The following is a 288,358-nucleotide window of genomic DNA, read 5'->3' as shown; positions in this document are numbered from 1 at the left end:
ATTTTGGATGATCTTTGGACTCTTCAGCAACTTGGGAGAGAAAAAGCCATGATTCTACTTTGTACAATCATTTTAAAAGGCTGAATAAAGGCTTTGATCCTGGCTTAGCAATGATTGCATTTGTCTCAGAGGGTGTCTCAAATTTAACTTCCGTATCTATGAACTCACCTTGTTGCAGGCAAATTGCTTACTCTCCTTATTACTCATCTTCGTCATCAAAAAATAGAACAATAATGTTGACCTACCTCACAGGGTGCTGTGAATCTTTATTAACCAATGTTTGGAAGATTATGATCCTTAGATGAAAGGAACTGACAAGTATTATTATCATCTATTTTTGCATGATATGTTACAGAACAAGACTTTAAGATGCTCTTCCTGTGACAAAGGCCAATAAAGATATGCAGATTTGTGCAGCTGATTGTCCACAGACAGCCTGTAAAGTGATTCTCTTTGGAAATGATATGAGGGATTCATCCGATTCTAGTTTGAGAATGTTTCCTTTTAAGGAACTGTTTCCTTTCCTTCTCCAGCTGTACGAGTTAGCCACTGATGAAGAAAGAGGATTAAATTTGCTTCCATCATTATAGCATTCTACCTTCTGTCTCTACCTGTCACTCAATCATAAAGACTCCTGTGACATTCTGAGTTCATTCTTTTTAAGGTCAGTTTAAGGGGAAGGCTCTCTAAGGGTAAGAAATTAGTAGTTAACAATAGGAACATGAGTAAGGCATTTTTCTGTGTTCACCTCTTTTTTTTCAATCTTTGATTTTTTTCCCTTTAGTACATCTTTTGCATCAAGAATTCTTCTTTCCTCTTCAGGGAAAATGCCTTAAACTTCACCATTGAATGTGAACTGTTAGTCCCTAGGCATGCTGATTAGAGAATGCATGCAGAGACTGCTTCCCTGAGCGTCTGGATGGCTAGGGCGGCCAGGAAAGACCATGGCCGGGTTTCATGAGGCTTGGAAAACAGTTCAGACTCCTGAAGGGAGCGGAGAGCGGACCAAAGGATTTCTAACCAAGTTATCTACCCTACAGACTTACTTGCTAAAACACACATCTAACCACATGCCTGGTCTGCACAAAACCAACTTCTCACGGCCCCCACAGTCTGCAGATACAGGCCATGATTGATTTTTCAGGGGCTCTTTACAAACTAGCACCCATCTTCGTTACAGCCTTCTTGCCTACTGCCCTCCTCAGCCCAAAATACTTTTTCCCAACTTCAAACTAATCCTCGAGAGTCAGCTCAAAAGTTCGCTCTTGGGGCCTGCCCAGTACTGTAGTGGTTAAATTTGCAGGCTCTGCTTCAGCGGCCTGGGGTTCATGAGTTCAGATCCTGGGCGTGGACATACACACCGCTCATCAAGCCATGCTGTGGCAGTGTCGCATGTACAAGATAGAGGAAAGCTGGAGCAGATGTCGGCTCAGGGCCAATCTTCCTCAAGCACAAAGAGGAAGATTGGCAACAGATGTTAGCTCAGAGCCAATCTGCTTCACCAAAAATAAACAAAGTATACAATTCAAAATAAAAAAAAATTCTCACCCTCATCATCCCAGAAAGTTAGTTACACCATCTTGTGTGTTCTCCTAGTGCTCAGAAACACTTGTGCATTAGCAATTGTCGCATGCATATATAGAGAGAGCATATATTATAATATATAATATATTCAAATTATCTCACTGTATTGTTTAAATTTTAATTATATAAATTATATTACATTTTCATTATATCCTTTATTTTTATTTAAACTTTATATACTTATATATTATTTCTCTAAATTACATTTTGTCCACATATTTAAATAGTTTTATGTAAATTTTTAATTAAATATATTAAATATTATTTAAATATATCCATACATTCATATAAACATACATATATTCATATATGTGTCTATGTATATGCTTTATTTATATATTTTTCATTATTATTTATTAACATTTTATTCATAAATTTATATTTATTAAATTTAGAATATGTTCATTTAATATTACATTTTAAATAAATGTAATTATTTAAGATCTTGTCTGCCTCAAGCACTAGCTTTGTGTGAACTCCCCTAGGAGAGGATTTCAGAATGAGATTCAACTCAACTAACCACAGTAATAATGTCTCCTTTTATTGAGCGCTCACTCCAAGTCAGACACTGAGGTAAATCATTTGTGAACATTATCTTATTTAATCTACACAAACATTCAATGAAATTGATGCTGTTATTATCTACATCTATCTGTGAAGAAATAGAAAGACAAACCAATGCGGTAACTTGCCCCTGGTAGTAAGTGTTTCATTAGGCTTCAGCCTTGGTTCTGTCTTGACTCCAGAGACCTGGCCCTTGGCCACTTGGCGGCTGGGCATGGGGGGAGGCTGCACATCATAGCAGCTAAGTGCAAGGGCTTGGGAGGCAGATGACCCGGGTATAAACTCCCATTCAATCATCTCTTAGTGGTGGTTCTAGAATATTCTTCCTGCCTCTCGTGGCCCTATTGTTTGAGAGAGCTTGAGATCTAGCATGACTGCCGAGAGGAAAAGGGGGGACGCTGCAGCAGTAATGAGTGACAGAAAACTTAGACTTTGTAAAGAATTGACATCTTTACTTCTCCAGTGATAAAATCAGAAGGAACACTGGCTACAAAGTAAACTTACATTTCTCCCGCATTTGGACGACTTCGATCCTTTAGACTCTTGCTACCTAGGAACAGGTACCATTAGCATCAACTGGCAGCTTGTGAGAAATGCAGGCTCTCAAGTCCCACTTGTGACTACAGAATCAAAATCTGGCTGATTCTCATGTACAAAAGAGCTTGAGAAGCACAGGCCTTGATCGTTCTCTTGTGCCCAATATCATTACATCGCGGTTTAAAGATTTGTCTGATTTTCCATTGTAGTTACAACTTATTTCTAAGAAAGATATGAGGATCCTGAGAGAAATGTGGGGGTGAGGTAGCAGGTCAACCAAGAATCAGCTTCTAATATCAGGTTTGTTACCAAGAGGCTGTGTGACCTAAGGTAAATTACTGTCTCTGAATTTAATTTCTACCTCTATAACAAGTGTCTTGGAAGGAAGGAGATAGGAAAGAGGAAAATTAGCACAGATTATTGTAAAGGTAACTTTTTAAATTCAAATATTCGTTAAATAAAAGACCAATTAAAGTAAAACACAGATCTGACTAAAAATTGTGAGGATTGTGTCTCTGTCTTAGCCTCTACTGTATTTTTTAGCACGTAATAGTTACTCAGTAAATATATGAGCCAAGAATGAATGATGGCCACTCTTACATTTTCAGAAGTCTTTCCCAAAGCTAGCAGCACCTTCTGTATTCCTACCATAATTTTTACACGTACTAATTGACACAAGACAATGTAACAAATTTTTTTCTAAAGCACTTATAAATTACCCATTATCTCACCAACTAATAACTTTTGTGTTATTTACTTTGCTAGGCATGCATCTTTCACACAGCTAACATCATAGGTACACAGATTTGAAATCTGCATATTTCTTCATTATATCAGGGCACTGGCACATGGTAGGCATTCAGTAAACATTTGCGAATGCATATAGCTTTTATAACTATTTTAGGACTGCATAATATTTGCTCAAGTTAATGTATCCCAAGTTTCAAATCAAGGTCCATCATGTTGGACATCTTGGTGGTTTCTCATTTTTTTACTTTTACAAAAAAACCCTACAGTGAAATCTTTGACAATGTATATTTAGGGGTCTGCTGAGTGACATTTCTTTGGAATTCATTGGAGTGGATCGACTAGAATGAAGGGTCTGAGCATCTTTACGGCTCTTGTTAAACACTGCTGAATTTTCTTTCTAGTGCCAAAATGCTAGGATTCTTAGTGAATCTCACATTCTCAAGTGGCTGCAGCAAAGCAGAGAAGCCAGCCACCAGCCACTCATGCCACCCTAGTCCTTGAAAATGGCAAAAGAGACATTGGCACATTTGTTTTTCATGAATGATTAAAACAAAATGGAAATCTTGTGCTGGAAATTGGCTTACAGCATCCAAAATATCATGTTACATAAATGACCAGAGACTAGGTGGATAAACAAGATCAATTCAGAATTGCATTATTTCCCAGAATCTGAGAGTAGCACTTTGGACCACGGATTGACAATACTGTTTCTAACCTATTTTCAAAACATCAAAGAGAAGGACCAGAAGTCACAATGAATTAATATCCTAGACTTTCAGATCTGGAGACATAGGTTCATTTCTCTCAGTTGAAAGTAAATATGAGTTTTCTGGCTTCTTGGAGATCCCTTGTGGATATTTCATTCACCCCCAAGTTTGACAGGATGGTCCCAGCTTCTCCTTTTTCAACATGACCTGAGGGCTGAAAGCTCAGATGTGGCGAGGCAGGTGCCATAACTGAGCTGAGGGAAAAGCGAACTCGTCTCCCACTCCCCTCATCACACATTCCTCTTGGGATTCCCATCTACTCTTCCACATTTCTCTTCAAGAGGCACTGAGTTACACAGCTGTTGTTAAAAGAGGCAGGAAATAAAGGAGGAGAAGCTCTGGCACCTCGACCGACTTAGTGATGGAAAGCTGAAGGCTATCAAAGTGCAGCTGCAGAATCCACCGGCATGGCCACGGAAACATTGCAGTCCATCCAAGAGGACCTAATGGAGATGCTGCCTTGACAAGTTTTCCTTCAGCGACACACACCTCTATTCTCTACTCAAGTCAGTTTCTGAGATCTCATCACAAAGACTACGGCAATGTTGTTAACATTCTCTGGCATGATCACCCTTTCTTCCAGGAGGTCTTCCTGCTAAGTCAAGGTTACCTACCCTTTCTTTGTGGTTTCCTGACATCCTTCTCCCCATTGGAGAACTCTCACTTGTAATCACCTGTACATATTTGTTTCTCTCACTGGACTCTAGACTCCCTGGGAATGGAATGTACCTACCTCATTCACCAGTGTACCACCCAGTGCCTAGCAGAGTACATGCTCATCTCTAGATCCATCCTTTGACTCATGTCTTTCTAGGCATCTCTGTAAGCTCTTCTGAATCACCCTGGAAATCATCTGAGACATCTTTGTGAGGAGACAAGTGGTGTAGAAGAGGCTCTCCTGATGGGCCTCATGAGGAGGGAGTTGTCACAGGCTCCCTGCCTGCTGGGCCTTTCAGCTCAAGTGAACTAGATTTCCACCAGAAACTCTATGCATGTTCTTACATGAGAAGTGTGACTGCTGTGATGATAGAAAATGACAACTGATCCTTCTCAAAAAGACAAAGGAACAGGAGAAAGCAAATTGATCATCCTTTATTCAACCAATGTCAATACTGGACCCAGGATAATTCCACTTCAGGAAAACTTGGACTGAGGAATTTTTGATCAGAAAAACCAACTACATGTACAACGTTACTTTATATCTGCCTTTCTTTTGAGTTAAGTTGGGTTTCAATTTAAGTATGCTTAAAAAGACTTTTAAAAAGGCAGAAGAACAGTCTTTCATCTGTCTCCCTCCTGACAGTTTTCCCATGGGATCCCTGAGTGAAGAAAGCCTGGCTGATCCTGGACGTTCTGAATCGGTGGGACATCCACTTATCTCTGACACAGGGCCCTGCTTTCATTTGAGGTCAGCTGTATCAAACCATGAGCATATGTTTCCCCAAAAAACCAGTTATATCTTTTAAGGCATAGTAAAGACCATTGAAACATTCCTTCTCCCCCTGCAGAAGCCTGGGAATGAATTCCTCACTATCGAGAAGTCCAGGAGAGAAAAGGGCAGCCAGCCAGGGAGCAGAAGGGAACCTGGGGAGCTGGTCGCCTCAGACTTGGAAAGACCAGCCTCCCAGCCTCAACCTGCAGTCATGGGAAAACCCCAAGAACTTGTCTCTTTCTCTTACATTTTTTCCTGAAAGAACATGCAGAGCTCCTCCTCTGAGCCTCACTACACCCCAATATTTGGGATAATTGTATCTCACCTCTCTTGAGCTGGGTTGCTAAGATCTCTTCCTAGAGTTGGGTTTTTAAAGGAAGCAGGTTTAAAACTGTCAGCAAGAGAAGAGAGAAGGCCAAATTGCTCTCATGCTTGAACCTGTGGGCCAATTTGTTTGTAAGCGGATAGGTATGCAGTGAAGATAGAACCGTCTGGGGGAAATGCTCCACAACCCCGCTTCAGAGGGGCTCTTCCTCCTGATGCTGCTCCTCAGCCCAGCGCCAGCCCCCAGTGGGGGAGAAGCAGACCCTGAACACAGAGGAGAAGGCCCAATTCTGTACACTCCCAAGTTAAAAGGATCGCAGGGACTGCCTGTGAAGGGAGACACTTTAGAGCTCACATTGCAAGGTCTGTGTCCAATCAGAGACTGCAGCCCAAGGAGGAGGCTCAGATGAGAGAAAGGAGGAGAGGATGAAGCTAGAGAGGCTCCAAGCAGCCCTACCAGGAACCTAGGGAGAAGTTTTTTTAATAAAATGAAATTACTGCCCCTTCCATTGCCTCCTCGTTGAGCCTATGTGGTCCAGCTGTCAGCGAGCACATAAATTCCGTCTCAAGGCCAGCATTAGCAGCAGAGGCAGAAAAATGTAGGCTTGGGGAGAAACATCTGGGTTCTAATCTTGGTTTTCCTACTTCCTGTTTATGAGATTTTAGTGAAGATATTTAACCCAATTGAACCTCAGTATTCTGATCTGTAAAAGGAAAATAACAATTCCTACCGGAAGGCTGACTTAAAAGGATCTTAAAAGTTTGAAGAGCCATATTGGGTACAATCCATTGTCAATCAGTATTATCCCCACCACCTTCTATAGGTTCCCCTTTATCTCAGGTGCTAGATGCCTAAGAACTACATATCCCAGACTTCCTTCCCTCTAACAGTCTGGGTATGACATGTTTAATAATAAAATTCATTTGCGGGATATCTGCAAAGCAGATGAGAGCACGAGGCTCCTCTTCCTCTGTCACTAGTGGAGCAGGTGACTGTGTGAGCTTCATCAGATGTGACCAACGTGGCAGCTAGCTGGCCTCCTTCACTGCCAGGCACCAGCTTCAGGGTTGTGGGTCAGTTGTAATTTCCTGCAGCTACCTGATCTCAGGTGGCAGTCTGTGTTGGCACAACCTGAAGGCTAGGAGTAGCCCACCTTACTTTCTTGACTCTAGTCTTTTCCGAAATCTAGTAAGCATATATATTAGTTTTCTATTGCTGTGCGTGCAATTACTTTGCAGCTTAAGATAACACGTGTTGATTATCACATGGTTCTCTAGGTCAGAATTCCCAGTGGGCACAACTATGTTCTATGCTCAGAGACTCACAAGGCTGAAATCAAGGTATCGATCAGGCGGGGATCTCATCTGAAGAGTCTGGGATGATTTACTTGCGAGCTCATTCAGGATACTGGCAGAATTCGTGTCTTAGTGGTTTTAGGATTGAGTCTCCGGTTCCTTCCTGGCTGCCACCAGAGGCCTCTCTCAGCTCCTGAAAACCACCCGCATTCTTCCCCATGTGGCTTCTTTCATCTCCAAACCAGCAATGCCACAATAAGTCCTTCTCACAACATCACAGCCAGCGGCAGGATCCCCCACATCACATCTCCTCACACTTGGACTCTGACTCCCTTTTCTGCCCTCAGCCAGAGAAAGCTGCTTGATTTCAAGGGCTCATGTGGTTAGACCAGGCCCACCCAGGTAATCTCTCTTTCTTAAGATAAACTGTGCCATGTAACATATCATAATCACAGGAATGATATATCAGCATATTCACAGCTTCTAGGATTAGGATGGAACATCTTTGGGAGACCATTTTAGAAATTCTGCCTACTATAGCACCTAATTCCCTCTATTAAATCACATCCTGCTTGAAAAACCTAGAGGGGTCTCTGTTTTCCTCTAGTGAACCATAAGTGATCTGAGATCACAGTCCGCAGACGAACTCTGAAGTGGAAAAAACAACCTTTGGATTATAGTAGTCTTACCTTTGGAACATTCTGGACCCTTAGCCAATAGATGTCAGTTCAACAAACAGTTATTCTGCAACCTTCATGTACCAGGTAGTGCTATGTTTAAGGGAATAAAAAAAGGACGAGAAACCCAAGCCTTATGGTCTAGTGGGCAAAAGAGACACATGAGTAGGGCATTTCAATGTAACATGTCATCAGAGATGATAAAAGAGATTGGGTTCAAAGTTGAGTATCACTTTTTTACTCAAGAAATATTGACCTGGCATCTGTTTGGGCTCGGGTATTGCTTTAAGTGCCAGTGATTTAAAGACCAACGAGGCAGATTACTGCCCTAGAAAATCTCAAAGCGGCAGAAGAGTCAGATACGCAATATGACATTATTTCCAGATATCACATTTGTTATCAGATATCACAATACAATGCTGTTATAATAATAGCTGCAATTTTTTGACTTTTTACTAGTTACCCTATACTACACAAGATACTTTACATACATTATCCTATTTAAAATTTGCCTTAAGCCTGAGAGTTATGCAAGTATTTTCTAAATTTCTCAAAGGATGAAACTGAGACTGAAAAGAATTAAGTCACTTCTCTAGGAAAAGATAGATCTGGCTTTGCAACCCAGAAAGACTCAATTCTAACACCCCTTGTAGTGGATAATGTCTAATGTCGGTGTTCTGCCCAGATCCCTTATGGTCCTTTTTCACCTCTTTTGTGCTGCCTGCCCCATCCCACCTCACTCCTTACTCCCACTCCCACACCTATGGGCTCCACGTCCCACAGACACAACCTGCCATCTTTCTTGGGGAAATAGTCTTTGAGTCTCCTTTGCCCACACAACTGGAGAGAGCAAAGTGCCTGGGAGTGCACATCCCCCGGGCTGTCCTTAATCAGTAACTGATGGATGCGCATGTAAAAACACTAGTCAGGACACTCTGAGGCTTGATTTATACAGTTAGTAAGTTTCCTGCAGATACGGCAAAAATAACCCTCTGTGCAACTTGGTGATTGCACACTGACTTGGCTTCCTCCTCTCCCTGCCCTCTGCCCTCCACCACTACTCTCCTAGTTTCCCTTGGGAATTTCCTTATAAATAATTGCACACAGATCTGAGAGTCTGCCCTAAGACACGCATGCTTTGACATTTACACTACCCCACTACGAGAACTGAGAGAAGAGGATGATTAAAGCTGTTTGGGGCAATTGGCAAATACTTTCCAAAGAAGTCATATTTCCAGGCATGAAAGATAAGAGAGGTCTGCCAAGGCAGACGAGTGGGAAGAAGCGCACTCCAGGCAGAGGGGACTGCACACACAAAACACAGAGACAAGAGGAGGAGGGCAAGTGGAAGGATGGAGCAAAGAAACGGATGCGCTTGAGCAGAAGGTAGATGGAGTTGAGTGCTCGCCAGGAGTTAGAGCTCTCAGGCCAGGAGGAGCACCTAAGAGTAAGGGAGGGTGGATAATGATGAGATTTATATTCTCATACAAGAAATATTTATTGAGAGCTTGCAATGAATAGAAAACCAACCTAGGTACTGGGGATATTGCAATGAAGACCAGCCTGGTCTATGGACCTCATCAAGTTACAGAATAATCCTTTTCTGTCCAAAACAGTAACCACTAAATACATATGCCTATTTAAAATCAAATTAACTAAAATTGAAACTTAGTTCCCTAGTCACGTTAGCCACATTTCAAGTGCTCAGTAGCCACACGTGGCTGTCATATAGGACGGTGCAGGAACAGAACGTTTGCATCACCAGAGAAAGTCCTACTGGACAACGCTAGTCTAATCACATGAGAGGACAGCTATGAGTCTTACATCTAATTTTTAATTTGTATGTGTCTGTCTCCCATTTACTCTTTTCGAAGTCATTTCTTGTGTTTTTCTTTTTGACACAGAAGAATCTGAGAATGGATTTGGTTGCACAACCGGGCCTCTGCATGACCACCTTCATTTGGCAACCAAATCGTAGTAGCAGTTGTCAAAAGGCCACGCTTGCACATTTCCCTTTGAAAATGCTTGTGGTCCTTTTATGTATCGGATGAGGGGAGCCGCGCACACCTGCCCTGGGAACCCGAGTTGCGGGATCTGCCTGCCTCGGTCTGTTTACCTTGTTCATTATGAACCTGTGTAGCTCAAGGCACTTCCTCCAAAAGCAAAAGAATATTCATGAAAGAAGCACAAACTGAACTCCTCACCTGGCACTCTATCATCTCCAGAGCTACAAAAATGAAAGTAAACAGCCACTAGCAACAGTAATCTCTGAAATCTGTCACGCAGTTTAAAACTGATGATTCTTTTTAAATTTTATATGATACTAAAGGAACTGGGATTTCCTCCGGGGAGTCATTTCTCTCTACTTTTTCTTCCACTTTCTCGCGAGAACCAATAAACAACAAAGTTTTTACTGATATTTTAGAATAAATCTATCATAAACATAAAAACTGAGCTATGTAATTAAATATTTTAATCAAAGCATTACTGTAGACTAATTTAAACCTCACAATTCCGAAGGATGTAGGACAAACCCTAATGGCTGTGGCATTCAAAAGCTGAGTTAACCCTAAAAGAGAAAGAAAACGCTATCTTTTTTTTAAGATTTTATTTTTTCCTTTTTCTCCCCAAAGCCCCCCGAAAACGCTATCTTTTTAAATAATAAAATATCAACTTTTGTCAACTGCAATCCCTGCTTCATAAGGTTAACTCAGTCAGCTTTACAAGATTTTAGTAGTCCTGATTTATAAGAAACTGGTGAACACTAGGAGACCAGTTCCCAAAGGCCCGAGCAGCTGCAGGAAGGACAGGCAAAGAGCAGAGAGATTGTATCATTTCCAGGGGAAAGAAGGTGTCACTGCGATCAACAGGCTTGCTTTTACAGAGCATATTCTTTGTTTTGTTTGTTTTTGTTTTTATTTTCACTTAGTGCCTGGTTAATTTGGCACCTTCAGGCAAAAGCGTATGGGATGTGCCCACTTTCCTCTCTGTCTAATTGCACAAGCCTAAGGAGGCGATGATGACCAAGCTCTTGGAGTTTTCCAGTTGATTGTAGAGAAGTGCATTGTACACCACAGCATATTCTCACAGCCCTGCCACCAGATGAAAGGAAGAGCACAAAAGCACCAGCAAAGCCAGGACTCCACTTTTCTTGTTCTAACATGCCATCAGATACGGCCGGGCACTCGGCTGAAGTAGGCATTCTGCTGCTCACGTTCGGCCAAGTTCAGCTGAGAATGTCTGAAATCAACAGGTGGCCTCGCTAATGGAACAGATTCACTCATTGTTTGTGTGTTTAATGAATCATTGAGTTACTGATCAGCAGTGAGCAATGGAAGCTGTTCAAACAGAACGGAAGCCCAGCCGTGAGGCGGTGCAGTGGCCACACTCCTTTGAATCAGCTCCGGTCCCACGGGGGTGTGGGGGGTGTGGGAGGTGTGGAGTTTACTCCCCACGGTTCTCAGAAAAGCTGATAGAGAGAAGAGGTTGTTATTTCTAGTTGGGTGATGAAAGTCGGCTCAGGGGACAGAGACCAAAGGGCCAAACGTAAAAAGGGGAGGAAGTGAAAACATCTGAATCAAAGGTTGGGGTAAGACGGGGAGACAGGCGTTGGCAGTGAACTGTGCAGTAACCTTCATCTTGCCCCCTGGTCCTGAGGAAGTAACCAAGTAGGGAAGGACCAAAATAAGTAAGAAAAAGCAAAGCTTAGGATTTGGATGCTGGTTTCCTCACAAAGAGTTCATGGGACAATGGGAATTCTCTGTCGTCTCAGGAGGCAAGGCTGACCCTTCTTGGCAGGATTCCCACACGTTGTACCAGGCCTTCCCTGGGAGTAGACTTTGACTGAAGGTAGACCAGAATTGTATTTCCTGGGCTGTGCTTTTCTTTTTTTCCCACAAATAAGACTTTTTATTTGTCACCATTAAACGTCTGAATTTTAAGCAGTCTTGGACTGGTGTCTCATATCCACTAGCTCATTCAACTTTATCACCTGTCTCATGTCCAGGAGCTTTTCCAGAACTGTTGCCTGTACCTTGAAGCTTCATGTGTTTTCCCAGTTCAAACTCGGGCTTCTTCAGCATTTTTGCTTTTCTAGTGAACACATCATAGTGAGGATAAACAGATTGGCAAGCCTTTTCTATGTCTTTCCCAATGCTGTCTGGAATCAATTCTGTCAAGTTGTTTGTCTGCTCCTCCTTGGCCATGATTTCCATCATCTTCTATCAGATTTGATGCACCTGTAGGTGCTGAGTGTAAGAGATCTTCCAAATCTGATTGTTGCTTTTTTTAGTAAAACCAACAGAGAAGAGATGAAGCAAAAAACAATTGGTAGTCTTAACATCAACCTTAGCTTCAGTAGTGGTCTGCCATTGTTTTTTGACCATGGAGCACATATTTTCATGGGTAAGATCCATGTCATGAAAGTTGGTCAGGCAGTTTTTCCCTCAATATCCTCAGTAATTAGCTTGGATTTTCTAAATGAAGCTTCATCGTTCTGCAGAGCGACAAGCCTCTCTTTAAAAACATGACCCTTGAGGCCATTAAATGCAATTTTGGTTCCTTGAGACTAGCATTTTTTTTTGTATTTCATATATTCAACATAGCTAGTGCTTTCACATCATACAAATCTTTCTTAGAAAATGGACCAACTACTTTCTTCTTGGCTCCCTTTTTGCCACCTTTTATGGGCTGTGTTTTTTTTAAAAGGTAGGGGACATATGAGAGATATGGCAGAGCGTGGCCTGGTGAGGAGAGCACTGTGCTATTGGTTAAGTAATGTGTATCTTAGTTTCAACTCTGCCACTGTCTCTGGAGCACCATTGGTCATGTACTCTCTACGGCAGAGACTAGCTAGCTATTCACCAAACCTGTTTCCTTTCCTCTTGGATACGCAGCTGAACCCAGTTGCCAGCCTTCTTTGTCAGATGTGTCCATATGACAAGCTCTGGCCAATGGAATGGGGACCAAAGTCAGGCACTTTCCAATCAAACCTGGATCATAATCCTTCTAGAGGATCCTCTTTTTCCCCTTGTCTCAGCTGAATATTGATACCTAGGGTAGCCCTGAAGATCACAGAGCCTCTGTCGGTCTTGGATCCCCTCACCCCCCAGGGTGGCCAAGCAGAATCTAGGACAGCTGGAGTGTAGGCTGAGCACCTCAGCTATAAGCAATCTCTCCATTTACCTTAGTGCACTGGACAAACATGAATTCCTTCCACATGTGCCACGAAAACTGGAAAGTAAGGAGGTGTCTCAATGGACTCTCAGGTTTCTTCCAGCCCCACCAGCTTTGATTCGAAGTTGTCGCCTTATTTATATTTTCATCCACCCTGGACAAAGACAAGGAGGATGCTCATCCTGTCTGTTCAAGGTCTCCTGGAGGAAGGAATGGGACGTTTCTCTATCACATTCTCCTTTAAGGACAGAGAGAAAAGGGGAAAATATAGAAAAGAGGGAAAATGGGAAGTCTGTCAGAGTCCACCAGTTAGTTAACGGGAGGGAATTGTGAGGAAGCATAAAGGGCAGTGATATGAAACCTGGGAAACTCAGACCAGAGAGTGAGGTGTCATTTGCCATTGCCTCGTGGCAGATCTTTGGGCTATAAATCTTGAATGAGGGTGAAAACAGTAACAACAAGCTTCAACTCTACCAGCATGTCTCTTGTTGGGGACTTGTGCTTAATCAAGCCAGCCCCAAATCCTTTTAGAACTGGAGATCTCAGCTATTCCAAAATGAATCTCCATTCATATCTCCTCTTCAATAAGGTCTTCTTTTCAACACAGAGGAGGATGTGAAAGCTGTTGCTCCCTTAGGCAATGTCATTGCTGTTTGAAAAACCAAGATATATGTACGCACACATGTTCTGTGTGTACATAACATACAATACAATTTTCTGATTCTGAATGTTTGTATGTGCAGTGGAATTGTGAACTCCTCCTAGACATAGAAGCTGTACCATATGTCCCTGTGGAGAGAATGTGTCCCAATCCTAAAATGAAGGGTTTGCATTTGGTCTGTGACATTGATCAAACTGAGTACTCACCATCGAGACAATGCGTAACTGATCTACAAAGATGTTTATAAGCCACCTTTTCATACAAGGTGGGCGAAGGATATTCCACATTTGTATGTCTTTTATCTTTGAAACATTTATATAGTGTTTATTATATAACAAACATTGCTCTAAATATTTGTACACACATTAATTTAATTCCTTATGAGGAAGATACTACTACCACCTCATTTTACAGGTAAAGAAAATGAGGAACAAAGATTAGATCATTTGCCCAAATTCACACAGCCAGATAGTGGCAGAGCTGGCATTCCCAGCCCTTCAGTCCAGTGCCACAGGCTGCGAGATCAGCAACTACACCATGCAGCCTGGGAGCTCTCATAAGGGACCAACACTCGCCCACGACTGCTCATACCCACACACTCGCCTGCGCTCCCTCAAAGCTCATCCTCTCATTTCTCCAGGTCCTACCCAAGCCTTACGGGGCAGTACCAAGAAGCCTGAAGTGCGATCCTGGCTTTGAAAATCCTTCATGGCAAGGATGGTAGCTGTACATAGGCTCTTGGTAAAAAAGAAATTTTTTTCCTGATAAAATTTAATTCTTTTTTTTTTTTTTCCTTTTTCTCCCCAAAGCCCCCCAGTACATAGTTGTATATCCTTCGTTGTGGGTCCTTCTAGTTGTGGCATGTGGGACGCTGCCCCAGCGTGGTTTGATGAGCAGTGCCATGTCCGCGCCCAGGATTCGAACCAACGAAACACTGGGCCACCTGCAGGGAAGCGCGCGAACTTAACCACTCGGCCACGGGGCCAGCCCCTAAAATTTAATTCTTAATGAGAAGAATTCAGATGTTCAAACTGTCCTTCTCTATGGAAAATAGAAACCGACTCTACAAGATTGACTTTGTTTCTGTGATTTTCTAGTTGTTGTAGAATATGAATTAAAAAGACAGTACAATTGTGGCATATTTTAAACTCAGAGTCCCACTTTTGCGTTCAGGAAGAGTTTAGTGGAAAGTGGCCAGGACTGTCGGTCAGAGGATCTTGTTTCCAGTCACAGCATTACCAAGGTTGGCTCGCAGAAATGGAGTGACAAAATTTCACCTCTCCAGGCTCTGTTTCCTCATTTTTGAAGTAAGAAGGGGAAAGTAGATGATCTCTAGGGTGTAATCCAATTCTAGGACCATTTTGAATTAGCTGTCCCCTAGCCCACAAGGCCCCTCCTCGTCTCCACCCTGGCAGACTTTCCACCCTCATTCCCCATCCTAGCCTCACGCAGCTCCAGCCACACGGGCCTTCCTGCTTTGTTCTAGAACACTCGGCTCCTTCCCAGTTAGGCCCTTTCCACTAGTAGGTCCCTCTACTGGGATGCTTTCCCTGCATCATCACCTGATTGGCTCTTTTCTGACATTCAAGTCACTAATTAACCTCTTCTGTCACCTCTTCAGTGAGCCTGTCCCCAACAACTCAGCCTGAGCTATTCCCTGACCACAGCACTAACTATTCCTCCATCACCCTGATTCACTATCACTGATCACCATCTGATATTTTCTTTTTTATTTATTTGCTTCTTTGTTTATAGTCTATCTCCTCTCATGGGGTTTAGACTGTCTGTCGTATCCGTCATTCTATCTCCAGTCCCCACATAAGAGCATAGTGGCCAAGTGAGCTCAGCAAATCTAGGGTTTGCAGTAGAGGCAGGAACAAACCCTAGCACCTAGAGGCGGTAAGCTTCCTGAGAGCCATGTCAGGTCACTTAGTGCTGCACGGCCGCTTTCTTATCCGAGTGAGTGGTTTCAGAGCGAATGTCAGGGTGGCTGTGCACAGACCAACGCCACGAGGGCAGGTTTGCGCATCCCTTCTCTCCTGCTGACCTTCCACCATCAGCGACAAGCCGTGAACCCTCAGTGATATCCGTTCAGTTACGTGACCTGCCCCACAAGCCAAAAATGGCATGGCTACCTGAGGAGACTAGCAGCTCACGGCTGAGGCCAGTATGCAGCTCCGCTTCTGCAGATTCTGGGCTTCAGGATCTGAGGGAGGGAGGCAAGACTAGAGGCCAGTGGTGCTTGGAGAGCCCCGATGCCGAACTCCAGGTAGTTCCCTGTGGCAGCAAGAAAGGTTTCAGGGGTACTGCAACATCCGCTTAGAGAATTAACTGAAGCTGACTCGACGCTGGCTGTTGCCCTGATGCAAGGGTTTTCCTTTCCCCCAACAGAAGAACCGGGTACCACACCAGACTATAAGGAACATTCTGTCCCCGGTCTCCGACCAGACAGAGAAAAGCCTCTGAGGCTTAAGGAAGCCATGTGGAGTTTCTGGGAGGGACAGCTGCGGAAGCTGCTCGTCCCAGCTTAAACGTGAGAAGTGGTGCTGACCTCTCAGAGGCCTCCTCAGAGTCAGAGGCAGGGTCCCCACCCAGGTGGATCACCTGGGACTGAAGTGGAATGAAGAGGAACAACACTGGTGAAGGCCCAGGGCAGCGTCAGAGTGTCACGGTCGGGATTTCAGAAGCAGGTAGACCCCGGGTGTGAGGAATCATCTTAGCTCACCCGCGACCCAGGGACAGAGTTTGCTTTATCATTTTCATGATTAATTGACTTTGACTTTTCCTCCTCCCCTCCAACCAGTTTCAGACTTTCCAGATCTGTCAAGAGACACCCCCGCACTCTGGGATCGCTCCGCTCGCTCCTCAGGCCCTCCTGCATCAAACATTTTGTCTAATGACAGCTCAGGACTAGTGCTTTTCTATCCTATCAAAAAGGTTACAGGTCAGAGACTCCAGCGCGTCCTTGTCCAGGATTTAGTCGAGTTCTTCCTTCAGCATTGCCAACACATCTTCGCTGAGGCGTCAGCACGTTGCTTCTCTTCAATCCACTGTGGAGAATCACAATGCGAATACCCGTGTTCTTTATGATCCTTGAAAACAGTGAAATCAGCCCTTAGCTTTCTCTTTTTCTCCACTAAATCTCATGAGAGCCCATGCTCCTACCATGGTAATCTATCTGGTAATTCTTTTCTGCACTTTAATTCTTTGCATCATTTTAAAAATGCACAAGTCAGAACTGCACACGCTGCTCTCATAAGGTCCTTGGCAAGTCTTGGAGCTCAAAAGGTTTCCTTCAAATTTGTGATGTAGAATTTCCATCCTTTTTGATCTGGAAGTGCACTGCTGACTCACACTCCACCTGCAGTTGGATCTCAGATCTCTTCCTGTTCCACGCGCTCACCCAGTTCTCTCCTAACAGGTGTGCCTGCATTCATTTCTGTTCCTGGTGCACTGATCTCCCAGCCTCACCCTCCTTCAGAGAGTTGGCTTCCTAAAGTGCCCAAGTTTACTTATCTTTGTTGTTCCATTATTGGAGGTCTCAGAAAACTCAGCCAGCTGAGAACAGATGCCCAGATCACAGATGCACATCTTGACAAAAGTAGGGCAACTACCAAGTACCGTGTTGTCTAGATACCTTTCTGCTTCTTTCTATCATACGAACTTGCCCCATTCTTTTCCCAACATTGTGAACTGCGTTCAATTTCTGTCCCCAGGTGTAATGCCCTCGTCCGACTCTAGCCTCTTGCAGATAACTGAATTCCCACATTTACCAACTTCACTTACAGTTCTTTTTCTTTTTCCTGGGAGGTTTTGATGGACTCAGACAGTAAAGACTGCCGGGGATAGGCACAGTTTACATGTGTAGTTTCAGCATAATTATTATAGTTTACTTTCACTCTCAAAAGTATCTTGGTTTATGGGGCTGGCCCCGTGGCCGAGTGGTTAAGTTCGTGTGCTCCACTGCAGGCAGCTCAGTGTTCCATTGGTTCGAATCCTGGGCGCGGACATGGCACTGCTCATCAAACCACGCTGAGGCGGCATCCCACATGCCACAACTAGAAGGACCCACAATGAAGAATATACAACTATATACCGCGGAGCTTTGGGGAGAAAAAGGAAAAAATAAAATCTTTAAAAAAAAAGGTATCTTGGTTTGGATGGTGAGTCACATGGTCACCCTACTGATAGGGCGGCTGACTCTCTGCTGTCCTTTCAGACTGACTCTGAACTGCCTCACACACCTTAGGGCACCTTCACTCTTCTGGAACTTCAGTTAGAGGCTGTACATTGTCCTCCCTCCAGGATTAGTTTTGGTGGTGCAGGAAATGAGTATCTGGCCTCCGGCAGGGGTGCTGTGGCACTGCCTAGGATTTTAGGGTGATCTCTCTAGCTATTAGGTCATGTGAGGATTAGATGTTGATTGCTCTGTACACATCACCAAGATGCAGTGTAGTGTAGCAATTAAAAACTGGAACGTTGGGGCCAGACTGCATAAGTTCAAATCCTGGCTCTGTCACTTTCATCTATATCATTCAATCGGGGAATATACATGTTCTTTATCAAGAGAGCTCTGAAACAGAGTATTTACACATGCACAGTCCCAGCAGTTACTAAGTTGTATTTGTGATCCAACAGTTGTGGATTTCCCATGTCACAAGATCTACTAATATGGACATGTCATGGGTGACTCTCCTCCAGGCTGGCTTGCTCATTTCCCTCTAATTCATTGGGCAGTAAGCTCGGCAAAATCTCTCCAGCACTGGAAGCTCCCCTCTACACGACAGATCCAAAAACCGTTCCCTTCTGGATGCTCAGTACAGGGTGAATGATGTCATTCGTTTATTCATTCGCAAAGCACACATTCTCTCAGGCACACAGAGCTAAGGGCTGTTGGAGATCTAAAGAAAATAATGTCCATGCCTAACCTCAAGTACTCAGTTATTGAGCTGGAGAAAATAGAAGTCTGCACACAAAAATTAAATGATCGAGCAACACATTGGACCCAGAAATATTACAAAGAAGTATAACGATTAAGTGTCAAATAAGTGAGATCTAACATAAGATCTACGGGGGTTCAAAAAAGAGACAGATTACCTAAGAATGAAGACACCATGGAAATCAAGACCTAGAATAAGAGAGAAGTGATGCATTTGGGGAGAAAAAGATATATGTTAGATATGCACTAAACTGAAGATTCAGAATAAATCTGGTATTTGGCATCAGCTTCAACCTTGGCTTGTAGAAGGCCAAATGGCTAAACGTCTAGTTCAGTATCATTTTTTAGTATCCTAGAATTTGTAAATGATCAGTGATCCAGTGACTGAGTGGTTTACAACCGTATCTACGAGCACAACGCCACTGGGAGATGACCAAAACACGACATTTGGATTGATTTATTTGAGAGAGTCGCCAACTTTTTATTTTGCTAAGTAAGTACATTAGGAAGGACAACACTTGCTATCATTTCGTAAAAGGATATTTAGACACCAAAACAGAAGAAATGATATAATCAGGCAATTTTAGTGTTTCAATATTAACTTTCAAGTATGGGTCAGTATTCTAAATATCATTAGAGTAAAGAAAAATTACCTTGTTTGTTTTATGTGCTAAAATACATAATATACAACTATGTACTAGGGGCTTTGAGGAGAAGAAAAAAAGATTGGCAACAGATGTTAGCTCAGGTGCCAATCTTTAGAACAAAAACAAGCGAACAAAATTAATCACTTTCTAATAGGTAACTATAAAATAATAGAGTTTGACAGCTAATACAAATGTTAAGAGAAAGTGCACATCCTAGATGAACCAGGAAGAATGTTACATGTTTTTCAAATTTTCAAAAATTTACATAATAAAACAAAACAAAATAATAGTGATTAGGTTTATTGTAATCCTAACATATATCTACATAGCTTATATATAAACAACTATATATAGTTGTTTGCTGCACTACTGAAAGAACTTTTTCTTAAATTATATTCTACTCTTCACAAAAAGTTAGTGATGTTATTAAATGTGCTTCCTGTGTATCTCCTACAGCAGATACTTAGATGAGCAAAAACTGCCAAAAATCTTATTTTTAGGTTTGACAGCATTTAGGATTAATGATGAATTCAACTAGGTTTCTGCTTTACCTGGTTCCTGAAGGATTTCTGGATCTCAGACAATGGTCACCACAGTGAATCTTATTGAGGAAATATTTACAGAACGGAAAAATCAGGAAAGAAAGGTGTCATGTAATTGTCATTGTCAATGCAACAAACATGAAGATGCCATGAATGATTTAGGAAAAACAAACATAGGATGTCTTGTGCAGAGAAAGTAGTTCTAGGAGAGAGAAATGTGACAGAGTAAGCAGCGGTCAGCAGAAACATAGCGAGCCACTTGATCAGTCTTCTTTAGCCACAGCTGAACTCCTTGATGCATAAGAGGTCTGAGAACTGCCAGGTCCTTATGCATGGTATACAAACAAGATGCAATAAATAGCAGCCAATACACGTGAAAAATAAAAAAGGCCCCTTGACAAAAGAATGTCTTAGCCTTTTACAGATAGCAGTGCCAACACAGCAAGACTCAACTGCCACCAAGGTCACCTGCAGGGAAGGAGTTTGTGTGCTCAAACCTGCTGGAGAAGTAGCAAATACAGAGGTGAGTGGAGAAGGCAACAATTCCTGCGTGGTACCTGCTCTAAAGATCCCCCACCGCTCCGCACCAGGGTGTGCCTCACGTGAGAACAGAAATGCAGAAGGAAATTCTGAAATAGTTTTGTTATCTGGAGATCCAGTTGCCTTGTCACATGAACACATTTCTATACCCAAATTTTAAGGACAATTTTTTTCTCAGAAGATTACATGAAGCAGCAAGAATGTGCAAAATACTAGAAACAAACAATGTAAATGAAAGTAAAAATCTTAAATTAGCTTTTGAAAATAGTCATAAAATAATTTCTTCAAATATTGTTTTCATTCAGTAATCGTTTATTGGGTACCTCTCTCTGCAGCACTGAATCTGGAACCACACTGCCTGGGTGCAAATCCCGGCTGCACCCAGTGACCAACTGTGTGAACTTAGGTTACTTGCTTAAAAGTCCCTCAGTTTCCTTATCTATAAAGTGGGATAAATCATAATTCCCACTTCATAAATGGGAAATCCATTAGCATTTTCTTTTTGAATTTATTATTTAAAGAACAAAATAAAAGCGAATATGCACATCCACTGAAGTGAAGTTTTCCATTAAATAGAAGAGAAATCAAATCCTTTGTCGTAAAGGCCATCCAGCTAAAACGGAATATTAGATTAATCAAACGATAATGGCAACTTGATTTTGTGTCTCATTTCGTTGCCTGTCGGACAGTGTGTTGAGCATTTAATGAGTTAATATTTGTAAAGCACTGGAAATAGTACCTGGCAGAAAATACACATGATGTAGAGTTTGTTAAACTAGAGTGTGCCTAGTACGTAACCATGCCTGGTACACAGCGCACAAGGTACTTTTTGTAAGGTTATTTCAAAAAAATTACATCATTAGCATCAGTCTAATCTCCAAGTCCAGGAGTTGAAGAGGACATAATTTATTATTCCAGTCAATTAGTTTTAGAGAAAGAAAAGCTTAATAATTTGGTGGCAACATAGATTAGCCAAAGAACATCTTGCTTCTTCATCGACCTGAAATAAGCGAACAGCGAATGCTGAATTAAATTAGACTGACTAGAAGAGAAACCAGTTAAGAAGACAGACCCACGTGGTGCCGTGAGTGCTAATGGAAGAACAAGTATAAAAAAAGGGGCACATGATAAGGTCCTGGAGTTCAGGAAAGTTGAGAACGATACAAGCTAAGAAAGGGGCAGTGGTTCAATGGATTAGGAGACCTGAAATTGGCCTTCAGAAGAAGAATTTCACATGGAAGGATTTTGCCCCGCCTTTGCCCAGCTGGCCCAGACCGAAACAGTGAAGACGCAGGTGGGAAACAGGAACAGATTTAGGAATCGGAGGGTACCATGAGGACACAGAGTGGCTTGCTGGGCCTGAGGTGGGAACACAGGGCATTCTTATCAGAAGGGCATTTGGGGAGAGTAAGATCCTGGAGGTGGCAGAGAGAAGAGGGCCAAGAATTAAGTCTTGAAAAATGTGCAAAGGGGCAGGAAGAAGAAAAACTAGTAAAGAAGATCCAGAGAGAGAATCATCAATCAATCGTTTTGCGTATGCAGTATCACGCACATGTGTTATCTTTACTACATTTCAGGGCCAATAACGGAGAATTCAAGGAAAACTGAGGCCAAGAAGTTATCATTGGATTTGTGCATTAGGAATTTGTTAGGAGCTGATGGCAGAGCAGACAGGTGGGATGCACAGAGCACATTGCTGGGTAAAGGGATGGCAGGGAAAGAGGCACAAAGAGCGGGGTTAGGATCATGGAGACTGGAGTTTGACACAAATGGGTTCAAATCCAGGCTGGGTCACTTATTTGTGTGATCTTGGACAAGTTATTCCATGTTAGCCAAGCTTCCTGTTTTTAAATGTAAAATGATAATGGTAATAGCACCTACTTCATAGGGTTATTCTGAGACTTAAACAACACAATTCCTATAAATATTTTTGCTCAGTGCCTGGCTCACAATTTCCATTCAAAAATGTTCTTATAATGCATATTGCATATACAATATGCTTAAGTGCACTGTAATCTGTCAACTTTCTTTTTAAAATTCTGTTCAGCTTAGGCATTCATATTACAGCCATGTTTTGACAAGCCTCTTACTACCTCTCTGCTCTCTGGTTTCTTGAATTAATGTAGTCCATTTCAGAGCACTTTTGTATGCCTTGGTTTTTTCTCAAACAACGCTTGTGAGACAGCTACAGCAAACTCTGTTACCTACTCTAGGTGGGGAATGGTGTGTCCTAATTAAACAAATGTTCTGTTTATAGAGAGCTATCATACGTACCATACACAGATAGTCATTTTTCAAAAATTAACATATAAAGGGACACATTTACTAAAACTGTGCTCCTCATAATGTAAGCACTCTTTAGTGATTCAAAATTCAATTTAGGATTTTTATTGTCTTTATTATCTGTGCAGCATCATCATGAGCATTTATTTTCCTCTTTCTGTAGATGTGCACAACGCCAGTCACACTCCATGTAACAGAGAGCGTCTGACCCTATGGATCCGAATATGTGTAATCAACATTTACATGTACATTGTGTTGAAAAAGACCAAGTACCTAGAACACTGAAAATATACTAGAGAAATCAACAATACACATAATCAGGGCCAACATTTGGGATTAAGGAAACACCCAGAATCACCCATAACCTTTGGAGATCAGCACCAACCTTCTAGGTTGTTCCTCCAGGTCAGAGAAGTATGAGTTCAGATAGGCCTGGGAAAGCAAAGGGGGGCCTAGAAATTAAGCACCTCAGTTACACTCATCGAGACATCAGAACTCAGCTTTTGGAAGTAGAGGCTATGCTTTGGATGAACGCTATTTTTACAAAAATCCTTATTTAGGACCTCTAAATACAGGACCAAATTCTGCCCTTGGATTCTTAAGCAGAACTGGGTCTGAAATCAATACAGGTGCTGTTAGAAAGGGTTTGAGGAAGGAACAGAGAACAGGCTTTGGCTCCTAGGACACAAACCACACTGCTAATCCCGGAGAAAGGATTTGCCCGTTTAAAGGATTATAAATTTTTGGAAAGCATATTCTGTTGATAATACTTTTCACTTCCTGTAAATCAAATTACTGAGGGATATTTTCATTGTGACTGGAACTGGACAATGTTTTCATTGTTGTTGTTTTAATTTCCTTTGTATAAAAGGGTACCAAATTTCTTTTTTTTTTTTTAAGATTAACATCTGAGCTATCATCTGTTGCCAATCTTATTTTTTTCTTCTTCTTCTCCCCACAGCCCCCGAGTACATAGTTGTATGCTGTGGTTGTGAGTGCCTCTGGTTTTGCTGTGTGGGACACCTCCTGGGCATGGCCTTATGAGCAGTGCCACGTCAGCACCCAGGATCCGAACCTCGAAACCCTGGGCAGCTGAAGCGGAGCATGTGAACTTAACCACTCTGCCACGGGCCGGCCACCCAAATTTCAAAATAATCAGACACAAAGTTTCTCCACATCTGAAGACTAAAGCAAATAAATTACAAATAAAGCCTACCAGCAAACCAAAAGACAATTACCTCTAAGAGAAAATCTTTGATTTCACATACCTGCATTTATGAAAGTATAAAGATATCTGCAGTTTTACATGACAACAATAGCATAAAGAGATCCGGACTCTGAAGGATGAGCCCAGCAGACTTCCTTGGTAGGCTCTGTCACACCCTGGCTACTTCCCACTCTGGGTTCATCTTACTCTAGTGAAACAAATGGCTGTAAATAACATTGAAAGATAGTGTTTCAGTAATAGGAAAATTCATTGGTTCTTGAACTTCCTTAATGGAACTGGCCCTCCAGAAGCTATTTGTCAGGCTCAAAAGAAAAAGAGAGAGAAAGCAAGCTAGAGAAACATTTGAGGTCATACAACACTTTGGTCTCCACTGTTCTCAATACCTCCCTCTGTGCACAGACCTCACTTTGAAATCACCACTAGCCATAGACCTAGAAAATCCACTCACTGAAACCATGTCTAATTCTTTGTTCTAAAAGGCAACCAATGGGAGCCGCCCTGGGGCCAAGTGGTTAAAGTTCTGCACACTCTTCTTTGGCGGCCCAGGTCCACCAGTTGGGATCCCAGGTGTGGCCGTACTCCACTCACCAGCCACGCTGTGGAAGCATCTCACATACAAAATAGAGGAAGATTGGCATAGATGTTAGCACAGGGAGAAGCTTCCTCACAAAATTAACTAGGTAATTAATTAATAAAAGGCACCTGATGGTTTTCTCTAGAGAAGTAGTCATCATCAGCATCATTATCATATTTTACTCACACCAGCTCAGCATAGGACCATCCCCTCAAGACAGCAATAAAGATTTGACCCTGTGGGCTTTTTCTTGTTCTGAATTTGCTGCTGTTGCTCGGACAATGGGCCCCCAATTTGTGAGAAAGGAAAGGCAGGGTGGGCGTGGGGAAGGAGACTGCCAGGAGTCACAGCATAATGCTATTAGTCTGAATTCTCCCATGACAGAGCCCTCACTGGGCAAGACAATTACATGCAAAAGGATGATAGCCTCCCAGGGCAATAATCTTCTGAGAGCTACTGTGCCGCTATGTACAGGTTATTAATTTGATTACCTTTCAGAGAAGTAGCCAAACTTCAGGGGCTCTCTCAGAACCTGGACAGTCCTTTCAAGGCTTGTCCATCTCTAATGAGCTGGGTCTTCTCAGCAATCAACTAACCACAGGATTTCCTTAATTCTCAGCTGGTTGCATAAGGACAAAGATAAATGTGACTCTTTCCAGCTGCTTCTAAAATAAGTTCAAGACTGAATTAATATGAGTAGAAATACTTTTTGCTCATGTAAAGGGTAGGGGGAAGAAACCACATGTGGGGATTTGCCGACACCTGCTAAAACGAACACTGCGTCCCACATTGAGGACATAAGAGTGGAAGAGACAGAATAACGAACTCCTAGAACCCAAAATTCCTAAGATGGTAAAACTCCACCAAATTCCTTCAGTTTCAGCAGGAGTTGGAAAACTCCAAAATTCCAAAAATAAACTTAGTTATAAAAGGAATCTTTTTGGGATTCTTAAATCCTATCACTTCATTAATGAAATATGACAACTATGTTATTTCTAAAAACAAGGGTTGAAATATGTTGGGATATCTCCAATCTATCAATTGACATTCTCTTCGAACTCTCATTTGTCCCAACAATACAGTGGGTGATGGGACACTTGAGAGTCTGAGGACAGTGAAGATTTTCTGACTGCAGAGGAAAAACATCTTACTCAAAATTGCACAGAAAAGTGAGAGCTTCATATTGAGTGAGAATCTTCACCTTAACAGAAAAGGAGCGTTCTCTACTTGTTAAATTAACATCTCATCATGTACCATTAACCCTTATTTGGGACACATTTATAGTTACTAGATACCCTCCAATTAAATGACATCTGTGTATAGAACACTATGAATTAAAAATAAAAAGACATAAAAAGGACTTGTTGTTCTGCCATAGAACCTCATTATCTAATGGGGAGAAATAGCTCCCACAAACCAAAGAACATACACGATCTCAAAAATGGCTATTCCAAAGGAAAACACACAGATGAGGAGCAGGGTCCCTGAAGGCTGAGCAGAAATGGATAAGAACTACCGAGCTCAGTCAGGGATCCCTTTCTCAGGGACACTTGCATCTTGAGGCAGATTTGAGACAGTGACACGGCTGGATGGGTAGGAGAAGAGAAGATATTCCAGTGGAAACGAGGGAAGTTAAGACTCTGATTCACAATCCATTTCATCTCTGTTCTATTCCTTCAACCTTAACTGGAACCAAATCTCCTCCTCCCAGCAAGCAGAGGAAGAGTAGATATTGCTTCTATGGTTAAGTTATAGAGATTGTGTTTCTTGTTAGGCATTGCAAAGTATTTTTTTGTTAGTGACAAGCAAATCAAATCAGATCAAATGGTTCAAACGCCGTTCACATTTTTTTATAAGATAAGAAGGCAGACATGGCTTTTAGGGGGAAAGTTATCACTTACTTTCTTAGTATTTCATCTTTCTTGGAGCTCCAGCAAGTGTCTTTACTACTTATCATGATGATTCTTTTCAATAAATTCTTTAATACATCAAAATACACCACAAGGGAAAAAAACCTTCAGGTTGCTGATCCACCTTCAAGACAAATATCTCTGGATTTCTTCTTAACCAATTTCTTAAAACTTCCTTACTGTCCTCTCATCAATGGTATATAAATTCAGATTAAAATTCAACCAGTTAAATCCATAAACGTTCATAGTCAATTTGATGTTCCCGTCATTTATGTGTCTAGGACTAGAGACTAATAACAATTACCCTGTCTTGGGCACTTTCCACACTGAAGGCCCCGGCCTAAGTCCTTTACATTCATTAGTTCACTTAATGCTGAACAGTTTCCAAATTCCCAACAGATATTAATCTTAAGGAAACAAAAAAATCAGAATTCTTATGATTCCTGAAATCCTAACTTATTCTGTATTTTAGTAGAATTTACCGAGAGAAAGCACTTTAGTAGCAGCATTTATATCATTTGGTTTTGTTTTGTTAGTATTTTAGTAACATTTACAAAGAACCGTATCTTACAGTGAATATTCAGAAATTGGAAAATGCCAGCAAAAATTATTGGATAAAGCTAGAAAAACCTACTGTTCAGATATGCTAGCAAGATTAACAGCACTCCATAGAATCATATGTCAAAATTGCTATTTTTAAGGACTTACTTTGCTTCCAAACATGTTATTTCTTAAAATACAACTCATAGGACTTGTATAAAGTATACCATGCATACAAACTTGTTCGTATTTTTTTATTGTCAAGAATGACTCCGTATTAGTCACAGAGAAGGTCACAAACAATCTCTTATAACATGGTTCATTAGATTTCTATTGCTATGTAACAAATTACCACAAATGTAACGGCTTAAAACAACACAGATTTATTATCTCATAGTTTCTGTAGGTCAGGTCCACTGGGCCAAAATTTAAGAGTCAGCTGAGGCCACAATTCTCATGGGGAAGCGAAGGTTCTCACCAAGCTCACTGGTTGTTGGAAGAATTTATTTCCTTGTGGTTTTAAGACTGAGGTCCCCATTTTCCTGCTAGCTGTTGGCTAGGGACCACTCTCAGCTCCTAGAGACTGCCCGCAGTTCCTTGCCCTGTGGCCCCCACAGGAAGTTCACAACCTGATGTTTTTCTTTCCTCCAGGCCAGCTGGAGCACTCTCTCTGCCTCCGCCTTCTGTGACCAGAGAAAACTCTTTTTAAAGCACTCGTGCTTAGGTAAGGCCCACTTGCATAATCTCCTGTCTTAAAGTCAACCCATCTAAGGCCTTAATTATATCTCCAAAATCTCTTCATGGCACACCTAGATTAGTGTTTGATCGAATAACTTGGAGAAAGTGTGTGCCCACCAGAGGCCTGGAAACCTGAAGACCATGGTAGAATTTTGCCTACCACACACGGCAGTAGCCACAAGCTGCATATACCGACCACCCACGTAATTTAAATTTTCTAGAAGCCACATTAAAAACGGAACAAGCACCAGGCAAAATTAATTTTAATAATACATTTTATTTAACTCAATATTTCCAAAACATCATTTCAATATGTAATCAATGTAAGAATTATTAGTGGGATATTTCACCTTCTTTTTTCTATACTAAGTCTGTAAAATCTGACACGTTTTATACTTACCGCACATCTCAGTTAAGATGAGCCTCATTTCAGGTGCTCAGAAGCGGTGCCTGCTGGACCGGACTGAGCAGGATGGGACTGTGGCTGCTTTTCTCCTACATGATCCCGTTCCAGTTCTGGAAACGTCTGCCTTAGCTTTCACTCTGAATGTCAGCAGTTCCTGCTCTTGCTTTCAATGTGATACCATGACTATCTTAAAGCTTTTAATGTTTCTATGTTGATTATTAAGCTTTAGCTATCACAGGAGAATTACAATAGTTTGCAGTGTGTTCCTGATCTCTCAACTGATTTTTCAAGATACAAGGTTCAGGAAAACACACATTTCCTTAGAAATTCTGAGAAGAAATTCCCACATGGAAATACTATGAGATATATACTACAGAAAGTAAAACTGGAGCTCAAAAGTGAAGTTGTTGCGCAAATGACACAGCTAGTGTGGCTGTCTGCTCATCCTTTTGGCTACTATACAAAATTGTTAATTCTTGTGAAACCAGGATAAGCCATCGTTCCTCTTTTCTCTCCATCCCCACTGTGCTGGAAGTTTATTCTCACCTCAGACTTTAATCCGAGGAACACTTGTGAGCAGTACTTTCACACTTCAGCTAAATCCTTGGATGTGCTGGAATATTCAGAGCTAAATTTGGAGGCGAGAGCTAGAGACGGCAAAATTGCTCTGCTTTAGAACATAGAGGTAAACGCACAGATTTAATGGTCAGTTTGTTTTTCAACAAAATTTAAAACTTTTGGGCTTCAAAGGACACTCTCAAGAAGGTAAAGAAGGTGAAATTACAACCCCCAAAAGTGGAAGAAAACATTGCAAATCGTATTTCTGATAAAGATCTAAGACTCAGAACATATAAAAACTATTACAACTTGACAATAAAAAGGACAAATAACTCAATTTAAAAAATGGGCAAAGGATTTGAATAGACATTTCTTCAAAGAAGATATTTATATGCCAATAAATACATGAAAAGATACTCTACGTCATTAGCCATTAGGGAAATGGAAATCAAAACCACAATGAGATACCACTTCACATGTAGTAGGATGACTATAATAATAAAAATAACGTGTGGCAATGATGGGGAAAACTTGGAACTCTTATATACAGCTGGTGGGAATGTAAAATGGTACAGTCACTTTGGGAAACAGTTTGACAATTTCTGAAAAAGTTAAACACAGACTTACCATTTGACCCAGGAACCTCACTCTTAGGTATATACCAAAGAGAATTGAAAATTTTTTCATTCAAAACTTTTATACAAATGTTCATAGCAGCATTATTCACAATAGCCAAACACTGGAAACAAAGCACGTGCTCAGAAACTGGTGAATGGATAAACAAATTTGGTCTTTCCATGCAACATGATATTATTCAGTCATCAAAATGAAAGAAGTACTGATGCACAGTACAACATGGATGAGCCCGGAAGACATTATTCTGAGTGAAGAAAGCCAGACCCAGAATACTGTATATTGTATGATTCCATTTGTATGAAATGTCCAGAAGAGGTAATCCATAAAGACAGAAAGTGAATTAATGATTGCCAGGGGCTGAAGGGAATGAAGAAATGAAGATTGCTAATGGGTATGGGGTTCCCTTTTGGGGTTATGAAAATATTCTGGAATTAGGTAGTGGTGATTGTTGCCCGACTTTGTGAATGTATTCAAAAGCCACTGAGTTGTTCACTTTAAAATGGTGGATCTTAGGGCATGTGAATTGTATCTAAATTTAAAAATAATAGAAACTACAGAAGAAATTGGCTTTTGTTCCTGAGAGAAAAGAAACAGAAAAGGAAGCAGGAGCAGGAAAAGAAAGAAAAAGGTGTTGGGGTGACATGGCTAGAGACAGAGCCACACTTGCTGAAAGGGACAAAGAAAATTTTAAGACTAAGGATGTCTAATACTCAGTCTTAAGATATCACAATATTAAATCCTCTAAATATTAATTCAATATTGCAATGTTAAATTACCAAAAACCTCACTGAAGTATGATAAATACATAAAGACTTCCCATACATGGTTTGGTTTTTTGTTTGCTCGGGTCTCTTTCTGTGTGTGAGAGGGTGGAATTTAGTAAGACCTCTGAGTTCCAATTGTAGGTCAATGAGTCATGGGACAGGAATATAACGTGAGAGATGATGTGACCATTGAACAGAACTAACATGGGAGCATCTGGAACTGGAGCCCGAGGAGGGCATGAGAATGGGAGCCTTTGGAAATTTGCAGAAAACTTGGGAAAGGTGCTCTACTTCCCACAAATGTGGAATGGAGTTGCTAGATAATATTATCTAACTCTAAGGGCAAGAGTGACCCCAGAGGACATGTGAGCAATCAGTAAGCCCTAGTCTAAGAAAGTTTGGTACTGCTTCTTTCGTATGAGATTTAGACCAGCCTGTCCCCATTTCACAACTTTAACCTCGGTTTCCCAGTTTCGATAAAGTGAGAAAGTTGGTCTGGATCCTTTTCTATCCCCAAATTTGTATACCCCGGAAAATCGAAAACAAGCAGCTCAAGTTTTCAATCCAAAGCTTTCCGGGTTAAAAAATATATATATTTCACCAACAATTTATCCTCAAATCAATAAAATTTTGAATCAAATTTTGAATCAGTCAGTTAGCAAACTCACAAGGATGTCAGCAGTACTTGCTAACAGATATATAAAGAGCAAAGCTCTTTTTCAACTGGACATGTAAGGCAGGAGAGAACATCCTCTAGAGCTGCAATTCTTTTTTTTTTTTTTTTTTTTGAGGAAGATTAGCCCTAAGCTAACATCTGCTGCCAATCCTCCTCTTTTTGCTGAAGAAGACTGGCCCTGAGCTAACATCCACGCCCATCTTCCTCTACTTTACATGTGGGATGCCTACCACAGCATGGCTTTTGCCAAGCAGTGCCATGTCCACCCCTAGGATCCCAACTGGCGAACCCCTGGCCAGTGAGAAGCGGAACGTGCGAACTTAACCGCTGCGCCACGGGGCCAGCCCCGCAGAGCTGCAATTCTTAAGATCAGTCCTTAAGAACTTAAGGTCCAAGTGCATATCAGTGTACTTAGAAATCTTTTTAAATTGAGAGTCATCTAATCCGCAGGAGAGGGAGGGGTGACTTCCTACATAAGGAGCTGTCTTTTATGCCTCCGCAACTTTCTTTATCTGAAGAAAGGTGTCCCACAAACAGCCCTGTTCCTGTAACCCGGCACTCTCATATGAACCAAATCCAAGAGAAATCACTAGAAAGTATTTCTGTCACTCTACACCTAAAAACCACGAAGAATGTGTGCAGTGGTCCAGAACAAGGCTTCAGTAAGAAAAGTGTTCTTCCAGCTAGAAAGTAAAGTCTGGGAGGGCAGGGCCTTTGTCTTATTCTTAATTGTATCCTCAACACTAGAATTCTGCCTGACACAAATGAATTCTTTAATAAGTGTTTACCAAAGAAATGAATGGTTAAAATATCCACTCTACCACCGTGACTTAATTTCCTCAGCCTCCATTTCCTCAACTGCAGAACGGAGGTAATCACGCGTATTGGCCAACCCAAATAATTCAGAAAGAAGAGTTTTAATGAGGGAGCCACTGTTTGCACATGAGATCTAAGACTGCGGGGGCAAAAATGACATTTCCAATTCTGCCCTCACATAGGCCCTCGGAAAGCTCTTCAGGGAGAAAAAGACTATTGTCATCTTTTTTCACCTCCTACTACTGCCATGGCTCCTAAAATGCCCACCAGACCCTATTCCTCTTTACGACTCTAGAAACTTCAATGGAAATCAGGAGTATTGAGAGGAAATCTGAATGGAGGACTCGCACCGTCTTAATTCATACCACAGCATGTCTGATTGTTCAGTTTTGCAAATTAGCAAGTGAACAAACCAATTTAAAGAAATAAGGACAATGCCACATAAAACACACTCCTCTTATTTATCTTGACAAGGCTTGGTTACATTTTAATGATTTATGTTAATGTTTTATTGTACAGTGGTTATGCCCTGAAGCACATTTTATAAAACTAATGAAGTCTTAGTGGTCCCAGACGTCCTCTTTAGTGTTCTCTCATGTTCTCTCAGTATGTCCTTGCTGAGAACTCGTGTGGGGGAGACCACCAACCATCGCGTCAGTATGAAAGCTTGTGAATTAGTAAAATGAAAATTAGTCAAGTCCCACAGTGGCAAGGGATCCACAGGCAGTTCCAGTGAGATTCTGCTTTTCATACAAAAATGGTCCACTGATCTTCATTACAATGAGAGACGAGCAAACTCTGCTGTATTTAGGATTCATCAAACATCAAACCATTTTTTCCCCAAATGTTTTGGGTTTGCCAAAATCCAAAACACGTTTTGCCCTCAGCATTTTTCCCTTCATTTTCAAACCCCTGTGTATTTTAAGGGAAATTTAATCCTTATGTTTCTGACTCATTTACACTTAACACGTGAACATGTTGTTTCGTAAGACTTATTTGAAGTCTGTGAAGCCTTGTTAGTCTTCTAAAGCCCTTTTTCCATAGTGGCAGGAAGCTGTGTGTTGCAAAGACATGTGAACTTGAATCCCCAATGAGTGGAATTGGTTTGAAACTCAAGATTTTTTAAGACACAATGTTAAATTGCATTAAACTTGGTAAAACCCATCTTCTCTCCCATAATTACCGTCCTATACTTTGGTGCATGGCTTTTAACAATGAAATTGCTGAGGCCACAAAACAGTCATTCTTGACATTCCTGTAACACAAACCATAAGCTGGGTTTCCATAAAGGAGGAAGAAGCTGAGGTCATTTGCTATCTGTGGCCAGTGGAGTACAGTTTAAGTTCTAGACTTTCTAGTTTCTACTCACAACCCTCCACGGAAGCCATTGTCTCCTGAATGTTCAAGCTAAAAGACCCCTCTGTGGTCTTCATCCTCATCCTCTTCGACCTCCCCAAGCCTTACAACAGCTGTGTATTGTATGTAGAAGCCTCTCCACACTGGAATTCTGTAGCACCTGAGTTCAGATCCCAGGGCTACCAGCTCTTGGAAGATATGTGGGGTGGTGGGGGAGGGCTGTCTGGACAAAGAATCTTTCTTACCCTAGAGATTCAGAAAATGAAACCCAAACAGTGGTCAATGTACAGAGTTTTAATCCAGATATCGTGGCAGTATTGGGAGTGAGAGAACAATGAGGCTTCAGTTCCTTCCCGATTCCTGTGTCTAGCCCTCTTGTGTATCCTTTACCTCTAAGCAGCTACTGCCCCTGCAACGGGACCCCAGGGTCTAGAAGGTTGGTATAGACGGGGTGCTCAGAGCCATCTCCAGAGTCTCCCTGGCGTATATATAAACCATGGGCCTCCTGAGGTTTCTCCAGGCCAGAAATGATTTGCAGTGATTAGTGGTAAAGCACAAGGATTTTAGAGTTGATCAAATGTAGGCTTGTATCTGGCCTCTGCCACTTCTAAGTTGCTTGATGCTTGGGAAGTTAACTATATCTCTGAGCTCTATTTTCTAACTGCAAATAGAGATTAAAAAACATACTTATCTCATAAAATGATTGCACAATGATATCAAACATGGTAAGTGCTTACTGAACACATATTAAAAGTACAAGGAGTGAGGGGCCAGCCTAGTGGTGCAGTGGTTAGGTTTGCTCACTCCGCTTCGGTGGTGCAGGGTTCATGGGTCCTGATCCTGGGTGCGAACCTACACACCACTTATCAAGTCATGCTGTGGAGGCATCCCACATACAAAATGGAGGAAGACTGGCACAGATGTTAGCTCAGCAACAATCTTTCTCAAGGAAAAGGAGGAAGATTGGCATCAGATGTTAGCTCAGGGCCAATCTTCCTCACCAAAAAAAAAAGTACAATGAATGGTAGTTGTATCCATTGCTACTATTGTCGCTGTTGTTTTTGTTTTCAAACCAGCTCCTACAGGATTTCTGATGTCTGAAGTCCTTCTCCAGGCTCTTTACAACCCCTGTCCCCATCCCAATATTTGGATAGGCTTGAATATCCAAGAGTAGTATTTTGCTCTATTTAATTTTTGTTTCTATTGGATCTCTTCAGCGTGTCAAATTAGCTACAGGTGCCTCCCTTCTGTCTGCCCACATGGTCCGTTCTAACAGATATTAGGATAATCTTTAACCTAACCTTTATGCAGTGGTCTTCAGTACCATTTCGTCTTAGGCACAATAGGTTGAATTCACATATATTTGCCTTTCCTTTGAGATTTTCTTCCATTTTTCTCCATTTCAATAGATTCCTCCTCTCTACTCACTCCTCTGCAAGCTGACTCATTTATTGATGACCTTCTTTCTGCCTTCATTCCTTTCAATACCATTTTCTCCTATCATTTCTGGAGTGCTTTCTCACTTCTCATCTCCTTCAAGGAGTAGCCTTGGTTTAATTTATATCTTCTTCTCAAAACCAACCCCCTCTGTCTTCCTTCGCAGATTAATAAATGGCTCTACCCTCTTACCAGATACTCAAGACAAGACTCTAGAGGTACTTCGGTTTCTCCCTTCACATAATCTCCTGCATTCAATCACTTTACTGATTCCACTTCAACAACAAACATATTTACCTATCCTCTTTTTCTCCATGTTCACCACTAACACTCGAGGCTAATCCACTATTACCTGATGCCTGAAGAACTGTGACACTTTTCAAACCGCATCTTGTTTCCATTCCTCCTCTCCTACAATCCATTCTCCACGCAGTAGATAGAACCATCTTCTTAAAATGAACGTTCGATCATGTGATCCTTTTGCTTGAAGACTTGTCGTGGCCTTCCATTGTTTTTAGGATCCTACAAGGCCTAGATAATCTAACATATCTCATTTCACACTCTCTAGCTCACCATGCGCTACACATACTAACCTTTCAATTCTTTAAAGTTGTTGGTCACTTTCCACGTGGGGTCTTACCCCTGCCGATAACAAAGCTCTCCCATTCCCCCTTAATCAAGTCAATTTCTATTCTTCTTGTCAAATTTGAAACATGGCTTCTTCTAAGAAGCCTTTCCTAACCTTCCTCATATACTCTCACAGCACCCCAATCTCTTCTTTGTGACACTTATCACAAGTATCACTGAATAATCTGAGGAATGACTATTTGTTTACTAGTTCCCAAACTCCAAGTAGTGTCGTAAGCCTAAACCACAGGAGGGACTGTATCTTTTGTTCACTGCTGAACCCTCCTTGCTGGCAAGAATGCCTCAGCTTGGTTTGTTCTTAATCAAATTGTCTTGAATGAATTAACCACACCTAACTCTGTGCACTCTTTCCCCATATCCATTCCCAAGTGAGTTTCAGTTTGCATAGCTGAAATCTGTACCAGTCTAAAAGATCCTTTATTGGTTGTAGTCAAGGTACTTGATCTGGTTCAGGATTAGACTGTAAGCTCTATGGGGGAAAATGCCACATTGTCTATTTCTTGTGTTTTCACCACCTATTAGCTACTCTTAATACAATCATGTGCCATATAATGACATTCAAGTCAATGATGGGCCCATAAGATTAGTACCATACAGCCTACATGTATAGTAGGCTATGCCATCTAGGTTTGCATAAGTACACTCTTTGACATTCACACAATGACGAAATTGCCTAACGATGCATTTCTCAGAACTTATCCCCATTATTAAGTAATGCAAGACTGTACTATGAAATCATATTTACTAGTGTTTACTGGCTGGCTGATAATTCACACTCTTCCTGGACAATTGTTTACTTATCTTCAGGATTCATTCTTTTTATAATATCCACCTCTTGATATAACTATGGTTATATATAGTTGAGAGTGTCTTCTATATATGTATGGTTATCTATGGATATATATATGGTTGATAGATTCTTCTATCAACTGATTGACAACATGAAATCAATGTTGTTAAAGTTCAGTAATTGTTTTAAGTTTTTAACAAATTATTACCATAACGTCAAGTAACCTCATGACTTTGATAAATTATATTAATTCTAAAGTATGAGCTAATTACATGAGAAAAAAAAGCTACACAAAACAAAAGCATTTAAAACATATTCTTTAAATTCATCCACTGATTGGATGAGGGCCACCCACATCAGGGTGGGTGATCTGCTTTACTCAGTCTCAGAGTAATCTCACCAGAATGTTAAGCTCATCACAGACATACCTAGAATAATATTTGACCAAATATCTGGGAACCCCATTGCCCAGTCAAATTGACACATAAGATTAATCAGCACATCCTAGTTTTCTTAAATCTTTCTGCTTTTGTTTCTAAGAATTTTTTAAAGATTCAAGTCTTCTTTCAAATCTTCGATTGGATGAAGTCCCCTTGTGCTTCATTCTTATAGTCCCTGTCCTTTCTTGGTCATCACATTCATCACTCTTGGAATTAATCACATGTTTAATATCAGTAATTTCCCTAACCTGTAGTTCTGTGACTGCAGAGGCTGCATTTCACTTGTCTCCAACCACAAGGCTAGGTCCCAGCCCTGTCCTGACCCAGAGGAAGGACTTGATAAACATTTGTTGAGTCGAATTGATTATGTTCTCATTCCTTGGTTTTATGACCTTTAAACAATTTTCCAGGTCTGTATCAATGTTGCACTGTATCCTGAGTATAAATGATGGCAGTCCTCAACCCATCTGTTTTCTACTGAGAAAGAGTACCATGACGAAAATTTTTCTCAAACTTTGGGTTTAGCAGAAATCCATCCTAAGTCAAACAACCAAAATCCTGAATCTGTTGCCCATTCTTCCAACACGCAACAGTGGTTTCAAGAGCATACAACACAGCCTGTCATTGTCTACCCACACTACCCTCAGACAGGAAACTCTCCCTCCTAAGGAGCAGCACAATTAGGTGATTGTTGCTGCAGTAATTTGCCAGTTCAACTTTGCATCCCCCAATAAACTGTAGTATCAAATGAAAGAGAAGGAAAACAAAAACAAAGGAAATCTTGGGGCAATGCTCAGATAAAACATGACCTGGTATTTTTCACTCCTGACAAAAAATTGCAAAAATAAATGTTTCATGTTTGAACTTGAAATATTCTGAAATTTCTCTGCAGTCTTACTGTATTTAAACCACAGCTGCTCTTCCATTTTTACTAAGAGAGAAAATCCTGGCAATACTCTAATTAACATTCATTTTTAAAAAAGAAAAACTGTGACGGTGATTACCACTAAAATGCTGCCCTCTCCTTTAAAGTGCCACATGTGCAAATGTAGCCATTTATTATTTTCCTCTTCTTCAGCGTGATAGTAGAGAAGGAGGCCTAAGACTCAAGAGAGCTTCCTTCGATTCTTTGCTCCATCTCTTAGTCGCCATGTAACTTCAGCCATCAACTCATTGATGTGTCAAATGACGGTAATGTCTTCCCTATCTACGACAACAAATTTGTAGAAATTACATGAGCTATAACATGTAAACATACTTTATAATTATGAAGTGCTATACATGTTAATCTAATATCAAATATTTTTAAATAATTTTTAAGTAAAGGTTTTCTCAAAATGAAAGAATTTTCCATTAAGATATAATTTATAAATTGTACTTTTAAATATTTTCTTCAATTTTCATACTTAACTTTTTTACAGCAACTTCTTTTCCTAACTCCATTAGGGTATCTTGTACTTTATGGGTAATGAACAAATAATTTGTTGAATGAACAAATGATTGCTTCATTTTCTCAGATGAGTAGTTAGTTTGATAAAGCAACACCTTCAGTTACTTTCGTAGCCGATGCACATGTAGGCAACTGCAATTTTCAGAAAGAGCTTTAAACTTCAGGGAATTCAATGAATCCTGTTTAAGTTAAAGATGCTCCAATATGAAACACCAGTCAAGATGTTGAAGAAAAGGCAGTGCTGGTGCCGTGTTCGAACTTCTTAGTGAGGCGTCCATCTTAGCAAAAGATCCCTTGATGGTTTATTTCCACAAGGGTATCAGAGACAGCAGTCTGCTCCCACCATCTGGGTATAATAAATGAAGAATTTGAGTCATAAAAATTTCTACCCAATTTAAGATGCACTGTATTGCTTTTCTCAAACTAACTGCCCCTGGCAGTTCTAGTTAATATTTCCATTCAAAATAATAATTAAAAAAAAAAAAACCCTAAAAGGCTTTTAAGCTGACAATTAAAATAATTTGGGAAACAATGCTAAGATTTAATCTCCTTTACGTCAAACCTTCTGTGAGATATGATTGTGTAAGCTCACCTCAGTTCTTCCCCACTTACGGCAGACCTGCTGAGAAGCAATGAAGAGGGTAGAAATCAGCCTCCCCAGGACAACAAATGATGAGGCGATGTGATTTCCATTGCTCCCCTGAGCAGGGTTTAATCGACAGCAACAACAGCAAACTCAGCAAAGAGGATTGGATTCTGCCAAGTCACAGCAAACTGAGTCAAGAGTAAAATGTGATTTTTTTTTTAAATTGCTATTCCAGAGTTTGAATATTTGTCAAGCAACGCCTCATGCTTTATTTCCAGCTCATGGGAAAATACTCTCTACTTAACATGGCTACTGCATATGCAACAGACTCCATAAGAAACTGGTGTGAACCAAGAGTAGAAACTTTGGAATTGACAAAAATGGATTCTCCCAAAATTGACCCTGGATAGTGTTTGATTAATAGATTTATTGATGAAGGAGGAGGAGAAAGAGCAGGAAAAAAGAAATCATGATGGAAGAAAGGTCTCTTCTACTGCTCCTTGGTAAAAATTTCATTTCTTTTACAGATTTTATTAAGACAAACAAAATTTCAGACTTTCTACATTTAAAAACAATGAGAGAAAACACAGTGGAAACAACTTTTTACACTGACCTTATAAGAATGGAAACTTTATGTGCATCAAAAACAAATGGAAATAATTTGGCTCAAACGTGACCAAGAGTTCCTATCACTACTATGTAAAGAGCTCATGTGAGCAGATAGGAACAACAAAAACATTGCCCTCAATCTGAGCAAGAGGTACAGACTATCACAGATGAAGAAATCCAAAGCAAAGAAACATGGGGGAAACGTTCAACCTCACTTGTAAGCAAATAATTACAAATTAAAGGAAAATGCTGTGCCTCATCTTTTAAATTAACAAAGATTAAAAAATGATAATACTAATTTTAGCGAATATATAGTGAGATGGAAACTCAAACATTGTTAGCAAGAGTATGAATTAGTTTAGCTTTTCTGAAATCATTTTAACCATAAACATTAACAGTTGTAAAAACACCCTTAGTCCTTAACCCAATACATTCATTTCAAGGGTTCTATCCTGAGAAAATAATCAAAGAATCTCACAGAGACTTATGTTGAAAAATACACATTGTAGTTTTTATTTAATAGTGGAAAATTGTAAATAATCTAAATTATAACAATAAATGACCATGGGATTTCATGTAATGGAATATGATGTCATTATTAAAAGCGACATTTTTAAAGAATAATTGGTGACAATGGAAAATGCCATCCCATTGAGTTAACTGAAAAAGTAGGATACAAAACTACATATACACTATGACCACATTGGTTAAAATACGTGCATAGAAAACAGAAAAAAGAAGAAAATGCAAGGATATATCAATAAGGGATAAAAGAGAACTATATTTTTTTCTTTGTACTTATACATTTTCTGAATGTTCTAAGCATATTATTTTATAATTTTTAGAAATTCTGATTATGGAATAAAAGACCCATTATTGATATGTTCTTGTCAGATAGGTCAATGGGATGTCCTTGGCTTCAGAAGGGAGTCAGTAAGTACAAAAACAATATTTCTACTAGTTTTAAAATTCAGAGCTCAAATTCAACGTGATCAATTAATTGTTCTAGGGAAACTCGCCTAAGTATTCTAACTCAAAGAAATCTCTAGATTCAAAATTCACACTTTGTTGACATGTATCTTCTTATTTAAGAGCGAAGAATCTATAAACTGCGGTCCTAAGAATTTTAGATGTGTTAATTAACTATTATTATTCCTATTATACAGATGGGGAAAATGAGGCTTAGGGCAGTTAAGCAACTTGCCCAGAATCACACAACTAATAAGTGGTGGAGTGAGGATTTGAATCCAGTTAGTGTGACTTCTCCATTTCTCCCTATTGTATTGCAGCGTGTTCTAACTGTTTGTGTCACCATTTTATGTGCGTTTAGTCTCCCCAGTGAGAGTACAGTTGCTTTAGGGGCAAGCATAGGACCTTGAACTTCTTCAACCTGTCTTCAACAAAGCCCAAGATGGTGCTGGGGACTAAAGATGCTGACCATAAATACGAACTTAGTTGTACTAAAAAAGTTGAATCTGCTTACACATTCACTGAAAACTCCAGGAGGAGTACTTTAGAAATTAATATTATTGATTTTCAAGACTTGTTTCCTAGACAGCTATCTCTAAAAAGCAAACTATAGCTGGTCTACAAAGCCGTAAGTTCCGGTCTGAATTTCCCTGATTCCGCAACACTTTTTTTAAATGAAAAAATCAAGATGTTGGTATAAACTGCCTTTCATATAAATCCATTATTACCATATATTACCTATATTATTATCCATTATTACATATAAATTCCCTATGGAATTCTTTAGGACAAATGCAATTCAAAGGTAGGAAATGAGGAAGGAATAAAAGACCCTCCTTTTGCGTTCTTGCCAAATAGGCAAATGGTTTATAAACCCGGCTTCTGAAGAGAGTCAGTAAGTGCAAAGCACGTTTATCCTGCTACCTGCTGCCTCAGCCAGCTTGGTGGTGAAAGATGTTTAATAGCATGTAACGTGACACAAGTTTGGGGACAAAGAGAATAAAAAATGCAACATGTTACCCAAGTGAAATTACTGGGGAATTCTGCGTTGTTAGATTATCCAAATTGGATTTTGCCCAAGTGATTGAATTCAAGATCTCTAAATGGATAGAAAAGGCTACTGGACCTTTACTGAGCAGGGCCGATTAAGACTCCGTGCTATAGCTCAGTGGAACGCCAGCCCTTCCAACAGTGGCCCCTCACACCAAGGCTGGCACAGGCCTGCTTCAGAAGAAAGAGCGCCAACATGTTGAATCACCAAATCATTTCCTAGAGCAGATTTTTCTTGGATATCTCCCATGCAGTTCCATCAAGGCATGGATCCTGCCTCATTTCTGAGCTCATAGCTCAAAGTGATGTCTATACGAATATTCAGAGAAAGATTTCAAGGAAGAGCCAAGAATATTTTTAAAATATCCAGGCGCCAAAGGCAATAGAGAAAAATATTAGGCTTCTAGGTCTGGAGCACTGAAAACAACACCAGCACCATCCTCATTTATTGCTCTAGCCACATATGCCATTTCTAGTGACTGTCACCATGCTTCTTACATCCTATACCCCTTTCTTATTTTAGAAAGCTATTTAAAACTATTCACTAATGGAAACTCTGGCAGCACCCTCCATGAAACAACTTTAGTAAGTTTATATCTATTGGACCCTATCTGTCCCTCTGTTACCAGCACATTGGGTTCTTGTTAGCCCCCAGGATAGAAATCAAGAGAGACAACAAACGGGAGTAGAAAAGTAAAAGTTTATTAGCTTGTGCACAAAAGAGGCACAAGGAAGCCGGTGCAGAAAGGAAAGGGGCAGGTAACCAGCTTGTTAGGGAGTGGGACTGTGGGGCTTTTACTAGGCAAAGGCTGGGGAGGAGGGCCTTGGCATGGGATGTAGGGGTGGGATTTTCCTTGCGCTTGCACTATTGTTCAACATGCCACCACATGCATTGCATGTATCACTAGCATGCTAGTTCTCCACCCCAGGTGTGAGTTTTACTGTGCTAATGGGGCTAGGGTCACCTTCAGACAAATCCTGGGTGCTAGGGTGCTTGCCTAAGCCCAGGAACGTCCCACATCTGTGGAATATGGATCTTGGTAATCTCTATTTGATTCTCCTAGCTTGCCGATTGGTTACGGGCCTTATCTTCTTAGGCCAGGGGCTTTGCAGACAACCCTGTCTCATTAGGCTGGTTCCTGTCTCATTTCCAGTTCCCAAGTGTGTAAATAGCACAGTGCCCAGCACGTGGTAGGTACGCCATGTATGTGGTTAAACTCCTGGTTCCTTTCATTACACCTCCTCTCCCTAAGCGCCCTCCCCGCTTTCATGCAGTCCTTCTTCTCTGTCATCACTGTGGCATCTTCTACAAAACATGATTCCCCTCTTGAAGGATATTTTGGTAGAACATCTGCTTCAGTTACAGCAGCCAAAAATCCAATTCGAACATCTACGTTCAGGAAAATCTTAAGGTTGTCCAGAAGTTCGTCTCTTCGTGTTTAACCACATCCATCTGCTCACAGCCGAGCCTCTCAAAACCCTTTGTGTGGTTCTCCTCCCTTTCTCAGACTACAGTATCTCCCCAAGCTTTATATCTTCAGGAGACAACTCTTTTCTCATCTGCCACACGCATCCCCATCATATCTTAATTTTCTTCAAGGAGTTTAGAGCAAAGAATTCTGGACTAGGATTTGGGAATCCTGGTTTCTAGTGTTGAATGAAGGAAACCACTTGAAACTGGCAAAGAATTAGTCATTGACAATTAAGTAGCTAGGAACAAAAAGTAGCTAGGAAAAAATTCCTTTTTGCAATTACTGATTATAGCTTTTAGCTGTTTAACCCACCCATTGTTATCCGTGCTGCTTAGGCAATATGCTGTCTGACTCCCAGTAGGCTCCTATAGATAACATCTCCCTGGAGCCTGGGTCACCATGGCAATGGGTGTGTGAGCTGTTTTTCAGGAATTAGAACTCCTTGCCCGCTTCAGGCTGGTTGAGACCACCAACTCATCAACTGGGCCCACGCAGATGTCTGATAGGCAACCTTTTGACGTCAAGAGGCTAAAAATTCCACCCTCAAATCATGCTAACGCCGCCATTTTGTGAACATGGGTCCTATGAAGAGGCGTGGGGTCTGACCACGCTTGCACAGATCATCAATTACCTCCCCTCCCCTCACCTCCAGTCACCTCTCTCCACATTTCAGACCACCTTGCCCCCATCCCATAAATATCCCTGAATCCCTATTTTTGGGGAAGCGGACTTGAGACTTACGCTCTGGCTTCCTCACACAGCTGCCTTGTGATTAAACTCTCTCTCTGCCGCAATCTCGTTGTCTCGATGTCTGGCCTTCCAGGCGGTGGGCAAAAATGAACCTGGCCATGTAACGCACTTAACATTTGCTTTATTTCCAGGTAGGGAATAAAGTTTCCTATCCAAAATATGTCATAGTAGCAAGGATCAAGGTCTTTAATATAATTTGAAAGTGCATAAAAGCACATGGAATTATGCACATGAAAATATAAATACATACAGGCAAATTTAAACAATTTCAAAAATATTATTTTACTCCTAGTATGAACTTAATCTTATGGTCCACCAAAATTTACCTGCAAATGGCCATATCAGTCATATTCATATTAAAAGAGCCTCTTTGTGCCATTCAAAACATTTAAGAGTATTGCCCTAAACAGAGAAACACTATAATAGTTCTTTAAAGTAGGAACTGGTTCTGCTGCCTTACTCCCCGACTCTAGCCCCTTCAAAGTCATCAAAGCAATGCTCTTAAAGTGTAACGTTCTTACAAGTACCTTCTAATAGATCGACCCTTCACTCTGTTCCTCACTAATCAGAGGTAACCTGAATTTTACATTCTTAATTATGTCTCTTTCAAGAGCATTAAGGCTAATGTTGGTTTTAAATGGTCCTAAATACATCTCTGCTTTTGACCTGGGCTGTTCTGACCAACATACATCCTGATATTAGAGCAATCCCGAGGACAGTGTGTCCCAAGGGCACTAACAAGTAGGGTGTTTTTCAAGGTCACTTCTCTGTCTTTTCCCCCAACCACCTGCAGGATGTTCCTTAAGTGGTGAATTTCCTTAGACCCCTCTCAAAAGAAAAATCAAAGTTTTTCAAAGGCTCACCTTTGTTGGAAAGAGTGATTTTCAAATTTAATGCACATAAAAAATGAAAGAATCCTTGGGGGATATTGTTAAAAATTAAAACTCCTAGGTCCCAGGCGCCAGATATTTTAATCCATTTGGGATGAGGCAGGGATGTGTGTTTTAAATAAGCAGCCTAACTGGTTCGGGTGTAGGTGATGTGCATTTAGAGAAACACTGTCCTGCAGAATAATGTCCATTACAGACCCAACTAACTTCCCAGGCTTATTTCCCACATTAATTCCAACTCCCATCCTTAATGTGCGTGTGCACTGACATGCACACACACATGCTCTTGCCTACACACATGCACGTGCACACACACATTAGGCCACAGAGAATGATGCACAGTCCAACCTTTGTGCTCTTCCTGTTCTCTCAGCCTTGAATGCCCTTCTCCATTCCCGCACCACATGAAATCTGCATGTTTTCAAGGTCTTGCGCAGCCGCCAGCCCTGAAGCTGGTCCTAACAGCCTATTAGAATTCCCTCCTTGAAGTTTCTGGAGCACTCAGTTTGTATATCATTTGACCTTTACCAAAATATTATTTATATTGCATTTGTGTTTTAGCCTATCAGTGTTCATTATTAAACTGTGAAATATTTGAGGGTGTCATATCTCATTTACCTTTTTAGTCCTGGCAGAGGACTGCGAACGCAGTAGTTCCCGAATAAATGTTTATAAAATTAACCTTCTTTAATTACGTCTACTATGATATTTAAAGACAGACGTCTCTCCAGCCTTCCCTTGGAATTTTGAGGCAGAAACCCTCTCTGATGCAGATATCCTACATGGCCCAACTAGCTGGAAACAGACGTTGCTCTGTCCGCGTTTTGAAAGGGCTGCTTACCTTGTTTTGCCGACTTTGGTCACCAGAATCCAGCCGATAATAAACAAGCTGTAAGTGCGAGTATCTAGATATAAAAATATTTAGAGTTGTTCTTTAATGAGGAATTTATAAAGATGCCAAAATATTTGCTTGAAATTAAATGATCCAATAATTAGAAAATGCTTTATACTCATCAAACTACCAAAAGATTAAAAGGATTGATAATACTGTATATTACTAAGGAGCTGGGGAACTGAGCCCTCTCCTATATAGTGCGAGTGAGTGTAAACTAGAACAATAGGTTTGGAGAACAATCCGACAGCTTCTGTTAAAATGCAAAACGTTAAGATTCACTGACCCAGTAACTCTACTCTTTTGCAATCTTCCCTAGAGAAATTCACTTACAAATATATAGGAAAATGCATAAAAATATTCATTGCAGTGTTGAATGTAAGAGCAAAAGATCTAGCAATAAGAGAGTGCATAAATAAACTGGGATGGTCACACCATAGGGTACTACACAGCAGTTAATTGGAAGATACATCTACAGGTACTGATATGAAAAGGTCTTTAAAATATAGTATTGAGTGTAAAACGAAAGTTGCAGCAGCTGTATCGTAGAATACTGCATAGTTCTTTTTTAAAAGCTGGTCCCGAAAGTCAATAAGATAATATCTACATTTAACTGCATTTGCAAATGTGAACGTATGTATAAAAATGTGTGGAAGAACATAACACAAACTGTGACATGGTCATCCCTCCTAAGAAGGTGACTGAGCTCAGCACAGTTGATGTGGGGGAAGGAGGGAAGCCAAGAGTTGACTTTTCCTTTGTGTTATCTGAGTGTATTTTAAATGAGCTTGTATTCATATATTACTACCGTTATGGAAATGTTTTACATAAATGACTTGTGCTATGAAATTATAAATACATTCTACTACATATTTTGTGTAGTAGAATACTATATGGTTAGCTAATGTCAACACAAGTAATCCATAATCAATCTATAAATCAAAAATATGAACCAGACCTGAGGACTAGCCTGGGGCTTTCTTCTCCAAGGAGGGAAGGGCACTGAAGAAGTGGGGTGTACAGAGTAGTTATACATTGTCTTGGAACAAAGAGCATATATCATATATGACAGGAATGTCCCTTTTACAATTGTCACAAGATGCTTCGCTGGCACAGCACATCACTGGTCATCAGGTCAGTGGTCACAGATAAGCACAGCAGATTAGTAATTAATCCTTAGTTCCCAGGAAGAGATGCTTATCCTTAAAGAAACGTCGATACAGGCAGAAGTTACATCCCTATCTTTAGGGGCATCATTCTTGTCTTTGGGACATAGTAAATGTTTAAAGCAGATGTACAATGCCTGTTCAACAGGTCACGTCGGGCCCTTTTGGAAACTCAAGGTGAAGCCAAATTAGTTTTAAACCAAATGGCTTCCTCATATATTCCAATATATCCTATTGCTTTTCATTTATTTATCATTTTCTCCCTTTTGATCTATAATCTTTCAATAGAAAGAATTGATGATCAAAATTTTGCCCCTCAGTGCCAAGGTGGTTCCTGCCAGCCCTGGGTCCATCATGTGCATCAGTGCCAGGCTTTTATCTCATTTATCTGCCCAGTTACCCATGTTGGGGGGAAGTAGTCAGACAAGCATAGAGATATGTATTAACAGAGGCAGCATTTCCTAGGTTATGTAATTTTCAATTAATTTTAGATTGTGGCGCAAACACTGTACATGTGCTTATCTATGACTCCCTGTGTTTACTTTGTTTACAATTATAAAAGATTAATTTAAGACATTCACCTGACTTTTCATGTGCTTTAGCAGAGATGACACATCAGAAGAGCCATCACACATAAAAGCACAGCATTGAGTTTGAATGATGTATACAGACCACCTTGGAATACAGTTAAAATATCTAAAGCCATTCTATTTTGAAGGACGGCCTTCATTAAAGACATTTTAGTAGTTAATAAGGCTATTCCTGCTTGACTGTTGTTAACGGCTTGTTGTGTAAATTTAGTCAGGGCCTCTATATGTGATAATGATACCTTCTAGCCCGAAGGAAGCAACATATATGGCTCCTAGGTGGCCATACCAGTGGAACACTGAATGAGCCCATCTGACCTTAAAGAGAAGAAGACTGACAACAGGTGTTAGTTCAGTATGACTCTCTCTCTGCATCCAAGGAAAGGTCAGGGTGCAGCAATTTTGCCATCCAAGCAGTAGCCAAGGCCAGAGACTTGTTGCACATAACCACTGAGTTCCAATAGGAGCCACCCAATAAATAAATGCCTGGCCTTTGAGACCAGTCTGTTCCAAATCAATCACTATCTTTAAGTATGATAGTATTCTGAAAACCTTAAATGGAACAATTATAAAATAGGTATACAGCTTAAGCATTACAAAGGTTTAAATGAAGAGATATAAGGTTGGGAATACAGGCCCGGTCTGGAGTCTTGGGACACCTGTCTACAACAGATGTCGTCTTCTTCTCATCCTGGTATGATCCTTTTCAACAGGTCTGCAGAGTCTTTTATTTGATGCTTCTTCTGATAAATAAATTCTCCAGGTTACAGTCCATGATCCTTAAGGTCTTCATCTCCCAGGAGCTCTCTGTGAAAAGAATCATCTACCAACCTTTTGTTTCTTTTAAGTGTCTCCATGAGACCTTGACAATAATTAAGATATCTCCTTTAAGCAAAGTTGGTTCATACATTCCTTCATCAAATTGCATAGGTCGTCCACTTGTTATCTCAAGAGGAGGCAGCCGATGTTTACCAAAGGGTGTAGATCTAAGATGGAGAAGCCCTAGTGGAAGAGCTTTTGGCCATGAGAGATTAAATGCTTCTGAAAGCTTTGCCAATTGAGTTTGGATTGTGCCATTAGTTAAAATGTTGTATTATTGGTCAAATGTCACAAATAAATTTATTTATTTGTCTGTCAAAATGAGTTCCCCAGTCACTGTGTAACTCAGTAGGAATTCCTCAAATAAGAATTATCCCTTCCAATAATTTACCTAAAGCCATCACCCTTCTGTAAGGAAAGGCCTCAATGTGAGAACATCTAGATCATTACCAAGATATATTTATCCTTGAGATGGTGGCATTTGAACAAGTCCAACTGCCATACCTCAAAGGGTACCTTAGAAAGGAGAAAGTGGCCTTGTGATTCATGAAATAGTTTCCCTAGATTACATTTTGGTCTTATAGCACAACGAGCATAGGCTTTATGAGCCACTGTGGGAGAAAGTATCTAAAAGTATTGTTTTTCCCGTTTTGTTGTCACCTTTGTTTCTCTTCTTCCGTGTGATTTGTTGACCCTATAGAAGAAAATAAATTTACAGGGTTAGCAGACTTAACAGAAAGTAGCAGGTATTCTCGAGGCTGGACAGCACACCCAGCTTGACAGCATCCTTGCTTAGCATTTCAGTAAGACCCATCTGTAAACCAAATTAGATAATAGAATGTGGTCACGGCCTTTCCTCTTGTGATGTTGGAAGCAAGGTAGCAGGGTTAAGATAGTGATAATATTTACCTATGCAATATAACCTAAGAAGGTTTATCATCATTTGCTTGACAATGCTTCCCATGCAATTTAGCATACCACAGAAGCCTAACTAGCATCTCCCTCTTTATAGGAAGAGAGAACCAGATTTTCTTTGAGAAGTCTTTGGGACTTTGAGAAGTCCCAGGGGCCCTCTGAAAATTCACAGAGAAATTTTTTTTTAAGTCCAAAGAAAGACTTCATGTAGGATATGAATTTTGGGGAGCTTGTCAAAAATATCAAAAAGTTTTAAAACACTTGGTCAAACAAGATTAAAGGGTTGCTGATCTTGTCACCATGAAACAAGGGTTGCTGTGAAACAACGCTTAGTTACCCACGTAACCAAGGTAAGACTCACTCAAAAGTAAAGAAAACCATTTATAATATCTTTATCAAAAGCAGACTAAAAGTCAAGAAAATTATCCTTTTTAAGAAAAAGAGAAAACCAAATTCTAATTTTTGTACCAGTGTACTTCTGATATTAAAACTCATTTACTTAATTAGATTTACTTCAAGCTTAGCCAACGTGACCATGCATAATACTTTTTTTCAGGGTTTCTTTTCAACAAACCTTCTATAACTTTCGTTTTACATTCAGAACTTGTCCCATGCCTTTCTTTTTTTTTCCCTCCTAGTACTTTGGGGCAAATTTAACTTCCTTAACAAAACAAACAAAAATATCTCCATTCTTTATACCTTCTTTACTGAAAACATACATCTTTCCTTGAATACAAAGAAGTTTCCCTTATTAATTTTAGTAGCTTTAATCATATATATTAATTAGAATTTTTAACCCTTATAGACCTTAATTTGTAGTGAAAACTAAGAAGTAAGTAATTATAAACTGTCTTTTATATTAGCATTCTGTGGCTTGGCAAATTTATAAATACCTTTTACAAGCGGGGGAAGTTACATCCCTATCTTTAGGGGCATCCTTTTTGTCTTTGGGACATAGAAAACGTTTAGAGCAGATGTACAATGCATGCTTAACAGGCCACATCAGGCCCTTTTGGAAAAACAAGGTCAGCCTGAATTAGTTTTAAACCAAATGGCTTCCTCATATACTCAATATATCCTATTGCTTTTCATTTATTTATCACTTACCATACAGGCATTATATAATTAGCTTAAAACTACAGTTTCTAAAGGATGTGCAGAGGTGCTGATGCTAATTGTCAATTCCCTTTCACAAAAGACTGACACAGACTCTTAACTAACCTGTTGAAAACAGAAATCTCTGTTTGATCTGGTTACACTCATTTTCTTCCTGTTTCCCTGTGTCCTTTCCCCAATGTCTTCGCACTTGCAGGCTACACGTGCCCTGTGTTACCAGTCTCCTGTTTCTGGACCAATGACAAACTACAAAGTCCTTACTATCTACATCTACATATGCATTAGTCAGATTTCTCCAGAGAAACAAAACCAAAAGCCTCTATATAGAAACATAAAAAGAGATTTATTATGAGGAATTGACGCACATGATTATGAAGGCTGAGAAGTTCCACACCCTGCTCTTTGCAGGCTGGAGGCCCAGGAAAGCTGGTGGTACAGTTTCAGTTGTAAAGTAAAGGCCTGAGAGAGGAGCCAATGGTGTTAAGTTCCTGTCTGCATCTGAAGGCTCAAGAACCAGGAGTGCGGATGCCTGAGGACAGGAGAAGATGGACGTCCCAGCTCAAGCAGGGAGCAAATTCTCCCTTCCTCCACCTTTTTGTTCTATTCAGTCTCTCGATGGATTGAGTGGTGCCCACCTGCATTGTGAAGAGTGATCTTCTTTATTCAGTCTGTATATTAAACGCTAATCTCATCCAGGGACACCCTCATAGACACACTGAAAAATCATGTTTTACTAGCTGTGTGACATCCCCTACCCCAGTCTAATTGATGTGAAGTTAACCAACTCACCAGGGCATCATCCACTGCTCTGCATATTAGCCAGGAGTGGCTGCGCAGCGCTGCAGCTCTCTGTCCCTCTCTAACACGAGCTGAAAGTGCTGCTTCTGAATGTTGTGTTCTCTGCACCCCAGAAGAGAGGAATATTTTAAACTCTCTGTTCCTAGAAAGGTTACTATAATTTGGGGTTTAGACAAAAACGGAGTTTGCTCTGCCTTTGTTCCTACTTCTTGAAAGAAGCAAAAAGGTCAAGATATTTTCTATTTTGTGAGACCTGAGTCTTATACAATTATGGGAATCCCTCTTTAGAAAAATAAATAAAAATTACAAGTAAAAATGACTAGGGTCCCTCCCCAGTTCTTGGAAGAGACATGCAAGCATAAGGTCCTAAATCTTAAGCTTCATTAGCTTCTGGGTAAGTCCCCTCTGATCAACGTGTTATATCAGTAACACTGGGGTGGTTTGATCATTTCACATCCACTGCCAGGTGAGTCACATAGCACTATGGGTAATTTAGTAAAGATTAACTACCTATGATGATGTGATAAGAATGGTGGTAAATTAGAGCGTATGAGAACACATTATGCCCTAAATTATTCTAAGATTAAAATGTATATCCTTTAGGTCATGGATAATGTAAACTAAATCTTTTTACGATACCAAAAAAAAAAGCAAAAAACCCAGTGCCTTTCGAGGACACACAAATTTTATGTATACAAAATACTTCCCATTTTCTGACAAAACTGATTCAAACAAAAGAAGAGCTATGTTATCTCTAAGAGTTTATCAATGCAAATTTTATACATGTTTAGTTGACAAACTGAGATTGGTAGATTACCTGTAGAAGATGGAAATTATTTCCCTTACACTGATATGTGATTGCTGGAGTCTGCAGCATTCCCAGTGCCCCATACTTTCAGAAATCACACAATGAAGTCACATGAAAAATACATGGACAATAGAAATAGTAGTTTGGATTTGGTTTAAGGAAAGCTGCTTATATTTTAGGGTATTATCTTAGAACAATGTGGATCTTGAGCCAGCCTGAAGGTTATCATAAATTAACCGGGGGCGGGGGGACTGACCATTCACTAAAGACTCATGAAAGAAGCAATAAGTTTGACAAAAACTTAATAGCAGACTTTGTTTTAATATTAAATGGAGAAATTTAGGCAGATTTCAAAGTTTGTCATTACATAAACATTCTGATGAGGTAAAATTTTTCAAATTAACAGTAATCTTATTCTACTTTATCATGTCAGCCAAAGATACATTCCTCTGCGTCTTCTCTCTGTATTTGCCAAGTAATTTCTCTAACCCCAACTCCAGCAATCCTAATCTCTGTCATCATCATCGTCATGATAGATACAATTTACAGGAGTTCCCACTCAGTCACTCTGCTGAGCACTACATATATAAAGGCAATCCTTGTCATGAGATAGATGAGATCTCACAAAGGCACCCGCTCCTAAAAGACTGTCCTGACAACTATGTCCACACTGCACGTTCACTGTCTTTCCTTTTCCCTGGTGTATCATCCCTGTAGGACTCTTGCAGTTAAACGTGCCAGAAAACCTTTAAAAATCTCATATGACTAAAAATTCAGTAGGGTCCACCTTTAGCAGAAGCTTCATCCAGCAGCTCAATCCACGTAAAGAGAAATTTGTTTTTCTCTGTTCCTCCATTCTGCCCTCCTCAATGTTAGCTGCCCTAGAAGCTAGAGGGACTCCTACCGAGATAAAAAAAAGTTGCTCAGTTCCAGGCCTCACATTCTCTTTGCAGAACACTGAATGGCGACATCCTCAGAAGCGCTTGGATTCAGTCTCTTTGGTCCATATTATCATGTGCCCATTCATATGCAATCACTGTTACAGAGGAGCAGGTGAGATAAGGTGACTGGCTTAAGGGTTCAGTTCACCCTTTGTGCTCAGGGCAAGATGATACGATGCCCATCTCATGGATGAGAATGAGGATGGAGGAACTTCCCCAAAAGGAAAATCTTGGTGCCGTTGGTAGGAAAATGGAAGAATAGAGATTGTGGGAGAGGGATATCAACACCAAAAAGACGTCTAGTACACCTGCTAAGTGTTCTTCCCACACAGGTAAAAGAATAGAAAACTTTGATATAGCGTCTGTTTGTGTATCTTCAGCTAAAAATAATAAACAAAACTGTTGGTCCCTCATTCTTTCTTTACTCTCTGAATAAGAGGGAAACATTTCATCTTGATCTGAAATTTAGAAAATCCTACTAAGAAATGTTATATTTAATTACTATGTATATGGATTTTCTTCTCTATGGGAAAACTATGGTGACCTAATGAGCATAGAATCCAAAATCCTTTCATAAAGCAAAGACTGAATATATATGAGAGGAAAATGGCACCAAAATAATGATCTAGACAATCGCGCTTTAGGGCTCTTTCTATTCTTTCTAGAGATTTTTAAGTCAATCAGGCTCCTTGCAGCCAGGCATTCCTTCATACTATATATACTTTTAAATTTTCTTATACAAATATTTTTTATCTTTTTATCAAGACTTTACTGAATTGCCAAAAACATAACTGTATTTGGAATTATTCAAACATTGCAAAGAACTGAAATGTGCTAAATCTTAACACATCAGAGTTCAAGATTGTTACCTTTATTGCCAATAATGTAGCCCAAGTATGAGAGCAAGATAGACTACTCTGCTGTGTATAATGGTGACTAGGTGTGGGTCTGAATTTTCACCACACTCAACAACAACAAAATGTTTAGACTTGAAGAAAAAGACAAAACAGTAAAAGGAATTTTCTTTTTCATATGTTAACAGAAGATTTATTTGAAATATTCTTTGTGGTGGTGGTCAGTTTACCACAAAAAGTGCTGTTCAACTTGCATTTAAAGGGAATGGTGGAAAATATGTGGGAGTGGGGGAAAGAAATTTGAGTTCTAGTCTAAGATCTGTCACTAACCTGGCTGTGTGACTCGAGCAAGTCACCTTACACCTCTGGGTTTCGCTTTCCTCATTTGCACAATGAAAAGGTTGGCAAAGATTATCTTTACAAGTTCCCAACCCTGAACTTCTTAGAATTTTGTGAAATGAGCACACTAAGTGGGGAGCTTAGTTTACCTAAATATCTAAAATCAAACCTTACCATCCATTTCCCTCCTAGGAAATTGATATCAGGTGATGGAGATAGAAAGTTTGTAGGATGATATTGGGTTTTACAAACAAATTTCCATGTACCTCTTTAATTTGTGATGACCTTAAGTAAGCAATTCCCTTTACACTTTTATTCAAAAATAACAAGCTGTGTTTGAAATGCCAGTATACACCATTTATTACGCTCTCCAAACCAAACACGAAAACATTTGTACTTATGTTATAACTTCACCTGGTGGCTTTCATTTTCTCCAACATAAAGACAGGGTGAAGCAAAGTAATAGAAAAATAGAAAACATCTTTGTCGGAAAATGAGATTGCAGCTGTGTAACTGGAGCACACAACCATAAATCAGAATGTCAAATCCAAAACACATGACTTTTTGCAAGTTCTCCATGTGCGCTCTAATGTGATTACAGCCTGGTTGCTATTATGATTTAAAACAAAGTCTTTCATGCTAGAAACAAAATGCGGAATGTGAGCCGCCTGGGGGAGAGAGCTGCAAGCTAGCTAGCGACATACCCCTTGCAGTCAGGAGAGGTGGGCTACAGTATTTCAAGGACTGGTTTGTCAGGTGTGAGAGAGCAAGGGCTACAAGAGGAGCCTTGGCAGAAGTCTTAACATGAGGGACAAATTAGCCAGCAGTGTTCAGCTGAGCTTGACAATCTGAAATTAGCTTCTTTCTCCCCCTCCCCCTTCCCCATCTTTTTTTTTCCTAAGCAGAATCCTGAAGCCAAATACGAAGATTACAGAAGTCATTCTTTCCTGCCTATCACGTAAACAAATGGCCCAGCTGTTATTGCTAAGATTCCAGTTTAAACTTGGACTTTCTTGTATAAACTTCAATGTAATGGTATTTAAAGTGTCATAGGCAATAAGCATCTAATCCTACTCAATAAATTGTAGGCTCAGTTGCATGAACTCCTAGAGCTGTTAAAGACAGCTGTGCTTTTTTTGTAATTTAAGTCTTTTCCAAATTGGGCAACTCTCCAGGTATATTTTCAGACAAACAATGTGTGCTAGAAAAAGTGATGTTCTGAGTCTTTCAGCAATGAAATAAACACAAAGGAGTAAAAGCTGAGATATAAGACAGTGCAAATATCATTTCTGATCATCCCAGGAGGGCAGGCATCAAGGGCAAGGGGCTAGGAAACTGTTCTTGTTTCCTAGGACTATTAGAATATGAGCCAGGACATTTTCCCCCAAGGACCTTTTCTAGCCCAATTACTTTCATAACTGGTTGTTGGGCCAATGCCATAGATGGGTACTAGGATGGAAGATAAGAATTTAATATTTCTCGAAATAGAACCATCAACTCCCAGAGCATGACACAACCCTGAAATGGAAAAAGCTCCTCCCAAAGCTGATATTTAAAGGGTCAGGAGAAAATGGTTTCCACTCAGTGACGTCATTGAAATAAATCATCATGAGACCATAGGATAAGAAGGAATTACAAGAGGTCGTTTTATCCAGTGCACTGTCTCTAAGATGACCCACAAGAAAAGCATTTAAAGAAGGTTAATTGGTAATGATTTTATACCTAAATCATCATTAAGCATCAAATGAATCCTTTTCTAGTACAGAAGAGCTCCGAGTGGGCAGGGCAGGTAGTGTGTTTTTCAACATCCACCCAAAGTTGAGTATTCAGCAATCAGCTGAGTGCAGTAGGAAGAAGCCCCAGATCTTCCTCACCATGGGTTGAGGACGGTGAGTGGTCTTCAGCGAGGCCGTCACAAACGTTTGCCTCCTGGATCGGATTCCAGAACACAGGAATATTGTTGTTGCTGTTGTTGTTTCACTTTGCCAGTTGTTTTCTCACCAAAAGTTGACTTGTGGGGCCGGCCCGGTGGCGCAGCGGTTAAGTGCGCACATTCCGCTTCGGCGGCCCGGGGTTCGCCGGTTCGGATCCCAGGTGCAGACATGGCACCGCTTGGCAAGCCATGCTGTGGCAGGCATCCCACATATAAAGTAGAGGAAGATGGGCACGGATGTTAGCTCAGGGCCAGCCTCTCTCAGCAAAAAGAGGAGGATTGGCAGCAGTTAGCTCAGGGCTAGTCTTCCTCAAAAAAAAAAAAAGTTGAATTGTGCCTACAAGATCTTCTTATCTACCTTTGTTCTACACTGTTGTAAGGTACTGTGCATTATCTTTTGGGCTAACACATGTGATGTCTACCTCACTGTCTACAATGCCTAGAAAAGCACAGGAAAAACATAAATCTCAGACCTAGAGCCCACGGTGTAACTCCCGTGAGTCCCTCTGTGGTGGGTTGAACTTCCCCATAGACAAACTAGGCCTGAGATGAATCAACACCTCTTTCAGTTGCTGGAATGTAACACAAGCTCACAGGTGGAGGGAATTTCAGGCAATGACTCAGGGATTACTTTTGGCCCAGGTGGACAGCTGGACAGCTACACCTAGTCCCCAAATGCTTAGCGATTACTTTCTGGATCCCTGCCTCCATACAACCCCCAAAATGACAGTTTTACATGCCAAGTAGAAAATTCCTTTTAAGTTAAGGCTTAATAATTAGAAATTCCCTTCGTCTAGGGATTCTGATAGCATTCCTACTGTCCCCCTTTGAGAAAGCTCAGAGCTGTCACCTCAGTGTAAATCTTCACCTCAGGCAAAAGCAATGGTCCACTTGTTTCTAGCCCCCTAGAGCAAAACCCCTCAGGCTTTGTCCAGTTTTGAGGGGAAACTCAACAGCTCTGTACAGATTAAAGACCTCACCGAAAAATGTCTAAAAACAACTAATCTCTCAGTGTCACTTCAAACAAGTATAGCACATCAGACTGACACATGGTATTTATCAAACAATTTAGTCTCTCAGCTAGCCAACCTATTGGGTCCCATTTCTCTCATTTAAAAAGTCTCTAAAATCCTACAAAAATATTGTCAAAACTATGAATAATAGTATTCAGAATTTTGTTCTCAAGGCAATTTACTCAATACCACAGGTAGCATTTTTCAATATGTACATAATTAAAACACTCTTTAATTTTCATGAGAGTGTCTTGAAAGGAAGGACGTATCCTATAGGGTGGAATGGTGGGTAGATTTTGTTTTTAAGCTAAAAACTAGAGAATGAAATTATTGAAAACATCTTCTGTTCTACTTTAATTTTCAGCAGCTTTTGCTAGTTTACTTTAACGAGTAATGTTTGATTGAATTCAGGCCTGCTTTGGTTTACAAAATGAACCAGAGCCAGCAAGTCATGGCCTGCCTCATTCGCACACCCACTGCCTTGGGCTCCTCCCCTTTAAACAAAAATCTGGAGTTTGTGATTTATTGTTGATTTGGTTAGTTCAAATGATTTTTATGGCTAAAATCTACCTTCCACCTCATCCTTGAGATTTTCACTAGAAGTTTCTAATCTATGTCTATGATACAAGGCAAAAAATGAACCACCCCCCAAAAATGCAGAACGTCTCTTTAACTCCCAAGCTTTCAGATGCCGATAAAAGAAACTGAGAATAAAAATCCACAGATGGAAGAAGAGGAAAGCACCATCTGTAAATCAATAGCTTTAGAAACCAAACTGGCCCATTCAGAAGAATAATGTCGGGAGAACAAAGCAAAATGGTTATTGCTGCTAATCGGTCTCTTTGAGTCTATATGCACCATCCTTGTTTGCCAGTCAGGTAAACTAGTGGTTCTCAAATCCAGCAGAGCATCAGAATCATCTTGGAAGCCCTATTCCTAAATCGCCTCCTCTAGAAATTCTGATTTTAAAAGTCTAGAGTGCAATCTGTATGTTCACAATTGTTCCAGAGGTCTACCAATCTTTGAAACATTGGTATAGTCTTTATGCATGTTTAATGTCACCCTACCCAGACAGTCTCATCTCTTCCTCTGCTTGAATTCTCTACTCCAAATCTGAAGGTCTCTTCTTACTCTAGGCCATAAAACTGTGTAGCGTTCCTTGTATAGTCAGGTGAGAGTAGGTAGTAGAGAGGATATTTCCCTGTCTCCCTTGTCACTCATGTGCAAAATCCACATACACGTTACTGTTGGGGGTTGTTCCACAAGATTACTACCAAATGCTAAGAATCAATTGCCTCTCACATGCCTACAGTCTGTTGTTAGCATTCCATCTCCGTTTAATCTTCCATTCTCCTAAAAGCAAGGCAAAGCCCATTCCCAGTCTCATGAACCCCCATGGAATATGCTCCCTTTTTGTGATCTACCCACTTCCCTTCACATTGCTTGTTTAATCATAATCTCATTTGAAATAAAAAGAAAATATACCTAATTCAACAGGTATTGAGAAAACAACTATTAGCTCTGAGAGGGAAGGAACCATGCCCATCTTGCTTATTTCGGTATCTCCAAAACATGGCTCAGTGTATGGCACATGGCAGATGACCAGTAAATATTTGTTGACAATTTTTGCTTTTTGGAAGGTTTTTGATTACTGTTTCAATCTCTTTACTTGTGATTGGTCTATTCAGATTCTCTATTTCTTCTTGATTCAGTTTTGGGAGGTTGTATAATTATGAGAATTGATCCATTTCTTCTAGGTTATCCAATTTGTTGACATATAGCTTTTCATAGTATTCTCTTATAACCTTTTGTATTTCTGTGGTGTCCATTGTAATTTCTTCTCTTTTATTTCTGATTTTATTTATTTGAGTCCTCTCTTTTTTTCTTGGTAAGTCTGGCCAAGGGTTTGTCAATCTTGTTTATCTTCTCAAAGAACCAGCTCTTAGTTTCATTGATCCTTTCTATCGTTTTTTTAGTCTCTATTTTCTTTGTTTCTGCTCTAATTTTTATTATGTCCTTCCTTCTACTGATGTTGCGTTTTGTTTGTTCTTCTTTTACTAGTTCTCTTAGGTGTAGGATAAGCTTGTTTATTTGAGATTTTTCTTCTTTCTTGAGGTAGGCCTCAAGTGCTATAAATTTCCCTCTTAGTACTGCTTTTGCTGCATCCCATAAGTTTGGTATGTTGCGTTATTATTTTCATTTGTCTCCAGGTATTGTTTTATTTTTCATTTGATTTCTTCATTGATCCAATAGTTGTTTAGTAGCATGTTGTTTAGTCTTCACATATTTGTGATTCCCCAGCTTTTTTCTTATGGTTACTTGATTTCTAGTTTCATAGCATTGTGGTCAGAAAACACACTTGATATGATTTCAATCTTCTTAAATTTATTGAGGCTTGCTTTGTTTACCAACATATGGTCTATCTTTGAGAATATTCCATGTGCACTTGGGAAGAATGTGTATTCTGCTGCTTTTGTATGGAATGTTCTAGATATATCTATTAAGTCCATCTGGTCTAGTGTTTCATTTAAGGCCACTGTTTCCTTGTCGACTTTCTGTCTAGATGATCTATCCATTGACACAAGTAGGATGTTAAAGTCCTCTACCATTATGTTATGGCTGCCAATTTCTCCTTTTAGGTCTGTTAATAGTTGCTTTATATACTTTGGTGCTCCTGTGTTAGGTGCATAAATATTAATGAGTGTTATGTCTTCTTGGTGGAATGTCCCTTTTATCATTATGTAATGACCGTCTCTGTCTCTTGTTAGCTTTTTTTATCTTAAAGTCTGCTTTGTCTGACATAAGTCTGGCAACACTTGCTTTCTTTGGCTTGCCATTTGCTTGGAGTATCATCTTACATCCCTTCGCTCTGAGCCTATTTTTGACTTTAGAGCTGAGATGTGTTACCTGGAGGCAGCATATTGTTGGGTGTTGTTTTTTAATCCATCCAGCCACTCTTTGTCTTTTGATTGGTGAATTCAATCTATTTTCATTTAGAATGATTATTGATAAATGAGGGCTTAATACTGCCATTTTATCTTCTCTTTTCCAGTTGTTCTATATTTCCATTGTTTCTTTTCCCTTATATTTCTGTATGCTATTTCACTTTGGTGGTTTTCTGTCATGATTTTCTCTTTATTCATGATTTGTGACTCTCCCAATTTTTGTTTTGTGGTGACCATAAGGTTTGTATAAAAGATCTCATAGATGAGATAATCCATTTTCCGATAGCCTCTTATCTCCATTAGCCTATGTGGTTCCATTATTTTCCTCTTCTACCTCTGAGTTATTGTTGTCATAAATTATTCTTTTTTGTGCTATGAGTTTGTGACCAAATCAAAGTGTTTCTAGTTATTTTTGATTCTTTCTTTTCCTTTATCTGTTATGTTATAATTAAGTGTTTGCTAACCTATTCTGATATAGGGCTGCAATTTTCTGTTTTGTCTGTCTATTTATCTCCTTGCTCAAAGTTTTGCAAACCTTTTCCTTTTTGTTTCAGGTAGGTAGGAGGGCTTCCTTCAACATTTCTTGTAAGGCAGACCTAGTGGCAATGACCTCTCTCAGCTTTTGTCTCTCTGGGAAACCTTTTTATTTCTCTGTCATATCTGAAGGACAATTTTACTGGATAGAGTATTCTTGGATGATAGTTTCTGTCTTCAAGTATTTTCAATGTATCATTCCACTCTCTTCTAGCCTGTACGGTTTCTGCTGAGAAATCCAATGAAAGCTTGATAGGATTTCCTTTGTAGGTTTTCTTCTCTCTTGCTGCCTTTAATATTTTTGCTTTGTCATTGGCTTTTGCTAGTTTTAATATTATGTGCCTTGGAGAAGGTCTTTTTGCATTGATGCAATTAGAAGTTCTATTAGCTTCATTTACTTGCATGTCCAGTTCTTTACCCAGGTTTAGGAAGTTCTTGGCTATTATTTATTTGAACAAGCTCTCTGCTCCTTTCTCCCTCCCTTCTCTCTCTGGGATACCTATAATCCTTATGTTACTTTTCCTGATTGAGTTGGATATTTCTCTAAGACTTTCTTCATTTTATTAAAATCCTAGTTCTTTCTCATCCTTCACTGGAATCATATCTAGGTTTCTATCTTTGAGCACACTAATTCTCTCCTTCATAAGGTCTGCTCTATTTTTAACACTTTCTACAATATTTTTTTTTTTATCTCATTAATTGTGTTCTTCATATCCAGAATTTCTGTTTGGTTTTATTTAGAGCTTCAATCTCTTTGGTAAAGTATTCTGTCATTAATTTTATTCCTGAGCTCATTGAACTATCTCTCAGAGTTTTCTTGTAACTCTTTGAGTTCCTTTATGACAGCTATTTTGAATTCTCTGTCAGTTAGATTGTAATCCTCTGTGACTTCAGGTTTGATTTCTGGAAAGTTGTCATTTTCCTTCTGTTCTGCCATGTTACTGTAGTTCTTCATGGTGTTTGATGAGTTGATCCTCTGCTGACATATTCGTGGTGGTAATCACCCTTTCTTATTTGGGTATGGTTTTGGTTACTTTGGTTCTAAGCTGCTTCTGATTGTATTTGAGAGCCTACACTTTCCACCCTCCAGTGCCTTTACCGGAGGTGTCCTCAGTGCCTTCCTTGTGTCACTTATGCCTTTAAGGTTGCTGATGACCTGTTATTTAGATGTTGCTGCAGTCTCTGGTGACAACACCAGGGTCACCAAGTTATGAGCACTTCTGCTGCTTCCAGGGCCACCTGGGTCTCATGTTCCTCTGCTGGCTCTCTGCAGGCTTTGATGCTGCTGTCTTATGTACCATCTGTGCTGCTGTTTGCACAGCAAACAGGCAGGGATGCTGATTGCACCACTGCCAGGGGTACTGGCTTCATGGGTGTTGTGGTTGCAGGCATCAGCCCAAGGACCCAGGGACTTGTATGCAGCCCCTGCTGCTGGTGGAGCTGATGTCAGGGGTGCTGCCACTGGGAGCTGGGTCACCAGTTCTGCTTTAGTTCCTGATGCTTCTGATTGCAGATTCCACTTGCCACCACTGGAGGGGGGCAGGGGCTGTTTTTTCTGCCCCCTCCACCTGCTCTTAGTTGTGCAGGTCCAGCCACTGTAGCTGCTACCACTCTGCTGACCGTCATATGGGTGGGGCTGCCACCATTCAGTGGGCATTCATGTGGGCCACCACTGTTCCACGAGAGTTCACACATGGGCTGGGCTTCCCTTGCGTGCACTTACAGTTGTGCTGGTCACTGTGTGAGGATATGAGCCCTTGATCACTGCCATCAGGGGAGAGAGAAAGGGCTGCTCCCCTAGTTGCACTGCTTCCTGGGAGTCCAGTCCACCCACCTTCAGATGCATAGCTGCATGGGTCTCTTAGGCATCATGTTGTAGTGTGTACAGAATCCTCATTTGTCAATGGATGTTCTTAAAGGGGAGAGACAAAGGGAACAACTCTCTCCACCATGATGCTGACATCACTCTCAGTGTTACCTTTTTGTAAAATTTCAGTTTCCAGTTGTTCTTAGTTAGAGTATAGAAAGGCATTTCGTTTTTGGATGTTGACCGTGTATCCTGTGATCTCAACTCACTTGTTAGTTCTAGGAGCTGTTTTGTATCTGCCTCAAGGTTTTCTTTGTACAATAAATGTCATTTATGAATAAGTATAATTTTCTTCTTTTCTTATCTGAATGCCTTGTATTTATTTTTCTTGCCTTATTGCACTTGCTAGGACTTCTAATACAGTATTGAATAGGAGTGGTGACAATAGGCATCTTGCCTAGTCTTAGGCAGAAAGCATTCAGTCTCTTTCCATTAGGCATCATGTTAGCTGTAGGACTTTGTTGATGCTCTTCTATTTCTGGCTTGCTGAGGGTTTTTAATTATAAATGGTTGTTGAATTTTTCCAAATGCTTTTTCTTCATCTTGATAAAACCTTGTGGTTTTTCTTGTTTTTCTGTTAATCTGGTGAATTGCATTGATTGACTTTTGACTGTTGACCCAGTCTTGTATTTCTTTCTTTTTTTTTTTAAAGATTTTATTTTTCTTTTTTCTCCCCAAATCCCCCTGGTACACACTTGTGTATTTTTAGTTGTGGGCCCTTCCAGTTGTGGCATGTGGGACACCGCCTCAGCATGGCTTAATGAGTGGTGCCATGTCTGTGCCCAGGATTCGAACTGGTGAAACCCTGGGCCCCCAAAGCGTAGCACATGAACTTAACCACTCAGCCAAGGGGCCAGCCCCCAGTCTTGTATTTCTGAGATAAATCCCTCTTGGTGATGGTACAGCCATGAGTCACTTAACAATGAGAATACATTCTGAAAAATGCATTGTTAGGCAATTTTGTCATTTTGTGAATATCACAGAGTGTACTCACACCAATCTAGATAGTATAGCCTACTACGTATCTACGCTATATGGTACTAATCTTATGGGAACACCATCATTGCAGGTCTGTTGTTGACTGAAACATCCTTATATGGTACATGACTGTATGTAATTCTTATATATTGTTAGATTCACTTGCTAATGTTTTGTTGAGAACTTTTATATCTTCATTTGTATAAGATATTGGTCTGTATTTTTCTTTTCTTGTATTAATTTTATCAAGATTTGGCATCAAGGTAATGCTGGTCTCATACAGTAAGTTGAGAAGTGATCCCATCCTATTCTGTTTTCCAAAAGTTAATTTTTCCTCTGGCTATATTCAACCTATGTATATTGGAAGATAAATGAAAACAGAAACAGGAAACTCACTGCTGGGTTGTTTCTTGAATCCTGCTTGCTTCTATCCTCCTTTCAGGTTCTCTTGATAATTGTTCTACGTATTTCATCTGTGAGTTTTCATTGTACACTGGGAGTACCATAACAGAGACCTGGCTGTTGTTTTAAAGAACTAAATTTAGGAATTGTTTGTTGTGGAGCAATAGATAACAAATAGCAATTCTTTTCATTCTTGACTCATTTTGATCCTATTCACTCTTTAGATTCCAGCTTTGTAGGGGCACTAGCCCTCGTGCCTTATAACCACGTGTCCTCCTGACCCCCTTATGAGTAGGATGTTAACCCTCTGGGATTTGTAATGATCCAGGTCCTGGCCATCCCAGATCATAGTTGATCTTACTCAAAGAACATCACATCTTGAAGGGACACAGAGCCCTTCCACGTGAGCTACTGTCCCTTGGAATCCTGGTTGCACCAAGGACAGTCCCTCTTGGCAAACATGTAGTCTTTATTCCCCTGCCTGCTTAAGCAACCCCCACTCTGCCCACAGTAGTGAGTGCACAACTCCGTCTAGTCAGCTGCCACTGGACACACCTGGTAAGTAAATCCCAGTAAACCCTTATGTCTAATATGCAGTCTCCAGATCTTTTCTTCAGTCTCTCTGCAACGTAACCTGCACTGCTCACACAACTGGGCACACAGGCAGACAAGCTTATGTGACAGTTCCTCAGAGACGCTTTCTCTAATCATTGAATTGGAACTAGAGCCCACCTGATTACTCTGGAATTACTCTGATTATTCCACTTGGTTTTCTTTATAAATTTTTGTCAATTTATAATTATTTTATTTGCTTGTGTCCTTGGACTATTAGCCAATGTGACATAAGTGTTTAGCACAGTGCTTGGCACATAATATGAATGTGGCACATAGCTGAATGAATAGAGGAAGGAATAAAAAAAAGAATAAGTGAATGAATGTACAAACCTACAACTTACAAATCTAGAGGGGTATCTTCACACACAAAGGGCAGAATAGATATTGTCAAGCAGTTTAAGAGCTAACAAAGTCTCTCTCATTAAAAATTAGGCTCCTTTTTCTCCTTTCTGTTTGATCACAAGTGGATGTAAACACTAGACACTGACCAGTCTTCATCTGCTATTTGTATATATACACATACATACACATGTATATACATGTATATATGTATTTATAATATATGTACATATTTATGATATATTATACATGATATATATACGCATTAGATATAGATATTGATATAGTTATCATCCTGCTTCTTGCCTCCCAGATGTTTCTCTATATTCTTCATGAGCTCCTTAGATTCTTTCACTTTTTTATATTCATGATACTTTCATTTCTTTGCTTAAATAATTGAACCCCTCATTGTTCCTTCCTTACCCCTATGCGTGTCCCTGGTTATCCTAGAAAAGTCTTGTATCTTCTACCTTCCCTTGTTTCTGGGAATCTTTCTGGTCCCCATTCTCAGATCCTGTTACTCCAACTTGCCTGCAGTTCTCTGATGTGATCCATTCTTTTAAATCAGATTTTTGTTTTTTCATTCACTACCCTTAGACTAGATGTTTTGGACCAACCCTTACTTCCTGGGCCCACCCCAGCCCTCCTCTTAGACTTTGACGGTGATTCCTCTTTTTTTTTGAGGAAGATTCGCCCTGAGCTAACATCTGCCACCCATCCTCCTCTTTTTGCTGAGGAGGACTGGCCCTGAGCTAACATCCGTGCCCATCTTCCTCTACTTTATATGTGGGATGCCTGCCACAGCATGGCATGCCAAGTGGTGCCATGTCTGCTCCCAGGAGCAGAACCGGCGAACCCTGGGCGCCCAAGCAGAATGTGCACACTTAGCCGCTGCACCACCAGTCCAGCCCTGATTCCTCTTTAATTAGAGCCCTCAAAGTGCACAAAGCCACACCCACACCAACACCAGTCCCCGATGTGAGAAGTGCAGGCTGCGCCAGTCCCCACTGGGAGGAGCTCAGCCTGGGCCAGTCCCTGTTTTCCTGGGAAGGAAGGTCTGCACCTCGCTTGTTACAAACATAATACGGAACTCAATAGCAAGGAACCATCTTGGGATAATTAATGTGGTCTTGCTGCCTTTATTGATTCACTACAGTTTAATCTATTATGCAAAAGATCTTTGATTTTATGCATTATAGGAACTGAATACTTCTGTCTTCCTAAAAGATCCCTGAAATGTCATTGAACTTTTTTCTTGATATCCTTTAACATCAATTAGCTACTGGACTATTAGAGAGTAAGACCCTAGGTCTTAATAAAGCGGGAAAGACCATTTCTGTCGTAAAGAGGCCAAGACTGCTGTAGGTTTTCTGTTTTTTTGTTGGTGGTGGTGTGTTCGTTTGTTTGTTTTAGTTCTTTTTTCTACTTAATGTAGTTTTGATGTTTTTTCCTTTACTGTGCAACTATTAATTTCCTCTTGAAGTGTCATTTTTTAAATTGCTTCTAATTTGCTATAAACATTATTTAGAGGGAAAAAAACCCTGTTTTCCACTTAACTTACCACCTCTGATTCTTTCTTTTGACTTTTCACACTTATCTCTGGTTTAAACTTTTACAATGATCATATTATTACCTTTACACTAATTGATTAAAAATAAATGTTTTTAATGAATTGAAAATAGTACTTACCTCTTAGGAGAATTGTGAATATTACACACATGAAAAATGTGTAGGAGAGTGGCTCACACCTTGTAAGTGCCCCATGAGCACGAGCTGGTATGGTTTTGTTTTCCGCCTGGACCCAGAGACCATCTGCCTCTGCGCTTGCAGCTCCCGTGAGACACCTCCTGGGGGCTCTCCTCGTACCTCAGAGTGCAGACCTGAACTCCCCAGCTTCTTCCATCCTCACCCAAACATCTTCCTCTTATGCTTCTTAATTCTGCCAGTAGAATGATTTTACTACCACAGACTTGAATTTTTTAAGACATCTTTGATTTCTCTCTCTTCTTTGTCTCCCAACCCAAACAATTTCCAAGTCCTTTATATTCTGCTTTGCAAAATTTCTTAAGACTTTGCTCTCCTCTCCATACCCTTGTTCAGAATCTAATTCCTGCTCATCTGGACTAATGCCATAGTCTCTAGACTAAAGCAATCGTGTGAAAACTGCCTTTGATTTCCAGCCCCTGTAATATATTCTACACACTTAGATTAATTTTCCTACAAACCATATCTGATAAAGTCTCTTTCTTACCCAGTAGGTTTTATTGACCCCCAGATGTACACTGAGTTCAGGCCCTCCACTCTCCATGCCCCATCCACCCCTGCAGTCTGCCATGGCAACCCCTTCATGCTTGTACCCTCCAGGGAAGTTATTTAATGTATACTAAAATAAAAATGATAATTTTCTTTTCTTTTTTTTTTAAAGATTAGCACCTGAGCTAACATCTGTTGCCAATCTTCTTTTTTTTCTTCTTCTTCTTCCTTCCAAAGCCCCCTAGTACATAGTTGCATATTCTAGTTGTGAGTGGCTCTGGTTGTGCTATGTGGGATGCCGTCTCAGCATGGCCTGATGAGCGGTGCCATGTCCACGTCCAGGATCTGAAACAGCAAGACCCTGGTTCCAAAGCGGAGCACGCGAACTTAACCACTTGGCCACAGGGCTGTCCCCAAAAATGGTAATTTTCTAATTGAAGGTCTATGATATTTTTCGTTTCTGTATTAAATGCGTGAGATGTAGAGCGGACTTTGATGACCTCTGTCTGGGCTTCTAAGAAGTCTCTTTTGTTGGCTTTTAACAGATTCTTGGCTTATTCTGGATTGATGAGATTGTCAAATAGCTGAGTTCCCTATAAGTGACATTAAAAAAACCTATGAGACACACACACATACATACATGCTAAGGAATCCTTTGGAATTTCAACAATATTAATTCTTTACCTAAAATGCGGTAGATACCAGAGAAATGCTTTTCCATTTCCCTTTACATGGGACATATTTGCAACTTGAGAACAAGAGCCAGTGTTGGTTTTCAGACAGAGTCCATTTAATTAATCACACTATTTGAACAGCTGGGGAGGCCATATATTTATATAAGAGCTTAACATTCTTTCAAAAATTGTCAAGTATGAATCAAAATAATATTATTTCACTTTTTAAAGATACACTATTTATCCTTAGATTTTATTCACACTTAACTTTATAAATCAATAGTTCTAGCCTTTGAGACAAATTATTACTATGTTCAAATGGTTTCTGAAAGCACTATCTATGTGGGATGGGGAAAGGGGCTACGGCTCTATTCACCACAGCGACTCATTTGGAAAGTGTGAGATTTTCCAATTTTTGTTTCTAAATTTGACAAGCAATGGAAAGAGTAGAGAATAAATAGCTTGATAAAATTATATGCTTTCCTCTTGGTAGTCAGCAGCATAAAGATGAGCTTTTCTTATTGGAAAAAGGTGAAGCACGTCTCATTCAATGCAGCAGCATAAACTCTACACAGACAAATATGGGTAAAAGCCATAGTAAAGCTGGATCCTTGTTTTAAATCACTCAAGGACACAGTTTTAAAGAAAATTATTAATTAACACATGTGAAATAACAGTAAAAATAAGCAGGAAAATTTTATAAAACTAGTTTTAATCTGAATTCTAGCTTCTATTCCTAGAGTAAAATCTAATTTGAGAGAGAAACTTTGGATTCTGCTAGAGATAATCAGATGAGAAACTCCAGGGGTATGGGCATTTATTTCAATGGAAGTCGCTTATCAACAGCTGTCCTTTGTGCCCAGCCTGTGTGGTCAGGGCCCCCAAGGACCACACTGAGGGCCTTGGAACAGTGGCGTAACTCAAAAAAGTTATAAAGGAGGCTGGCCTGGTGGCATAGTGCCAAACCCTCCGCTTTGGCAGCCCAGGGTTCAAGTCCCCAGTGCAGACCTACACACTACTCATCAAGCCACGCTGTGGCAGTGTCCCACACGCAAAATAGAAGTAGATTGGCACAAAGTTAGCTCAAGGCCCATCTTCCTCACAAAAAAAAATGTTATAAATGGGCAGAAGCTCCATAAGGCTAAATTTGAGGAGAGAAGGAAGGATAGGCAACTGGAACATGGCAAGGTCAACTTTAATTTTCTATTTGAGTTATATCATTGCAGAACAGAACTGTTTCTGGTCAGCAATTTGCATAGCTAAGGCCATATTACTTTGACAGTTATGTTATGACTCCAGTGGAGGCAGGGCATATGTTCTCCCCTAGGGGTTAAGGCAGGAAGGTGGCCACTGCAGGCTGGTGCTCAGAGAAACCCAAGACTTCTTATGCACTAACTCAGTCTTGAGATTCCGATGCATCATTAACCAAGGTCCACATGTCCATTTACCTCCCCACATCCTCTCAGACAGCCTTCGCCTTTACATGCTGTCTCTGCTTCTTCTCTACTTTTTAAATTTAAATACATTTCTCTGTATAGGAAGACGAGGGGCATGTGTTATTATGTTCTCTGTTCTGCAACCCCATGGGGGGGGGGGGGTCCTGGCCCCACCACTGTCTGAGGCTGCACTGAGAAACTTGTTTCAGAAGACTGAGAACCAGTCTTCACCTTCTAGAAATTTAACAATATAAGAGAAGAGATGCAGATACACCCAAAAGTATGGGCTTCAGAATAAAAGCACTGACCTTGTGCATGAAATTGTCAGGTGCAGGTTAAGTGAACTTTAATGTAATTCATTCATTCATTCACTCATTTGTTCATTCACTCATGCTTTCATTCATTCTACAGATATTTATTGAATACTTAGTGCCAGATAAGTTTCTAAGCACTGGAGACGTATGAGTGAGGAACACTCAACCCAATCTCTGCCCTGATGGAGCTCTCAAAATGGAGCAGAAATACAGTCACATAAAACTTGAATCTAACGTTGAAACTGTGATGTGAAGAACATAGTAAGATGAGAGCTTATCATAACCGAGGTGACACAGTCAGGAAGGGAAGACTTTCATAGAGAGACGCAGACGGAGCAGGAGTAAGCATATGACCCTGAGGGAGGAAGGAGCATGGTAAGAGGCACTGAGGAGCACAGCCAGCCCCGGTGGCCTAGTGGTTAAGTTCTTCATGCTCCACTTTGGAAGCCTGGGTTCAGTTCCCAGGTGCAGATGTACACTGCTCTGTAGGCAGCCATGCTGTGCTGGTGACCCACATACTAAAAAATAGAGGAAGACTGGCACAGATGTTAGCTCAGCATGAATCTTCCTCAGCAAAAAAAAAAAAAAAGAAAGAAAGAAAAAACGCCAAGAAAGGCCAGTGTGCCAGGAGTGATAAGAAATGAGACATGATGGGGAGAGGGGCTCAAACTCTGCACTATTTGTAGACCTCATTGATAAGTTTTATTTTCAGTAGAAAGCAAGAGTAGCACATACTTTGAGGTCATTACCCAGAAGCATCGTGTCCAGCCTGGACAGAGGCAAGATAGACCCACATAGTCTAGAATCCAAGACAGTAAAGGCACACTCACCCTCTCTGTGTACATTAATCGCTGGGGACAGCAATATTAAGCAACAGCTTTTTGAATAGGGGCCAAACCACCACTTGGTTAAAACAGGGAAATTTTGACTAGCTCCACTAATAAATAATGAACCCAATATCCTTTGCCTGGCCTTCACTCTTTCACATAAATTCAATATGTTAATGCATCTGTAACAAATTAAGTGTCTCTTAAAAGTCCCTTAAAAGTCTCCAAATCTTTTAAAATTTAGAGTGCCTATGGAAAACAAATAAGCAAAATCCTTGACCTTTTCTCTATTCATAAGTAAGATCAATGGAATATGCCAAGAACCCAGAAAACTTTCTATTCCCAGAATTTTAAAGGAGTTTGCTTTTATGTACCCAAAGTGAAATTGGAAGTCTCCTTAAAAAAACTAGCTTGCTTGGTTAGCTTTGATAATGAAATCAAGAGAATACTGATATATGCCGGTCGCAATGCCCAATAACCTAATCTCCAAACTCGCAGTGGTATTTGGCATATGAAGCCTGCACAACCCTTGGAAACTGAGTAGCAATTTAAGTTGTTTATTCTTACATAATGGGGAGCGGGGGGAGAGCATTTCTATTTCCCATCGGTCAGCGTCACGTGCCCCTTCTGCGTTCTGGTGAGTATTTTCTATAATTACCCATTAAGCTGATCTGTAACAACCAATAAAATACCTGAGACTATTCCTGAAATCCAAGCAGAATCTTGGAATAGAGAGATAACAAGAAGACAGTCTTTTGTAAGCACACTTTAAATAACAAATTTTATTTGAAAAAAAAATGAAGAAAAGAATGGGGAAGGAAATGCTATTAAAGAACTACAGAAAAGAATCAGCAATTTCTGAGTTTTTCAATTAAGTTGCCAATTTTAAGGCTATTACACTGCGCCCTGATTCAAAAGGATTAGCAATTTTCCTCTTAGCAATTAGGAAGGTAGAATTTTACCATGGAAGCACATGGGGGAAGACTGTACGAGAAGTTAGAATTAACTAAATCTCCGCTGCGGACCACCCAAGAGGAGCTAAATGAGGGGTTACTTTCAAGTGGGGCCGAGATCAAAGATTGAGGGAGATTAGAACCAATAGGAGGTTAAAGGAAAACATCTGGTCCTTTGCAGTAATCACCAATAGACAAGAGGATCTTCCTCCGGGGAAGAGCAGCCCCTCTGACCACCGACCCTACGACGTGCCACAGAGTGCTGATTCCATGACAGAGGACACCTCTGTCATTCTACAGGAAATGCTCTCAAACTTTCAGAAAAATTCATGGGGATCTTCCTTCATCAGGCAGAATGCAAATGTGCAATTCAGCATTGTGGTTCGGAAGACATTTTTTTCCCTGTTAGGGCAACATAATCATGCTCCATGGGAGTACCACCCCTTGATGGCCTGCCTCTACTGAAACTCATCACCATGAGTGGGGGAGGTGGACACTGACCTCTTTGGGGAGCAGCTTGAAGCTGAGGCCACCAAAAAAGGAGGTGATGCATGTTAACATTGATTTTAATTAGCCTTACAGCTTTGGTTTATATATAAATGCTCGTCTGTTTAGGCAAGAGATGTTAGAGTCCTGGGGAGAAAATGGAAGTATTCAGAAGAAAAGAGGAAAGTTCCAATATTTTCCTAACAAAAAAGTCTGATAAAAAGAGCACTTTATTTTAGAATGTTCTTGCTTTTTGCAGTCCGAGCCTTTTAAAAGAGGAGCTGACTTTCACGTGGTTTTCTTCTATCTTATTTCCTATTCTTCAGATGATCCTGGACAATTAATCACCCAAAGGAATGACAAAACAGCCCCCAAAGTGGCACCTTTAAACGTGCCAACTTTATCTGTTATCTCTGCCTATCACGTTTCCTTAGAAGAATTCCAAGGAAGAATTTTTTAAAGGCTCAGAGCAAACGTGTTTGCCCAACTCCACTATCTAACAGGAAGGCTCCTGGGAGGAGAGCCCGTGCGCGTTTGGCCACTGGGTCATGGAGGGCAGCAGACTGTTTCCTTAGTCAGGCCACGAGTGGAGAGAGGGCTTGCACTTTCTGAGCACCGTCTCTCCACACGTCGTCACCAGCAATAAGCTTGTGAGAGGGAGAACGGGCAACTATTGGGACCCGAATGGAGAGCTGAAATTAGACCATTTCACTTTCCCACTGAAGAGACCCAGGTCTGAAAGAGTCGCAGGTGGCAGAAGTAGACCCACGTGCTTCTGGTTTTCATCTCGAGCCTTGGCTGCAGCTCAGGGCTTACCTGCATTTCTCCCATATCTCGTAATCACTATTCCAGTGGGCGCTCCGAGTCATCAATGGCCTCCACTTCTCTTCCCCCTCTGTCTGGTGGCTAGAAGGTGGGGTAACAAGGACCAGATTACCCCAGCCCTAGAGTCAGTGCTGGGGCTGCAGAAGGGGGAACCTGGAGCCGGAGAGCGTTGGCTTCTAGCTTTCCTCCAATTTATAAGTGGGTTTCCTTACTAACCTAGCTAAGTGTTTCCCCTTTCTACTTCTGTTATTTTCTTCTTTGGACCTCAAGTATAGAATATTGAGAATTGTTGTATTCCTCAATTTGTGGCCCACTATCTTAATGAGGCCATGCAAAGCCTTCTCTTTTTTTTCATTTGATTATTTTCCCCCTTCATTTTCATCCCACCTCTCATTACCCTCCCTCCCATATGCAGCCCCTCTAATGTGTTTACTGTCTGTCCTTGGATATCCTTGTGTCCTTGAAGGACTTAGTGTTGCTCCATGCTGTACTTTTTTTTTTTTTTATTGAGGAAGATTAGCCCTGAGCTAACATCTGTCACCAATCCTCCTCTTTTTTGCTGAGGAATATTGGCCCTGAGCTAACATTTGTGCCCATCTTCCTCTACTTTATATGTGGAATGCCTGCCACAGCATGGCTTGATAAGTGGTACCTTGGTCCATACCCGGGATCTGAACCAGTGAACCGCAGGGCCACCGAAGCAGAGCACACGAACTTAACTGCTACACCACCACGCCGGCCCCACTACTTGTTTTTAATTTACATAGGTAATATTGCACTAAGCTCTCCTTCTGTTTCTTACTTTTTCACTTGATATTCTTTTATTAGGATCTATCAATGCTTCTGCATGTAAATCTAGTTTATTACTTCAAACTGCTGCATATTATTATGTAGAATGCATCAGAACACTTTTCTCATCCATTGCTTCCGGTGGTGGACATCTAGGTCAGGTCGCCACCAGTCTCAGCTCCCAGGAGTAAGTTGCACGGAACATGCTCATGTGTACCCTCTTTAGACAATGGAAGAATTTCTTTTGGGGAATTTATCTGAGTTCAGCTACTGAGTCATGGGGCAGATGCTTACTTATCTTTATCGCATATTCACATATTGCTCTCCAGAATGTCCACACTAGCTGATACACTCACCCGCAATACAGGAGAATTCTCACATCCTCATTAGCACTTGGTATTATGTGACTTTTTAATTGCTGCCAATCAGGGTTTCCTCCTATTAATTACAGGACTTTTGGGTTGTAAATTTAAATCATTATTTTTATGTTATATTTTTCTATTTTGTGAAATTATATTTAAAGACCAAACGCAGGAAAATCTCTTTCGCAACTTGAATGGGTATTGGGAATAACCCAACGTCCTGATTAGTGGAGAGTTACCTGTTTGGCATACCCAGGTTACCATTTTCAAAGAAGCCAAAACTGAACCACTTGTAACTGTAAAACCCCTCCATGACCATGGCTAGTCTATAAGAATTCAGAAGTCACTTGGGGACTAAGTGTGACCCATAGCTCTTTATCATGAAAACCAACTCTCATTGCACTTTCCCTGTGGATATATCAGTTAAGATATTGCTCTGTTTTATAACAAGGAGCAATTTTGGATAATGTAGCAGACATACTGATGATTTCCATGCTCCTCTATCCCACCCCCACTCCTGCACACGTACCCTCCTCCCTGAAATTGCTCTCCACCCATGGACCCTACTGAAGGAATAGTCCATGTTGGTACACAGGATCCTGCCCTCTGGCCACAGTTTATAGGATGAGGGAAATTCATTGATCTAACATTAAACTCATCTATAACTTGGGATGAACCAGTAAGAGTCTTGTGACTTTGAAATGAGATAGAGTCACTTGAAAATGGTGAGTGCCAGAGGCAGCACCAGGGCAGTTAACATCATGAGAAGGCGGAAACTAAGAAGTGACAGAGAATCTCGATGTGCAGAGAGGAGTAGAGATTACAACCACCAGTCCAACAGCTGTGTATGCCTGGACCGGGCCAAGCAGGAGCCTCACTGGAAAGAATCTTGACCTAAATTCTTTACCTAACTCCACTCCTATTGTACAAAAAGAAGACTAATCAGACATTCTGCTTCAAAGAGAAGCTTCATCAGCCCCACGCAAGGGAACTGACTTCTAGGCCTTTCTTTTCTCCAGTCCTCCAGAGCTCCCTTCGACCAAGCACCATCCACCATTTTTAAGGGAAAATGAAACATTTGAACCCCCACTACTCTTTACCTGTTAGAAGTAAGCTTTGATAAGTTAGTCTCAAGGACATGGATAGGGAATGGAGGGACAAAAGAAAGCTCCGGCCTTCACCAGGGAGTCCACTCCAGCACCGGAAAGGTCAACTAGAATGTCGATGACTCAGGTATATCCTGAGCCTGCTGGGAGGTCAAAGCTAAAAGGGCCCTGAACATAATGTAACTCAGACATTTAGTTTAATACTATTTTTTAAACACCCAGAGAGAGTTATTGTTTGACTACATTGAAGATGTATCATTTTTGAATGAGATCAACTTGACTCGGTGGAAGTCATCAAGCTGGGGAGAAGGATGTGGGAGGAAATCAAAAAGAGAGACCTGTGGGCGTCAGGAATTACTTTCACAGCAGCCAGAGAAAATGTCTGGCACCGCGTTAGGGAAAACTGTCTCCCCGGCAACATGCTGACAAGTGAACCAGGAACTGTCCATTTGCCGTTGTAAATTAGATGCTACCAAACCATTGGCTTTCTAAATTAATTAGAAAAGTAGAGTAGACGTCCATTTTTCCTTTATCCTTAAACTCTTTTTCAGGTAGCAGAATATAGTGGTTAAGGAAATGGGCTCTAAACTGGACTGTTTATGTTTCCATCCTAACTCTATTTTCCCAGTTATGTGATTTTCGGCAAGTTACTTAACCTCTATACTTCAATTTACTCACGTGTAAAGTATAGATAATAATAGTACTTCCCTTATAGGGCTACTGAGGGGATTGCCTTCAGAATACTGCGTAGGAGACAAGTGCTCAATAAGTGTCAGCTATTATGATAATTATTATTTTGGTAACAGCACCATGATCCTCCTTCAGGGACCCGCTATCATTGTCATTCTCAGTCCAGCTGACCGAGGTGGAGCCGACCCCCTGCCTTAGCTCCTCGGATATTGTCAAAGTAGATGCCGTGAGAGTCAAGGTCAGGAGCTCTGACTTGAACTACTAGGAAAGAGGCACTTTTGTTTTCACTGGGACTTGCTAAGCTAATGACTATAAGCCTGGAGCCCTTAGGAATCATCAAATTGAGAGATCCTGCCTGAGGATAAGGCTAACACAGAGAAAAAATCAGAGCTGAACAAGGGCAAGATACTGAATCCTTATGACATTATTCAAGCCTCTGGATCTAGCTATGCCTGAAACCAGTACCTGGTGCCCTTGGAATTTCCAATTGTGTGAGCCAATAAATCATCTTCTTTACTAACCTAATATAAATTGGGATTCTGTTATTTATACTAGAAGGAGTCCTAAGTAATATAGTAAATTATAGCCCAAAAATATTTGCAGCTAAGGAATTCATTTCTTGATTAATTCATCTAAAACTTGTATTGAGTACCTGCTCTGTGCTAGACAATGTACTGGGTACTGTGATACAGTATTAAACAAAATAATATTTACATTCTAGTGGGAGAAGATGATAAATTAATAATTTGACTGAGCCACATGAAATTGACATTTTTGTCGGTCAAATACAGTCAAATATTGCCAATTTTACATGATTCACCTTAATACCTAAAGGTCATATTACAGGTACTGTTTACCTTAAGAGGTTATATGTCCTGAAGAGGTAATATGTTACCATGTTGCTGGTGTTTAAGCAAACAACCACAACAGGCTTCTAGTTTTACGTCTTCATCCCACAGATCCCCACTCCTCCTGCCTATCAATCCTTCTATCAGGAATTAACTCCGGTAATATCAAAAACTGTGTTCCAGCATGACAAAGAGATACAACCTCCTTCGAAATCATTTTCCTATCATTTAGGTCCCTCACACCTATAAAACCACATTGCTTGCCAATTCTGGGGCCATATTTTCCTTCACAGGTTGTCAATAACAGCCTACTTCTAACACATTTACACACTCAATCCCAACGAGGCCCCTTTGTAATTGGTATCACTTCGTACTTTCTCTGCCTACTCCTGGGCTGAATTCCTGGTTCCTGCCAGTTGCTCATTCCTTGCCTTCCTAACTTAGAACATTTGGCTGGCCCCCATCCTCTGTAGTTTGGAGGAAATTACATCTTGTCTGGATAGTAGAGCTGAATCTGATGGAAGGTCTATTTATATTGGGAGTGACAGTAAAATCAAAGGGCTAGACATGGAGTGGTGCAGGGAGGCGAGGTGAGTGGCCTGAGGATGTGGACTCTGAGATGGAAACAGGCATACAGGAGGTTATTAGGAAGTGCCATTGAGGGCAACACCTGTAAGAATGGAAGGGTGTAGGATTGGGTAGAGGGAGAAGTTGAGCTACAAAGCAATCCCAATGGAAGACTTAGAAATCTGCAGGGAGCTCTGAAGATACGATGACCGTTAAGACTCGGTCTGAATTGAGATGAGAGAGTGAGGCCTTATATCCAGAGCATGGTACCCAGAACATCTGCTTCACCTCTTTTCTAATATGTAATCAGCAATGTTCATATTGTTTAAAGTTTACCATCTTAATTTTAATTTCAGTCTTTTCCCACTTATTGTCAAGCCTCTTTGATGCCTAAGCAACCGCTGTCCTTAAAAGTCAGTCAAATGCTTATTGAAAGCATGAACAAAGAAATGAATAGTTAGTAATTAAGGGAAGTGAAACAAGACTACCATTTGTATTCCCTACAGGGCTTCTATGTTTATGTCTATAGAAGGAATCTGATCATTTCTTTGCCAACAATGAAGATGACTTCACATTTTAATCTCTCAACAAATGTTGGCTAAGCAATTTGTACTAAATATCGTAGGGATACAAACACAAATGAGAAATGATCCTTAGTGTCAAGAAACTTGCCTCATGGTTGTAAGTCACACAAATAATCCTGACGCAGGACAGGACACGTCACCACCAATGGAGTCACTCTAGTGCCCCGAGTGTTGGGAGGCTGAAGCTTCTATCAGCTCAGGAAAGGGCTAGAAGGCTTGGGGAGGCAGTGTGCTTTATCTGGGCTCTGAAGGATGACTTCGGCTTGGATAGAGTTAGTGAGATGTTTGAAGCTGAGGGAAAGTCCTGGAGAGAGGAAGAGAAGGTCACATGAATTAGCTGGACAATGGAGTAAATTTGTGGAATGGTGAGGGGTGACACCAGAATATAGGTTTATAGTCAGCTTCTCAACTACCCAGACACTTGGGTCTTGAGAGAAAAACACTCTAGCGTTCTTTAGTGTGATTCTTAGTTTTATTTTATTCTCTCTGGAAGTGGATCTTTTCTGGGCCAATAATTCACTTGTGGACCTGGCTGTTTTTTATTTGGTTCTTTCATTTGCAAAAGATAGAGAATTACTCATTAGTATGTATAAAAATCATCTCAGCAATTGTATTGGTTTATAACACTAAGGTGATTCTGAAATGTCCTAAACCCACCAATAGGCTTAAAGAGTACCCAAGAACTTCTGAGAGGTCCTTACCTGGTTTGTTTAGTTTTGTTTTGTTTTTGGTGTTAGGAGGGGAGAAGTCATGCTCTGAATACCCATCTGAGAAGGGGAAAACTTTGGGAAAGGTTTGTTGGGCAGCTTATAACTAAGCAGACCCCTCTCAAGCCATGTCAAACCCACGGTATGAGAAGTGGTCAAATAAAGCAAAAGATAAATGTATTTCACTTCTAAGGTTAATAAGTGCTAGATTAACCATATCTTACTTCTCTAAGATAGTTCTATCTTGTGATGCTTTAAAATGAAAATGAGTTTAATTATAAACACTGATGAGAATAATTTGAGATTTTGGATAAAGCTTAGGAAAACAAGAATGTATTTACTAACATACTTTAATTGCTATCAGTTTTGTCCTTCAGAAGTAAAGCCAACCATAACTGAACCTCGTCTCCCAGGGTCACAAAATCCTAATTTATTTGTATCATAATCTTAGTTTTCCTTAAATCTATGTCTAAATTATCTGCCAGCATTTTTGTGACAGTCTTGTGACTCACACTGAGCAGGAAGACAGACCTATTGAATTAGAGCAGGACAGCCCCAGGTTTCTTTTGAAGAAATCCATGATTAATGCGTTCTCACATCTCCCTCAGCAGGTTGCACATTGGAAAGGTCTTTCCAGAGGCTTTCTGAAAAAAAAAAAAAAAAAAGAAAAAAAGGCAGGGCTGGGCAGATTCATGAATGTCCTGTAGCTCCGGGAAAGCCATCCAGACTGGAGATTTGCCAAAGGGCATACTTTGGCTTCCTGCCAGTATTTTGTAGAGGGGAAACATTATGTGGAGGGACTTCCTTTGCTCCAGTGAAAGCTTACCAAAGGTCAGAAAATTATCCATTTTACCCACACACAGAGTCCGACAGTCACAGATTTATTGTGGCTCAGGAATTCATGACACAGCCTTAGAGTTTACCCTGGATGACAAAGAAAGTAGAACTGTGATAATGAAATGATTATACATAAACATTAGTCTTTTCTCCACATTTTCTTTGTACTGCCCCCCAAAAAAGTATAAGTAATGATTTGATTTGCTTCATCCTATAATTCTTTAAATAACTTCTAAAAATATTTTCCCAACAGAAACATAATACCACCTGGTTCACAATAACTAAACCTGATGTATCAAAACACAAATATAAAACTTTTTCCTTAAAATTTTTAATTAGGTCATTATCTTTATAGTTTCATTTTGTAAGCTACACTTTTTAAACAAAACATTTGATGTGAAGGAAGGGAACATCACAACGTCAGATGGGGTGCTTCTACCCCTTTAGTTAACACTGCATTTTCTCTTTTATGTTAAATGCTGAAATTAAAGAAAATTGATGTCTTTTAATAGAAAAATCGTGCAAATTGCAAAACTTTAACAAAGCAATGCATAGAGTTTTATTCTTTTCACAATTAAAATTTACCTCAAGTATTTTTTATTCAATACCAGGCCTAAGACCACCAACCTGGAAATAATTTCTAGTTTTTAACAGTTCCCATTAATATCTATGAAAACACAGTAAATGCATAATTTTCACATCAGGATATGAAACCACAAGAAGTGAATTATTTATATAGACTACATAAAAGTAATCTAGCAATACCAATGCTTGCCAAACAAAAGTATCCTTTATAATTTTCATTCATTCGACAAAGAGTCATTGAAATCCCACCAAATGCTTCAAATGAAGGCAAAAGCTTTCAGGGCCATGAGATATATGACATGCTACCTGTCCTAGAGAAACTAGACTCCAGTTGGGAAAACACACAAGTATGTGTGCATACATGCTTACACGTACACAAAATACAGAGTCATATGTCATTAAGGGTTCAGCAGCAGTCACAATACACAAAGGGCATAGTGGCTCAGAGGAAATAGTGATCACTATTATTTTTAACAGTCTAAGAGGTTGTCATGGAAATGGTGGGCATTTTTCCAAAGGATAAACCAATGGCCAAGGATTCTGTTCTTCCACAGATGTATACATCTAATTGAAAAAGAAAGTTCTGTTGATGCTCCGTTACCCTGGATAAATATTTTTATACCTTAACATCCCTCTTCCTTCTTTCTCTTCTCCCCACCCCACACCCATCAGCTGCTTGTGCTTACCATGCCTGTTGCTATGATTCCTACACATTCTGCCAGAAATCCCAGGCAAGAGTGTCTTAATCACAGAGCACCGGAGAAAATGATGTTACATTAATGATACATTCTTCTGCACAAATGAAATGGCCTTCTCAGATTTGGGAAAGGGGCATCTATATAAAAGCATGGGTTTCCTGAAGAACTTTTACTAAGAGTTATAAGCTACCCTTTGAATTACCTTCCATGGAACCAATCAGCTTACTTCAGAACGATTTACCCTCGTGAATGGATGACTAAGCAGACTTTGCAGTTAAGTTTCCTAAATATTTCTGAACTTGCACATTTAATCCACTTTTTTCTGAGCTTTATTATTTTAATCATTAATTAGAACCAGCACTAGAAGAATGTATTATATCATTAAGAACCTTATATATACAAAAAGGTGAGGAAATTAAAACCAGATAGAAACGGCAGGAGGCTCATAACAGAGCTGAAGGTATTCTTGCTTTCAACCCTCCTGGGTTGTTGGACCTCCAGGAATGAGGCACTGCAACTTCTTCAGGAGACGATGGTTCATGCTCTGAGTTGGGTGGCACAGGGTACATGCTAGAGAGTTACGGTGGCACAGAAGCTCTCCAGAACGTAGAGAGATTTCATTTTTCCTTCAAAGTCCTTTTCTGCTTTTTCTTCCCAACTCAACTAAAATTAGGACGTTTCACACGTGTTAAGCTTTATTTGGAGAAGTCAAGCGCATATCTTTTGTCAACAAATTGCCTGCTCTCTGCACCAGCAACATGGATGGCGTTTTCACATATCAAACCGAAAGAGAAATCAATTTACAGCCTGTTATTCAAATTAGGCCGGCTGTGAATTCCTCTCTGTGCAGGAAGATTTCATGGCCGTCCATTCTTAAAGTTGACAGTTAAAGATATATATGTTAATTTTACCAATTGAAATTTTATTTATTAAGAAATTCCACATACTCAGAAAGATATATGACTTGAATAGGCTAGCTCTGTGGAAAATGAGCAATCCAAATTTTCGGGAGACATAAGAACCAACTTTCTGGACCAAGATGCCCCTTCGACTAATGAAACAGCCGAATTTATTTTACCAATGAGGTTGGTGATGGCCAAAACTTTATTCAGGCCGTGAGACTATGATCCAGAAAAGAGCTGGAAGACTGTGGACATTTCCGAGACTAAGTAAGGGTGCCTACGGTTCAGAAAGATCTATAGCCCCAGAGCACAAAGGTAAGGCCTGAGAGATCAGGAAAGGGCTACAAGAATCCACTTCTCAACTTTGATCATTGTTATGACTATTTTGCCCAGTGAAGTTATTTTCAGTGACTAAGTCAACGTCATCAAGTCTCTGGGTCTACAGGTGGCGGCAAAGTCGTACAAAGAACCCTGAGCTCCTAAAGAAAAGGTCTATGTAAACATAAGGGATTTTTGTTAACTTTTTCTTGCTCTAAGAACCCGCTTTTATATTTCCCTTTCTTCCCTTCTCTTATTATTCCACTCCATCACTCATTCTTTTCTGTGGTCAATTGGGTTACCACCCAAACCCACAGTGACACCTGCTGGCCAATTAGAAATGGCAGGACTGAGTCCCCACAAAGGCCTTGCCTGGCCTGTGGTGAGCAAATGAGTCTATTGAAGCAAACACTAAACACTATAAAATTACTTTAGAAACTTGGTAAGAAAAAAACGGAGTGAGCACTGCCTCTAAGGGCAGCTTTGGAGGGGAGAACTTTGCAGGGAAATCTGCCTAAACTATTGCAAATATAAAATTTAAGGATTTTATGTGTTTTGAACTCATAAAAATGAACCAAAAATGCATCCTGCACTACAAACCAATTATTAGGCCTTAAGAAAATTGCTATGCTAATTACTCGTGGAAAGTCACTTTTTACATTGGTTGTGCTTGTCTATGCTTACAGTCCGAAAGATTTTATGCAATAATAACTCAATAAAGTCCCCAAGGAGACACGTGGGAATGTGTTGCACACACATTTGTTTCCTTTACAAATATTGATTAGATCTCCAACACAAAGGGTTAAAAATTTAGGTTTAACACATTCTTTCCTATCAATTCCCAAGAACTTCCAATTCTTGTGTAAGTTTCTTTACTGAAGAATATTCACATTTTGTTAATCCTAGATATTTATACTTTGGTTATTTTGGCTGGGTACATTTTTGAGGATGTTTGCTTTGTTTTAAGCAAATCCGTTTCTGACTTGAAAGTACAAGTTCTAGTAAAAACAAAGACAATAGGAATATATTTTAACATGCATTCATTTTCCTAAAGTACTTACACTTTTCACTGGAAGGTTCAGTCCTGGGAAAATTCTCCGTACGCGTGTTCATATTCGAACCAGGACATTGTCCCTGGTGACTTGTAGCAACAAATGTGTATTGGACAAAGCTGTTGGCCTCCTTCAGCCCTGCTCTGTGTTCTAAAAGCCAAAACTTCATTTTAGCATGACCTTAGAAGAATGGTGATACTTTTAGCGTTTCCTGGTATTTGGTGGAAGGAATGTTTTCAGCTGACTGCGGACATCGCTTGGTTTACAGGAAAGATTTGGTAGCGTGTCCATGCCAGGACTGCACTTACCCCACATTTCGTGCTCTGCAGGAAGAACACATGTCAGAGCTCACTGTTTGTTAAATGGAAAAGATTCAGTACACCAGAAGCTTCTATTATAAACATTGTGACTTCGTGCAATTTACAAAATGTTCTATCTCCATTAAACAATAAACCCTTGACCCCAGAGCTCAGTTTCGGGATTCTGCGATTTGAGAAGGTAGACGTGATGGATGGCAATAATAAATGAAAAGTTCAGGAGGTTAAAAAAAACTGTTTAATTATTTCTGTAGAGCGTGGGCTGCAGAAGCCTTGCATGTCTTGTTTCTTCATTGTGGAAACGCTGCGTGGAAGGGGTGTATCGGTGCAGCCCAGGCAGGGCATAACCTCAGGTTTCTGGCCCTCAGCTGTGTTTATGAACAAATGGTCTCTAGATACCCTTCCATCTCTGAACCTTGCAGGTCCTGCCAGCGGAGATCCAGTGCCAGTCCCAGGGCTCAGCATCTGTTTTCCAAGGAGCGTGGATTTGTTAGCATGAGAAATTCATTGCTCGTAGTTGCTTCCCAGCTGTGGCACTAGTGAGTGTAGCCTTTTTGCCTTTTTTATTTGTAGAAAGCCATGTTCTATGCTCTCTTGGAGCCTCTCTTATATAACTAGCCCTGGACACAGGCTGCTATGCTCTCAATCTGAGACCCATGAAGCTGCCTTGTTGGCTAAAGAGCTCCCCCTTAAAAGCCTCCTCATTTGAACTTCACAAGGTCCATGGGGGCGGGAGGGTGATGTCTCACATGAGGATGGGACCTGGCAGTTTCCAAGGCACCATGTTCTCTAAATCAGATGTTCAAGAAATAGGTCAAGTCTATAGATTGGGGTGTTGGTTGGGGAAATAACCTAGGGGGAAGCTCTCAATGGAGCTTTGGAGGCCAGTAGCTCTGGACCAGGGTTGTGAGCATAGTAGACAGGCATTCTTGCTGCCAAATGAATGTGAATTCTTTAGAGCTTCCTACCCCTCCACACTGACAATGAATTGCTATCTGCCTGAGTCTACCTAGACTTGCAGAGACCAGATCAGAGGCAGCTGCTTGAATGAACCTCGGCTTCCGAACTCCAGAGGAAAAGCATTTTGAAGCCTGCAACACGACAAAAGAGAAAGATGCGGCTTTGCAGCAATTTAGACAGAGGATTTTTCATCATAATCTGAAAAAACATTGAAATAGAAACTTCAATGAAATAATTATAGCATTTTATCCATTCAGTGTCTTAAGCATGTCGCGTAAAAGAGGGGAAACTAACTTTTACCAATGTGTGGACTACAGGAGAGGAGGTGTGTGGAATGATGGGTAAGAACCAGAGCTTTGAGTAGAAAGTTCTAGATCCCACTATTACCTATCTAGGTAATCTTAGGGGATTATTTAACTTCTCTAAACCCCATTTTTCTAATCTGTAAAATAGAGACAATAATAGCTCCAACCTCGGACTGTCATAACGTGTAAATGACACAATGCTCCTAGGAAGATACTTGACACAGGATCTGGCACCACTCACACATTGCTGGAAATAACTATTATAATTAAACATCAACTGTGAACAGAAGGACCTTGAACTGAAAGTTAACATTGACAACAATATTCTGTGTGAACGCAAACAAATTTCTTCCCTTTCCTTGGGCCCAGGATCTACCCTTAGGTATCACTGGGATGATAATAGAGTGGATGAAATGTTTCTTGTTTCCAATCTGTATGAGGTTAAAATGAAATAATCATTTTGAGGGAAAAAGACTATGTCCTAGACGCAAGCGTCTTTATTCCATTCTTGGTCTGCACTCTACAGATAACTTCCTGACAAGAGAGAAATTACAAACCGCATGGTCTCAGCACCGACTCAGACAGATGGGAGAAAGGCCACGTGACTGAACACACTGGATATAGGCCATCTGGTCCCAGGAAGAAAAAGCCCAGCTGGACCAAAAGTCAAGGGTGGGCTACAGCAGAATTTCTCAACCACCATGCCCCACCCACAGTGTACACTGGGGCACTTAAATGGACTAGAGCCCCAGAGGCCTGCTTGACGATTAGCTGAGCCCTCCCCACCACCCCAAGCTCTCCAGGTAGGAGCTGTTTGTCCGCATGTTTGTCCAGATGCCAGACACATGTTTCATGTGACCACAGAGTAAAGAAGACAGGGAAGCCCCAGGTGCAAGGCAAGGCTGAGACGAGGGGAGGCCCAGGAGGCCCGTGCCACAGGACACAGAAACACTCAGTCATCAAGAGAAACAGTATTTCAATGCAATGTCTTCAAAATAAAAATTAGTGCGTAAACCCCATGTAAACAAAATATAATTTTAAATAAAGGATTGCGAGGCTCAGAAGCACCAGGCATGGGCAGCACTGGGCCTATCTTGGGGCTGTGGCAGCACCAGGAGAGATCAAATGCTTATAGAGCCAAATGGGCACCAGAAGGCCCCAGTGGGACAGCCCGTGAATGTCTAAGATGTGTTTCTGATGGCCTTGTCCTCATTCTTGCTTTACCTCAGACACATATAAAGCTCCACACACTGGCTGGGAGATACTCTGAGAAGTCAGCTCCAAAGAGTTCTGGGTTCAGGGTTCACTCACAGCTGGCAAAATTGTACTTTCAAGTTAAAAGGAAAGAACCTCTTATCAAAGGGCTCAAGAGATTTCTTGAACCCAGATCTAGTATTAACTTTGCAATATTTTGATTAATGAGAGTTAAGTGATTCCAAATACACAGATTAAATTTCCCTAGAATATACACAGTTTTGGAAAATGAAAGGGAAATATTGCTTTGAGGAAAATACTTTTTGGGCTATACCATACCCCAAATATATAAAAAATATTACAAAGTTTACCAAACCTCAAGTGCTTCCGGGCTCACATAGCTTAGCTCTCTCCTTGAGACCATCATTTGCCACCATCATTTTCCCAGCAGCTCTCCTCACGATAGGAAGTCTATAAGTCAATCTTCTCTTATGTAAATGAAAGCATCTCCAGAAGTGTAGACCTCACATCCACGGCAGAAGGCGAGAAAGACAGACAAATACAATTCTTTCAAGTCTTGTCACCTACACAGGATCATCACACAATTAAGAATGGGATGTCAGGTGCTGATCTTGGAGGACTCATTCTGTTTGAACAAACAGCAGCAATTCTCCTGTAATGTTACACTGTATCACGAGGCCTTGGAAAAATAGCCACATCATCACCTGGCTCATGAATCCTTACTGCAATCTAAAATCTAAATACACAGATGAACCAATGAGTCAAGTCGGTCTGTTCAAATTTGGATATAAGCAAAGAGTTCTCTTCTGAGTCGGGGTGTGATCCATGTGGTCAGGTGCAACACTGTGCTTGGGGAATCAAAGCAAGTGAGCCACATTATGATGAAAGCCAAGAAGTTGTGTTTGGGAAAAAGTCTCATTACGTATATGTCACCATCTTCCTAATTCTCTAGAGCAGGATTAGAAATGGGTATCTAATTTTGTTTCTGAGTCAGAGAACTCAAGGCAGCCAGTGAGCACTGGAGACGCTTAGTTCACAGGTTTGCAAATGGGTTAGCAGGGCAGAGTTGAGGTGTCTCCATTCATGGGTTCGTCTGTTCACTCACTGGCATGAGAAGCCAGGCATATTTTTTCAAGCTCTGAAGCAACGGAGTCCTATTCTTAAGGGTTTGTGAATCAACAAAGAGGAGTGGCGTTTAATAGTTAAGTATGTCTCATGTAGCCATTTAAAATCTTTTATGAGTGTCAAGCCATTATTAAAGCAAGGTGGGTTCTAGGTCATGGACCCTTTCACGGCACTCCCACAGTGCTAATAAGACAAATAAGATCTCTTCACAGGACGATGGCTGCCTCCAGCCCTGAATTCAGTGTGTCTACTGTAGTTAAAAACTCTAAAGGAAAAAAAAATTACCATTATAATTATCCTACCCCAGAAACGTTTTCCTTTTCATTGTGTGAACAAAAACACAGTTTCTAAGTCAATCAGTGTTAAGTTGGTTTTTATTCACGTGTATGTGCATGCGCATGCGCGTGTGTGTGTTTATAGTTGGAGTGGCTGAGTAGGGAATACAGACCAAAGATGATCAAATACATGGATACGAAGAACACACATGGATGCCTGTTATCCACTGAACCACATGAGTTACGTCCCTAGAAGTTATTTACCGTCTTGTGTTTACAGATGGCATTATGTTCCACTCCAGACTGAGTCATCCACTCTTTCCATGGCAACTGAAAGGATGACAGAAGGAAAAAACAACAATGACAAAAGCAGGGAAAGCTAATAAAAGAAGATAAACACACAGCATAAGAGAACTATGTGCGTGAGCACAGATGTTGTAAATTCTATAAAGCAGGTTGTTTGGAAAGACCTACCTTCTCACAAGTGATGGCCTACACTTGCCACAAAGCTTTGTTATACTCCACTGCCACAGAGAGAAGCAACCACACAGATGAAGAGTAAGATATTTATATATGTAAATACTCCCAAATACATTTCTTTCACTTTACCCCAAAGAATATAGAGTGCTACATTCAGCTGCTCTCAGAACATGGCGTTCCCCACTAACACTAATTCAATGGCCACTATCACACCATGAGAATGAAACACAAATGTCTTATGGTTTCCAGATCATATGCTCAGCACAAAACTTCATGATAGCCTATTTTTATGTCCTATATAACAACTTACTAATTTCATAAAGCATTCATTAAAATGAAATTATAAGGACTGCATAATGTGGACCTCTGAGCTCTGATATTGATAGATTTGATTTTTTAATGAACATCAATAAAAAGGGAGAAAACAATTTCCAGTGGTTTTCCAACTACAGTCTAATGTCCAAATATTTAGAGGAAATTTTCACAATTGGCAACTGGTAGCAGGAGGGCAACAATTACGTTGGAAATCATGTAGTTAACTTACCTAGGTTGCTGTGATACTGTTAATTATAGTGCTACAATAGCCAACAAAAAGTTATCAGACTTCACTGATGTTTTCAAGACTCATCAGGTCAGAAGGAGCAAAGATGCCTTGTTCAAGGTGCCCCAAAGTAAGAAGCATGGGTGAACTGAAATCGGAAGCAGAAAGCAGTTAGGAATTGAAATGGCTTCTGCTGTGTGTCTGTTTTTCTCCCTTTCTCTCAGGGACTGCATGGACCCCCACTCACGCCTTCTCAGTGTATCTCTGCTTTGTTCTCCCTCATTCTCTTGGTCCTGCTCCTCATAATTACAGCCTGTAATTGCTGTCCTGGCTCCCAGTCGATCTCATGGCCCTTCAATTCAGATTCTAAAGCCAACCAGCTCAGGCTCTGAATGTCCTCAATTCTAAATTCCAACAAGAGAGCAAAGAGAAGATGCCTCCTCTTTTCCTCCCAGACACCCCTACTGGAGTTCATGAACAAGCCTATGGACAGACCATCCTTGGATCAAATATGCTCCATCAGTCCAATCTGGTCTTGTCATACCATGGATCACTGACTCAGCAGGGCAGAGGCTGTGAGGGGAGGCATCCTAGCCCAGCTCATAACACCGTGGGCAAGAAAATGGCAAACACTACACCAGTGAGCTGTTGCTGTCAGGGAGGATGCTCAAGAGAAGACACAGGACCTGTGATGGCAGCTGTATCTCCAACAAATGGGGGATCCTGTTTTTACTTCAATCCAGAACAACTTGAAGGTAAGTCTTCTCCACTGTGTTTTTTTACTAAAAGAGAAAAAAATCTCAGCCTATAAGAGTGCACAGAAAAAAAAACAAGGCATTCTCTGCTAATAAGTAATCAGAGGAAGGCATTTTTTTCATACTACAGTGGGTGGAGATAGGTATCCTTGGAAATAAAATTGGTAAAACTAAACAAGAATAACAACAACAAAATTATACTTCAAATAATCTTGGATAAAATGCTCTTTTGGCCCTGATACATGGAAATGGCCTTGCCAGAACAGTCTGCAGAAGAGTAAAGGTGACACTGAGAAGAGAAGCAACACCCCTTAGGGGACCCTGAAGGGGAAACACAGTGTCAAGAAGATGCTGCTGCTATTAGCATCAGTCATTATTTTCAGTATCTGTATTAATTTCTTTTATTAGCTATCCTTGGTCTGAGTTTTCAACAGTCCTTAGTGGGGAGGGACTTAGAAAAAAATGTCCAAATCCTGTTGTGTTATTGTTGATCATTTGTTACCCATAATCACATTTACGTCAGCTGAACTGTATATGATTTTAATCTGTGGTACAACTTAAACCCTCATCTCTCTTGTTCATTTAACCTGGTAGCAGATACTTCTGTTGCTGTTCATCCCAAGAGCAATTAAGAAATAGGAAAACTGCACACCAAAGCAGTCTAGAGCTCTTTCTTTCAATATGTTGTTTTTACGCAATCACTTAGAGTCTTATTATCTTCTCAGCCATCTCCCCAGCTGCTTCAAGGAAAGAAAGGAAAAGACCAGCAATCTTCTAGTTTACAACTCTATTCTCAATCCACCAGGAGAAGGAAGTGGATTAGCCAGACTTATTCTAACAGAATACATTTCAATCCATTGGTCATTTTGTTTAATGACTTAGAGGTGGTGTCCAGGATAAACTAACGCAAGAATACTCAAAATCTTCCTTTATGGTGCTGGAACCTAAGCTCTATAAAGGCAGTGAGAGAGCATGCCTGGATTGCCCCCCAGTGCCTAGTATAGTATTTGCCCCAAGATAATGGCTCAATTAGTATTTCTTCAATTATTCAATTAAGTAATTGATAGTAAGCAGGATAGGACAAAGGGGAGTAAGGGTCACTAATAACATTTTTACAGGATTTTCTTCCTATCTTGTTAGATATTATTATACTAGCAGAATCCAAATTTGGGCACTTTACTAAATACAGCTGTTAGATCAAGCTGAATGATAGAGACCTTCTAAGTTACTTGAATTTAGAAGAGCAAGACACAAAAATGTTTGGGGGCTCTAGAGTCACTGTCAAACACATCTGACTTTTTGAGTTGAGGTTTTGGAAATTGCTTGGTTAGCACTCAGATGCGACTTGCTACAGCGCTAGAGACTTTAGAGATGAACAATGATGACATTAACTATGATTGACGCCCCTGACCGTATTCTGATTATCATTTGTAGTTTCATTATTTGAGTTATAATTCACTGTCTATTAGCTCATATCAATGTCTTTTCATAAAAGTGTTCATAACGTTTACAAGGAGAGGCCCTGGTGATTACACCCATATAAATGTGTGAATAATTGAAAGGTTACGCTGCAGTACACGCCTCATCAAGCTTCCTTTTCAAGTCTCAAGAACGTATTTAAAGCTCAACACCAATCTTAATTATGTTTGAATTACCAGCAAGGAAAAAAACTACATTAACAAAGCTGTCAAAAAACACCCTCTGCTTTAAATTTACCTGGACAATGGGACAATGAAATAGTTCACTGATTTAAGGGTTGACTTCATGTGGTAAAGATTCCACTGCATTTAAAAGAAGACAAAGAAAAAAAAGAGCCTTAAAATTTATTGTCTCTTTCTTGGTCCTCAAGAAGATAGATGGAAAGTCAATCTTGATAAAAGGATTGTAAAATTGACTGGATTGTCCAATTTATATCGCAGATTCAGTACAATTGATACAGAGAGAAATGAAATGTGTATATATGTAGGATCCAACAAGATCATATTACAGTGGTCTCAATAAATTACCAAGACCCAGAAATAAAATAATCTGGTGCAGTGAGTACCACCCAAAGACTACAAGCAAGTCCCTACCAACTTTGCTTTGACGCCACAGGAGGAGCTTCCGCAGTTTGGAACTGAAACTAACCAGTCACATGCGAAGGGCTTCTATCCTTTTCTACTAATAAAGATGCATTTCATACAATGCTATTTTAAAGGATACTTCAAGTTTCAGAGATAACTCCAAATTGTTCTAATGCAAAAAAATGAAGGAAAAAAGTGTGGTAAGACTTAAAAAATAATAATAACCACGAAAGTTCAAAGACTTTATTAAAATTCTCATCCATGTTTACTTTTAATATAATGTATTTTGCAATCTGTACAATTGTCCAAGTGGAGATAATCTTGGCTTATTCCCCTAATGCTAGGTTTTTCCTTTGAAATCATTCACAGATACACTTGATAAATTCCTTATCCTAAATCTCATATGTGTGTAAAATAATCCTTATCACTGAAAGTAGAATAGATTTCTTTTGCCTTGGAATCATCCTATCTGGTGATTTCCATTTTAAAACATCTCTTGATTCACTTGACGTTCTTCTCAGCACCTTACCTTAGATAAATGTAGCATAATACAGGAAATGTTAGAATCTCAAAGTCGTAAGGTGGCTTAAAGGCCAGCTCATCCTATTCGTTCATTATAAAGAGGAGGAAACAGAAATTCAGAGAGTTCAGTGACTCATTCAAGGTACAACAAAGCAGTGACAAAGCATGGACTACAGTGCAGCTCCCTGACTCTCACTCTGATTTTCTTTCCCTATGCTGTCCGCCACCAATACCAGACACTCCTCAGCAGCCACCACCATTTTTCCCTCCCAAGCAATTTCTATCGAAGAAATGTACTAATACAATTTAGAAAGCATTCATAGTGCACCTCCATGCATGGCACTCTAGAAGGTAAAGTCGACAAGTAAAAGCTAACTAAGGCTGGGTCCCAATCCTTGGGAAGAGGACATGTTCCCAGATGACCATTAGCCATGGTCAGTAACCTAACAGAAGAACTGCCAGGAAAATGGCCAGTGCTGGCATGGCACAAGAGCTAAGACAGAGTCATGCCAGGTTAAAAGTGTGTTTTTAGTGCTTTGAGAAGCGGGTGGCATTTGAGGGAGATGAGGAAGATTTGTGCAGGTGGCTTGGGATTCATTCTGGAGAATTAGTTTATTCTGCTGACCATTCAATTTTAACTAGTAGAAAATGTAATCTAGGGGCCAGCCCAGTGGCATAGTGATTAAGTTCATACACTCCGCTTCAGTGGCTGGGGTTTTGCAGGTTCAGATCCCAGGCACAGATCTGCACACCGCTCACCAGGCCATGCTGTGGTGGCATCCCACATACAAAATAGATGAAGATGAAGATGGGCACAGATGTTAGCTCTGGGCTAATCTTCCTCACACACACACACACACACACATATACATATGTATACATAATCTAAAAATATAGTAGACTATGTCTGGTCAATGAATGGTGGGTCAGAATGTTACTTCAGACTGAAGAGATTAGCCTGAAAACCACTAAGTGGCAAGTTATTCATATAAGCAAATCTGTCCCCAACACAATGCTTTCATTTTATAGTAGGGCATTGAGGGAAAATGTTATTTTATTTGCTTTATGGATCTAAAAAAATGATGATCAGAGAGATTGAAGACTTGTCCATAGACGCATGGCTGACAAGTGACAGAATTGAAGCTAAAATCCACTTCTCCCCACTCCCTGCATTTTCCAAAGCACCTCACTATCTTTACAACTTTGTTGCTTTCAAACCCATTTTTATGAGCATTGACTAAGATGGGAAGAGGATAAATACAAGGTCACGAGCTTTCAGAATATCACTACAAAACCAATCTTGATAACTCGGATGTAGTGGTTACACACTGTGGACCTGCTCACAACCCCCTATCAAAACTGTGATCAGCAACCTAGTGTTACAGAGCAGAATCTTCTGGATACGGTTGATCAGGCATTGCATAGACGTTTGCCTTCTTTGCTAAGAAAACTAAAACACTTGGATCATGTTAGGTCACTTCTGGGTTTTTACAGCTGGATTTTATGTTTCTCCCCTATGAAAGAGTTGACAATTTAGAAAAATCCTGATATTCGGCCAAGAAAACAAGAGCCTTTCATTTTGAACATGGACATTTCTATATGTTCTGGCAAAGGAGTGGAGTGAGGAGAGTGAGTTGGAAATTATTCCTTATGGTGTGTAAATAAAAGTGTGGGCAATAAGAAACAGGGGTCATGGCCTGCTACCACAGATGTATTATGCAAGAAAAACCACCCCGTTTCCCCCTAAACAGTCCTCTTCAGCACAACAAGTGGCTGTATGACTCAATAGCCTCAAGTCTGTAGTGCCCAGTGGAAAATAACTTCAGGCCGCCTGTGTTTCGACTGGACCATCTGCTGTGTGGGTCCATGCAGCTGGGCCTCTGCTCTGTCATTCCTCCACCCTCTCTCAAAGAGACATTTGAAAATCTCCTTGATCCAAGCAAAGGGCTGGGGGCCAAGGGTGGAGTGATTCTGCTTACTCTGTAGCACACTATTTCTCTGGTTGAAAACTTTTGATGTCAAATTAGTCATCAATTTAGCTCTTTTTTTCCATGAGTCTAAACTCTGGCTTTCTGACTGTAATGTGGAGATGTGAAACAGCCAAGCCAGGGGGAGAGCTACAGTTTCCACGAAACGAACTTTGAGGCCAGCACAGTTCGGAGTAAATTTGACGTTAACCAAATATCGCTTCCCTACTCAGACTGTGAGCTGAAAACTCACTAAACGAAACAACAAGAAAAGGAGGTTCCCTACCCAAGGGAACATGAAATGCTCCGAAACGACGTGAAACAAAGGCTGTTGGCTTTTCGCCTATGGCAAGAACAGGCCAAAGTGTACTCATGGGAGGGGTGATAAATGCCACTTTGCATTTACCAATTATGAAATACATGCATGACCCAGCAGGGAGCAAGCCAAGGGGAGAAGGCAAATTCCACCTGCTGCTGTATCATTTCCTTGACCAAACTGGAATTATTTACGTATATATTTAGTCCCATCAATGCATAGCTCAGTGCTTGCATGCAGCTAAGATATGAGGGCAGGTGTGTCTCTTGTTAAAAAGTCCCTTAGGTATGGGCAGTCCCTGTCATATATCTATCTACCCCAATCAGATGCTATAATCCATGCCACCACTCTCACATGCTGACTTTTGTCCAGCCAATGGCCATTAAAGTCAGGTTGCCATGCTCTAGCTTCATTCTTGCAATTGTCCAAACCTTTCCTTTACTGGCCTGATCTTGCATCATTCTGGTCCCACCCGGATGCTGACTCTTGCCTTTGTCTCTCACTGGCCAACCTGAAGGCAGCTCCTTGTATTTAATGGCAGCTCTTGTGTGTGCTGGCATTAAACCTCCATGCTCCCTCGGACAGTGGATCAGAATCATCCATTGACTTGTTTTGCTCTTGGGCACCCAGATGATAACTTCTTCTTCCCCCGACCCAGCTCTGGTCCCTGGGACCCAAACTGCCACACAACCTGTTGAGCCGAGTCCCCGTGGAACTGGGGAAGGGGAGGTAGTGCACATGATCCATTACTTTATTGCAGGGCAGCTTATTCCCTTCTTAAGGATGCTCCTGCCATGGGATTAAGTAGAAAGAGTACCTTCCTTAGGTAAGAGGATCAGAGGAAGTAAAGGGACATAAATGAATATTAATAAAACAAAATAAGAAAACTAGCAATAAGGAGTATTCCTACCTCCTCATTGTCAACAGGCAAAGGCTATGATAAGTTTGCTCCTGTGGAGAGACCTCTGCTGCTACTCATAAGAAATACTCCCTTCCAAGAGATAATACTGGCAATATCAATACCCACAATATTTCAGAAGGGTATTCCAAATACAGTCATTGCCAAAGCCACAAACAAATAAAGCTTTAGGAGAACCTAAATAACATGTTCATATATTTTGCTTGGAAGGTGAGGAATATGCAAGAGTCACTCCCATTCAGTCAGAGAAAGCATCATACAAGAGGAAGGGTTGTTAGGATCCTTGAAAACCAGTAGTGAAGCAATTTAGAAAGGCTGACAAAGGAGGAGATTCCAAGGGTAAGAGACCCCAAAGCACTGAGACCCAGAGCTGAGCAGGACATGGCTGGGGAGAAAGCGTGTTGTGGAGGGGAACATATAATGGGGAAGTAGAGGAAATAATAGCAGCTACTGCTCATTACCCATAAAGAAACCAAGGTTTAGAAAGGATGGTAATGTGCTGGACCCATATTATGCTACCTCTCTGCCCTAGATTCATTCAGAAATAGCTTCCTATTGCTCATGACCCTTCAAGAAGCTTGCCCAGCACAAAGCACAGTCTTGTAGGCCACAAAGAAAGGTTTTGATCTATGCTGGAGGAAGGCTCATCTCTTCATTCATGGTGACAGTTTATGTGCTGGGCCAGCTGGACCTGCTGCAGCAGCTTCTCTTGGAATCTGATGTCATTATGGACATGACTGAAAGCGTCTTTCCTCCCACCTCATACCCAGAGCCTCCTTCCTCTCGCCAGAGGCTTTGTTTTAGTCAGTGTGATGTTAGGTGCCATGAGACCCTCTTGGTGTGCACGTCCATGGACTGGTTCACCGGGTTCTACAGTGTGCAGGAAGGCTGGCCAAAGGGCCCTGGCTTGCTGCTACTGGCAGTGCACCCTGTATGCTGTGGCTCACACTGACCCGACAGATGCTGTTTTGCGTTCAAGTTTCCACAGTGACTGTAGAAGGTCCAGCTGGTATAACCCAGAAGTACAGAGGAGTCAAGGGGCAAACTTTGACCAACGGATGATGGGAGCTAATGGATAAACCCTTCCTTCCAGCAGGTGGACTGCTCTGAGAACATGATAATTCCTGCAGCCTCTCTGAAGATGTCCTGAAGAACTGAGCAATCAACAGGACTGGCCACAAAGCTGGGACCAGCTTGGGAAGGTACCCCTTTGTATTTGCTCTTTCTCCTATGCTGCCTCACTCTCTTTTTCCTTCACTAGTATTTCCCTAGGATGACAATCCCCATTAAAGTGATCACACATACAATGTTGCCTCAGGCTTTGTTTTCCAGGCAAACAGTGGGCTAAGACAAGTGGCATCCCTAATGATGCACGATTTGTAGGTGACAGAGCTGTGATTTGAACCCAAGCCAACTTCAACTATGATACACAGATGCATGGAGACCACAAGTAGCCATATAGACAAAGGAAAGAGTCAGATTCTAATGAAAAAACAATGATAGGCCTGTCTGAATTCCTAAACAAGAAATGAGTGGAGCAAAGCCAGGAGAACAAGTGCCACATTCTGTAATTTTGGCTGTCTTCATCCAGAGGAAGTTAAAGCTACTGGGTCTTCTGCCTCCCTTCTTTCCATCAGAACAAACTGTCTCACAATAATTGGTGGCCTTGATTTATCCTAGGAGAAGAAATTGAAGAAATGAAGATAGAGTGTGTTTCTGTGTGTAATTTTCACTCTGTTCTAGGTTCCTTCTAGTGCACTACCTCTAAAATGGGTACAAAACATTATTGGCTACTTCTCAAGAGATTGTTTACACTAGCTCTTTGGTTTTTAAGATAAAGACTTCAATTTAAGGCTCTTGACCACAAAACACCAATTACCACGATTGTTGCATCTTTTATTACCCTTATTATCTTCTCACTCGATAGGGATTCTTCAAAAAAATTTAAGTAAAAAGTCTTCACATGAGCAATAACAACAGAACAGTCTCCTGGAAAGTCCATCATCTTTAGCAAAGAGACGCAATTTTTCAGATGTGCCTATCTTTGATTTCTTGTACTGTCGTTAGGGGCTTTAGATGTTTACATTGAGCATTGACATTCCATAATGAAGAAAAGATCTCCAACATACATTGGCCAGCTCTGCCTCATGGGTATAGATCTAATTTTCTCCAATAGTGGAAGATGGGCCACACATAACCAAATAAATCTGTTCCAGCTTCCCTTGTAGCAAACTGTGCATCTTCTCCCTGGATTACTATTAAACAGATGAAACAATAATTTCCTTGGACTCTACCAATCCTCCTAGCTCATCTCCTTGAATTCTCATTCCACTCTCTACAGCATGTCTGAGTTCAGGCTGCACCATCGTTGTCTCATTCATCCTCTTGCATATACCTCTCCCTCATTTCCTTCATTCCATAAATGACAATTCATTACAGAGGAATCTCTGTGCACATGAAAACACCATGACCATCAGAAAACTAAAGTATTTAAGCTCTCCCTTCTGAAACCCTTAACCACAAATGTCTAGCATTAATGATATGTCTGGTATTAAAATCTTTCTTTTCCTGCAAATATGCCCAAATGAATAACCTTGAAGGTAAAACATCTTGAACTGAATCCATTTGGAACTTCCAGCTTAGTGAAGTCTGAGTTCCACACCAGTTGACCATCAGCCCTTCAAGGAAGTATGAGGAGAGCTGGAGTCTATTAGTAAAACTAGTTAAATGAGGTGCTCAGAAACATCACTCAGGTAAACTTCAGAACTTCCGTCTGCCATCACTATTGCTGTAAAATTTTATATCGTTTAAATAGAGATTAAAGGCTGCTTTGGATGGGAAAAGAAGTCACTTGTCCAAGTCCAAGAGGCCAGCCAAGAGGTGTGTATGGAAGTAGAAAGTGTTGTCCAACTCTATGCCTAGAGTAAGATGCTGGCAATGAGTACTTCAATGACTGACAATATATCTGAGGGCATCATGTCCCTTTTAGCCTTGTGAAGCTACTTTCTCTCTTCCTGTTCATATGCCAACAGCAGAGGGGTCCCCACTTCATAAGACCAATTACCCCATCATTGGGACAACATTGCTTATGGAGGACTGCTTGTCCATTGAACTCTATTTTCCCCTGAAATAATGACTACCACTCAAGATAATAGAATCAAATTGATTCTACTTTTCAAAAAAAAAACTTGACTATACAGAAATAGATTTTAAGAAATCTAGTCATTTGGAACAGAAGGAAAAAAACATTTCTTGGCCTACTTTAAAAAGAAATTTTTGTGTGTTTTGTTTGTTTGTTTGTTTTTACTTTGACTTCAGTGGTTTATTGGCATCCATTCAAGCCATTTCAACACAACCATGTGATTCACGTGCCATCCAAAGTGTACAGACCAAAGTACTTTCAAAGAAACCCAAGGAGCAGGATTATCCATTTGATCACTTTCTGTTTAAGGGAGAGTCACCACTTTGTTCCTACTATGAATCCAGCTTTTGTGCTGTTGTCGTTATTGAAGCTGAGAGAGAACCAGGAAGGAATGAACCATGGCCTTTGAGGCAATGGTAAGAGTTGGAAAAATAATCTATATTTGTTGAGATTTTAGACAGAAGATGTAGCAGAACCATACAGTTAGGGAGTCAAGGATGCCCTTTCTCCCAGAGAGAATGCTACCCTACTGAGGATCCAAGGTGAAAGAGTCACACTTGCAAAGCCCATCTCAATGGTGATATAAAGGGAGAAATCCAGTGACCTTTCACGATTCCTTTCCCTCAAGTTTATAATTAGGGAAACACTAACATGGTTAAAAGAAAGGACAATGTGAAAAAACGAAGTCTTATTGGTAAAAATGACCATTCTTTCCTAGGGGACTCTCACAATGCGCTCAACCCCTTCATGAGTTTTCTGCTGTCTGATTTTTTTCCCCATACTCAGATAGCTTTGTATTGTGCTCTACGTTGGGTGGCAGAATTTAATAGGAATGTTGGCAACGAAGAATGCATTCAGGGGAAAGGAGAAGGAAGCAAACATTTTTTGAAAAATATTACAACTGTGAAGTGTCTGGTGAGAGTTTCATGTGAAGAATCATTGAGATTATAGAAGATATTTAGCCGAGAGAAGACTATATGGGATAGTACTTCTGTGTGGAAGAGAAAAAAGACATCTTGTGTAACCTCTGAAGACAGAACTAGGACTAAGATTCAGCATAATAGGAAGAAAATTTCTGTTTACTTTAAGGGGAAAAAATTAGAGTTGTGTAACATTTGAACATGCTGTATAAATAAAGAGTAAGCTTTTCAATGCTGGAAATATTTTAATAAAAGCTAGATGACTCCTTGTCAGGGATGTTGCTAAGGAAATGTCTGCTTGAGATAATTGAACAATATTTCCAACAAAAAGGGTCTATGATTCCCTAAGTCCTACTCAGCACGGGCAATTCTGATTAAAGTTCTTCAAAATAAACAAGCTGATCCCAAACCAACAAATTTACACAAAATCACCTTTAAAGTAGAATTATTCATTTATTCATCAGTTAATCATATAGTTCTTTGAGCCCCTACGCCTGTATGATTTTAGGCACTGCACAACAGTGACAGGAAAGTGGATACAGGCCCTGCCTTCATGGCACTTGAGTTCTTTGGGAGGTACCACACATTACACATTTTTACCAATAATACAGAAGCTAATTTTAGACTGTGATAAATTCGATAAAGAATATAAAAATGCAGTAACAGGATAGAGAGTCGAGCAGGAAGCTACGTTAGCCAAAGTGAGCAGAGAGGGCCGCCCTCTGAAAATGTCATTTGGGCTTAAGACCAGAATGAATAGGAAACCCCAGCCATGCCTAGTTCAGGCAGGGGAAAGAGCAAGTGGAAGGGCTCCGGGGGCAGAAAGGATCTTGATCCGGAAATAGAATGAGGGCCAAGTGTCCTTGTGAGGTAGGGTCAGAGAGAAAGGCGGGGTCCGTGTCATACAGGACCGTGTAACCCATGGTGAGGCACTTAGATTCTACTCTTATTTCAGTGGAAAGCTACCAGAAAGTGATAAGTGGGAGAGTGATATGGTCTAATTTGCTTTTTTAAATTACTCTGGCTGTTGTGTAGAAAATGGGTGTCAGGAGTCAAGGGTGTAAGCAGGAGGTCTAGTTAGAGTCTATCACCGTGGTCTAGGTGAGAACTAATGAGGGCTCGGGAAGTAGCATCATTCAAGTAGCCTGTTGGCTATTCTTCAGACATTTGGACATACCATCCATCTCAACGGTGTTCAAAATGGAAATTGAACAGTGTGTGTGTGTGTGTGTGTGTGTGTGTGTGTGTGTGTGTAGATATATATATGTACATTACACCTTGAGGAGTATACACGTATTATTTTTAAAACTGAGAACAGACATTGAATAGAAAGCAATCTTTGATACCCAAGTATGGATCAAACTGATGAAGAATTTAACAAAAAACAGAAAAACACATCAGTTTTCATTGTATTTGCTTCAAAAACACTTTCCCAGTTTTCCAAGGAAAGTGAAAAATCCATTGTGTCTAGTCACATAATTAGATCTAAATGACAATGAAATTGGTGTTTATGACACCTGCAGGGACGAACTTTCTTCTCCAGCTGTGAGAAGACAATGTGGGAACAAACTACAGACCGAATCTGGCCACCTCCTCATGGCCCCATAGAGCCGCACAGAGCAATTAACATAACAAGCAATGGGCACCTCCAGGTCAGTTGAACAGGGAGAAATAGAAAGCTAACTTGGAAGTGTGCATTCTCATTGTTTTGTATTTTACTTGAGGGGAAAATATGTTGTTTGGAAACTGCAGGTGATATGACCCACTCAAACCAAGATTTTAAACCTTAGTTTTATACGCAGATGGATAAGCCATCAAACACTTGGCTGGAGGTGGAAAATCTTTGCTTAACTCATCAACACTCCCAAGTGTAATCCTACCTGTGTTAAGCAGGGGGAATTCTGTTTTTCTACTGCTATTTGATATTGAGAAATAACATGAGCAGATAAGCTTTATAACAGCACTGGAAATCCCTGTTATTTCTAACAAATGAGAACTGCTGGACTCAATGAGCTGGACTCTAGCTCATGGTCAGTGTGTGTGATGACCAAGGTAATGTGGCAGAACCTGGATCACTCAGAAAGAGCTGAGCAAGAAAGCAGAGCAGTTGAAACAAACAACAGGGAAAGGGGTGGGTAGGGAATGAAACCAATGAGATAAAGAAACTAGCCAGCACCCACATTTTCAAAATTATTCCTTTACTGTATTTTTCAATTCATTTCAATATGACATTAACTCAGGAGAGGTGCCTTTCCTAAAGGCTCTGTGCTCACACAGATCATCCTCAATGTGGTCTTGACCCTTGTCTTGAAAGCTCCTTCCCTCCCATTCCACTGTTAAAACTTTACGAAGAACTGTTGTCTTTTCATGTCTGTTGAGTGGTTTCAGCTTGGGAGCTGTTCAAAACACCTCTCCCTTCCTTCTCTGTCTTGCAACCCTTGTGGCACCAAAGCTTCAATATGGCCCCACCCACTCTTTTCTTGTTCACATTTCTGACATTTTTCCAAAAAACCGTTGGGAATTCTAGTCAACAGTGAGGATGGTAGTGCAGCCACATGAGAGAGAAGCTCCTGCACCTAGAGATAGTCACCCTTTTTATGGCTAATTCCTATGTGATTATTATGTAGTGTTTGGGAAAGAAACTTGTCATAGAAGTAAACATCTGTGTGCATATACACATGCCTGTGTGTATGCATGTGTAGACACTTCTAATACACATACGTTCTAAAAAAAAGAGTTGGAATAATATAGCCATTGATAAACTGTCAATGGCTATCAACATACTCGTTGTTTAAACTGGGTTTATAATCCAATTCAACTGTAAACCATAATCACAGGATAGCAATATAGTATACTGATGAAGAGCACAATCTTAGGACCCAGACTGCCTGGATTTGCACCTCGCTTCACTTTTAATTTGTCGTGTGACCTTAAGTAAGCTAGTTAAAATCTCTGTGCCTCAGGTTTCCCATTTGGTGTGACAGTATTACTTACTTATAGTTTTTTTGTGAAGATGAAATGAGTTAATACCTGAAAAAAATGCTTAAAACATTTCCCGGTACGCAGTAATCGCTATGGAGGTGTTTGCTATCATCATAGTTGTCACCATCATTATGACCTTCCAAAATCAAGAAACAAGCTATAAAATATTATGCCAATATCAGCTATTATTATAAAAGAGAAATACTTGTCTTCAAAGATTTCTTGTCATTCAATTCAATTAAAAACCATTTATTCTTTCAATGTTTTTAAGTGCTTACTATGTGCTAAGCACTGTTTATGTACCAGGTACTAGAGACTGTAATAAGCAAGACAGACAAGGTCTCTGGTCCTTTGTAGCTTACATCCTAGTGGACTGGGCACTAGGTGTGGTTCATGTGCCAAGAACCGTTTAAATAAGATTCAGTGTTAAGAAACAAAGAAAACAGTTTTCTCTGTTTATAGGCAAGAGATTAATGTGCCAATGTCCTTTAGAGCTTTGTCCTGATTGCATCATTCCTTTGCAAATATATCACTTCTGTTTTATAAGCCACTAGAAGACTTTATATTCTTTATATTATTGATTTTCCTCAAATTGGTCAGTTTCTTTTACAAGATGCCTGATCAGAAGGAGAAAGCACTATTAGGCTCCCTCACTGTAGACGGTAACTCCTTTGACCCTCAAAGACAAGAGAATGTGAACAGTATGCTTGAGCTTTGAAAAATTCATCAGCAGCTGTCTCAGTCATTTTGGGCTGCTAGAAGTGAATACCATAGACTGGGTGACTCATAAACAACATAAATTTATTTCTCATTGTTTTGGAAGCTGGGAGAGCCAACATCGAGACACCAGTCGATCCGGTGTCTAGTGAGGACCTGACTCCCTGTTAATAGACAGTCATCTTCTTTTTGTGTTCTCACATGGCAGAAGGGGCAAGGGAGCTCTCTGTGGCATCTTTTATAAAGGCCCTAATCCCAATCATGAGGGCTCTTCCCTCTTGATCTAATCACCTCCCAAAGGCCCCACTTCCTAATACCATCACACTGAGGGTTAAGATTTCAAAATATGCATTTTAGGGGGACACAAACATTCAATCGGTAATAGCAGATTGTTTTCAAACACAAAGAGAAGGGAATGTCAAATCAATCTCCATTTTAATTTGACGTTCACTGAGAAATCTCAGCGCAAACTATACACAAAGAAGGTTGACCCTGGCAAAAAGATCTAACACCAAGTGCATGTGCATGGGTGTGATAAATCAGGATATTGAAACTTAGAATCAGTCTATGACACTTAACTGAAGTCCAATGGTCTGGGTTCTAATCTTGCGCAATCTGTGGGAAAGTCATCAAACCTCACAGGACCTAGCTTTCTCTTCTGTAAAATGGGACAAGAATTCCTACCTTGTTTATCTCGTAGGTAAGACCCAAATAAAATAGCATTATAGAATATAAAGTCTAAATAATGGTCTTGATCCTGGGGCATGGAACATATAGGAGGGATGACCTGCAGAAGACCATATTAATCAGGGTTCACCCGGAGAAGCAAAACCATTAGCAATTTGTTCCAGGGAATTGGCCTTGTGCAACTGTGGGAGCTGGATAAATGGTTTCTGTAAAGCTGTTGTCTCCACATCTGATGCTAGAGCTTGATGTCCACAGGGCAGGCAGTCAGGAAAAGATGGCTATAAAGTAAAGGATATCAAGGGCAGGCTGGAAGCCCATAGGCACAAGCTGAAATCCCTCAAGGGTAGATAAAACCTGTGTCTGACTTGGCGATGGACAGAAGCTGGACCCTTCATCACAGAGCTAAACACACATACACCTGGCCCACAGGTCAGAGAAACTGAAGCAGCGTCCAGGGGAAGCAGAGCAGTTGCAGGCCCAGCTGCCGTTTCACACCAATCATGAAATGACGCAGCAGATCAGCAACATGTGTGAGCTATAAGATGGCTGCTGCTTCCCTTCAGTTGTCCAAATCTCCCAAGAATACTCCTTGTGGTTTCTCCGTCACCAGAAACATATGAGAAAGTGAATTCTGGGAAATGTAGTTCACCCTCGCCAAAGAGACACACTAAGAAACCATCACAAATCCCCGGATTACAATTGGGAAATTGACATAGCAATTTTCACATTCTTATCTGCACGAATGTCACTAGGTTCTAAAGCACTAGCACCGCAGTGGTTAAGAGCAAGAACTTTAGAATCTCCCTCAGCCAAGTTCAAATCCAATGTTTACCACTTTCTTGTTTGGGGACGTTAAGCAAGCAAATTATTTAACTCTCCAAGCCTCAGTTTCCTCATCTATAAAATTGGGATTATAATACATGCCTCATCCTTCAGAGCAAAGATTAGGGAGATGATACAAGTAAAATGCTAGAATAGTGCTTATTACATAGTCAGTGCTCAGTAAGTGATGACTATTATTCTAATGACCACTCACCATCATCTCTTAAGGCCTAACTACATTAGAATCAAATGTGAAAAGATTCCTGGAGATCTCTTTCCTCTGCTCAGCCACAGTGCATGCTTAAGGGGAGTGCAAAAGAAGTGTTAAGGACATTCTTGAGGCAAACCAGAATGGAATCAATTTATACATCAAATCATAGAGGCTGGCTATTTCCATATTTTCCTAGCTGTTGGAGATATTTACTGAAAGAACATTGGTATTTTCAAGGATTATGCTTCCAAGTTGACTTGCACAGTGGGTTCATCAGAAAAAGCATTTAATAGGCAAGCCAAATTATGCTGGATGATATATGCCAAGAAATAGAGCTATGAGTAGGGACTCATACTCTGGGGACAGACTGCCTGGGTTCAAATCCTGGCTCCATCATTTATTGTGCTTAAGCAAGCTATATAAACTCTATTTCATGCTGTACATCTGTAAGATGGAAGTAATACTAGCATCTGTGTTATAGAGTCACTGTGAAAACTGAGTTAAAATATGTAAAATGTTTAGAATAGTAAGCATAGTAATCATCAGGTAAGTGCTTGCTATAATCATCATCATCATCATTGTTGTCGTCATCATCGTTGTCATCACCCACAGATCTCTCATTTTCTTTCAGCGAGGAAACCGGAACCTATAAACTTGGGTCTATCCACACCCAACATGAAGCATAAAAGCAAGCAAAGCAAACTTGACCTCCACCCAAGGACTAGCATTCAACTCGCTAACACCTGTATTCCTACTTATTATAATCTACCTGCTCCTTTTGCCTTGGCAGCCTTCTCTGGGTTTGACTCCTCACCTGCCCAGACCTGGGGAATCAATCAGTTCTTCATTTTTAGCTGGATTTTAAGACCTCCTTCCTGGCCAGCTGCAGCCAGCTCCCACTCAAACCCCAGAGTAATAGTCCGTTAGAAATGACTTCTATGACACCCTTGTGCCTAAAAAGAATTGGTGAAATAGTTTTTGATTACTTCTTTTAACAAGTCAAAATAATGGACTATTTCACAATCTCATTGTCCTAACAAGAATGCAATTCTTTAAGCTCTTCGTTCACCCAATGGAAAGCCTCGGATGATTGAAAACTGAGCCCTGTTGCTCTATAAAGACCAGAGCTTTTCTCAAATGTTTGCTTTTCCACACTTGCACCTGCACTTCACCATGATAATAAAGCCTAAAGAAGTTTAAGGAGAGATGTGCCTAATTCAGAACACAGACGCTTAAGGAAATATTTCTGTTTTTAAAAGAGATTTCTATAAATGATTTAGCAAATCTGTGCATATAACCTGTCCAAAGTGCTAACACACTTTGCTTCAAGCAGCCAATTTTGCAGGCAAAGCTCTGGTTTTCTCGTTCCTTCTGTGAGCTGTGGCTGTCATTTCCTCATGGCCCAGCCCTCAGTGATGCACGAACCAGGGATGTATTTCTCATTTGTGCATAAAAGTGGTTTCCTTGAATTATGAGTCCCAAAGTTCCAAGACACTTACAGTCTGGGTGGCCACACAGGTATAAGCGCATAAAAGTCTGTTCTTAGCATGGCTCAAGGAGTGAACGTTTTCACTCCAAACAACTCGTCTCTCTGGGAACATACTACGCAGCACTCCGTCAGGGAGAGGCATATTTGTGGTCATCATGTACTACAGTAATGGTACAAGGAGACACACACCAAGAGAAGTTAGAAAATCAAAGAGCAAAATAAATCCCGCTCTTTATACGATAGGATCCTTTAGCTCCCCTCCACCCCCCCCCCCCCACCCCGGAAAACATCTTAGCTCCTCGGAATTCAAAAGAAATGCCAAAGGGGAGGTTGTGTCTGTGAATTCAACCATAAGCCCAATAGTATCAGAAGTTAAAATCTACACTTTCAAAGAGAGTAAAAAATGAATAAAGATTTTTTGAAAAAGAGCCTCAACTTTTGATTAATTGCACAAAATAAAGACTCCTCTAGAGGCGAAAGTTTTCAACCTTTTCAGACTTGGCGAAGGGAGGCTCCCGTTGGCCATGCAGGGGTGCTGGAGTGGTATGTGTGCATGAGGATCTGATCCCGGAGGAGAGCGAGTCAGCATAGCCCCGCAGCAGGGCCCAGGCCTTGCCCAGAGACTGAGGACCACCAAGGGGTCACCTCTGCTCCACTGGAACAGAGGAAGAAAGCAGAAAGGAAGGTGGCCCTCTGGAACTAATGCAAGTTCTTCAGATTCAGGAGATCCATTTTCTCTTCTGAGTGATTCCTGGGGCCCCAGAAACTTGTTCTTCTAAAAGCCAAAAGAACCCTTAAAAGGCTATAACTATTCTCCTGGAAAATTTAACTCAAATTGGAAGCGTCCAGTTTCCTATAAGCAGTATGTCTTATGCTCCTTTTTCCTCCTATGTACCTAGGAAAAGAATTATTATTGATTATAAAATACACATTTGCCTATTAAAACAAGGCTGCTAAACTGAGCAATGTTATGACAAGTCATTATGAATGCATGAATTTGATTCCGTTATACGTGTGCTTGAACTAAAATTGTCTACAGATGTATTTCTGATTATAGAGTAGATACACCCCTAAAGAGTTGCCAGGAAATCTTTGAAAACAGAAATGTATCTTTAGAGTGCTGGGGGAGCTCATTATTTCCAAGAGTGCGGAGATGAATTATTTAAAGAAACAATGTGCATTTACGGGGAGGCCTAACGGGTGAAGGATATGAAAGAGATATATGACACGATCTTTGCCCTCAATCAGATTCCAATTCAGAGAATTGTTTCAAGAATTTAGATTTTCATTTATTGAATTTTCTTAAAGCGAGACCACCTGTACAATATATAGCATCGAGATGTCTCAGTCTCACCTTGTGCCAGTGCAGCAGACTGCAGTAACGCCCTGCAGTGAGGTATTGCTCCTTAGAGCTTGGACGGTCCTGAGCTTTAGACATCTTGGGTCATCCAACTTGCAAAGGTGATCTGCCTAGGATTGAGCAGCCGCTAAGGAAAGTCCAGAAGCCGTTCCTTCTTCTTCTTCCATTGTCTTCTCATGACATAACTGTCCTTTCTTCACTCATCATATGTACACAAACCTCTGGACACACATATCTCACATGGTTTCCCATGTCTTGGGGTACACTTCTCAGTTATCTCAGGACTTCCACAGTGAGGCCTCATTGGAATGAGCTCAGTGTCAGCAGCCCGATGTCCAGGTGCTCATGGACTTTATCCTTCCTCCTACCCAGAGGAGAATCAGAGGCAAGATGGGAGGGCTCTCTGACCCCTCAAATAACACCATGTAAGCAGCCTGAATCCATCTATGCCTAGATTCTACCCTATCTTGAACAAAATGAGAACAAACCCATCTCAGCACAGCTGTAGAGATTCTGCACTCTGTTGGTTCAGTTCATAAAGATGAAAAAGTGCCGATGGCTGAAAGGACCCTGGAGGTCGCCTGGCCCTGGTTTAGCAAAGGACTGTTGGTGGTTTAATGGCAGTAAGTGAATCAGGAATAAGCTGTTCTCAGAACCCAGGGAAAGTTAGAGCCCCATAGGTTCATCGCTCTACGAACAGTTAAATGTTCCTAAGGTAACATGTCTGCCTCTCGATTCTGTGTCATTAGGGCCACCTCCTCCTCCACGTGCCTTCTTCTCTTGGCTTCTGTGATACCACGGTCTCCCGGTTTTTATCTGTCTCTACTAACAACAGCAGCAGCAACAAAAATAGTTGTTGTAAGTTAGAATGATAACTTCCATGTATCGAGTGTTTTCCCTGTACAGACATAGTGCTAAGCATATTTCCACAAGTGCATTGTCTCAAGCCCTGAGTCCTGACTTCCCCCTTTACTCTCCCTCCTTATTTCCCCGTGGATTCAGAAACCATCTAGGAGCTAATCATTCCCAAACTGCTATTGCCAGCATAGACCTCTTGTTTGCATTCCAGACCCACAATCTAAATGCCTGGTGGGCCTCTTCTCAAATATTTCTTAGGCGTCTCAAAGTGAACTTTTAATTTTTCCTCATACAGCAGCCACTCCTCCAATGCCCCCAGCTCAGTAAATGGCACCATAAGGACCAGAATATAGGGGTCATTCTGACACCTCCACCCCTCAACTGTTATACTCAGTCCATCCCCAACCTTGTCAATACTGCCTCCACAATGGAGCCAAACCTGCCACCTCCCCCCCTCTCCATGGGCACCTCTCCCACACAGATCAACGCCATCGCCTCATAACCATCCTTGCAGCTTTCATTCTTGCCCAATGCCAAGCCATCCTCCACAAAGCAGTCAGCATAATCTTTTCAAAACCAAATGGTTCTTGCCTACTCAAACCCTTCCTGTGGCTTCACATGGCACTCAGGATAAAAGTTGAAAATCACGTGGCCTCTGCCCACCTCTACAATCCCACCTCTTACTGGCTCACTCTCCCTCACTCTGCTTCAGCCAGCGTTAGTCATTTCCCCTAACACCCCAAGACCATCCCTACCTCAGAACTCTCCCACAGGTTGCTCTCTTTGCTCTCTTGATGTTGGCCTCCCTCCTAGTCTAACCCCATGATGAATGTCCACTAGCTCAATCCCATATCCACAGCGCTAGCACAATGCCTGGCATATACGTACTGGGTAAACATTTGCTGAATACATGAATACGAATATTCAGCACATATCTTTCGAAGGTCTATCGTGTGCCAAGATGGTGATAGATATGTGGACCTCTCCATCGGGAAGATTCTGCACCCAATTCTGTCACCAACTATTTGCCCTCTGGATCTCAAGAGTGGGTTTGGAAGCGTTTAACCGTTTTTCCAAATTGTTTTTTTTCTTTTGTTACGTTAAGAAGAAGCCATCACCAACCACCCTGAACCAGACCCAGCCTCACTGGAGAGCCACACCTGTGACCTGTACCTTATTTTTAGTGCTAAGGTCTCTCCAGGAGGAGCTGAGGCCTTATTACCGTAACCTGCAGCGTATGTGGAAGCATGTTTTCCAACTGAGCCTGCGCAAGAGGATACTCACCTCTCCCTTTTGAATATTCATTCCCCATCTGAAATAAAAGGTCCCTGCTTCCCTTTGTTCAGGGACACCATGACTCTGGAAATGAGTCCTCATGGTCTCCTATTTGGGGCAAATATACTTTGTGAGACAACTACTTCTGGTGGAGAGTCTGATTTAACTGCCCTGGAAGTAAACCCACTTTAATTCAATAACAATTCCAGTATGTGGGGTTTTTCCCCACACCAAGCAATTCTCTGACACCAGCTGGGTGTCCTGCTATTCAACTCAATCCTGACACTATCTACCCAGAGACAGTATCAGATTCCACAGGTTAAGGACTCAATCCCACAGGACTGCCCTCACTTCAGATGCCGATCACCAGTCCAGATTGTCACCTGTGCTTCTGACCCACCAGCTATAGATCATGGGTTCCAACAATCCCCTCCTTGGGTTTGATTCATTTCCTAGAGCAGCTCACAGAACTCATGGAAGCATTTTACTTACTAGATTACCAGTGTATTATAAAAGGAAATAACTCAGGAATAGCCAAATGGAAGAGAGGCATAGGGCAAGGTCTGTGGGGAGAGGAGTGGAGCTTCTACGCCCCCTGTGGGCACACCATTCTCCCCAAATTTCCATGTATTCACCAACCTGAAAGCTCTATGAACCCTGTCCTTTTGGGTTTTTATGGAGGCTCCACTATATAGTCATGATTTAATTAAATCATTAGCCATTGGCAATCAATTCAACCTCCAGCCCCACTCCCCTCCCCAGAGGTTAAGGGGCAGGACTGAAGTCCCAACCTAATAATCACATGGTTGGGTGTCGTGTCCCCCCCCGCCGCCCCCCCCCCCCACAACCAGCCCCCATCCTTAAGTTACCTAGGGCTTTCCAAAAGTCACCTCATTAATATAACAAAAGACACCTTAATCTTTCCCATCACTTAGGAAATTCCAAGGGTTTTAGGAACTCCGTACCAAATAAATATTTCTTCTTATTATTATAAATCACAATATTACAATAGTTCAGCATGCAATATGGCAGCTGACTTCCCTAAGAGCACGCAAGTAAGAGAGCAAGAGAGCAAGATCTAATTTCAACAGTGTCGTCCCATTATTTCTGCCATATCTATTTATTAGAAGGAAGTCTCTAGGTCCAAGAGGAGGGGATTACACCAGGGCATGAATACCAGGAGGCAGGGGTCGCTGGGGGACATCTCAGAGGCTGCCTGCCAGAGTGCCTATCACTCCACGTCAATATGTATAAATCTCTCTCTTTGTTGTTAAAACTGTATGGTATTCTAAGGTAGAAATGAAATAACTGGCTATTTGAACAATTCTCTATTGTTGGCTATAGGATAGTAATATTTTCCCTCTAATTTTGCAATAAACATTCTTGAACACATACATTTTCACACTTATCATTTCTGAATGATCACTGTCTACAAGTGGAATTTCTTGGCCAAAGAATCTGCACAATTTAATTATTCATATATATTGCCAAATTGCCTTCCAAAAACGTTGTACCAGTTTACCTGTCAGTAATTTCTCACTAATAGTTTAAATGCTAAATATCAAAATGTTTTAATATTCTACTTTTCCACTACATAAGAAATTTCGGGATGATGCCCTCTTCTTCTCATGTCCTCTTCCCCAGTGTTCCTTCACTAACTCCCCCACAGGTGTTTGCTGATCAGAAGATGTGACCTCTGTTACTGCATATTTTACTTAATTCCTCCACTCCGTGCAGCTTTTCTTCTTCATCAGAGAGATGTTGCTGAAGGACGTATTAGCTAGGGTAGACTAGGTTATGCTGCAGTAACAAACAAAACTAGAAATCTCAATGGCTTACTCATGAAGATTTATTTCGTGCTCACACAAAGCCCACTTTAAGTTTTGAACACTCAACAGCAGCTTTTCTCTCTATGGTGATTCAGGGCCGCCTGCTTCTATCAGGTGGTTCTACCACCTCAACATGTGGTCTCCTTGGCTGAAGTAGGGGAAGACGAGAAAGCTGAAGGGGTAAGGAAGAGCTTTTAACTAACTCAGCCAGAAAGTGACGTATATCATTTTACTCAAAGTGCAGTGACCAGAACCAGTCACCCAGCCGCCCCCCTACAAAGAGTTTGGTGAACATTCAATTATTATTTAAATTTTTAACTTTACTAAATATTAAATAAATAATACCAATAAACATTTAATATTAATAAATTGTAATAATTGATACTAGTAGACATATATGTTGGTAAATATACAATAATGATAAATATTTAATATCTGTTAAATTATATCCCTGTCACAAAACACAGATAAATATACTTTTATGGATAACAGAGGCCTCTCTCAATGGGCCTGGATATTGTCAGCAAATCGACAACCTTGCCCTGACTTCGGTAAAGTCATATAAAAATATAAAAGTTAAGTTGTGAGTCTGTAACCCTGCATTGCTTCCTACAGTCAGACTCGTGCCACTTCGCTCCACGTGCTGAAATGGCTGTTGCCAGATGATGTATTTTTTAGGTGGACACAACTTGGCACTGGACATTTCCACCTCTCCTGTTTCTAATCATGCATTGCCTACGCATGTCGGGGTCAGGCTTAAAGACTTGCTAGAACTGGATTCAAGATTTACGAGAACGAGATGTAACCAGGCCTCTCCCAGAGGTTTGGGAAGAACAGCTGGAGTCTGGCCCTTTGCATCATGACAAGGACTATTAAAAACTAAAGCAGTTTTTTTTTTTTGAGATGAATATAAAAAAGCAAAAAGCAATCCAAAGGAATATCAAAGTTATCCTCACAAGGGGCGCCTTTCAAGCAAAAGATTGTACCAGCTCTGGCTCTCTATCCCACCACACTTCAAACTCTTCGTAAATAAGAGGCAGAAATTATTAGGTTTGAACTGTGGGTTTTCCCCCTTGACCTATTCCTGAATGGAGTTGAATCATTCCCACTTAAAGCAGTCACGGGCTGTTTTGTTCTCCAGGACCCACCCTGTGCTGATGTAATGCACCCAGGCTGTGTTTTCCTGATGAGTGTGCTAGGGAGGGCCTTCCCCAGGAGGAGGGAAGCTGTTGCCCAGCGATCCTGGGATGCAGGGAGAGAGGAAGCCTAAGAACACAGATGCTGGCAGTGGAAGGGACCGGCAGCTCACGCTGAGCATTGGCGAGCTCACCTCGTCCCTCCTGCTCCCACCCCACTACAACTGCTCCTGCTCCGGCCCATCCCCTCCAAGACTGTGCATCCCCGAGAGCTCATCGCTCATGGCCACAAAGCGCTGGTTTCCTGAAACTGGTTTTCCAGCCACACCTCTCCTCCTGAGCAGCATTAGTTGGTGACGTCGCACCCGGGGTGTGCCCGTAGGCTTCCGGCGCCCAGGCTCCCCTCTGAAGGAAGAGGAAGCAGTTCCAGGGCCTCAAACAGACAAACCAGGATCTTCTTCAGGCCTTCCCTATGGGCATTCCTGTCGCCCTCAAGAGAGACAGCTTTCTTTAACTGCTTGATTTACTTTTAATGCTGCATTTGTATTTGTGAACATGTCAGGGACACCAGGGCAGAGTGCAAGTTTTAAATGAAATAAGAAATACGAGGGGCCGGACAGGTGGCATAGTGGTTGCATTGGCGAGCCAAAGGGGCCCATGGTTGGCAGGTTTGGATCCCAGGCACTGACCTACACACCGCTCACCAAGCCACACTGTGGCAGCGTCCCACAAAAGATAGAGGAAGGGGCCAGCCAGTGGAGCAGTGGTTAAGTGCGCACATTCCGCTTTGGTGGCCAGGGTTCACTGGTTTGGATCCTGGGTGTGAACATGGCACTGCGTGGCAAGCTATGCTGTGGTAGGCGTCCCACATATAAAGTAGAGGAAGATGGGCACACGTGTTAGCTCAGGGCCAGTCTTCCTCAGCAAAAAAGGAGGATTGGCAGCAGTTAGCTCAGAGCTAATCTTCCTCAAAAAAAAAAAAAAGAAAAAAAAAGATGGAGGAAGACTGGCACAGATGTTAGCTCAGGGCCAATTTCCTCACCAAAAAAAAGTATATATATATATATGTATATGTATGTAAACATTCCATTAATATAATCCCTACCCACCCCCACACATGCATGAGCACACACACACACAAACACACGACCCACACACATGTGGACACACACAATTCTCCTCGCTCCTAATTCACCTCGCTCCTAATTCACCTCTTTAGTGCCTTTACTTTTCCTATTGGTTTTCACTGTTTCCTGCTATTTGAGAATTATTTTAATTTAAAGAATTAAATATACAGTTTCTTAAAAAATATGAGAATGATATCTAAACTTTTTGCATGCAATTTCTTAAACTTTCCAGGGTACTTCATAAAAATTGTAAACAAATTTAGTACCTTGAAGTAGTTTTATTGTCTTTCATATGAAAGCAACTTTAGCAAAAAACCTTACTAAAGATGACATATTCCTAATGGATTGGTGGAAGTGGCATACTTTTTGGGGAGCAAAAATGAGAGAAAGCAGCTTCTTTCTTTGAGAGAGAATAGAAGATATGTATATTGTCCAAAACAAAAAACCATTTTCTGGTTCTCTTTCAGCATCAGTGGACAGCATATTAGCTGGTCATCAAAAATTCGTGTGCAGATGACTAAAATTATAAAAGAATACAGTTCATCTAAAACCATCTTTTTCAGTAGTGAGAATTTGGTCATGAAAATTGAAATCTGATAATACATAAGAGCTTAACAAAATACATCCTGAAAAGTCCTCTAATATTTTGGATTGAAAATTTTCTAACCCCTCTTGTGCCCTCCCCCACCCCAACACACACAATGTCTCTTATTACTAAAGAAGTGGAGGGAAAAAAACATATTTGACTTTACCAGCCTGAGACTAAAGAAAATTCAGAAATGGACTCTCTCCTTTGCAAAACTTTGCCTCAGGACTCTGCCGCCTCCTACGCACTCCGGGACGCCTGAATGGGCATCTTTCCACCTGATGGGCTTCCCTGCCCGGCTTGCCTCTGGGGCTCCCGGGAGTACAAGGGGCACTGTGGAACCCCAGGGTTTGGCTAGCCTTGATATCGGGATGGTTCCGTGTGACTTGGCTAATGGCATTGGCAGAAACCCAGGTAGTGGGAAGCCAAGTTCTTCTTCTGGAAGAGGATTGTGAAAAAGACAGCGGAGCCACTGCAGGTGGGATAGTCCAGCTCTAGGGTGAGCAACGGCGCTGCCCAGAGCCAAGAGCACGGGACACTCAGCCACCCAAGCGCTTCTGCTTCTTATTTTGTTGCCCTCTCTTCACCTCCCTCATTGCCTTCCTCTGACTTTACTCTCCTGTGCCCTTTGTTTTCTCTCTCTGATTTTCTCTCCCTCCTTTTGTCCCTTATGCCTGCAGGTGGCAGCCATTGGCAGGACTTACTCTGCTGGTGATGCCCATGTATGGACCTTCTGCTCCCTAAAGTAATGGAGGTTTCCTCAAGCTGAGTAGCTTCATCCATCAAATATTCGCTGCGGGTCTACTATACACTGTGCCAGGTATTTGGCGTTGAAAGATGACCCAGACTTTACAGCACCTATGTCTGGTTGGGGAGATAGTCACACATAATTATAGATTATTACAACTCAATGGGATAGGAAGAAGGACGAAGATGGCATATTAGTCAAGGTTTGCTCAAGAAACAGAAGCCGCTCTCTCTCTATAAGAGATTTAATATAAAATTAGGCGACCACAAGCCTGTTGGAAGAGCTGGGCAAGCAGACACCGGGAAAGCTGCTCCTGAAGGTCTAGAGACGGACAGGGAAATGGCAGGCTGACCACCAGGAGTGGCGGAAGGAACCGGAGAGGCCTGGGTGCCTGCCTTGTCTTCCTCCGCACCCCGCCGAGAACTGCGATGCCGCTTCACTCTCACGCCCCAATCTCACCGCAGTTCCTTTCATTGGCAAAATTAAATGGGGAGCTAGACAGGGGAAGTGATTCCATAAATATAGTTCCCAGCCGTAGACAGCAGTGGGGAGGAGGGGAGCCCAGTTGACTACAGAAAATTTACTACAGGCAGGGACAGGGTGCCGTCGAGCGCGGAGAAAGGCCACGTCCCCCAGCTGAGCGCGGAGGAGGAAGGAGTCTGAAAGCCTTCCTGGAGGACATCGCCTTAAACGGGCCTAAAAATGAGTCAGCCAAGTCAAGAGAGGAAAGGAGGGCAGACCAGGCGGAGGGCACAGCGCGAGCAAGGCCATGGAGAGCGACAGCAAGGAGATACAGGAAGGAGTTGATGGTAATGGTAACAATTTTCTCCTCCAATTTTGCTTTTGTTTTTAATCAAAAAATAAAATGATTCCTTTTTTTTTCTTTTAAACAGAGCCCATTAAGAGCCTCCAAGTATCTCTCAAGTGAGCCTCCTTAGGACTTACTCAGCAGGTGTCAATAAAGCAAAATAGTGTGGGCTCTAGAATCAAACTGGGACCGCAGTTATAGCACTTGTTGGCTGTGTGATTTCAGACAAGTTATTTATCTTCTCTGAACCTCTGTTTTCCTGTTTGCAAAATGCTGATAATCATAGTACCTCCTTTTGAGGTTAGTGAGCAATAATTGAGCTATTCCATGAAAGCACTAAAAAACTTAGCTATTATTATTTGTATATTTCTGACACTATGGGAGGAGCTCAACTTCTTACAGTTTCTCATTTGTTTTAATCACATATTCATAAGTCATGAATATATTAATATGAATACATAATGAATAATTCACATACTCATAGTTGACCTTCAATTAAACTTCAAAAGCATAAGGAACACTGATGTTAAAATTATAACAATAATGAGGAGCATAAAAATAATAATTCTACAAATTCACCTCAATATTATCTTCATCAGATTCATAAAAGGCATTCATTTCATCATAATTTTTATATATGTGAAGAAATCTCTCATAATTCCAAAACTAAAGTTACAAAAAATGTTAGTGACAGTTTGACCTGAGTGAGCTCTCATTTACTGGCAATAAAGATCAGCCATATTTGAAATGCATTGGATTTTGTTTTTTTGTTAAAGATTGGCCCTGAGCCAACATCTGTTGCCAATCTTCTTTTTTTCTTCTCCTTCTTCTTCCCAAAGCCCCCATTGCATAGCTGTATATTCTAGTCATAGGTCCTTCTAGCTCCTCTACGTGGGGCGCCACCTTAGCGTGGCTTGATGAGCAGCGCTGGGTCGACACAGGATCCGAAGCAGCAAAGCCCAGGCCGAGAAAGCAGAGCACACGCACTTAACCCCTCGGCCACAGGGCTGGCCCTGGAAATGTATTGTTTATGCAGAAGCACTTGCGAACAGCAACCTCAAAACTTCTTCCAAATGTTAGATTTAGAAAGAAAACAGGAAAATCAGAAAACCAAAATGGTTAAGCCTTTAAAATACCAAATGCGAGAATTACAAATGTTGGATAGTAATAGCATTTTTGTCCATTTTTTATGCCATTAAACAATTAAATTTCAACTTACATTTTCCTATGTATTTGTCCTCATACCTAAGTACAATGATAATGTCAATGTATTTATCATGCTTTTTACTACATAATTTACTGACAGAAAATTAAATCATATGCATTACTTATGAAATGGGGAACAGGCAAAATGGCTCTCTGTATTATGAATGATATTGAGACTAGATTCAAAATAAAATTAATAGTAGAATAATTTACAATAATATTTGATTTACCTAAAATAGCTTTTTTTTACTATACAGCACACACATAATAAAACAAAAAATAAAACTCAAAGGAGGATCAAGAGATTATATAATCTTAAACGAGCAAACAAGTCAGAAAAGATAGGGAAACCCTGCTATAGGTGATGAGAGGTTTAATGCAAAGGAGTGAAAGATGGACTTAAGAAGAACAAGATGCAGACAAAGAGAACAGTTGGGGGCTGTTAGAAGAACCCATGTGAAACAGGGTGAAGGCCTGGATTTAGAAGTTAACAGGATTTGCCCAGGGAGGAGAGATTTGGAATAATTTTAGGAGGTAAGATTGGCAGGATTTGTGATGGAGACATGGAGTAGAGTTTCTTGGTGAGAGAGAAAGAGAGAGAAAGTCGTGGATGGGTCCCAGTTACCACTTGGCCAACAGGGGTGATGGTGCCCCCAGTGAGGTAGGAAGTGCAGGAGAGGAGGCGCTAGGAGAGAAGATAAATAGCTCAGTTCTAGCCAATCAAGGGGAAGAGGTTTTTCTCTTCCTAGTTGAGCATGTCTTCCCTTTTCTTCTCTCTTTTTTCCTTTCTTCTACTCTACTAACCTCTTTTCCTTTTTTCTGACGGTAGTGACTTACAGAAATTCAGAATACACCTTGAAGGGCTCGGAATTATGGGTAGAGGGAAGGCATATTCTGCAAAACCAAAGGCTGTTCTCAACCTGTAAACCTGGCCTTAGCTGTAATCAGTAGACCCAAGCTCTGGTTGTAGTTCTTCCGCGAACCCACTGTATGATCTTGGGCAAGTCACTTCAACACTCTGGGTCTCAATTTTTTCCTCTGCAAAATGAGAGGGATAAATTAAATGTCTTTAAGGCTTCTTCCAATAAGGAGATTTTGATTCCATAGAATCAGTGCTTTTTGCTAAAACTAGAGCTTAGCAGGCTTTGAATAATGCATGCAGTATTGTAATGCTCAATTTTACATTGACTACAATCATCTCTCATTTACTGCCAACTAGCAGGCTGCATCACAATGCTTTGGGGTTCAAGACTGATAGGTAGATAGATAGATAGATAGATAGATAGATAGATAGATAGATAGACAGATAGATAGACAGATAGATAGACAGATAGATATAGAAAGAGTGTTGTTGTGGACTGAATTGTGTTCCCCAAAATTCATATGTTGAATCCCTAACCCCCAAGGTGACTGTATCTGGAAATATGACCTTTAAAGAGATAATTAAGGTTCAGCAAGGTCATAAGAGTGGGCCCCTGATTGAATAGGACTAGTGTCCTTCTAAGAAGAGGAAGGGACACCAGGAGTGCGTGCAAATAGAGAAAAGACTATATGAAGACACAGAAAGAATTCCAAGGAAAGAGGAGGACTCAGGAGAAAGCAAACTTGCTGGCGTCTTGATCTTGGACTTCCAGCCTCCAGAACTATAAGAAATTCTGTTGTTTATGCTCCCCAGTCTGTGGTTGTTATGGCATTTTGTTATGGCGGCCCTAGCAAACCAACATACATACATACATACATACATGCATACATACATGTATCTTCTTTCCATAGATTCATAGGTGAAAAGAAGGAAGGAAGGAAGAATGGAGAGAAGGAAAGAAAGAAGGAAGGAAGGAAGGAGAGAAAGAAAGAGAGAGAAAGAGGGAAAGAAAGAAAGAAAACGTTATTTCATAAGGAAAACAATGACTCAATTCAGGCTCTTCACATTCTTTGCTCCGTTGCATACGGACAAGTCACTTTCTTCTCTGCTTCAATGTCCCAGTTTTAAAGTAGGAAAAATAATTCTCCATCTATACCCCAAGAGTACAAGGAAAAGATGATTGATAAAGTTAAAAGTTGAGAGAATAAAGAAAAAAGCATTGTACACGAGGTGGAATTTGTTCTTGAAGAAAAACACTCCACAATTAAGACTTAATTATCTTACTTTCTATTGAATATGCTAGGATCTCATAGTTAATTCTATGCCAATCTTTGATTCATCTTGCTCCTTCCAAGTGACAGAATAGTATGAAAGTGCTTTGATAAACTTAAAGAATTTCCTAGTGAAAATGATATTTAAAAAATATTTACATTCTTCTCTCAAGCTTGGAGAAGAGTATTAAAATGAATTCAAAATCCACTAGATCAAGGTTCTCATTTCTAATCTGACACTTAGTAGATAAGAGATGAAAACATGTAACAGAAACCTCTGAACCTCAGTTCCCTTATCTGTTAATACAGAGATCATGATATCCAATTGCAGAATTGTTGAGATGATTAAATGCAATCTATACTCAAAGGCCTTAGCAGTGGACCTGACACAAAATATGTATTCGACAAATGTTTGTTCTCCTGCCCGTTCTCCTCTCCATTCATCCATCACTCAGCTTGATTATATCACTTCCGAGTTTACTTCCAACTTCAAATTTATCAGTGCTTCTGTGTCACCTTAGAGGTAAAGTTTGAATTCTCTAGAATGGTGCTCGAGTCCTCTGCCCACCCTGCCACACCAGTCACTGCAGCCTGTTCTCCAGCTTATTCAACTACCGGTGGTTTCCTGAGGGGACCACATTTCTGGCTTCAGGACTTTGGAAGGTGCTGTACTTTTTGCAAGGAACTCCCTTCCCAACCTCATCTGCCTGGCCAATTCCTATGAGTCTCACTTCAAATGTCACCACCTCCTAGAAGCCTCCTCTGACCCTCCTGGTTAAACTAGGTACCCCTCCAATCTGTCTTGTGGATGCACTTATGCAGGTTTTTTGGTTTTTATCTTTGTTTGTTTTTGGTTTTTTTGTGTATGAGGAAGATTGGCCCTGGGTTAACATCTGTGCCAATCTTCCTCTATTTTGTATGTGGGATGCCTCCACAGCATGTCTTGATAAGCAGTGCATAGGTCCGTGCCTGGGATCCGAACCCACAGACCCTGGGCTACCCAAGCAGAGCACACAAACTGAACCACTATGCCACCGGGCTGGCCCTCCGCTCCTGCAGTTCTAATCACTGATGAAGAATGAGGGTCTAACCCGTCCGACTGGGCATCTCTCGACTGTAGCTTTGGTTGAATTTGTCTCTGAATTCCGAGTGCCCAGCACATGGTAGGGACTCAATATAAAGTTAAAATGGGAAGAAACGTGAGAAGAATGGGAAGAAGAGGTGGGAAGAAAGGAAACAGATTACTTTAAAAAATAATTTTATATTGACCAAAAGAAGTACGAGTATACAGGCGAAATCTGCAGCACATGGGAATTAGATTAGATATCAGGAAAAACGCCCTGATGGTGGAGATACGAATACGCTTGAAGACATCACTAAGGGAGGTTTTCAAGTCTTTTTATGTCGAGAATTTACAGAAAAGCTAAAAGAAACAAAAAGAAAGAGATACACAGATGCACATGGTATGACAGTGGAGGTAAGCAATTCTGAAGGTGATTTGACGGCAGGCATGCCCCTGGGAGTCATTTTTCAGGCAAGATTATTTCTTTGATGATCTTTTGTTCATGTGGCCAGATGATTAGGATCATGAACTATGACTATGATAACGAATTCATCCTTTCAAATTTAAAATTGAAAACCTTTATATCTCATTCACTAAATGCCCTAATTTTTTAAAGTCAGTACCAAATGAAGTTTTAAATCATGCTATTCCACATTTAGCAACTATAGAGCAGTTGAAAACAACATGTTCTTCAAAATAAATACTTGGGTGCTATTAGCAAATCACGACACAAACACTCCTGTTGCTATTTGAGTATTTTCTCCGTGCCTACATCTCCAGCCACGTTTCCTCGATGAACCAAATAAAGTGCTCAGGCTGCAAGAGTCAGGGCTGCAAAGGTTTAATAAAATGTTACTCAAGAACAATAAAAAGGGCATAAGGACAAACTAAGCAGGACTCCCTTATGCCAGCAACTCATAACATCTTTTATGGTGAAGATTTTTCAATGTTCTTGAAAAGGACATCCTTTCTGGTGCCAGGGTCAGCCTCTGACCTTGCCTCAGGCAAAACTCTTCTCTGGTCCAGTTCTTTTGCCCAGCTTAGGAGAGCTCTGCACAACCTGACGTAGAAAGACACCAAATGCGTAAAAGAGCCTGAGTTACCCCAGAGTCATCAAGGAACATAATTCCTAAGCAAACAGCTCTTGGTGGAGGAGGAAAACTCTCAGTACACCCTGCTGAAACAATTATTTGCAGTATATCCCAGATTTTTTTTCCGGGTCTCATTATGAAAGTTTCGCCCATTCACGTGTGAACTGTAAACAGACTGACAGATGGAATTCTTTTGTATAAACAATTTCAGATACACTCCTCCTCCATGGCTATGTCAGTTGTTTACAGTATCAAAAAGCCACAGATATGCCTAAAAGTAAGAAAAATCCACATTTCTGCCAAACATTTGCACAACATCCATCCATAGTTTGTACCCGGCTGCTCAATGTGTTGCTGATGAAACACAGTTCCTCAAGTGTATTTATGAGCATTGTGTCAACAGGACTCCCCAGGCATTTTCTCAGAACACCCCCTTCCAAAGTGGCCCTGTTTTTGTGAAGAGGCCACAGAGATGGCAACACCAATCGAGAGGCGAGTTGGGGGACAGAGTGACCCTAGAGGAAACGCAGCAGCTGCAAGCAGAAGATGCCACCCTCCTCTCTGCGCGCGTCGCTTCTCTCAGGCTTAGCACACTTTCTCCAAGGCAAAGGATGATTTCTCTTCCTTGCTACAACCCAGGGTTAAGTCTTTGGGAGCTTATTTTGCAAACATCCACATCCATTTTAGATTTCTCTCCTCATCCACTTCAGTCATTTAAGCATCTTAATCCTTAATTCATGTACTTCCTCTGAGGCAATCCTCTTTCCTGGCTATTTAAGCTATTTGGAATCTCCTTTTTTTTTTTCATGTTCCCTACTACCCCAGAGTCCAGCTTTTCTGAGGAAATGTTAGGTTTCATAAACCATGCCTAATGCTCTCCAAATCTGTAGAATTGAGACAGTCTACCCTGATCTATCCACCTTATGTACAAAAGTTGGTTTTTACAGCTCTATTGAGATATAATTTACATGCAACATAATTCATTCCTTTAAAGTGTACAATTCAATGATCTTTAGTATAGTCACAGAGTTGTGTAACCATCGCCATGATCTATTTTAGAACATTTTCATTATCCCCCAATAAGACCTTGTATCCATTAATAGTCGCTCCCCATTCCCCACCACACCTGCCCCAGCCCTCGGCAGCCGTTAATCTGCTTTCAGTCTCTGCAGATTCTCTATCCTGGACATTCATATAAGTGGGATTATACAATATGTGGTCTTTTGTGACTCACTTCTTTCATTTAGCATAACATTTTCAAGCTTCATCCATGTTACAGCATGTGTCAGAATTTTCTTCCCTTTTATTGCCAAAAATATTTCATTGTATGGATATATCATTTTACTTACCTATTCATCAGCTGATGGATATTTGGATCCATTTTTGTAGGTCCTCTTCAATTTCTCTCAACAATATTTTGTATTCCTTAGAATACAAATTTTGCACTTCTGTTAAATTTCTACATAAGTATTCTATTCTTTTGGATGCTATTGTAAATGGGATTTTTTCCCTAATATTATTTTCAGAAAGTTCATGGCTAATGTATTGAAATTCAATTGCTTTTTGAATACTAATCTTGTAACTTGAAACCTTGTTGAGCTTATTTATTAGTTCTGTTTGGTTTTTCTTTTTTTGAGGTATAATTAGCATATAGCATTATATTAGTTTCTTGTTTTCTCTTTTTGATTCCTTAGGATTTTCTATATACAAGGTCATGTCATCTGCAAATAGAGTTGTGCTTCTTCCTTTTTGATCTGGATGCCTTTCATTTCTTTCCTTTTCACATTGCCTTTGCTAGATCCTCTAGTCCAATTATGAATAGAAGTAGCAAAAACAGCAACTTTCACTGTTAAGTATGATGTGAACTGTGTGCTCTTTATAGCTCTTTATCACTTTAAGGAGGTGCCCTTCTAGTTTGTTCTGTGTGATTATCATGAACGTGTAGGAATTTTCTCAAATGATTTCCTGCATCTATTAATATAATCATGTGTATTTTGCCTTTTATTCTATTGATAAATTATATTGATATATTTTTTTGAAGGTTAAACCAGCCTTGCATTTCTGAGATAAATCCCATTTGGTCATCGTATGTCATGCTTTTACAAAAGCGTTTCACAATATTTTCTTTTTAAGTTAAAAAAGGGAGGAGATATTGAATTTGCCACCCCTGGAATTCGTCGTTTGTGTGTAATACAGGCTAGAGGAATGACTTTCTTAATGCGACCTGAGCTCTGAGCAGTGGACTCAGGAAACAAAGCAGCCTCATAAGAACAAATGGATCATCCCCACAGGTCTGTTGTACCTGAATCATTGCCAAGACTTTGAGTGATGGGTAAGAAATAACTGAATGTTGGTCTAATTTCAAGCTATAAATATAGATTAAAGATACATTTCAAATAAGAAGAATTAAGATGGGAGAGTGGTAGGTGAGGAGAAGAAATCACCTAACAGAATCAAAAAATATAAATACCAAAAGAATAAAGCCATTAATAAAAACAATAAAAACTGCAGCTTCCAAATGACACGTAGGACCATGGAGACTTAAAATTATTTCTATCACACATTATTGTGAAACAAATAAAGGTAGAAGAAATGGAAACAGAGGCTCAAAGAAGTTGGATCAATCTACCAAGTTCAGATCATTTGACTCCCAGTCCACTTTCCCTCATACAGGCCACTTCCCCTTACCTGCATTGCACAATGTGGCTGGTCAGCACTTTATGGTTTTCGAATCACTATCACATACTTGATCCCACTTCATCCAGTGGCCTTTACATACGGCCACCTGCCTCACATGTCTGTTAAGGATGGATGCTAAGTGAGCTCTTTTCTCTTCAGCGATGACAGTGGCAGGACTTAATCTCAAAAGTAATAGGAATTTTGTTCCATACTTTACATATAAGTTAGGGTAACAAATTTCATTCAAAATACGTGATTTGCTGCACTAAAATGGAAATCAATACAGAGGGATGACCTATTGAGCAATGATCTACATAAATCTGAGTTGTTTGTGGGTAGAACAGTAAACTGAAGAGAAGTCAGGGCTTTCAGTCTGCCGCTAAGTATGACGCAAATGTACCCAGACATTCATATTGAACTAAAACACAGAGAGAAAATTTACCAATTCCTGGCAGCAACTAGAGCAAGCCACATTTTTTTTTTTTAAGGAAGATTAGCCCTGAGCTAACTGCTGCCAATCCTCCTCTTTTTACTGAGGAAGACTGGCCCTGAGCTAACATGCGTGCCCATCTTCCTCTACTTTATATGTGGGACGCCTGCCACAGCATGGCGTGCCAAGCGGCGCCATGTCCACACCCGGGATCTGAACCAGCGAACCCTGGGCTGCCGAGAAGCCAAACGTGCGCACTTAACCGCCGCGCCACCGGGTGGGCCCCAAGCCACGTTTTTTGACATCTTGAAAAAGGTTTGGATAAACTAATTCAAAATCGAATGAAATTCACCCGTGTCTACCAGAAAGTGAACTCGTAGTAGGTCGCTGCAACTGATAGTCTACTGAAATGGAGATTTTTCTGGATTCATCCCTTAGGCTGGATTGTGGGGGTTATGCCTACGAGGATACCATATATGACGGGAATGAGGTCTCTTTACTAGCAATATGGTGTAGAATAAAGAGTGTGAGGTTGGGAAGCAGTCATCTCAGATCCTTTGGAGGAAGATTATGGGTAAACGGATGGATAAAAAAGTGAATGGGCTTGTTATCAAAGGACTTGGGAATTTGGCTAAACTGGGTGTCTAGGCACATAAAATAACTGCTAGGCTTCCATTTCTTACCTAACAAATGGAAATAACCACATCCGTCCTTCCGCACAGGTTGCTGTGAATTTGAAGTGAGATAATGTCTTTAAGGTAATTTCATACTGTAAAATAGCAAATAGATACAAAGTGGTATTGTTATTAGCTGAGACACTGATAATTTCAAGACCACAGCAGGAAGCGAAAGGGGAGAAACTGAGTTGGAGGAGTTGGGAGGGAGGAGAGAAGTGCGTAGTAAAACTGGTTCTTGTTGAAGAAATCCAAAGTCTCTAAACTAAAGGACTCATAGAAATATAGAGGTGTCCATGTAAAATAAATGTCTCCTTTTCAACCCCCGCTTTGAATGTTACAAAGCACTTTATGATAGTGCAAACCACTCCAAAATGCATGCATATAGACTTACAGACAAAATTAATCTATATAACCTTTGGCCACCTTCTCTCCTTATTTTCCTCTTATTTTAGTATGCTGAGTTTTAATCAAAACAATGTTGTGAAATATTTTGAAAACAAATTTAACACCTAAAACATGAAGCAGGTAGATAAAATAGAGACCATGGGAACCACAGAACTGCAAAGAAAACAAGTAAAATATCAGTTCAGGAAAAGTGTTTGCAATGTGTGCACTTATGTAATGGGAAGGAAGGAGGTTTGCTTGCAAGGGCAGAGAGAAAAAGAATCAAGGAGGATGGGAAATAGGACTTCAGAAAATAGATAAGCTAAAAATGCCTCTCGCTTTGAATCAAGTAAATGCCCTCTGAAAAAGCTGGGCCCAGGTTCAAGGGACGGAGTGGGGCACAGAACCCTTGTAAATAATAGCATTAATCAGCTATTGTATTGATAGCATTCATCAACCCAAATTTATTAAGCCCCTCCAGAGTGTGTGCCAAGCCCCGCTTTTTGAGACACACTCTTCTCTTTATAATACAAGTTTCAGGGTGCAACTTTGGGGTCACTAGGAATCCCTCCCAGTTTAAATTATTTCTCTTCTAAAACATTTGTTTGAAATAATATTGCTTGGAATGCTTGAGGCTTACCCGTCACGATGAGAAGTCCTACAACATAATATGAATTCTTAGGTTACTAAGTGTGCAATGCAAAGATTAGCAGAACAAGGAGATTTGGCGTCCTTTGCCCAAGCTACGCAGATACTGATAAAACCTGTGAGGTGAACTAATTTATTGCATAAGCTTCATTGGCATTTCTATGACAAAATAAAGAAAGAACAGCTGTATGTCAATATAAAGCCATGACCTATTTTCAAGCCTACATGTCTCATAGTTCTTTTCATTTCTGATTTCTAAGATCTTTTCATGATGGTGTATTCAATTTTGTAGTACTTAATGTAAAAGCTTTTAAAAACTCTAGCACTGCGTCTTAACATATAAGAATTTATGTTACAAACACCTTCCTCAAAGTGGATGCCCCATCCAAATTCAAAAGAGGAAACAAAGCTAATACCATCTCCCCCCAAAAAGGTTCATGTGATCAAGAATCCAAAGGGTAAGCTCTACCTTGGGGTGAAAGCGGAACTATAGGTGAGATGGAAGCACTTAGAATTATTACAGATTTAGAGCTGCACTGCCCAAAATGGTAGTCACCAGGCACATCTGAGCATCTGACCTGTGGCTAGTGCAACTGAGGTACTGAATTGGAACTTCGTTTCATTTTAATTAGCTTAAATCTAAAAACTGAGAATTTAGTTATTGGCGAACTTTCAAGTATGTTGAACACAACTTGGTATGTAAATCTACTTCACCAGTAAATTTTATGAAATCTAAATACACATCAAGTCTTGTATTTCTGATGAATATAGACTGTCTGAATTGAGATGTGCTGTAAAATGCACACAGGATTTCCAAAATTTAGTAGGAAAAAAGAATTTAAATATCCCATTAACAATTTTTAATATTGATTACATACTGAAATGATGATTTTTGATATATTAAGTTAAATATTATTAAAGTTAATTTCACACATGTATTTTTACTTTTAAAGTGTGACTGCTAGAAAATTAAGACCCCCTGTGGGGCTCACACTGCATTTCTAATGGACAGTGCTGACTGAGGGCAGTATGCTCCTAGGCACAGGCGAAAGTTTACAGATAATTAAATAAGAATTCTCTTCATAAGGACAATCTCATAGCCAAAGGAAACTCAAGGCACTCTTTGAAGGTTCAGGCAAAAGTAGCCTATATTAAGAAAGAAAGGTAATACTGGCTTCCCTACCCAGTTCAGGGTGAGGCCACACTCATGAGGGCCCATTCAAGCTTTAGGGACCTCACATTAATAAAGATGCACTGTGTGTGGAGCTCAGAGCAAGTCAAGAGGAATTACTGAATGACAAGACAGGTTGACTTATGTGAGGCGGGTGGGCATTAGGGGTGGGGGTGGGATGAAAGACTGAAATCCAAGGAAAGACTGAAGATGATCTAATTGTCTGCAAAGACAGAGGAGAATTAGCTGGCTTGGCAAAAGAAGTTGAGCTAGAAGTAATGGGATAAAGGAAAGAAAGGAAAATTTAGGCTTGAGGCACTTCAAGTTGAGGAAAAACTAGAAAGGGCTAAGGGGGTAGGAAGGCTGGTCCAGGCTTGACAAAGGAATGGAGGACTTGACCTAGAGGTCTTTCCAGCTGTGGTTTCTAAAATCCTGTCTTGGTGTTGTACCATCTGCTGATGGAGTGGGTGTGGCAGGCAAAGGAGGAGTTAGGAGAACAAATGGGATCGCTGGGCAGCAATACTGAAACGATGATTGTCTCCCTGCCCCTCTGGCTTCCTGAAGCATCATTTGGCTGCCTTTGGTGTGTGTCCCCTCTTGGGAACCCCTATAGTGTCCATCTGATACCGATATGTGTCTGCATAAAAACTCCACCACGAAAAGTGTGTCACTAGGCAAATCTGCTAAATGCCTCGGAGGGTTGGGGGTCTGCAGACAGAGTGCACCTGCTCTGCCTCCTTTGTGAAACAGTAGTAGAAAGAGCCAAGCCCACGGCTGAAGATTGAAAACAGATTGACGTTCACACACATGCACCAAAATTATTTCTTTCTCAGCAGCCTTCCACAGACAGAGCTGAGACTCCTTACAGCTACCGCGATGAGAGACATTATCTACAGGACGAAAGATAGATCACCACCCTGAAAATATGTTATAAATCTAACATCACCCTGGCAACCTTTTTGATAACGACATAGATGCATCAATAAAAGATTACCCCCAAAAATGTGTTTCCAAAGTCAATGGAAAAGAACTGAACATTTCACCTGTATTAATTCAAGTACACTGTGTTAGGAAGGAAATTTTCACTACCATCAAGGGTATATGTGGGGTAGGAGGGGATATTGCATCCTTTTTCTTCCTGAATTCATAAAATGTCCTTGCTAATTATCAAAGAAAAACACTCAAGAATACTCAAGAATAGAAAGTAATGATGGTCTAAACTCCTGTCCAAACACCTCTAGCAGTTTCCCTTTGTTCTTCTAATTTCTTAAGTGTAAAATGTAGATAGGCTAGTTTTCATTTTCAAAAATTAACACAGATTCCAGGTTTTTTTATAGTACTCTAATTAGGAACATGGATTCTAGAATCAGAGCGCCAGGGTTCAAATTCTGGCTCTCTCACTTAAGAGAAGGCAACACATCCTCTTCTCTGAGCTGTTTCCTCATCATTCAACTGGCATTGTATCTCTTTCATAGGGTTACTTAAAGAAGTACAAGAGTTAAAATACACGACGTAGCACCTGGCACATAGTACACGTCGATACATATTCTTTGTTGTTACTGTTTCTGTTGCCGTTGTCATTATTATTATTAATACTACCAATAGCCATTGGTATGGTACGAGAATGCTATTAGAGACATATAAGCAGTTAAAACAATTGAAAGCAGAAATTTAAAGAAATCCTGCTCTCCATGGGAGAGCAACAGGTTGCCTTATCAGCCAAACACAGGCTGGAGAGTAGACTTCACTCTTTATTTAGCAAAATGACTCTTGAACTTTAAGATCGAATGGCTTGGATGAGTGTATTTGAAATAGCCATTGCATAATTTTGTTAAGGCTCAACTGGGATAAATTGTTAGCAAGGCCCTGGAACTGTCCTTCATTGTGCAATCAAGAGATTCTGTATGGTTTTACTTTTCAAACAAAAAACATTATCAAAAACTAGAACCAGAAAACATTTGGAATTTTTTTTTCAGTCCATGGCCAGATCTTACAACATCAGTGATTTAAACCAGGCATAGAATATGAACTCAGCTAGGCCTCTAACATCTCTGCCTTACTCCGTTACAGTGAACAACGCAGGCACTGGCTGCTGATGAAAGTCTGCGGCATGGGAAGACTGAAGGGCTGTGCAGGACGACGGGGCTCTCCCTTTCCCAGAGTCACTCTCCTGGCATGCTGGAATAAATTAGTACTACAATGCTTAAGTCTTCTGCGCTACAAGTAAAAAATAAAAATGTTAAATTTAATAAGCTCAGAGACTAAAATCAAAGCCACATTTACTGTCAAAGAAGCCAACTAACAATGATAAGAAACAAGGAGAGAGAAATCTATATTCGCCCTGGGTTAAATTTCCAAGAAAATGATAGCAGAAGAAAGAATTATGTTTGTAACTCCAATACACCATGAGCTGTGGCCTCTTTTCCAAAAGTCTTCAAGAAGTACACACAGAATTTCATACGTCCGTTATGAACTGAGTTTCTAAATGGCTAAAATTCTACCAGCATTGCTTTTCCTGAAAGAAGCAGCTGTTTACTTGCATCTCCTATGGCGTCCTTTCAAAAGAGCCATTAAGCCTTAGAAGTAGCATAGCTACAAACAAGCACCTGAAAAGAATGGGATCAAGGCAATGGCACAAAGCTTTGTCCCAGCAATCTGAATGCAAGTGTCAGAGACACAAACCAGGTGGCTAAAAGGCTTCTTTGTTTGAAGCTGTCAGTAGGAGGACCTGATTAATCTCATGCCCCATCCCTACACTCCCTTTTAACTATGTCAAGACATCGCCTCCCGTCAGGAAGTCTACAATGACAGGGCTATGTGCTAAGCTCAGTTAATGTGGCCCTAGGTTTAAACACTTCAGGTTGAAAGTGGATAATTGGTGGTAGTGGATTTTAAAAGCTCACACAGGTGCCTTTGAAAAGAGGTCAAAAGTCAAGTGCATCTCTCCTGAGAGCACTGGGGAGCCCTTCCCATGGAGATCAAAATTCCTTTACACAAACCCCTAGGGTCTTGTAAGAACTGTTATTAATTTAGTTCTGTATGTTCCAAATAATGGAAAAACGATACCACATGTGTGTATTACCAGTAACCTGGGCATATTTATTCCAGAGAGGTAGATGCTAGATAGATTTTCACCTGGCACTTCTGGATTGCTGATGAAGTAATCCACTTTCTACCAGAGCAAACCTGGGAGTTCAGGTCAGGGTCATGCACCTTGAAAACAGTGAAAAGCCTGAGGGAAAAATAGTATAAACCTAGGAATATGTTGCCATATACTGAACGTATTTGTAAAACCAAAGCTACGGAGTTTTAACTACAGCTCATAAAAAACAAACATTACTGTATGTAGTCTGACTTCAAAAAAGAGCGTAAGTATTTTTTCTCTTTTTATTTAGTATAAGTTACAAAGTTTCATCATCATATGTTCCCTGTTTTGAAAAGCACCCAAACACCCCAACCATTAATTGGTATATTTCAAATCCTAGTTGGGAAGAGTTTTCTGGTTCATTCTGGAGATCTTCCACTGTCCCTTTTTATTTTTTCTTTCCTCCACTTCTTAGACATTTTTATTCAATGTGTCTACTATTCTATTACACTTAAGATTGTGTTATTTATTAAAATACCATGTTTGAAGTGAACTTTAAAATAGGGACACATAATGAGGAAATTTGATGCTTTTGCATATATCCAGGAAAGATACTTAATTTTATATCTTTGTGTCTGCATATAAAAAGCTACAATAGCATACCAATAATTTTTTTAAAAAAAATGAAAACCTTTGTATATACCCATTAGAATGGCTGTTTAAAAAAATACAGTCTTGGGGAGGATGAGGAGAAATTGGAACCCTGTGCACTGTTGGTTGGAATGTAAAAAATGGTGCAGCTGCTATGGATCCTCAAAAAATTAAAAGTAAGATTACCATATAACCCAACAATTTCACTTCTGGGTATACATCCAAAAGAATCGAAAGCAGGGACCCAAGTAGGTATTTGTACGTCCATGTTCAGAGCAGCACTGTTCTAAACAGCCAACAGTCCGTCAGTGGATGAATGAACAAACAAAATGTGGCGTATATATACACAACGGAATATTATTCATCCATTAAAATGAAGGAAATTCTGACACATCACAACATAGAAGAACTTTGAAGACATTATGCTAAGTGAAATAAGCCAGAGACAAAAGGATAAATACGGTATGATTCCACTTTGAGAGGTCCCCAGAGGAATCAAATTCACAGACAGAAAGTAGAATGGTGGTTGCCAGGGGACAGGGGGAGGGGAAATGGGAAGTTACTGTTTAATGGGTACAGCTTGGGAAGATGAAAACATTCTGGAGATGGATAGTGGTGATGGTTGCACAATAATGTGAAAGTACTTAATGCCCCCGAACTGCATACTCAAAGTGGTTAAAATGGTACAATTTATGTTATATATATTTTACCACAATAAAATTTTTTAATTAAAAAAATTCTAATTAAAATTAAAATTAAGCCCCTCTGGAATTGGGGTCTGGATTGGGTGCTCTTGCTTGATGGACTGCACGTAAGAAGAGTGATGCACTGTTACTAATCAAAGGAAAATGTCTTTCTTTCAAGACCTTAAAGAGCCCAACTGGCCTGAGCAAACAGATGAAAACAAGGGTGTAGCTGACATTTTGAAACTGGCACACAAATTCTTGGACCCACTCATTCTATACTGATAATTAAGAAAGAATGTTTCTCACTAAAATTTTTAATGAAAATCACAGGTTTGTCATAGAAGTTTTGCCACAAAATCATGGTTTCACTCAAGAAATGGGGAAAGAAGAGGAAAAATCTCTTTCAGAAATAACACTTTAATTCAAATTTAATATCAAGCACACATGTTCACGGTGTGTAGCAAAACGAAGTTAATAGCATAAAAAGTAATATGACATTTGATTAACAGGTGTTAACCTGCGTATGTTAATTGCGGAGAAGAAAGACTTGCCAAGGCAAGTTAGAAACTCAGCTTCTGATTTCAACTAGGATTACAAAGGAAATGGCTCTCAGATCTGAGTAGCTGCTTTAACGTTTACCCAAGTCCAAGAAATTCCAAGCTCAGATCCCAGGAACCTGAGTCTATTTATTCTATTTAAAGTGTTAACAGAGGACAGTTCAATTAACAGCATGTAACATTTTTTGAGAAGACCTCAAAACCTCTTAACTTGCCAATAACAGTTTAAAGACTCCACAGTGTTTAAAGTCTGGGAAAGGATTCAGGCTCTACCAGAAAGATTGCCCTGGGAGAGCTCTCTAAAGACTTTGGTTAACCAAGAAGCTATAAACCCCAGTGTTCTCGTGACTATTCACATATCTCTCAGCGTCGATAGCTCACAGCAGTTCACTGGATTGTTTCTAATTGGCAGTAACCCCTGGTAGAGCTTCATCAACAAGGAGAAAGTTACAAAACTCAATCTGCCCAGTTCCCACTTTCCCAGCCAATTTTCACCTACCAGTAAAATCAGAAGAAGAAACAACAATAATAACCAGAGCAAAATAACAATGACGACAACAACAACTGTGATGATAACCAGAGAGATAGGTGGTCATAGAGAGATTGGGGAGTCAGGCTTGACTTCTGCTGTTTCAGTCTCATTGTTGAAGACTTTCTTTTTTCTGCTGAGGAAGGTTAGCCCTGAGCTAACATCTGTGCCCATCTTCCTCTGCTTTATATGTGAGTTGCTGCCATAGCGTGGCTAATGAGTGGTGTAGGTCTGAGCCCAAGATCAGAACCTGCGAACCCGGGCCGCTGAAGCAGAGTGCACCAAACTTAATCACTATGCCATAGACCCAGCCCCCTGCAGACTTTCTTAAAGAAACAAAATACACACACACAAACACACATACACGTAATTTTAGTAACATTAAGGGCCACAGAGGTTGAAGCTTCTCGCAGAACTAAAGTTTGGGGAGTGCTGTTCATTATCCCGAAGAAGTATTATTACTGAGTAAGTTTCTAACTGAGATGCTAACAAGTAGTTCCCTAGTTTTGACATTGGCTGCCTAAAAATTCACTTGATTACAAACTTCACGAAGTCAGAGACCACATCTGCCATGTTCACAGCTAAATCCTCAGCCCCGGGCACAGCACTTGTCCATATTAGGCGCTCAATACGGACCTGTGTGGGATGAATGAATGACTAGAAAAATAAAAACAGGTGATGTTATTGACAGCCGCTGGAAGCAAATAGAACTTAAAGAACATAAAACAAATTATGAAATGTTCACTATGTGCCCAAAATCGTTCTAAGTAGTTTACATGGAATGAGTAAGTTCATCTTTAAAATGTTCCTATGACATAGTCCTATTATGGTGTCCATTTTATAGTTGAGAAAACTAAGGCACAGAAAGACGTACAGCTTAAGTGGTGGAGCTGAGAAGCAGGCAGTCTGGGTTCAGCATCTGCACTCCTACTCTTGTCCCTTATACGAAACTCTTAATCTAAGATTGACGATGTGCAAATTAACAGAAACTCTAACCCTCCAGTCCCTACAAACAGGCAGGGAATGTCCACCATTTTCTTAAGTACTAAGGTGGGTCATTTCAGTCAGAAATGCTCATTTGTAGGCATGAAAATGCAGTTACTAAGGGAAAAAAATAGCAATGTCTTCGTGTGTCAGACGAAGCAATGGTTTCTAAAAGTCATTTCCTCGGAACCATCAATATCAGAGAGAGATGCCAAGGGGGCCATCTATTCCTGCACTTTACCCTTTGCAAGTGTTTTGAGAGGCACCTGGCAAGGTATAAGTGCCATGTAAGCGTTCTCGTCACAAAAGTCCCTTCTTTGATAGAGCTATCTGATCACATTTTTCATACTTCAGTTCCCTCAGACATTCATGGGACGGCCAAGTCCGTTGCAAGCAGCTGTAATATTAGAAAACCATTTCTTATATTGAGATAAAATACAAATTGATGTTTTCCTGCCCACTTTGGCAATTCAGAACAACTCTCGCACAAAGCTCTCCTCCGTAGGATGCTGGAGGTGGCACCTTGTTCCCTTAAGTATGCGTCAGACATCCTCAGGTTCAGTAACCACTCATTTGGTGCCATGAATTCAAACCATCCTCACCAATTTGAAAGACCTATTGTGGATACAATCTAACCAGTCACTGTTGCTCCTAAATTACAGCATCAGAATTGGACAGAGTATTGCAGCTGCTTTCTGACCAAGGCAGCTTTTTAAGAGATTATTCGGTTTCATGATCCGAAAACTCCCTCTGTTAATGTGGCCTATTCTTGTGCTAGCCATTTCCGGGCTTGCATTGTACTGTTGGTTCATAATCAAATGGAGGTCAGCTAAAACCCCTGACCCATTACTGTATGCCTTTTAACCCTAACTATTTAATTTTACTTTTATTGAATTAAATTTCATCTCTTTTGGTCTAGAATTTTGAGATTATTTTGTATTTTAATTCTGTTGTTACATGTGAATTTTACAATAAAGAAAGTAAAACTTAAGTTTTTGGACCCCTCACATGCACAGATCCCTTCTAAGACCTGAGAGCGGCCCTAACAATGTGTCCATGTGGTCATAAGGTTTTGTGGAATTAGCATAAGTAAGATATTGTCATCGTAATCAGGTTCTTCATCTTCCCACCCCAACTTCCCCTCTGTCACACCCGTCCGTGGTGCTCAGCACAGAAGTATGTAGGGATGAAGGAAAAACAAGATGTAAAATACATAGAGCCAAAAGCTAATCTGTGGAAAATTCCCCCAAATCTCACAGCTCATATACAAAAGAAACCTAGAAAAGTTTTCCCAAATTTGACAATTCTAAAAATTTACATAGCATTACCAAAATAAATTTCAATTAACCATGCTAGAGATGAGACAATTATCTTTACGTTCTCTTGCTAGAAAGACATTAAAAAACTATTCCCATATGAAGAGACAATCAAAGAGTAAGCAGTCAAAAAATGAAGGGAAAAGGGTATTGCGAAGATGTGTACACAGTTACAGATAAAATTGCTATGCATTTTCCTATATAATGTAGTGTTTTTAGATTTTTACACTTGTAATTTGTTGTGTTTTTTTCTTTCTCTAAATAAATACGTTACAGATCATAAATGTTGATAAATACTCCAGATATCGAGTCTCGGCAAAATTCTGTAACAAGTAACGCATGGTTTGCTAATAGCTGAGGAAGAATGGAATAAGCACTGCGAGTCACGCTGCGATAGCTTCCTTTGTATTTTCTTTGTAGGGGCAGCCTTGTGCATGAGGCTAACTGCAAAAGGTGTGATGATAGGGGCTGGCCCCGTGGCCGAGTGGTTAAGTTCGCGCGCTCCGCTGCAGGCGGCCCAGTGTTTCGTCGGTTCGAATCCTGGGCGCGGACATGGCACTGCTTGTCAGACCACGCTGAGGCAGCGTCCCACATGCCACAACTAGAGGAACCCACAACGAAGAATACACAACTATGTACCAGGGGGCTTTGGGGAGAAAGAGGAAAAAATAAAATCTTTAAAAAAAAAAAAAAAATGTGTGATGATATTAGCAAGAGTTGCTGGATCTGACCAGTCTCCCACGATGTACCTGTGGGTAAAATGATGCCCGGGAGTCTATGGCAGATGTGGGATAGTGTGGTGTGGTTATCTTTTAGCTATTGAACAACTCAACTTGGTGTCAGCCTGGTGAGGGTCCCCAGGAGCAGTGTGCTCAGGCTCCTTCAGTAATACGTGGTGAATAAAACATTTGACCACTGATGGGAGCAGATTTAGGTTGTGTGGGACCTAAAGCTTACACACCTGACGGGGCGGGGAGAGGTGGCAGAGATCTCATGAGAAAACAAACACAAAATTACAAATACAGTTGGGCGTGAACATTTTTTAGAATAAACAAAGAAATCACAACAAATTTTAAAAAGCTGACATGCCACAAGCACCACAAAATCCAGGAAAATAATGTCATATTTTTATTCATTCACTGCTTGACACACCTTTATAATACCTTTTTTCCTACAGATTTTTGGCCTTATCCTCTTTGAGGACAAGTTTGGGTTGTTTGTATCTGCATAAAATTCTCTTCAAATATTGATTTATAGATAGATTAATAAACATATAATAAAACCTTAGCAAACTGGAATAATTGGGGCAGACTAGTCTAAGTGGAAAATATGAATTACAGAATTCTTAAAATTGTATGAATTTCAAATACTTTTCAATATGTATTACTAAGGCACGGCTAAAATGTAAATGCATAATTTAAAGCAAAGTTAAAATTTATAATGCAACTACATCACGTAATAATGTAACATAAGTATAAAATTTAACATAAAAAATTAATAAATGCAGACAGTGGGTTTGCTGAGCCATTTACTTTGATAAAGAAATAAGGTTTGGATTCAAGTTACTTTTGAATGCTTTATTTAATTAAATCATATTTTGTAATGGAAATATTACTTTATCAAAATGAATTATGGTTTTCAATTAGAAGTTTATTGCATATCTGGATTGGTCAATTATATTTTCTAGAAATTAGATTGAGAATATAAAATTTATTTAACGTGTGATTTCAAGAATATAGGATTTAATGGTAAGCCCTTTGTTAGCATACACTAACTGATTTAAAACAGCTTCATATAGTAACCTAAAAGAAAAGTAATTATTCTGAAGTTAGATTTTTATCTACAATAATATCAACCATGAAAATTAACATCTGTTCACAAGCACAGAATTTCACAGAATCTTCACTGTAGAAAGTGATAAAGAAGAGCCAAAAGTACGTAAGTGAAATCTATAACCTACGTGTAACAAACTATTTGGAGAGCTGGCACTGTACGGGAAAACTATGGTGAAACCTTCTGCAAACTTTCCTTCAAATGTGAAATTTACATATTTGTACATTGTATAAAAAGAGGCTCACACTCAGAGAAAAGCAACTAAATTTCTTCAGCGCCATCAGGGACTCTTCCTTCTAATACTAATCAAAGACAAGCCAGAAAGTCTCAGCACAGCTGGGAACCTTGATGCAGATTTCAAGGCTGCTGCAGGATGCTGGAAGTAGGGTTCCATCTTGTTTCTTAGAATCCATCCACTCACCAGCTCATTCTTTCACCCAGCTATTTCTGGTGATAATTACACCCCTTTTGTTTCATTTGCTTAAACACTAGTATTTTTCATTGTTTTGGGTTAGTGAATTGCTCAATAAAATAAAATTTATACAATGCACCAATTAGACAAAGAGTTCTCAACCCTGCATGCACATTCCAAACACAAGGGGAGATCTTTATAAACCTCACGCTTGGATCGCGTTAGAATCTCTAATGTTGCGTCCCAGTAACATTAAAGCCGCCGAGTGATTGGAACATGAATCCGGGATTGAGAATCAGGCAGCAGAATAATGAATGAGCCTGTCCGGATGATTGTCGGAATAGCAGAGTGGCAGCAAAGTCATCAACTCATTTTGTTATACTTTTTAGAGTGCAGTCAACTAAGAAAGGGTAACCACAAAGACTTGCCAGTAAATTCCAGTGCCTCGCAGAAGTCTCCAACTCAAATCTAGCGGGTCTGGATGTAAAGCAAAACAAAACAAAACACAAACAATAGAGAGTCCTCACAGTGGCAAACAAGAAAGCAAGCTCCACCTGAAGGGAGTGCCTGTGACTGAGCTCTTGTCAATTAAGATTACATAGAATGTGAGTCTGTGTTGCTGCATATTTCAATTTTTTAAGAAAAATGAGGTAGGGATGTGTGTGTGTGTGTGTGTGTGTGCGTGTGTGAGAGAAATCTTCTGACTTTTCAAAATATTTTATGAAGTTGGAAAGCAAAAAAGCGTGCCTGCCTGAGTTGTCAGTCCTGTACCAAGGACCGAAAATGAACAAATTAGACATTGGCCATGTGACATGCAACAAAAGTAACCATTTTTCCACACTGTCATTTATCCCTTTAAAAAATTACCTCACACTGCCATTAAAAAAGAAAATGAGTACCTGCTTAAAAACCACATTAAAGTCATTTTGAGAGATGCAAGATCATAAAATTCTATTCTAAAAATGAACACATCAGTGGAACACACATATCCTGAAGGGTGTCCATGCAGACTTGCCTAAGAATGAGAGTGCTAATACGAAAGGAACAGATGGCTACCTTTTTTCTGTGATCACTGAAACCAACAGATAAGTCAAAAAAAAAAAGAGAAAAAGTCCATTCTACTCTTAAGAAAAAAAATATTTAATAGGTAAAATGTAAAAACTGCAATAATCAGCTCAAAGTGAGACAGTTGTTTTTAGCAATACATTTTTCAAATCTTCCAGATATTTTTATAATATTATTTCTATGCATCTGTTGAAATAGCATGGGCTGGGTTAGCAGGCCATACCCAAGTTCTTGCATGTACTAACTGTGAACCATGAGCAAATTACTTTGAACTTAGTTACCAAACGAGTCAAACAAAATAATAATACGTAAGATCGCTCAAAAAGTTAAATTAGCTAATACAATTTAAAGTGCCTTGTGTGCAGTAGATATTAAACTAATGTTTGGCTTATTGTTTGTGGAAATAGTAATTATATATGCATTTACATTATATAAAATAGCCACACATTTTAGGGGGGATTCTGAGATTACCACTATTCATTTTTCACTTCTTTACTGTCTTATAAGCTATATTAACTCAGTCTGTAATGTTACCTACCTCGTGCAGCTGCAACCATGTTCAAGCTAATGTGTTCCGAACTGTAGAGATCTAAAGAATATCAGTATAAGTCCTTCCATGAACAAATACATCTTCCATTCATGTTGTTCATCCATTTACTGAAGGCCTTCTGCGTACCAGGCACTGTTCTAGACAACAAGGACACGTCTCTGAGTAAGACAGAGACTATTTTGGCTCTTAGGGAGCTTAAATCATAGTGGAGCTAGTTAGACACAAATAAGAAAATTACGTAGTAATAGGTGCTATAAAAACACAATGGGCTTACGTACTAGAGAGTGACTGGGGGCTACTTTAGATTAGGTGTCGGCCAAGAAAGGGCTCTCTGAGAAAGTGAGGTGACTCTTAAATGACAAAAGAAAGCTAGTCCTGCAGAGTGAGTCTGGGGAAGAGTGAACTCTGCGACAGGAACAGGCCTGGCTGCTGGGGAGCTTGATGAAGCTCATGGGTGTGCGTCCAATGGGCAAAGGGGAGCGTGGTACGAGGTGGAGAAGGAGAAGTGAGCAAGTCTATAGCATCTGGGGATGCACAGGCGAGGGTAAGAAACGTGGATCTTACTGGAGCAGGGAAAGTAAACACTCACTTACAATACTAAGGAATAATTAAATAACTGCCATAAAAGCGAGGTGCTTGGAAACCGAGACAAAGGCTGTTAATTCCACATGCCTTGAGGGGGTTCAGAAGGCTTCTGGAGAAGTGGATTTGAGGTGGCCCTTAGAGCAAGCAGGACTTCATGTAAATAGGGAGAGAAAGATGAAAAGAACATTCTAGGCTGGGAAAACTGTTAAACAAAGAACACGGGATGGTTGGTGTGGGAACCTAGAGAAATATGGAGATAGATCGAGCCAAAGGAGACTCCTCGATGGGGAAGGGTCTGATCCTGATGAGGAAAGAAGGCCTGGTCCGTAGCCAGGGAAGCTGCTTAGAACATGGTTGGAGGGCAGCCTCCTGCAGCAGTCAGGACACACCTTCTCTGTTTATTTCAAAGCGGTGTGTCCATTACAGACACTCACAAAACGTCTGCACTTTGGCTAGACATCAAGAGTGACTGTAAGTACACTCTGTCATGTTCCTTCAGTATCTCCAGCCCCCATATTCATCATGTATTCCTCAACACAGACCCGTGACTTCTAGGAAAGCAATCTGGACATGCGGATTTCTAAGGCACACACTCTTTAGTCCAGCCTTTACACCCTTAGGAACATACACTATAGAAATACTCACACAAGTACACAAAAATTGTATGTGCAAGGATGTTCGGTGAGGAGGGAGCTATGGGATTCCTACATGCCACCACTCTGAGTCCTGGAGCCACCTCTGCACACTCAGACATCATCCAAAAATAAGCAGGGGGACTCAGAAATGGGAAAGCAAGGAATCACCCGAAAACACAAACTCCAAGGTGAACCATTTAAATCAGTGTTTTTCAAACTATAGGTCACGATCCATTAGTTAATCATAATATCAATCCAGAGTGTTGCCACTGACATTTATTTTAATTTTTATTTCTATTTATTTATTTACTCATTTTTGCTGAGGAAGATTGGCCCTGAGCTAACATCTGTTGCCAATCCTCCTCTTTTTATATGTGAACTGCTGCCACAGCATGGCCACTGACGAGAGGTGTAGATCCTTACCCGGAACCGAACCCAGGCTGCCAAAGCAGAGCACACCAAACTTAATCACTAGGCCACCAAGGGCTGACCTGACATTTTTTTTTTTTAACTTAAAAGAATAGAGTTAAAATAGAACAGAACAGGGACCAGCCTGGTGGTAGTGGTTAAGTTCACATGCTCCACTTCAGTGGCCCAGGGTTTGCAAGTTTGGATCCCGGGCCCAGACCTAGCACCACTCATCAAGCCACGCTGTGGTGGTGTCCCACGTAAAATAGAGGAAGATGGGCACAGATGTTAGCTCAGCAACAGTATTCCTCACACACACACACAAAAATAGAAAGAACAGAAAGCATTAGAGTGAATTGAACACCGTAAAGGCAAGGGTTATGTTTCATAAACACAGTTTCCTTTTTTACATATACACAGGTATCTGTGCACTGGGTTGTGATGTAAGATGTGTTTCTTACTGTGGGTCATAAAAAAATTGAGAAATATTAGTTAAAATTATTTTTTTTGACCAGTGTTAAATCAGACATTGTAATTTTTAATCCACTGTTTGCAGATAGGGGCTTATTAAGAAAACCCTCTCCATTGCATGTATAGGTAAATATATGTCACCTGCAGAGCTGCGAAGAGGTCCAACAGTATACACACCAGTTACCTGGGAATATGTCCAGAGAATACGGAAGATGTTATAAAAGCAGAGAACTTTTACTTTGCATTTTATATACTTTAAATACTATTTACCTTTATATACTTCTGTGCTGTAATTTTTTAAAATAAAGAAAAAGTAGATGTGAAAGAATACCCTGCCTGTTGAGTATTCAGTCAATCGATAGGAAATGTGCCAATGTCCTTCAGCCAAAATTCAGAGAGAAATGGGAGGGAAGGAAGCCATGTTCCCGCATGGAAAACTGGTGGGAAACCGGAAGGAATGTGAGTGATAGAAGTCAGCATGTGGCCTATTCATTTATGTCCCACCTAATTTATAAAATGACTGAGGCAGCTAAGTATTTGGACAGCCAGAAGACAGGGCAAGAAAGAAGCTGAGGAAAAAATCTCAGAAGAAAATCTGGCACTAGAAAAGAGACTTGAAAAATGGGGAAAAGGGTGAGACTCAGGATAAAGGGGAGGAGCAAGAGAAAATCCAGCGCTCACAACTAAAGCTCTGAGGAGTGTTCATCCCTTGGCCAGAGGGTTCTGACCCCTTAGGAAACTATAGAGTTTGGAAGAAAAGAGCTACTACCTAGAGCTCCAAGACATTGAGAGCTCCTGTGAACACATGATGGGGGCCGGGGGCCAGGCAGTTCCCTCTGTTCACCATCATTCAATCATGCCAGCACGTCACCCCCTCCTTCACTGCAGGGCTCCACCTGCTGCATGGATGAGGCATTCACGCTCATGGGCTGGGTTCTGGACAGTACCGGGGGCACTCAGGGTTTATCTCTTTGCCTCTCCCTTCTTTATGATTCTGCGATTGAACAGCCTCATTTCTAGCAGGCACACGCTTGCATCAGATATGTTAATATCTTTGATTAGATCTCATTCAAGAAGCAGTGTGGGTCATACTGGGTGGCACATAATTGCTTGGCTTTCGCATTAGACCAGCTCTCGTGCACGAGGACAGCAGGCTTTGATATTCTTCTAGCTTGCCTTGTCTTGCTGTTCCCAACTGGCTCTATGGCCTCTCACTTTTCCCAAGGTGAACTGATTGACAACTGGTCATTCTGTGTATTTGGTGCTTACTGGCTTGGAGGTGATAGCACAGATTTCTTTCTATTGGCAATAATATACATTTGAATGGCAATTATACTACCTTTATAAAGTTGGATGCAGCCAAGTACCAGGATGCCAGATGTAGTAAGCAGCATTTTCAAAGACAGCAGGCTTCTGTGTCCTGGATTCTAATGAAAACATACAAAAAGTACAAGGCCTCGAGTAAATGCATCATGACCCACTGGAGTAGACCAACCTCAAACTAAGCCTTTACAATTTCTCGTCAGTTAGAAAATCCATTTAACAGTGGCAATGGGTAAACTGCTTTCCTAACTAAATATAAAACCACAAATTCTCATCACATTACTTTACGTATAAAATTACTTGAAAGTAGCAAACATGTCTTAGTTATATTTGAAATGTCAGTACTCGGCAGTGGCGTTGCACATAGCACATGCTTAATGAAACATTGAGTACACTAATGGGTAAGCTCATCAGGGTAAGGTAGGTGTAAGGCCTCGTTTCATTGATGACTGTTAGCTCCTCTCCACAGAACTTTTGAATTATAAAAGCAAAGGCTGATTCCATTCATGAAATCTTACACTTGTAAACATTAATTATTCTTTTTTCTGGCTTTCCTCCATTCCAATCATCGAGAAAGCTGCAAGATTCTTTGATCTCAGTTTTTATGGCAACTAAAATACATCAATTCCCCATGTGCAAAATATCAGTAGAGTATTCATTCAGCCACTCAATATTGGCAGCTTAACTCTGGTAAGTTCTTCCTAAATCACATTGGTGATGCTTAATTTTTCTGAGCGGTGAAATCTATTAACTATCTTTTCTACTAGTCTTTGGTGTTTTATTGTAAGTAAGATAAAGGAAATCTGTTCCTTTTATAAGTAAGCAGAAGGAACATAGCACACTCATAACCAAACCTAACTCTCTTTTTCTCTTCCCACCCACCTTTTCTTCTTTCACAACAGTTTGATTTAAGACCAAAAATCCATATTAAAGTCAGGCTCTTAATGTTAAATGTGTTTTTACAGAGGCAAGTGTCTGTGAAGGATATTTTATAAGAGCAAATGATCAATTGCGTTTTTAAAAGCAACTCCTACACATACTGCTGGGTAATTTGCCAAAGGGTTCACTGTATTTCCCATTCTAGGACCAACAGCTAAGGACACTCAAGAAGTAGCTAAATATTTCAGATTCCTGGGTTAAGCTTAGAATTAAGCTTAGAAGCTTAATTGTAAAAAAACTTGATGGAGATAATGCAGGAGCAGTTTCAGAATAATGACCGTTATTTAGATTCTCTTACCTGGTTTCACAGGACTATATTTTTAATGATTCTATTCAAAAGTTAATCATTCATCTGATTAGATAAAAAATAAATATTTTCCAAATGCTTCTTACTGAGCAACAGATTTATAGTATTAGCCATATTAGCAGTGCTTTTCCTGTTGTGGGCCAGAATTACAGTCTTTATAATTTTTAAACTACGGGCATTAGAGTCATCTCAGAGCAATTCAACAGCTGGGATGAAACTACCACAGTATCTCCCTTGTGGTTGAGACAATGGTGGCAAATTCTCCGTGGTTAACTGTAGGCCCTTTCCTAACCATTGGCTTTCTGGGTTGACCAGTGGCAATATTAACGGTAACTAATCCGAGGCCAGCCAGCTGTAGACACCTCACCTCTTCATGTGATCAATCTCACTTAGTAGGAAATGAACAGTACTATTTACTGTGCATGGGAGATACTCACCCATCTTATTCTAGAAGCAAGGTTCTCTCACAAATCAATTTTAAGACCACATAGCACATAATCAAGTGCTGATGCCATGAGCCTGTTCTCTGATGTGGTGGACATAACCTTAGCCGGCATGGATGCTACCGTAGATATGAAGAATCCTGGTAAAGAAAGAAAACTTATGCCAGTGGATGGAAGTGGTTAGCTACCATGGAGGGATAAGTGGTCTCAATAAACTACTGTTCTTAAGGCAAATGGAAGAGTTATGGAAGTTGGATAAGAAAAGATCTTCCTCCCCGATACCAGTCTAAGTCAGTGATTCAAAGGAATCGAGCTTTACTGCCTCCCAAAGTCTAATTTTCCATTGAGAGAGTAAATGTGCTGCCATTTTGAGTAAGTGTGTACATCACACCATGTCCCACAGTTAGGGGAAAAAAGGCACTTTGCACGTGAGATAAAGAAGCAAAACCAAAAACAGAGATAAAAACAGGGATACTGTGTCTGCCTGCAGGCCCCTAAGCACAGGAAGCTGGGAGCCTTGCTGATGAGTTCCTAACTCCCTCACAAAAACCGCTTTCTCCCTGATGCTTTTGCGATGGACACAATACGATAATCAGTGAAGAAACTGCTCTTTTCCTTTCCATGTGCAGTCAAATGCTAACCTTCATAATTTTGACACTTTATCCCTCGAATAGCCATCTATCCTTTGAGGAGCCAATCCTTCTGAATTCTAGTCTTCCTTTCCAAGTAAACTACTTTTCTTTTCTTAAAACTTTTTGTCCCTGAGTCTTCTGTTTTCTTATGACACCCCTGGGGCCCAGTAAGCAGAAAGATTAAAAAACAAACAAAGAGGGCCAGCCCCAGTGGCCTAATGGTTAAGTTTGGCCTGCCCCTCTTCAGTGGGCCAGGTTCAGTTCCCAGGCCCACACCACTGTTAGTGGCCATGCTGTGCTGGTGGCCCACATACTAAAAAAATAGAGGAAGACTGGCACAGATGTTAGCTCAGGGCAAATCTTCCTCAGGAAAAAAAAAAAGAGTTGGCAAACAAACGTGGCATCATTCATGATTCTCCAAGTTCAGGGAAGATAATTTGCTTTCAAACGGGTGCGGCAAAGAAGGTTGAAAACAAACAGGACTCAGTGGAATGAAAGGACAGCATTACTCAAAAGCATCTCTCCAGGAAAGAATGTCTTGAAGTGTAGTCTCAAACTGTTTCTGTGCAGGAAGTTGAACCAAATGGAGAAGAATTTGACATGGTTGGAATTTCCCTTAACCTTTACTTTTTACTTACCTTTCTAACACATACAAGAAAATCCACCTCTGGAAACACATAAAACGGGCACCTCCAAGAACTACATCTAAAGAAGCCTGTGGTACAGATGTTAGACCCAACTTGAAACTTCAAGAAGTCATTTTCAAATCCGAAACACTTGAGATCAACCAGGACAAAGTGTTGCTTGACTTAATGAGGTCGGGAGATTAATTTTTCTTCCTTTTCGGGGCAGAGATTGCTGAATCAGCCCAGATGCTAAGAACTTTCAAGAATGAGAAAACCTTTCAGTGCCTGGGAACCAAGATGGTGTCCTTCTTATAAGGCATGGTTACACACTGTCCGGGCAAGTAGACTCACTACATGGTAGGAGAGCCAGCCATCCTCAAACGAATCAAGGTGAAGAGAATAAATTCAATACACACTTAACAATGAAGGCCAGGTGTTGCTTTTTACTGTAGTTTTTGAAAATGAGTCTGTTATTAAACTTTTTAAAGTTATAACTTATGTAGGAAAGAACTGCAACTGTGACATCAGCATGATCTGTTGGCCATTCCATGTTTAGTCCAAGACTCATAATCATCCCATTCAACTGGAAACAACCTTCTTGATCTTTGATTCCTGGAAACTGAATGATAAACTGAATGCTAAAAATAAGAAGTGAAGAAGGCACATAACGAAGAAAGTTGCTCTTAGAGGCAATAATGGCTAGAAATGTTCCAGTACCACTCATGCGTTCCCTCACGTCTCTCAAGTGTTCATTCCCTCTCCTATTTACACTCTATTAATCTCCTTTAGTGAACTTCATCTTTCAAGTTCAGTCACTCCTTAAATTCTCCCAACCCCATCTCTCATCATCTCGCCCTGTACATAATTAGCCCAACGAAAACCAAAGTTGGATTGAGGGGAGCCAGCCCCGCGGCATAGTGGTTAAGTTCAGTGCACTCCACTTCGACACAATACGTGTACTAATACAGTCTAAAAAGGCATTAATTTTGTTGGCAGCAATGCCACTCAGCTGACATACATTGCATGACTAAAACTCCTAATCTTCTAAATTATATAAGCCAAAGACCCAGTGCTATAATCTTTGAAAGGACCCAGAAATTCGCTTCATAATCTCCAGTCTCCATTTATGTCCTTATCTTCATCTAATCCAACCTACTAGTCTTCAAGCATCAACATTAAAAATTAATATTAAATGCCTTATTATTTCATATTTTCTGTATTATTTAATTAGTGTTCTTCAACAGTAGTCTTTCTGGTATTTGTTTATGTTAATGTATAGCTTTTTAGCTACATTTTGATTTAAATATGTTGGGATAAACCTAACTACATCTTAGAACTTCATATCTTTAGGAAATATATCCTACCTCCAAACAAGAAACCCAAAATGATTTTTGGAAGCATAACCTTATTTTGAATAGATGATTTCCTACAGGTATAAACTGACTGAAATATCTTTATTTTCATTAATATTTGTGTTCTAATTAGAGTCACAAGACTATCTCAGTCTTAACTCTGTTTTCTTGCCTTCACTCTCCATACAAAACTATTCAGTTTTAGTCTTATCCAACATTTGTGTTTATGTAACCATAAACTGTTTATAGATAAGCACAATTTTGCAAATATTTCAGGATCTCTTTCCCAGCTTGGTGACACATGGATAGACCGCATAACTGACAGGAGTCTTTAGAGTAAGCTTGCTGAAGTCCACAGGTTCGTCACTAAGTTCTATAAAGTGTATCTATCTCCTCATATCTCTTACATACATCTGCTTCTTCCCATCCCCGGAGCCATTATCTTAGTGCAGGTTGTCATCATCTTTTGAGGAGAATTTGGCAGCATTTGTGATTGCCCTGCCTCTAATACAATCCCCTCCACTGTATTCTTCCACTGCAGACAGATTGATCTTTCCAAACATATACATCTAATTGAGCCAAGCTCTTGTTTAAAATATTTCAGAGCCTCAACATTGCCTTCAGAATTATAAGGAGTTGCATCTTACATGAGAATTAGGCTCCAAAGGTAGCTAATAAAACATAAATCCGGTACAGTCAAAATTATTCTGGAAAGTTCCCAGAGTGACAACAAGATATAATATACATAAGTTAGCGTGTAACGTCCTGTATAGGAGGAGGTATGTATAAATACATAATGTATATAGCAATGTACTATATATAAAATGAGAAGAATGTACAAAATATAATTTTATGACATTGTAATTAATTTTTTGTTTTGATTAATGTGCAAAGTTAAATACTTAAGTCATGTGTCAATTACTCAACTTTGCTAGAAATCCCAACATATTAGAATGTATTTGAGAAACATTTATGGAGTGCACACCATACACCGTTCCAGGCACTGAGGCTACATCAAGAATCAAAACAGACTAAAACCCGTGCCCTCATAGAGCTTACGTTCAATATACCAGTAAGTCAGGTACACAGAAAGTCTTATGGCAGTAAGTGCTACTGGAGTAAACTAAGGCAGAAAAAGGGATAGGGAAGGTGTTGAAGGCAGGATAGGGAAGGAGAGGATGACAATTTTCATTAGGATGTTCAGAGAAAACCTAAGGAGAAGGTGGCATTTGAGCAAAGCCCTGAAGGAGAAGAAAGTGAGCCAGGCCACCAATAGAGGAGGATTGTCTCAGTGTGAGGGAAGAGTGAGTGCTTACTCCCCAGAGGGTTTGAGGAATTAATGACAAAGAGCTGATAGTAGTTAGAATGGAGTGAGAGATCAGACAGGAGGCAGGGAGCCAACTATGTAGGGCCTTTTAGGTATCTGCTCTTTGAGCGATGTGGCAAGCCACTTGAAGGTTTCGCCCAGTTGTGTCCTGGTCTGACTACCCACCTCAGAAGGGCATCTCAGACTGTCCTCCTGGCTAGCCTTCCCCTGCCATCCTGGCCTGCCACTGTGGCTGTGTTTCCCTGAGGGCTGTCTTTCTCACACCTTCACTTCCCTGCCGCTGCTCCTTAGCAGCCTCTGCCTGAATGATCCCCCCTCTCACTTAACTCCACCGCTAAGTTGTACTTGGTCTCTAAGTCTCCAGGAGCGCAGGTCTGCCTCATCCAGGAGTCATCCCTGATTCCCCCAGTCTGAGCTGGCTAGACATGGTTCAGATTCCCTGAGCGTCTAGACCGCACTGCTGAACAGTGGTAACCATCTGTCTAACCATCTCCAGGTAACCATCTCTAGACCAGACACTTTTTGAGAGCAGCACTCACACCTTCTGTGTAACTCCAGCATGTAGCACACCCTCTGTGCACAGAAAGCACCCGGTAAATGTTTGCTGAGGGAAGGGATAAACAGTGATGAAATAGGATGAAGCAGATGAGTATTTAGGAAAACCTCTCTTTGTGTGAGGCATTCCAAATTACCTAGGATCCTTATATGTGGATTTCTGGTCTCTTTTTTGGAGAATTAGACTTTAATACATTTCCTTTATTGTCTTTCAAATTTGACCACATTCTTCTGAGCTTTAAACTTATCATGCATCAAAATGAAAAGGAAAGTTCTGGAGTCATTCCTCTGGCAGACTCAAACTTTCACACTTGTGAGATAAGACAGACACCCTAATCTGAGTCCCTACGTTTTTAAAATTTTTTAGTATTTTAAAATTTTTAGTGCGCTTAATAAATCATACTAATAGTTACAACCTAAAATGCAACCTACTTGTAAGTGTAGGTATACTGGCTACTTTGCTGGAAAAAAGTGTGGACAACCTATATTTTAACCACATTTTGAAATCTGCGTTGTAAAGTGTGAAGACAGAATAAGAGATTACCAAGAACAGTGTTCAGTCTGAGTCTAGATATGATGAGCTCCTGAAAAGAAAAGATTATCAACGTTCATGTTAATATCTCCCACAGATAATAATTTCAGCTTTTTGGGTGAAAAAGAAAGAGGAACAGAGTGTGGAAAACAAGAGTATTTTGTGTGATATAACCTGGTCAAAATGTTAGCCTACAAGAGTGGCTACAAAGTCCTTTAACATACCAGGAAAAAAATTTCTTTCTCCCTTCGGGAGAACACAGTGTTTAGTGTCAGTTTGAAAAGGCACGCTCTCCCTTTCAACATAAATCGAAGGCCCCATTCTCACAAAAAGGTAAGATAAAGTGCTCTGTAAGGAAGAGTAAAGGACCCACTGCCTCTTGAAACTGCCTGATGAGAATGGATGGCCTTTGCCATCCTCTTTTAAACAACTTTAGCCAGGTTTTCTATAAGCACCTCGTTTATCTTGAGACTCTTTCATCTATTATCTGACTGTAAGCGTGTTCATAGTTCATCCGCTCAATTCACTTTGACAAGAGAAGTCTTATGACGAGTAGCCAACAGCCTAATGTCAGGTCTGTGAATGTCTCTGGAATTAAGGTGATGGGAAAAGGGTAACCTTTTGCTACTTTGCTGAACAACAAAAATAGAGCTTTAAATCATCCTCTGTTTAGGAAAGCAGGTCCTCTTTGCTAATATTAGAGCACAGTGCATCTGGGTTCCCACTTAGATCAGAAACACCACTTGGGGCCACCTCTGGATTAATACTTGTATGTGGTTTAGATGTGAACCATGACATTTCCAGTTGTGTAAATGGATGTTACCAACCAAATTGTTTTTGCTTGACCCCGAACAAGTCTATTCGCAGATATTTTTGACAATAACAAGGGAAAGAAGAGATCATCATCCTCTAGCCCAACTGAGCACACCTGGGCCTCTGAGGTTTATAACTGTTACTTCTCTTCTTCCTGAAGAACTGGGAATGGGTTTCGTGATGAAAACAAAAATATCTGCGCTGCAAACATAAAATTCTTCTTTGTAAACAGCTCCGGCTTGGTTTGTGATCATCTGAAAGTGCAGGACGCTTAAACCAAAGACTTCTGTTTACTATAACTTGTAAGAATTATATTTCAAAACAAGTTTAAGGCTGCTGTACACATTCATAAATATTTTGAGTAACTGAAGGAGTCTTTTGAGAAAGCATGCCACCACAGAATTCAATGTTTATGCTTCCTGTGGCCAGAACAGGAGCTTTTTGAAATTAGCATTTTTACTAAATTGGCAGGGAGATGCCTGTTGTTCCAAATCCATCACTATTCAACCAGGATGGCTGCATCTACCCAGCCGAAGAGGAAATCAACTCATTGGAATGTGTTTAGCTTTGCTAATCACCTGATGATTATTCAGAAACATGAAAAACAGAACTTTTCGGTCCCCAAGGTAAAACTCTGCTATAAACAATGGCTTTCAGTTGCTCAACACTTGGTCAACACTTCTGCTCCAATCCTGAGAATGTAACCTCCATTAAGACGGAAGGAACCTGTGTGGGCATACGCCAAGCAATACTGATGAAAAAAGTGTTGGTATTTTACGGACAAATTTGTTTCAATCTTCAAAGTCCTTTCAGCAGAGCTACAGCCAGGTGCTACAGGAATTGGGATTAAAGGAGTATCTGTGTATCACAGCCTCCCTACACTTAATGTGTTTCCATTTACAGCATCTGTCAGTCAGCTGAAAAATAATGTACTCAAATTTCCATGGACAGAAACAACAAAGATAAAGGCTACCCTTTGTTTAACCGTCACTCTTTTATTCTTGAGATATTATGAGAATAATATACAGAAGCAAGTGTTTACCCTTTGAATGGAGCAGATGATCCAGCTGAAGTATTTGTTGCTAGATGTCTTTCAGGGTAAGATTTGCTTAAAGTTATGTTTTCCCTTTATGAGCTGTTAAGACTGAAAAGCAAGAATTACTGTAGAAGTATTAATAACAGTAATGATTCTTCAGATGCACCCCAGCAGAAATAAAACAGCTCATTGGAATATTGTGATTAGCAAATTCGGGCTTTGGGAATTATTGCTATTTTAATCTCTGCCTGAAACAAAAGAGGAATCTGTCGGAATCTGTAATATAATTTTAAAATAAGAACGCCTGCAGCCTTCCACCTCTCTCTTCCCCTGCCAGACAGACACAGAAATTTCTCCAAACTCCCAAAAGACCTTGAGTGCCTATCACTATGAGTTCGCACAGGCTGAGCCACAGCACCCTGCTCCCATCTCCCTTGCAGGAGCTTCCACCAGGAATGCTCCTCCACATCTTCGCGTGAGCCAATCCAAATCTGCAACTGATTACCGAGTCTTTCCACTTGGGCAATTGCCAAAAATCAAACGGACCTCCCTAAAAGCAAACTCATTCACGCATACGTCTCCCTGCCTCCTCTCCCTCAAAAATACCCGTGTGGTGTCTCCTCTCTGTGGCTTTCCCGACTTGGTCAGTGGTATAGACAATCTCCCGGTCACCCATATTATGGTCTTGGGGTTGTGTTAGACTCCTCCTTCTCTTTCATTCATTCTCTGCAGCTGCCATTTTACAAGTTACTGTTTCATGAAAATGTCTCTCAAATCCAAGCTTCCTCTTCCTTCCCACCTCCACCATCCTAGGAGAGCATCCCTCACTCCACATCTGGGTCATAACGATCACTACCAGGTGACCTTCCTCATGACATGCTCTCCTGACTCTAAACCTTGGGAGATTGTTGATACCATTGACAAAGTCAGGAAAACCACAGAAGGAAGACACATTATGGGTATTTTTGAGGGAGAATAGGAAGTGGAGAAGAGGCAAGAGAGATATATGCATAAATGAGTTTGCTTCTAGATATATCAGTTTGATTTTTAGCAATCACCCAAGTGGAGAGACTTGGCAGTTATCTGGAGATTTGGAATTGGCACAGGTGCCGATGCAGGCAAAACACATTCTCAAAAACTATTACCGACACATTGCTACTTGATCGTAAGCCTTCAATGGCTATAAGCATCCTTGCATACTTGTACAAGTGTGAAGACATTTCCCAGCTCAAATCAAACTGTTTCCTATATAAAATTAGTTACCTCCCTGTAACTCTACCCATTTGTTCTAATTCAGAGAGGAAGAACTTAATTCTTTCTTCTACCAGGCAGTCCTTCAGATATTTGAGAACAACTCTCATGTATCTGCTTGATATTCTTTCCTTGAACATAATTCCTTTCACCTCTCTTCAAATGACTTCATTTTTTCAGATCCCTTGTCATCCTCATTTAGACCCACTGTCATAGCCCCACTTGAAATGTACAACACTCTTGAGCTGAATATTATAATTTTACTTTTCCCCCTTTTCAAATTCCTCCATGCCTATGCAGAGTAATAGGAAATCCTCCATAAGATTGTTGATAAATTGCTAATAGCATGAATGTGTTTGAGAATTTAAGGTAATCTAAGAAATTTTCTCTTTTACATTGTCCTTTCCTCTTCAGCGTGGCACATCATTTGCATTTAGTAAATATTTGGTGGCTGGCTAACTTCAGTTAGTTATGAGTAATTGTGGTTGAGAAGATGCATGGGAAAAAACAAATCTAGGCTCCTTAGATATGATATAACTGAGGCAGAGGACCAAAAGAGCTCACTTTACAGAGACATTGTATCTTTAGCTCCCTGATATTGTCCGAAAAAAAACCCTGTAGCTACCACCAGACAGGAGTTAAGCATCTTTAAACATACATTCAGGAAACAGTGACTCCACTTTCATTCCCTGGCTCGTAAGCCAGTGACCTCCCTTGATCTCTGAGATGACAGTTTGCCAAGCTGCATGAAGATAGCTTTCACAGATGACCCCATCAGATTTCCTAAAGACCTTAATTGCCCAATTCCTTTCACCCAGGTTTCTGAGGTTCAAGGAATGCCATCCTTCAGTCACTCTCTTGCAGAAGTTCTAGCGACTGCTACCTTAATCCTTTCTGAGTCCCAGAGAATGCAAAGAACTGAGCAGACTTTGATTCTCCTACTGAATTACAAGATACTTTACATACTTCTGTCACGAAGTCATTCCCTTGTGTTTACTGTTCAACAGTGACATTCACTTTCATGTCTGAACATAGCAGGGAAGCACCATTGCAATAAATATAATCTTAAAGATTCCGAAGCTGATCCCCTTCAAAGGACCATGTTAAATACCTAAGAAAATTAATCACTTCCTACTGTCCTAACCCCATAGTTCAATCTTATCTGGACACACTGTAGGCTGAGGCCAGGCCAAGAATCCACTCTGCAGCCATATTGGAAAACACTGTCTGGGCTTTTTCTCACAAACCAAATCAACATATATGTAGTGAGTACTCAGTATTTGCACGGCAGCCTACCAGGATGAATCTATTGAAAACAAAGTAATTTCATTTACACTTTAGCTTTTCTTTCAGGGTTTGTGATGACCTTGAAGAAAAGTATTCCACAGCAGATCTCAGATCTACTAACTTGAAACCAAAATGAGTGTATGACATGGGTGGGGGCACCAAAATAAGCAAGAATAGATTAATAAGGTAACCAAAAAAAATTAGGAGCTCTTCTACATTTAATTAAGTCATTTCAGAATCATAATGCTTTAATTTTCTTGTCTAAAATTCTTGACAGCATTATATTGAAACTGTTTGAATTAAGACTCTCAATTCCATGAAACTTTGCTGTGCCAAGTGGAACATCTGTGGGTACTAATGTTTCCTTTACTTCCAGTGTAATTTGTTTCCAGTGGCAAATGACAGTTTATGAATTTTATATTCCCACCCCACCAACACTCTCCACACACACACGGTACACATGAATGCACCACCCCCACACTCAAAGCATTCAGAGGCTGAAGGTTAAATACTCCTCCATTAAGGGAAAAACAGGGTAAATGGAGGAGGCTTTACCCAGAAGGCAGACCAGGAGGAGAATAATCATCCCATAGAACACTAAGGGCTTCCAGCATCTCCAAGGAGCCGTGGCGTTATCAGAGAATAATAAATATGCAGCCAAAGCACTCAAGCGATCCGTGAAATAAACCAAATATTTCTTTTGTTAAAACAGTTATTGAAACTGTCTTCTATTACTTGAAGAGAAACTGGGCTAAAACTTCTCCAAGACATACACACCAACTCTAAAATTCTGTAGTTCACAAGGTTTGTCCTGGAAGGAAGAGAGGAAAAATAGATAAACTGAAACAGCGTCTGTTGAGAAATAGGCTAATTACTCTATTTCAGGATGAATAGAGTACACTTCAAAATCAATATTACGTGTACTTTTCTGCATTTATGTCTTCATTTCAATAAAAGTGTCCAAAGATATGTTATAGTAAGCCGATCATTTATCACTATCTCTACTACTGGGGATGAGAATCTCTGCTATAGATCTCTACTACAGAGGAAACAAAATAGAAAATGTGGTCTACAGATTAAAAGGAGAGAGCCAGAAAATAAAGAGGTGTCTGGCCAAGGGAAAAAGATAAAAAGATCATGGTGTTGCCTCTTCACCCTCCATAAAGGTTGGGTCTGCAGTGTGACACTAGGCTCCATCAAGCAAAGCCAGCACCAAGCGAAGGATATGCCAGAGACCATATCCTTGAAACAACCAATGAGTCCCAGGAAGGCATAAGGTGCTGTGCTGACTTGTAATCCTGCTGGATTGGCATGTCAGGATCCTGAATCATTGGGAACAGGTAACAGAAGCACTGGGACCCAAGCCAGAAGACACTTCACATCTCCACAAAGAGGAATAAAAGGAAGAGCACCCCCAGTCTGGGAAGCCTGGGGAAGGGAGGCTGGCCATCTGCATATTCCAGCTAGCAACGTTCTTATTTATTGTATTTGGGGGGAGATCCGGTTATTTTCTCCCGTGCGTCTCCTTTTCTTTTACACAGAACACTTCGTTTCTGACACCAGATGTGTGGTTTTTTCCCCCACACCAAGCAATTCTGCAACACCAGCTGGGTGTCTTGTAATTTAACTCAATTCTGAAGTGTTTACCTATAGATAGAGTGTCAGATCCCACAGGTTAAGTGTTCAATCCAGCAAGACTGCTCCCATCTCGCTTCAGATGCCAATGGCAAATCCAGGTTGTCCTCTGTGCTTCTGAATGATGGGCTATAAATCTGAGGTTCCTGTGACACACACCCCCAGATTCAATTAATTTGCTAAAGTGGCTCACAGAACTTGGGGAAGCAGTTACTTATGTTTACTAGTTTATTAAAGAATATGATAAAGGATACAGATGAACAGCCAGATGAAGAGATACATAAGATGAGGTCTGGGAGGTCCCGAGCACAGGAGCTTCTGTTCCCGTGGATTGGGGTACACCACCCTCCCGGTACGTGGATGTGTTCACCAACCTGAAAGCTCCACGAACCCTATACTATGGGGATTTTTATGGAGGCTTCCTCATGTAGGCATGATTGTCACTAACCCCGTTTCCAGCCCTTCTCTTGAGAGAGAGAGAGAATGGGGCCTGGGGCTAAACATTCCAAGCTTTTGTTGGAACAAATTTCTAGGCCCAAGATGGAGCCAATTCTGCCTGGGGTGCCACGTGAGCAAACTGAAACTTAGACAACTTTCGTGTCCCTGTAAATGCTCCACTTGACCAGAAATGAAGTATATCCAGTCAGCCCATCCCCAAACACCAAGCCAACTCTGGGCTCTATATTCACTTCCTTTTTCTCTATTAATTTTCTATTTTTCTCTTCCTTGTTCTTTATTCTTTATCCTATAGAAGCTTCCTGATTTCTGACCTTATTTTGCAGTTCTCTGGACCCTTGGCAACAGAGATTGCCCGTTTCGTGAAATGTTAAAGTTTGTGTCACCTAAATTCTCTTCTTTAATCATTTTTAACACTTCTAATCATGGCTTGGTCTTCCTGGTGACCAGCCCTCATCTGGGAACCATTCAGGAGCCCACTCTGAGTTGCCTCATTAGAACAAGACATTGCTATCACCCAGGAAATTCCAAGGGATTTGGGAGCTCTGTGTCAGGAGCCAGAGTCAAAGACCAAATGTTAGAACAAAAGATGTTCCTAGTGCTCTTATCACCTAGGAAATTACAAGGTCCCAGGAGCTCTGTGCCTGGAACTAGAGGCAGAGACCAATATATATTTTCTATTATTTCATAATTGTTTTCTACTTTTTAAACTTCTTGAGGTACCCTTTCCAAGAGTGCTTACAATATATGGTTAGTGGAGAACAACAAAATTGCCTGGTTCAGTCTGGTTAATATTCCAGGTTCACGAGATGCCAAAGTGAAAGAGTATTTATAAGCATCATTCTGTGGACCCCCTCAGATAATACTCTTTTGGTGGGCAAGAAGTTTCCAATAGCTGTCCTCTTTTCTTTTATACGTTAAGCCTTTTCTGCTTCTAGGAAATCCAGTGAACACCTCTCTCCTAGGCTCCCTGAATCTTAGAAACCACAGACTCGTTCTTGCCCTGACCCCATGTCTTTTTATGCTTCAATATCTCCCCCGCTTCCTGGTATCAGCTAGAGCAGCCTCCTTCCTGGACCCCTGTGTTAGGCGCCCTGCCCCACCCCTATGCTATAACTGGGACCCAGTAGGCCAGGAGTAAGCCAAGGTACAGCTCTCTCTCTCCAACCCCCACTCCCATGCTGGCCTAGTTTTACAACTGGATTTTGAGCTTTTCTTCCTCCTGAAATCTAACCATTTTCTGCTTGGCACTCTAAATCTTCTCCCTAGACACAGAGTTTAGCCACAACTTCCAATCTGAGATGTGGGCCCTGATACTCTGCCTAGTAATTATCAGGTATAGGAGCATGCTATTTCCCCTGTAAATCCTGACATGGGAGCAACCTGGTGTGTGCAAAACCCTCGGAACCACAAAAGATGCCTGGGCACCCCCAAGTCCTCCACTGCTACCTGCATTTCATGCTACTGTGCTAATTCAGCAAGAGACAGTTGAACGAGTTAGCACATGTGTACACGTGGGTGTCTGCTATAGACAAGACACATGGGGAGGTTCAGGTTCTTCCCTGTGAATCAGTCACTTGTAAAGGGGCCAAAACAGAAAAAAGCATATTAACATATTGGAAGGAAGGAAGGGAGGGCAAGCGGAAGGAATGGGACTCGCTGCATATCCTCACTCTGCCACTAGCTCGGACAAGTGACTAAACTAACCTGAGCCTCCATTCATTTATGGGCAAACAGAACAGTAACGCATACATAGAGCTATTGTGAGAATCACACGAATTAACATATGCTATATCTGCACCATGAAAAGTGCTCAGTAAATATTAGATCCTTGCTTTCCCCTATTCTTCCTGAAATACAACAAAGATTATCGTGACCTTTAAGAACGGGCAGAGATTCTTTCCTCTCATCCACCCCTTCTCTGCCCCTGCTATTCTCATTTTGTCATGTCATTCTCTTTGCCTCTGTGAGGCAGTCTAAAGCTTGTAACAATTCAATCGAATTCAATTAATGAAATTTTAAAGGGGCCTGGAAAATCAATGCTATATTAAATTATAAATGCAAAAATTAGAGCAAAACAAACTTCATGCCTCAGAGCAAAAGGTTGTCCTTTTAATGTGTGAGGAAGCCATTTATCCTTGGTCCCAACCCCACCCTCCCTCTATTCATCCATAGTCAACCTTTCCCAACCATTTAGATTCATGATGGAAATACGGTTGCCTCCCTCCCAAGGAACAGCTACTGGTGCCTGCTAGGAGTTACATGCTAGACCTGACAGCACCGCGTTCTGATCCAGCATGTCATATTCTGCTTGAATGACTGGGCAAGAGTTGTAATCAAGTCATTTTAGCCACCCTGCACCACCTTAGTCAACACACCAGCTGTGGAGATCCTGAGGAAATGATATTGATCATCACTCCATTATTAATATACATCTTGCCTAGAGGAATTTGCAAACTATTAGAGGGACATGATTCTCCACTTTTTGTCACTATGAAATTCCTTTGGGACTATGAACTGAGTGAATCAGTGAATTATTACACCTGGCATTATTAAGATGCATTGGGGTATAAAAATATGACTCCCCACTAACTTCTGTCATGGAAAAAACTAAAATTAAATGTTTTTAAATTTAAATTTTTAAATTTAAATTTAAATTTAAAAACAAAAGTGTCTGTTTTCTAGTCCATAAGCCCAGAGCCTTTCCTATAGCCCAGTTTGCTTTGTTTTAGCAGCACCATTGCTTTGGATGGTGTCAGTGGACATTTACACTTATAAGAGAGTATTTCTCAATTGGCTTTATCTTTTCTCAATACTTGGGTTCTTAGGGTTCTGTTTATCCCAATGAGCCATACTCCCTTATTGTATTCTCTTTCCTATAACTTTCAAGCACTATCTTCAAGAAAAGGAAATACCATAAGATCCAGCTATACTACTTCTGGGTGTTTATCAAAGAACATGAAAACACTAATTCAAAAAGATATATGCACCTCTTTGTTCATCACAGCATTATTCACAATAGCCAAGACTTGGAAACAACCTAAGTGCCCATCAACGGATGAATGGATAAAGAAGATGCGGTATACATATACAGTGGGATACTATTCAGCCATAAAAAAGTCAAAAGTCTTGCCATTTGTGACAACATGGGTGGACCTTGAGGGTATTATGCTAAGCGAAATAAGTCAGAGAAAGACAAATACCATACGATTTCACTCATATGTGGAAGAGAAACAAATAAACACATAGGTAAGGAGAATAGATTGGTGGTTATCAGAGGGGAAGGGGTGGGGGGAGGGCAAAAGGGGTAAAGGGGCACACATGTATGGTGACAGGTGGAAACTAGACTTTCAGTGGTGAACACAATGCAGTTTATACAGAAGCTATATAATGATGTACACCTGAAATTTACACAGTGTTATAAACCAATGTGACCTCAATAAAATAATTTTTAAAAAAAGAAAAGGAAAAACAACTTAATCTTAATAACATTATTATGATAATCTTCATGGCATTATAATAAGTAAGAACTTCTCATTTATTTTTTCCCACTGAGAGTGCTGACTAGCTTCACAAATTCCCCCAAATTGATAAATATTATTTCCTTTCTAGATAGAAAATGAAAGTACTGAGAATTCTGCCTTTCCCAAATCATTCGTCTCATACTAATGATTCTCCAGTTCTCTGAAAAGCAAATGACCTCTGCTTTCTTCTGAATGGTGTTTGTAAAATGATGGAAACATCTAATTGCCTAAGGGCTCTTTTTAGCTTTTCAATTCAATGAGCCTTTTTAATGGGTCTCCATCTATTTCCTGTCTGCTTTCAGCCATAGGGACCGTGTTCTGTAGATTTCTTCCTTCCTCTCATCATTTCTGTCCTGAGCCTCCTGCAAGTGCCTTTCCCTCTCTTCTTTCTTTTAGCAAGGCTCTGTTCTGGGCTGTGGTTTTTCCACTCGCGGCACCCTCCTCTTGGAAGCTCCCGTCAGATGGCTTTAATTACCACCTGGAGGCAGATGACTCCCAAATCTCCAGCCGCAGCCTTGACCTCTCACCCTTTCTTCATCCTGTATTTCTTTCTGTCTGCAGAATATCTCTACTTGGGTGTCCCAGCACCTCCTAAAACTAAACATGTCAGAAACAGAACTCATTATCTCTCCACACCCGCTTCGTTCTCTCTGCTTCTCCAAGGCTGTCAATAGCATCCTCTCCTCGGGTTCCAAACTCTGGAGTTCCCAGATGGGCAGAGAGCAGTCTGTCCCGCCAGGCTTCAGAAAGGCAGATTTCGTCCCCCACATTCCAACACAGCTGAAGCCTATACTTACCAACCTCGCTTAGGATCTCAGACAGGGACTCTGAGAGAACAACATTGTGATCTCAATTGATTTTGCTTCAGTTTTGTAAAATTTTATGTTACTCTGCTTTCTCATTCATCCAACCATTGACAAATATTTAAGATCTCTGCTGCATTCTATTCCTTAATACATCTTGGAGTCCTGGAGCCCTCTGAATTGACTAGCAAACCATGTACCTCCTTCTGATTCATGACTCTAAATTATAGAACATATGACTGCATATTTATAAACCTTTTTATTTCCTAACATAATTAATACTGTAGTTACCTATCAAATAGTAAACTAATTAGTAATTAGCCTGAGAGATTGCTGAAATGGAAGTTTGAAGTGATTGTTTCTATTCTTAATGCCCATTCTTTGCACCTAAAATCACCACCACCCTATCTCTGGGGCTTGGCTACATGTCATTATCTGTAGCACTCCCACTTCTCCCCCACCACGTGACAGTAATTGTACCAGGATGGATGCTGTCTTAGAACTCACCAGGCATGCTGCTAAGATATTTATTTACATACAAACCACCCTAGAAGTAAGCATACGAATTGGTTTATATGGGAAATAACCCAACTCAAAGTGGTTTAACAATCTGGAAGATTTACTGAAGATATAACTGAAAAGTCCAGTGGCAATGTGGTCTGCAGGCCTGGCTTGGTCAGTGCTCTAGATCCATTTCTGGGCAATTTCCTCATCTCTGTCCTCCTCCATGAGTTAGACCTGTCATCAGGTTCATTCCCCTCACAATCACAAAATGTTACCCGCAATAATCAGGCCTACATGCCTTCTTCATCACATTCAATGGGGTGGACATCATCCCAGAACCAATGAACAACGTGGCTCTTTATACAGAGCTTCCTACTGAGCTTGAGTTATCTGTACATCCTTGACACCATCATTGGGACAAGGGGTGATAGACCAAGACTAGTCAGAGCCCCCTCCTGAGCCAGGGGTGGGGTCAGTTTCACCCAAAGCAGATATTACTCAGTGGGGAGAGATGAATGACTATTGAGGGACAACTGTAATATCATGGTCCCCACTGTTTACAGGAGAAAACTGACCATCACAAATTGAGTAAGTGATAAAGCTTGGATTCAGATTTGGATCTTTCTGACTTCAGAATTTGCTCTTAACCACTAGCTAGTACTACTTCCTCCCTATAAACAGCTGGGTTCTTCAAAGCAAGAAGGTGACCATTCAGAATGCTGATCTCTTGGCTCTTTGCAACTTGTCATGGGAAGGTCACCCTTTGCTCCCATTTGTTCATTTTTTACACCTGATCTGTAAACCACACTGAATTTATCTTGCTCTTTTACTGTCCTGTTGATGTTCACAAGGACTTTCTTTCAAGGGGAAAATGTGTCACTTATACTTCAAAGAAACATTTTATATTGAAAGCAATTATGCTTATTCACATAAGATTATAAAATCCTCAAGATTTGACCAATGGCTGATACGTGTTCCAGGCCACCACACATTTGACAGACCATTGGCACAAAGAATGTCAGTGAAAGGAGTAGGTCTTATAGGTTCTCATCACAAAGAAAAAAAAATTTTGTAACAATATATAGTGATGGAATGTTAACCAGACTCATTGTGGTGATCATTTTGCAATATATATAAATATTGAATCATTACACTGTACACCTGAAACTAATATAATGTTACATGTCAATTATACCTCAATTAAAAAAAAAAAAAGAATATCATGACAATGTCCTTGGCCTGTAGCTCTGAATGGTATCTGCCTTATGTAGGGCAATCGTTTTTGCTCACAGACAGTTTCCTATTGAAGAGCCATTCAGAACACAGTGACTTCTTGGCACAAGTGAAGGCACTGTTGAGAAGCTGGAAATCCTGTCTTTCATGCCTCCATTCCCAGGCGCTTTTCTTCTGTTGACAGTGTTATTCAGCACTCACTATGGTATAAAAGAAAAAACATGGATTGGGAGAGAAGTGGGGCAAATACTGGCTCTTTCCCTTCCCCAATGAAGCTATTTAACTTCCATCAGTTCTAGTTTCTTCTGGTAAACAAGGCTACTTCACAGAGTTGGTTTTCTGTACTTAACAAATGCTTAGAGAGAGAGCTTACTTTTTGCCCATCACCCTTCTCAGCACTTTACAGACATTAACTCCCCCTCCCAAGCCTCTGAGGTAGATACTATTATTATCTTCATGTTATGGACGAGGAAACTGAGGCACAGGGAAATTAAAGAATTCCCCAAGGTCACAGAAGAGCTAAATGATAGACCTGGGACTCAAACCCAGGCAGTCTGGCTCCAGAGTCTTTGTTCTTAGTCACTAAATTGTGTCGAGTTATTAAGAGGAGTGCACCAGACAGCCAATGTGAAAGCATGTTGGTATAGTACAGGTGCCAACGTGTACTAGACTACCTCCCTTTCTTGCCCTTTAAGGTCCCTCCCAGCTACCAAAATACAAAAGATTAGATTTGTAATTTGATAGGAAAAGGTTTTATTATTTTATTAGATTTTTAAGCCTTTTGTAGTAGCACACAATTGTATGTGCTATAAAGGAATTTCAAGTGCCATTTAGTAATTAAAAAGGATATTTCAGGGACAGTGGAGGATTCTCATTCCAGGGACCCTGGAAAATCACACTTTTCCTACCCATACAGCTTCTCCTTAAGAGTCACCAGTAACTCATTGCACAGGGCAGAGGGTTGTAGTCAGGATGTTTCTAGTTCTCCTCTTTCTGGCCTTTCTCCCAACTTGAAGAAAAACATGGCCATGTGACTTTGGCCAATGACATGTGAATGAAGTGACTAATGTGATATTGGGCAGAACTTCTAAGAGCCAGCGTGTGATCTGCCTTCATTGATCTTCACTTCGTTGACTTCCCCAGATAGCAGAGGCTCTGTCAGCTCACATGCTGAGTGAGGATGACATGGAGAAAAGGGCCAGCCAGCCCATGACAGACATGCAGAATAAGGGAGAAATAAATATTTATAGTGTTACACCCCTGAGATCTGAGAGGTATTTCTGGTTTTGCTTTTGGTGAGGAAGATTGGCTCTGAGCTAACACGTGTTGCCAATCCTCCTGTTTTTTCTTGAGGAAGATTGTCCCTGACCCAACATCTGTGCCCATCTTCCTTTACTTTGTATGTGAGATGCCACCACAGCACGGCTTGATGAGCAGTGTGTAGGTCTACGCCCAAGATCTGAATCTGCAAACCCTGGGCCACCCAAGTGGAGTATGCGAACTTAACTGCTGCGCCACCAGGCCTGCCCCTGAGATCTGAGGGTTATTTGTTACAGCAACATCACTAACCCATCCTAACTGTTTCACTTGGGGCCAGAATAAAGGGGCAATGTTCTTTGGTCTCTCTCTCAATATCTTTTCTGTTCTACTGAAGAGAACAGGTAAGAGACTATTCCAGCTTCTGTTACTCGCCGTTCATCCCCTAGAGTTGCTGGATGAGGAATGTCCCTCTGGCTGGAAACTATCCTACTCAAGCACGTCCCCTTTCTTAGCAAGATCTTTCCTCCTATTTTCTCAGTCTGAACATAGGCTCTTTCTCTTAACCTGTACCTTCCCTTCCCTAAGGCAGCTTCTTTCCAAAGAGGAAAGGGCCCTTCCCCCGTTTCTCTACTCTCTAATGCTATCCACTCCAGCATGAGGCTATTAGTCCTCTGAGCAAGACAGTCCTGGGGTCATGAACTAGAGTTTCGTGGTGTCCAAATATTTACCATCCCAGAAACTTAGGATAGAAAATGCTGGTGGAGAACCCCTCTGTGCCCAACAGCAGGCAGGAAGAAGGCAGGTGTGGGCGAGCAAGGTTGTCTATGGAAGAAGGAAAGGCTCTCTGAGGAAGTCATATCTCTTATTAAGGAGAACACAGAGTAGGGATACAAGACCGTTATACAGGAACACGTGAGTCCCTCTGTAGCACCTCTATGATTCCAATTAAAGTGTACACAGAAACTTCTCAATTTTAGGGCCAAGACTGTTCATATTTATATCCCCTAGAGCCTAACACAATACTTGGAACATAATAAAAACTCAATAAATGTTTGATAAATAGATTTTAACTGATGGTACATGAGATCAATGAAAACTGCTGACAGATCCATTTTAAATTAAAAACTTAGACAGAAAAAAGAAAAAGTATAAAAAGTTGATTTGAGTTTCATCAATATGAATTACAATATTTTACAAGAACTACATACCCCCTGTGCCTAATTACAATGTAGTACAATAATGAATATTATTAAATGTATGTCAGATTAATTTTGCTGTGTGTTTTATTTGATGACAACAGGCTTCGTAGTCTGCTGCTTATATAAAGTGGCTGTTTGTGTAGCTTGCTTCCATCTTAAAAAATTAAACACAATATTGTTTATTGGTGCTCTGCTCAAATGACTCAACCAGAGTTGAAGTTTAAGCAAACTTTAAGCTTATGTGAACGATAACGGAATCTCAAATAATCATACATTCTTCTGATTAAAAATAGTAGACCTACGGTTCTTACTCTTCTTAACCTTACAGGGTCTTAAAAGAAGCCATCCCTATTTGTTATGAGCAGGAGGTCCTGCTCTGAACTTTGCATTAAGCTACCCAGCAACTCCTGTTCCTCCATCCTCACATCCTCAGGGAAGTCAGCTACTGTCGCCCTCCTCACTGTTGACGCCACCACTTTAGTTCTCATTTGAATTTCAGTTCCATTTTACCAGATGCCTTTAAAATATGCCTACTTGCATATCCCCATTCCTGGATTCATTTCTTTTCCCAGTTTTCCCAGTTTTGTACACCATCATCATTCTCTCCACTGCCAGGACAGAAGCCCTGTCTATTCTGCTCCTTCCTCTCCTCATTCCCTATTTCTGATCAAGTCCTGTCGGCTCCTTTCAACCTACAGTTAGCCAGATGAACCTCTTCCCCTCCATGCTCTCCATCCCCATGTAATGCAGGCCTCAAGCTGTTCATGAATGAAACAGGAGCTGATGAGTTCTCCTTATACTACGTCTCAGGAGAGCCTGTATCAGTCAAGCCCAGTACAGAGACAGAAGTAATACAAAGAATTGAACTGGGTATTGAAGAACAGAGGAAAGCTCTAAGGTGTCACAGAGGAAACAATTACAGGAAGCAGCTACTACTCCTGAGGCTGTAAGAACAAAGGGCAGAGGCTGGAATTATTAAAACTTAGATAGAAGGGCTGCACAGAGCTGAAAACTCAGCCTTCTGAGGAGGGACACTGTTTGGCTGTAACCGGTGTCTCTGAGGTAGAGAGGGCCTCTGTGTGGTTGGGACCCCAGAGCTCCAAGCAGGGGCTGCTTCTTGGCTATGGTTGGTGCTGTGGGAGGTGGAGGTGTAAGGAAGAAGGCTCTGAATGTTGGATTCAACTACTGCTCCCAGAACCAGCTACCACTTCCAGGTTTTGTAAAGAAGTGAGGCTGGAGTGATGCTCACAGGAAAAGGAAGCAAACAGGAAGCCCACAGGAGACCGGAAGGAGCAAGTCTTCCACTCCCCATCAGTATCCCTGGTTGGCAGCGCCTCAGAGGGAGCCAGCTGGCAAAGCTGAGTGGTTTGAAGAGTCCCAGCCCTGGCATCGTTAAAGGAACATAGAAGTGTCAGCTTGAAGTTGAAAGACAAGAAATGGCATATGGTAACATAATGAATGAAGGTCACTTCTTTTCATCATAACACTCATCTTCTTAATTTCTTCTGGCTCGAGTCCAAATGCTAAACCCCAAGTAACTATATCTTCTGTCGAAGACAGAACTGTATTAACTATATCTTCTGTTTCTTTTCATGTTTCCAACCTTACTACTCAACACCACAGATGTTCTGCCTGAATCGATTTGTCTCCTGACTATGTCTTACCCACCAACCTTTGACTTTCGACCAGTGCCACTTTCAACTGCCTTGGTATTATCTTGCCAACTAGGTTACAGTCAAGTGCTGCAAGAAGTTAAAACTCTGGAGCTATGTTCAAATCGATTCATCAAGTTCAGGCAAGGGCCCACTCTGGGATGTCTTCTGCCATTCTGAGGGAAATCCATCTCTTCCCTTAGAGAGAAGCTCCTTCTGAGGAAGAGCGGTAAACACTCTCGCTGGGGTGTGGAAGCACACCAAGGGGAAGTCTGTGAACATGTTGAACTGAGTATAGTCCTAGTGAGAGGCCATTGGAGAGACGTCCACCAAGCCAGCCACAGAGATTGCCCAAGCTTTCCTCTATCACAGCCAGGGATAGGCCGGACCAAGAAAACAAGTCAGGGACTCCGGTTTCTATATCTTTGCTCACAGAGGCTGCCCTACCTGGAATTTCCTTTCTTTCCTCCTATCCATGAAGACAAGCCCTAGATTTTCTTCAAGGTCAACTTCCAGACTCGCTTCTTCATGGTACCATGTTTATCAAGCCTCTCAATATTTAGTAGTGTGAACAAGGAGGCAGAGAGTGTAGAATTAAGTTTGAAGAAAATAGTTTAAATGCATCCAGTTCTTACCCAGAGCAAATCCTATACCCAGAGATACCAACTTTCACTCATTAGTCAGGAAAATTTTTTAAAGATTAGTAACATGTTCTGCTACTTCAAGGAAAAGACAGTGGCAAAACAGCATTTATGTTATGATGGAGTTTATTTATAATTACATACACACACAGAAAGTAATGCATTTTACCAAAGATCTAAAAGGATATATACAAAACTGTTAAAGGGGTTACCTCTAGGAGGGGAGTTTGGGGGAAAGATAATACAGGAGGCCTTCCACTTTTCATCCTATAGCTTTCCGTACTGTGTGAATATTTTACAATGCCAGTGTACACTTTCCCAAGTTTTAAAAATTTTAATGACAGACCTCAAGTTAAAAATGATAAGATTGGGGAAGTCAGAATAGAAGTCATAAGAAGTCTAGTGAAAATATCAGAAACTTAATTAGTTCTTTTCAGAAATACACTATATTTATCTACTTGTTTACAAGAAAATAAAAATTCAATTCAGTAGACTGGTTTGTACAAGCAACCAACTGCGCTTTATCTAATGATATATATCAAAATATGTGTTTCTCTATATATTTCAAAGAAGACTGTTCATCCTAAAACCATATTTTTGAGCTTTTCTGTAGCTAAAAATCATGGGATTCTATCCAGTGCAGTCTGCAGTGTGCATTTTGGCACACGCAACAGAACATGTGGACAGAGCAAAGATCAATGGGAAGCCCGTTATCCTTGAGTTTGGCAAAGTGTTTAAACCTGTTTGGGTTTAAGTATTCAGAATGATGAAATGTTAGCCCATCTGAGACTTCAGCCCTTGTTCAGGTGCGATTTCGACAGCTGCGTAAAGGATTTATGCAAGTTTGGATGAATTCAAACACAGGTGTAAAAGATAAAAGGCAAGTGGAACAAACTACCTAAGATCATTCTTCCATGTTTCGCTGTCTTATTTGTGCCTGTTGATTCCAATACCCTTTCATGCAACATCTATCTTATGAGTCATCAGAAAACACTACCTTATTTTAATTTACTGCTAACAGAGTAAAATTTTGAACAAAATTATGCCTGGTTCTTCTCTCTCAACTCAACTCTTTCATTCCCTTGCGTTTCCTCCATCTTTTCTCCACAGCCTTCAAGTGGATTATTCTGCCTCCCTCAATCTCTTTGACTTGTAGACGTATTTAGCAGATCTTATAGCAGTGTCTCAAAATGGCACAGCAAAATATTTCATATAATCATTCAACTATATTCTAATTGAAAGCCTTAATATTTTGTGCTCAGAGAATGTAAGGCCTGGAGAGTGGCACAAAGTCTTATGCTCTTTGTTCCTTCCTTATCACACTGAACACAGTCTTTATTGATGCATTTTAGGCAAAACATAATCAGATTCCTAAAATCCAATTGTTAAAATGTTATACTCCATGAAGGAATGTTTTTAAAAAGGATTTTGTCTCAGTTTTGCATTGCCACAATACCTCAAAGTGAATTCAGAATAAGATGCACCATTCTCACCTAGATTTTGTCTAAAATACAAGAAACACCCCAACACAACTAAGATCTCACCACAGCAACAAGTAAGAGTGGCCTGACAGAAGTGACAGCCATGCCTGACAGCAGGGCTTGAAGGAGTAGGGTGATAGCAGAAGGGACATGACTGGCAGATTCGCTGTAGCTGCCCAAACTTGTTCATAAGGTCCTGTGCCACACAGCAGTCTCAAAGTCTGCCAGGAATTGTTGGAAGTACTTTGGGGTCCTTTATTAAAACAAAAAACAAAAAACCCCAGCAAAACACAGAAGAGAAACTCAGGTTATGTGAGCACCCATTTTTGGATGCTTGGAGCATTAGACAGGATTCAGGATCTCGGATTCTAGCTTAAATTAATAGCTATATAAATCCAGGAAAATCCCAAGTCCTGAGCCTCTTTTTCCTCATATGTGAAGTGGGAATAATAAATTCTATCCAATTTACTTTCAAAGCAGTTATGAGGCTCAAAGAAAAAGAAGAAACCTGAAACTGTTGTTGCAAAGTGTTGAACACCATGGAAGCTAAGATTGCTAGTGTCATTTTACTAGTTTATAGACAAAAGAATGCATAATTTAATTTGCTCATAAAATTGTGTTTATGATATTATCGTTGAAGAAAAGCCTTAATTCCTCTGAAAGAGTTTGGGATATTAGAGTAAAAATTATTCCTTCTAAATTTACTCACTGAATTTACTTTTAACAGTCTAATTTTTGTTGCAAATGGAATTCTTAGCTGCAAAACTTTAAGACATTTCACGTCTATTCATTTGTGGCAGTTTTTGAAATCAGGGAAAACTCAAATGTAATGAAAATCACAAACATTACAGTAGTAATGATTATTTGCTTTTCCAATCTTTTGAAAACTCTCTACTGCAGATTTCTAAAAACTCATTTTCTAAAAGAGCAAAGAGATATAAAGACTCATTATAAAAATACTCAAGACATCTAGCTTTTGCATCCAGCTATCTGCCTAATTATCTTCAATTTTTTGAGCTACTGATATGCGAACTTTCCAAATTTTTTGTTGCTTTCTTTTATCATCCTCGTAGATTTCCAGCAACCAAGGGTTTAAAGTAATTGAATCGTGCTTCTATATTGTTCCTAGAAATAGAGCTGAAAAGGACCTCACCAAAACCTCCTTTTTTTCTTTTAGGTAAGGAAACAGGTCTAGAGAGTGGATGACTAACTCAGCAAAGTACTGAAAAAACCAGGATCAACCAGGTCTCCTCATATGCTCCTCAGTCCTTTCCAGAACACCAGCCAGCTGTCCTAATTTGATGGTTCCAAACACAATCCACTTTCCTTTATATGCAGCACACAATGGAAGAATCCAAACTAGAGAAGAAACAATTGGACGCCACATTGGAGGGGTGTGCTGGAATCCCAAGCGGCATTCCTTCCCCACTGAAGGCTTCTTCGGGACAGCAAAGTCATTTTCTAACGTTAAAATCTTCCACTTTGCTCCCACCGTGAGTCCTTACTATCTTAAAGCCACCTCCCCGAGAGGCCGTTCTGGCCCTCCAAACGGAATCCCCGCCGAACTCTGCCGCATCCCCTCGTGTTAGTCCTCGGCATTCAGAATTGTTTCTTTGTGTATTCTGTCTTCCCCGGTGAAATAGAAGCTCCACGACAGAAGGGCTGCTGTGTTGCTCATCAATCATTTCCCAGCGTCCAGAATAGTGCCCGACACTTAGAATACATAGAGGTAAATATGTGCTGAATGAACGTGCTGCTTACTTTGTAACTGAATCAAACGCATTAACAGCGCTCCCACCACGTGCGTTTCTGCCGGGGCAGATTTTGAGCAGCAGGAATTAACCAACAAGATTCTTCCTATTTGTTTTCCTATTACCATGGTTGATAATATTAAGAAAATATTTTATCTCGCTTTCTTCTGCATTTATAAGAGAAAATACACTTCTCATGGGGAAAGAAATGTTATCTTTGCCCTTTAATTGGACAAATGTCTAATTGAATCGATTTTTCCAATTTTTGGAAAACAAAAGCTTGTCTAGTACTCAAAAGAGAGATTTCTTTCTGTCCCCCCTTAACTGTCCAGACACTGGTCTCTTTGCCCAGAAGTCCTGTCAAAATGTTTCTCCTTAAAAGCTTTTAAGAACACCCAGGGCTCTTTTGTGAAGAAGGCTATTTTTAAGAGAGCGGAGAGGCGGAGGAAGGAGTCAAACAAAACAAAACAGAAAGATTGAAACCTCTTATCTATTTGCCTTGTCCACTGGTGCTGGTAAAACACAGTGGCTTTGTCTATCACACTAAATGGCTCCTACACACTAAACACTCCTCACAAGGAATTAAGCGTTTTCAGCAACAGCCGGCTCACCTACTTAATTGGGATCCTTAAAAGTCTGTGCATAGCAGAGACGGTGGAAACAAACTAGCTAAATGTTACTTGTCCAATAAATTAACATATAGTGTTGGAAGCTGACTTCTAACTCCACGTGATAGCAAAACTCAAGCCAACTAAGGCAAGGAGGAGAGGATGAAGTTCCACTGGCACCTTTTCTTTTGAAGTGGCCCCAACCTCAAAGCCTGTATTTCATTTGGGAAAATCTTTTGCTAAAAGCACTTCCCATGTGCAGCCCATCTGGAGGACCATAATCTAGTCTTGCCTGCAGCAAACCGACAATAATGATGCCTGCCTTTCATCACAGATCCCCAAGCACGAGACAGACATTAATTAATGCCCCAACACACCTGTGAAGTAGGGAAGTATTATTATCCCTGGCTCACAGATGAGGAAATCCAGACACCAAGAGGTTAAATGGCTTGCCTCAGGCCACAGAGTGAACTAACTACAATGCAGAACTTTCTAGTAAGCGGGCCCTCCTTACTGGCTTCAGCTCTGAGAAACTTTGAGGTCATCCCCATGAGCAGAACCATTTCTAGTTGAGGTAGGCTGCAGACAACTTACTTATCTTTCTCACGGTAAGTTTAGACCCATTCCAGAACACAAACGAATTCCGTGCCCAAAGGTGTTAAAATGCAGACACAAGAAGAGAATCTGGCATATTTATATCTTTCAGGGCCCTTCCCAAAGTATCCTTTAGTGATCATGTCTGATGGGAAACAATCAACTCTCCGTCCCCAAAGTTCAGAGAACATTAATTGAGCGCCTACTGCGTACCAGGCATTGCAATTTCAGACCCGGCTCCCATCTCCCCTCCAGAGAACTCCAGTGTGACTTCACTGAAATAACTACGGCAACTCTAGGGTCAAGTGGAAATTAGAAATTACTCTAACTAAGCATGGCTTCTCTCTTACGCAAAGTTTGGCAAGAGAGATACAAAAATCACCAAGAGAATCTGAAAGGTAAATGACACGATCATTCTACACCAGGACAGCCTTCCTGCTAAAGTCACAAAATCTTGCAGCCACCCAACTTTTAAACAGCCTTTCAAAAGTTCTACCAATATGAACAATCCTAGTTCTATTAATAACAAATAAAACTATTCATCACTAATTGAATCTTTCTATGTTCCAGGCTTTACAGAAAATGTCACATTTAATATTTGCAACAACCTTCAAAGAAGTTGTTAGTATTTTCCCTCATTGTACAGATGAGGCAATAAGGCTCAGCGTGTCAGACAACTTGACAGTAAGCAGCAGAGCCAGCATTTGAAACCAGGTCTGCCCACCAAGTCCATACTCTTAACTGTAAGATTTTACTACTTCTTTTCTGATGCTGATTGAGGATTCCTGATTGATCATCTCTCCTTCTTTTACTATTCCTTTACTCTCTTAGCACTGTCTTTGAAGGCTTTTGAATAGTAGCCAGGTATCCCTAGCATGAGAATAAACCTCATAGCAAGACTTTCCTCGAGGAGTCTCTGCTCCCCACTGGCCCACCCCGCAGTTTGCAGCACAGCCACACTTTGAGCTTTCAGACCTGTGCTGTCCAAGCCCTGGGAAGACTATCTTCTGCTGATGTTACATATAAGATTTCTGTTTGAAGTAGAGCTCCTTATTCAAGGTGTACTGGGACTATTTCTATACTCTTGACCTCCTATTTGGTTCGAGCTCCTGATTTTAACCTGACCTCAAGCTTGTGCATAATAAGTGGTTCATTTCTTCATCCGTTCGTGTATTAGTTTAGGCTGCAAGTATCAGACTAACCAAGTCAAATTGACAAACAGTAAAAAGGATTTATTGGTTGACTAAGTGAAAAGGCCAGCAGTAATGTGGGCTTCAGGTAAGGTTTGATCAGGACTCTGGCTCTGCTTCTCTCAGATTTGTTCTTCTCTGCATGTTTCTTAGACTGACTCCTTTCCTGGTTGAAAGATGGCTGTTGGTAGCAATTCAGGTTCCAGCTTCCTTGTTCATATCCAGGACATGGTGAGGAGAGGTGGAAGGGAAGAGGGAAAAAGAAAGAGAGATGGAGATTTTGACTCAGTGTCAAAATCATTGAGTGAGAATTATTGAGCTTTGTGTTGGTTAGACCACTCCTGAACCTATCTCAAGGCTAAGGAACCGACAAGAGCACTGAATGGCTCACGCCTGGGTTACCTGATCCAATCACTGTGCCAAGGGCATGGGATTATCTGAAGGGTCTCAGATCAACCCACTCCATTCTGTATGGCTGCAAAACAGTGGCCAAGGGCTGGTTCCCCAAATGAAAATCTGGAGAGTGTTAGGAAGGAAGAAAAGAGGGATGAGGGCTGAGAAGGCGATCAATGAATGTCCTCCGCAGTCTACGCCTCTGGCTCCCCAAATGCATACAAATTCACCTTCCCATACATGCACTTTGGAAACTGTCCACACTTGTGTAAAGGAACTCACCCAGTGGGGCACAGCACATACTTCATGTCGCCACTGCATCCAGCTGCAAGCCCGGGAACTGTGGCTGATGGTCAGACCTCTCTGACAAATCTTCCATCAACCCCTCATGGCCCAGTGACACATGGCTAAGAGGCAAAGTAACCTCCATCAACACACTTAATACACAATGGTGGAGAGAAAAGAAGACAACTGCAATCTTTAAAAATCCCATTTGGAAAAGAGGGAGAAGGGAAGCAATGCTCATTGGCCCCAAGCCCAGAATATATATCATATCCTACTAAATGGTAATGTCAAGGCTAGAATATATATATTGCATATTATTTACATATATTATATAAACATGTATTTAATCAACATAATATTATAATATGCATATTTCAGTGTCTTGGCAGTGGAATGAGTTCCACAGTCAGACAATTAGCAAATTTGTCTTCTTTTGCAGGTAGGAAATGATTAACACAAGTGCTTGGAAAGAGCAGGGGTGTCAGACTTCTCTACCATTAGCCAATCAGAATCTACCTCTGGGGCTTGAAGTGAAGTCAATCTTGCCCACACTTCCAGGCTGCTACATAACACACAATGGAGGAAAATCTAGATTCTGTTAAGATGTGAGAGTGAACAGGTGCTGGTAGAGATACTAGTTGCCCAGCCTAATAGTCATTATCCTCTTTTTCTTTAATAACAGAAATCCAGATTTTGCTTGACAAAATTACAGACCTCACTGCCCAGCCTCGTTTATAGCTAAATGTGCACATGGGCATGAATTCTGGCCAGTGAGATATAAGCAAAACTGTTATGTGACAGATTCCAAGAAATTTCCTTTAGGAACAGCTGGCATGTCCCCTTTGCCTCTTCTCCTTTCCCCCATCTTGCTGTCTGGAACATGACTGTGAGGGCTGGCACTTTAGCCACCATCTTGGACTGTGAGGTCAAAGGCCACTTCTTACAGATGGTGGAGTAATAAACTGAAAGGAACTGGATCCCTAACTTCATGAGCCACTAAAGCATCCATGAATTCTGTATCTCAAGACTTTGTTCACATGAAAGAGAAATAATCATTTACCTTATTTAAAGCTCTTGCGTGGGAGGGCCTTGGTAGTTTTGATTAACATTAACCTAGTTAGGCAACCCCAAATCTTTCATTTAACCAACATTTATTTGGGATCCTCCTGTGCTAGATTCCTTCCTCTTCAGCTCCTTTTACTCATTCTGTATCTGGACTAACGCTCAACCTACTCTGACACTCTGTGCCGACTCTTTTCCATAGTTCTCCAGGTCCCAGTTGAGAATTCTGCCTCCACGGTCGCCGCTTCCCAGGGCTTGGGGTGGCACTACTCCTCTTCTGGGCAAGCTTTCCTCTCACCCTGCTTAGAGGCACGAGTTCAGATTTTTGCACATCCTTATTCAGTTAAGCTGGATTTTATTTCATATTCAGGAGGAGAATGAATTATTGCATAGTCCTAGTATTTATCAATGCGTTTGACCTGTTTTGTCTTCCTTCAAAACAGCAAACGCCCCTTTGACCCTTCAGCCCTGGCTTTCTCCTGTGAAATGGTTTTCTAACTGAGCATCACCAACATTTCCCAACTCAATCAAGACCTGATGTGAATTATAGTACAACGTAGTGCACATAGATTCTTTATGTTTTTAGGGGTTTATGTCAGTGATTATGTATCCTTGGAATAAGAATATGTGCTTTCTTTAATGCTTCTTGATGAAAAGAGTGACAATGTATTTGTTCACTGATTGGAGATAGGACAATGATGGTACCTGTGCCATTTATTGAACACTTACTGTGTTGCAGGAACCATACTTGCCACAGTAAATTACATTATCACACTTAAATCACACAATGACCCTATGAAGCAGGAGCTATTATCACCTACACTTCATAGATGAGTCAACCAAGAAGTTAAACAACTGCCAAAGATCACACAGCTGGTAAGTGGCGGAGGCAGGATTTGATCCTAAGTCTGAATGGCACCAAAATTCTCTGAGCCCACAAAAGGAACGGAAATTTTCCTGATGATGGTACCTTCCCTGCAGTCACAAAGACAGCCTGCCCTGAGCTCCACATCCATCTTGGATTCTATGGGAAAGCATATGCATAAGAAAAAACATCAATGCAGAACTTCCTTTTTTCACCTTTGGAAAATAATGTATGCTTCCCTTTTATCTGTCAAGTATTAATCTCTAGAATTCAAGCAGAGAGTCAAGGAGACCCCTCACTGAATAATTCATAAACCAGAAAACCCACCTGCTCAGGAAATTACAACATCCAGCACAACACTGTGTGTGTATATTTATATATAAAATAGATGTGGTTTTTTAATGAGGCTCTTTTGAAATTCCAGCATTCTTTTCTAAATATAACAGCAGTCTTTAAAGGTAGGTTCCCTGATATACATACAAAAGTCAAAATACCTGGCTCCTCCTCACCAGCCATCGCAAATCTTCTGACTGTAGTGCAGAGTTAGAAAATAAGCAGGGTCCACCTTACTAATACCAGCCCAGGCTCTGAGGGCTATTGACAGAACACGTGACAGTTAAGCCACCAGCAAAGGATATTTGTTTTAGCTATCTACAGTTTTATAACCGAATACAAGGAGACTGGAATGAAAAGAGTTCCAGAACGCATAGCCATGCTCATACTGTGCCACCTGGGCGCAGGACCTGGTCATCTCAGTGAACACCTGAGATATGAGAAACAGGCCTTGTTAGTCACTGGAAATGAGAGAATCAGTCTGGAAATCAGTGGGGCCATTGAGACAACAGCACAGGTTCAAGCGTCAACCTTGTGGAGGTAGACAAGGAACACATCTACCACATGCCACCTTTGGCTTCTGAGGGCTGCTATGAAAGATCCAAATCTGTATTTCAACCTTCCATGCTTTAAGACACTAAAAGATTCTAGAGTGATATAGTTAAGTCATTGTATTTGGACTTATGCTTATTGTGGAGGCAAGAGGGGGTGTTTTAACCTTCCTTCCATTCTTACTCTACCTTTCCAAGAGCTCACTTCAGTTAGCTGAACTGGCTTCACCAATCCATTGATCATTTTCACTATTCAATTTTTTTTCTTAAAATGTAGCTCAAATCAAGGAAAATTGTGGATGCGTTGTGGATGCATCAAACTCACAAAGTCAGAGCTGTCCTATTCAATTCAGAAGCCACAAGCTACATGTAGCTACTCAAGTTTAAATTAATTAAAAATAAATAAAATTCAAAATTCAGCTTTTCACTCACAAAAGCCCCACTTCAAGCGTTCAACAGCCAGGTGTGACGAGTGGCTTCCACAGAGATAATCTGGATCTAGAACATTCCATCGTCTCAGAAAGTTCTGTTGATTGGTGCCAGTCTGGTCTAGATCATCAGAGTAAGAGATGCCACTGCTAAGAGGTTAAGGCTGTGTATGACAAATATTAACTGCAAAAAATATCACCTAATTGTCTCAGTGAATTTGAGCTATACTTTCATGATCTCACAATTATCCATGAGCTGGTTATCTAGTTCAGCTATAACTTTCTACTAGCTATATGTAGCTAGAATTAAATTCAGCTGCACGTGACAAAAATACAAATTAACAGTAGCTTAAACACGCAAAGTTCTCTATTATGTCAAAGTTCCAGAGATCAGCAGTTCAAAGCTGGTACAGCAATTAGATTTATTCATTAGGGACCCTGGCTCCTTCCCAATTCCTGTTGTGTCACCCCCAGGGGATGGACTTCAGTGGCTTGTTCCAAGATGCTGATGAGTTCCTATATTTATATCTACCTTCCAGCCAACTGGAAGGAGAAAAGGGAAAGGATGGGTAGGCCTTTCCTTTAAGAATATTTCCATAAGTTTCAAACAACATTCTTGCTTGCATCCTAGCGTCCAAAATGTAAACACATAGCACCGCTAGCTGCAAGGGAGGCTGGGGAATGTGCTCTTTATTCTGGTGGCCATAAAATTAATCGTCTTACTATTATGGAAGGAAAAAAGATGACTATTGGAAAGTAACCAGGGCCCTCTGCCACATTAATAGTGTTGAAAAATGTAAAATGATGAAATAAAAAGAGATTAAAGAGAATTCATTTTCTTAAGTGCAAGCAACATTGGTTAAAAGTCGAAGAAAAAAATTTTAAAGTATTAAATAAATGAAAATCTCTGAGTTTTTGGTGATTTTCAATAATCTGTATTTGTTTGGTGGTCATCTAAGTGCTGTGATTTCAGGAAGACCCTCCGTTCCTACACTCCCCTCCACAGAGCTCAGAATTCTTCATTTAACTTTCTCAAATGGGTCAAAACACCATCAACTACAGATTCATCTCTGTTAAGAAGATCTTTACAAGATACAAACATTCCAGGGGATGGTAAGAATACACATTCAGGGGCCAGCCCTGTGGCCCAGTGGTTAAGTTCCCGTGCTCCGCTTCAGTGGCCCAGGGTTTTGCTGGTTCGGATCCGGGGCACAGACCTAGCACCACTCATCAAGCCATGCTGAGGCGGCATCCCACACAGCACAGCCAGAAGGACCAACAGCTAGAATATACAAATATGGACTGGGGGGCTTTGGGGAGAATAAGAAGAAAAAAAAGGGAAGATTGGCAACAGATGTTAGCTCAGGTGCCATCCTCTAAAAAAGAAAACAATATTCATTCATTCTCAGCTTATTATTAATTAGTCAAATCTAACTTTTGATCTCCAAAGACAGAGGGATTGACTGAACTGGAATTTTATGGGGAATGAGGAGAACAAGGAAAAAGTAATTTTGCAACTTTGGGATAGGGAAAACACGAGAGGAAAAGCACTGGGTATTTTGTACACTGCCTGAGGGCGCTAATGAGCAAAATCAGGTCACTGGAAAGTTGAGAGAGAGGGCAGGTCAGGGTAGGAGAGAGGAGCGAAAGACAGAACGAAGGGCATCAATATGGAAGTGAGAGCTGAGAAAGCCTCAAAGATGCATTTTATCAGCTTGAAATTGTGCCTAGAGTTGACCATGAATATTATGTTTACATGATTTATTAGCAAAATATGCAAGGATACTTTTTTCTAAGAAATTAAAAGGCATATAAGAGACTAAATTGCAGGGCTTGCTGAAGCTTACAACCTTTTTTTACACTCAACAACAAAAAAGAAATTCTGTTGTCTGAAGTAAAAAGGCTCTTTCGTGGTGTTTTGGAACTGTGTCAACTCATTAACTTTTGCTTTTAATTTAGCTGTTACTTTTTTAGAGATTCTACCTACTGAAAATAATAACAATGATAGCATTCAGCAAGACCTTGGAGGAAGGCACTATCCTAAGTTTTACCTCTATTATTTCCTTTAATCTTCACAACATGTCTTTGAGGTCGATGTCATTATACCCACATGACAGAGAAGGAAACTGAGGCTCAGAAAGGCTAAGTGACTTGCCTGATAAAACACAACTAGCAGAGGCAGAGTCAGCCTCCAGACCTACAAAGCCAAGCATCAGATTCCATGTTCTTAATTCCTTCACTTACACTGCCTCCCTACTTGGTGTTCATCAGAAATATCAATGACTCACATTTAGATCAAAAGTGACACCTGCCCAGGCCATATCCTGCACTCCTTTCTCAATGAAGCATCCTCCACGGGAGTGACGTGACTTTGGGTGTTCATTACGGAGATGGACTGCCGCTTTTTCCTACAGGCTTCTTCAGAGTCCTTCTCCCCCCTTCCCTGCCTCAAGCTCCCCACCGCAGCCACCATCACCACAGCAACCACGGTGTTTTCTGTCAATGGTGTCATCTAGTGGTCAGAGAGAGGAACTCATTTATTTAGTGTCCCTTGTCTTTGCCCTGTCCTATTCTCTTCTTCAAGGATTTTTTGGGCAGAACATAGTCACCTCTTTTAACTCATCACACACAGGTCATTCAATTCTACCTTAAATAATCTCTTTTGTTCATATCCATTCATCCCCTTTAACTCCCTTTCTTCCCCTCCTCTTTCTCTCTTTGACAGATGTCTCTCCCATTCATCGTTTATTTTACTAGATGAAAAGTCAACCTAACGTATGGGGATAGCGAGCTCTGGAGTGAGACAGAACTAGATTTGAATTCCAGATTCATCATTTGTTAATTGTGAGACCTTAAGCATATTACATAACCTTTCTAAATCTCAGTTTTCAGATCGATAAAATGGAGATGAATTATCTACTGCAAAGAGTTGTTATAGGAATGAGATTAACTAAAATAACTTAAGAAAAGCCCGAATGCCTACCTGCCACACAATATCTGGTTAATGAATATCACTCATTTTGATGCCATCAGGAGTAATGCATAAAATAATGATGCTATTGAATCAAAAACAGAGAAAGTCATACTTTTGAGGCTAACTGGTTCTGCTGAAGTGTCTGTAATACTTAAAATCTTTTAGTGAAGTCTCTTCCAAAGCTCTGTAGAAGCAGACTTCGTGAGGGAACACAGCTTGGGAAGCTCCTCATTTTGTGCTATTCTGATATTTCTCGCAATGTGATTAAAATATAAGATCAAATAGAAAATACCATTTTTTAAATTGAGATATAATGACACATAACACACTAAAATCTTTTAAATAAGTTCCCATCCAAATCTCCACAAGCCTCCATCTACTTTCAGGGTCTTCTCCTTGTAAATGTGTGGTATTTCTTCGTCATGATGGCTGAATCAAATATTTGTGGGATAGCCTAGGTATGGAACCATCATTTGCAAACACTATTTCTATGCAAAAATGCATTCTAAATTTCAAAAAACTATAAATTGGGAATTTCTTCTAGTTTTGGTTTTAAAATTACGAAAAGCTTTAAAGTAAATTCACCCAAAGTTAGAGTACTATTTTTTTTTCCTAATGGAGGCCAGGACTTCTAGGTGGGTCTGCTCACAAAATAGAATGGAAGCTGTTTGCTGATACACTGGAGAAAAATGTTAAAATTCAATCTGCTCTAAGAAGCACTGATCATCTTCAAGCATAGTTTGTCATCTTAGTTACACATGGGGACAATAAAACAGATCCAGCCATAAGAGCCTATGAACTGGCATTTGGCAGTATATGCAAATTACTGATTTATGTGATTTATCATAACGTAATGTTGCAAAGGCACTTCAGTGGAGAAAGGATAGTCATTTCAACAAATGGTGCTGGAACAATTGGACATCTATATGCAAAAGAATGAACCTTGACTGATACTTCACACCATATATAAAAATTAACCTAAAATGGGCCCTAGACCTAAATGTAAAAAATAAAACTATAAATCTCTGGAAGAAAACATTGGAGAAAATCTTATGACCTTGGGTTAGGCTGTGATTTCTTAGACTGACACAAAAAACATGATACACAAAAGAAAAAGTTGATAAATTGAATTTCATCAAAATTGAAAGCTTTTGCTAGTCAAAAGACTTGTAAATAAAATGAAAAAACAAGCCACAGACTGATAAAAAAATTTCCAAAATACATATCTGGTAAAGGTCTTGAATGCAAAATATATGTAGAACCCTCAAAAAGCAATAATAAGAAAACAAACAACCCAATTTAAAAATTGGGCTAAAGATTTAAACACTTCACCAAAGAAGATATACAAATATCAAATAAGCACATTCAAAGACATACAACATCATTAGTCACTGGGTAAATGCAAATTAAAACCATAATGAGATACCACTACACAGCTATTAGATTGGCTTTTTAAAAAAACCCTGACAATACTAAGAGCTGACATAGATGCAGAACAATTAGAACTTTCATGCATTGCTGCTATAAACAAAAAATGGTTCACCCACTTTGGAAAACAGTTTGGCAGTTTCTTAGACAGTTGCTCATACATATTCTATATGATTGGGCAACCCTCTCCTGGGTGAAAAAAGAAATGAAAATATATGTTCAAACAAAAATATGAACACAAATGTTTCTGGTGGCTTTATTCATCATCATCAAAAACTGGAAACAAGTCCAATGTCATTTGACTGGCAAATGGGTCAGCAAACCATGGTGCGTCCCAGTGATGGAACAAGACTCAGCAGCAAAAGGAACACAGTACTGGTCCCCACAGCAACATGGTGACTGCATTGCGCTGAGTGAAAGCAGCCAGCCTCAGAAGACTGCGGACTCTGCGACATTCTGGAAGGGGTGAAACTACAGGGACAGAAAAACGATCAGTGGTTGTCAGGACCTGGGGGTCAAGAGCGAGTTGACGACAAAGGGGCATGACAGAACTTTTGGCGCTGATAGAATTGCTCTATGGCTTGATTTTTCTGATTGTTCCATGACTATATGCTTTTTCCAAAACTGTGCACTAAAAAGGGTGAATTTTACTGTCTATAAATAATAACTCAATAAAAAAGGTAGTAATATAAGTGAAGGAATTCAGTTTCACAGGTTTTTTTCAGGAGGTAGATAAAATAAATATTTAAAATGTCTGTTGTCTTGCAATCCATATGTACAAAAAAATGTAAAGTGTCACAGTTATTAAATGATATGCAGAGCTATTTTTGATATGTTATTAAATAAGAAGCAGGTTGTATAAGAACATGTATGGTATATTATAAGTTCCATTGGGAAACAAACATCCATAGAAAAAAGATTACACCCAAAACATTAACAGTGGTTATCATTAGGTGGTAAAATTATGCATTTTCTTTCTCTCCTTATCTCTATTTTCTAATTCTCCTACAATGAATATATGCAATAAGAACAAAGGTATAAATCCTTCTTACCAATATCATTGGTTTTGACATATAAATAAAGAATTTTAGTGCAAGAAGGTATCTGAGATCATTTTGTTTAATGCACAAATTTAATGGACAACTAAAACTTCAAGAGGTCAGATGACTTCTCTGAGGATCGCAGGGAAGGAACTGGCATAATTAAACGGAACACAAAACTTTTGTACAAATGCTTGTGTATAACAATAACTAGAAAGAATCAATATGTAAGCTGACAGTTATTATTTTTTTAAACTGTGTCCAACATTTCCTTTCCAACCTGATAATGGGGATGTATTTCTAGAAAAGAGGCTGTCCACCATGAAAACCACCTTCTGCTTCATGCCCCCTCTCCCACAGTGGTAAATTAGACAGACAGTGGGCTGTGCCCACACACTGCACCTTAGCAGGAATTATCAGGGCAAGAAATTAGCACACGTTCTGTCCTTGCTTCCACCTGATGAAGGGAACTTTCACTCTTTTGCAAATATGAAATGACACTAAAACAATTTTGAAAGCGTTTTTTAAAAACCTTAATGTACTCTAATACTCTAATAATTGAGTGTGCATTAAGAAGTAATTTTTAAAGAATTTATGCTTACCAGCCTTAAGTCCCACACAGATGAAGTAAAGGAAATCAAAATCAAACATATAATTGCCAGTATTACAGGATTTAGATTGATAAATAAAGGAGATTCATTGACTCACAGAACATTAGAGTAGCTAGGAAATCTAAAAGATCTACTCACCCACCTCCTATCCACTGTATCATTTTAAAAAAACATAGCCAGAGAACTTAAGTAAGAGCTTTGTCCCAAGTCTCACATCATGTTAGGGCCACTGGACCGCAGGTCTCCTTCTAGTCCGCAATGGGAGAGGGAAGAAGCCACAAAGGAGAATGAAGAATCTAATAGCACCCTCGACTTTTCCATGTGCTAATTGAAAGACAAAGCAATTTTTGTTAATGTTGAGTTTAGTTGACTCATATTTTTTAAACTGGAAAGAGAAAACTCTTGGCCTATACAGTCACAGCAGATGATATTTCTTTTGGGGAGGTAGATTTGGCAGATTATTATTTACTATCAAGTAAGCACTGTGTTACTTCTGGTACATTCCAGACGTACTAGTGTTGATGAATTACATTGCTGTGCTTGCAGCCACTGTCTAGCAATATCTGCAGTCAACAAGCTGGCTCACATAATAAGAGAAAGAAAAGTGGGGAAGAAGGGGAGACATCCTATTAATCCTAAATCCTAAATGTGTCAAGAAATCTTCTGGGATTTATTAGGTTGGGAAGTTGCCTTAAGGATCCATTTAACATAATTTCAAAGATAAATGGAGCATGGAGAGCCATCCCTCAGAGATTGTTCTTCAATTGGATCAGCATAATTTGGTGATGGTCTCAAGACATTCAGCAAAATTTTTTAATGAATATAATTTTTGATGCAGAAGTAATATATGCCAAATGTTTTTTAACAGGAAAATGACTCAGAAAAGTATTTAGAAAGAAAAAAAAATAACCCATAATCCACCATACCAAGATCACAACCACAGTTATAATTTTGGTATATTTCCTTCCAGATGTTTTTCTGTATATGTATTTGTGAGTAAATTTTAAAACATTTACTTAAACATAAAATTAATACATAATCCTGTTTTGTACTTAACAGTAGAATCATAGAAATTTATTTTCATGTCAGCAAACACAGATTCACAAAATTTTTAATGTTGGACATGCCTCTGTAAATGGCTATTTAGATTGGAAACAGATTTTTATAAATAAAAAATGTTATCTGCTACATAACTGATTTATATTATTAGTAGATTGATAAGTGTTTCCTGCACAAAAATATCTCGAAGAGAAATAGCCAGATAGAAGAATATGTACCACTTTAATGTCTTCTGTTTCTGCAAAAAATTGTCCTCTAGAAAGGTTGTGCCAACTTATACTACCATCAGCAGTACATGAGACTGTCAGGTTTGCTACTCCTTTGTCAAGAGGAGATATTAACAATTTTTAAAAATAGATATTTTTCATTCTAAAGGTGAGGAAATCATAGTTTTTATTTGTGCTTTTGTTCATTAGTGAGATTGAATATTTTACATATATTTATTAGCCATTGGAATTTTTTCCTTTGTAACTTGACTTTGCCCAATTTTCTATACGTGTTGATATTATACGTGTGAGAGCTTTTTTCACAAGAAGATATTCACAGAAATTCTGATCGATACTAGGATAACGGCAGCTGGCTGAATCTAAATCTCTTCACACATCCTCCCCAAAATCACACGATCAAAAAGAACAAATAATGCACATATGTCCCAGGAGACAGAGAATGCTTCAAATTACTTTTCAGTAGAGAATAAACACTAAAATCCAAGAGATGCTACTACATTTCCTGCTGCCACTGCAGTGTGTAGAGAGTAGTGGGAAGGTAGACTTAAGACACTGCATGGGACATGGATAAAACAGACTAAGTCACTGCACAAAGAGAAAGTCCAACACTAACCTCTTACAGTAAAAACAAATCTGGAACTTGGTGGATGACAGCACCAGTGACAGAGAATTCAGCAAAACTTGAGGTGGCAGTCTTGAATAAGCATTACTTCTGGAAGAAAACAAAAGATAAATTGAGAGGGAGGAATTACTCTTCTGATATGTAGAAGTGAAGGAAAAGTAAATAAGAGGAGGAAGTTAGGGTTCTGCATAAATAAAAGAGAATCACAAGACATGCCAACTGCTCCACTTCCCAACCACCATCACAACGTCGTCCTTTGAAAAACTACACTACACTATACTGACAGAAGAGGATGGTATAAATTAGGAACTGTCTATAAAATGCCTGAAAATAAGAGAAACCAGAACAAATCTAGTCAAAGCCAGTGTAATAAGAAAACAGAGGCCAGTCCGATGACTGAGTGGTTAAGTTCGCGTGCTCTGCTTCAGCAGCCCGGGGTTCACTGGTTTGGATCCTGGACATGGACCTGCACACTACTCATCAAGCCATGCTGAGGAAGCATCTTACAAAGAGGAAATAGAATGACCTACAACTAGGATATACAACTACGTGCTGGGGTTTTGGGGAGGGAAAAAAAAAACAAAAGAGGAAGATTGGCAACAGATGTTAGCTCAGGGCCAATCTTTCTCACCAAAAAAAGAAAGAAAGAAAACAGAATATGCAAATCAAAACATTTCATCTGATTAAAATCCTTCCAAAAACACTATAAAGCAGAAGAAAATTGTGACACGATGCTCTAAATGGAACCAAATGTTCTCAAACATTTATTTGTAATTTAAAAAAGAAAACTACTATCCAAAATCTGAAAACTATGAACAGAAATATACAAAAAAGGGAAGAAATGGAGCAAGAGTTAATTCGTGAAAAAAAGTGAAGAAAAAGAGAAAATCCACTCAGAAATGGAAAATAAATTATGAGGTGCTCAAAAGAGAGCATTCTCAAATGAAGAAAGGCAGGAAAACAAAAAGGAGGATAAAAATAAGATAATGAGAGAAGTAAAAATGATCACAGAGGAAGCGATTGAAATAGAAGACTGGCAAATAAGATCCAACATACATATAATTGGAGCCCATTAAGAAGAAAAAAATATTTTCTAGAAATAAGAGAAAATATAGACATATTGAAAGGGCTCACCATGTACTCGGGAAATTTCATTCAAAATGGTTAATTCTAAGAATATCTGCCCTTATTTTGAAAGAGGGTAAAGATGGTTAACTCTACAGTTGTTGAGTATGGAGGGAGTGAAAAGGAGCTGGGGGACAGAGAGGAAGCTTCAGTGGAAAAGAGACCAAGATGAAAGGGAGAACAGAAAAGGTAATACAGCTCCAGAGCACAAGACGACTTAGAAATACATCCAAGTATATCAGTAATCACAAAACATGTAAATGAACTAAACACTCCATTAAAAAGAGATAGTCAAACATCAAAAATATTTAATACTATGCTATTTACATAATGTTTTTACATTATAAATTATTAGAAATGTTTAAAAAATTTGGCAAAATACCTGTATTGTTTTAAAAAACAATATAAAAAATCAATTTCATTTTTATTCAGCAGCAACAATCAATTAGAAAATGCAAATTTAAAAAGCTACCATGCCCAATAGCAACAAAACACAAAAATATTGAGTATTCAGGGATAAATTTAACAAAAAATGTTTCTTTTTTTGAAGAAGAAGATCAGCCCTGAGCTAACATCTGCTACCAATCCTCCTCTTTTTGCTGAGGAAGACTGACTCTGAGCTAACATCCATGCCCATCTTCATCTACTTTATATGTGGGATGCCTGACACAGCATGGCTTGACAAGTAGTGTGTAGGTCCACGCCTGGGATCCAAACTGGCAAACCCCAGGCCACCAAAGCAGAGTGCACAAACATAACCACTATGCCACCAGGCTGGCCCCATTAACAAAAGACATTTCTTTATAGATAAAACTCACAGAAAGACGTTAAATGATTAGACAGATAAACCGTATATAATAGAGATTCCAATGTTTGCCAATTGTATTCATATTTTCAATGAAATACCAATCAAATTCTCAACACGGTTTTCCATGAAACCTGAAAATCTGGTTTTAAATGTATATGGAAGAACAAAAAACCAAAAAAAAAAAAAAAAAGCTAAGGCACACTTGAATGATAGCAAAGTAAATGGTCTTATATAATCAGATATCAAGACAATATAAAGTCATACTAATTAAGACAAAAGGATGCTGGTGCAAGAATGGCTAAGTAGACCAATGAAACATCATTAAAATAGTGGAAATTCTATTTGTGTTTAAGCGTGGCAGATCAGGAAAGGTGGACTATTATTGTCTATTTCTATAGGAAAAAATAAATTTGATTATTTACCCCTCACAACCCCAAAATCTACTCCAAGTAAAGTCTTACATATAATTACATATAATTAGTCTTATAGAAACTATAAGACTTTTTTAAGATAATAAGGAAACATTCTTCTGACCTTCGGTAAGAGAAAGATTTCTTAAACAAAATATAAAGTGTATAAAGATGCATAAGAAAACATAATAAATTTGACCATAATGAAATTAAAACTCATATTTCATTCAAAGATAACCACAAAAAGGGTGAAAAGATAAGCCACACACTGGGAGAAGATATGTGTAGCACATATAACTGATGAAAGGCTAGTATTTTCACTATATGAAGAAGTCTTACAAAGTCAAGTCAATGGAAAAATGAGTCAAATACAGGAACAGGAAAAGGAAACCCAAATGCCTCATAAATCTTAAAAACCAAGAAAGAAGAATGGTAGAGGGAGAGAAAAAATGTCAACCTCATTAGGAATTGGGCAAAAGCAAATTAAAAATACAATGAAATACCATTCCACACACACCAGATTAGCAAACATTTTTAAATTGACTAATACCAAGCAACCACATGGGAAAATAGTTCGGATTGCCTACTAAGGAAGAACACACACATTTCCATGATTCAGCAACTCCAAGAGAAATACTTGAACATACGCACCAAGAAACAACAATGTCCACAGCACCATTGTCTCAAATGGCAAAATATCCATCAACAATAGAAGAGATAAAGATTTTGTTGTCTATCAGACAATGGATTGCTATACAGTAGTGAAAAATGAAGGGACTGCAGCTACCTACATCAACATAGATGAATCTTGAATCAATGCTGAGCAAAATAAGCAAATAGAAGAATATATTCAGTATCCTTTCAACTTATTTAAAGCCCATAAAGAGGCAAAACTGAGAGATATATTGTTTAGGGATGCATAAGTGGGTGATAAAACAGTGAAGAAAAGAAGAAAATAATTAACACAGAGTGGAGGATGGTAGTTACCTCTCGGTGAGGAGAGTGGGAGATGTTTTTGGCAAGAGGCACATAGTAAGCTTTTAAGTTACTAGTAATATTCCATGTCTTTATCTAGATGTTGGGTACACAACTGTTTATTTTAAATTGTACATACATGCTATAAACACTTGTGTGTATGATATCTGCTGTAATTAAAAATCAAAAGGAAGGTAAGACATGAAACCATAAGGCTTCTAAAAGAAAATATAGACAGCACACTCTTTGATATCAGTATTAAAAGGATCTTTTCAGACACCATGTCTTCTCAGACAAGGGAAACAATAGAAAGAATAAACAAATGAGACTTCATCAGACTAAAGAGGTTCTTCAAGGCAAGGGAAAAGAGGGTTGAAACAAAAAAACAACCCACTAATTGGGAAAAAATATTTGCAAGTCATATATCTGACAAAGGGCTAACCTCCGTAATATATAAAGAACTCACACAACTCAACAACAAAAAATCAAAGAACCTGATCAAAAAATGGGCAGAAGACAGGAACAGACATTTCTCTAAAGAAGATATACAGATGGCCAATAGGCACATGAAAAGATGTTCATCATCACTGATCATCAGGGAAATGCAAATCAAAACTACACTAAGATATCACCTTACACCCATTAGAATGGCAAAAATAACCAAAACAAAAAGTAACAAATGTTGGAGGGGTTGTGAAGAAAGAGGATCCCTCATACACTGCTGGTGGGAATGCAAACTGGTGCAGCCACTGTGAAAAACAGTATGGAGGTTTCTTAAAAAATTAAAAATAGAAATACCATATGACCCAGCCATCCCCCTACTGGGTATCTATCCAAAGAGCTTGAAGTCAGCAATTCCAAAAGTCCCATGCAACCCTATGTTCATTGCAGCATTATTTACAACAGCCAAGATGTGGGAGCAACCTAAGTTCCCATCAACTGATGACTGAATAAAGAAGATATGGTATATATATATATATATATATATATATATATATATATATATATACAATGGAATACTATGCAGCCATAAAAAAGAATAAAATTGTCCTATTCACAATGACATGGATGGACCTTGAGGGAATTATGTTAAGTGAAATAAGCCAGATAGAGAAGGACAATCTCTGTATGATTCCACTCATATGAGGAATTTAAACATGTAGACAAAGAGAACCGATTAGCGGCTACCAAGGGAAAGGAGGGGTGGTGGGTGGTGGGCACAAAGGGTGAAGGGGTGCACCTACAACACGACTGACAAATGATAGTGTACAACTGAAATTTCACAAGATTGTAAACTATCATAAACTCAATAAAAATTAACAAAAAAAAATCGAAAGGAAAGTACCGTAGTGGAAGCGTCATTTGAGGCTGCCTTCTGCTGGAATGTTAGCCAGATGAAATCTTGAAGAGTTTAAACTTGTATCTCTTGGAAATCAAAACCAAAGCAGGCAGGCTCTAAGCCTCAGATTTCAGACCAGCTGGATGGATGATTTTGCATGTGCTATCTGTGTTGGTTATTTAAGTGACAGATTTTCTCTATCTGCCATGAGAAATTCATTTATGAAGCCAGAAGGCACAAAGCTGCATTTGACTAATAAAGTGCTCTGTGTGTCTCATCTTCTCCTTTTTATTTGCTACAGTTGCACGACTCCTGGGAGGACAACTTTCCACTAGCACCTGTGGGCACCAGCCCTAAGTATCTATTGCCTTTTGGTAGAGGTTAATTTATATCAGACTCTAAACGAGGTGGGCCAATGTCTAATTCCCAGATCTGTGAGCAGGCTCCTGAGTAACTCCACCAAGCAGAAGAGTGAGTGTGTGTGTGTGTGTGTGCATGTGTGTGCTATCTATTACTACACAATAGACAGATTATAGGTAGATTGTGGAGAAATAGGAAGATACATACATAAACAAATTGAAGAGAGAGAATCTTTGTTGGGATTTTTAACGTTTATTTCCATGTCAAATCTAAATATATAACAGATTAACCAAAATCAATGTGATTTGTGTTCTCAGATCCAGCCATGCCTGAAGCAGGACTCTACCCAAGGACCATTCAGTTAGATGAGTGAAGAAAAAGTTTCTTATTTTCCTAAGGTATCTAAATGTTTTTAATTAAAAAGTCCTTACTATAGCATAGTGTCACTAAAGACCATTGCATGTAGTGTGACGTGGTGAAAGGTTTGTGGAATGCAACATCACAGCTTCCAAGGCTTGCAAGAGCCACAGAAATGACTGCATTTTGTGGCAGAGAAAATCAAATCTGCAGTGATGTGGACGTTCAGCAGCTGGTGAGGGGGTGGCCGACATGCACGTTTACTGAGGAAAGGACAGCCAGGTTTAATATCACACCTCCCAGCCCCTCAGTGAGAGAATTGTTTCAATATTTGCACACATAATATCTTCACTGCCAAATCAATAAAATGTGATTCTGATATGGAACTGTGTGGAGAATTTTCTGTTTCTCATGTATCCTTCTTTGAACTGGCTGGTGGCTCCACCCTGGAAATGAGAAACCCAAATAGAGAATGGGGGCCCTCCTCCTTCCCTCCATGTTTTCTGAAGAGAATAGAAAACAGCTCCACCTAAGGAATGAAAACTTAAAATGCCTCCGAAACAAGAGCTTGTGGAGATTGGGGAAGAGAGAAAAGGGAGAGGTATTAGGTTTGGCCAAGATTTTCAATTAATGTAATCCAGATGTTGGTCTAAAATGTAGAGAACATTATTTTGAAACCCCTGTTCTGTCATTGTGGAAAGTCCATGCTGGCCCCCAAATTTCTGTGAATTTCTAGGTTCCTTATGTTCTCAAGTTTCACCTGCAGAATTCCTCCCAGTTTTGAATCATCTTCTCATCTTCCAATCCAGATAGGGATAGCATGATTTTCACACCAAACAAACAAGCAAACGCAACTGTGAGTGGGGTGGTCTGTAAGCATCAAATGCACGTAGCTGACCCTTCAAGTCCTTCATCACTCCACCGAGTCGCTCCCCCTCCTCCCTACACTCACCCCAACTCCTCGGCCATGGCCCCATCAGTTCAAGCATCTATCTCTTCTGTTGCCTTGTCTACACTAACCTGTACTTCTCCATATTTACCCCGAGCATTTATCAAATGTTTTCCTACACAAAGCAACCAAGAAGAATTTGGGTTTCAAGTGTGAGGTTAATAAAGTTTGTCGCAATGATATGCAAAGAACCAAAGAGAGTGGAAGTGTCCCCAAAGGAGGGCATTTTCTCTGTGTCCCCAACCAGTGGCGTGTTTGAGGGAGAGGGAGAGGCTCAAGGGCAAGGTCCTTTGTTCTGGGGACTCAAGTCTGTGGAGAGTGCACCAAGGGAGGGCAAGAAGGGAAGGGTCCCAGGCAGGGAGCGCTGGAGCAGGGGACATGCTAGACACTCAGACATCCAAAGACAGGAAGAGCCCCTGCCCTCACTTAGGGACTAAGAGTGATAACCAAGTTTCCGAGACTTTGTGAAACTCCCTGTCTCCCTAAGCAATGGTCTAGGCTTCTCGATTCTATTTTCTACTCATTAAATCTTTTTTCTAAAACGTCATTTGGGGCTGATGGTGGAATGAAGGAGGAGGGACGGCTTAAGTTTACCCCAGGCTTAGATACACTTTTAAAAAGGCAGTATCTTTATCATCTCCAGTGGATCTCATCTTGCTCTCAAATTCATATGCCCAATGACGGCAAAAGAAAAAAAACTTACATTTGTCAATTAAAGTCATCTCAGCCTCTTTTTGTCTCATTCAGTCTTTAGTGAATTAAACATTCATTCAGTTCAAAGTTCAGACTCTCTCGCAAGGCTGATTATTTCTTCTCGAACGTCTTCCTTCGTCTTCCTTCTCTTCAGGCTGTGTCCGTGCAGAAGTTACACAACTTTGTAGGGGGCTGGGGGGAAGGACCTCTTGGCTGTGCATCTCCTCCTTGAAGTGGAGTGGCTCATCTTGTGCCTGGAGGTGCAGCTGGTTCCACGTGGTTCTTTGAGCACCAGCCTGGCACCCTTTGCTGAAGTCCTTGGTCCTTGTCTTGGACTCCAGTTGGAAGTCTTTGCCATTCATCATCTCCTAATCCTAGTCCTTCTGCTCTCAAGAATTTTGCATCTTACCAAGGCAGGCAAGAACGTCAAGGTCCCTTATATGTCTTTCTGTGCTATAGGACAAGGAAATCCAAGAGGGCTTGACTCACTGAGTGTCTTCCTAAACACCCCAAGCAGCCATTTCTAGCTGCAGTTGCTGCACTGACTGGAGAGTCTCACCGAGACCAAACAGGAGGAAGCAAATTCCTTCTGCTTCAGTTCCACCCTCAATCTATCAGGAGTTTTTCTCTCTTTTTGCTGCTCCTTCCTTCCCACCCCGTAACTCTGAGCTGAGGCACAGAGGAGTGAAGTGGTGGGTACAAGACAATTAGCTCAGGGGAGCTGAGGATTTGTTCGTTCAACATCTTTGTATTGAAAACTTCCTATATGCCAGACACTCTTCTAGGGTCTGGGGATACAGCAAACAAAGCTGCTTGAGTCCCTGTTTTCTTGGAATTCATGTTCTAGTCATGGTGGAGAATTCAGAAGCCTATAGACACAAAATATATACCATAGTCAGTTTGGCATCAGTATCAAGAAGAAAAAGTGAAGCAGAAAAAGCTTTAGAGAGTGCCTGAGGTATAGTTCAGTCAGGGTCATCTCATATAATTAAATTGATGATTCCCCAGCCATTCCCTGGCAACTAGTTATAACATAGAGAGAACTACAGCCTCCTCAGATGCCCTCGTGTGTGTGTGTGCATGTGTGTGTGTGTTGGAGGGTGGGGGGGTGAGGAGTGTTGAGGGCAAAGGAGATGTGGAGAGTGGACACCTAAGAAACAGTTTTTTCTAGAGAAGAAAAATGATGAAGGGGTGACGCCCAGATTTTGCAGCATATATACTTAGTATTCATCTCATGAAAAGAAAGAGGAAGAGAGGAGAGAAGAATGGATCTGAAGCTACCAACCCAGCTGATTTGTTTAGAGAAAGGCAAAGAAGGAGCACAGGGAGCAGAGAGACTGGCACAGGTCCTCCCATGCCAGCTGTGGAGCTGCTCAACAGGCAGTGTTCTGGATGTGCAGGACCCAGCATCTTCAAGCAACACACATCCCAGAGGATGTGCCCTGAAAGAAAAATTCTTCCCAATCTCGATTAAAACTAGTGCCAGGCTGGCCACAGGGGAGGGCTTAGTCACCAGGGACAGGTAGTGCTAGGCCAACCAAGGAGAGACATGATTGTTCCAAAGATTTCTCCTCCCAAAAACCCAGTATGGGACAAAGCCAAGTGTCCCAAAATGCCTAAAAGAGGCAAAAGGACCAGGAAATGTTAAATACTGGAAATGATCTCAGAAACCATCCAGCCTAAACACCACATCTCAAACGTATTTTTCTGGGAGCACAAAGGAGAGAGAAGAGAGAAAGTTAGTCTTGGGAAGATTAAAAAAGAGGAGGCATTGGTACTCAGTCTTGAAGGACGCATAGGGGTTTACCAGATGAGCAAGGAGGAGATAGGCAGGTGACCCAATAACGTGATATCAATATCACAATACAATAACAACATCAAGGGAGTATCTCCCTGGGTCTGCTCACCCCAGCCTAGTCCATTAGCCTATTCTGGTAGTGTCGAGGGAGGTCTCACGGTTCCCCCACACTCGTCTTTTGGCTCTGCAGTGGGCATCCCTGCTGTGCTGCATGAACAGGACAACACACAGAAAAAAGGACATCACAACATTTATCAACAATGTTAGGTAATAGAACCAGACTGGCCGTTCCATGACGAAACTCCAAGTGACCGGGGATAAAGTCAGAGAGAGAAATCACCTGGCTTCTCCAACCTTAGTAAAGGTGCCCCCATTCCAGGCCCCCGTATGTCAGCTCACCGCAGAGGTCGTGGATACAAGTTTCTCCACCACCTCTTAGCTCTTCTCTCCAGGCCAGGGAGGAGCACTGTCAACACAGGTGCCATTTCCCAGTGACCACAGAATTTGCGAGTGCAAAGCTTTTAAAGAGAAAGCACCAAAAGAGGTAGGACTAGAAGTCTGCAGACATGGGTTCTAGAAACAACTCTATTCCAACTGACTGGGTGACTTTAAACAACTCCCACACCCACTCTGCACCTGTGAATTGAAGGGGTTAGTCAATCATCTCTGAAGCCTCTCCTGGCATGATTTCATGTTTCTACCACAAAAATTCTAAAAATACTAACATTTTTGCCTGTCACCATCTATTGAACTTTGGATTTAACTACCATTTAATTCTTATTATTTTGTGAGATTCCAGGCCACTGGAATGTCATAGGAACATGTAAGCATCTGAAATGATTGGCCCCTTTTATTCCTTTTTACCAACTCTTAGGACAAACAAAATCCATAGCAACACAGGCATTCAAAATAGTTTTGACTTTCCGTCAGAAAATATTCTAATTATAAGCACATAGTGTAAGTACAATGCTTTTCCCACGTGGTCCTTACTTGGAGCACTTGCCATAATTTAAGCTGGCAAGGTACTTTGAAAATATATATGTTGGAATTTGACTCAGAACAACTGTCTTTCCGGGTTTCCACTGACTGCAAAGGGAGTGACCTGGTGAGATGGACGTGTTTTGGGTGCTCTCTAGGTGCTTTTACGAGTGTTTTTTCTCTTTGATGATTTAAACCATATGTTGAGGTATTTATAGAATTACTTTATCAGGAATCCTCCAGTTTGAAAGTAATACCAAGGCAGAGCCCACAAGTTTGTGCAAGATGTGAATGCACACACACACACACACACACATACACACACACACACGGTGAGGTATAAATCATCCTTTGGCCTCCAGCAGCTGGACTGCCGTCTTGATAAATAGGATCTGTCACAGTAATTTAATCCTGAATTGCTCCGAAACATAGTTTTGGTGCAAATATAAATTCTGTAGAGTAACAAATGTGTTAAGCCTTTAACAAATGGATGTTTAATGACTGAAAAAAAACAAATAATGAAAAACAAAAATGACAGGATTTGATAAATTTATCCTGTAAGTTTGCAAAGCTTGTAAAATATTAAGAGGAAGTGACATCACACAATACTTCTAATAATGCCCTTGAAAAGCCATTCTGTGATAGATTCTGCCAAGGCCCTGCTGGAGATCTTGCTACTGAATAAATTCAAAATATTCAATGTCTCCAAGACCTGCAAGGCATACTTACCTAATGATGCCTCATTAATAACTGTTACGTACTTTAACATATGTGTCTGAGGTGGCGATATGTTTCTCTCTTCTGTCAATTCTGCTCGACGAATACTAAGTTCGAAAATGCTGTCTTGAGAAGGATCTGAGGCTGCATCTGGGATGAGAGTCCTGACTGATTGTTGATGTCTGCAGTGGGAGAGGGAGGCAGGAGTGGCCACATCTGTTCTGCACATCTTCACACATCTCCAGATGTCCATGTCCTGAACCACTATGCCTGGTGCCACAGCACAGTCTTCCTCTCACACAGTTTTCATCATGTCACTGTCCCCTTCCGGAATTTAAAATAGCTCCAGATTGCACTTCAGATCAACTATAAGCACTATTTAAATTTTTATATCACTTGACTCCATTTTTTTTTTTTGAGGAAGATTAGCCCTGAGCTAACATCTACTGCCAAGCCTCCTCTTTTTGCAGAGGAAGACTGGCCCTGAGCTAATATTCGTGCCCATCTTCCTCTGCTTTATATGTGGGATGCCTACCACAGCATGGCTTGCCAAGCAGTGCCATGTCCGCACCCAGGATCCGAACCAGCGAACCCCGGGCCGCCAAAGAGAAATGTGCGAACTTAACCGTTGTGCCAGCGGGCTGGCCCCACTTCATTCCATTTCTAACTGCCCTACCCCTCCCTTTTCCACCTTCACAGTTAGGTCCTCAATTTCTTTTCTATTGCTCCTTGCAAAATAAACCCTCCATGTGAGTCACTCGATCGCCTCCTTGTTTCTCCATCGTCTTCAAGTATCCCCACCTCCCTGCCTTTACTCATGCCATCCCTTCGCCTCCGTCTGCCTGCCTGCTTCTCTGGGCCAGTCCCCTCTTCAAAGACTCAGGTTTAACATCCAAAACTGTTTGTACCAGGCAAATTTCTGATTCCTATTTTTAGCCCCATTTCCTCAATCCTATGGTATATATTTCATACTGAATCATTATATTCTTATTCTTATGCTAATTTATAACCATTGTCTGATTATTTCAAGAGGGTTTTTCCCTCTTTTCAGTTAAAGTGTATGTACCATAAAGACAGGTACCATATCTTCTAATTTTCCACACCCCGCAACTAATGCTTCTTACCTGAATAAATGTCATGTCTTCTTTTTGCTGTTATGATATACCAAAAAGAGTCACACATTATTTTAAAATATCGTATTTTTTACTGTGCATTTTATGGAAAACAAGTAAATAATAAAGGATAATAATGTTTTCTCTGTGCTTTCTACGCCCAGACACAGGGCCTTATTTGCATTATCTCATTCAATGCTGATAACAACCCTATGAGGAAGATAGTACTACTAATCAACTTTTTCCAGGTGAGGAAATTAAGGTTCAAAGAGAGTAAGAGACATGTTCAAGGTCACACAGCTAATAAGTCTTTCTATTGTCCCTCACTGTCTCCCCTTCGACAAAGTTCAAAGAAGGTAAATGCCTTTTATTACAAAGAACAAAATTAGTCCAACTGGAGAGGTCCAGGATGTTAAAAGATGCAAATACTTTGGAATCCTCAGTTGACTAAGAACCTTCTTTTTTATATAAACAAGAGAAGAAAATACGTCACTTTATTGTAATCTCAACAGAGAAAAGCTAATGCTATCAAGTTGACATTGCAAAATCAGGCGTCTGCTCTTTTCCATAGGCAGAAGCACACAGGATGAATTTGTTCCATCCACTCACGTCTCATGTTGATATCACTCTTCTCAACTCCCAGGTAAACAATCCTTTTGGTTTTTACTTCCTTTTCATTGCCTTTCTTATGCTCTCATCCAAAACAAAAACAGCCAAGAAATGAATAGGAACATAACACACGTAGAAGAAGCAGGGCTTATATTACTTCCTGTTGATGAAAAGTAAAAAGCCTCCCATACTGCATGATTTTATTTCTGTAAGATTTATTTTGGAAAAGGAAAACCTATAGAAAGAGAAATCCAATCCGTAATTGCCAGGGGCTGGGGTAGGAGGAGAAGGTTGAGTATAACGGGGCATGAGAGGACTTCTAGGATGATGCTAGTGTTCTGATTCACTGTGGTGCTGGTGGCTACACAACTGTGTTCATTCGACAAGACTCACTGAACTAAATAGCTGAAAATGATGAACTTGGGGCCGGGCCAGTGACACAGCAGTGAAGTGCGCACATTCCGCTTCGGCGGCCCGGGGTTTGCCAGTTCAGATCCAGGGTGTGGACATGGCACCGCTTGGCAAGCCATGCTGTGGTAGGCGTCCCACATATAAAGTGGAGGAAGACGGGCACGGATGTTAGCTCAGGGCCAGTCTTCCTCAGCAAAAAGAGGAGGATTGGTAGCAGATGTTAGCTCAGGGGTAATCTTCCTCAAAAAAAAAAGAAAAAGGTTAACTTCACTCTATGTAATTAGACCTCACTGAAGCTAGTTTAAAAATAAAATAAAATAAAAAGCCTTGAATAATTTGAAACTAAATCTGATAGTAGCAAGAGAATATAGATCTTGCCTGCATGTGGCTATACACAACTTGCCTATTATAATATGTCCATAAGTTCAGATAGTAATCTAGTATATGGTAATCAGGTTTTTTCCTCAAAGAATTTAAGAGTAGCAAGAGCATTTCCGTTAGACTGACACAAGCTTTTGTGGAATTGATAGAATTCCCTCGAAGAAGGCAGGATCACACAGCCTGAACCTTTTCCCCTCCAGTGAAACCGTAGTTGGAACGTCAGCAAAGCATTGGTGAGACAGACCCTTCTTAGGGAGGTTGCCTCTGCCAACACCTTTTCCAGTTGCAGTCTTTTTAATTAACAAGACAGATGGTTCTCTCAACCTAGACTTCTAAGTCCCAGAAGATGATGCATTCAGGAATCCTTCAAACCTCCCTAAAACAGTACAAATGAAGTAACCACTTAAAATCATTAAACTTCTGATGTCAAAATAAGGAAATGAAAGATCAAATGTCGCAAACTACCATTAGTCCACTACCTATCAGAAACAAATTATTTTAACTTTGTTTGTTAACATAATAATGCTACAATATTACAGTTTCCAGTGACTATATTACCCAGAATGTTCCAGAAGAGAAAAAGACTAAACCTTTCATTTCCTTCACTTCCAGTGAGATTTAAAAATTGCCTGTTAAAAATGTGCACATTATTAATAATAATAAAAACTCACTATGAATTTTACGAAAATATAGTTAACTTCTCCCAGTATATTTTGAGGCAAATCCCTTCTGTGGATTTTCATTATCCTTTTTGTGATCTTAATCATAATATTTATGTGCTTAGTCACTATAAAACTGTGAGAGTTACATTAAACTATCTAAATTTTATGGTAAGAAATTTTAAATGTTTCAGGCTATAAATTGATTTTGAAGAACAGAAAGAAACTGTGATCATTACCTAATTAAAGTAACTCCTTGCCAAATGCAGAATAGTCTGACTTTGTAAACGTGTTTCTTCGGTTTTGGGGTTTTTTAAAATAAGCTTTGTTTTTTTTCATTATTACTCCACATATAAGAGAGATCGTATGATATTTGTCTTTTCTCTGTCTAACTTATTTCACTTAGAATAATGCCCTCGAGGTCCATCCACGTTGTTGCAAATAGCAAGATTTCATTCTTTTTATGGCTGAATAGTATTCGTTAGATATATATATGCCACATCTTCTTTATCCATTCATCCATTGATGGACACTTACGTTGTTTCCATATCTTGGCTACCGTAAATAATGCTGCAATGAACATGGGGGTACATGTACCGTTTCTCATTAGTGTTTGTTTTCTTAGGTAAATACCCAGACGTGGAATTCCTGAATTATGTGGTAGCTCTATTTTTAATTTTTAGAGGAACCTCCATAATGTTTCCCACAGTGGCTACACCAATTTACATTCCCACCAACAGTGCATGTGGTTTCTCTTTTCTCTACATCCTCACGAACACTTGTTATTTCTAGTCTTTTTGGTAGCCATTATAACAGGTGTGAGGTGGTATCTCATTGTGTTTTTGATTTTCATTTCCCTGATGATCAATGATGTAGAACATCTTTTCATGTACCTATTGGCCATCTGTGTGTCTTCTTAGGGAAAATGTCCATTCAGATCTTCTGCCCAGTTTTTAATCAGATTGTTTGGTTTTTTGCTATTGAGTTGGATGAGTTCTTTATATATTTTGGATGTTAATCCCTTATCAGCTATATGATCTGCAAATAGTCTCTCCCATTCAGTAGGTAGCTTTTTCATCTTGTTACTGTTTCCTTTGTTGGGCAGAAGCTTTTTAGTTTGATGTAGTCCCACTTGTTGATTTTTGCTTTTGTTGCTTTGCTTTTGACGTCAGATTAAAAAAAAAAAATCATCACCAAGACCTATGTCCAAGAGCTTACTGTGTTTTCTTCTAGGAGTTTTATGGTTTCTGGTCTTATGTTCAAATCTTTAATCCATCTTGAGTTAATTTTTATGCATAGTGTAAGGTAGTGGTCCAGTTTCATTCTTTTGCATGTGACTGTCCAATTTTCCCAACACCATTTATTGAAGAGACTATCCTTTCCCCGTTGTTTATTCTTGGCTCCTTTGTCATAATTTAATCATCCATAAATGTGTGGGTTTATTTGTAGGCTCTCTACTCTGTTCTATCAATCTATGTGTCTGTTTTTATGCCAGTATCATACTATTTTAATTACTGTAGCTTTGTAATACAGCTTGAAATCAGGAAGCATGATGCCTCCAGCTTTGTTCTTCTTTCTCAAGATTGCTTTGGCTATTTGGGGTCTTTTATGGTTCCATACAAATTTTGGGATTGCTTGTTCTATTTCTGTGAAAAATGTCGTTGGAATTTTGATAGAGATTGCATTGAATCTTTATACTGGTTTGGGTAATACACACATTTTATACAGTATTGATTCTTCCAATCCATGAGCATGAAATCTCTTTCCATTCATTTGTGTCTTCTTCTTAATAATTTCTTTCATTAATATCTTATAGTTTTCATTATACAAGTCTTTCACTTACTTGGTTAAATTTATTCCTAGGTATTTTATTCTTTTTGATGCAATTATAAATTGAATTGTTTTCTTAATTTCCCTAAGCAAATGGGATAACTAGTGAGAAGATTGAATCAGTAATCAAAAACCTCTCAACAAACAAAATTGTAGTACCAGACAGCTTCACTGGTGAATTCTACCAAATATTCAAAAAATTAATACCAATCCTTCTCAAACTCTTCCAAAAAATGGAAACTATCTAAATTTTATGGTAAAAAATGTTGTGTTTCAGGTCATAAATAGATTCTGAAGAACAGAAGGAAACTGTGATCATTACCTAATTAAAGTAGCTCTCTGCCAATGCAGAATGATCTGACTTTGTAAATGTGTTTTTAATTCTCCTATTTCAACAGAAAATAAAATATAAATAAAAAAATACAACTACTTAATGGTCTTATGCCTTCACTTCTAAACTGGGTTGTTTTTTAAGTAACAAAAGAAGCAGATAAGAGGACTGGCCCATAGATTTAAATGTCATTTGTGTATAACAATGAGGATAAAAATCTAAAATTGTTTTCAAATTGTGATATCAGTCAATAGTCACCCTATTTGCCTCTCCTCAAAATTCTGTAAAAATTCTTTAATAACAATTAGCTTCAGATTATGTTAGATCCTACAAAGACAGTGTTCTTCCTAGAAAGAGACAGTTCAATAAAGGAATATAGCAATTGAGGTTAAAACACATCCACAGATGTTAAAATATCAGTCTTCTCAAAGGACACGTTCTGAAAATTGATGGGCTGAGCAAAAGGAAAGAACTTAGAATCTTCTTGAGATTCTGAGTCTTGTTAATAGGTGCTGTTTTCTAAAATGTTTTGTTACACCTCTTTCAATGCAAACCTTTGGAATCAATATGGTATTTTTGATACTATGCTTCACTATTGGGCAAATAACTATGGGGAAAGATTTTTTAAACTCTTTGAGCCTTATCTATGAAACGGAGTCACTGGGTATCCCATAAGGTTGTTGTGAAGAGTAAATAAGATAACACATGAAGCTCTTAGAACAGTGCCTAGTATACAGTGAACACTCTGCACGTGTCAGCGATTATTGCTGTTGTTATTGCTGCTCTTGCAATAGTAGCTATAATTCTTGGAGCACTACTATTTTCCAGATATTGACATGCTTTAATTTTCTTTATCTCTTCAAAGTGGTATGGCTTCTCCACTTTACAGATGGGAAAACTGAGTTTAAGTAAATTGTCCAAGGACACATCAATCTAGACAAAGCCTGGATTCATACCAAGATCTATCCAACATTGCAGCATGACCCTTTGTCCTTCATCTTCACACATTTAAGAGAACATAAAGATGTTCTCTACTCAAAATAGTACGATGAAGCATAACCTATGAAAAAGGCAACATCCAAAATCTTAGAACACCATCCTTTCTGCGCACTAAGAGCATTCATATTTATTCTCTCATGAGTCAGATAATTAATCTTGAAACATCCCAAATAAAGCACATCCCATGTGCTGGCCTCAGTGAATGCTTAGGTGAATTTTTGAAGTTTTGTAGGTGAAGTAAATGTTCAATCCTAGCTAAAAATGTGCTCTAGTCAATTAGCAGAATAATTAACCAGAATCATTGTAGCTTAGTAGCCTCGTAAGCAACTGGTCAGAGGCAAAGTGTTCTATTCTCAAGAGGAGACTAAGGTTCCCTTAATTGTTTCTCCATCTGTGATGCAGCAGTTTACCATTAACTTTTCCTATAAGGCCGTCAAGAAGAATACAAACTCACTGCTTATAACCTACACTTGCTGTTCTCACATTTATTTTCTATACCACATCGAGAGCATGGTTTACATTTTTCTTGAGTTATTATTTTTGTTTACATAACCAATTTTTTCAGTGAGTGAGACAATAGGCAGACTATCACATTCTTTTTTCCTTCAGTTAGATCACAGAGCACATTTTTCAAGTGCAATTGAAGTTAACCAAATTCTAAATAGAAGATGGTTCTTATCACCACATCACCAAGTTCATGACTATTAATCTGCATAGACAGGCCTATTAAAGGCACAGAAACTATTTAAACCAATGGTAATTGACCAATAAAGCATAAAATACGACAGAGAAGAAGAGTTTTAATGTGTTATGATGGACCCATTGGACAAGTCTCAAAAGACACAAAAACATGGGGTCAAACCATTCAGCACTGACCAAAACGATTGGAATTTTTGTTCCCACTGGCCCATATACCCAACAAGATTTTTCAAAAAGAATAAAACAGCATTGTGTATAGTAAAAACAGCTTGTCTCCAGGATAATTTCTCATTCTCAATTGTTTGAGTTTTCCAGGTCAAACCAACTGAAAAAGAAAGTCCTTAAATGTCTATAATTCAAGAGCAATAACATGGTTATTTAATTCATGGTTTGTAGTCTAATAGTTCAAAATAGGAAGGATAAGCAACCATACTTCCCATCTAAAATGTTGAGGGAGGGAGTGCGGGGGGAGCTGACATCTGCACTACCAGTGCCACCATGGCCAAGTATCATCATGGGATGAAATGTGGACATTGCCAGTTAGCATACAGTGTTACAAGGTGCAAATTCCTGAATGTAGTCAATGTGGAAAGCTGGGCTTAAATCTGACATGTTAGCATGTAGTTGGTGTATCTCCAATCTCCATAATTTCTTACCCTGACGTCTTTCATTACACTCATTAAGAAAGAGGAGGAGAGTACATATGGTCACCAGATTCATTTTTGTTTCTGAAAGAAAGCCGTATTCCATAATTACCCCTTACCCATCTTATTGCTCCAATTATTACTGAAACTTTGAAATAATTCTTATTTGACATAAGCTTTTTAATCAAGAATAAACAAGACCACACACCCTCTTGATTGATGCATTAAAAACCATATGTCTATTATGATAAATACCCTCATGGAAAAAAAAAGTTTTAGTGAAAAGCCAAAAGCCAAACTAAGTGATGGAATCAGACTCACCTCTTTCCCATTTATCACCTGGTCTAATGTTGCCCTGCTTCAGGATATCGAGCCCTTAATGTGCTGAATTGGGTGTTAGCGTGTGTGCTTTCTGTCAGAGTATTTCAGTTTGGTCTAGAAGGTTCAGAGTATGATTCTGATCTCAACTTTGCCACACTCCAAGAGTGACAATCACAGAACCAAGAAGGAGAGAAATTGAGTTGTGACATAAAACTTAGAAAAATTAGGACCTGACAAGCAAGTCTGCAGCTAGATATTATCCATGTTTTTAATTTTCCCATCTGAAATTTTCCAAGCTTAGCTAGATGGTATCACAGAGGAGTTGGATAAAAATAAAATTCTAGATATTGAATAGAGAATTTCGATACCTGACATTAAATAATCAACAAGTGAAATAGGTGCAAAATATTAGGAACGTAGACATCTATTGGGAACAGTTCACTCATATAATATGTGCAAACGCATATAGTGTGCAAAAGCATATGAGAGAGCAATGTGAGATCCAAAGGCACAGAATAATGACACAGAAGAACCTGAAATACAAGATGCAAAAAGGAAGAAAGAAAGATAAAAAGAAACAAAAGACAAAAGAAAATATTAGAATACAGAAAAATCACAGGACTGAAAGGGGAATGACTAAAGATACAAGAGAAAATAAAGATCAATCAATAAGTTGAAAACAATATTTTATTTCGTAAATCTAACAAGGTTGCAAAGTTTTCAGCAGAGTTTTGGTTGAAGATTGGTGTTTTGTTTTGTTTTTTACTGCTGATATTATCAAAGATTGAATAAATTCCAGACTTCTAGGCTGAGAAACTGAACATTAATGAGACCACCAATTGGCTGCAGAAATCAAATTGTGAGAGAGCCATTTAGAGGGGAAAAAGAGCTGTGGCACCTCAAAGTGACATGACTGGCAGCAGTGGGGAATGTGTAATTGTACCACGTCAGAGCTGGAGGCATAAATCCTCACAGAGAGGATTTTTGCAGCCATGAGAATTAATAAGTACACCAAACATCATCCATACTTGATAAACATTTGTTAGAACAAACTGAATGAAAAGGAGTGGGTGAAATACAAGATCCAGGAGCTAAGAACAGAGTGTTCAAAGGTGCCCTCAGCTGTGAAAATAAGTCAACCAAACAGAGCTAGAAACAATTACAAAATCAGAAGGAGGCAAAAAGTCAAGACAAGGTGTCAAGCATGCCAAAATTACAGAATATTTAAAGGGAGACATGGTCACAGTGTCAAAAGAAAAGAAGCAATATAAGGGAACTGAGTGGTAACTGTTGGGGGAAACAGTGATTCAAAATGTTCTCTGTAAGGAATGCAATCCTTAAAATTTTCTGAAAACTCTGTGGTTAAGAGTTATAAGCTGAAGCAATTTATGATAACAACGATCAAGAATAACTATTCAGATAAAGCTAAAGCCAATTTCAGCTAAGAAAAAAATTAAAGCTATTGAGAAAAGGACAACAGAATAAAAGGAAAGAAAAAGATTCTAATGGGAGAAAACATCATTTGTACTTTGATAAACTTCATGACATTATGCTGCTGCATAACATTTATTCTATTTCTTCTGCTTTCTTATAATTAAATAAACGAGTGTTTCTCCAAACTTCAGGGAGACTAAGACCTTCCTAATGAATATTTAGAAATAGTTTTACAAAATACCAGGAGTCTTAACTTGGGATTCTTGAGTGTTGCACTTCAGAAGGTCTGTGACACGTTTACACTGCATTCCATCCCTCCTGTTCATACGTGGAAGAGGATCCATGGTTACCCTCAGATTCTAAGAGGATTTAATAGCCTATAAAAGGTAAGAACCGCTTTTCTAGAGAAAGCAGTACTTCAACCACAAGGGGAAATGTTTCAAGGTGTTTTGATGGCATTCTGGGTTTACCACTTTCCCTTCCATCTCTATGGAATTAATGCTCTTCTCTTGGGCTATCTCTGTGCTTTGAGTCTCACGTCCCCTCTGGTTCTTTTGGCTCCGTTGCCCCACAAATATTGTTCTTCCTAGGATTCCATGTCCAGTGCCTTTCTGTTCTTTTTTTTTTTTTTTTTTTTTTTTTGGTGATAACAGATCTTTTTTTAAATTTCAGGTGTACATCAGTGCATTTCAATTTCTCTGTAGATTACAACATGTTTTCCACCCAAAGACTAATTACCATCCATCACCACACACATGTGCCTAATCACCCCTTTTACCCTCCTCCCTCCCCGCTTCCCCTCTGGGAACCACCAATCCAATCTCTGTCTCTAAGTGTTTGTGTGTTGTTGTTTTAATCTTCTATTTATGAGCAAGAGCATACGGTATTTGACTTTCACCCTCTGACTTATTTCCCTGAGCATAACACCCTCAAGGTCCCTCCATGTTGTCACAAATGGCAAGATCTCATCGTTTTTATGGCTGGGTAATAGTCCATCGTGTGTATACACCATATCTTTATCCATTCGCCCCGTGATGGGCACCTAGGTTGCTTCCAAGGCTTGGCTATTGTGAATAATGCTGCAATGAACATAGCGGCACATATATCTTTACACATTCGTGTTTTCATGTTCTTTGGATAAATACCCAGCAGTGGAATAGCTGGATCCTGTGGTGGTTCTATCCTTAATTTTTTGAGGAATCTCCATACTGCTTTCTATAGTGGCTGCACTCCTACCAGCACTGTAGGAGCGTTCCCTTTTCTCCACATCCTCTGCAACACTTGTTATTTCCTCTGTTGCTAATTACAGCCATTCTGACGGGCATGAGGTGATATCTCATTGCAGTTTTGATTTGCATTTCCCTGATAATTAGTTATGTTGAGCATCTTTCCATGTGCCTGTTGGCCGTCTGTACATCTTCTTTGGAGAAATGCCTGTTCAGATCCTTTGCCCATTTTTTTAATTGGGTTGTTGGTTTTTTCGGTTCTTGAGGTGTACGAGTTCTCTATATATTTTGGATACTAACCCCTTATCAGATATATAGTTTGCAAATATGTTCTCCCAATTGTTAGTCTGTCTTTTCGTTTTGTTGACGGTTTCCTTTGCTGTGCAGAAGCTTTTTAGTTTGATGTAGTCCCATTTGTTTATTTTTTCTATTGTTTCCTTTGCCCGGTCAGACATGGTACTTGAAAATATGCTGCTAAGACCAATGTCAAAGAGCGTACTGCCTATGGCAGTTTTCTTCCAGAAGTTTCATGGTTTCAGGTCTTACATTCAAGTCTTTAGTCCATTTTGAGTTAATTTTTGTGTATAGTGCAAGATAATGGTCTACCTTCATCCTTTTGCATGTGGTTGTCCAGTTTTCCCAACACCATTTATTGAAGAGACCTTCCTTTCTCCATTGTATGTTCTTGGCTCCCTCGTCGAAAATTAGCTTTGCATAAATGTGTGGGTTTATTTCTGGGCTCTCAGTTCTGTTCCATTGATCTGTGTGTCCGTTTTTGTGTCAGTACCATGCTGTTTTGATTGCTATTGCTTTGTAGTCTATTTTGAGATCAGGGAGTGTGATACCTCCAGCTGTGTTCTTTTTTCTCAAGATTCCTTTGGCTATTTGGGGTCTTTTAATTGTCCCATATAAATGTTAGGATCCTTTGTTCTATTTCTATGAAAAATGTCGTTGGAATTTTGATAGGGATTGCATTGAATCTGTAGACTGCTTTAGGAAGTATGGACATTTTAACTATGTTAATTCTTCCAATCCAAGAGCACAGAATATCTTTCCATTTCTCTGCGTCTTCTTCAATTCCTGTCAGCAATGTTTTATAGTTTGCAATGTACAGGTCTTTCACTTCTTTGGTTAAATTCTTTTTGTTGCAATTGTAAATGAGATCGTATTCTTAATTTCTCTTTCTGCTGCTTCATTGTTGGCACGTGGAAACACAGCTGATTTTTTTATGTTGATTTTGTAATCCTGCAACTCTACTGTATTCATTTATTATTTCTAAAAGTTTTTCCATGGAGTCTTCTGAGAGTCCCAGTGCCACCAGGCCAGACTTGCCAATTCTTCCTTGGGACTTGGCACTACCTACTGCTCAAAGCCCCCTTTAATGTGATGAACCTCAATCAGAATCTGAAAATATGGCCCATTTCAGGAAATTGTGGTGTACTATCCACCTGCCAGGGCACCCTGTTAGATCTTACTGACAATCTTCACCCTCATGGACTTTTTCTTAAAGAAATAAGTAATCTGTTGTCCTTTTGGCTGCCATATCCTGCCATCCTGAGCTTCCTCTCACTCCCCAAAAGTGGTCTTTTTCTTCATTACCTGTGCCTGGATCTAAGTCTTGCGCCATTATGGTTTCTATGGTTCTACCCTAGTTTAACCTTCCATGCCTAATCTGGGTCAGGAACTAGTATTGGTTACATGAGACCTTTCACATATCACAGAATACAAATTCCTTTCCAGTTCCAAACAATCTAGTTTCCTTTTCCCCCTTATGATTCTCCCATTGAACATATAATTATTGAATGCCAGGTGCTAGGGTATACAAAGATTAATAAGTGAATGGCCCTTGGGAGCTCACAATCTAGTGTGGAAGAGATTTTAAACAAATAATTGTAATACACTGGGATAATGATATAAGTTACTCTCAGAGCACAGAAGAAAGAAGTCCAAACTCTAGGGGGTGATAGTACTGGTGGGGGAAGGGATAGTTCCAGGGAGTCTGGAGTTGAGCCTTGAAAGATTAACAGAAACTCATCACTAAGTGGGTTTCAGGGAGGGAAATCCAGGCAGAGGCATCAAAACCTGTGTGAGGAAGGTCAACTTAGTGGGTGTGGCTGTAGCACCAAAGAGATGAAGGTGAAAAGGTAAAAGATGAAGGCCTTGTATGCCAGGCCAAGGAGTTGGGCTATATTATCCAGCAATCATGGCTAGGGAGAGTTTGAAATAGTAGATATCACAATGAGATTTGCATGTTAGAAAGATTCTTTGGAGGAGGTTTTGGTTGGAAGGAGGTGAGACTGGAGGTAAGAAAACCAGTAGAGAGACTCTAATATAACAGTTGAGGCAAGATATGATGAGTGCTTAAACTAACACAATATCAGTGGAGATGGGCTGGGGTGGGGGAAGATTTTAAAAGTGTCTATGAAGTAGAATAGATAGGTTTGGTGGTTGTTGGAAAGAGAAGTGTGGTGAAGAAGTGTGGAGAAGTAGAAACCTGGGAGCTACAGAGGATAATCCCTGGATTTGTGCTTTGGGAGTGGGTAAGAATGGGGAGACTGTTTCTCAAGGCAGGGAGCATAAGGAGAGATGATGTTGGACATGTTATGCAAGAAGTGCTGAGGATGCTAAGCAGAGATGTTCCATGGACAGTCCACAGTCTGAAATCACATCCACCTCCAGAAAGACTTCTTGTCTTGAGATTAATTTAGAAGCCATAAATATAAAGAGAATGACCAAAAATTCAAAAAAAAGATAATATTTTGCCATGTATTATAATAGAGTATCAATAAATCATTTATGTATTCACCTATGTTTCCAGACTTTATGACATGCAACAGAAATTTGTTAGAGCCAGATAGACTACAGATCAGCCAGAAGACTATATAAAGTAAGAAGAGAGAGGAGGTGGAGTCAAGATGGTGGCATAGGCAAACTATGGACTCACTTCCTCCCACGGATACAACAAATTTACAACTCTTGGAACACGTACCCCTGAGAGAGAACTGAAAACTGGATAAAAAGAACCCCTACAACAAGGGACAGTGCTGACTGATGTGGAAGAGGCAGAAATTCCTTTCTGGAGAGAAAAATGCCACCTTTTAGCCACAGTGCTTCACAGCTGACAGGGAGCAATCTTACAGTATGCAGACTTCCCTAGAGGAGTCGGGAATCTGAGTGGGGGAGATTTACCACAATAAGAAGCTTTTGGATTCAGCATGAGTGTCAAAATATCTGGCTTTTGCTGGCTATTAACAACAATGGGGGATATCCCCAGAAAAGCTATTTGACACAAGGGGAAAAAAGCCTGCTTGTAGAGGGCCCACACTCAAATTCACCCATTTCAGAAAGCAACCTAAATCACCAGAAAGAAGGGTGCACAGTCCTTTGGTGAAAAGAGACTCACTCAATAGGCTCTGTGTGCATCTCAGTGAGAAGTAAGACCTCTCCAGGGACAAAGACATTGGCGGCAGCCATTATTGTGACCTAGTACAGGTGTGCTGACACAGACACGAGCAGATACCATTGGAGTCCTTCCCCTGGCCTTTTAGCCAAGGGGTCTGCCCCACCCACTAGAGCACCAGTTTAATACAGCTCAGCCAGGCAGGCAGCCTTCCCTAGGACCTGGTCCCGCCCAACAGCAAGCCCCCAGGCAACTTGTGGTCCCGCATAGATGGGGTGCCTGGAACCTATGCAGCCAGGTGAGTGGGCCCACGTCAGTGGATCAGGGCATGAGTGAGGGGCATGCCTGCATTGGTGGAGTGTGTGGGGCCTCTGCAGCAGGGCGACTTGGTCTACTTCAGCAAATTGGCATCTGTTAATGGGGGAGGATTGTGCTGATGGGGTATGTGGCCCTGTGGGTAGTGGGACATATCAACTGCAGAAGACTTGTGCTTCTCAAACAGCCACAGAGGGGATGAGCTCCACCTTCCAAAACCTGAAACAATTGGGTGCTCCTGTGCCTGGGGCCAGCCCCACTCAGCTGCAACCCTGAGAGAGTTTTCAACAACACTACAGGTCAAAGGCTGGCAGCACACCATGCTGGGGACCCACCCACTTAACAGAAAAACTGCAACAGGAATGTGCTATTAGACCTTGCAGCCAACTGTGCTGGGGCTCCTCACGTCCAATAAAGTGACTGAAGGGACCATAGCAGCCACATGCACCTGAACATTACAACCAGCCAGCCTAGGGGACAGCCTAGACTTCCTGGGCATCTGCAGCAAGAGAAACCTGGCCACAACAGAAGGACACATGTAGACAACAGAGGGGACACTCCTAGAACATTTGGAACTAGTGATGAGAGGGAAAGCACACTGCTGGGCCTCATAAGACATCTCTTAAATAAGGCCACTTCTCCAAGATCAGGAGACATAGCTGACCTACCTAATGCATAGATATAATAACAGAGAAAGAGGCCAAATGAGGAGACAAAGGAATATGTTCCAAGTAAGGGAAAAGGACAAAACCACAGAAAAAGAACTAAATGAAACAGAGATAAACAATCTACCTGAGAAAAAGTTCAAACAAACAGCCATAAGGATGCTCACTAATCTTGGGAGAATGGATGAATTCAGTGAGAATTGGAAAATATAAAAAAGAAACAATCAGAAACAAGGAATACAGTACTGGAAAGGAAAAACTCACTATAGGGATTCAATAGCAGCATAAATGATACAGAAAAACGGATCAGTGAGCCAAGGACAGATTAGACAAAATCACTCAAACTGAACAGATAAAAGAAAAAAGAATTAAAAAGAAAAGGGAGAGTCTAAGGAACCTCTGGGACAACATTAAGTGCACAAACATCTGTATTATAGGTGTCACAGAAGGACAAGAGAGAGATAAATGGGCAGAGAATCTATATGAAGAACTAATAGCTGGAAACATTGCTAACCTAAGAAGGGAAAAATACCTCCAGGCAAAGGAAGCACGGAGAACAACAAACAAGATAAACCCAAAGAGGTCCACACCAAGACACATTATAATTAAAATGTGAAGAATTACAGATAAAGAGAGAATCCTAAAAGCCACAAGAGAAAGGCAACAAGTGGCATACAAAGGAAATACCATAAGGCTATCAGCTGACTTCTCAGCAGAAACCTTACAGGCTAGAAGGGAGTGTCATGATATAATTAACGAGCTGAAAGGAAAAACCTACAGCCAAAAATACTCTACCCAGCAAGGTTATCATTCAGAATGTAAGGAGAGATAAAGAGTTTCCCAGACAAGCAAAAGCTAAGAAACCAGCCTTACAAGAAATGCTAAAGGGACTTATTTAAGTGGAAAAGAGAAGACCGCAAACAGCACTAAGAAAATTATCCCCCAAAAAACCCAACCCCAAAACAATAAAACCACTGGTAAAGGCAAATATACAGTAAACGTAGCAGATCAACCGCCTATGAAGCTAATGTGAAGGTCAAAAGACAAAAGTACTAAAATTATCTATTTCCATGATAAGAGGTTAATGTATACACACACACAAAAGAGAGGTTAGATAAGATATCAAAAACATAAAATGTGGGAGGAAGGGAGTAAAAGAGTAGAGCTTTTAGAAAGAGGTCAAACTAAAGAGACCATCAACTTAAAGACAGATTGCTGCATACGTAGGTTATTATGTATGAACCTCATGGTAATCACTAACCAGAAACCTATAATAAATACACAAAAATTAAGAGAAAGGAACCAAAACATAATACTAAAGAATGCCATCAAACCACAAGGGAAGAGAGCAAGAGAAGAAGAAAGGAATAGAGAAGAACTACTAAAATACCCAGAAAAAAGGTAACAAAATGACGATAAGTACATTCTTATCAATAGCTACTTTAAATGTCAATGGACTAAGTGCTCCAATCAAAAGGCATAGGGTGGCTGATTGGATAAAATACAAGACCCTGATATATACCGCAAACAAGAGACACACTTCGGACCTAAAGACACTCACAAACTGAAAGTGAGGGGATGGAAAAAGATACTCCATGCGAATGGCAACGAAAAGAAAGCTGGGGTAGCAATACCTTATCAGACAAAATAGGCTTTAAAACAAAAAGTGTAACAGGAGACAAAGAAGGACACGATGTAATGATAAAGGGAACAATCCAACAAGAGGACGTAACACCTGTAAATATCTATGCACCCAACAGAGGAGCACCTAACTGTGTAAAGCAATTATCAACAGACATGAAAGGAGAAATAGACAGCAACGCAATGACGGTAGGGGACTTTAACACTCCACTGACACCAATGGATACATCATCCAAACAGAAGATCAGTAAGGAAACATTGGCCTCAAGTGACACATTAGGTCAGATGGACTTAGTAGATGTATACAGAACATTCCATCCTAAAACCTCAGGATACACATTCTTTTCAAATGCACATGGAACATTTGCCAGGATAAGTCACATATTAGGCCACAAAACAAGTCTCAATAAATTTAAGAAGATTGAAATAATGCCAAGCATCTTTTCTGACCACAATGGTATGAAACTGGAAATCAACTAGAGGAAGAAAATCAGAAAAGCCACAAATATGTGGAGAATAAACAAAATGCTACTGAACAACAATTGGGTCAATGAAGAGATCAAAGGAGAAATAAAAAAATATCTGGAGGCAAGTGAAAATGAAAATACAACATGCCAAAAGCTATGGGATACGGCAAAAGCAGTTCTAAGAGGGAAGTTTACAGCAATACAGGCCTACCTCAACAAACAAGAAAAACCTCAAATAAACACTCTAACAGTGCACCTAAAGGAACTGGAAAAAGAAGAACAAACAAAGCCCAAAATCAGTAGAAGGAAGGAAATAATAAAAATCAGAGCAGACATAAATGAAATAGAGACTAAAAGAAAGAAAAAATCAATGAAACTAAGCTGGTTCTTTGAAAAGATAAACAAAACTTGAAAAACCTTAGGTAGACTCACCAAGAAAAAAAGAGAGAAGTCTCAAATAAATAAAATCAGAAATGAAAGAGGAGAAATTAAAACGGACACCTCAGAAACACAAACTACTATAAGAGAAAGCCATACACCAACAATGGGATAACCTAGAAGAAATGGATAAATTCTTAGAATCATACAACCTTCCACAACGCAATCAAGAAGAAATAGAGAATCTGAATTGACCGGTCACCAGTAGGGATTTTGAAACAGTAAGCTAAAACCTCCCAAAAAATAAACCTCCAGGACCAGACATTCAAAGAAAACTTAATACCTATCCTTCTCAAACTCTTCCAAAAAATCGAAGAGGAGGGAAACCTCCCTAACTCATTCTACAAAGGCAACATCACCCTGATACCAAAACCAGACAAGGACAACACAAAAAAGAAAATTACAGGCCAACATCACTGATGAACGTCAATGCAAAAGTCCTCAACAAAATACTAGCAAATCGAATAGAACAAGACAATAAAAAGATCACACATCGTGATCAAGTGGGGTTTATTCCAGGGATGCAGGGATGGTTCAACATCCACAAATCAATCAATGTGATACACCACATCAACAAAATGAAGAATAAAAATCACACGATCATCTCAATAGATGCAGAGAAAGCGTTTTACAAGGCAGAGCATCCTCTTATGATAAAAACTCTGAATAAAATGGGTATAGAAGGAAAGTACTTCAACATAATAAAGGCCATATATCAAAAATCCATGGCTAATATCATTCTCAGTGGAGAAAAACTGAAAGCCATCCCTCTAAGAGCAGAAACCAGACAAGGATGCCCACTTTCACCACTCTTATTTAACATAGTGTTGGAAGTCCCAGCCAGAACAATCAGGCAAGAAAGAGAAATAAAAGGGATCCAAATTGGAAAGGAAGAAGTGAAACTGTCACTCTTTTCAGGCGACATGATTTTGTATAGAAAACCCCTAAAGACTCCACGAAAAAACTCTTAGAAATAATAAATGAATACAGCAGAGTTGCAGCATTACAAAATCAACATAAAAAAATCAGCTGTGTTTCTACACACCAACAATGAAGCAGCAGAAAGAGAAATTAAGAATACGATCTCGTTTACAATTGCAACAAAAAGAATAAAATACCTAGGAATGAATTTAAGCAAAGAAGTGAAAGACCAGTACATTGCAAACTATAAAACATTGCTGACAGGAATTGAAGAAGATGCAGAGAAATGGAAAGATATTCTGTGCTCTTGGATTGGAAGAATTAACATAGTTAAAATGTCCATACTTCCTAAAGCAGTCTACAGATTCAATGCAATCCCTATCAAAATTCCAACGACATTTTTCATAGAAATAGAACAAAGGATCCTAACATTTATATGGGACAATTAAAAGACCCCAAATAGCCAAAGGAATCTTGAGAAAAAAGAACACAGCTGGAGGTATCACACTCCCTGATCTCAAAATAGACTACAAAGCAATAGCAATCAAAACAGCATGGTACTGACACAAAAACGGACACACAGATCAATGGAACAGAACTGAGAGCCCAGAAATAAACCCACACATTTATGCAAAGCTAATTTTCGACGAGGGAGCCAAGAACATACAATGGAGAAAGGAAGGTCTCTTCAATAAATGGTGTTGGGAAAACTGGACAACCACATGCAAAAGGATGAAGGTAGACCATTATCTTGCACCATACACAAAAATTAACTCAAAATGGACTAAAGACTTGAATGTAAGACCTGAAACCATGAAACTTCTGGAAGAAAACTGCCATAGGCAGTACGCTCTTTGACATTGGTCTTAGCAGCATATTTTCAAGTACCATGTCTGACCGGGCAAAGGAAACAATAGAAAAAATAAACAAATGGGACTACATCAAACTAAAAAGCTTCTGCACAGCAAAGGAAACCGTCAACAAAACGAAAAGACAGACTAACAATTGGGAGGAAGATATTTGCAAACTATATATCTGATAAGGGGTTAGTATCCAAAATATATAAAGAACTTGTACACCTCAAGAACCAAAAAAACCAACAACCCAATTAAAAAAAATGGGCAAAGGATCTGAACAGGCATTTCTCCAAAGAAGATGTACAGACGGCCAACAGGCACATGGAAAGATGCTCAACATCACTAATTATCAGGGAAATGCAAATCAAAACTGCAATGAGATATCACCTCATGCCCGTCAGAATGGCTGTAATTAGCAACAGAGGAAATAACAAGTGTTGCAGAGGATGTGGAGAAAAGGGAACGCTCCTACAGTGCTGGTAGGAGTGCAGCCACTATAGAAAGCAGTATGGAGATTCCTCAAAAAATTAAGGATAGAACCACCACAGGATCCAGCTATTCCACTGCTGGGTATTTATCCAAAGAACATGAAAACACGAATGTGTAAAGATATATGTGCCGCTATGTTCATTGCAGCATTATTCACAATAGCCAAGCCTTGGAAGCAACCTAGGTGCCCATCACGGGGCGAATGGATAAAGATATGGTGTATACACACGATGGACTATTACCCAGCCATAAAAACGATGAGATCTTGCCATTTGTGACAACATGGAGGGACCTTGAGGGTGTTATGCTCAGGGAAATAAGTCAGAGGGTGAAAGTCAAATACCGTATGCTCTTGCTCATAAATAGAAGATTAAAACAACAACACACAAACACTTAGAGACAGAGATTGGATTGGTGGTTCCCAGAGGGGAAGCGGGGAGGGAGGAGGGTAAAAGGGGTGATTAGGCACATGTGTGTGGTGATGGATGGTAATTAGTCTTTGGGTGGTCAACATGATGCAATCTACACAGAAATTGAAATATAATGATATATACTTGAAATGTATGTAATGTGATAAACTAATGTTACCACTATTAAATAAATAAATACAAGAATCTTGGATTTTTTTAATTAAGATTATGATAGTTTACTACCTTGTGAAATTTCAGTTGTACATTATTGTCAGTCATGTTGTAGGTGCACCGCTTCACACTTTGTGCCCACCCCACCACCTCCCCTTTCCCCTGGTAACCACTTATCTGTTCTCTTTGTCTACATGATTAACCTCCACCTATCAGTGGAGTCATACAGAGATTGTCTTTCTCTGTCTGGCTTACCATCAATGTCCATCCATGTTGTTGTGAATGGGACAATTTTATCTTCTCAGGGCTGAGTAGTATTCCATTGTGTATTTATACCATATCTTCTTTATCCAATGATCAGTTGATGGGCACTTAGCTTGCTTCTATGTCTTGGCTATTGTAAATAATGCTGCAATGAGCATAGGGGTGCATGGGACTTTTGGAGTTGCTGACTTCAATCTCTTTGGGATGGCTTGGTCGTATGACATTTCTATTTTTAATTTTTTAAGAAATCTCCATACTGTTTTCCATAATGGCTGCACCAGTTTGCATTCCCACCAACAGTGTATGAGGGTTCCCTTTTCTCCACAACCTCTCCAACATTTGTCACTTTTTGTCTTAGTAATTTTTTCTATTCTAATGGGTGTAAAGTGATATCTTAGTGTAGTTTTGATTTGCATTTCCCTGATGATCAGTGATGGTGAGCATCTTTTCATGTGTCTATTGGCCATCTATATATCTTCTTTGGAGAAATGTCTATTCATGTCCCCTGTCCATTTTTTGATCGGGTTGTTTGATTTTTTGTTGTTGAGTTGTGTGAGTTCTTTATATATTATGGAGGTTAGCCCTTTGTCAGATATATGACTTGCAAATATTTTTTCCCAATTAGTGGGTTGCTTTTTTGTTTCAATCCTGTTTTCCTTTGCTTTGAAGAAGCTCCTTAGTCTGATGAAGTCCCATTTGTTTATTCTTTCTGTTGTTTCCCTTGTCTGAGAAGACATGGTGTCTGAAAAGATCCTTTTGATACTGACGTCAAAGAGTGTACTGCCTATATTTTCTTCTAGAAGCCTTATGGTTTCAGATCTTACCTTTAGGTCTTTGATCCATTTCAAGTTTATTTTTGTGAATGGTGAAAAAGAATGGTCAATTTTCATTCTTTTACACGTGGCTATCCAGTTTTCCCAGCACCATTTGTTGAAGAGACTTTCTTTTCTCCATTGTATGCCCTCAGCTCCTTTGTTGAAGATTAGCTGTCCATAGATGTGTGGTTTTATTTCTGGGCTTTCAATTCTGTTCCATTGATCTGTGCACCTGTTTTTGTACCAGTACCATGCTGTTTTGATTACTGTACCTTTGTAGTATGGTTTGAAGTCAGGGATTATGATGCCTCTAGCTTTGTTCTTTTTCTCAGGATTGCTTTAACAATTCAGAGTCTTTTCTTGCCCCATTTGAATTTTAGGATTCTTCGTTCTATTTCTGTAAAGAATGTCATTGGAATTCTGATTGGGATAGCGTTGAATCTGTAGATTGCTTTAGGTAGTATGGACATTTTAACTATGTTTATTCTTCCAATCCATGTGCATGGAATGCCTTTGCATCTCTTTATGTCATCAGCAATTTCTTTCAGGAAAGTCTTGTAGTTTTTGTTGTATAGATCTTTCACTTCCTTGGTTAAATTTACCCCAAGGTATTTTATTCTTTTTTGCTGCAACTGTGAATGGGATTGTGTTCTTGAGCTCTCTTTCCATTAGTGCGTTGTTAGAGTATAGAAATGATACTGATTTTTGTATGTTCATTTTATACCCTGCAACTTTGCTGTAGCTGTTGATTATTTCTAATAGTTTTCCAATGGATTCTTTGGGGTCTTCTACATATAAGATCAGGTCATCTGCAAACAGTGAGAGCTTCACTTCTTCATTGCCTATTTGGATTCCTTTTATTTCTTTTTCCTAATTGCTCTGGCCAAAACCTCCAGTACTATGTTGAATAAGAGTGGTGAGAGTGGGCACCCTTGCCTTGTTCCTGTTCTCAGAGGGATGGCTTTCAGTTTTTTCCCATTGAGTATGATGTTGGCTGTGGGTTTGTCATATATGGCCTTTATTATGTTGAGGTCCTTTCCTTCCATACCCATTTTATTGAGAGCTTTTATCATAAATGGATGCTGGATCTTGTCGAATGCTTTCTCTGCGTCTATTGAGATGATCATGTGGTTCTTATTTCTCATTTTGTTAATGTAGTGTATCACGTTGATTGACTTGCAGATGTTGAACCATCCCTGTGTCCCTGGTATGATCTTTTTAATGTATTGCTGTGTGTGGTTTGCCAAAATTTTGTTGAGGATTTTTGCATTTATGTTCATAAGTGATATTGGCCTGTAGTTTTCCTTCTTTGCGTTGTCCTTGTCAGGTTTGGGGATCAGGGTGATGCTGGCTTCGTAGAATGTGTTAGGGAGTGCTCCATCTTCCTCAATTTCCTGGAATAGTTTGAGAAGGATAGGTATTAAATCTTCTTTGAATGTTTGGTAGAATTCTCCAGAGAAGCCGTCTGATCCTGGACTTTTATTTTTGGCAAGATTTTTTATTACTGTTTCAATTTCTTTACTTGTGTTTGGTCTATTCAAATTCTCTATTTCTTCCTGCTTCAGTTTTGGGAGGTTGTAAGAATCTAAGAGTTTATCTATTTCTTGTAGGTTGTCCACTTTTTGGCATATAGTTTTTCATAGTATTCTCTTATGATCTTTTGTATTTCTGTGGTATCCATTGTGATTTCTCCTCTGTCATTTCTAATTTTATTTGTTTGAGTCTTCTCTCTTTTTCCTTAGTGAGCCTGGCTAAGGGTTTGTCAATTTTGTTTATTTTCTCAAAGAACCAACTCTTGGTTTCATTGATCCTTTCTACTGTCCTTTTTGTTTCAATTTCATTTATTTCTGCTCTAGTTTTTATTATTTACCTCCTTCTCCTGACTTTGGGCCTTGTTTGTTCTTCTTTTTCTAATTATGTTAGGTGTCATTTGAGATTGCCTATCTGAGATTTTTCTTGTTTATTGAGGTGAGCCTGTATTGCAATGGATTTCCCCCTTAGGATCACTTTTGCTGTGTCCCAAATGAGTTGGTATGGCGTGTTTTCATTTTCATTTGTCTCCAGATAACACTTGACTTCTTTTATTTCTTCAATCATCCATTGTTTGTTCAGTAGCATGTTGTTTAGTCTCTACATTTTTGCCCCTTTCCCAGCTTTATTCTTGTGTTGATTTCTAGTTTCACAGCATTATGGTCAGAAAAGATGCTTGATGTTATTTCAACCCTCTTGAATTTGTTGAGGCTTGCTTTGTTTCCCAAGATATGGTCTATGCTTGAGAATGTTCCATGTGCATTTGAGAAGAATGTGTAACCTGCTGTTTTTGGATGGAGTGTTCTATATATATCTATTAAGTCCATCTGGTCTAGTTTTTCATTTAATTCTATAATTTCCTTGTTGACTTTCTGTCTGGATGATCTGTCCATTGGTGTTAGTGGGGTGTTGAGGTCCCCTACTGTTATTGTATTGTTGTTGATATCTCCTTTTAGTTTTGTTAATAGCTGCTTTGCATACTTTGGTACTCCTGTGTTGGGTGCGTAAATATTTATAAGTGTTATGTCTTCTTGGTGGAGTGTCCCTTTTATCATTGTAAACTGCCCCTCTTTGTCTCTTTTTACCTGTTTTGCTTTGAAGTCTACTTTGTCTGATACAAGTATGGTGACACCTGCTTTCTTATGTTCATTATTAGCTTGGAGTATTATCTTCCATCCCTTCACCCTGAGTCTCTGTTTGTCTTTGGGGCTGAGGTGTGTTTCCTGGAGGCAGCATATTCTTGGGTCTTGTTCTTTAATCCATCCTGCTACTCTGTGTCTTTTGATTGGAGAGTTCAATCCATTTACATTTAGAGTGATTATTGAAATGTGGAGACCTAATGCTGCCAGTCTATCCCTTGTTTTCCAGTTCTCTTGCATTTCCTTTGTTTCCCATTGCATGATTTTTGGACTACCAATTCAGGTAGGTAGTTTTCTATATAGGTTTTCTTCTTATTTGTAATTTGTGTCTTTATTGTTGTTATTTGTTTAGTGGTTAGCATGTGGTTTGTATAAAACTTCTCATAGATGAGATAGTCCATTTTCTGATAGCCTCTTATTTCCTTAGATTAAGCCATTCCATCCCTCTCCTCTTCCCCTTCTAGGTTGTAATTGTCAGATTGTTTTTTCCCTTCTTGTGTTGTGAGTTTGTGGTTAAAATGACAAGATTATATTTATTTTTGGTGTTTCTCTTTCTTTTATCTTTAATGTTATACTTAGCATTTGCTAACCTGTTCTGATGGAGAGCTGCAACTTTCTGATTTTGTCTTTCTACTTATCTCCTTTACTCTGGGTTTTGTAACCCCTTTCCTTTTTTTGTTTTTTCTGGTATGAGGGTCTTCCTGAGCATTTCTTGTAGGGGAGGTCTTGTGGTGATGAACTCCCTCAACTTTTGTTTATCTGGGAAAGTTTTTATTTCTCCATCATATTTGAAGGATATTTTCACTGGATAGAGTATTCTTGGCTGCAAGTTTTTGTCCTTCAGAGTTTTCAATATATCATTCCACTCTCCTCTAGCCTGTTAGGTATCTGCTGAGAAATCTGCTGACAGCCTTATGGGGGTTCCCTTGTAGGTTATTTTCTTCTGCCTTGCTGCCCTTTGTATTTTCCCTTTGTCATTGACTTTTGCAAGCTTCACTACTATATGCCTTGGGGTTGGTCTTCTTACATTGATACAGTTTGGCAATCTATTAGCTTCTGTCACCTGGAGTTCCATCTCTCTCCCCAGGTTTGGGAAGTTCTCAGCCATTATTTCTTTGAACAGGTTTTCCGCCCCCTTCTCCTTCTCTTCCCACTGGGATACCTATAACCCTTATGTTGCATTTCCTAATTGAGTTGGATATTTCTCAGAGAGTTTCTTCATTTCTTTTTAGTCTTAGTTCTCTCTCCTCCTCTATCTGCAGCATTTCTATATTCCTATCTTCCAAATTGCTAATTCTGTCTTCCATATTATCGACCTTACTGTTCAGAAAGTCCAGATTTTTCTTAATCTCCTCCATTGTGTTCTTCATCTCCAACATTTCTGATTTGCTCTTCTTTATAGTATCAAGCTCTTTTGTGACATAGCTCCTGAACTCATTGAGTTGTCTATCAGTATTCTCTTTTATCTCACTAAGTTTTTTAATGTTGGTTATTTTGAATTCATTGTCATTTACGTTATAGATTTCAGTGTCTTCAGGATTGTTTCCTGGGTACTTGTCATTTTCCTTCTGTGCTGGAGATTTAATATATTTTTTTCATACCACTTAATGGCATGTATTTGTGCCTCTGCACATAGATAGAGTTTAGTTATTGCTTCCACTTGCTTCTACTGGGGGAGGGACAGCAGTTGTGTAATCTGCACTGACCAGGATCCCTGTCAGCTGTTGCTGACCAGACTTGGGCCCCTCCTCGTGATCACAGTGGCCCTGTGGGGTCTCTCATCAGCTGTGGGGACAATCGCAAGGGGGCCTCAGGTTGCTGATGCCTATTGTCACAGACTGCCTAGACACATTCTCTCCTTAGGGTCTGCAGCAGTGTTATGGGCTTTCACAGTGGTCAGGAGCAGGTTCACCTAGACTCACAGCTCTGCCACTGTCAGGGCCCACAGGATCTCACTTGTCCACTATGGGCCACAGAAGAGCTATGGGTATCTACTGCAGTCTGTGGTTAGCTCACCCAGCTGTGCTACTTCTGCCCAAGGGCCTTCCAGCCTTGTGATTGCTGGGAGGGGCCTCTCCACTAATGTTGCACAGAGGCTTTCCCTGCAGTTGCTGTGGGATTGTCGATTTTCTCCCTGGACCATGGAGCAGTCTCAGTGGGGCTCCAACTTGCCATTGCCCACTCAAATGGTCTCTCTGGGTCTCTCTTGCCCCCTCGGGGTCACAGCAGGATTTTGTGTATTAGAGGCGGCTGGCAGGCTGCTGGGCCAGCCAGGTTCCTTTCACCCCAAGACCTCCCAACATTCTGAATGCTGGGCAGGGCCTCTCCACTAATGCCAAGTAGAGGCTTGCAGCTGCTGTGGGACTGTGGATTTTCCCACTGGGGTATGGAGCAATCGCAGGGGTCTCAGGTAGGGCTGTACTCACCTGTTTCCACTGTCACACTGCCAATGCGCGCAGATGCTCGCCCTTGGTGCTGTGGCGATGCTATGAGTGTGTCAGCTGGTAGAAAGTCACTTGCAGGTACTAGGCTGTCCGGGGGCCAAAGAGTTTTCACCTATCTCCACCTCTCCCAGAGGGAAGTCCATCCACCTTCCGATGTATAGCAGCATGAGTCTCTCAGACATCCTGAGATGCTGTGTGAATAGCCTTAGATGACCGATGAATGTCTAATTAGTTGTAGTTCGAAGGGGTGAGACAAAGAAAATGGCTCACTCCACCATGTTGCTGATGTCACTCCTCAAGCATCTTGGATTTTTTTTTTTTTAGATTGGCACCGGGGCTAACAACTGTTGCCAATCTTTCTTTTTTCTGCTTTATCTCCCCAAACCCTCCCCCCCCCGTACACAGTTGTACATCCCAGTTGCAGGTCCTTCCAGTTGTGGGACGTGGGACGCCACCTCAACGTGGCCTGATGAGCGGCACCATGTCCACGGCCAGGATCCGAACCCTGGGCCACTGCAGCGGAGTGCATGAATCCAACCACTCAGCCACGGAGCCGGTCCCTATCTTGGATTTTTGAGTCTAGAAATCTGGAAAGAGATTTAGATATCCAAGCTCATGAAACTCATAGGCCCCCAAACCAATTCTGTCCAAAGAGATCATCTTTGAGACACATTATAATAAAACTGCCTAAAATGAAAGGCAAAGAGAATTTTAAAAGCAGCAAGAGAAAAAAAAATTTCACATAAAAAGGAACCCCATAAGGCTATCAGTGGATTTCTCAATAGAAATCTTGCAGGCCAGAAGAGAGTGGGATGACCTATTCAAAGGGCTGAAAGAAAAACTTGCCAACCAAGAGTATTTTACCCCAAAAAATTGTTCTTCAGAAATGAAGGAGAGAATAAGATTTTTCCAGATCAACAAAAGTTGAGGGAGTTCATCACCACTAAACATGCCTTACAAGAAATGTTGAAAGGAGTTCTTCAATCTGAAATGAATGGACACTAATTAGTAATATGGAAATATAAAACAAACTGGTAAAGGTAAAGTATAGTCAAATTCAGAATACTCTAATACTGTAATATGGTGGTGTATTAGTCACTTAACTCCAGTACAAAGCTGAAAGGACAAAATTTATTTTAAAAAAACTATAGCTAAAATAATTTGCTAATGGATACACAATATAAAAAGATGTAAATTGTGACATCAAAAACATAAAATGTGAGGAGTGGTAGTAAAAGGTTTTAGTTTTTACATGTAATCAAAATTAAGTTGTTCTTAGCTTAAAGTAGACTGTTATATCTATATTTTTGTAAACCTCATGGTAACGACAAGGCAAACACCTACAGTAGATACACAAAAGATAAAGATGGGAATCAAAGCATATCATTCCAGAAAACCATCAGCTCATAAAAGAAGACAGCAAGAGAGAAAGGAAAAAGGGAACTACAAAACAGCCAGAAAACAACTAATAGGATGGCATTAGTAAGTCCTTACTTACCAATAATTGCTTTAAATGTAAATGGATTAAATTCTCCAATCAAAAAGCATAGAGTAGCTGAATGGATTAAAAAAAGAAAAACGCAAGACCTAACTATATGCTGCCTATAAGGGACTCACTTCAGCTTTGAGGACACACATAGGCTCAAAGGGAAGGGATGGAAAAAGATATTCCATACAAGTGGAAAACGAAAGACAGCAGGGGTAGCTATACTTATATCTGACAAAATAGACTTTAAGTTAAAAACTGTAACAAGAGAAAAAAAAGGTCATCATATAATGATAAAGGGTCAATTCGTCAAGTCGATATAACAATCATAAATATATATGCACCCAACATCAGAGCACCTAAATATATTAAGCAGATAGCAACAGATCTAAAGGGAGAAATAGACAACACCACCATAATAATAAAAGACATTAATACCCCAGTGGATAGATCATCCGGATGGAAAATCAATTAGGAAAACATTGGACTTGAACTATACTTTCAACCAAATGAGCCTAACAGACCTACACAGGATATTCCATCCAATAGCAGCAGAATATACATTCTTCTCACGTGCACATGGAATATTCTCTAGGATAGATCATATGTTAGGTCACAAGTCTTAGCAAATTCTAAAAACTTTAAATCATACCAAGTATCTTTCTTGACCATAATGGTATAAAATAAGAAATCAATAGCAGAAGGAAAACTGAAAAATGCATAAATACGTGGAAATTAAACAACTCACTCTTGAACCACCAATGGGTCAAAGAAGAAATCAAAAGAGAAATCAAAAAAAAAAATCTTGAAAGAAACAAAAATGGAAACACAACATACCAAAACATGGAATGCAGCAAATGTGGTTCTTTCATTATTATTTTTTTCTACTGAGGTAACAATGGTTTATAACATTATATAAATTTCAGGTGTACATCATTATAATTTGGCACTTGTATAGACTACCTCGTGCTCACCACCAAAAGCAAACACAGCTCTAAGAGGGAAATTTATAGCAATAAATGCCTACATTAAAAAAAAGATCTCAAATAAGCAACCTAATAATTTAGTAACCTACTTTTAATTGCATGAGTTATTAATTCTAGGTAATCTAGTAAAGCGCTTATGAGATGGGAATTATGAATTGACAACCAGGAAAAGAGGAAGAGTCGGGAGAGTACTGTCAATGCTAGAGTTTGTGCTTCTAACCAAAAGACTTGGTGTTTAGTGAACTTCAGATCACTTCACTCAACTCCAAAGAAATAGGGGTACCCTAAATTTCCATCTTTCACATGGTCTTAGATGCGTCCCCAGTTTTCAAAAAGACGAAGTGAGGGAGATGTTTTTAAGCATGTTCACTGGGTTTGTTTGTTCGTTGTCTCATCAAATGGGATAGCCAAAGGAATCCCAGCTGGCTTCTATGTGCCTATAAAACAATGGAGCAGATGACAAAAAAAGATTAAGAGCACTTTTTATGCAGGTTAGAGTTATCGAGGAAAGTGCCAACAGTAGGCACCCCAAAAAGGGACTCAGATAGCTAGTACATATCAATGAGTTTGACAAAACCAGGACCCTGATGGCAAAATCAACAAAAGGAACTCAAAATCCAAAGGTCAGCAAAAGCGAAACAGCCCCAGGAGAGCTACTGCTGCTGACTATACATTTCTGTTTACATATATGTTCCTTGTCCCAGCAACAGCTCCACAGACAAGGACCGAAATTCTAAGCGGATGATAAATATGAACATAAGATAAACTAATCAAGGGAAATGGAGCTAAGTTAAGGCTGGATAAATCTACAGCGTTTAGTACTGCTGAAAGATAAAATGATCAGAAACTTCCACCTGAGGATTCAGAGAGAAAAAATAGCTAGATTTGCTGAAAAGCTCCGTAAATGTTTGCAGAATTGAATCCCTAGGGAACTCCATGTGTAACTTAGGATGAAGTTATACTTGAGCTCTTGATCTGCATGCCAGCAGCAGGGGAATCACCTGAAAAGTGGTTGGAAATGCAAAATCACAGGCTGATTTCAGACTTCCTGAATCAGAATCAGCATTTTAATAAAGACACCACGAGACCTGTGTGCACATTAAAGTCTTAGAAGCTCTAGTGTGGGCTTCCGTTGCCCTTGAAAGCATCACTGATGAAGTGGGTGAAAGAAAAGGAAATGGTGGCCAACTCAGCACCAGACTGGGAGAGAGAACACACGGACACTTAGACTTTCTTCCTGGATTGCAACAAAAACTCTAGGGAGCCCATCAGTTTACTAGGCAAATAAAGATTAGTGAAGGAGGAATTTGGAAGGACGACATGAGCCCTTAATCAAGAGCAGTCTCACACTAGCTACCACTAAAGAAATGGAAATTGTGGTCAAAGAATGACAATTCAAGTTTGGTAACTGGAATTTCCAGATGCATGGAAAATATGAACTTTAGAGGACTTCACAGACATTAGCATTTCTGCAAAATCTTCAGGGGCCATGAATCGCACTTGCTTGCATAGAACTGAATTCTAATCATCTCCTGTGGGGAACCTCAGCCCATCAGGTCTAAACAAGTCCACCAGGAGCAGAATCCAAGAACGATGTGTTCTAAGACAAGCCAACATGCGTGCTCTGCCATGTTGAAAGTGCTTCCTGGAGAGGACTCTTCTTTTTATACCACAATATTGAGCAAGGAGTGAGGAAAAGTCATATCATTATCCCATATATTCTTTTTGTCCAACCACAATTACAGGGGGCTGGCGGCATGTTACACAAACCTGTCATCAAGGTTAAAGCTGAAAAATTTAAGTTACACAACAGTAAGATGAGTCTGTGCAGCCACTCAAGCAAGGAAGTTCAACCTCAAACCAACTTACTTAAGGCACTTCTGCCATCCCCGCTAACTGCCAGTAACACTGAAGAGTGTGGACACACGTCCATGATGACTTGTAAAGGGACCAGAAAATATATTCTTAAAGCACTAAATAGTATTAACTTTGTGTCAGGTGCTGTGTTAAGTACATTTCATACATTTTTATATTTGGTCTTCAAATGCAGTGCTCTCAAAGGTTATGATTATCTGTATTACTTATATATTATCTATTGCTTATACTAGATAATATAATAAGTAATTATATTTATTAATTATATTATTAATTATAATTATTAATTAATATAATTACTTATATTATCCATTATTATCTATATTACTATAGTATATCATACTCATCTCTATTATTATTATATTATTATTATTATAATCTACATTACTTCTAGTAAGTATAGAAACAGGAGTCAAACTCTTGGCCACTTGACTCTAAAGCCTTACACTTCTCTACTAAAGGGCTAGACTTTTTATTACTTTCTGCCTAATCTACCAATACAAAGTATAATAATGGTAGAAGTTATGAGACAGCCTCATTACTATCTACTTAAGGGGGATCTTTTTGCCTGGACAAGTGCCTACTCGCAAAGGAACTCAATAAGAATACTTCTTCTAAGTATCTCCTAAGCATAGGAAATCATTTTAAATGAAGCGAAAAATTAAGACTGTTCATGCTGATTTGGCCTTCACAGGGGCCAGTTTAGACTCTTCAGCACATTCTGGACCAAAAAAGAAATAGAGCCATCTACATTCCCAAAGCCACTTGGTTGGCAGACTCAGGCTCCAAGTGTTCCCATCACAAAGCAGAAGCACAGGAGAATCAGCTCAGATTTGGAGGTTGCTTCTGCATAAGAGGATGGGAAGGCACCGAGAGATGAGTCAAAGTGGTCTGGGTAGACACAGCATCACCAAAAGGGGCAGGCATTCAGCCTTCAGAAAGGCTCTCCAATCCTAAAAGAGAATTCTACCACACAGTTACTATGTCCCAGAGAAGGGACGGGGTAGTCCACCTCCTTCCCTGGAGGTGGTGGTTAGCAGCCAGGCCTAGTCCAGGCTTCCAGGAATGCTCCAAGGGCCGGTGACAGATTCATATGTCAGCAGGAAGCCAGCTTGCCACCCAGACACTCTTACTGGAACAGGATAAAAGATGGCGTCTGGCTGGTAGACCTGCCAAGCACACCTTGCCAGCGACTGCAGGTGCTGGCTGCTGGACTGGCTGCTGCTCCAGCACTTTCTGTGGAATAGGAGAGTTCAAGAAAATATTACATAACATATTTTCAGAATAGGGCAGTGATTATAGCAATGTGCCAGTGTGTCTCATCACTGTGTTGCTAGATCAACGAGCTGGGGTACAATGATACCGTGAGCCTATTTTAAACATTGACATGTAATCAAGGTGGGAGACCTTTCTCATAATGGTTCTCAGTCAAGAGAACTTCATCAGTGAAAACACACAAACACTCCCTCCCCCCAAAAAATATGTTTTAGAATCAGCAGAAAAGTTTTCCTTGAGTTTGAGGAGGTAGTACATAAAGGATCACTGGGAGAAGAAGAAAGCATTAAGCTATTGTGGAAAGAAAGGATGATATCTTCAAACAGGCCGATGGAACGGCACCTCCCTCCAGCTGGGAATTCACAGTGATGTTGAGCAGCGTGTGGCAGGGGAGGACGCGGTGGGGAGATGGCAGGAAGCTAAATATAGCATAGTGTGGGTTTTTGGATTCCCCAGGATGAAGAAACCTTACTGTAAAACTATTATTAAAAAGAACAGAGGATTTGTAAGCAGAGGTTCCTATATGAAGCCAGTGAAAGGAAAGAAGACAGAATAAAATCTTCCAATTCAGAAAACTGTAAAAGAAGATTAAGGCCAAGTTTCTTGTAAGAAAATGTCTGCTCATTAAAAAGCTGGCTGTTTGTAATTGCTTCCAAGTCACCTATTTGGTCAGGAAGGTTCCTGGCCTTCTCTCTGCCATCAACGTGTCACAGAACCTCAGCTGTTGTCTCTCAACCTCTTTCAACCAGACGTTCTCCACTTACTCAGAGAAGCTAATAATGCTTCCAGACTCAGCACTGTCCATGCCTGAAGACAACACACCTGCCAGGAGAAGGTGCCTAAGACTTGGGCATGATGAGCTGCTCATCCCCAGAAAAATAAATACTAGAGAGGTGCCAGAAGACGATGTCACTACATTTAATTCAAACAGTATTCACTAAGCTGTACATGCCCAGTACTGCACACTAACCAGCTAACAATCACCAAAAAGATGCTACAGATGAATTTAGCCATTCCACAGATACTTATTAAGCACTTAGTCAATGTAAAACATTACATTAGGTGCTGGGAAGGATATCTGTCCCATCGCCTCAAGATGCTTATTACCTACTAGGGAATCTTAAGAAGAATACACAAATCACTATGACTCAGTATACCGTGAGAAGTACCAAATGGCATTGGCTGGATTTGTTGACTGCCTACTTTATAAAGACATTATTCTTCTTAAAGTCAATTTTGCCAGTTAAAAGCCTAAAGAGTTTTTAAGAGGGTTAGCAGGGCAGTTTTAGTGATGAGTTCTGTGTGAATCCTGCCATTTAGAAACCAAGGATGAGGGCTGGAGGAAGGAAATGGGGAAAGGATGCTCAAGCTCTAAAAACCGCCTTTGGACTCATTTAGCTGGACGTTTTCCTTTTTATTCCGGGCTAGAAAAGTCACCATGGGTTTAGAGAGTTCTTACACGGATTGCATGACAGTGCTGACTTCCATAAATACTAGCAAGCTTCATTATTTTGCCCAGTTCTTCATCTTTTGCCTTTATACTGACAAACTGTATTTCAGCTGTATCCTCAAACAAAAGCCACGGTAAGATAACATTACCAAAAATTCCCACCCTATGTAAATGAGCACTTTCCTGCAGCAATATATCATTAACTTGCCAAGATCTGGGCTGAAAGGTGTGTGATGTTTTGAATCAAACTTCAAATGTCAAGGGTAATCAAAGACCTAGAATTACTATAGCATCTAAAATTATTTTACAGCTTTCAAAATAATATGGAAAAAATGATTGCAATTCTCAAAATTATATGCTGCCTTTGGGGAAAACACACATCTGTGTCCTTGGGAACGCACAGGTAATGTAAGCAGGGCTGGGCCGTTTTCCACGTTGCAGTCAGTGCCAGATAGGAGGCACAGAGGGTAAGGCCCGCCTCAGAGTCCCCTCCTGTTGTCTGAAATTAGAGTGTGGGTATTCATCATTTTCTCCCACAAAGAGACACCTTTTCCAGTTTTTCCCATTATGCCCTTGTTCCCTAAGCTTGCAGTCTTGAGTCATTTTTTACTCTTCCTGTTCTCACATCATTTATTCACTTATTCGACAATTACCTAATGACTATCTGTATCATATCAGACTCTGTGTTGGGTGTTAGGATTCTAATGGCCTCTGGTCTCCTAGAGCCACAGTCCAGTCTGAGATTCTAATAAGGAAACAACCAATTACAATCAGCAGTCTTTCTAAAAGTGTAGGCGCCACCAACCTCTGCTGAGTCCGAGCCTTTGGTCTGGGACCTGGAGTCTATATTTAGTCATCACTGGGGTGATTTCTGTTCCCACCAAAACTTGGAGAGTCATTCAGTACAGAATAGTTTGTGCTGAAGTAGGATGCTGTTGTGCTAGGCAGGGTAATAAAGAGACACAGGGGAGAGACAATTAGCCTGGATAGATGGGAGAGAGGATTGTCAGGAAAGATTCTTTCCAGAGTGATGTCTAAATTGAGATATCAAGTATGCAAAGGAAATACCCCAATTTGAGTGGAACACATGGAGGGTAGGTGCAAAAAGAAGAAAGAATATCCCAGGGAGAGGCATTCCTTACAAAACTCAGAAGTGGAAAGAGTCATTCAGAGTGGCTGGAGCATTGAGTTCAAGGTGAGCAGCGAGGAGAGATTAGTTGGAGAAGTGAGCAGGAACCAGATTGTCAAGAACCTCATAACATGGTTGTGAAATTTGGACCTTACCTTGAAGGCATTGAGGAACTGTGGAAGGATTTTCAAGGAAGGTGGCAGAAGAGAATTAAATGAGTAGAGTAATTCCTTCTCCCAGTTCCTATGGGTTTGTGCTACTCTTAGAGTGAACCACCTTCAAGGTGGAAATTTTTTTCTACTATCTCCCCTAAAGCTGTCCCTCTCTTTCCAATTCTGCAGACACAACTCTGTTCCAATATTTCTAACCCCCTCAAGTCTGGATTATGGCAGCATCTTTGCCTTGTCACCTTGCCCAATCTCATCTGTTGAATATGCTATCAAAATGACCTCAGCCATTGATTTCATCATGTTACTATCCTGCTCAGGAATCTTTTCTTATCTGGGACTAAACTTATCATCATAACACTCAAAGCCTGCCACCATCTTCTTTTCCCAATTCTGCCCCCTCAGCACTCAGGGTCTTCATGCTTTCTCAATCCTTCAGGCCACAGCATGGAAGGAACAGCTTTACCATCTGGTACCCCTTGATGAAAACAGTTACTCTTGAGTATTAACTCTCAATTATTATCACACATTCAGGTCTACTAGCTTTAAGTATAGAGTGAAAGACCATGTTTCTTATCAAAGGAATGCCAGGCATCAGCAAAGTAGGTAGGAAAGATTTTGTGAGAGCAAAGCTTCTCTCTGACTTGCTGACCTCATATGTGGTATAAAAAATTGCCTAGTGAAGAAGAGTCTGATTCATAGTGGTAGGAGACGACACTGTATTTACTTTCTATCCTGCCCTCCTCTCCTCCACGTCATTTTGCATTTCATAATTTACAAAGGGTTCTTTTTCCCATGAACTGTCAGGTTTTATGTTCTGTTATATTTTAGGTAGCTACAAAAAGGTTTTCCTCCATTTCTGGAACATCAGGACATCATTTGGAATGTTTCATTGCAATATTGGGGATGGGGGTGCCACTATACTAAGTTCCCTTCTGATCCTCTGCCTGGCAGAAAGGAACTCAATCTATTCTTGATAGGAGTGGCAATGTCTCTCCCCCAGTCTCTGGACCAAAGCCCCAACCTGAGCCTCCCGCTGCACTTCATGGTGATGGATCATGATGTCACCCTCCTTCCTATCCCACCCACTGGAATAGGCGAGTGCTGATCCAGTCTAGTTTCAAATGAATTCAGGTATCAAAACTTCAACCATTTCTCTTGGAAAATTTATGGAAACTGTGTAAGAAATATTTTTCCTGACTTCCAGCTTCAGTTTTGCTTTCCTTAATTTCACCAAGTCAGTCATCTAAAAGTCAGAGTCATAAATTACGTCTTTTGTGGAATAAGTCATAAGAGACAGAGGAAGTGAGAAAGAGATAGAAAGATAAAGAGAGGGAGAGAGGGTGGAAGAAAAAGTGTGAGAAATTTTTCTATTTTAAGATCGAGGGAACCACATTTTCATAATTAGCTTTAGTGATGTCCAGTATATGGAGTCCTTTTTTCTTTTTTTTCTTAACAGCTTATTGAGATGTAATTCACTTACCATGCAATTCACTATGTAAAGTGTACAATTCAACAGTTTATAGCATATTCACAGGGTTGTGCAACCACAATCTAATTTTAGAACATTCTCATACTCCCAACCGCACCCCTCCACCCTCATGCCCTGGCAACCAGTAATCTACTTTTGTCTCTATAGATTTGCCTAATGGAATTATACAATAGGTGGTCTTTCAAGAGTGGCTTCTCACATTCAGCATGTTTTCAAGTTTCATCCATATTGCAGCATATATCTATATTTCATTCCTTTTTATTGCAAAATAATATTTTGCTGTGTGTATATACCACATTTTGTTTATCCATTCATAAGTTGATGAACATGTGGATTGTTTCCACTGTGGGCTATTATAAACTATGCCACTATGAATATTTGTGTGCAAGTTTTTGTGTGGATGTGTGTTTTTAATTCTCTAGAGTATATACCTAGGAGTGGAATTGCTGAGTCATATGCTAACTCTATATTTAACATTTAAAGAACTGCCAAACTGTTTCCACAGCAGCTGCACCGTTTTACATTCCCACTAACAATGTGTAAGTGTTCCAATTTCTCCACTTCCTCAGCTACAGTTATCATCTGCGTTTTTTATTATAACCATCCAAGTGAGTTGAGGTAGAATCTCATTTTGATTTTCATTTTCATTTCCTTGATGACTAATGATGTTGAACACCTTTTCATGTGCTCAGATTCTTTGCTCATTTTTTAGTCGGGTTATTTGTCTTTTTATAATTGAGTTGTAAGAATGCTTTATACGTTCTGGATACAAGCCCATTATCAGATATATGATTTACAAATATTTTATCCCATTCTGCTGGTTGTCTTTTAATTGTCTTGATAGTATTGTTTGCAACACAAAAGTCTTTAATCTTAATGTAGTCCAATTTATCTATTTTTTCTTTAGTTGCTTGTGCTTTTCGTGTCATATTTGAAAACCCATTGTCTAACTCAGGGTCATGAAGATTTACTTCCATGTTTTCTTCTAATAGTTTAATAGTTTTGGCTCTTAAATATATGTCTATGACCCATTTTGAGTCAATTTTTGTATGAGGTGTGAGGTAGGCATCCAGCTTCATTCTTTTGTATGTGGATATCTAGATTCCCAGTACCATTTGTTGAAATGACTATTCTTTCTCCATCAAATTTTGTTGGCACCTTGGCAAAGATCAATTACCCATAAGTGTGAGAGTATATTTCTGGATTCTCAATTCTGTTCCATTCATCTATATTTTTATCCTTTCACCAGTACCACACTGTCTAGTTTACTATACTTTGTAGTAAGTTTTGAAATTGAGAAGTGTGTGTTCTCCAACTTGGTTCTTTTTCAAGATTGTTTTGGCTATTTGCATTTCCACATGAATTTTAGGATCAGCTTATCAATTTCTGCAAAAAAGAAAAAAGCAAGTTACAATTTTGATATGGATAGAACTGAATCTGTAGACCAATTTGGGAAGTATTGTCATCTTGACAATATCAGGTGTTCCAATTCATGATTATGGGATGTCTTTCCACTTATTTAGATCTTCTTTAATTTCTTTCATCATATTTAATAGTTTTCAGTGTACAAATTTTACACTTTCTTGTTAAATTTATACCTAAGTATTTTATTCTTTTGATGCTATTGTAAATTGAATTGTTTTCTTAATCTCATTTTTGGAATGTTTATTATTAGCATATAAAAACACAATTGATTTTTGTACATTGGTGTTATATCCTGCAACCCTATTGAACTTGTTTATTATTTCTAATAGTCTTTTTTTTTGGTAGATTCCTTAGGATTTTCTATATACAAAACCATATTGTCTACAAATAGAAATAGTTTTACTTTTTCTGTTTTTTGGAAGTGTTTGTGAAGTATTAGTGTTAATTATTATTTAAATGTTTGGTAAAATTCACCAGTGAAGTCATCTGGTTCTAGGCTTTTCTTTGTGGGAAGGTTCTTAATTACTAATTCAGTCTCTTTACTTATTACAGGTTTATTCAAATTTCTTTTTCTTCTTGAGGCAGTTTCAGTAACTTGTGTCTTTCAGGGAATTTGTCCATTCCATCTAAACGATCTAATTTGTTGGCATTCAGTTGTTCATAGTATTCCATTTAACCCTCTTCATTTCTGTAAGGTCAGCAGTGATTTCCCTCTTTTGTTCCCGATTTTAGTAATTTGAGTCTTCTCTCTTTTTTACCCTTGGTCCATCTGTCTAAATGTTTATCAATTTTGTGGATCTTTTTGAAGATCCAACTTTTGGTTTCATTGATTTTTCTATTATTTTTCTATTCTCTATTTTATTTTATTTCCATTCAGGTCTTTATTTCCTTCCTTCTGCTTGCTTTAGGTTTAGTTTGCTCTTCTTTTTCTAGTTTCTTCAGGGAGAAATTAGGTTATTGACTTGAGGTCTTTCTTCTTATTTAATATAGGCATTTATAGGTATAAATTTTCCCTGAGCACTGAGTTAGCTACATCCTATAAGTTTTGCTGTGTTGTTTTTATTTTCATTCATCTCAAAGTATTTTCTAATTTCTCTTGAGATTTCTTTTTTGACCCACTGATTATTTAGGAGTGTGTTGTTTAATTACCATGTATTGGTGAATTTTCCAAGTTCCCTTCTGTTACTGAGTACTGATTTAATTCCATGAGAGTTCTTTTACTTTAAAGCACTTTGAAATATTCACTCAAAATTATTCTTGTTGCAATTGCATTCTAAATGTTAAAACAAACAACCAAAGCCTGTACCCAAATAAGCTTGAACAAAGCAGTTTAAAGACTTAAGTCTGGAAGGAGGAAAAATGTACTAAGCATCTGGTGATTTTTTCCCAGTGAATCTAACTCATTATTTATTTTAATATTAAAAATAGATATAAAATACCTTCAAGATTTTCACAGGGAACACCTAATTTAGGGAACTTGCAAATACCGGTGAGACAAAGAAATCATAGATTTTTAGATAGAGAAAAGGTGGGGACAGGGAAGACTAAAAAAATATGAGTGGTTTCTCCAATTTAGTTTTAAGTGATTTCAAGTAACAAGACTTCACCACTTCCCTTGGCAGATTTATAGAACTTGTATAAGAAATATTTTTCTGACATTCAGGCTGAGTTTTCCTTTTCTCAATTTCATCATGTCAGGCATAGCTGTGCCTCTGTACACCATCCCAAACAATTCCTCTCCTTATTTAGTTTGAGTTTCAGCTCCTCAAGGACCTGCAGAAGGCTATCCTATCCCATTTTCTAATTCTTCGTCCAAGTCAAACATATTTAGGTCTCTTAATCTGTTTTCTTAAGCCAGGTATTATATTTTTGAATTTCTGTTCTTTGAATTTAGTCCAGTACATTCACTCTTTCTAATTGATGGGGACCCTGGACTGTGTATGAGTTGTAAGGACTCATTCTTGATGTCACATAAGCAACTGTCCACCTCTCTGCTGCTGGCATTTTACTTGAGCTATGAAGCCCAAAATAGTACTTAAAAATAAAAAAAACAAAGACGTTTGCTTTCCATTACCAACCACAGGTGGTTCCCAGTCTCACTGCTTTGCGAGTGCTGAACCACCATCCTGTTGGAGGCCTGTCATTTGGATTATCTTTTCCCTCTTTCAGGTGGCAGAAATAAGCAAATTCTTTCCCTGGCTCTCTCAACATTCTCAGCAGTTCCTCTGGTCTGGCTGAGGCCTGCCAAATTCACAAGTGCACGAGTTCTTTCAGAGTCCTGCTTGCGTACTCTGCCTCTTTCTGAAACCCTGGGGCTAATCTATACCTTTATATGCCTCCCAATGGCTCAGCAATTCCCAAGCACAAAGTCTGATTATTTTGTTTGCTTTTAAAAATCCAGCTAAAAGTGTAAGATATTCTCTGTCTAATGTTTAGAATGGTGTTCTCTAAAAGTTCAACAGCCCTTGATTCCAATGGTGTGTAAGTACTGGTAGAAGAAAGTAATAATACACAGTAAGTACTAGTACTAACACAGGGTGTAAGATTCACATATTCACCCTCTCAGGACAGTCGATGACTGAGCATTTTGCCCTAGTTTCTACCCACTGATTTTTATGAGCAAAATGTACTGACATCTCATTCATTTGACTTCTGCTAATTGAGGATGAAACGTTACCTGGGCTGACATTTATCTTTGCCCTATGGATAAAGATTCCCTAAGCAAATAAATACTACGTGGGCAGGGTTGGTTCATTTGGCACATCTAAAGGGATAATGGTGCCTGAGAACTGTAACACACAAATTGGGTATTTTCTCCATGACTGTGTCTTTAAAGGAGAGTTGGTAACATCTCTACTTGAAAGAGTGTGTTAAGAATTAATTTAAGTTACCTATGGAATAGAGAAGATGTATTTCTTTTCAAATTGGAATTCATATTTTTCTTTACTTCCCACAGCATTGGAAAAATTATATATGTGTCGTTTGTTTAGGTCCCAACCACAGATGCAAAGCAGGATCCCAGAATGGAATCCATCCTCCACCATAGTAGTTTACTTTCACTATAACATTTTGCTTCCAGTGTTCACTCCTTTGCTCTAGAGGAGCAAAAATAACTCTAGAGGTGTTATCATCATGTGACTCCTTTCAGATAATGTATTTGTTGGATTGTAAACCTCTAAGAGCAGAGATTAGGTCTGTGCCTCCTAGCACAATGCATTTCATATCGTACGACCTCAGGTAGTGTAAGTTAATGGATATGCAAGACTTGAATGCTTTAAACCAAAGGAGTAAATAACAGAAATTTCAGACATTCTGGGTGACCTTTTGAAATGAGTATGGCTTTTCATTTTATTTTAAATTATACCACAAAGACGTTTTATTTGCTTTTCCAACAGGTAGGGTATCACAGAGCAGTGTTTAGGAGAATATGTAGCGAGAGATTGGCTCAGACAACTGGAGCTAAAGAATAAACATTCCCTAGCAAGAAGAGAAAATAGAACCAGCAGCAAGACTAGACACTCAACCCAATGAATCCAGGACAGAGGCATGTTCAAGTCAAATAAATGACAAACCCAGATATACAACTAATATCCTAGAACTAGAAGGGACCTTAAAGAGCCCTTTGCTCCATCCTTTTATTTTCCAGATCCAGGTGTTGAGACCAAGAGAGATTAAGAGACTTGTCCAAGAACACGAAAGTAGTGCTAAAGCCAAAACTAAAACTCCATTTTCCTGTCCCTCCATCCCGTATTCTTCCAGCTACATCCCAGGTTCATTATTTATATTGCCAGTTGAGTAGATGATCTTTCATATAAACCCAAAGACTTGTCACTGACTCCAATTTTTTAAGTTTGAATAGGAAAAACATTTGTTCACAGCTGACTCCAAGGAAGCCTAAGTCTATGCTTTACATAATATTATTTGGTTCTTCCTTATGCCAGGTGTCACAGTTAATTATGCTTCATGATATCCGCTAAACTTTTTGCTTTAAAATGGTCACTATGTTACCACAGGGCAAAAAATATGTAAAATAACTTAACTCCCCTGACTAGGCTGGTAAGTAGGATAACAGGCTGTCTATGAAGGAATACCACTCAGTGAGCCAACTCAACTGTTTATATAAGTGGATGGATACACAAAGCTTCCCAGGTACAGGGCTGGTCTGCCATTTCCTGGGGAGCCCGGAGGACCCACAGGAGAACAGTTACTATTGTTCCTGGCCACAATCTCAGTTGGATACTATATCTGTACAGGAGGCAAAACAAAAGGCAGAAGTAGATTCCAGAAGAGAACAGCAGAACCCAACTATGCAATTTCTCACATTTCTAATGAGCAATAGCAGGTTTTTCCTCTCTTTTCTTAAACCCCAAGGTTTCTTACATTTCTTAGAACTTTGCCAAGGTGTGGGTATTGATGTTGGTGTCAAGTATCAGGAGCACAGATTAGAAGCTAACATGGTAGGCCTCAGGAAAAATGGTGAGATGCTTTCCCACACCTCAGCTCCTCCTCAACAACTTTGTCCTTTCTCAGGCTTCTGTTTCCTCCCAGATTGTGTCATGTCCTGGGGATCCTGATAAAGGCTTTTGGCAGGGATGGTAAATATATGATGTGTGTGCCCCTACTCCTTGTCTTCTGTGCCTATAGCAGACGTTGCTAATCATGGTTCTTCACCCGAAGGACGTGACCTCCCAGTTTATCTCAATACAGAATTCCAGACAATCATTCCTAATCAAACATAGCACACAAGATAAAATCTGCTTATCATCCTTGGTATAAAGAATCATCTCAATCCCAAAGAATTGGCCTGGAGGGAAAAGTCTTGAATTCCAAATGTCTCCAATGACTCAATGGACTTGAACAATAATATGCAGAATAATAAGCTGTAAGTTTGATATTTCTCCCCTCAAATCATACCATCATAACGAAGAGGCAGTCTACGTTTGCCAAGATAAAACAAGGAAACCTTTGAGAATACTATACCCTAGGTCTAGGGACCCTTCAACAGTCAGATCCAACACTTAGGGGCTCTAGGGCTCAACAGCCTCATCGTGCATTCCCATAACACAGTGGTTCTCAAACTTTAGCAGCCATCCGTGTCACCTGGAGGGCTTGATACAACACAGATGGCTGGGCCCCATCCTCAGATTTCCTGATTCAATTGGTCTTAGATGAGGCCCAGAATTTTCAGAAATAATTTCCAAGTGATGCTGACACTGCTGGTCTAGGGACCACACTTTGAGAACCACGACTATAATCTGTTGTACTGCGGATTCCATCCTCACCCTTATCCCTAACCCTCCTTACCTGAAAACACATTCCTAAAGACACAGAGATGTAAAAAGGCAATTCCAATTGTCTTCTCTCCATCTCTCTTTTCCCTAGCCTCTCAGCAGTATTCCATTCTAACACCCACTCCTATCCTGGCTGCCTTAATGCTGAACCACCCAGTTTCCTCCTAAATATATTACTGAATAAATCTCCAGTGTCTCCTTACATCTATAGAAATCTAAGATTTGGTCCTTAGTTCTTCTCTCTTTCTGAACATACTTTCACCTATTTCCATGAATGACTTCAGTAACTGCATTAATTCCAATTAAATCTGCATTTCCTAAATGGATGTCTTCATTCCTGACCTTTTCCCTCTTTATAGTCCCAGCACATGGCACAGTGCCAAACCTCCATTCAGCGTGATCCATATAGAATCTACCTTTCCAGTCTTGCCTTACCCCATCCCCCTAAATGAATTACTTACTGAGAATTGTACTTCCTACAGGTTTGGCTTCCAAACTTGTAGGTTCCATTCATCCTGTGCCTCCACGTGAAAGGCCCTCATACTTATAGTCCCTTGTTCAAAGCCTACACAACCACCAAATTCCAATTACATGCTGCCACCTTTATGAAATCTTCCCTCATTACCCCAAGTGGATCAGTTCTCTCCCTTTCCTCAATTCTCCGGTAAGCACCTGTCACATGCAGCCTCTATTATTCTCCTGCGTGCAAACACTTTCCCTCCTATTCTGAGCAAAGCCCCCTATCTGCAAGGGACATCTTGGTGCCTCATGGTCTCCTAATTTCCAAAACAATCCTGATTGCAGGTATCTGATCCAGTTATCCTCTTTAATAGGTTGATATTTGTCACACCATGTGTTTTAATTTTTAATTTTTGGCTCAGAGCGTATGTTTCCCAAAATAAATAACCCATGATTTATTCTGGGACATTATGATACTTCTCTTGGTATAAGAGCCACCCAGAAACATTACAAATATACCCTTGACAATAGTCTAATGCTTTCACATTGGCACCAACTGTTCTTTGTCACGAAGACCTTTTATTACCTCCAAGGAGAGAGCGCCTGCCCCAGCTCCATCCAGCTAAACGTGTTAAAGATTTAACCTGCATGTTCAGCCTAGCTAGACCCTGAGCCGGTTCTAACTGCCCAGCATGGCGGGCCATCAACAGTCCCATTGCCACCAGTATTTAGAGCCTAGGATTCGATTTCCTGTTACCAGTATGATATCCTCAGGCCCTGAAGGGATCTGGTTGGGCCTCCAAGTCTGCTGATTGTGGTCTCCTTCCCAGGCGCTGCTGAAATTCCACCGCATCTATGTAACGTGGCTTTCTTCCCCAGTTCCAACTTTGCATTCTAGTTCTTCCTGTTCTGAGCCACATTACTGATTGGGTGCCTACAACTGACCTAGCCCGCACCAGGTTCCTCTCCACAGGGACCTGGACCCTGTCACTATTCCGCCAGGCCTCCAGACAGGCCCTGCTTGACAAGGGTGCTAACTTCTAACTGTGAGTGTTGCTGCTTCCCAGGCATCTCTGCTGTTGACCTCTACTCAACAAATTAGAACTTACTCAGCATTTCCAAGGACTCCTAGGATGTAGTGATTTGGGCAGCCTCAGGGCCACACTGTTGTGGCTAGTGTTAGTGGTCCACATGACACTGACCTTCCAAGAGGACCAAGGCCTGAATGGCTATCATGGACTCACTTCTTATGGTATCTCCTTCGCCCTGGGTCCACTGTTCCCTTTGGGCTTCCTTCTGTGTGTGGTTGAGAAAGGCCTCAGCGATGATACTACTGGCTGCCATATGCTCTTCCCATGGGTCACATGAGCTGGAACCCACCCCCTCTAGTTCTAGCCCAGCTGTCATCTCAGGAGGAGTGAGACACACCACACCAATCACATAGGGTGAGCTCTCCTCAAGAGCTTCCTCCTGCCCAAATTCTTATCTTCTAGTCAAGGTGATGCAACCCTACTCTCCTCCCAACTAGCTTCAGAATAACTGGAAGAATGGGTTGTGGGAGAGGAGGAAATCTTGGTCCCACATTTTTGGTGGGACTCAAAGCCCTAGAATTCTTGCCCTGAAATTTTTACCCACCCTCAGAATCCCTACCAGCGACCACCAAGGAGGCCCACTGCCCAGGGTCAGGCCAGACGTCCACACAGTTGTAGGGAGAATTGTTTTGGTCCTCAGTGCAGACTGCTCATATTTATACACTGGATTTGTATGATTTTCAGATCTCCCCGGAGGCACCTTCAATAGCTCCTCAAAATAATGGAATGCCTAATGCAAGTTTAGCAAACATAGGAAACAAAGACACATTTACCCCAAAACCACCAGGAGTGACATTCACATTCAGTACCTGGCAACCATTCATTAATGTCACTGTTTGCCAACATCCTTAAAAGTATAAAATTTGAGGACAATGTTGCCGGAATATACTGTTCTTATATCTAGCAAATCTTTTTCCATGCTGTTGCCAGTGAGAATAAGCCATCTGCTGACCCAACACTGCTAAAAGGAAAGTTTTAAACAGAGAACCCTAGTTGCCAACCTTCTCAAACTTCTACTTGTATTTACGACTTGCTATTGTCCAACTACTCTTTCATTTTATTTAACATAACCCAGGAAACATGAATTTGAGGGCTATCACATAACAGGGGCTGCTTCAGATTCTGCAGCAATCAATAATAGCAGAGGATTTGAGAATTTACAAAGTACTTTTCCCATACTTCATCTAATTTGATTATATGAACCTAATTACCATATAGACCATAGAAGTAAAAAGAGTAGTCTTGCTTCTTACCTCCTTCCACCCAGCAAGCTACCTGCATCCCTCTCAAGTCAGCTCTCTACCAAAACGTGGAAATAAGAAAACTCAGTGGCCCAGGGTCTGGCAACTAGTTTATATAACCAATTTGTCTAACTGCTTCACTTGTCCCAGTACAGGCCTCCAAGGCCTCTACCCCCATCCCACCACCTCCAAGAAAACCAAATTAATTTATTAAAATTTTCCCTGAATACAAATGCCTTAAATTAAGACTCTCACTAAATTTGAAAGTGAGCTTTAACGTTGGCATTAAAATAAATAAAAAGAGGAGAATTTTGTTTTGATACTCTCATGATTTGGACTGTTAGTCATGAACAGCCCGTACATACAATTTTTCAAATCCCCCTTTCCTACTCCTGTCGCTTCCACGTATGTCATCCATGACTTCTGGTCATCCCACATGCATTGTACCGACAAACATCTAATTTGCAAATGGAGATGGGATGACTTGAGTAATTTTTCATTTAAGTAGTAATATTTTTGTTCAGTGCTAAGTTAGCAACCAAAGATAAATCCACAGTGTATAAAAAGAATCTTATTTACAAAAGAAAGAAAGAAAAATTCTTGTCCACATCATTCTTCTACAATGCATCTGAATAATAGCTGGGCTATAAATAGATGCAAGAATGACTAATTTTGTTTTGATTCCATCTCTTTGATGACAAAGGAAATCCCTCTGTACAAACACTATGCTAAACCATTACAGCTGGACTCGTGGAATTTTATCTAGAACATCTACATGAAATAAGAGTGTCAACCCTGAAGATGGACAAACAACTCCCAAAGGAACCAAGTTCTGTAACTATCAATGCAGGGGACTTGTGATTTAAAAGAAAGACTTAAAGACAGCCTTGCTTTAAGAGAATACTCATTTGAAATCATCACTACCAATAAAATGCACAAGAAATTTACCTTCAGTTACTTTATCCTGGAAAAGTTCTTGGTCTTTTGTGACTGAGAGAGAGCGGATGCATCATCTATGGTTCGAATCTTTCTCTTAGAAACTTGGTTATATCTTCAGAAATTTGTCAGCTAAATTAAGCCCCAGCCATCCAGAGAGAAGTGTGCTGGCTCTGCACTGGGAAGGAAATGAATGAACGACTGGATTGAATTTTCCATGGAAGCTGACAATTAAAATTGTTTTCTTTGGTATATCCCTTTCTGTCAGTTGTTTTTGAGCTCTCCAAGAGAAGAAAAAAGTTAAGAAGCCTGATTCGGTCATTTCCAAACCTCACTTCCAGTTTCCATCTTATTAAAGACATGACCTAACTTTAATGTGTGTAACATAAACAGAATCATAAAAGGGAAAGAATTAGAACAGTCTGGAAGAGTCAGTGTCCAAGGCAGGAAAATGCCACAGCCGATTTGCTCTTTTTATTATTGTTATCTTTTCACATTGTTTACTGCAAGGAGAAATTCTCTGTCCCCTGCTGCTGATTCTGCACCCTCCATTACAATCGTTGGGAATTCCAATTTCACAAAGTTATTACAATACGGCCACAAATAATCCATCTTGTCAAGTCCATCTTCGGGACTGAAGATAAAGTTGGAACTGAGTTGCTACACACATCTGGAGGAGGTTCGTTACTTGTAATCGTGAGCCGCTCTGTTAATGCACCCATGAGAAAGGGGCTGACAGGCTGCATATTTCTGCAAACTGTTCCCAGAAAGAACCAATTTCCTGACTTCCATGTGGTGTCAATAATGGAGGCATGAGATGGAGCAGTGCTTATGAAATATTGAATCTGCTTACAGGACCAGCTAGAAGCAAATTCAGACCACCTGTGAGAGGGGGCCTGGCTGTGGGTGCTCATACTTTGGCATACACATGGCACACGTGAATGATATGCTCTAATCTATGTATTTGGGCTTATTTGCCACAAAAACTCCTGACAGTAGTAGTACCAGAGAGAGAGAGGGAGAGAGAGAGAGAGGAAGAGATGCAGTCAAACACATTTCTGCACATTTAGAATTGAAACAGTTCACATCACTGACATTATTAAATTTACTATCATAAGCAGCCAAAGTTCATCTTATTCATCAGGAAAAAAGTGACTGATGTTTCATGGCATTAGTATTAGATCATTTTGGTTCTTGCCAATAAAAACAAAGCATTAGTGTTTCAGTGTTTTAATATCATGATTTAATTCTCTCAATGATATTAGGACCAAGAAGCTCAACCAACTAAAGACTCCATCAAAATTCTTGAGTCAAAACTAAGGTTCTACAATGAGTTCATCATCCTGACCTCCCATTTCACAGCATATATTTTAAGCTTGTGACTTTCCAAATATAGGTTCTTAACATTGCAAATGTATAGTTTTCTATCACTAACTTGTGTTTCAAGAGTTTGCCTAAGTAAATAGAAAAACATCTGGGCTCCTTTTACTGGCAAAAGCAAGAGATATTTGACCTAAGATCAGATTCTGAGACTTGAACGTTAACTTGGTCTTTCCACAGAGCGTCTCTTATTTTCCACAACTCTCTAATGAGAGGGTTCAGCCGAGTACTTTTATGGGAAGGATAGGACTAAGCACATGTCCCAGTAAGACATATGTCCCAGTCGATTTTCCTTACCTCCAAACTTTACCTACAGGTCTAACTTATTCTTGTCTAAACAAAGGGATAAGAATCCTGGGCTAGAGCAAAAGTTTAAGGTCTCAACTAGCCTGCGGGCAATAACTCAAGGTCCCTCCAGCCAGAAGAGTGTGCAAGATACGGCTTCAGCTGTGAGTCTGGCGGAGCTTTCAGTCTGTCCCATTAGCAATCCGAGGGCACCATCAGCAATGCTAGTCTGAGATTTCCTGGGCTTCAAACAAGACCCCTGCTCCCTAGAGTCTGGAGCTACATCAGTCTGCAGAGTGGCATCCCAGCCTCAGCTCTGTTTCTGACTTGGCAGTGCCCTCCACAAACAGAACAGACCACACACACAGGGCAGAGTGGAGACTACCCAGACTCAGAAGGACTAGCAGTGTGGCCACCCGTTCTGTCCCAGCTCTGGGCAGCACCATTCCTAACGTATCTCATGCGAATGGCACCGCCTGACCCACAACTCTAATGAAAGAACGCCCCCTGCAGCTGTGCAGCATGGCAGGCTCTGGATTCTAGTCTAACTCTTCCTGAAATTTTAGTTAAAACTCAGGAATAACAAACCTAACCCCCGATCAGCTTTTGACTAAGTATTTTATTAAAATTAAACTTTTTCTGTTTTTTTTTTTAATTGAAAAGTTAAACTTCTATGTTGGATATAAATAATTGTGCTTCCTCAAATCATCCTGGCAAAAATATAGTTATTGCCCAAGTATAAGAACCAAAGCCTGTATAAGAAGAACAAGGCCAAGCGTAAGAACCCATAGTCATCCTCCTCAGAAGTCCAACGCTTCCTAGAATCTTAGACTTTTAGAACTGGAAGATTATGTAGTAATATTTCCACACAAAGACTTAGACACAAATGTTCACAGCCACATCATTCACACTTGCCAAAAAGTGGAAGCAATCCAAATGTTCACCAACTGGTGAATGGAGAGACAAATGCAGTGTGCCCATACGACAGACAACTACTCAACAAGGGAAAGAAACAGAAGTACTGATCCATGCAACAACATAGACAAACCTCAAAAACGTTACACTCAATGACAGAAGCCAGACACAAAAGACTGCGTACTGTGCGACTCTGTTTATATAAAATGTCCAGAAGAGACAAATCTATAGAAACAGAAAGTGGATTCATGGTGGCCTGGGGTTAAGTGTGGATATGTTATGACTACAAATGGCACATCTTTTGAGGGGATGAAAATGTTCCAAATTTGGGTTGTGGTGACGCTTGCCCAACTCTGTAAACTGACTTTGGAATTTATTGAACTGTATACTTAAAAGAAAAGACTGTATAAAAACAAGAATGGCTAACATGTATTGAGCATTTACTCTGTATGCAGGAGCCCTAATTAAGTATTTCTATACATTCCCTTTTTTCATCTTCACAACAACCCTGTTGGATAGGTGCTATTATTATTCCCATCTTACACATGAGAAAAGTGGGCCTTAGAACCATTACGTTACCGTCTCAGAGTTACACAGCCAGTAAATGGTGGATGAGGCACTAGTCCAGACTGTCTGGTTCAAGAGTTTAACCACTATGCCGGAGCTTCCCGAATGCGGGTCTTCAGCATACTGGCAGGCCCCGAATTTGGTAGAGGTGTGGCAAAATAGGGATTCTCCCCACTCCCTGGTATCGTCAGGTAGGACCTAGAGCAGGCAGAACCCCAGGCCTGTCTCTTCAAGCCACAAGCAGCCTCAGCAGTTTACCCACAGGGTCGTGTCAATGTGCGTCACTTGTGCACACGCCCTAACTCAAAGCCCCGTCCAGGTTTCCGATCATGTTCTCTTAGGTTGCAGCTGTCACACTCCCTGCAAGGAGACAATGCAATTGGCCGGGACCACACTTGGGGTCTGTGGTAGACCTGTACCTGACCTTCAGGCAGCTGCTCTTTCACCGTGGGTGGCGCCTTCCATGTCATAATAGAATATTTGACAAGATGACATGACGGCAACTGCGCTTAAAGGCCAAATAATTTGAGATAAGGAAATTTCGTTTTCAAGAACATGGAGAATAGAACCCTGAGCTTCACCCTTAACTGCTCTCTCTCCCAAGAGACAACCAACTTGCAGCCCTTCTATCTTATAAATATCTTTTGATTCCATCTCTTTCTCTCCATCTGCCCTGCTGTTACCATAACCTCTTACCTAGAATACCCCAATGGTGACATACTGGTCTCTGTTCAACCAGTCTTGCTCTCACCATGGATTCTGTATACTGTATTCTAAGTAATTTTCCTAAAGTGTGGATCATGTCGTGTCACATCTTCCTTAAAACATTTCAGTGACTCCTCACTGACTGCTAACTCCTTAATATGGACCCCTTTCACCTTCATGCTCTTCCTACAGCCAGAAAAGACTAGACTCAGTTCTCCAAACCATAGTGTGCAGACAGTGGGCCTTTGCACATGCTGTTCCCACGGCCTTACCTGAGGTTCATAGGTTTGCCTAAATAAATAGAAAAACATCTGGACTCTTTTTTCTGGCAAAATCAATTTAGTCTGCTACCAAAAGAAAAACATTAACTCCCACTCCCCTCTTCACCTTCAAAGCTCCCATCCGTCCTTTAAAGCTCAGCTTAGAAGAGTCTCCAGGATGCCTCTTTCTACCTTCCTGCACCCCTAGTCCCAAGCCTGAGCTAGATGGTCCACCCAGTTGTGGCTCTTTCCTATCTCCTTAGTGTCTGTCTCATCTTCTGGTCTGCAACTCTGGGAGGGCAGATCTGTGGTCTCTTTTGTGCTTGGATATGTCCCCAGTATGAAGGAACTCAACACATTTTAAATAGATGAAAGAATGACATAAAAGAAAACCATAATAATGCAGAACTGGGTTCACTTTTTCTCTAGTTTAATACATCACACCTACAATCCATTCAGGAGCTTTTGCCCTTCAACTGCCCTTTTTGTAGGAAAACAATGGTATGCAAAACATCTAGACAGCTTGTCTGCCAAGCTGGTACACCAAGAGAACACAGCGCCCCAGTGGCTCAGGTTCCTTGGTAGGAGGAGAGAGGAGAATTGATTTTAACCAGCAAACAATTCACTTGACTGGCTTAATATCTTAACATCTATTCTGTTCACTGAAAAACAGCAAAATGCAAAAATTGATCCACCCTGAATACAGCTCTGTAAATAACGTGTTTACGCCTGGGTGGGTAAAGACTGGCAGAGATAAATGAAAACTGGAAATGATAAAGGAAAAAGGAATAGATGCTCTGTCAGGATGATAGTATCATAGATGATTTTTCTTTTTTTGTTGTTGTTATTTTACCTTTGTTATTATCATACTATTGTCTGTGCTAATGAATATATGGTTTTAACATTAAGCAGTCGATGTCTATATACCAACTTAAACATTGAGTCTGATGGCAAATCAATAAACATAATAAATAGAGCTAATTGCTCTATTTGATTTCCAATACATAAAGCACCCATGGGACCCACGATGTAAATTTACTTAAGAACTTGTAACAATCATGATAATATATATTGACTACTTAGTACGTCCAGGCACTTTACCTTATATTATTATCTTATTTAAGCTTCATCTTCTTATCTCCATTTTACAAAAGAAAAAACCCAGTCTAAAGAGGTTAAGCAACCTGCTAGTAAGTTAAAAGCTGGAGTGATGGTTGATTTTACGTGTCAATTTTGTTAGACCATGGTGATCAGTTGTTTGGCCAACACTAGCCTAGATGTTGCTGTAAGGGTACTTTTCAGGTGTGATTAACATTTACAATCAGTTGACTTGAAGTCAGTCAGATTACCCTCCATGATATGAGAGGGCCTCATTCAATCAGTTGAAGGCCTTAAAAGCAAAGACTGAGGTTTCCTGAAAAGGACAGAATTCTGCCTCTAGACTGAAATAGAAATTCTACCTGTTTCCACTCTTCTGACTAAAGACTGCAACCTCTACTCTTACCTGAATCTCCAGCCTGCCAGTTTGCCATACAGACTTTAAAATTGCCAGCCCCCACAATTACTTGAGTCAATGCCTTAAAATAAATCTCTCCATAGATAGATAAAGATAAATAAATCTTAGATAGATAGATAGATAGGTAGGTAGATAGATAGATATCCAGATATCTAGACTGGTATTCTGATTAGATATAGATATAGATGTAGATGTATATAGATATAGATACAGATATAGATATAGATAACAACAGATATCCTACAGGTTCTGTTTCTCTAGAAAACCCTACGACAGCTAGTAATTAGTGTTACCAGGACTTGGATCCTGCAAAGCCACTGCTCATAGCTATTACAAAAATAAGGTAGATTACCAAGTTGCATCTAAGGGTTGGTCTACAGAATGGCCACCTGGCAGGAGCAGGACAGGCTGGCCATGCTGGGCGTGGAGAGGTTGCGGGCACTGTGGAACAGCAGAAAGCTTGGTATGGCCTCCCCTTCCTTCCCTGCATACAACATGCTTCCTTGTGGCTTTACCCTGGGTTCCTGACCCCTCTCCGGTGCTCTTCTTCACAACAGATGCAGACCAAAGTGGAACCTCTGCGTGTCACTTCCCAGAGACACCAGCCATCCACCTTTTCTTGCTCCTGCCCTCTCAAGAACTTCTCTTACTCAAAGGCCCTAGGTCTCAGTCACAGCAGTGAGACAGAAATGCTAGCTGTGGCTCTTGGAAAATGTGCCATTAAGGAAAAAAGAGGACAGAGAACTAAATTGCAGCAGAAAAGATGTAGATTCTTCTCATAAGAAAGAATTTTGAAACGAAAAAGTATTGCTGAGTAAAATCATGAATGTTCATACCCTGAAAAAATATTTAAGAACAGGGCTGTTTTTCTAATGGCTTTCTGGGACATTTGAGGTGTGGCTTACCATAACAGCGCAAAGACGTAGTGGATATCTTTGCAAGGTTCCTTTTGGCCCTACTGCCCTGACAGTGGAGCAGGCGCCATGCTGGACTCCAGCATGTGTGAGTCTCCGTGGCCCGCTCCCAGCTGAGGACACTGGCAGGCAGGCAGGGGGGCTGTGCCAGGCTGAGAGCGCCTCCTCCCTAGGTCTCTGAACAGCACTCACAGTTTGAGAGTCCTGGCGCTTAGCAAGCTTCCTGCTGAGCTGTAAAGTCATTCCAGACAAATCCCTGTGTTTACAGAGATTCCAGAGCAGCGGGGAGCGTTTCAGAATACCAGTCTGGACACAGAAATTCATGTATCTGTGCTGAGCCACTCTCCACACCTGCCCTGCCCTCAGCTCCCCCTCCTTCCACATTCCCTCCTCCACTTTCTTCTCAGCATCTGCTGCGGTTGCCTTCACACTGAGTCCTTCTGGGATGTTAATAGTAAACTCCTTTAAAAGTCAAGTTAAGCTAGAGAGAATGAAGTGGAAAGAAAGGTATTATTGGAGGAATAGTTGAAAGAGAGGGGAGAAATCAGACAAAGAGCAAGTGGGAAAAAGAAAAGAAGTTTGGGTAGGAGCTCTGGTCTCAATACTTTTCTCAGTGTCTTAAGAAGATGGAATCAGAAATGACCTATTAAATACTCTGGCAGTTCCATAGACTGTGTGGGCAGTGAGTCGCATCACCCATCATGATCCACCTATACCCTTAACTTGAACTCTGACAGTTTTTTAACCAGACACAGAGGATTGAATTCAGAGTCAAGTTGAGACCCGACTTTACTACTTTCCAGCCACTTAACTTCTCTGGGCTCCAGTTTTCCAAATCCTTGAAATGGGAATAGTAACACCAGCTCTGTCTAATTTCAGGGCTGATATGAGGATAAAATGAGACAGTGTATGTGAAAATGCCTTTTAGCTTATCCAAACATAAGGCATTTTTATTAAATTCAATAAACAGCAAGTGTTTCCTATTCGTTGTTCTTTCTGCTTTCCAACTCCTAGAGAATCTTTCACAGAAAAACTGCCTCCCAGGCAGCATAACCGGGTTATTTTTAAAGCTCATAGAAAAGCTCTAATATGGAAAAGAAAAGCTAAAAATTGCCATTGGGTAGGGTTTCCAAGACAGCATTCAGCAATCCTCAGTCATTTGAGGAGCTCTGTGCAGACGTATGAGCATTAGCCAATCTCTTCAGAGCCAGAGCATATGTAATTCAAAAGTGGCAGCTTATCTTTCTAATACTTTCTAATATTTTTTGTTTAGAGAGCTCAGGAGAAAATTTCACCACACTTACTATTATCCATGTCTCAGCCAGTTCTTAATCACAGCTTTCCTCCGTAGATTCTAATGTACGTATATAAACTGTTCTTAATGAACTTTAAACATGTCCAGTGAACTGTTACATAACCAGGTAACCAGGATGAGGCCTGACTCCCAGCTTTCAGAAGTGTATGAGAAGAAGCCGAAAAGAAAGTGGCCAGGACGTTGACATCCACATGTGGTGTTATTTAAGACCAAATAGTCTGGACTGCAGGGAACGCATTATGTCAAACTATTATATGTCAGACCACACCCCTGTGGGTGAGGTTGAGTGTCCCCTGAAGAGAATGGATGTCCCCCTGTCAATTCATCCTGGAGAAGAGTCAACACTGGGTCAGGAGATGAGGGCTTCGACAAGCAATCCTAAGGATAAAGTCAGGGAAAACCGACTTCTCTATCTGCACGCAGCAGACGATTTGGTCGGGATTCTGGGGCAGGGAGCTGCCCAGAGCTATTCCAGTGACAGGTACTGAGCCGTTCCAGGCCATGGCAAAGGGAGACCAATAGGGGGCAGTAAGGTTTTATGATATTCTAACACCCCCAAGTCAACAGTTAGGTTTTGATGAAGGTTACCATTTGGACTCTACTGAGCTCTGATCCACTGGTGGAATGACTTGGGTTACGGAGAGGTGTGGCATTGCCCCAGATTTTCATCAGGATGGTGATGTAGCAGTGGCCATCAGGAGTCAGCTGTGGTCACGGGAGCAGAGATCTCTGGAGCTAATGGTGGCAGTAACACCACCAGCTGGAACCACCTTCCAGATCATCCAGCATCCAGACCTGGATGTGACATAAGATTCACCTAGGGATCTTATTAAATAATGGGTTCTAATTGAGTAGGTCTTAGGGTAGCATCCAAGATTCTGTATTTCTAGCAAACTCCCAGAGGATGCCAATGCTGCTAGTACGCCACACCTGTACGTAACAAAGGTCTAGCCTTTGAACCTTGAGGTGCATGTCTGAGAACCTGCTCATCGGCAAGCAGAAAGGACAACCAGAACTGAAGGTAAGATACAGTTAGTGCGCCCAGGGCTCTTATTCATATCCAGGGAGGAGGGCCCCCAGGGAAGAGAGCTAGGATCCTTATTGACCAGAGAAATGTTCATTATAACTTGCTGTTCTTTGAGGAACAAGCGTTAGGTGAGGTGTTTGCAACCCCAAGCTGGTGAACAACGGGCATAACTACACTTACAAATATCTAACCTCAAAAGCAGGTGAGAGTGTAAAAATGATCACCTGCTAATGCTCAATCACTAGATTGTTGCAAGGCTTGCTCAGGAAAAACTCTGTGTTTACCTTTATGCTCACACTACTACCACACTCAGAACACGTCTCACAGCAGAGGTGTGGGTTTTCCACATCAAGCGATTCTGACACTAACCTCAAAGGACTTAGTGCAGACCTCAAAGGTCAAAGGCTCAGTCCCACAAGAATGAGCATTCCAGGCAAAGGACTCAGCAAGTATAAAAGTCCTGAGGAAGAGAAGACGCTCATGTACTTGAGGAAGAGAGGCGAGGGTGGGTGAAGAAGTAGACAGAAGCCTGGAATTCCAGGTCTGGAAGCTGTTGAGCTGTGCACGGAAGAGGTGGTGATGAGTTAGACGGGGGTCGGCAAACATTTTCTGTAATGGACCAAGAGGCAAAATCAAGGATATTATGTAGATACTTCTACAACAAGAGAGGGAAAAGTTTTACAAATTTTTTTATTGATGCAGGTCTAAATATAATAATAATTGAGAATAATTTTTGTAATACAGTTCTAGTGAGAAAAATGGAATTATTTGAGGGGAGATAAAATTTTGTTTAACTGGGTTCAAAATTTGTGTTCCTTGTCAAAATCGGTTGTTATGTTCATGTTCATGCTCATCTGTACCAAATCTTAGGTATTTCATCTTTGAGAATGTCTTTCACAAAGATAGATACTGACAAATACTGATACCCATCCACAAGTATATGATTTTTATTGAGAATATTCATCACTCAGAAGGCATTTATGGAATTCTCTCAGATTTTCCTCTTGGTCTCTCTTCTTGGCATGTCATTGCATTGTAGATGAATCATTTCAATTGAAGTTCAGTAGACGCTCCTCAACTGCGCAATTAAATGGAAATTTCCTTCGCACACTGAAGTCTAAAAAACGCTGCTAGAACTGCAGGTTGAGTTCAGACAATGCATCTGCTGCAAATTTTTGTGGGATTGGAGATGTTGCTTCTTGTCTTAGCTTCTGACAGCATGGAAAGTGAATGTGAGCTTGATGTTACTTGCGATTCAAACAACGTTAGTTGTCATCAAAATGACTTTCTGAGAATGTTTCATGTGTAAGCACTGTTTTGTATTGTAATTTTAGGTTGAAGTAACTAAGGAACATCATGCATGCAACAAAATTTCCAAAGCCATTTAATGTTCGACAATAGTGGTTGAAGATGGTTCTTCTCATTAGGAAAAGTTCCTATTGCAATTGGAAAAATCATAGTGAAATGAAACTATGCCACTGCTAAGCTATTGCACTGCTGTGTGGCAGGGGAAGTGAAGATATTCAGCTTCCATTCATAACAAAAACTCACAGAACCAACGTCCAGGGTGGCACCCCAAAGCACTCGAACATTTAGTCATCAGGTTGAGAAAGAGAAGCCAGCAAAAGAGACTTGGGGCAGCAGCGAGTGGTAGGAGGAAAACCAGAAGAGAGAAGAGTGTTAAAGAAACTTAAAAGTTGATGAAAGTTCAGGTAGGTGCCGGCCATTACAGCAGTTAAGTTCGCGCATTCTGCTTCGGTGGCCATGGGTCCGCCAGTTCAGATCCCCGGTGCGGACATGGCACCGCTTGGCAAGCCATGCTGTGGTAGGCGTCCCACATATAGAGTAGAGGAAGATGGGCATGGATGTTAGCTCAGGGCCAGTCTTCCTCAGCAAAAAAAGGCAGATGTTAGCTCAGGGCTAATCTTCCTCGGAAAAAAAAAGTTGAGGTGAGCTGACAAAAAAGTATCCACTGGTTTGGATGTCATTGGTAATGACGTTGCAAGTGCAGTTTCCATCTTGCGGTAGGAGAAAAACCGGATTAAAGTGAATGAAACAGTGAGTGGAGAATATGGAGAGCAGAAATCTCAGTGGACATGTTTTTGTCTGAATGGGGCAGAGAAATAGAGCCACAGATACAGGAGGTCATGGTGGCAAGGAAGAAGTTTCCCGTTTGTTCTTGTTTTTTTAAATCTCCATCCTTTAACGAGAAATCATAAAGCCTCATAACACACCAGACCACTTAAAATGGGAAAGCAACCCCAACTAGGCGCAGTGACCAGACATCTGTGAAGTGTGAGGCATTCCACACACGTGGCTTTGCCAGACAACTAATTAATCCTATTATGCATGAAATCTTTTTTAAATTTTTTATGCACTTTTGTGTAAATCTTAGTAAAATATACTAACCGATTCTCTGCTTGCTGAATCATATCATGGACAGCAATTTCATTCTGGACTACACAGTATAATGGTGTCTTCTCAAGTTCTATAGAAGTGGGTATGAATATTTGCTACTATACAAGATGATCCTAAATGACTGCAGATTTTGAATTTGCTTCTCCCTCACTTTAAGATTATCGCATCTTCCTCATAGTCACAGATGTGAGAGAACACCTGACTCAGTGGATCTCAACATGGCTGTATGAAAGAATTACCTGGGTTGGGGGAGGACATAAGGAGCTTTTTAAAAACACCAGTGCCAAGACCCCAGAGATTCTGATCCAATCAGTGTGGGGTGGGGCATTAGAGATTGTTAAATTCTGCAGGTGATGCTAATGTGCAACTTTGGTTGAAAACCATTGACATAGCCCAAACTCTTCCTTTTAAGAGGAGGAAACAGATGTCCACAAGAGGTTGGATGAACGAAGATCACTTAATTTCCAGAAATCAGTGTATTGCGCCTCTTTAAAAGACCCCTGTCCCCAACTTTTGTACAGGCTGGGGAACTACTTCATTCACTGGAGCATTTGTTGAGTCCTTAGTACGTGCTAAAATCTACTCAAGTCACCTTAAAGACAAAGCTAAATAAGACAGTGTTTCGCAGTGGGTATTTCAGAGTCTATTGGATTAAAACCGCAAAAATAAAATTACAGTTAAATATATGAAAAGTCATTTATACAGTGGAGTACAGACTAGCAAGTGACTAAAGAATGTCTAAAACAAAAGAAGATTAGTTCTGGGTGAGAGCCTGAAAAAAGAGGATGTACTTTAGTGGGAACACATAATTCCTAGAGAAACCACCGCATTATAGGCAGGAATCTGCCTGCTCCTTGGTGTACTCACCAATCCTGAACTAGACTTCCGAAATCAACTGGTCCCTTTTCCTTGTGAAACATGGAGGGCTTAGCTTTTTCTCAGCCCTGCCTTTGCCTTGTGCAAGAAGACAGCCTTCACAGGAGATGTTCCGCCTAGTACTTACCAGCAAATCCTCAGTGCTAGAAACGGTTGTCTCTGAGTTATTCTTTGACCCATCTACTTTATATGCTTATGTGTTTCTCATTTCAAGGTCTTCACTCATGTCCGTACACTTATGGTCACTACATTAGTAACTTCTGGATAAGACAGCTACAGCTTTGGAAAGAACACTTAACTTGAAATTTATAGTGCACTGAATGCACACCAGAAATGTCCTGAGAGCTTTGAACGTGCTAATTTACATATTTCTTAAGCCATTCTGTGAGGTAGGTACTATTAATATCATCCCCATTTTACAGCAAATAAAACTGAGGCAGTCAAGGTTAAGAAACTTTCCCAAAGTCTCCTAAGTTGGTAAGAGAAGCCAAGCTTCAAACCCAGGCATTTGACTTCAGAGCCCACGTGCTTTGCCATCTACTGTGTTACTTCTGTACTGAACACTTGGCAAGAAATGTGCAAATCCTCTAGGAAGGCAATAACAAAGCTTAATGGAGGGACACCAAAGGAGATTGGTTACGTTGAAAACCAAACTACATTTCTGGAAAGGAGTACTCAATACCCACTGCCAACATTTCTTCCTTCCTACCTCTACCAGATTAATTTGTAAGTTGAACGAAATTCCAATTAAGATGTCAGAGTTAACTAGAACTAAGCAAAAATAATTCTTTTTTTCCAAACGTCACTCAATGTTTAAATTATATAAATTGACTACCTGATAGATTTTTTTTTTCCTTTTGGAGTTTAACTTTTGAAAATTGGCAACTAGGTTTTTATGCTTATCTTAAAGATAATCATCATGGAGATCCCTATTATTGAATGCAATGGCATTATTATAACATCATCTAATAAGAGGTATATTTAGCGCACTATCAACTTACATCGCTTGAGAAGTATAACTCTCAAAAATAAAGTGTTCGATGACACTAAACATTTGAGTTTTTTATATCTGTTAAATATAAAACAATGATATTTAAACTTTAAAAACCTGTGATTCTGATTTCTGTATTTCTTTTGAAGTTGAGCAGTACCACATTGTTTTTTCAATTATTTTATTGAGATCATAATGGTTTATAACATTGTATGATTTCAGATGTGTATTATTTATCAATTTCTGTGTAGACTGCGTTGTGCTCACCACCAGTAGTCTAATTTTTACCCGTCACCATACATATGTGCCCCTCTACCCCTTTCCCCCACTCCCCAGCCCCTTCCCCTCTGGTAACCACTCATCTGTTCTCTTTATTCATATGTATGTTTATCTTCCACAGATGAGTGAAATCATGCAGTGTTTGTCTTTCTCTGTCTGGCTTATTTCACTTAACATCATACCCTCAAGTTCCATCCATGTTGTCGCAAATGGTACGATTTTGTCTTTTTTGTGACTGAGTAGTTTTCCATTCCATTTTTGTGACTGAGTAGTTTTCCATATTCACATCACATCTTCTTAATCCATTCATCCATAGAAGGACACTTGGGTTGCTTCCACATCTTGCCTATTGTGAATAAGGCTGAAATGAACATGGGGGTCCATAAATTTCTTTGAATTATTGATTTCAAGTTCTTTGGATAAGTACCTAGGTGTGGGGTAGCTGGGTCATGTGGTGTTTCTATTTTTAATTTTTTGAGAAATCTCCATACTGTTTTCCCTAGTGGCTGTACCAGTTTGCATTCCCACCAGCAGTATTTGAGGATTCCCTTTTCTCCACACCCTCTCCAACATTTGTTATGTTTTGTCTTGGTGATTATAGCCATTCTGACAGGTGTAAGGTGATAGCTCATCGTAGTTTTGATTTTCATTTCCCTAATAATTAGTGATGTTAACATCTTTTCATGTGTCTGTTGACCAGCTGTATATCTTCTTTGGAATAATGTCTGTTCATATCCTCTGTCCATTTTTTCATTGGGTTCTTTATTTTTTTGTTGTTCAGTTGTATGAGTTCTTTATATATTTTGGAAATTAACCCCTTGTCAGATATATGATTTGCAAATATTTTCTCCCGGTTGGTGGGTTGTCTTTTCATTTTGTTCCTGATTTCCTTTGCCTTGCAGAAGCTTTTTAGTCTGATGTAGTCCCATTTGTTAATTTTTTCTTTTGTTTCCCTTGCCTGAGTAGACATGGTATTAGAGAGAATGCTGCTAAAACTGATGTCAAAGAGTGTACTGCCTATATTTTCTTCCGGGAGTTTTATTGTTTCAAGTCTTACATTCAAGCCTTTCACCCATTTTGAGTTAATTTTTGTGTATGGTGCAAGATAATGGTCTACTTTCATTCCTTTGCATGTGGCTGTCCAGTTTTCCCAGCACCATTTATGGAAGAGACTTTCCTTTCACCATTGTATGTTCTTGGCTCCTTAGTCAAAGATTAGCTGTCCATAGATGTGTGGGTTTATTTCTGCACTTTCAATTCTTTTCCATTGATCTGTGTGTCTGTTTTTGTGCCAGTCCCATGCTGTTTTGATTACTATGGCTTTGTAGTATATTTTGAAATCAGGGGTTGTGATGGCTCCGGCTTTGTTCTTTTTTCTCAGAATTGCTTTGTCTATTCAAGGTCTTTTGTTGTTCCATACAAATTTTAGGATTCTTTGTTTTATTTCCATGAAGAATGTCATTGGGATTCTGATTGGGATTGCATTGAATCTGTAGATTGCTCTAGGTAATATGGACATTTTAACTACGTTTATTCTTCTAATCCACGAGCATGAAATATCTTTCCATTTCTTTATGTCTTCCTCGATTTCTTTCAATAATGTCTTGTAGTTTTCAGTGTATAGATCTTTCACCTCTTTGGTTAAATTTATTCCCAGATATTTTGTTGCGATTGTAAATGGGATTGTATTCTTGACTTCTCTTTTGGCTAGTTCATTTTTAGTGTATAGAAATGCAACAGAATTTTGTAGCTGATTTTGTACCCTGCAACTTTGCTGTAGTTGTTGATAATTTCTAATACTTTTCTCATGGATTCTTTAGGGTTTTCTGTATAGAGAATCATGTCATCTGCAAACAGCAAGAATTTCATTTCTTCCTTTCCAGTTTGGATACCTTTTATTTCTTGTTCTTGCCTAATTGCTCTAGCCAAAACCTCTAGTACTATGTTGAATAGGAGTGGCAAAAGTGGGCACCCTTGCCTTGTTCCTGTTCTCAGAGGGATGGCTCTTAGTTTGTCACCATTAAGTATGATATTGGCTGTGGGTTTGTCATATATGGCCTTTATTAGGTTGAGGTACTTTCCTTATATACCCATTTTATTGAGAAGTTTTATCATAATGGATGTTGGATCTTGTCAAATGCTTTCTCAGCATCTATTGAGATTATCATTTGATTTTTATGCCCTATTTTGTTAATGTGCTATATCACATTGATTGATTTGCAGATGTTGAACCATCCCTGCATCCCTGATATAAATCCCACTTGCTCATGCTATATGATCTTTTTAATGTATTGCTGTATTCAGTTTGCCAATATTGTGTTGAGGATTTTTGCATCTATGTTCATCAGCAACACTGGCCTGTAATTTTCCTTCTTCATGCTGTCCTTGCCTGGTTTGGTATCAGGGTAATGTTGGCCTCATAGAATGAGTTAGGAAACAGTCCATCTTCTTCAATTTTTTAGAATAATTTGAGAGGGAAAGACATTAAATCTTCTTTGAATGTTTGGTAGAATTCTCCAGAGAAGGAATCTGGTCCTGGACTTTTGTTTTTTGGAAGATTTTTATTATTATTTCAATCTCTTTACTTGTGATTGGTCGATTCAAATTCTCTTTTTCTTCTTGATTCAATTTTGAGAGGTTGTATGAGTCTAAGAATTTATCTATTTCTTCTAGGTTATCCAATTGTAGGCATTAGGTTTTCATAGTATTCTCTTATAATCTGCTGTGTTTCTGTGGTATCCATTGTAATTTCTTCTCTTTAACTTCTGATTTTATTTATTTGAGACTTCTCTCTTCTTTTCTTAGTCAGTCTGGCTAAGGGTTTGCTAATTTTGTTTTTCTTCTCAAAGAATCAGCTCTTAGTTTAAGTGATCCTTTCTACTCTTTTTTTAGTATCTATTTGATTTATTTTTGCTCTAATTTTTATTATTTCCCTTCTGCTGGCTTTGGGCTTTGTTTGTTATTCTTTTTCTAGTTCTGTTAGGTGTAATTTAAATTACTTACTTGAGATTTTTCTTGTTTGTGAGGTGGACCTGTATTGCTGTGAATTTCCCTCTTAGAACGACTTTTGCTGCATCCTTTAAGAGTTGGTATTTTGTGTTTTCATTTTCATCTGTCTCCAGGTATTTTTTAATTTCCCCTTTTATTTCTTCATTGATCCAGTGGTTGTTCAGTACCATGTTGTTTTGTCTCCACATATATGTGACTTACACTGTTTTGTTTTGTTTTGTTTTGTCTTGTTTGTAGTTGATTTCTAGTTTTATAGCATCATGGTCAGAAAAGATGCTTGATATGATTTCAATCTTCTTAAATTTATTGAGGCTTGCCTTGTTTCCCAACATATGGTCTATCTTTGAGAACGTTCCATGTACACTTGAGAAGAATGTGTATTCTGCTGTTTTTGGATGGAATGCTCTCTATATATCTATTAAGTCCATTTGATCAAGTGTTTCATTTAAATCCACTATTTCCTTGTTGACTTTCTGTCTAGATGGTCTATCCACTGATGTAAGTGGAGTGTTGAGGTCCCCTACTATTATTGTGTTGCAGTTAATTTCTCCCTTTAGGTCTGTTAATTGTTGCCTTATATACTTTGGTGCTTGTGTGTTAGATGAATATATATTCATAAGTATTATGTTCTCTTGATGGAAAGTCCTTTTTATCATTGTATACTGCCTCTCTTTGTCTTTAATTGTCTTTTTTATCTTGAAGTCTGCTTTATCTGATATAAGTATGCTCCTTTCTTTTGTTTGTCATTTGCTTGGAGTATCGTCTTCCATCCCTTCACTCTGAGCCAATGTTTGTCTTTAGAGCTGAGCTCTCTTTCCTAGAAGCAGCATATTATTGGATCTTATTTTCTAATCCATCAGCTACTCTTGTCTTTTGATTGGAAAGTTCAATTGAGTTACATTTAGAGTGGTTATTGGTATATAGGGGCTTAATACTGCCATTTTACTCTTGTTTTCTGATTGTTCTATATTTCCATTATTTCTCTTCCTTTGTATTTCTGTCTGCCATTTCACTTTGGCAGTTTTCTGTGGTGCTTTTCTCTTTTTTATGAATTATGGTTTGGCTCTGATGTTTTATTTACTGGTTACAGTGAGGTTTGTATAAAAGATCTCCTAGATGAGATGGTCCATTTTATGATAGACTCATCTCCATTAACCTAAGCAGATTCCATCCCTTTCCTCTCCCCCTTCTGAGTTATTGTTATCGTAAATTGTTGTGTTTTGTGTTGTGAGTTTGTGACTCAGTTGAGTATTTATAGTTACTTTTGATGCTTTCCTTCCTTTTATCTTTTAAGTTATAATTAAATATTTGCTAACCTGTTCTGAAAGAGAGCTGCAGTTTTCTGATTTTGTCTATTTATCTCCTTGCTCAAAGATTGGTGGACTTCTGCCCTTGTGTTTCAGGTATGAGGGCATCCTTGATCATTTCTTGTAAGAGAGGTCTAATGGCGATGAACTCCCTCAACTTTTGTTTATCTAGGAAAGCTTTTATTTCTCCATCATATCTAAAGGATAGTTTTGCTAGATAGAGAATTCTTGGCTGAAAGTTTTTATCTTTCAGTATTTTTGAATATATCATTCCATTCTCTCCTAGCTTGTAAGGTTTCTGCTGAGAAATCTACTGAAAGCCTGATAGGGGTTCCTTTGTAGGTTTTCTTCTGCCTTGATGCCCTTAGTATTTTTTCTTTGTTGTTGACTTTTGCCAGTTTTACTGTTACACGCCTTAGAGAAGGTCTTTTAGCATTGATGTAATTAGGAGTTCTATTGGCTTCATGTATTCGTAGGTCTGGTTCCTTCCCCAGGTTTAGGAAGTTTTCAGCTGTTATTTCTTTGAGCAAGCTCTCTTCTCCTTTCTTCCTCTCTTCTCCTTCTTGAATACCTATAAACCTAATGTTGCTTTTCCTAATTGAGTCAAATATTTCTCAAAGAATTCCCTTATTTTTAAAAAGTCTTAGTTTTCTCTCCTCCTCCACCTGAAGCATTTCTATATTTTATCCTCTACATCACTCATTCTTTCCTCCATAATGTCAGCTCTATTTTTAAGGATTACAGATTATTTTTTATCTCATTAATTGTGTTCTTCATATCCAGAATTTCTGCTTGGCTTTTTAAAAATATAGTTTCAATCTCTTTGGTGAAGTATTACTTCTTCTCATAAGTTTTAGTCCTGTGCTCATTGAACTGTCTTTCTGAGTCTTCTTGTAACTCATTGAATTTCTTTATGACAGCTATTTTGAATTATCTGTCACTTAGATTGTAAATTTCTGTGACTCCAGGGTTGGTCTCTGGAAACTTGTCATTTTCCTTCTGCTCTGAATTGTTGCTATAGTTCCTCATGGTGTTTGATGAAATAACCATTTGCTGGTGCATTTGTGGTGGTATCAGGTCACAAATTCCACCTGCTCCCACTGAGGGGAAGCAAGAGCTGTGTTTCTGATCCCCCCCATCTGCTGGAAGTTGTGGGGGTACAGTGGGTGCTCCTGCTGGCCAAGGAAGCATTCACATGTGGGCCCAAGGCTGCCACCGCCTCTTCTTACAATCACACTGAGGCATATTTACACTGTGAGGCCGCAGTGGCAGTAGGGGTGCTCCCATAGGCTAGGAAAGCATTTGCATGCACACGCAGATCTGTCATCACCTCTTCTTTCAGTCACAGCAGCTGCTGTGCTTGGTAGGCAGGACTTCTTCACAGGATCCGAGCCAGGGCCACTTGTTGGGACCACAGGCAGGTGGACACTCCCACTGGCCAGAAAGTGTTTGTGCATGGGCTCAGGGTTGCCTGGGAAGGGAAAGGGAGTGCTCACCTATCTCCACTACTTCCCAGGGGCCCAGTCCATCCACCTTCAGATGTATAGCTGCACAGGTCTCTCAGGTGTCCTGTTGTGCTGTGTGTGTATCCTCCATTGGTCAATGAATGCCCATTTAGTTGTAGTTCAAAAGGGGAGAGATAAAGGGGACAGCTCACTCTGCCATGTTGCTGACATCACTTCCCAAAAATTATTCTTTTAAAGGTAAAAGTCAACATATGAAAAAATGTTAAGAGAGAAGAGTAATGAGACAATCTGCTCTACCAAACAGTGACCTATGCTATAAAGGTGTCACAGGTAAGAAGGAATGACAGCAGGAGGAGAATAGCAGCTTATTGAGGGAATAAAACACCAATAAATAGGCCCAGTAGGTATATGGTACATGATAAAGGCTGTATTTCAAATCTGTGGCAAGATAGACAAATTATTTTTAAAATATTGCTAACAATTGGTAAGTTATTTTGGATAAGAACAAAGATGGAGCCTTACCTTACACTTAATAAAAAATAATTCTAGGTAGAATTTTAAATGTGCAAAAAGGAAACCATAACAAAGCTAAAAAAGAAGATAAGTGAGTTTTGGGAAGTGAGTTTGCCTGCTTGCTTGTTTATTTTTGGAATCATGGGCTGGGAAACGCCTTTCAAATCATGATACAAAAAGAGATGTTCAGTAGGTTTGGACCTGTACATATGGATAAACAGTTTTCATCAAATAAAATGTTACCACATACCTCATTATAAAACAGATAAAAGCAGAGATATTTTGATTGTCAACAAATAGACCCTGGAGCCCTCCCTCACTGCAGTGTCTGAAGCATCTCCACAGAACCCCTGGGGCAGAACAGAATCATTGTAGACACCTAATCAAAATGCAGATTCCTGGGCCCCATCCCATATCTCCTGGAGGAGAATCTCTGGAGCCCGGACACTGAACTCTGCATTTAACAGGCCCCCAATTAATATTCGTGCACACAGAAGTTGGAGGGTTACGATACTACTCTGAACTTTGGGGAACACCACTTGAAAAGGAGAACAGCAATCTAGAATTAGAGACCCATAGTTTGGCAAGAAAGGGTGTCTTTACACTCCTTCCAAGTCCTCTCAGGATCACCTCCAGAGAGAGGAGAGCCCAGAGCCCAGGAAGTGGATGGCTTAGATGGAGGCAGTCAGTGCTAACTTGAGAGCACTTGTGTGGAGAATGAGTAGCCAAGGAGACATCATGTGGCATTTAATAGCTATATTCTAGAAGCTGAGGGTAAACTGAAACAGAAAAGCTAGTAGTGAGCTGTAAGAGTTTCCTGAGGCAGCTGAGACATTGGAAATGGTGAACCAGGCGGTAGATGAGCTGACTTATCAGTAAAAAAAAAAAAAAAAAAAAACCCTACTTGTGCTTAATTAGATTATTTTGCATGTTTTCATTTACTTTTGATATTTGTTATTTTTATAATTTCAAAAATATCTTTCCATTGTAAAAACTCAATCATATTTAAATATTTTAATACAAAGTAGAAGTACCCCATAATGCCCTCAGAGAAAACCACCATGAAGCTTGTGTATTTTTCTGATTGTTTTTATATGTGCAAATAATACATTTTATTATACTTATTACAATTTCATAAAAATTGGAACATACTATAAAACTGTTCTATAATTCGCTTTTTAGCAAATACTTCATAACATCTTTCCATGTCAATACATAGAAGTCACACCTTGACAGGAATCAGAATATACCACCCCAAAATATGCTACTTTGGAACAAGGATTATTTTTAGCTGAAGGCAATTAAGAAATAGCAGGCACAGGAAGAGATTTCTTCCCTCCCCTGTCTGGCTAAAAGCAGGCATAAATTTCCCTTTGTAAAAGTGACATAAATTTCCTTGCGAAGGTGTCCCCCTCTCCCACACCAAAAGGACAGAGATGGCACCAAGATGAGTCTGCATAGACAAAACTTACTAAATAACCCTTATCTACCATTAGTTTCCCCCATATATTTACCTTTCCACAGTTTACTGCACTTATGGACCCAAACTCCTTTTCCTTTGTCCAGTCATTTCTCCATAATATGTCATCCTTTGTTAAAATGGTACATAAATCCCCAGGTCTAATTGTCTCTTTAAAAAGTGTTGTTACTTCTTTTCTGTGGAGACCCTGTGTACTTAAAATTAAAAATGATCTTTGTGTACCTTTCCTCCTGTTAATCTGTCTTTTGTCAGTTTAGTTTGCAGGCCTCAGTTATTAAACCTAAGAGGGTAGACAAAAAGTTCTTTCTCCCATACAACTTCCTTCCTTTACATGACCACATGATATTAAGCATTTTACAATGTAGAAGGTGAGGTTGATTTATACCCACTCAATTTTCTGGATAAAACAAGAGTTTATCCCCAGTTATATTCAACTTTTCACATATTATCTATGCTTAAATTAGTTTAATGAGGCATCACTAATCATTCAGTGGAAGCTTCCAGCAGTAAAGGCAAAGCATCTAAGGGCAACTTAAAAGCTTTCAGAATACTCAGGCTTCCTTTGGATATTGGATTTGGATTTTGGATATTTATGTCTCAATGACAAGAGAAATTCTACTTTTTCATGGCAGAAATTGACCTGGTAAAACAAAAGAGAAAAACCGAACTACTCAAAGATAAATGTTTTCAAATTTCAAGACTTTGATCCCACAGGGAATAATAAGCATCACCTTGTATCAAGTGTCTACTAAATTCTAGGTGCATTACGTGAGTTACCTCATTTAATCACCATGACGACCCCATGGGACTACTCTTATTATCCATAAAATGTAGAATTTCTTAAGTTTGATACCTTTCCCATTCAACATTCCACATTCTTAAAATCCTAAAAGGTCGACCCACCCTGCTTTTCCTGATAGGATTTCTGGACACATAACAGAAGCCTGGAATTTATATCTAAATTCCCTCTGAAATCAACAAAGACCATCTTCAACTAAATTAAAGAACAACTTTCACTGACCTCTTACAGAAGTACGTATAACTTTCAAGGCAGACTCTTTAACAAATAGTTTTCTCCATGACACAACGGAATTTGATTTCCAAAAAATAGGACTTTCTTTCTGTGGGAACTACACGTATCATTAGAAGTGCCCAGCTTCCTCTTGTAAGCTCATACTGCCTTTCCTTTGGCCCATGCTCAGGAAAGTGACAGGATGAGGGTAAGAGGGAGCCTTACCCAGGTGATCACTGACCCACTGGCAATTAATCCATGGGAGAGTTGAGGAGTTTCCCCTGACTTAGCCTGGCACACAAAGATGAGCCAATTTCCCTCTTTTAAGATTTTGAACTTATTCAAATACTGAAAGATTTGGGTTGTTAGCAAGAGGAGATGAAGCTAAGCATTCATGAGTAACAGAGAGCCTACAGGATCCAGTAGGGTCATGAAAAAGCCTAAGAAAGTAGCAGGATGAAGTTAAGGAGAGCACTTTAGCACAAAGGAGAAACCAAAGTCTTAAAGGTAGCATGAGACCTGGGCTCCCATCCATCACCTGCCCCTGGACTGTGGAGGAGATCAGAATATGCCACCGCAAAATGTGCCATTTTGGCATAAGGATTATTTTGAGCAGAAGGCAATTGAGAAACAGCAGACACACAAACACAAAAAGCTGTCTGCCCTCCCTCTGGTTTGTCTCAAAGCAGGGCATAAATTTCCCTTTGTGAAGGGGTTCCCCTCTCCTCTCTCATATCAGGAAGGGCAAAACTCCTAATCACCAGAGACACTAGACTCTCATTAGCCCAGAGACAGCGCTGCGAGGAACAACCCTTCATAAACAACACTTGTGCTCATTATTTTCCCCTATATATTTACTTTCCCATAGTTTGCTGCTCCTGAGAGCCTAAACGCCTTTTCCTTTGTCTTAGCATTTCTCCACAATTTTATTGCTCTTTGTTAAAATAGTATTTTAGCCCCTGGGTCTAACCACCCCTTTGAATTACTCATCACTGAGTTTCTCCTGTGTGTATACACACTGCATATGTAAATAAACTATGTTTTCTTCTCTCTTGTTAGTCTGTCCTTTGTCAGTCCGTCTTACAGGGCCCCAGTCACTGAACCTAAGAAGGTAGAGGAAAAAGGGTTTTTTTCCTCCCCTACAGCTGAGTCTGAGGCATTCTGGGCCTTAGCATGGTGAAACAGCAGTGGAGGCCTAACCCTGAATTCTGAGAGGCACCAGTAGCAGAGACTGGAGCAAAGGAGCACTACAACAGACCTCTTGCTTTCATTAGCTTCATCCCACCCCCATCCAATTCTTCGAGCTCAAGAGCTCTGTGTAACAGGAGGATGCTTATTACTTCCTAAACGGGATTTACATAGCTATTTGAAATATCAGACACAACTATTTAACCAATGTGCACTGACTCTTCCACTCTCAGTTGGAGTGAATTACAAAATTATAGGCTACAAAAGCTTTAGCCAAGTATCACCCACCGGTAAATATTTTACATAAGTACCCAATGAATCTTTGGCCAAAATGATACATTACATGTTTTTACTGTACATTACAAAATGATACAATACATGCATTACAAAATGGTCCATTAGGGTTACCTAATGTACCTACAATGTCTACCTACAGTATCGCCTCCCTCTCTTAATACACCTGACTCTCTCTGAGTAATTTTAGGCTTCAAAAACCATTTTAAAGTATATCTACTGAAAGCAAGTGATGGAGATCTACCCAACTTTTCTCCTGCTTTTGCTTTACCTCTTGGATGCCCACAAATCTGCTGAGCTTTATACCTCTGTGGCCTGGGTCATAAGGCCTGCCTTCTGAGTTCTCATGAGGAGCTATTCACTTCACAATTTAAAAAAATGTTAGAAAGTTCCATAGCATCTAGTATACTTCCAACCCCAGAAATTTCATTTAATTATTCAAAAGGCATTTGCTTAGTTCCTGCCCAGTACTTCCTGTATAGGGCAAAGTGACATCAGTCTCATGCCCTATCCTAAGTTTTCAAAACGTCTATCCAAAACAGACTCCACCCCAAGGGATATTACAGTATCTGTAGAAGAGAGGTCTGAGTGTGGGTTTTTGAAACAATTCTCTAGCGGATTCTGATAGACTTACCCTCACTCCTAACCCCACTCTCTAACGCTGGTAGAACTGCTGGTTAGACAATAGGGATTTGGCCATAAAATTATGTGGTTGATTTTTTTTTAAAGACTAGTACCCACACATTTATGGACAGCTAATATTTGACAAGGGAGCCAAGAGCATATGATGGAGAAGGGAGAGTTTCTTCAATAAATGGTGTTGGGAAAACTGGACAGCCACATGCAAAAGAATAAAAGTAGACCATTCCCTTACACCATGGACAAAAATCAACTCAAAATGGATTAAAGACTTGAATGTAAGACCTGAAACCATGAGACTTCTAGAAGAAAACATAGGCAGTACGCTCTATGACATTGGTCTGAGCAGCATATTTTCAAGTCCCATGTCTGACCGGGCAAGGGAAACAAAAGAAAAAATGAACAAATGGGAGTACATCAAACTAAAAAGTTTCTGCACAGCAAAGGATACCATCAACAAAACGAAAAGACAGCCTAACAATTGGGAGAAGATATTTGCAAACCACATAGATAAGGGGTTAATATCCAAAATATACAAAGAACTCATACAGCTGAACAACAAAAAAACCAACAATCCAATTAGAAAATGGGCAAAAGATATGAACAGAGATTTCTCCAAAGAAGATATACAGATGGCCAACAGGCATATGAAAAGATTCTCAACATCATTAGCTATCAGGGAAATGCAAATCAAAACTACAATGAGGTATCACCTCACTCCGGTCAGAATGCCTATAATTAACAAGACAGAAAACAACAAATGTTGGAGAGTGTGTGGAAAGAAGGGAACCCTTGTTCACTGCTGGTGGCAGTGCAAACTGGTGCAGCCACTATGGAAAGCAGTATGGAGTATCCTCAGAAAATTAAGAATAGATCTACCATATGATCCAGCTATCCCACTGCTGGCTATTTATCCAAAGAACTTGAAAACACAAAGGCATAAAGATACTTGCACCCCTATGTTCATTGCAGCATTATGCACAATAGCCAAGACTTGGAAGCAACCTAGGTGCCCATCAAGGGACCTATCCATTGATAAAGAAGATGTGGTATTTACACACAATGAACTACTACTCAGCCATAAGAAATGATGAAATCCGGCCATTTGTGACAACATGGATGGACCTTGAGGGTATTATGCTGAGTGAAATAAGTCAGAGGGAGAAAGTCAAATACCATATGATCTCACTCACAAGTAGAAGATAAAAACAACAACCAAAAAAAACACACATAGCATTGGAGATGGGACTGGTGGTTACCACTGGGGAAGGGGGAGGGGGGAGGGCAAAAGAGGTGATTAGGGTCACATGTGAGGGGATGCACTATAATTAGTGTTCAGGTGGTGAACATGATGTAATGTGTACAGAATTCGAAATATGATGCACATCTGAAAAAAATAAAAATTAAAAAAATAAATAAAAAATAAATAAATAAAACTAGAAAAAAATAAAATAAAATAAAGACTAGTACCTGAGTTAAGACCTATTACCAATATTTTTTTTTCCCTTCTTCTTCTTCCCAAAGCCCCTCGGTACATAGTTGTATATTCTATTGCAGGTCTTTCTAGTTGTCAGTGCAGGATGCCACCTCAGCATGCCCTGATGAGTGATGCCAAGTCCACATCCAGAATCTGAACCAGTGAAACCCTGGGCTGTCAAAGCAGAACATGCAAACTTAACTGCTCTGCCATGGGGCCAGCTCCCTATGTGGCTGATCTTGAGAGTAGAAATCAAAAATGTGATTAATGAAACTCATCCCCAAAAACAATGCATCTTTTCATGGGCTTTATTATCATCATTTTCTTATGCTAAAGAGCTACATAGTTTAGGTATTGGTTTGGCTGCTATAACAGAGAGTTCGAAAACATAGTAACTTAAACAAAACAAGTTTCTCTCCCACATAAAAGTCCTGAAAAGTGGCCCAGAGGTTGTATGGTGGCACCATAATCATCAGGGACCCAAGTTCCGTCTATTTTGCTGCTTTGACAGCCTCAGCATGAGGCTTTCATGATGACTGCTGCAACCTCCATCACATCTGCAGTCCAGCCAGTGGGAAGGGGAAAGAGAAGGGGAGGATGCAGTCCTTTACCGTAAGGACCCAACCCAGAGGTTGCACATCAGAACCATGTACCTCCCACTGGTCAGAACATGGTCATGTTATCAAGCCCAACTAGCATGTAGACAGCATATGTCCCATTAAAATTTTTATTATTATGTAAAAGTGGGAGAAGAGACATTGGCTTCAACTAGAAATTTCTGTCATACATTACTAATAGAAGTTATAAGTGAAACGAAGTCTGCGTCAGCCCTGACAAGAAGCAAGAGGGCGCAGCATGCAGTCTGCTTCTGAGGATGGCTTTGACGCCCTCTGTCTCAGCTTGAGCACCCTGGGAAACAGACTCTCAGATGGAGATTTGTGGGCAGGAGGTCTGTCAGGAAGTGTTTCTCAGGAATGTCACCTGTGACGTGTCTCCGTCCCTTTGGGCTGCTATAACCAAATACCACAGACTGCAGCTTGTAAACAATAGAAGTGTATTTCTCACCGTTTCGAGGCTGGGAAGCCCAAGACCAAGGCACTGGATTCAGTGTCTAGTGAGAGTCTGCTCTCTGTTTCATAAATGGCTGTCTTTTCACTGTGTCCTCAGATGGCAAAAAGGACTCAGGACTTCTGTGGCATCTTCTCTCTAAGGGCATAATCCCATTCACAAGGGCTCCACCCTTATGACCTGAGCACCTCCCAAAGGCCCCACCTCCTGATACCATAACAATGGGTTTTAGTTTTCAACATGTGAATTTGAGGTGGAGACACAATTATTCTGTCCATAGCATGAGGGAGCCAGCAGGACAGAGCAGAGGGAGATGTTGCACTGCGATACCGTCACAGCAGAGACCTCAACCAATCCCACAAAGAGCCCTGGAACTGGGATGGCCTTTCTGAGTTGGCTCTAAATTGAAGCAAGAGGCCAGACCTTTGTACTCTGCCATAAACCTATTATAGGATGTAGGTTGCCTCTGGGGAGGTTTAATCTTAGGTGGCTCCCTTAAGGCAGTAATTCTCAACCTATGCACTACTGACGCTCTGGGCTAGGTGATTCTTTATTGTAGGAGGCTGTCCTATGCGTTGTAGGATGTTGGGCAGCATCCCTGGCCTCTACCTACTTACTGGATGCCAGTATCAGTCCACCCCTCAGTTGTGACAACTAAAAGTATCTCCAGACATTGTCAAAAGTTCTGGGGGGTAAAATCACCCCCATTAAGAATCACTGCCATAGGCCAAGGATTCAGCTGTCAGCCGTCAGCAGCCAATCCTTCCAACAGTTGGGGGAATGAGGCCTTAGTCCTGAGGGTAATCTGGGTGATGTACCACAGCTTCCACTACAGTGACCACAAGATCATACAGGTGGGGACGATGCCACAGCTCCTGCCTCCCAGTCCAGAGCACTCTCCTCAGGAAGCTTATTTATAATTTATACACTTGAAAAACAAGAATAACTGGTCTGGTCAGATCATGATGATAAACTTAGGAAGGAGCCAGAGGAAAGGCTCAGAGACTCCGAACTGCTATTAAAACTCATCGGCCAAGGGCAAGTTCAAAGAAGGGACAAGGACTTGCATATCGAGAAGTAAATGCAGGGAGAGAATGGGGAATAAGAGAAGACCTGTTGGAGTGAGGCCGCATTCTTGCAGAGAAGAGCCCCAGCACTGCCTCTTCACCGCCTTATTCTTGTCGTCGCCAGTCCTTTCCTGGAAGGAGCGCTCTCTAGGCCCAAGAGGAGCCGAACCTTTCAGCCACCCCCCAAACAAAGCCCTGTGGCCCCATCACTCACTTCCCTCCACCCTGCTTCTCACACTAGCCTTCCTGGCCTTGTCTGATCTACTCAATCCTTCCTTCAGCTTCTCAGGCCCCTTGAGCACCCCATTTCCTGAAGACTCTTACAGCCTAGAGCCACCTTCCTCTGGGGCAGTCACGGGATGAGACCACACAACTGGGAGGAGAGGGAGGTAGACAAAGAGCCTTGTTCTCTCCTCCCTTTGCCCAGAGAAGCAGCTCGTCTCGCATCACTAACTAGATATTGAACGGACTATCCTGACACCCAAAAATCCTTGTGGTGAAGTCAAAATAACCACAGTAGGATTTTTTTTTAATTCCAGGCAGAAAAACATGAGAGTGAGAAGGAAAAAGAAAAGCAGGTTGGTGTGAAGCATTCCCCAAGAGCCACTGTTGGCTTTTTCCAAGAGTGAGGGAGGGGTGGTCGCAACTACACTTTTAAGGAGTAGTCCCATCCAAGGATTCCACTGCTCCCCAGGAACTCTGAACCAAATTCTGTATCTTAGACTTGGACCTATTTCTTCAAATCCTTATTACTGACTAGTTGCTTCAAACCACTCTTGCTAAGTCAAATTCAGTGTTAGCAGGCACTGGTGAAAACATAACTAGACAATTCATGACAAACAAGATTATGCTGCTCTTCTTTACTTAGACACTTCATCCTTCAGGGATTTTCTTTAATAATTACAGCTAAATTCTACCAAGCACTTAGTGCGGATCATTCTGGAGACTATGCCCATGACATGCCTTACCTTATCAATTCACATAAAGCAAAACTCTTATCCCCCATTGCAATTGACTGAACATTTGCATTCCCTCAGAATTCATATGTTGAAATCCTAACCTCTAATGTGATGATATTAGGAGGTGGGGCCTTGGCAAGGTGATTAGGTCATGAGATGGAGTCCTCACAATGGGATTAGTGCCCTTATAAAGGGGCTCGCCCTTTCCACCTTATGACACAATGAGAAGATGGTAGTCTGCAACCTGAAAGAGGGTCCTCACCAGTGCCAGACCATGCTGGCACCCTGATCGTGAACTTCCAGCCTCCAGAACTGTGAGAAATAAATTGCCACTGTATGTAAGCTACCCAGTCTAAGGTGCTTTGTTGTAGCAGCCCAAACTAAGACATCCATTTTACAAATGAGGAAACTAAGTCATAGGTCATGTACCAGAGTGCGAGAGAGATGGACTTGAACGCAGGACATGTGGCTCTGGAGCCCTTTGAACAATTGCGTGGTCCACCCTCTGGCTCCTCTCCTTCTGGCTGCACTTCCTGTCCTGCCAACGAGAATGCAGGCACATAGGCTGTGATGGTCCAACGTGAAAACCGGCTTCAAGCTCCCAGCAAGGGTCAGATGCAAAAGCTAACCCACACAGATGCTTTCCTGTCAGTCAAATCTTGCCAAACCCAAGCGATCTTGTGCATCAGACTCAGAGGGTGAAAAGCCCAATGAGATAATCTACAAAATTTGCTTTTCAAAAGGCTGGAGCAGGAGCAGAAAGAGTTCACTCTCCCTCAGTATTCCACAGAGTGATTCAGCATCATGGGAATTTTCCCAATTTGAATGATTCTTTTTGCAATAGGAATGTACAACTACCTTCAGTTTGCTCTTCTGCCAGGCCAAAATTGCTTCCTTTCTATAAACACTAAAAATATTGACTATCCGCCCGATAACCAAGTTAATGTTTGCTTTAATTTATGGTATTCCAAGTTGAAAGAGTCCTGAAGTCAGAGTCAGAAAATCTGACTTTGACAATCCTGGCAGCTGGGAGCTGAGCTACTCAACTTAATCCGCGAGCCCTTAGCAGCTCCATCCACAAGTACCCATGACGCCAAACCGCCACAGGGATGGCAGTGCCGAGCACAGCTTCAGCCGGCCCCACATCTGGTTCGGGACTTCCCTCCTTACTAGTCTGTGACGGTTCACTTGTTCTTTAACATCCCTAGGTCTCAATTTTCTCATTTTTAAAATAGGGATAATTATAGTGCCAATCTCTGGGGGGAGGGGTCATAATTAAATAAGACACATGTGTAAAGCTCTTAACACAGAGCCTGGAACATAGCACTCAAAAACTTTCACTGTTATTTTTTATAAACATCATTATTATTGCCAGGTGACTCTCCAGAATTATTGTGAGAATTACACAAATTGAGGAACAGAAAAATGCTCTCAAATTATAAAGCACTATGGAAATGAATGTTATTATTTTTCTGTCCATTGGTTTTTACTCTTAAGATCTACCACTCAATACTACACTGCTTTTCCTTGACATGATTAAATATTTAAATGCTAGTTTCCCAAGAAAAAAAATGGTTACTCTTGTTTTTCTTTGCTGTGATTTCTAAATTTTGCCTTATATTCACCTAAAAAGGAATTCTTCCTAACTCACCTCTTTCACAACCGAATTTTCTGTTGTTTAGGAAATTAACATAAACCTTGATAATTTCCACAGTGCAAGGTAGTCTTTCTAATTAGTTAGAGAGACCTCAGCTGCTGTAAGAGGTAAACCCAGAAATCTCAGTGGCTTAACACATTTTGTTTATTTATGTCAGTTTATTTCACATATAACAAAACAGGTGCTCCTGTTCTGTGTGCAAGGGTATGTATGCAGTCGGGAGGGGGTGGGAAGAGGGGGTGTCCCTGCTCTACAGTTTTTCAGGAACATGGGCTTCAGAAGCTCTGCCATCTCCAGCACAGAGCTCCAGAGTCACCCTGGGCATCAAGAGCTAGCTCACAGACAGGAAGAGAGAAGGTAGAGAAAATACGTATGCTTTTTAACCACGTCAATCCAAAAGTGACACATTTCACTTCCACTCATGTCTGTTGACACATGGCCCCACCAGATGGAAAGTTGTGTAGGACATGTAGCTGCACCCGGGCTGAGGACCCACTCCTAACAGCTGTGGACAGCTATCCATCTTTGCCCCCCCGACCCCGATAATGGCTGTGATCATATACTCAGAGATTCATTTCTTTGCCCTCTGTCAAATGACTGCACCACACAGGTAATTAGTAAGCCCTGGAATTCAGGTCTCGTAGAAAACAAGTTGATAAACAGCCTCAGACCTGAACAATTCAAGACATTAAGTTTAATCTCATCACTCACCCCATTTTCTTCACGTCCTAACTAGTGGAAAAAAGACCCAGTATGAATTCAAAATTTGCCATCAATTGCTATTCAACATATCCACGTCTTAAGAGCCTAATATCTTACTTGAGAAAAATGTGTAAAACACTCAGAACAGTGTCAATTATACAATAACCATTCAACAAGTAGTTATAACTTTTCTCCTAGTCAGCAATGCAAACATGAGGTGGCAGAGGCTTTAGGACAGTGAAGAGAAGTCAGTACCTTAACCTCTGAGGTCACACTGTTTCAAACCCTAACTCTCCTTCCAACCACTGTGGGTTAGAGCACCCCTGTCTGCTCCTCGCAGACCTGGACACTGAGACACAGAAGCCTGTGCTCATCTCTCCTTGATACCACACTACTGTAGTTTCATGGTATGTAGTAAAATTCAGAATTTTTTCTAAAGATTGGCACCTGAGCTAACAACTGTTGCCAATCTTTTTTTTTTTTTTCTGCTTTTTTTACTCCCCAGATCCCCCCAGTACATAGTTGTATATTTTAGTTGTGGGTCCTTCTAGTCCTGGCATGTGGGCCACCCCCTCACCGTGGCCTGATGAGCGGTGTCATGTCCGTGCCCAGGATCCGAACTGGCGAAACCCTGGGGGGCTGAAGCGGAGCACTCGAACTTAACCACTCGGCCATGGGACCAGCCCCCAGAATTTTTTCATACCTTCTGTATTTTTCCCTTTAGCTATATAACAGATTCTGACCTTACTCCCTCTGCCTTTTAAGCTTTTCCAAGGGAAAATTTGCTTGATTTTTTTTTAAATTTTATTTTATGGTTTAATACATAACTACACGGAACAGCCTTTGTGGTACAAATCATTATTTATCTTATTACCATGGTGTTTATCATCCCTTTAAACACTCTGAATAACAGTGTCTGCTCCAGGGAAACAAAGTTTTTTCTCCTCCCTCTTAAAGCCTTTATCATCTTTTTTTATCCAGTATTTCCTTTATCTTCTTCAAGATGATTTCAACTATTAAAATTAAAGCCTTTAAGGAAAATATCAAAAAGGGAAAATGAGCTCATATTCGGTGAAACTGGATTGGTAAGAGAGCTTGTACTTGCCAAGAAACAAGCACGACAGGAAGTTAATAAACCTATTTACCACATTTTTTTTAAATTCTCACAAGTCCAATGTAAGTTTCAGGTGATTCATCCACTAAGCCCCCTTCCAATACCAGTGCCTACTTTATTAAGAGATTAAACCTACAGTATTTTAGTGCTTAACTCAAACACAAATTCCTAAGAAGCATTTCCATTGTAGGTCTGGGATAGAAAGATTCCATGACGATTTTCCCCTTCAAATTTTCTACAGTTTCCATTTAGACTTAGGCAGCCAATTTGATGGGACAGCAGAACTGAGTTTTCTTAAGCACAGGGCAATATTCACCTCTCGTGTTGCTTTTGCTCCTTGTTAGGCATTCCTAATGTGCTAGGGCCTTTCTGCATCGTGGTGTCACAAAACCCCTGCCCTCTGCAATTTTTGGAATGATAAGGAAATGTCCATTGAACTGACCTAGATGCTCATGGAAAGACAGTGTTCTTTCCAAACCACCACAAGATGTGGACACTGGCTTAAGGTACTACGCTTGGAGGAACGGTTTCAGATTTTGCGCATGGAAATTGTCATGTAGGAGCAACTAGGAAGTTACCAAAACTTTCACGTATCTTAGGAAAAGTTCTCTGGTATGTAAAGCAACTTTACGGATAAGCCCAAGGTGTCAAGTTCACCTTGAAAACTCGAGAGCAATGTAGTACGAAGCACCCACCAGCACGACAGGAATATGCAGCACGCTCTTCGAATTCTATCAGTTCATTTGGGTTCAAGAACTACACGTCTCATCACAGAGAACTACAAAGATTTTCTTAAATTGGAAAAAGATACAGAGTCCTCGTTACCACAGGTACCGCAACAATCTGCAAATTGAGGGCTGTGTTTGCCAGACGTGCATTCCCTGCAAGAATCATCTCTTTGACAATGGATCATCCACTCCTAAGTAATTTGCTGACTCAACAAAAGCCAAGCCAAAAGAATTCCAGTTGGTGGGCTTAAGTGTGTGGTTCCAGCCCAGAACAACACGGTATTCATGCGGTGCTCAGTGCCCAAGCCAGGCGAGGGGTATGGGGCTGTTCAGCAATGTGTTGGGGCCCAAATATACACACTACAACTGAAAGTACCTTCCTTTCTTTTCCAGTCCCAATCTCAAACTGCTTCTGCAATGCCATTTCCTGATTCCTTGGGGATGGGGGTGGAACGGTGGTGGTATTGGGGAAAGGAGACAGCAAAGAGTGGATTTTTTAAATTACCCATTAAAGGCAATTTAATCTTTCATTTAAAAGACTGTCTGGCCAACTCAATCCCTTTTGGCTCAATAGCTTTTCCAAGCCTAAACCCCCTAACAGAGTGATTTCCTATGCCTTAGGAGGATTTCCCTCACCCTGGCCCGTCCACATCAAGATGTTATCTCGGTGCAGGGCTAGGCTTGAGTATCCTTCTGGTGCTGAAGAAGAATTCCTGATGTGCACACTGTCCTCTGCTCGAGGTGTCTGAGTCCGCATGTCTCTGGCCCTGTCTCTGTCTGCACTCTGGCTGCTGTGCAGGCCTCAGCCGCAGTGCCTCGGGCCTGGACTCTCACTCCGCACAAGCAGCAGGTGGTGATTGCTCCTGGCGTGCTCACAGGCCCCCGTCAGCTCTCCCTGGGGCCATGGCTTCGCTGATTCGTGACTACCACTCTCACTCAGTCCCCACCACAGGAAGGACACCTGCTGTCCTCACCTACACAGTCCCGTCTTCCTTTGCTTCAGTCGTCCAGTCGGCAGGGTTCCTAGCAAGCACTTTCAGTTACTTCCCATGTGCCTCGCAGAGGGACAGGGGCACAACGGGAGAAATAAGAACATCTGTACCCCTAACGCGCCCACACCTAAACCATAGATAACAAGGGGCTCAGCCTCAGGTCTTCTTCTGCCTAAGCATGCCATACCACTATTACTGCCCTTGCCTATGAAGATGCAGGGGGGACCCTAAAAGGCGGTCTCCTCTTAAAGTTACAAATGGGAAGCAGGGCACAGGTAACCTCTGCTACTAGCTAGTCCCTCAACTTTCTGATGTTTCTGCTGCTTTCCAACACCTCCCAGCCCAGGCTGAGGCCTCGGGCAGCGTCCCCACCCCTTCTCCATTTTTACAGCTCCTCCCTCCCTATAGAGGAGGGCTTTCCACTTTCTCTTCCTGTTTAGTGGGACCATCCCTTATAAGATAGCAACTGTCTCCTCGACACTTCAACATAGTCCACCAAGCTGAGCTCTTACTTTCAAAGGGAGTATTTGAAATTTAGAAAACACTGCCCTCCTGATAAAGCTAAGGTTTAAAGACCTGTGTTGCTATGGACTCAAAACTTCTGATATTGGAAGTCAGAGGCTGAATATGGACTGTTTTTTCCCCTTTGCATTCCTGTTTTAATAATCCGAGTTTTCGTTAAGGCAATGGATGCCTCTGGTTGAATAAGGGTGAGATCAAACACAAGAAATGTGAAAAAGAAAAGAACTTTAAAATATTTCGAAACTAACATTTTCCTTCCTTTCCCATCTTTTCTTCCCATTCCATCTTTCATTTCTTCTCCTTCTCTTCTGTGTGCAAAGATTTCACCATCCAAGGAAGAGGCAGTGAGGAGAGCAGCACCTTGCCCAACAGCATAGGAAGCAAGAATGAGGAGGACAGGGCAAGTGGAAGTGAATGGAATGTGTGAAGATTGGTTACATTAATCAGATAAGTTAATTGATTGAGCAAATAAACATATTGAGGGTAATATGAACCATATTTCTTACTGTCTGTGGAGGAATTTTAAAATATGAAAAAGAAGAAGGCTAAAATTGGAAGTGGAAGTATAGGTATGAACCAATAAATTTTGATAGAGATAGAGAGAGAATGATAGATTGGTAGCTGGAGAAATTGTCATAGATGTATGTGTGTGATGATGTGTGAACTTGGCTAAGCTGAGCTCCAGTCCCAGAAGTCCCTTTCTGGTATGTTTCTGGTGGGGTGGGCTACAAGGGATAGTCTCTCGTGAGAGCTGGAGGACGGAAGGGAAGCAGGGCCATTTTGCAGCCTGTACACACCTTTTCTAGTTATTCACTCAAACACTAAAATAAGTGCTGCTGCGAAGGAATTTTGCAAGTGTGATTAAAGTCCTTAATCAGTTGGCTTGAAGTTTATCAAACAGGAGAATATCCTGGGAGGGCCCGACTTAATCAGTTGACAGGCTCTTAAAAGAGGGCTTAGGATATTACTAAGTAAAAGAAACCAGTTTGAAAAGGCTATATATACAGCATGAATCTAACTGTGTGATATTCTAGAAAACTATGGAGACAGTAAAATGATCAGTGGTTGCCAGGGGCTGCAGGGGAGGGAGTGATGCCTAGGCAGAGGACAGAGGATTTTGAAGGCAGTGAAACTATTCTACACAATATCACAATGGTAGGAACATGTCATTATACAATAGTCCAAACCCATAGAATGTACAACAGCAAGAGTGACCCCAAATGTGAACTGTGGACTTTGAATGATAGTGACGCGTGAACGCAGGTGCATTGATTTTAACAAATGTATTGCTCTGGTGGGGGATGTTGATAGTGGGGGAGGTTTTGCATGTGTGGAGACAGGGGGTACATGGGAACTCTGTACTTTCTGCTCAATTTTGATGTGAACCTAAAATGCTCTATAATGCTACTTTTATTAATGTTTTTAAAATGAGGGCTTAAGTTTGCCCTGATACAAACAGCGTCTGGGCTGCAATTGTTCTCCCTTTCCCCTTTTCTCCTCCTTCCCGACGGCTGCCTGTGGACACAAAGCTAGTCCATGCCCACTGGTGTTCAGCCTGCTGTCATGTTCCCTTGCTGACTGGCTGCCCTTCAGACTTGCTTAGCCAGAGCCCAACAACTGCACACGGCAACTCCTTGTGTGTGAGTATGTGTGTGTAGATACACACAGAAGGAATACATAGAGATTAATATAGATATACATGGATATATATTCCCAAATTATCTATATAGTGAGTAATTAAATGAGAAATGAAGAACTTTGGTGGTTCTTCAAAGATAAACAAGATATTCTCTTTTTAAAGAATATCATCTTTTTGTTATGTCACAAAGTGAGAATTGACAGTGAAATGACCTATAACCCTATAAAAATAAAATGCTGACATTCCAGACTTTTAAAAAAAAAAAGGTATGCTGAGAACAGAGTACATTAGTTTTCTATTGCTGCATAACAAATTACCACTAACTTGTTGGCTTAAAACAATACCCGTTTATTACCTCATAGTTTCTGTGAGTCAGAGGTCTGGGCACAGTGTAACTGGGTTCTCTGCTCAAGGTTTTGCAAGGCTGAATTCAAGGTGTGACTGGGTCCCCATTCTCATCTGGAGCTCAAAGTCCTCTTCCAAACTCATCCAGGTTGTTGGGAGGAAGTTCCCCACTTTCTTGCCAGCTGTTGGCCAGAGGTCCCTCTCAGCTACTAGAGGCTGCTCTCCAGGATGTTCTCTAGGTCCTAACCAGGTGGCCCTCTATACGTAGTTCACAACCTGCTTCTTCCCATCCATCAGGAGAAGCTCTCTGACGCTTTATCTTCTTTCAAGGGTGCACCTGATTAGATCAAACCCACACAGGATAATCTCCATTTTGATTGATTCAAAGTCAACTGATTAGAAACCTAATCATGAGTGTATCCCATCATATTCACAGGTCTCTCCACACTCAAGGGGAGGACATTATACAAAAGTGGGAGGCATTAGGGCTCATCTTAGAATTCTGCCTTCCACACGGAGTCAGCTACCTTGACTGCTTGGAGCTGCCAGGCTGCGAGCCTCACACTGAGTCACTATGGCTCATCAGAGAGAAGACAGCCAAATAGCACCATTGTGTTATTGTTGTTCAACTATGACACATGGCAGCATTTAAGTGTCTTGCACTTATGGTTAATCCCTGAATAGCCCCTGGTACTTTTTACCTTCTTCTTGGTCATGTAAATCAAAAGAGTTCCCAAATAATTGTTTTCTAAAACAACTAAAAGGGGTTTTCTTGCTCACCATCTCCCTCGGAGTCCGTAAGTGAAGGCTGCATTAATAAAGGCCTTGAGAAAATAAGATAAATGAGAGAAAAGGGTTTAAAATGAGTTTTCTTCTACCAGGCGCCTAAAATCACTGGCTCCCAACCCCAGCCCAGTGGAAGGTTCAGGTTCTGGCTGAGACAGTGGTGCAGGACTTGCAGGTCTAAAATAACACCTGTCTTCCCTTTGGATCAAACAATACAGTTGGCTTTTCTGACATTCATGTCTCAGGAGTCTTGAGTCAGGGCGTCACGGGCCCATTTCCTGATTCTTTGCTCTTCCAAGACCCTGACCACTGCTCTTGGGACACTCTGCCCTCTTCTAGTTGACTAAGCTCAGGCCCAGCTAATGGGAGACCGTATGCAAGATTCCCATGCCAATGTTTTCCTCTCACCCAGCTCTATGGCTTTGCCGTTCAGACCGGCATCACACAAGGCCAAGGATGGAACAAAAAGGTTGAGAAGATTTGGGGTCAGTGATGGGAAGATGAGGAACAAGTAACAATTGAGTCTGAAAACACTCCAGTCCTCCCAGCCAGCCACAATTCTTTGGCATAGTTTCAGGCATTCCCTGTCTTACCACATCCTCGCCACCATTCCTCAAATGAAAGCTGGGGAATGCCACCCACTCCCACCTAGAGAACAATTTCAGTTTTTTATGCTACATAGATCAGACTACCCAAGAGGATAATTGGGCACTTGACTCTATGAACTGGCCTCTACTTTTGGTGTTTTGGGGTTTTTTTCTGAGCGAGTAATGAGGAGAGAACAGCTATTACAAATAACAAGAGAGGAACAAGCAATACATTACTTTGAATGGCTTGGCCTTCCCAGACACTGAGTTTTCCTTGAAATAACCTGACCTGGCTAGATTCTAGATAAGGCGTCTGCACACTCAACAGTTTGTAAAAGTCACTCAATTTTTGAGAGAACCTGAAGCCTCGTCAGAGTAGCAGAAAGACTTGCAGTGCCGCAGGGTTAAACCAGCCAAGGAGGAGTACGAAACTCGAAGGCCTGCTGCCGTTACTCACTAATGATGAGTGCCCAACACCCAAAGAAACGGGCTTCTCCTACAAGTGCCACAGCGTCTCCCTCACCACCCTTCTCTGGAGTTTGTCTATAGTGACAGATTCATGAAAAAATGTCCAATCAGCAGCTTTAGGACAAAATGTAAAGGAATTTCATGATGCAACACTGAATGTGATGAGTGATTTACAAGCACACAGATCAGCTACAGTTTGTCTTCCAATCTGAGCCACAGCCCCTGTCTTTGCCATCTTGGTCACCAGTCAAGTAAGATTCTTCCTGGCTGGTTTCTCCAAGGCTTGTTCTCGACCTCAGACTTGACCAGGCTACAGCAATCCTGAACCACAATGATACTATTTGTGCTGTTAAGGTAACACACTATCTGTAACAGATAAACCCTGAAAGCTGGGTTCCACGCGGTCATTCAAGAGCCAGACTAACAAAGGCTCTGCCATCTTCACCACGTGGTTTCCAAGGTCACCCTGGCCACTGACATCCAGTCTGCAGAGGGGAAACGCGTGAGGCCAGGAAGTGGTTATGGGCCAGGCCTAGAAGTGATGTACATGACTTCACCTGGCATTCCATTGGCCAGAAACGAGTCACATGGTCCCACTGGAGTGCAAGAGTGGTTGGGAAATGTAGTCCCTGCTTGGGCAGCCTCTTCTCAGAAAGTTCTTTGTGGAAGACACTCATGAATCATTCGTGGGCAGTACCTCAGCTCGGCTACCATGAAGATGATAGTGGTGGTGGTAGCAGCCACCATTTACTATGTACCAGGCCCCTGTTAAATACTTAACAAATAGTTTGTCATTGAATCTTCAGAATAATCCTATGAAATACATTTTATTCTCCTACTTTTAAAGATAATAAAGCTGAGGCTCAGAAAAAATAAGTTACTTGCCCATAATCACGTAACTAGCCAGGGAGAAACGAGGACTAAAATCCCGGGATATCTGATCACAGAGTCCATGTTCTTAAGCCCTGCCCCAGACTGCTTCTCTGCAGTTTGGCTATAGTTTTTTGATTAGTGTTTTCCTCTTTGAGTTTTTTATCTTACTGCCAGAGAAGTTCCTACTCACCACTGAACTTGGAACTCCCCAGGAGTTAGGGAATTGTCTAGGCTCTATAAACTTCCTTTGTACTTTGAAGCTAATGCTTCCTTTCTAATGACCCTGGGATCAACCATGCACCACAGTCTCCTTGACCTGGGCTCTCTCATGTCTTGTATGCACAGCCCCGAGGAACTGACCTGGGCCATACTCACACCCAAGTCTTTCCTAATGAACTTGCCTCAAGCCACTTGTTGCCCTTGGAGCTCTTCCAACATTCCTCCAAAAGTGCCCTGTTGCTTTTCCCACTCACCTCTCCCAGCTCTCAGATGGCCCAATCTCTCCTCCTCACTGTTGCCCTGAAATTCTGTTTTTAGCTTTGTTTTGTGATCTATAACTCTTGTTCTTCCCTTCCGAAATGACACCTTCAAACCCTAATACTTAGGTTTAAATTGCTCTGGTCCAAGTTAGGGCCCAAGGGCTTCCATGTTGAAGAAGAAACTAGGGTCAAATCAGGAGAAATTTGCGAATGTCTTCAGTGTTGGCTTTGTTCTCTATTGTGGGGTAATTTGACCAGCCAGTGTCAAGCACTTTCTGATGTAAATTCAATGAAAGGTTCAGCCTCACTTTTTGAAGTATTTAAAAAAAAGAGAGAGAGAGACTAATTTCAGATCTTTGGCTATTTATTACAATAACAAAAGTCTGATTCATTCTTTTCCTCTCAGAACTCTGACTGTCATTGCCAGAGAAGGTCTCAGATCCTCACCTGGGATCTGGGAACTCTCCAGGCGACAGAGCTTGTGTTTTAAGCTTTTTCTCTGATCCAAAAATCCTACTTTACTTTGGTTCTCTGTTTTCTCCCTCTTTTAACTAAGAATGACTTTTCTTCTCTTCTCTGGAAACTGTTTCATGTGCCATGTCACCCTCCCTTTTAGTGAGGTGACACTTGAATGGTAAGAAATCTTGACACTAGAAAGTCTCGCCATACTGCTTTCTTCTTCGGGAATTTTCATGCACTTACCCAACTGAAAACACATAAGGGAGCATGTGTATGTGTGTGTGTGTCCTTTCTTCTCTTGACAACAAAAGCCTGTTTCCCAGAGCCAGCCTGGTATGTTCCCATAGTCATCACACCCCCAGGAATGTTCCTGACCAGACTCAGAATCAGGGTTGGTCCCTGAATCAGCCCTACTTAGTTCCTGCCTTTTATGGAGGAACTCTGGGCCAAAAAGACTCACAAAAACTATTATTTCTCTGTGCCCAAAGCCCAAAATCATCATTGCCGTTCTAAGTAGTCAGTAAAGCTTGTAGGAGACGTTTGGTTAAATGTGGCGGATTGAATGTGTATTTACCTCCACTGGCTGCCAAATGCCACAAAAATGATAGTAAAGAGGGAATAAAATATATAAACCCACAAGGAAGAGAAATTACAGTAATTAAATGGACTAGTGAGAACTGTCTTAGCAGGGCTGAGAAAAACCAAAGCTGGTGGGGGGGTGGGGGGGGAATCCTGAAGGAAACTGCTCTGGACTACAGAAGACTCGAGAACTGGAGATGCCTGGGAACTCTTAAAGAAGGAGTCTTCACAAGCATGAAAACAAGGATTTTATCAAAGTCTGTTAATGCAGAGTTTCTACTCTCTACTGCTGCATTAAAACCTACCCCAAACTTAATGGTTTCAAACAACCATATTGTTTTGCTCACAGTTTTATGGGTCAGGAATTAAGGAAGGGCTCAGCTGGCTGGATCATCCCTGGTCCTTGTAGCATCAGCTGGAGCAGCTGCAGTAGGAGGATCCACTTCCAAGAGAGCTTCGTCACTCACATTCTGGCACCTAAGTGGTCCTTGGCCCCGCTCTTCTGTCTCTCGCTCTTCTCTCTCTCTTGCTCTCTCTGTTCCCCCTACCCCAACCCTGCCCGAGGCAGTCTCCTTCTTCAGAAACTTCCACATGGTTTGGTCTTCTCATAGCACAGTGGCCCCAGGATAGTTGTCCTTCTTACATGGATAGAGTGGCTTCCAAGACACAGGAAGCAGAAGCTGGCAGACTAGTTAAAGACCAAGCCCAGTACCGGGGCAGCATCACTTCCACTGCATTCTATTGGTTAAAGCAGCCCCGGGCTCCATCAGATGCAGTGGAGTAGAGAAATAGACTCACCTCTTGATGAGAGAGGGCATAGTCACATTGGAAGAAGACCAGCCTAAGGGGAGAAAACCTACAGATATTGTCCTTCTGAGGACCCTAATGAAGAAGCCCATTACAGTTACTCAACAGTTCAGACTGCCTTACAGTGACCCCTTCCCACACACACAGAGCTTGCAATCAGCATTTTTTTTACATTCAGTGTCCCACACTTTAATAGGAGCTAATAGCCATGGATCACCAGACGGTTGAGGAAAGCTCCTAACATGAAAGGACGAGAGCCAAACAAACAAAAAGAAGTTAAGGGGGCCGGCCCTGTGGCTGAGTGGTTAAGTCCGCGCGCTCCGCTTTGGCGACCCGGGGTCCCGCCGGTTCGGATCCTGGGCGCCGACATGGCACCGCTTGTCAGGCCACGCGGAGGCGGCATCCCACATGCCACAACTAGAAGGACCCACAACTAAAAATATACAACTATGTACTGGGGGGATTTGGGAGAAAAAGCAGGGGGAAAAAAAGAGACTGGCAACAGTTGTTAGCTCAGGTGCCAATCTTTAAGAAAAAAAAAGTTAGCAGTTTGAGACCACAGACACAATCCATGGAGACAGAGCCAATTTTGCATCCATTAGAGGAAAGAAGGATGCTGTTTTTTAAGAAAGTTCATTTTGGGGCCTGGCCCCGTGGCCAAGTGGTCAAGTTCTCGCGCTCCGCTTCCGCTGCCCAGGGTTTCGCTGGTTCGGATCCTGGGCGCGGACATGGCACCACTCGTCAGGCCACGGTGAGGCGGCATCCCACATGCCACAACTAGGAGGACCCACAACTAAAAATACACAACTATGTACTGGGGGGCTTTGGGGAGAAGAGGAAGAAAAAGAAAAAAATGAAGAAGATTGGCAACAGTTGTTAGCTCAGGGGCCAATCTTTAAAAAAAGAAAGTTCATTTTCTTCAGCTATAAAGTTATGTTTAAAAACTAAAATAATTCAACAGACATTTAAAAATAACTCTTCAGAAGCAAACATTTTCAGCTCTTTGGGCTATTATTTATGAGTTACCTCCATATTTCTAACTAATGTGATCATACTAATATTTCTTGGTATTTCAATTTTAGATCTCATTTATTAACCTCCTTAAATAAAAAGAGAATTTAGCTCTTTTACATGAGACTAGTAGTGCGTGTTACAGGAAACTGTCCCGCCGAGTGTTCGTACTAGAGAACGGTTTGTTCACTTACTGCTGCCCGGCGTTGGTAAGACAGGAATTGTCCATCCAACTTGGAGCATGAACGCTGCTGGGGGAAGCTTAGCTGAGCCGCGCCACTGCAGCCAAGAATTTATGTAGAAATAAAGAGACCTTCTGAAAGAGAAAAACAAATTCCAATCCCTCCGCTCTGAGATGTGAAGTTGTTAAAATCTGTCTGGGGGAAGAGGATGGCCCCTTACTGAAACTAGATGGCAGTAAAGGACACCAACCTTCCTGAAAGAAGCCCTCTGTGGGAGTGGGAGGTTAAACCAGACAGAAGAAAGACAGGAAAGCAGTCTGTGCATGAGAAGGCGCAGGGTCGGGGTCTCGCGTGGAGGCCGCTCACTGTCTGCCACAGTGCCTTCCTCGTCCGTGGGGCAGCCGATGCTATCGCTGCTCTTCCTGACCTTCTCAGAACAGACTCGAGAACTGCGCATCAATAGATCACGCTGTGGGCAGCTGAGAAAGAGGAGGGCAAGTTGACAGGAGCCCTAGGTTTGGGGAAAGGGAGGAATACAAAATAAAAGGGGGAGCGGTTAGGCCGAAAGTATCACAGAGGAAGAACCCTGCTGCTTTCCGGGAGCTCGGCATACACAGCGATACTTTCCCAGAAAGAGTTCTTTTGGTCCCAAACTCCAGGCAAGTGATAAATGATAAATGGCCCCTCCAAGCATTTTGAGAGCAGAAAGCAGAGGAATCATTGATGTCTTTGACCATGAAGCTCAAGGAGAGAGCAATGTGAGGAAAAAATCAAGAGGAAGATTCGAGTTCCTTGTCTCCAACCCGCAGGAAGATTTGACCAGTGCTTGATGGAGTGGGGATTGGGGTGGGTAATTAAATAAGAATATTCCTAACGCTGTAATTAGTTATGGTACACCTACGTTAATTAAGTATAAAGTATACAATTCACTCATTGTAATTTGGTATCTTTTCAACAAATTGACACTTTTCACAATTCCTTAAAAGAATCCTTTCAACTGTTGCTAAAATGGAAATTCCTGAGGCTAGGCACGCTACCCTGACCATCTGAAGCCATCTTCTTGTTGGTAAGCAGAAATAACTGCATGCTCCTTCAGTCCACCAATTATCCAAATACCAAATGTATAGGTGGCCTTCAGAACCGAGCCTTGAATATTGCCATATGTATAAACTGAGGACGTTTTGTTATAAGCAACTGAAACCAAGTCTGGCTAACTTAAGACCAAAAGAGCTTTCAGGGGAGGATGCGGCAAGAGCTCACAGAATCATAAGAACTGACGAACAAGCAGACCTCAGGAAGAACAGATGCCTGGCACCTCCTGCAGGAGTTCGAGGTTCTCCTCTGAGGTACGTCCCACCAGTGACTGCTCCATTCGCTCTCTGCCTGTAGAGAGATGCAGATTCCTGAGGGCGTTGGGGGACAGGAATCTGACCAGGTAGCTGAGCCACGTGGCCAAGGGCAGGTGGTTCAGGGAGAGTGTTGGGGGTGTGTGGTTGTTAGCAGAAAAGCGGGGAAAAAGAGCTTTGGACAGGAGGAAACACTAGCCCCTATCCCATACAACCCAAGTCTCATTCTTTCTCATATACTGCCTGGCTTCACTTTTAAATTCTAGATTTAGTCTCCAGGCAGAGAGTAAACCAATGTTCAATGGCTGATGTCTGAATTATACAATAATTTTCTTGAAGAGGAAAAATAGTGTAGCAGTTAAGTGCATGGGCTCCAGAGGTAGACGGCCTGGGTTCCAACCCCAGCTCGCCCTCACTCCCTGTGTGACCTTGAGCGTGTTCAAAGGATCGGTGTATCTAGTCTTTCGCAACTCTTCTGAGCTTTAGCTTCTTCTTCAGTAAAATGGAGAGACTGTTTGCCTGTGTCAGTTAAGGTGACTTTGGTGATAAATAACAAAACCCAAATAAATGAGGAAACAATGCCTTATATGACTGAAAAGTCCAGTGGTAGGAAGGCTTCAGGGGCTTAACAATTTCCCAGAATGCCCAGCTGCTTGCCATTGTCTGCTCTGTTCTTTGGAGCATGCTCATCATTCCAAGGCTGACTGCACTGTGATGACAAGATGACTGCCAGAAGCTTCTGGAATTTCATGTTTTCTCATTTATATTCAATAAATGGAGGTGTCTCTTGCCTAGGCATCTAACAAAAATCCTGACTTTCCTCACATGGGACCGTATTTGTTCACATGCCACCAGTCACTTTGGCCAGAGGGATGGATCCAAGAGTCAGGACCAAACATAAAGGAAAAGGGCAGGGCGGATTCTGAGGGGGCGACAGCAGTCCCCAAATCTATCACATTATCTCCTAAAATTGATCTGAGGACTCAGTGTGCCGACAGTGCTCAGTAGGTGTCTGGCAGGTAAGTGTTGAATGAACGGGGGATGGGGGCTGTAGCCAGAGATCTAGAGACAGACAGAACTCAAGACAGAGGTATACTCTCCAAATTAAGACCTGTAGAAGCCCTAAAAACTGAAAGGTTACAGGACAACTACCTCTAATATATACAATATTAACCCCTAAAATAAGTGTAAGGAAATCTAATAATGCTAATTTTTCACAGGATGATCATTTTGATCAGGTTTTTCATATATCAAATATCAAATTCTTTCTGAAACACTTTTGGCACCACTGCTGAAGAATGGCCAAATGTACGTACTTCATCACCTAACGCGTGTGTGTATGTGAGTGGGCAGATGAATGAAAAGATATAAATAGATTCATAAATAGTAAAGGATATATTTCAACTGCTCACATAATATTTCAAAGCCTATTTAAACGCAGATACAAGATTAATTGGTTAGACATCTATATGTTCTAAGTATCTCAAAAATGACTCATCTTCTGAAGGCAGATTATAGAATTCTCAGCCTGGAAGAGACTCCAGAAGTCATTATGCCAACCACTTTCCAGATGAGGGGATTTAGCCTGAAGAGATCCCTTAGCCAGGAGCACGCAACTGGTGAGTAGCAGAATGAAACCAGCGCCCAATGTCCTGATATCCGGCAAACACTTCTCCACGATATGACTCCACCTCCTCGGTGATACTAAATTGCTTAGCAAACAAGATCTCCACCAATGGTGCAAAGACAAACTTCCTCTCAATCTTCCCCAAGCAAATAATCACAATTTTGGGATTAGTAAAATGCAGCTAACATAGGTATTCTCACCTCTTCAAATTGTCTAGGGTGGGACAGTCGGCTTGGAAGAAAGTTTTGTTTAATGCAAGTTTCCCACGCCTGAAAAACATGGTAAGAAGTGGGATTTATTATCGTTGCTGCTGTTGGTCAATAATAGTGAGAAATGACATGTTAATCAGCAAGGGACAAATTACAGCTATCATTTCTTTTTTCGCTAGAAGGTAAATAGTTGACATGTCAATCGCGTCTACAAGGACTTACTGTTTTTCAAGGTCCTACCCTCCAGTTTGCTCTCTGAGTAAGGACCCAGCGTTAAAATAGCTCTGAAATGAAAGGCTACTCTAGATATGAAATAATCCATGGAGTAAACCCAATCTCCCGCTTTTCTTAGTGCTCTGTTATTCTCACATCCAGGATGGCCACAAATAGCTTTTTGAAACTGGACCAGGTACAGAGCTAGTCAAAGAAAACAAGAATAGACGATAAAATTTGGAAAAGTCTGCCATAGATTTTAGCATCCAAGCACACCACCAAAATCTTAAGATTCAACAGCTTAAGCAGCCTTTTCTACGACTTAAGCTGACTTCAATGAATCCTGCTTTGGTTGACATGTCAGAAAACAGTACACCAAGGGAGGGACCCACAAGGAAGAGCCTCTCCTATAGCCACGCCCACCAGCTTAGGTCAGCGGTCCCGATACTGAAAAGCTCAACAGCAACAGAAAAGAATTCCTGTGCTCTGGAGCCATCTTTCAGGGTGAGATGTTTCACTCCTACCAGAGCAAAGTGGCAGAATCCACTGAACGTTGCTTCTCCCTCCTTGTCATCAGCCTGTCCTTTAACTCAACACTGAACCCCCTTTCTGCTGTAAGACAGATACTGAATTGCCGCATTATACTCTCTGACCCTGCAGAGCCACGGTACAATATCAGAATGTCAAACTGGGTCTGAAAAGAGCTTTGTGTGGGATGAGACAAGACTCTAAAGATAGCATAGTTGCGGAATCACTTAGCGTATAACCACAAACAGCGCTGCGCTCAGCTTGCTGGGTAAAGTTGGTGCCAGAACCCCTGGTAAATCTCCGGGCTAATTGTGGAGGGTGGGAGGGTGACCTTAGAAGCAAGTTGTACTTAACAAAGAGATCAGAAGCCTAAGGGAAGAAACCCAAGTTGGAAACCCAAATAAATAAAATTTAAAATTTTCTGATTTAACAAAAGCATGCTATCATATGACAAGGTGGTTTTCCTTAGAAACAGGTGCATTTCAATTTTGTTTTTAAATATTAAATCTTCAGAGAGTTACACAATAGCTGGCAGCCTGGAAATACACTGATGTGTCCTGGCAGAATTTCAGACATAACGATTTTTTTCTTTGTAAACCTTCCATCAGTGGGAAGGCAGTCCCTGCCAAAACTAAGGAAGCCCAGCTGGAGGCTGTGAGGCTCGGCTACGCAGAGGCGGTGCGGTGCCAAGACTTCGAGGCCAAAGCGGAAACAACCACGTTGAGTTCATTCAAACGACTGAATGATCAAAGGCGTGCACGCCTTCACAAAGGCAAAAATGAATCTGTTTAGTACTTGGCTAAATTCTCTACTGTTGAAGTAAATTTGAAACGAAATTCATCAAACTCCCCCTCTTCCTGTGGAAAAATCCTTTGAGTTCCTCTGAGTGTCCAGGAGGTGGCAGACGTGCTCTTTGTTTCAACTCCTGGGGGACTGCTGCCCCTCCAACCCAAAAGTTAACGAGAATAACTGTATCTGAGTGTAACTATAAATAGGAATGTAAATATACATTTTCAGGATATCAGCAAGTATATCCAGACATGGATAGGGCTGGTCTCACTTGATGATCACTGTGTGAGGGAGAAAATGTCTCCAGGAAAGGGTGAGAATCAAAAAACGAAGGCCGGCCATGCGTGAGAAGGCTGATGGAAGAACTCGAGCTCGAGGACTCCGACCTTGTGTATGTACCTCTCATGGCCTCCATGAGCCTCACCCTCCCACCACGCCAGCCTCCTCTCCTTCCCGTCATTTCTTCTTCAAGACCTGCACACAGGTTCCCGAGTCGTCAGTGACCTGTGGCCTCACCGCTAGCTGAAGAGCCGGCGGATGTACAGGGAACTCCTCCGGCGACGCTGCTGACCTCTCCTCAGCCGGCCTCCTCCGCGAGGCCAGCCTCCACGCCCAGAGGTTAGCCTCGACCCTGAGCATTAGGAATATTGATCACTGTTGGAAAAAATTGAAGCCGGAAGAGGATCTCGGAGTTCTCAGTTTTCTGGGAGGACATGTAAAGTATTGATACAATCCATCATGAGAAAGAAAACTCATTAAAAACGTAGAGATTCATGAAAAGTCTTCCACTGTTTATTTCATGAAGTGAAAACATTTATTCCAACCAGATGAAGGGAGGGGGAAAAACTGTTTTCTATAGCTCCACTGAACCCGTCGCAGCTAAGAAGAACAAAATCAAAGACTTCCTTTTCAATAGTAATAAATCCAGTCAAACCCTGTTTGGTGTGGCTCTTGACATGGTTTGTAAAATCTGAGGTTACTAGATTCTGTGTTTCAGTAGTCATCCCTTACAAAATTAATAGGAAGTGCTAAATTAGGACAAATGGCCTCCAATGGGATCCAAATGCTTAACCCTAGACTGGGTGGAAAGAGTGAAAAATTAAGAATTGAACAGATCTTTTCCCTGAGTTTC

The 288,358-nt window shown here is 40.5% G+C and overlaps 3 long non-coding RNA genes and 1 pseudogene across 3 annotated transcripts; all 4 read right to left on the bottom strand.

Annotated features, from left to right (window-relative positions):
- Positions 1-11,659: 11,659 nt before the first annotated feature.
- Positions 11,660-13,151, bottom strand: LOC100055576 (small ribosomal subunit protein eS1 pseudogene; annotated as a pseudogene).
- A 65,007-nt stretch (positions 13,152-78,158) lies between these two features.
- On the bottom strand, positions 78,159-87,685 carry LOC138920520 (uncharacterized). Its single transcript, XR_011431846.1, has 4 exons — positions 86,907-87,685; positions 86,147-86,212; positions 84,838-85,045; positions 78,159-83,093 (listed from the first exon to the last, which is right to left on the bottom strand). It is a non-coding gene; the product is annotated as an uncharacterized lncRNA (long non-coding RNA).
- A 49,595-nt stretch (positions 87,686-137,280) lies between these two features.
- On the bottom strand, positions 137,281-239,852 carry LOC111770281 (uncharacterized). The gene is made up of 5 exons (XR_002803451.2): positions 239,670-239,852; positions 182,215-182,313; positions 142,398-142,543; positions 140,731-140,818; positions 137,281-137,429 (listed from the first exon to the last, which is right to left on the bottom strand). It is a non-coding gene; the product is annotated as an uncharacterized lncRNA (long non-coding RNA).
- Positions 239,853-282,381: 42,529 nt separating this feature from the next.
- Positions 282,382-286,569, bottom strand: LOC111770455 (uncharacterized). The gene is made up of 5 exons (XR_011431845.1): positions 286,434-286,569; positions 285,688-285,756; positions 283,805-283,897; positions 282,765-283,025; positions 282,382-282,648 (listed from the first exon to the last, which is right to left on the bottom strand). It is a non-coding gene; the product is annotated as an uncharacterized lncRNA (long non-coding RNA).
- Between the last annotated feature and the right edge of the window lie 1,789 nt (positions 286,570-288,358).

This window comes from Equus caballus, chromosome 24 (assembly GCF_041296265.1).
Source record: "Equus caballus isolate H_3958 breed thoroughbred chromosome 24, TB-T2T, whole genome shotgun sequence".
NCBI classification, from domain to species: Eukaryota; Metazoa; Chordata; class Mammalia; order Perissodactyla; family Equidae; genus Equus; species Equus caballus.
This window is presented reverse-complemented; position numbering and strand designations above follow the sequence as displayed.